The 288,358-nt window shown below is 37.7% G+C and overlaps 1 long non-coding RNA gene across 3 annotated transcripts; it reads right to left on the bottom strand.

Annotated features, from left to right (window-relative positions):
- Nucleotides 1-112,515: 112,515 nt before the first annotated feature.
- Nucleotides 112,516-285,786, bottom strand: LOC125691673 (uncharacterized). Of its 3 annotated transcripts, none has more exons than XR_007376202.1 (6): nucleotides 285,718-285,786; nucleotides 199,612-199,741; nucleotides 135,314-135,425; nucleotides 133,463-133,565; nucleotides 114,217-114,453; nucleotides 112,516-112,810 (listed from the first exon to the last, which is right to left on the bottom strand). It is a non-coding gene; the product is annotated as an uncharacterized LOC125691673 (long non-coding RNA). The 3 variants fall into 3 exon arrangements; XR_007376200.1 differs by lacking the exons at nucleotides 199,612-199,741; nucleotides 285,718-285,786 and adding exons at nucleotides 141,892-141,956; nucleotides 145,615-145,710; XR_007376201.1 differs by lacking the exons at nucleotides 199,612-199,741; nucleotides 285,718-285,786 and adding an exon at nucleotides 138,618-138,677.
- Between the last annotated feature and the right edge of the window lie 2,572 nt (nucleotides 285,787-288,358).

Here is a 288,358-nt window from a genome sequence, read left to right as displayed (position 1 = left end):
CAGGGATCGGGCATCCACAACTTTCCTTGGGCAACCTGTTCCAGTTTGTCACCATCCTCTGTGTGGAAAAACTTCCTCCTAATGTCTAAACTAAGCCTCCCCTCAGTTTAAAACTATTCCCCCAGGTCTTATCACTATCCATCCTCATAAACAGTCATTCTTCCTTCTGTTTATGCGCCACCTTCAAATACTGGCAGGCCATAGTGAGGCCACAACATGATTCTTGTGCATTTATTTCTCAGTCTAAGACTTACTGTAAATTTTTCCCTTTTCCCTCATACTTTCATTTTACCATCTTATTAATTTTTCCTTTATTTTGACTATTTCAGTCTTCCTTGATTTCATTGCTGTCTTTTTCTGTCTCTGACTCTGAATATATTCTCTTTTTTATTTACTGTCTACTATTAGCATGGAAGTATAGAATATAAAATAAGGAATTTGGAAGGGCCCTCTAAAGGTTACCTGATACTGTCCTCCAACATGAAAGTCACCTTAGAGTACTCTGAAGCATTGCCTTTTTCATTTTTCTGCTTATATATATGTGCATTTATGAACCTGTGGTGTGAACAGGAGCAGTCTATGGCTTCCAACCCAAGGAAGTCTACAATTGTGTGAATAGCTGCACATCTATGAAGAGAAAGTCTTGGTTTTGCTTCAGCATCTCTGCCTTGCTGGTTGCTGAGCTATTCACAGCCTGGAGTCAGGTTTCCTTAAGAAAATACTGCTGGAAATTGATGGATCTCTGTGACTGAACTGGCATGAGGATGGATTTATTGAACTGTGCTGTCAAACTATTGCAGTAGACTCAGTTGACAAAGATTTTATAAGATCAGAAGCTCTTCTAAACAGTATTTGCTGCAATGTGACACACTTGTAGGTTTTCTGCAAGAATTTGCCTGGCATGTCTGGGTATGCTGTGTTTGTGTGGTCAAGCAAGATAAAACTACAGTGTTCATTCTTATAAGAAGCAGAGGGGAAGGTCTGTAAGCAGTCCAAGATTACTCTTTCCTCCCCTCCTACAAATGGTCTGCTTGTCTTTTTTTTGGTTGTTGTTGTTTTTGCTTGTTTTCAGAACACAGCTTTTCTGCTTTTCTATCTCAACATGTGTTTATGAACCAGTGCTGCAGATCCCGTCAGGCTGCCCTGTTTTGAACCAGACTCTAGGACCTCTTCTCTAGAGATGACTGCCAAGGAGGGTCTGTCCTGACCCTGATAGGGAGAAGGCCAGCTAAGGCTCTGCAATGGCTGGGGAGTGAGAGACTGCATGCAGGATATCAGTCTTTCTTCAGTCTGTAGCTTCTGTTTTCTGCTTGGCTGCGCTCACCGCCTTTCTACTGCCCCTGAGGGAATTGCCCTCTTATTACCACAATTACAATCTGTACACATTTCATTAAACTAATATCGTTTCGCACAGGCTTTCTCCACCGAAGCGCACAGCTGGAGGCCCATTTCTTTTCCTCAGCTTAAACACTTTGACAGGTTAAGAAAGCTATTATGGCTGAATAACAGGTGTTGCAAAACAATGTGCATTTGATGTTTAAATGAGAGAGCTTCTTTATTGACTGCCTTTATTGCAGCTAAGACTCTCCTTTTTCAAGATGACTGGATTTTTATTGGTTTTACTGCTTTTTAAAGTGTATTCTGTTGTTTCAGAATAGGTCCGAAGTGACTATCTGGAGATATTTGTTATTCTGATGTCTTTTCTTATTTGCAGTTTTTTGCCTTCTTATCCAGGTGAAGGGTACCGGTGCTAAATAGAACAATTTTATTTTGTCTCTGCCTCACACCAGTACTATGTTTCTTGTTCCTGGGCAGCTCCTGGTGGAGCTATAAGCCATTCTGCTCCATTACTTTGTCTTTGCTTATTATTTCTAATCAGATTTGATTCATTTTCCATCTATCTAGCAACCTATATATAGTGTTTGTAGCTGGGCTTTAGAATGGTTTGCAGAGATTTTTGGAGCATTGTTGGAGATGCAGGCATATGCTGTTTGCTCACTGCCAGTGAAAATACATGCCCAAATCCATCATATTTGTTTTGGAATCTCACTGCTTAGTCTGTGGCACTAGGTAATGTGATTAATATAGTGTGTTCACAGATGATCTAACAAGTAGCATGGCCTTGTGAAATGAGTTTGAATATCAGCAATTCAATGTGGCATTTAATTAAACACAACCCATATATTATAACTAAAAGAAAAAAAAAAAGGAAAAAACAGGTTTCTTGACATTAAAAAAAAAAAAAATCAAAGTTCTCTCTAAAAAATAATTAATTTTTGTTGTTGTTGTTTTGTTTTTGTTTTTCTACTCCCTCCTCTTTTCTGGCACTGGTTGAATTTTAGTAAATGCTTTTTGAAGGCAGAAGGACATTTTCTCTTCCACTCCTGTAAGTAGATTTTGCCTAATGTAAGCAGTTTTAAGTAGGACCTGGACAGAAGAAAATATTACTGTGTACTAGAACAAGGACAGTGTGGCTATAGCCTCATATTTCTTTTCTATTCTGCTATCTGTTTTGACTTTCAAGTTTGCAAAAGAGGAAATTAATAAGGTGACATTTAACAGCCAGACGTTTGGAGAGACTAAAGCATTATTGGGGAGGAGGAGAAGAATCTGTTCAAATCAGATTCATTTAAACTCCGTCTTTTCTCTGCCTGTAATTCCCAGCAGGAATTTAGGCACCAGCGCCAGGTCTCGTTCCTAGTGCTACACTGAGCTTGCCAACTGCACCACACTGTGAAGGGAGCGAGGGAGGTCATCAGGCTTGGAGGAACTAGGTGCAGTACTGGGTAAATCTCACAGGAGGTCTAGCTAACTGGTCTTATTACACCAATTTTTCTTACATGACTGATGTGAATGCCATTTGAATTACATGCAGCACTGAGCTGCAAGGAGAAGGAAAATTGATCTTACATTGTGTGTGTAGATGGAGAAGGTGGGGAAGCAACCAGCTGTCACAACCACCATATATTTTTTCACAGTAGGTTATCAATAAGTTATCTCTGTAGTGCAGGAATTACCTCTTTCTAACTGTTATGTAGATAGTGGGGTATATCAAATTTCTGATAATGCTGAAAAAAGCGAAATGCTAATATTACATATGTTTTCTATGCATAACCACATGACTATGGAGAAGCCTGTCAGGAAGTTGCTGAGAAGTTTGTGTTCTTGTGTTTCTTTTTTTTCTTCTTTTTGTTCCCATATTTCAGAAGTCAATTCTTGAATGTTAATTGTTTCAGTTGTTGCTGTCTTGCATGCTCAAACCCTCTTGTCTCAAAGCATGTGGAGATTTCTTCAGTGCAATTAATGTATGTTATTGTATATATAGTATATATAATATATATTATAACATATTATATAATGTATATATAATGTACAATTAATGAGAAGGATATTTTTGGACACTTACTGGAGCAACTTCATTGAAAGCAGTGGTATTCATCTGAATTCATAATGATGTAGAAATGTAGAATCATAGGATCACCAGTGTTGGAAAAGATGCCCAGTTCATCCAGTCCAACTGTCCACCTACCACCACTCTTTCAACCCCTAAGCCATGCTCCATAATACAAGATCTAAGCATTTATTGGACACTTTCAGGGTAAGTGACCCAACTTCCTCTCTGGGCAGCCCATTCCAGTGCCTGACCACTCTTTCAGAGAAGAAATTTTTCTTAATATCCAATGTGAACCTTCCCAGATGCAACTTGTGGACATTCCCTCTAGTCCTATCACTGGAAATGATTTTAAGTTAAGGGAGGGAAGATAGGTTGGATGTCAGAGAGAAGTTCTTTACAGAGAGAATGGTGAAGTGCTGGAATAGGCTGCCCAGAGAGAGGTTGTGGATGCCCCCTAGAGGTGTTCAAGGCCAGATTGGATGGGGCCCTGGGCAGCCTGGTCTAGTATTAAATAGGGAGGTTGGTGGCCCTGCATGTGGCAGGGGGATTGGAGATTCATGATCCTTGAGGTCTCTTCCAACCCTGGGCATTCTGCGACTCTGTGGTTACACAGGAGAAGAGGCCAACTACCACCTCACAACAGTTTCCTTTCAAGTATTTGTAGAGCGCTAAAAGCTTTCCCCTAACTATCTTCTCTAGATTACTTGACCAGGAATGTTCATAGATGGTGGAAAGTGGCTTGGCTATCACCTCTGCCAGCTCCCTCATCATTCTCAGATGGCCCATGGAATTGTGACAGTCCAGGTGGAATAGTTGGTCTCCAACTGTTTCTACCTGAACTGTGGGGGGTTTATTTACTCCCCATTCAAGATTTCCAGGTCAGGGGGTGCAGTACCCAGGGAATAACTGGACTTTTAAAGACAGATGCGAAGAAAGCATTGAGAACCCGAGCCTTTTCCTTATTCTCAGTGCTCAGTTCCCCTCTGCATCCAGTAAAGAAGAATCCAGATGGAGATTCTTCTTAGCCCTCCTCTTACTGTTAATATATTTGTAAATTTTTTTTTCTTATACTGTATTGGTCAGGTAGAATTCAAGCTTGGTTTTTGCTTTTCTAAATTTCTTTCTGCATATCCTAAGAGTTACTTTGTATGCTCCCCAAGTTGCCTGTCCCTTCTCCCACAGGGATAGACTCTTTTTCTCCTTGAGTCTCAGAAAAGTTCTCTGTTCCTCTACACTGGTCTTTTGCTTACCAGCTCATCTTGCGGCAGAGTAGGGCGGTCTGTTCCTGAACCTCTAAATATGAATAAGTTTCTATTGTTTGTTTGTTTTTTTGTTCTCTTTCTACATCTGAATAAAAATAAATCGATCTTTTCCTTGGAAAACCTAGGTGCAGATGGTACCAAACTTGGTTTTCCAAGGTGGTCTTTTCTTTTTCTTTGAGCTAAAATCATATATAAGAAAACTCTTATTTTCTGAAAATAAATTAAGAATCTCAGTTACTGTTAATGGATGAGCCACCATTACTGAGCCTGTTTGTTTCGTATATGATTGGGCGGGAGCTATGATTAAGCAACCAGCAGGAGGCTGATCAGTTCCAGTTACTCATTTCTCTCAGTGTGTATTGTTCGTGTCATGTAAAGCAGGGGGTGATGCTCAGGTAAGGCATCCAAAGCAGAGGGTAACTCCCTCTGTGGATAAAGCTGTTCAAGGGAAGTAGGTCTAAATTCACAATGGAAGGGGATGGGGATGAAATAATGAAAATGGAGATGGTGTCTCTGGTGGTAGAGGGACAGCGACACATAGGCAGCAAAGGTTCTGTGTGTTTGTATTGTAGACTTCAAGGAAGGAGAAAGACTGTGGAGTGACAAAAATTATCAGGCAGGATGTAATATTGAACCAACTGCAACACCTTGTGCTTGGCCTTGTTGAACTTCATTAGATTCATGTGGACCCACTTTTCAAGACTTTTTAGGTCCCCCTGGATGGCATCCTTTCCTGCTATGGTATCAGCTGCAACACTTTCCTTTGCCTCTCTCTTCTGACCAGGGTACTTGTAGAACCTCTTCTTATTGTTTTTCAGATCTCTCAACAAGTTTGGTACCATCTGCACCTTGGTTTTCCTCATCCCATCTCCACACATCTGTATGGCATACCCATATTCTTCCCAGGGCACTCATCCCTGTTTCTGCTCCCTGTATGTTTCCTTCTTTTCCATCAGTTTGGCCAGCAAGCCCTTGTTTAGTCATACAAGCTTCCTTTCTCCTCTGCTTGATTTCTTATGCTGCAGGACAGAGAACTCTTGTGCTGTCAGATGGGTGTCCTAAAAGAGCTACCAGTAACTTTCCATTCCTATGTCCCTAAGGATAGTTTCCCAGGGGATTTTATCTAACACTTCCTTATACAGCCTGAAGCTTGCTCTCCTGAAGTTCAGGGACTTGATTCTGCGCTTTACCAGGCCTATATTCTTTGAGATCACAAACTCAATCAGGGTATGGACACTACAGCCTGAACTGCCTCCAGTCTTAACCTTTTTAATGATCTCTTCCAATGATCTGCATTGGTGAGCACCAGGTCCAGGAATGCTTCACCTCTGGTTATGTCCTGTACCTTGACCAGGAAGTTGTCTTCAACAGCTCCAGGGATTTCCTGGCTTGTTTGCAGCTGACTGTGTTGCTTTTTCAGCAGTTGAAGTACCCATCAGGATGAGCCTGTGAACACAACACGTCTTGTAGCTGAAGCAAGAAGGCCTTGTCAATAAGCTCCCCATGATCTGGCAGCCTGACCACTAGATGGTCTTAATTGGTCTGGTCACTAAATTTAACCCATAAGCTCTCAATATGTCATGACTATTTATCAGAGGCAACTCTACAAAATCTGTCCATCTCTCAACGTAGACAGCAACACTCCTGTCCTGCCGTGCCTATTCTTTCTAAAAAGCTTGTAATCCTCAATTGTATCATTCAATTTTTGTGATTCATCCCACCATATTTCTGTGATAACAGGTAATAATTTTCTAATTTCATCACAATTTCCTTCTTCTCCTGCTATTTCCTATTCTGCATGCATTGGTGTAGAGGCACTCCAGCTGGGCCATCAAACATGTTACCTTCTTGGTGTAGCCCTCCTAAATTCCTCTGGGACAAATCAGAGTTTTCCCCTGCTTCTTACTAAAGTGACAGTGTTCCTTCTCTGTCACTTAGAAGTACATCTCCATCTATTATTAAATCTAGTTTAAAGCTCTGGTGATCAGCCCAGCCAGCTTGCTGCCTAGTATATTCTTGCTTTCCTGCTCAGTTGAGTCCCATCGGATCTCTTGGAGCTGCTGATTTAATTCTAATTCCTAATATAGAAGACAATGTGGGAGAGAGGGGAAAAGGATAAGCTAGTATGTAAAAGGAATGAATGAGAGATAAAGAAACAGAACAAATTGAATGAAGGCAATTATTTAAGCAAGGCATGTTGTTTTTTAGCTCTCATTTCATTTCAGCTGTCTCAAAGGAACAAACTGTAATAGAAGATTCTCTAAATATAAGTACTTGAAAAGATGAAAGTAACTAGCTGTAGGAGCTTTGGAAAGAGTTAATAATGGGAAGGCAAAATAGTAATTCCCAAGTTAGTTTTTCAAATTTGTTTCTTTGCTTTTAGAAGTTTATGCTGCTTTTTCTTCAACTTTCATCATCTTCCATCCTCACTGCATGTTCTGTCAGAGGTCTCACAGATCTCTTGATTGCTAGGGTTTTCTTTCTTCAAATCACTTCCCAACTCATATTACAGCTGTCTGCTCTATGCTTGTATCTCAAGCATCTTCTGGGAGGTCTGGAAATCCCTTTTCTTATTGACTAATTTATCAGTGTAACAGAACCTTCTCATAGTGGTTGTTAACTCTCTGCTGTTTATGTTTTATACACTTAGTCCCTTTGTTAACCCTCCCTTTTCTCCAACCCTGCTGCTCCTAAATGTTTAATCAGGTGCCTTTTTGGCTTTTGCTGTCTGCTGTGAGGAAATGAAATACAGGCAGCTGATGAGTACCTGCACCTTGGCTACTTTAAAGGACTTGTTTTATGTGGCAGCTCTGGCTTAAGTCCTTGCCCAGTTTTTTGGTTTGGTTTCAATTGGTGAGAACAAGCCCTGTGAGTTTTGGAGATCTGGAAGCAAGGTGCTCATCCTGTGGCTGACAGAATAACAGGTGTGTGGGGAAAGTGGGTTTCAGACTTTGAGCAGTTGCATGGGCAAGAAGTGAATGCAATGAATTGAAAAACACTTCTGAGCCAGAGGAGGATACTACTGTTGTTCTCTTGCTTGCACTCATTGTTACTAGAAGGATATTTGCAGGTACAGGCACATAGAGGAACTGAAGATGTGTTATCAAGTTGATTAGACAGCTATCAGGGAATCCTATGTGCAGGATATACAAGCATTAAAGAGTAGTAGCCATTGTTTGGGGACAGCCTGACTCTGAGCTTTTGAATTGTGATATAAATAATGTGCGTAATGCATGTATAGCAGAGAAGAATCAGGCCTTGAACTCACATTGCTGAGGAGGAAATTCATGGATTTATCAATGGGATTTATTTGTCAGCAGCTGGAAATGGGTGCCCTCTGAAGTACGAATTTTATCATTAGAATGCTTTCCAAAACCAAACTTTGTTGACAGCCTCAACTGCTATCACATAGGAATTATATGTCTTGGGATCCTTCATAATTGTTTCAGTCAGGGTTGAAGAGAAAAAGATGTTGCTCATAAAAAGCAACTCCTACAGGCCTTCAACATTAATAATTTTGTCTATGGAATTATAGATTTATAAACATCATAAAATCATAATGGAAAATATGTAAAAATGCTACTTAAAGTTGTTTTTCACCTTGATCACAAAATTCTTTCTCTAAGAGAGATAAAACATGGTTTTGTGGGGCTTTGCTAAGTCTTTCCTAGGTCTGTAGGTGAGATTATGATGAAGATGAAGACTACCTGAGAAGTTCAGTTAAGGGCTTATGTATTCCTTACTCTCTGTTTTTGAAAATAAGTTGGTAATAACTGAAAGTGGATGATGTTTGATACCTGATGTGCAGCAAGGTGATAGATTCCATTCTGTATCTGGTCATCCAGTGTAAACAAAGAATGCACATCAACTGAAGGGATGCAAATGCTTGTAGGCATTCCCTTGGGGTTGCACATGTCTCTGCATATCTTTGTGTCTTGTAAAAGTGGGTAACGCTTAAACCAGTCGAATGACAAAGTACTCCTCAAAACAGGAAACCAAAGATTTTAAAACAATTTTTGTTCAGCCAGATGTATTTAACTTTTATATTAATTTCCTGGGAACAGAAGAATGGAAAAGGCTTAACAAGAATGTTTGTTGCACATAGTCATGGGCACAGAAGTTTAAAATCACTTTTTGAATAGTAGAACAGGGAGTGCTATGGAACAAGTGTGTTTCTCAAATCAGGTGGTATAATCTGTGGTGCTGAATGAAATGCATATGTATCGTGATCTGATATCTTTAGATTAAATTTCTAGAATAATAAAATACACATTATGTAGATGTCTCTTCTGTTAATATAAAAATATGAACAAGCATGTATGTGTCGATGTATTTCTCTGTAGATAAACAAAATTCAGCTTCAGGTTTTTTTGGAACTGATCTCAGGTATACTGACTTTATGTTTCAGGTGAAACTTATGGCTCAGAAGCTGTAAGAAAAGATCCTCTTGGCATGTAGATAGCTTTTGCAAGTTCAGAAAATTCTTGCTTGAGAGCCTTTAAATTAGATTTAAACATGCTGGGAGAAGAACAATGCACAAAACAGTAATCACCAGCTTTCATCTCCTTCCTTTGTGAATCACTGTCCCGGCAGCACACAGTGATTCTTTCTCATTTGTTACTGTCTTTTGCCTTGTCTAGTTTCAAAATGTGCATTATGCTGCATGTTAAGGATCCTTTTCAGTTAAAGAGAAGCCGCAATGCTGCTAGCAGTTAGAACTCCAGAAAAAAAAAAAAGAACAAAAAACATTTGGAGCTTCGGGTAATGGTTCTGAAGAAATTCTAAAGAATGGAAATTCTTCAAATTCTCTAAGGTATTCCCTGGGACTGAATTCAGTATTTTGGCAGTAGATGATTGTCATAAGGAAATAAAAGTACCTTGCAAGTCACCTGCTTTTTCTAACACTATTTGATGCTTATGAAAGGACAGATGAGCATTGTGGTGAAAGTACAGAGCTGTACTTTAGTGGGGAAAATGTTACTTCTATGACACTTGTCTATCTTCTTTGAGTTTAAGATGAGTGTTTTCTTTCAATGTGTAGTTGTAGCAGACTAGGGACTAGACACATTGGATTTTTGGCGCTGAAACAATAATTTAAATTTAATTACATTTTCTTAGGTTTGTGCAACCAAACAGACCCATAACAACTTCTGAACGTGACCAAATACAAAGGTGTGCTCCTTCCCCGACGTGCATTTGTTAGGGGAATCCACAATTCCTGGAAAAAAAATCTATATATCAAGTGCTACAGAAAGCCTCAAGCCCTGTGCTTTTATTACTGTGAGATTGAAAACCCCCAGTGATAAATTACACATGATGAATTTGTCAGGAAATTAAAGCACTGAATAGAGGACATCAAAGTGTTATCAGAAAAATCTCCTGTCCAGTGGGAGCACCAGCACTAGAGAAATGGTACCTGTGATAATATATAATTTTAATAGGGCTGTGCCATGAGGGCTAACCAGATGCCAATAAAAAAAAAAAACAAACAACTAGGGCAAAACTAATATAAAAGGAAGATAAGGTAATGGCAATATATCTTCCTATTTCCCTATACTAGCTGACAGGTATTTTAAAGACATTAAAAACTATTTTAGATTTATTCATTTATTTTAGAATGCAACACTGCATTATCTTCTGCAGTCACTGCAGGGTGCTCTGATGAGAGCTGGGTAAGATTATGGTTGAAGAAAAAGTGAAGTGTTACTGCTGTTGGAGAGGGGATAGAAAAGGACTGCTGGAGGATTTTTCCATAAGGAGTCTCCTGTTAAAACTCCAGTGTAGTAGGCAACTGTGCAAAAGCATGAATTACAGATTCTGTGTGAAAGACAGTTGTAAACAAGAAAGCAAACTACCACTCCTTTAGAGCTCTGATGGTATTTCCTTGAGGATAAAGAAACTGATGTGTGAGCATGTGCATCAACCTTATTCTACTCCTTGTTCAGACCTGCAGGCAGAACTTCGTGTCTGAGTCACACACCTCAAAGAATGGTGAGATAAGCCTGCTCACATCTTGTAGGAAAGTTTAGTGAATTTTTTTCATAGCTGCAACTCTTGTTTTCATTCTCATGCACCACTCACCAGCCACTTCCCCCTACCTTTCTCTTGGAGCTGCTAGAACTTCTCAAAATGAAACCCAGAATGCAGCCCATGCTCTTCTGGCATCAAACCTGAATCCAGAAGGGATTCTCTTCTCTTCTGTCTTTTGTGAACCTGCATTGATCTTGACATTGATCTTGATGCACATCAGTTAGTCAGGAACTGCATGAAGGAAAACAATTCTGTCTTTTTCTGCATTCACACAGTGAAAGCTAATTACTTCAGCAAACAGCTGCATCTATGTAGAACTGTTCAAGAATAGAATCACTTCACACACTCCATCCTACAAAGTGCTGCAGCTCATATCCAGTCCACCAAAATATGTATACCTGTTGGTTCAAAGAGTATTTATTATCTTGGACCAAGATGATGATAAATACTTAAAGAGGTGTCTTACTTGATAAGTCAACTAGAGTGATAATTGTCATTTCTGGTCAGCATACCTGGTTTTATTTTGGCCTAGGGAAGTGAGCATATAAGTTACTGTACTAAGAGCTTGATGAAATAAAATATTTTTTTAAATCCTTTTTTTCTGGATCCACAGGATATGTGTTATAGTCTGTAATATGGCATAAGAAAGCTTCCAATGTTGATGTTTTGCATTTTCTTTACTTTTTTTTTTTTTAAAAAAAACAACACAACAAAGTTTAATTTTATTGGTTGCAATATTTTTAATTTATGTGTTTATTGTTGTTTTTATTTTTGAGTTTTGATGTTAAGAAAATATAACTTGAGGCTCTAAAAACCTCATATTGCAATGAGGAGTAGTTGAACAAAGAAAAACAAACAACAGCGATAATAATAAAACTTAAATTATTGATGGAAACTTATATTAAAAAACAAAGTCTTCAGATACACTTCTGCATTGTTTAACATGATAACTTCTTGAAGCAATATCAAAAGTACCTTTGAGAACAGGATTCAGGGCTTGAGAATCTGCATTTCACGAGGCCAGCGTCTGTCTTCAGAAGCTACAGAAAAAAACAGTGCTGAGGTGTGAGAGTCTCTTGCCTTGTATTCTGGCAATACGGGCTCTTTTCTGTGGGAGATTATCTCCTTTCTCATCAAGCTCCCAGTAGCATGCAATGATCTTCTCTGGCTCAATGCAAGCTTCCTGCAGGGGACTCATGTCTCACACTCCATACCTCTCTCTGTGTGTAAGTATACTCTAAGTATACGTGTATATATTTTAAAGTTCCAAGAGAGAGCCTTTGTCCTTACAGCAGTTTCTCCTGGCCAGCCTCTAATCTCTGAAGTTTCTGATGTGCTCTGTCAATACTGTCCTGTCAGCCAGTGTTGTTGGAAGTTTTTACCTGAATGGTTTGTAGGCAGGAATAACTTCTTGAGAGTTGATTCTGTTGTCTTTTCTGTTGCAGTGACAGAGAGGTAGAGTTGATAGGGAGCTCTGATCTTCTCAAAGATTCATGGAGCAAAGCAAATGGGACACTCACTCCAGCATAAGTCAGGAGAGGATGGACAAGTTGATGGTGCTCCTGTGTTTGCCTGTAGGTTCAGGTTTGTTTGTGGGTTTTGTGTGTGTGTGTGTGGTAGGGGTATTGTGGACAAATACTGAGCTCTTGCCCCAGAGTTTCTACACTTCAATTAATTTAAATATTTGCAGATCTCTTGGGCTTTGTTTAAAAACACTATTTAAGAGCAACAATAAAGAGCCTTTGACCAAATATGAAATACTACAAAAAGCATCCTAAGTATCATTTGATGCAATGAGAAAAGCCAAACAGAGTAGCACAGTGGTGTTCCCTGCTGGCAGAGCTGGAGGAAGGACTGCAGCGGGTATGAAGGCTGAGCACAACAGACTGCAGCATTCCTGCCATGAGCTGTCTGCCAGAGCAATTACTTTGATGCAGTTGTTTCATTCGGATCAGATACAGTGGTGCGAGTGCAGGTCCCTCATTGGTGTCACAATCAATTAGCAGGATGCAGACGAGGCGCTTGGGGAGTCTGTCTGATCACATCACTAGAGAGCTGCCTCAGGGGCTGACAGCCACCCGGCCCCACCATGCTGCCTGTCCCGGGTAGCTCAGCACCCCGTTTCCATCCCTGTGCCAGGCAGGCGTATGGCATCACGGCAAGGGGCAGCTGTGACTGGGCCGGCAGCTGGCCAGGGTGTGGGAGTATGGTGAGATAGGAGGGCTGCCATGGGCTCACAGATGATATTTTCCATGCTACCGGTTACAGCATGTGACAGACACCCAGCACTGTTGCACAAATGGGCACAGTTGTAGGAATTAGTGCAACAGCCCAAAGAGCAGTCTGAAATTGGTTCCTCTGTAAAAAAAAAAAGTACATTGGAGGATAACATGTGCGTGCATGAGAAATATGAGAGCGCTTGGTGAGCCAAGATGCCTCCTGTTGAGGTGTGCAATGAGCTAACACTGATGAGCTCAGCTCTTGTGCAATGTTATTAATTCAACTCGTTGTATGTGGGAGTGAATGGTTAGCATCAGGTTAGTGGAAATTATGAATTAAATGAGGTGAACGACACAATTACTTTAGAAATTATTTTATTTTTGGCAAATTAAAATTCAGTACAGAACTATAGACTTGAAAAATTCTTCAGAGTGTTTATGATCAGAAGTGAATGGAGAGGGCATGAAGGTGATGGCGAACATCAATCCTAATATGATTTTGATACTAACAAGCTTCCAAACATTCAAGAATTTAAAATTGTATCAAGATGTGAATTTCTGGCTGCCTCTAGTTCTTGGGATGACTGGCGAGATTGCCATGACATCCCTTACTGTTACATGTCAGATTTGTTAAAATCAGTTCTGGAAAATCTTGCTCTGAAGGGTTTCCTTTTAAAAATACTCAATAAAAATGAATAACGGATCTATTTCCATGACTAGAGAGACATGCTTTTTTTCCCATAAGTTGTAATTTATATGAAAATATCAACTCAGATTTTTATATTAACCACTATATACTTTTATATATATGTGTGTATATATATATATATATATATATATATATATAAATATTATAGCTAGGTTAATATATATTAACCACTATATATAATATATATTTTCTCTATATATAATATATATAGCTATATATATAGTGGCTAATATAAAAATTATATACATATATAATATAATACATGTATATATTATATTTTATATAGTGCTTAATATAAGGATCTGAGTTGATATGCTCAAGGGAAGAGGATTAAATTCCAAAATAGAGATGAATACTCTTTTTCTAGATTTCTACATAACACAGTAGAATGCAGAGTTTGTATTACAGTGATAACTTGTTCCAACCCTGAAACACCGAGGAGTTTCTTTGCATTTATATTACACCTGGGAGAATTAAGAAAGAATGTGAAGTTGCAGAGATGTTTCTCCTCTTTGAGTAGATGAAGGCCAAATAATACTTTCTCATAGAGTAGCACTACAATTATGTCATGTGAAAATATTTTGAACTAGTGAGGTGTAATACACTACAGAGAATTTTGTCTTTGTTTTTCTGGAGGAAAAATACTATTTTACATGCTGTGAACAAGATAAAAATTCACAGTGCCTGTTGATAAAATTCTGTACCTCAGTAGGGGAGAGTATGCAGAGAATATTTTCTACTGAAGCAGACATTGCAATAGATTAAATAATGGAGAGTTGATCTTCTGACACAGTTTCATGTCAAGGAATCAGAAGTAATCTACTTCACATTGACTTGAATAATATAGATTTCATTTACTTTGATGTTTTGTGAAATACAGCAATAGTAGGAGAATTTCTTGTCATATGCAATACAACATTCCCTGCACAAAACTGAAAACTTTCAGCTGCTGTGTGATAACTGTAGTCCTCCTACCTCTCTAGTCCAATACTGTGATATGAATCTCTGTAGTAATGTAGTTGTGTGCACCTCTGAGCAGAATGCACCTGGAAGTGAAATGAGTACAAACTACTAAAGGGAAATTACCATGAGCTCAGCAAATACAGTGTGTATCTAGTCAAGAAATAAATATTCAAGAAGTGGCAGAAATGATCAATATGGATGACCAGGGAAATACAGGAGGAAATCAAGGCCAGGAGAAATGCAGCCAAGATGTCTCTAATTTATTTATTTTTAAATATTTTGCCAAGAAAATCCCACCGAGGGCTAACATCTCATTTCCAAGAAATCCCTTAGGGCAAGTCAGATGTGTTAGTTTTGAAAGAGAGGATATAGAAGGCAAAAGAAAAAAGGAAAACAGAAATGATCAAGAAATCTGAGATTGAAAATGAAAGGAAAATTACATGGGACGTGAATATGAATAATATATGGTTATACAAATGTAAAGTGGAAGGAGTAAAAGGTTGATGAGATAGACTGCAGGCCCTGTGGGGGAATACTGAAAGGAAACTTATAACAGAAGATGTAGATTTTTCTCTGAAATAGAATGACTTCTTTAAATCTATGTTCACTAGGCAGATTGGCAGGGAGGCTTGGAAGAGAGAGAGAATGAATCAAGAACATGATTCTGTGGGATATCGGCACTGGGAATAAAGAGAGATTTGATTTAAAACTGCCAGAATTTGCTGTGTTTCTCCATCAGCCACAAAAGCCTAGAATTATGTTTCACTATTGATCATATAGAACAAAAAATACCTCAATTAAACTTGTGCAGATACAGTGCCCCTGTATGTAGAAAGCTGAAGCTTTCAATTAGGTACCTAATAAGCTTATAATTAGGCACCTAACTTGATCATTCCAGCACTGAAGTTTCAGATTAAATTTTATATATGCCTTCCACTATTACAAGATGCAAAAACTTCTTAGAGCTGCTGATTGTACTACAGGAAAGTAAATGAAGCCACATTATTTAAATAACTTCAATATTGGAACAGAGACCACTTTCTAGTTGGTCTGTGAAGATGTACAAGCAATTAAATAGCTGGTGTTCATACTCTTTGCTCTTCGCTAGCTTTTTCTGTTGCTAATAGTGCCTCTGTTTGATTATGGCATTGATGTTTCGTTGTCTGAAGTATTTTGAAATATAAAAACTTAGAATGTTTCTATATCAAAATATTTCAGCTCACTGAATTTTCTCTGAAGTGAACTACTATGTGAGTTGCAGAGCACAACCCACAGAGATTGTGGTGTCTCTTCTTTGGAGATCTTTGAAAGCCACTTTGATGTGGTCCTGGGGCAACCTGCTCTGTCTGGCCTTGGTTAAGCAGGAGTCGGGCCAGCTGGACCCAGAGGTCCCTGTCAATCACTTGGTGGTTCTGTGAAACGTGGAATTATTTAAAATGTTCTGTTGCAGGCTGAACAATTTTGAATTCAGCTTTATTTTGACTGCTGTGTTTAATAAAAATATCATTTAAATTTTTGACTTTTTTTTTCTGGTAGAATAATTTCACAGTATTTGTGATTGCACATTTCCTATTTTTCTTCCTGTTCCATCCTTTTTTTTCCTATAGCATTTCGACATTATCTTGATTTTATGAAACAGTTTAATTTTGATGTAATAACGGACTTTTGTTAAATGTGTTTTAATCAAAATATATGAAGTTGGTTCTCCCAAGTTGCTTTTTAATCCTGAAAGCTTTGACTATCTCAACTTGGGGGACTGATTTACTATAGTATTTGAATTCTTGAAAACCTTCCATTCTTGACTGAGAGATTCCTCAGACAGATAATTTAACTGGTAGCTTTGTAATCATAACGATGACCCATGAGAAAAACAGATTGATTATCTGCTAATTCAAGACAAATAAGATTTCTATGGTTCTACTATCAGAGCTTAAGGAAAGGGTGATTCATTTATTTTTTTCTGTTTTCTTTGGGAAGTTTACTTTTCTGTGTGTAAGTGCAGGAAAAAGAGAGATTCCTTTAATCTTAAACTGTTATTAGCTGAATGTGAATTCACTGGGATGTAATACTTACGGCTAGTGGAGGGTAAAAGGATAAATGAGAAAAATGCATATGTGCACATGTAACCTTTTGAATTTGGAAAGATTTGAGCCACTGATTAAAATCAGGTTGGGAGAAAACTGGACAGATACAGACTGGTCAGAAAGATGGTGTGGTTAATGAAAGGGAAGCCATGTTTCACATATCCAATTAACGTCTCTGAGGAGAGATGGTCAGTGAGACTTGACAAGGGTAAAGAAAAAGATGTAATGTATTATGACTTCAGAAAGGCTTTGAGACACAAAACCGCCCAAAAGGCAAGTACATTTCATTAGTCAGTCTGGATCTGATAGTAGAATTTTTCACTGGATACAAAGGAGCTTGGATCGCGGTGAGCAGCAGATTGCTATTCACTGGTTAACAAGAAGTGATGAATGAACAACTACAGAATTGGTGTCCAGACTCTGGGTCAGTTTTCAGTACAATGAAGCAAACTATAAGCAGAGCAGAAAATGAAGCATTAGCACTTGTAGTAAACAATAATTTTAGCCTAGACAATTTTCATCAGCTAAAGGGCCCTAGGTAAATTACAGTCTAGCTACAAAGTAGCTTATTTTGCTAATGTAATGAATTATGAATGAATGGAAAATGTCCTCTCCTCTCCTCTTTCTAAGAGAAATAAAAGCAAATGTTTCTTTGAATAATTTCAGGATGCAAGTTGCATTGGTACTAAAGGTTATGTTTAAAGATAACATTTTAGCTGGAATATTAGAAGTGTTCAGCTCTTTGTGGTTCTTAATGATTGTGTAACTTACAGATTTAAAAGGTTGCAGGGCATTTACTCCAGGAAATACTAAGAACTGCAGAAGATGAAATGTGAAACTAAGTCACTGCCTGTTTTATTACTGTGATTGTTTTAGGGTTTAAAGAGTCACAGTAATTATGTCCTTGAACTGAGACATGTGGCTCTTGGAAGGTCAGAGGTGCAGAATCCCTCTTTTGAGGAAAAGGCTGGATATTGAGACATATAGTGCAAGTTAATATTCCTCTAAAAAATGAATTGTCAGTGCTGCAAAATTTGTGTGAACTTGGGTTTATCCCTCATCTCTGCACATCAAACACTTGCTTTCACTTGCTGGCTTTCTTTATTGATATTATAGCATTGTTCAAAAGCTGCATCCTGTGTGGAAAACAGGCCCACACCTTCTGTGAGCACTGCCTTGTGATACTGAGTACCAGTAGTATGTGCAGACTGGAGTGAGGCTCTTCTAAACATTCCCAACTGATTAATCTATGCTCTTTATCAAAAGGCAGTGGTAAAATTCCTTTTGACTTGGAAAAAAAAGTGTTTCTTCTGCATAGTTCTGAAAATCCAGCATTAATGCTGTCCCTCTTGCTTTTGGCCACATATATTTATGCAAAAATCTCTTGATTGATTTCAGTGAGAGTTATGTATAAGCAATCAGGAGCAAAATTGGCTGTCATGCCTATAAAAGTAAATCAGACCATGGGAAGAAACACAAAAACCTCAATTCCTTTGCAAACATCTTATTAAAAACGCCAATAGATACAGTTTTGAAAGAGGTTAAATACTATCAAGGAGATGTACGCACGGTAGTATTTCTGTCCTTTGTTCATACCTCTGTGAAATCTGTGTTCCTAAATGAAGCCTTCCAGCCTAAAAACAAAAAAGTTTTCCTCTCATTTTCACACAGTAAAAGCATATTCTAATGAATCACACTTAACTTTTCTGAATGGTGGGCTTATTAGTTTTGATCTTCAGGTAACTGTGTGTGTTGGGGCTTTGCAAAGTCCTAAAGACTGTTACCTGTTCAGCTGTGGAGTAGGTTGCCCTGCAGTGCGTCCTCTCAGTCTGAGTAGCATGTTTTTCTGTCTTAATTGACTTGTGCTCTGGAGATTTAAGATAATAAAATATTCTTCTCAAAAAAACGTATCAGGTCTTGCATGGCTTGGATGCAGAACCTCCAGACATAGCAAAGTTGAGCCAGAGCCTTTTACCAGCAGTCATCTCACTGCATCCAAAAGCAAAATGTAAAGCTTTTTAATTGAATCCTACAGAGATTGGTAGGCTTCTGTTTCTCAGCTCAGTGAAAACATCATGTTTCTTAAGTGATACTTTTCCTTTCTTTAATAAAAAAATTACTAGGCTATTTGCTCTTCTCTCTCCCCACTCCCCCCCCGTTTCCTGAGTTGAGACCATATTTTTTCATTCAGATCCATGCTGGTAGTTGGTATAGCCACGATGACTGCTGCATACTGGGCTCAAATAGCTGCAGGAACTAAAGTACTATTTCCTGCTGTGCTGCCTATTTCTCCCATCTGTGCCTGCTCACAACTAGCTCTACACTAAATCCTGAAATGTGACCCAAGCACTGAATATTCAACTTGACCTCCATTTTAGGAAGCAAGTGTTATGTGCTTAAATTACTCAGGAGAATACAAATTAATACTCAGGGCAAAATTATGGGCATGATCGTCTATTGAATTGGGCTATCAGAGATAGAGGTTTTTATTCAAAATCTGAATCATGTATGAACTGTCTGGAAATATTACTTCAGGGCTCAATTAATACAAGGCAAAAGGTGTTAGAACAGTTGTAACGTGACCAGTATATACAAGTCCCCAAAACTGCTGATAACTATTCAGAAATCAGTCTAACTGAAAGGTTACAGTCATGGGCTTCTTGCTTTGCAAAATACCATATCACAGAATTTTGCACTATACTGGGAATTTTGTGTGTATAATACTTTTTTCAGAGAAATAGATTTAAAATAATGATTTTTTTTTCCTCTATTGTTTGGGATGAAAAACATTTGCATTGCATGTTTCAAAAGTAGATCTTCATTCCTAGTTGTGCTGTGTCAAATACGCTTCTGCTTCCTGTGGTGCTGATATTGTATACTTTTGCAAATAGTAATAATAATATTAAAACCAATCAAACAAAAACCAATCTATATGCAGCACTTAAGTATCTTTTGCTTCAGGTACATTGTATTAAGTGATAGAAACGAATAATTTTGCAATGCTTTACAAAACTTTACAAATAATAACATAAAGAATCTTAAATGAATCATTTTCTATTACACGCTAATGATTTTAACATGAATTAAGGGAGAGTAAAATCACCTAAAACAAATACTTCTACTTCTGTTTGCCTTGCTTTGAGGAAAATTTTGAGGTGTTTCATTTTCTTGTGGAGTTCTGTAAGTAAATCATTCCCTGTATCAAGGAGTAAAAATTCTCAGCAGATGAGTTAAGTACATAGCCTATCATGTCTTAAAATGTTATAATAGATACAGTCAGATGGAGATAGTGAGGAATTAGGCAATCTTCTAGCAATCTTATGGCTTCAGTACAAATTTATACAAGATGGGAATAGCAAATCTTGGTAACATTGTTTGATGATCTTCAGACATTCAGAATTTTATTAGAGGTTGGAGTCTTGAAGCCTGCTGAATTTTATGGTCACCATGGCTTTTTTAAATGAATTTTTATAATAGAATTTGTGTAAAAGTTTTCATGTGGCCTTGTGGCATTATTAAAATTTGTGAATGTTAAAGATTTGATTATATGTGATGTCTTATACGTAGCTCAAATGTGCCATGCTGATGCCTTTTTAAGGATCTTCTAGAAATTTCCAACGTTTTGCATTGATTCTTAAAGATTTGAATAGTGTTCTTTAGAGAGAATTTCCACAATACAATTTGATTTTTGCCTTAGATGACATTTTTCTTTTTATTTCCATGTTTTCATTTTCCTCAAAATATTCAGTCTGTTCTTGGTCTTTAACCAATATTGTGATATAACGATTTAATTTTACATATAAAGGAATTTCATCTTGTGAGTTTCCAAAAAAAATCTACTTCTATGTGAAAGTAACTGCTTAGGTAGGAGAAGATTGCACAAATAAAAGTGCTTGTGACCGAGAGATTAAGCCTAGTTCAGGAGGTCAAAGTTTCATGTGGATAATAAGAACAACGAGAACTGTACTCCAGGCTAAAAGAAATGCTGAATATGTGGTTAAAATATCATGTTCAATGCTTAAGCTGATTTAGAGATAAGGATGCATGGCATATATTGGCTCACCTAAGCTGTCTACTGAGATTTCTTACTTTTCCTTTGATTTTTATCAGTACCAAGGTAAAACAGATTGGACAACAGGTCTTCACCTGTAACAGTTAACCTAAATTCCTTTTTATTCACTGGAAGAAATCAGAGTTTTGTGTTTTGGATCACTTTTGACTCTGCAGGGTAAAAGAAGTATCCAAAAGGGTGCCAGTAAGGCTCTTAATAATGTCAACAGTGTGTTGCTAAATGACATCTCATACACTGCAGAGAAACATTTCTATCAGCACTGACTCAGATTCTCTGAAGCAGTTGTTAGTAGTACATTTTCTTCCACTGACTATAGTACAACTGTAGCTATATAGCTATAACCTATGGTCTTCTCAGCAATGATAATGTCACAGGAGTTATGAGAGGATTTTGGAGTTGTCAGTGTGTTCTGGCAAAGATCAGTTTGTCAATGAAAAACTCAGTAGCATAGTGGAAATGTCAAGTTCTTTTTTTGTGCAACTGAATTTTGCGTTTCAACATATGTGTCCTAGGAAACTCCTGCAAGTAACTCTGCCTTAGTTCTTCTAAATGGCTATCCCTCAGATTGCTTTCCTTGGCCTGATTACAGAGATGAAGAAATCACATTTTCATATGAAGAGTATCATCTTATTTTTTTTTTCTACTCATATTCTGTGCATAAACATCCATCCTTCTGTGTTATTGGTTATTAGTAACAAAACCCATTTTTTAAAAACTTCTGTGCATACTTCAGCGAGTGCTTTCATTCCCATTTTTTCCTATTCAGAGGCAGTCTCTGCTTACTGTACATCTGTTGTGAAACAAAAGATGACAAAGTGGTTTATATATCAGTTTGATTTATAGGAAAAGACTTAAACGATAACATGATAAAGCAGACAGAACCTGCAAAAAACCTGGCAGATGAGATGCATTAAATAAAAGAGTGGCTATAAACAGCTCAGATGACGTGTGTGTACCAGCATTGTAATCAGCATGCATGAATTTCAGCAGGGAAGCTGCTATAATAAGATGTGTGAAAGCTGATGACTTAAAGAAAGAATTCTATTTTTTTTTCCCCAACTGTGGAGATGTTTGCCAGGAGTCTATGAAGTAAATTTTCTGTAGCAAATCATAAGAATGAGTTTCTTTTGATGTCCGTATGATACAAGCAGGAACATGACAAGAAACCCCCTTCCTCATACTTCAAGAGTCTTTGTCTGGTGCTCAGTATTAGGTGTGAGAATGAAGTTTAGTGAGAGACCTTGTTTGTTTATTCTCTGTTTCCACTTCTTTTTGACGTTATGAAGAGATTGATCAAGGCAAGCACCTCCCTTCCCCTCATCAGATGTTAAGACACAATGTCTTGTCTTATTAAGCAGTTGAAGAGACTTATGTAGCTGGTTTCTTCTTACATGAAACAGTATCTCTTTATTCCTTCGTGATTTATTGCTTCTGAAAATTAGGAGAGAAATAGGTTTTAACTTGATAGTGCTGGAAAAGAGATTAGCAAAACTTGTCATTGCACAATTCAGGTATAAGAAAACTGCTGTTATATCTCTCCAAAGCCTTCTCTCCTCTAGTCTGCACAATTCTGCGTTACTTAGACTTTCCTCATAGGGTAGGTACTCTAGCCCCTGGACCATTTTGCTGGTCCTTTGCTGAACACATTCCAACTGTGAATAAGTTCATGATCTTCGTAAACACAGCAAAGATCTCCAAAACACAGAGCATTCTCTTGTGTCCACTAAAGTAGGTTGACTGCAGAAATCTGAGCCCAGACTGTTACCATTCAAGTGAGGCCTATAGTTGCTTATTTCCTGTGTATGCACAGAACAACTTGATATCAGACACCACAGTGGTGTATTTTTTTGCAAAATATCAAGTGATCAATTTTCAGTAAAATATTTGCAAGTAGAACCATAGAATACCCCAGACTGGAAGGGATCCACAAGGATTTTCAAGTTCAACTCCTGCCTTCACACAGGATCACCCAAAATTCAAATCCTGTGGCTGGGATCATTGTCTGAGTGCTTCTTGAACTCTGGCAGCTTGGGGCTGCGCCCACTGCCCAGGGCAGCCTGTTCCATGCCACATCCCTCCAGTTCAGAATCTTTCCTTAACCTCCACCTGACTGTCCCCTGACCACACCTCCATGTCATTCCCTCAGGTCCTGTTGCTGTCACCAGAGAGCAAAGCTCATCTCCCCTCCCCTTATTAGGAGCTGTAGGCAGCCACGAGGCCTCCTCTCAGTCTCCTCTGCTCTGGGCTGAACAAAACAAGGACCTCAATTGTTCTTGCACAACTTGCCTTCTTAGACCCTTTACCATCCTTCGAACATTTCTTGGAATGCTCTCTAATATCTTATGCAATGCCCAAAACTGCACCCCGTGGTTGAGGTGAGGGTGCACAGTGCAGAGCAGAGTGGGACAATCCCTCTTCCTGCCCCGCCTAATGCACCCCAGGATATGGTTGCCTGTAAGTACTATCTGAATACTGAATTTCCAGCACCTCTGATAAATAAATACCCTTTTAAAGTCCTAAGCAATGTGTCTAAAAATGGTAAATTGCATGAAGACTTCTGTTTATCATGCAACATCAAAGATGAGATTTATTAATGCTGTCTAAGCAATCAAGGCATAAACGGCTTATAATCTGATAGGAATTGCTATGCTTAACGTAGTAAAAACAATTGTATTGCAAAAACATTTCCTTTTAATCTGTCTGTGTTTTTTTTCTATCGGTCTGATAGTCTTGCTTTTTGTGCATGTATGTGTGCATGTATTTGTCTATCTGTGGCAGATATTTGTCCTAAATTTCAGTGGAATCTTGCTGTGCTCTGCAGTACATTACCACATAATATAAGAAAGCTTCTGATCTAAACTGCTTAGTTTAAGAGGCAAGGCACATGGTGAGTGAAAATAAATTGAAAACAGGAATAAATTATTTCTTGAGAAATAGTGGTTTCAGTTGGTACCCTGCCCTTATAGGCACACCCTTGGTGGATGGAAGCTGAAGTGAATCCTCTCACTGGGACCTGGCATGCCAGCAGAAGCTGAGACATTATTTCCCCTCATCTCTAAAATGGTCACAATCTAGAAATGGAAGTAGCAGTTTTGATGGCAATTTTTGTACTGGAGTTCGAAGGGAGTGTGTTTGAGGTGACCAGATTATCTGATTTTCAAATGAAAAGTAAATATCAAAAATCTTTCTATGTTCTCTGGGTTTTGGCAGAGACAGTGAATTTAATTCCAACTCCTGTACCCTATTCTTTGGTAGTTTTCCTTTAATAACATATTGTTGTCATTGCCTTTCTCAGAATAACCACAAAAAAGAAATATCTATTATTTGAGAATACCTTTTCATTGTCTGTTATTTCATACAGAATGCTACTTACAAGTAGTTATAAAATACAACCATGGAATATATTAAGAAAAGAGGCAGAAAAAGTAATAGTCTCATTCAGCATTTTTAAGGAGATATATATTGTTCTTTTTTTTTTTTTCCCCTTTCTTTTGTTCTGTGGAGCACACTAATCATTCTATTCTTTTTTAGTTTTTATATGAATATATATATATTTTTGTTTGTTTTTAATTTTGCAAGTGCTCTGAGGATAAGTGCTCAAGAGGTGACAGTTTCTCAAATATGAGTGCTTAGGACTGTTGGCTCATGGATTAATAGTAGTTTACATGTAGACCTGCACAAATCCATCCCTAGTAGCAAACAGTAGCAAAAATGTATTTGGGACGAATCACAACAGCTGTGTCCAGTGTTACAAAATGTATAACAGTGTAAAGTCAATGACTTAAAGCTTCTTTAATTTCAGTCTACCCTCTGCAGATTTCTGTGAGTGTCCTCTGACCACAAGGATCAAAGGGTCTCTCAGATTAGGCGGGACCTTTGGAGGATTCTGGTCCAACTTCAAAGCAGGGTAGGCTGCAGGGTCAGGCCAGGTTGCTCAGAGCTTGATCCTCTTGGGTTCTAAAACCTGTGAGGATGGGGATGGCACGGCCTGCCTGGGCATCTTGTGCCAATGCTTAGATGTCCTCACAGAGAAAACATTTTTCTTTTTAACTGATTCAATCCTCTCTGTGCACAATTTATATTCTGGTGCTGAATGTGACAAACACTGGCACGGCTAGAATCAATTTCAGTGGCAGAGAGGCTGGAAATGAATTGACCTGCTGTGTTCTTTATTTTCCTTTCTTTGATTGTCTGTTCAACATTTTCTTAATCTATGCATTGGGGAGAGGTGTTGTCATGATCTCACCTGTCTTATTAGAAATATTAATAATAATGATAGCCAACAGGAAAACCCTAAGTGTTACCCTGAGGTTTTGAATTTGATTCCCTGCTTATAACTACAATGAATGAGTTGTGATTACTCAGTGAAATAGTTCTGCTGCCCTAGGGAAAGGAAGAAAGAGAAGAACAGGAAAGTGGGAAATATATAGCTCTCTGCTTTCCTGCCTAATTTGCAAAACAAAGTCAGAGGAGTGCTAATTAATGTTGAGAGTTCTTGCACATTTTGCGTTGGAAATGTCTCCACTGTACTTTGCGTATATGTTCTGTCATTAAAATCTGCTGAGAAAGACATTGATCAAATGTCCCTTCTCTTTTTGAACAATCATGATGAACTTTAGCAGCCATCAGGTAAAGTGTTACAAGCTATGACAGCCTCATCTTAAGGGAACCTCTGTGGATTTTCATGTGTCAGTTGTTAAGCAACTGGAGTTGTATTTCTAAAGGATGAGGATTTTGAGAGTGCAGTATTTGCTGCCAACGCAGTGCAATTGTCCAACATAGCCAAGATAAAATTTGGACAGTATTTAAGGAATGATAAAAATAATCTGTTTCTTCCAGATTTTTTTATTTTATTTTTTTTTTTTTTTGAGAAAATTGCATGAAATATTTTACCATTTTTGTTTCAAGTCTGCACGGATTTTGAATCTCTTAAGTAGCGCATAGTACAATTTCTCTTTCTGTAATGCTTTGAAAACAACCATCTCAATAAGGCAGAAAGGTGAGATTAGTATCAGAATAACTGATCTATCATAGTACAAGCAGATTTCTAGTTTGCATTTTTATATTGCAGGTAAGTATTTAATGCTGTGAGTACTGTGAGATAATTATTATTAACTCTCCAGTCTTAATAATAGCAATGAAATATGCTTAGGACTCTATTTAGTTTCCCATGTTGTGAAATACAGTGCTGTGAAGTACAGTGAAATCAGCAAAGCTAACACTAGCAAGCAGAATTAGGCAGATGCACATGCACAAGCTTTCTCAGGATCAGCGTAAAGAAAAAGTGTGTGTCATGGCCACCTCCATCTCTGAGAGCTTTTGAGTCTGCTACTGGGTACATGTATTGAACCTCAGCCACCTGAGGTGCCAACAGACTATTGGACTTCTTAATTTATTTTTTTTTCAAGCTAGTCTGCCCAGCTGTCCCTGTTTCTGTCAACACAAGCTGTCTTGCTTGCTCCCAGAGCTGGCCAGCCGTGGAGTCAGGCAACCTTGAAAGGCAAACTCTAGGGAAGGGAAGAGGAGGAGAGTGGTTGCTTGAGAATAAGCCAGAAAATAAAAATAAAAATAATAAAAAAGGATGTATAAACACAGCTTTTGATTGAGAAAGATTTATTTTATTTCTTCCAAGTTGTGAAATGTTTTGTGTGAAAGAAATTCAGTTTTCTGAGCTACTTCGTGTTTGTTACCAAAAATAAAAATGAATAAGAAATAATCACATCCATTTCTTCAAAGTCTTTTTCACATCTTGGAAGTTTTACAAATATGTACTAGCAAGTATAGGAAGTGATTTGTCTTAGATAGCACTGACTTCATATAAGCCAAATCACAGAGTCACAAAATCACCGAGGTTAGAAAAGACCTACACGATCATCCAATCCAACCATCCACCTGTCACCAACAGTTCTCACTAAACCATGTTCCTCAACACAACATCCAAATGTTGCTTGAATACCTCCAGGGTTGGTAACTCCACCAGGTCCCTGGGCAGCCAATTCCAGTGCCTGGCCACTCTTTCAGAGTAGTAGTATTTTCTAATGTCCAGCCTGAATCTCCCCTGGTGCAGCTTGAAGCTGTTCCCTCTAGTCTTATCACCAGTTACGTGAGAGAAGAGGCCGACCCCTAGCTCACTACAACCTACAGCTACAGTGTATCTTCTGGATGGATCATAGTATAGGTTGTTCTTTCTTTTTTTCATGAGTTTAGTTTTCAGTGGGATTCATACCTTTAATTTTATCTCTTAAACAGGAAGATACTTACCTGCTTTGTCTGCTTTTTTTTTTTTTCTTTTTTTTTCCCCCTGCTGTTCAGCCTTTCTTTCTTCTTAGATGTACTCATTCTGTTTTCTTTTTTACTCCAGTTTTATGTTCATTACATAGTTTTGACCAATTCTTAAATGATTGGTACTGTCTAATTTTGCCTTGGTAATATCACATTCAAGACTTGGAAGTGAAAATGGCATGAATATAGTATCTGACCTGGAGCTGAAAAGTCTGTATCTAGAACTTGTAGCATTTTTATTAGTACTGTATGATATATTTGCTCTTAAACCCAGAATAAAAAAATAGATACAATATTCTTCTCTGATTCCTTCTTACTTTTCAGCATATTCTGTTTCAGCTTGGCAGAGATTAAAAAAGGAGTGATGAGGTCTATTTTGGGTTGTTCATTAGCTGAAACAAGCATGAATGTTACTGTTTCCTTTTTTATATAGCAAAATATGTATGGAAGTAGTTGTAGTAGTTCTGTGTTTAACAGATATAGAGCAAAAAGGGAACAGCGAAAGACAAAAGCATCCTGAAAATGTAGTTGTGTTTAGTCTATTTTACCTTAAAATCTTGATACTGTTAAGATAATTCTATGTTTCTGTGGTTCTATGATTCTGTACTAATAAAAATAGGCATTTGGGTTATTTCTATCAGTTTTTCAAGGTTATTACCTTTTGGAAAAAAAAAAAAAGTGAATTGTATTGAAAAATAGTGACATTGTTCATTTTTTTGTGACACTTAAAACAACCAAGCATTTCTTTTGATATGTTAAATGATATATTGATATCATATTTTGATATGTTAAAGTTAACATTTTGTCAGAAAAGAGAAATCCCAGTTCTATTTGCATTTTTGGTAACAGCCAAATACTTTGTGTTTAAAAAGTCTAAAATGTTGAAAAGTTACTTCTCATTTTTTCTAATATGTGAAATTAAAAAGCAAAGCAGACATTTACTGAGAACATTTGATTTTATTGCTCTCATGAAGAGAGAAGAGTTTCAGAAGAAAATTATCAAGTGGTTCAAATAAATTTGGATGAGGATTTGTGAAACAGTTGAAAGAAAGTGGAACTGCTAAGGACAGTGTGCTCCTGAGTCTCTGTTGAAAACTTTTACTCAAACTTTTTATAGTTGATGTTATGCTTGTGGTTTCTGCTGGGATTTGATTAAGAGATGGTAGTAATACAATAACATATGCTGCTCTTCCTTATAGTTCCAACCTAGTTTTGCAGGTCTAAGGAGCAGTGATTTGTTTGCAGGAAAATAATGTCTGGTCAGCCTCCTGGTAGGGATACAAGAGGAGGAGAGGATGAGCATTTTCAACCAGGAGAACCCAAATAATTGGAAGGGCTCTATCAAGTAAATATTACTAGGCTTCCAACTGGTCTTACTGACTTGACTTGAAAATCAGACTTTTCAGTAAGAGAGGCTGTAGGGCCAAGTATACCCTTGTCAGTAACAGGAAGTATAATCAAAGTATATCTCCTGAATTTCTGAAGGTGATATCAGTTTCTACTCATTGAGGAAAGATCTTATTCCAGAACGATCTGTTATGACACGTAAAACCATGATTCTAGGTATAAATTATTGCAACCTTGAAGACCTTATAAAAAAGGAGTGGAGTGTTCATTTAAATTTCAGTGAGTCTGAACTCTGCATTATTCAGTCTGTAAGATGCATAACCTCTTAGCTGCCCGCTGTGATTTTTACAGGACTTCATCCTTGATTCTTCCTGTATATTCTTCTTGGTTAATCTGGTTTCATTGAGAAAGAAAATCAATTTGTTATTTTAGTTATTTCCGTGGAGGATTTATACAGTATTGTATACAGCACAAAATACAGTCTATGGAAAAAATAATTATGTTACAGTAGTTCTTGTTTCCTTGGCACTGTTACATCTCCCAAATAAATGAATAATATGGAAGAGCAGTGTCTTGCTAATCTGCACTCAAGGGAGAATCTTCAGATTTGATTAGTGGTGTTTGAAGGCTGTCCACCACTGGATATATTGTGGTAGGATGGAGCAGAGAATTTTTCAACACAGAAGATATTCCTGAGACAAAATGCCCTTTTCTCAATGTTACAGGACAGAAATCTTTTTCCTGTCTGCTACTGATCTCTTCAGCCTGTCAGTGTTTTCACACTGACCGAGGAACTGTCAGTGTCTCCTGCCAGCTACATGGGCAGAAGGTTTTCCACCTTTATGGTTATCATTACCATATCATGATGGTTATCATGTTTTTCTCCCTGTAGAACAATCACCCTCCCTTCCGAAAGCGATACCGGTGGCAGGATAAGTGGGGTGTTGGAATAGATAAGAGTTTGACCCTAAGGGGAAAGGGTAGGCCTAGCAGAAATGTGACAGTGTGAACAAGAGGGTGCTGTGCAACATGATGCCCTGCTTTGGGGCGACTTTGCAGATGCTCAATTTGTCCATGCTGAAGGCTTTGATCTCTGTTTGTGGCATTTTCTGATCTGCATCAGCATGTTTTAGCCAGCTGAGTAATGCAACATCACTGAGGCAAAGCCAGTCATCTCATCTGACAGTAATGCCTCTGGCTACCAAACAATGTGTTTGTACCTCAAGAGCTGAGCAAAATTAGGCTTCATCACCGTTAATCAGAATTACAGCTAGGGCTTTTAACCTGTGATAGTAGTTATTGACTGTGTGGGCTTCAGCTAACCAGCCCACAGACTGGACCATGAGGCTGACAGCAGTTTTGGACCTTTGGGAAAAGTGTTCTGTGTGTAAGTGAAGGATGAAATACTCAGTGCTATGAAGGTTGGCTTTAATGTATGTTCCAAGCTGTCAGTATTGAGAAAGATGACAGGCAGAGAAAAATGGTAGGTGTTGGTAAGGGATAACTCAGATTATCTATAGGAGGGTTGAAATGAAGATTTCACATCAAATCATTGCTAAAACATCAGTCCTCTTTTCACCCATCCAGTAAAAGCAAACTTTGTCTTTTCAGAAACCGGAAAACATAAATCCTCCATCCTCTGAGAAAATGATCCTGCAGGCAGCTACACCAGCTGCACACTGCTAATTTTGGGTTTTGTTGATGATTATGAAATGCAACAAAGACAACAAAGAGAAAATAGCTTTTTGAATTATAAAAGGATCATTTTTTTTACAATGTACTTACATACTGATACACTTGCAGCTGATATCTGTTTTGCAAAATAACCACATAATTTGCAAGAAACAAAACAGCCTGCTTGGATACTGTAATGGTGAGAAGTAACAAATAGCCTATAAAAGATGTACCTGGGAAAGATTCTTATTAGCAGAATCATTTGAAGAGCTTTATGCAGTGAATAAAAATTGCATTTTAGGTAAACTGAAGTCAGGTAGCTAGTAGTCTGTTCCTATGAGATGTTTTCTCTTGCTCTGTCACATCTCTGTTAAAACTTGCATGGGCTCTGCTCTTGAACTGCTTGCTGGGGACAAGCACCATGTTTTCTGTGTGTCTGCAAGATAGCTTGCAGCAAGTGCAAGTATGGGGTTTTCATAACTTTATACCTATAATTTATAACTTGATTGTTACTTGTCATTATTAAATTATGACAACTTTAAAGTAAAATACTTTTAAAATTAAACTTGACAGGTGTTTTCAAGTTAGATTGTTAGTCAGAAATAGTCTTACGCTGCTCTGCTTATACATACAGAGGAATGTATGATAGTTCATCCCAAATCACATGTTTTGCAGAAGAGCAAATCTCAAATGCTTGATGCAGACAACTTCTGGAGAAATTATGGATACCCTATGCCTGGGAGTGTTGAATGGGGTTTTGGGCCACGTGGTCCAGCCAGTGGCAATTCCAACCATAGCAAGGGGGTTGGAACTAAGTGATCCATATGGTCCCTTCTGACTGAAACCATTCTATGTTTCTATGAACCACACTCAAAAATAACATTGCAGAAGTAAGCATAAGAAAAATAAGAAAAAAAAAAAGTGAGGAGAGTGAATCCTACATGTTGCTTTTTATTAGGGTTATTATTATTTTGCAATGTGTGTTTTCAGATGTGCTATTAGTACTGCTGAGATGGTGCACCACAATGAACCTATTGTATTAATGTTAAAACCTGTGAAGTCCCCAAGTGTTACTAAGTGTGGTGATACCACCTCTGATGGAAGATTAGACTTTTTTTTAGCAGCTTAATCTCTTCATTTCTTGGCTTTTATTTCACATTCACATTTTCTGCATTTCTTGGGTACAAACACATCTGTGTGCACAGCTGTAAATAGGTCTAATTTCTTGATGTATACAAAGTGTAGAAATGTTTCTCTCTTTGGGAAAGAGATATGTTAGCACTAGTTGGGTGCACACTGAATTTGAAGCTGCAAAATAAAGAAGAAAATTTGCTCCACCTCAGCATTTTGTGGGCATGGATAAAAGCTGAGGAGAAATATTATATACATTGAGCTATAGTATTTTATTGCTCCAGAAATTTATACTCCTTAATCCAGCCTTGGATGCTATATTTTGGAATAAATGCTTTTAAAGTCAAATTTGTGCTTCACAATTGTTAGTCTGGCTTAATTATTTGAAAAACAATCCTTTAAAATAACCATGCAATTAGACTTTTACAATAATGGGTGCTAGTGATTATCAGCAAGTGGCATTGACTTCAATAGGCCATCCATTCAAATATTTTATTTCTAAGGAATTCACATTTAAGTGCTCTAAATGATTTATTTTTATCCCTAAAAGTTATTCTCCAGCTTGTTGAAGTTATCCCAGGTGAAAAGCAAAGCAGTCAGAGCACAACAATTAGGACAGTCCTAAGTCATACAGCTACTCTGGATTACCTCTACTGGTGCTGCTTCCACTGGTGCAGTTACTTGGGTGCATCTTAGCCTTTGTTTTGCAAAAAGTTGTGCATTTTTCAAAACTGTCTATCCTGGATATTTAGGAGTAACAGAGGCCTGTCCCTGTTGTGAATAACAGAAGTGAGCAGGTAATCAACTGGATGAACTTGGCCACAAGCTCTATTCTACTTTTTTGGTTGGACCAGGCAGCCCATGCTCAGGTGATTGCTGAGTTCAGCAGATGTTTCTGCATGACAAAGTGGTTAATGGGAGCTGGCTACCTGCAGCAGCATGACAGTCTAGGCTGATATCTAATGGAGAGAAAGCTTGAGAGGTTCTGTTTGTAAACCAACTTTTTATTTCTGCAAGAAGGCAGGCATACTGCTCAGCTGCCAAGAAACATAACTGTATTCAGTGGAGACAGTCCCATTTAGAACATGGAGAGGCACAAACAGTTTCTGTCTGATAATGAGAGCTGGGCAATGATAATGTTTTCTAACCTCAGTGGTACTCATTCAGAGCAGTAGTATGCCAGGGAGAACTGGAGCTCTGTTCCCAGTAATTTAGCAGGCAGCTTGCTTGTACCCTTACCACTTTGTCCTCTCTCTGGAGAATTTAAACTTGCAGGCACTTTGTACTTGTTTTCATTCTTCCCTTTGTCCCTTTGGTGATTTTTCCTGTAGTTGCTGGGAGCTGCTGAAGATTTCCTGGCCCCTTTTATCTGAGTTCTGCATGCAGGCTGGCACTTGACTTCTCTACAAGTTGTTTTGTGACCATTTACAACCTGTAGATAGCTTAAATAAGCAAATAAAAATTTGATGTAATTTGCTGTAAATAGATTTGATAAAAAAGGAGCCTTTTAAGCCAAGAATATAACGTAAATCATCCCATTCCTCTGAACTTGTTTAGTTTTCGTGAATAGCAATTCAATAGTGAAAAAACTCATCCATGACAGGTCTCTGAGTCACTGTAGATCCAGGAGCTGGAAAGGAGAAAAGTAGTTCTTTAAGAAAGAGCTAAGGAAGATTAGTGAAAACATGGAACATAATTCTCAGAGCTCAGTGGTACACATATAGTAGAAATTAATTTTTAAAAGGACCATCAGTCATCTAGACAAACAGGAAGACTAAGTCAGGATATTTCCACAAATGCTGATTTCTTGACAAATCTGGCTTAAAGAAACTTCCAAAAATTGGAGAGATAATGAGGAGAACATAAAGATAGTTGTAGTCTGTGTGGATTTGGAAAATAAATTTAACGCGGTGCCATGTTCTGTATAGGATTCATTAGTCATGTATGAAAGCTGCTATTCTTGAGGATTGAAATCTCAGAGAGTAATTGAAATCACAGCTCAAAACTGAAAGTTCAGAACTAGCTCTGAAAAATGTAGTATGAAATTCATGGAGGTTAATGGTACTCATCTTCATGCCATGCACAAATACTTTGTAGAAAGACTTACAGATGTTGTGCAAACTTCTGATACTTTTCAATCTTGTAACAAAATTATGGACCCTCAGGAAGGGTGATCTGTGAATTCTGCTGGCAGTTGAGATGAAGCTACAGGAATCTGTGAAGTTTTGATGCATTGCTCTGGGGTCATCTGGCAAACCAACACTGAGAATGAGAGTGCTGTAAAAAGAATCGGTGAAAAAGGAGCTTTAGCTGTTGGGGTGTGCTTTCCTTAGGAGGATGAGTCACCTGCTTGCAGACTGCACTCGGTCAGCTGGGGAAATACAGCAGGCCAAGATGTGATCTGAGGAGAAAGTGGCTGGGCAACATCACAGAATGATGTAACGAGCATCTGATGAGCTTGTGGATGCTGAAGATGGATAAAAAACTGCATGCAATCACCCTTGTGTGCCAACGAATGGGTGTCTTTATTGTTGTACTGCTTTGAGATTTGCTGGAAGTAGTGCCTTGTCCTGAGTGCCCCAGGACATATCACAAAGAGAGAGGTATTCAATTTAACTTCCAGGTGTAAAGCAGCTTTAGAATTATGGTGTGACCAAGACTAAAAGGCCAGGAGAACAGTAACTGTACAAATGTAGAACTGAAGCAGGAAGTCGAAAGAAATATATGGCCTTTTTAACTAAGGTTTGCATTTGTTCATCTATCCATCTCGGGTTTTTTTCTGCTACTCCTCAAATTTAAGGCAGCATAAGTAATAAGCCTCTCTCTGTTTAAAATATATATCCTGCCTATCTTTACTAGCTTTCTTCTGATTCTTCCTTAATACATAAATGCTTCTAAGCCCTGAATCTCAGACTTTACTTCCTGTTAATTTGAGGTGATCTAAGCAGAATGTCCAGGCTAAAATTGCTTTGCAAATCTGCAGTACAAGGTTTGGTTAGTGTTATCTTGTACAGATCTACAGCAGTGTCAAACTATGATTCAGGTTTTTGTATTGATGGATTAATTTTTCACTGTCTTCCAAGGGGAGGAAAAATCCCTTCTTTGTACAGCTCATTCATTCTTACATATCCTACAGTGTCATACCCCTCTCTATTAACACAAAGACTTCTTTTATTTTATATGCCTGCAAAAAGCAGCAGGCTTCTCTCCTAATCAGTGTTGTCTAGGTTCATTGCTGGAGGGCCTAGGTCATTAGTAATAAAGGTCATTACTTGATGTTTCCAGCACACTGAGACTTTCAGATGATCCCTCCCTCCTCCTTTTAATCTCTCAGTGGCAAGAAACAAGTCTCGTCTTCTGTTATTAAAGTTATTTTATTTCCTAAAGAATAAACTAGTGAATTCCTGAAAACAAAAGGTCTATAATTGTTATCGTATGTACATGATAGATGTGAACGTGACAGCACAGGAAACTTGGAAGCAGAGAAATAAGGAAGAGAATTAAGCCTTAGCTATTACATTCACCTTAAGTTCCTCCAAGGGGCTGAATCAAATGCTGAAGGAAAATCCCACGGAGCCCTGAGGCTCCTTGTCATGCCTGCCCTCATTACCTTACTTCTTAGCCTCGTCTGATTCCTAGCATCCTAATTGAAAAGACACTTTGTAGTAAAAAGATGTGTTTGAATCACTTTGAAAGCCAAGCTCCTATGGTATTTTTCCCACCAATTGTTTCTCTGGATCTTTGAGCTTATTAAACAAAATGATCTTCTGAGGCTTCATGGAGTGCAGGCATAACTCTGCTGCCCGCAAGTAAGGGCAAAAATAGCAAATTCTAAACATGGTATTTTGTTCACGAATTTAATGAATGTTAGCTTGTCTCTCATATTTTCCTTCCCCCTTTGTTTTGCCTTTAATCTCTCTCTATCTCCACGATTAAACTGCTGATTTATATTTAGTGGAGATATTTTTTAATTTTTATACTGAGAATCTGTATGTTTTTATAGTGAACATAAATGCTTTGTACAGAGATGAGAATATTCTGCTGGGGTGGAGGTAAGGTATTTTTATAGTTGATCTGGACAAGGTCTCATTCTTCCAATTTTCATTTGAGCAGAGCAAGATGGGTAAAGATAGTGCAAATCTAATTCTGCTTCTTTATCCTTACTCCCTGCTGCTTCTGTTTTGCAGTGCTTAGAGAAGTGTATGGCTGTAGTTCACTGGAAAACTGCAGATTCTCTCCTGAAGGTTGTGTCTTCCAAGATTTTGCTGAGAGTTATTAAAATACTTATGAGGTGTCCTTAGGAGAGGAGGAAAGTTAAATGCATGTAACTTGAAACAGGGGCCAGATTTAGAGGTCAAAGAGTGATGAAAAGCTCCTTAATAATTAATAGCTCCTCAATTAAATTTTTGGACAAAACATAAATTTTGTTGGCTACCCGAGTCACTGCTGGATATTCTTTAGCTTTTCAAATTGCTTCTCTTGCTGAGAAAAATGCATTGAAAGAGTAGTCCTGAACAAGCTGATCCCACCATTCATGCTTCATCTCCTCTCTCCTCCAAGAATCACAGAATCACAGAACCACCCAGGTTGGAAGGGACCCCAAGGATCATGTAGTTCCAACCCCCCTGCCTAGCAGGGCCACCAAACATACACATTCAGATCAGGTTGCCCAGGACCCCGTCCAACCTGGCCTTAAACACGTCCAAGGACGGGGCATCCACAACCTCCCTGGGCAGCCCATTCCAGGGCCTAACCACTCTCCTAGTAAAGAACTTCCCCCTAACATCCAACCTAAATCTTCCCTCCTTCAACTTAAAACCATTTCTCCTAGTCCTGCTGTCGTCAGCCCTTTTGAAGAGTTTACTCCCCTCCTGGGTGTAGGTTCCCTTCAGGTATTGATAGGCTGCAATGAGGTCACCCCGCAGCCTTCTCTTCTCCAGGCTGAACAAGCCCAACTCCCTCAGCCTGTCCTCATAGGGGAGGTGCTCCAGCCCCCTGATCATCTTGGTCGCCCTCCTCTGGACCCTTTCCAAAATCTCAATGTCTTTCTTGTACTGAGGGCTCCACACCTGGACACAGTACTCCAGGTGGGGCCTCACAAGAGCCGAGTAGAGAGGGACAATCACCTCCCTGTCCATGCTGACCACCCCTCTCCTGATGGAGCCCAGGATCCCATTTGCCTTTCGAGCTGCCAGAGCGCACTGCTGGCTCATATTCAGTCTCTCGTCCATCAGGACCCCCAGGTCCTTCTCTGCCGAGCTGCTCTCAAGGACCACTCCTCCCAGCCTGTACAGGTGCCTGGGGTTCCTCCGGCCCAAATGCAAAACCTTGCACTTTGCCGTGTTGAACCTCATTAGGTTCACCTGAGCCCAGCCCTCCAGCCTGTCGAGGTCCCTCTGAAGAAGAACCCTGTTCAACAGCCTGTAGCACTTTCTTTCCCATGACACCAGAACCTATTCTGCAATTCCACACCTGCCCTTATAGTTTAATTTTTTAAGAAAAATGGTAGCTGGGCAAAGCTTATTGGAAAAACAACAAAAGGAATTGTCAAGCAGACACATGAAAAGATGGTGTGTTGATTTCAGTGACTTCCAAGAAAATAAATATTTTTTCTATTTAAATCCACCTTCCTTTCTCACAGCTAGCTTTTAAAGTATTGCATTATAAGTGCAGTTGTGGAACACACTGGCATTTTTTTGACAATTAATGATAAATTATAACCAGTTGCATTTTGAAAAATGCTTGCTTTCTTTATTAAGAAACACAGTGGTATTCACAACTGCTCTGTTATTTCTTCGTATGTTCGGAGACTGACCTTTAATAAGGGTTAAGAGTGCTGTTTTTCACAAGTATATTTAGGGACCTTGAGAAAGCCTAAGAATTGAAAGCTTTGCAGTGCTGTTGGTGTCCTCACTTTGTGGATAGGTCAGTTGTGGCAGAAAGACAATAAATGGCTTTATCTGCTTTGCAAGACAATTCTATTTGACAATTTACAGGTATTTACTTATCCTAGGTTTCAGAATTTTATACTTTGGCATATCTGTTTTGGAGACAGGCAGAGTTATGTGTGGAAGGGGTCTTGGAGCACTGTCAGTCCAAAAGAAAGTGTGACTTTATTTTGAAACAGTCCTATGCACGTGATGTGCAACTGCTCTGCTCTGACATACAGTGAGAGGAGAAAAGCAAAGCAAATTGAAGTTAAGTGCTTCCAAGAGGGATATTTTTTCTTTTCTTTTCTTTTCTTTTTTTTTTTTTTTTTTTTTGCATGCCTGTACCTGAATTGCATAGGATATGAATTTTAAATGGTAGATTCCTGAAGACTCTCAAAACAAAGCAAAAAGTCAGTTTTATTTCTCCCAAAACACAGAGGTGTCCATTCATTGCAGTGTTACTCTGTTCTGTGGCATGTAATTTCACTGAAAAGAATCATGTTTGATAGAAAAGGCCTCATGGTAATTCATTTTTAAAATGTAATAATTTGTAGAATTAGTAAGATTTGAATGATTTCATATTGGCTAATAATATCACTCCCTTGCCTGTGCAATTAGATTTTATCTTGTTTTATGAAAAGCTTTATTTGTTTTATATACTTGGGTTCATAAATATGTAATAAATTTAAAGTGTAAAATTATGTGGTTATTAAAATACATGTTTATCATTTGCATACCTTTCACTGCCACCAAGCCAAGGAAGTGAATAAAATACTGAAGTTATATTTGATAAACAGGTACCCAGAATTTATTTGTAAGGATACTTATAGGAAAATGATCTCAGTTTTATTTTAAAATTATGAATTAATTTCTTCCAGAAATAAAAGAAAAATAAAACATTGGTGTGTATTTAAAATAGAAATATTTTTAATTGGATGTGGTTTAAGTACTCAGTAGATGAAATTAAAAAAAAAACAACAAAACAGTACAGTATTTGTTGTTAACTATTCCTGATCAAAATCCAACTGTCTTTAAAAATTCCATTCAAATCTAGGGCCATTAAAAAACAAAAAAATGACCCGAGCAGAGTATAAGCTACTGGTCTCAGGTGAATGTGTAAGTACATTAACACAAAGTTAAGAGAAGGAATCTGAAGAGGGTATAATTACTGTGTGTTATAAGAGAATGTTCTCTTTACCTGGAACAGTCCCTCTGTACAGGGATCAATGATATTTCCCTAGCCTGGGTGAGGGATTTGTTTGAACTGAAATTAACTGTGCAACAGGGAAGAATCCTGCACTAACAGGATGGCTTATCTCTAATTATTTTATTCTGTATTTATTTTTTTGAAATTGCATCTTTCTTACAGAAAGGTCAAAAACAACAGGGAGAATGTATGCAATACCTGGAAAGATTAGTATTTAGGAGAATACAGGAAGGGTTTGCTGTGGATGTGAAATTGACTGCATAGGCAAAGCTTTTAGCAAATGTGACTGTTAGATCACATAATAATTTATCTCCAGTGGCTTAGGTCAATCTGTATCCTTCCACAGAAAGATAAAAGCCCATTGATGCATGTTAGACTAGCACTGGTGAGGATGTGTTGTTTTTGAGAAAACCATTGGTATTTTTTGCATTTTAAATGCGTTGGTTGGTGTTATGATACCTTGTTACAGCAGGCTGCTGCAATACAATTCCCATGATTTACTTGGAAACTCTTGGACTTTCTTCTCATAGAGGTTCTAAATTTTTGACTGTAAGGGACGACAAATTTAACAAATGTGCCCAAATCACATGTATATTACCTAACTCAGTGAGTTGAAAATTACTGCTAACTGCTTTGTTCATTTAATAAAGCTGATTGCATTCACCAGAAGCTTTTTGCGTTGTAGGAAGAACATGGTTTCTTGATCTAACAGATATTTGAGGATTTTTCTGAATGATAGCTACTTGCTATGTGCCTATCAGATCAGAAAAATATTCTGATGTTTGCTATTATAATCCAAGACCATTATAATCATAGTATTACCATGCACCTTAGCAGGCATCGTGATGCAGGCTCTGTAAGATCATTTGGGACATCTAATGGGGCCTGTGAGATCTGGTCGGCATTTAAGCAGCTCTTCTTCCAAGCTCAGGATCAGTGCATCCCTGTGAGAAAAAACATCAGGAAAGGGTGGCGGGAAACTTATGTGGACGAACAATGAGCTCGTGCACAAACTCAATGGAAAGAAGAAGATCCATGAAATGTGGAAAAAGGGTCTGACCACTTGGGAAGAATATAGGAATGTTGTCAGGGCCTGCAGGGATGCAATGAGGAAGGTTAAAGCCCACCTGGAATTGAATCTGCCAAACGTGATAAAGGATAATAAAAAAGGCTTTTTTAAGTATGCTAACAGTAAAAGGAAGACTAGGGAGAATGTGGCTCATCTACTAAGTGAAGGGAGTGTTCTGGTAACGGGGGATGCTGAGAAGGCGGAGATGTTGAATGCCTTCTTTGCTTCTGTCTTCAGTGAAAAAGCTCTCCCTCGGAAATCCCGGACCCTGGAGGTTAGTGAAAGAGTCTGGGGAATGGAAGACTTCCCTTTAGTCAGGGTGGTCCAAGAGTGCCTAGGCAACACCAGTATTCATTAACCCGTGGGACCCAAGGAGATGCATCCAGGGGTGCTGAGGGAGCTGGCTGAGGTGATAGCTGAACCACTCTCTGTCATCTTTGAGAGGTCTTGGAGAATGGGAGAGGTGCCTGAAGACTGGAGGTTAGCCAATGTTCAGTCTTCAAAAAGGGCTAGAAGGAAGATCCAGGTAATTACAGGCCACCTCTGGAAAGGTGATGCAACAGCTTGTGCTGGATGCCATCTCCAGACAACTGGAGGAGTAGTCAGCATGGGTTCACCAGGGGGAGGTCATGCTTGACCAACCTGGTAGCCTTCTATGATGTTGTCACTGGCTGGGTGGATGGGGAGAGAGCAACGGATGTAGTCTATCTTGATTTCAGCAAGGCATTTGATACCGTTTCTCACGACGTCCTTATAACAAAGCTGAGGAAGTCTGGGATAAATGAGTGGACAGTGAGGTGGGTTGAGAACTGGCTGACTGGAAGAGCACAGAGGGTTGTCATTGCCAGTGCAGAGTCCGGTTGGAGGCCTGTAACTAGTGGTGTTCCTCAGGGGTAGGTGCTGGGTCTGGTCTTGTTCAACATCTTCATCAATGGTCTTGATGAGGGGATAATGGCCACCTTCAGCAAGTTTGCTGATGATATGAAGCTGGGAGGATTGGCTGACATGCCTGAAGTCTGTGCTGCCATTCAGTGAGACCTGGACAGGCTGGAGAGCTGGGCAGAAAAAAACCGGATGAGGTTTAACAAAAGCAGGTGTAGAGTCTTGCATCTGAGGAGGAATAATTGCATGCAATGGTACAGGTTGTGGGATGACCTGCTGGAGAGGAGCTCTGCAGAGAGGGACCTGGGTGTCCTGGTGGACGACAGGTTGGCCATAAGTCAGTCAGCAGTGTGCCCTTGTGGCCAAAAAGGCAAATGGCATTCTGGGGTGCATTAAAAAGAGCATGGCCAGTAGGTCAAGGGAGGTGATCCTCCCCCTCTACTCTGCCCTGGTAAGGCCTCATCTAGAGTACTGTGTCCAGTTCTGGGCTCCTCAGTACAAAAAAGACAGGGATCTCTTGGAAACAGTCCAGCGGAGGGCCACGAAGATGGTGAAGGGCCTGGAGCATCTCTCCTATGAGGAAAGGCTGAGTGAACTGGGTCTGTTCAGCCTTGAGAAAAGGAGACTGAGAGGGGACCTGAACCAGCTCTATAAATATCTAAGGTGTGGGGGGCAGAGTGGTGAGGCCAGACTGTTTTCAGCAGTGTGGGGAAACAGGACAAGGGGAAACAGCCAGAAACTGCAGCATAGGAAGTTCCGCACAAATGTGCACAAGAACTTCTTTACAGTGAGGTGACGGAGCACTGGAACAGGCTGCCCAGGGAGGTGGTGGAGTCTCCTTCTTTAGAGATATTCCAGACCCGCCTGGACACCTACTTGTGCGACCTGGTGTAGGGAACCTGTTTTGGCAGGGAGGTTGGAGTCGATGATCTCTAGAGGTCCCTTCCAACCCCTACAATTCTCTGGTTCTGTGATTCCCACTGAACTAAGAGCAATAAGAAAGAAAGGAAAAAAAAGAAAAAAAAAAAAAAAAAAAAAAGGGAAAAAAAAGAAAAGCAGGATCTGTCAGAGTTGCTTCTTTGTGAAAGCAGTCAGTAGTAAAGTAGGATATTGTACTCTGTTATCCTTTGTGATTGACCAGAGCCTTGAAACAAATTTTTGCTGAAACTTGAATTTATCCAAGTATAGAAAATACCAATACTGCTACCAGATGCCAAGCAGAGTTAAAATGAGCATTAGGGTTCAGAACTGAAGTAACTCTGTAATCCAGCTGGATTTTTGGGTAGGCTTTAGGAACTGTCTAATATCTCAGTTCATACTACCAGACTTCGATTCATGTCTGTTAGCAGGGCAGCAAGAGATGTAAATTGCCATTCTGGTATCAAAAAGAGAATGGTGATTTTTTTTCTTTCTTTTTTCTTCCCTTCACCTCTGTGACTTAAAGTTTTGTCCTTAATTAAGTTATTGATCTATCATATGACTGTTCTGCCATTAACCTGCACTTGCTCTCTTTGGAGCTAATGAGGGGGGAGGACCTAGAAAGAAGAGAAGCAATAAAGATCAGGTTAACAAAATCCATCTTCAGAGCTGTTACAAACTTCAATTAGAATGGGAATAAAGTGGGGCTCAGGACTCTGAATTGCAAGGAGCTGTAAAAATGGGCTATATCTTGTTTTCTTTGGGATATACCATTACACTCTTAGTTGCTCTGTTTGAATGTGCCGTTTACTAAAATCTACTGCTCTGATGGCAGTGAGGATATCCTATGTAATTCACAAATTCTTATTGTGACTGTCTGCTTTTGCCTTTATTTCTCCTAACCCATGTGTTGCTTGCCAGGCTTTCAGAAGGTGTGGTGGAAATATTTAATTTTACTCTATCTCTAACGTACAGTTTGAGGTTTTTTGATTTTCCTTTTAGTCCTTCTCAATTTGAAATGGAAGAATTTGGGGTCAGGAAATAAAACAAAGATGTAGAAGCTTAGATTCTGATTTGGTGGAAAAAGAGCTGCTTGGAACGATCTGGCAGCCTATTTCAGTATCTCACCACCACTGAAGCCAAGAATATCTTCTTAGTGTTTAATTTAAATCTTCCTTATTTTAGTTTAAAGCCCCTTGTCCTATTACTACATGCCTTTCTAAAAAGTCTCTCTTCATCTTTATTTAGGACCCTTTAAATATTGAAAGCTGCAATAAGGGCTCCCCAGAGCCACCTCTTCTCTAGGATAAATAACACCACCTCTCATTCCAGGATGCAGTTATTACTGATTTTAATATACGTATAATATAACTACAAGTTGCATCATCTGAATATGTAGGTACCTATGATAGCTTGCAGAATAAATAATCTATTTAAATAACTTGATAATTTATTAATGTTTTCAAACTGAGGTTGTTATGATTAAAGCCAGCATTGAACTGGGAAAACTCTGGATGTATGAAAACAAAACAAAGTTATCCTAAGCCCTAGGTTACAAAAACTTCAGTTCCTTAACCACGGTCTCTTTCTGTTTTCTTATGGGGGAAAAAAAAAAAAAAAAAAAAAAAAAAAAAAAGGTAGGTTGAAGATTAAAAACAAAAAAAAAGTGGGAAAAAATATTTTTTTTAAAAGCCAAATCATTTAAGTCCTTTTGAATCTGTTGAATCTCTTTAAGGTGTAGAGAGGAATAAGATCCTTGTGGTATCACTGGGGACATCTCATGAGCCCAAGTGTTGCTCACAGAAATGGCTGCTGAGCAGGGCTTGGTGGGTCAGTTTTAAACATGAGTACTCATAAGGATACTTGAGCCAAATGGAACAAAGTCACTGTTTGATCTACTACTATTGTCTGAAGAACTCTCCTAAACAATTGTGCACAGATTTAAGGGAAGAACACCTTGGTTAAAAAGTAGGAACTTGATGTTGATAAGTTATCTCCTATATATGTATTTTGAAAATATTTCACTTGAACAGTATAGTATTTTCTTATTTATAGCAGCTTTGTTTTGATATATGAAGTAATGCTGAACTTACAGCCCAAGCTAGTAGTGTTAGAATCATTGAATCATAGAATTTTTACACATTTTTATGTCCTACAATTTAGTGCTCTAGCAGCCTTCTTCTTTTAGCTAGGGCTGTCATCCAGTTGGACTGAAAATAACAGAAATAGTATGAACTTAATTACAGTTTTAGAATCTTAGTTCTCCAGTAAAATGTCAATATTTTTCCCAAATGCTGCCTCCTAGGTTAAAATAAGTAAATTGCTGGCAGAAGGTGGAAACTGGCTCTACTCTAGATACGTTATTTGGAAAATAGAAGCACATTCTTCAAAATTCACATTCTTGAAAATAGCAAGCATATTAGTTCCAAGTAGGTTTTGTAGATGTGATTCATTTCAATTTTTTTTCCCCCCTTCTTACAGGTTTTAGAACTACATTGCTGATAGGTTTGAGATTGCTGTTTCTCACTATCTCAGGAGCAGCTAACCCAATACTTGTATCCCAATCAGATTAAATACGAGGTTTATTTTGGTCCATTTATGAAATCCAAGTTATTCAGCCTGATCTCTTAAAAGTTTTCTTTCAGTGCATCCATTTAAAAGGACAATAGTATAGAATTCAACAACATAATTTTCCTAAAATGTTGAAGATGATGAAGAAAAGATGAAGAAAATCAAGTCACAGTCATCAGGTCCAATAATTTATTTTGTATCAATGAGAAATACAACTGACAACAAGGTTCTGTATACTTCAAATTTCTGGAGAAATCATAAATGATCTTGCATGTATCCAGGCTGGAATCTGAATCTGATACCAGCATTAAGCCTGAATTTCAGTAAAACACCAATGTTCCTAATTATGTAGAAATTAACTGGAAGTTTTCGCATAACTAGGTTGGATATTTCTTTCACAATTAAATTCTGCATCTTTTTTCCTGGAGGATCTTGTAGTTGTTTTGCTACATTTGTAGCCCACCATTTCTCCATGTTGGTACTTTTCTACCTTTAGCAGTGCCAGTAACGATAACAGAGTCTTTAACTGGGGAAGACTTGAGTGCAACTCATATAAATTGGCATTTATTTAAATAAGCATTCAGGAATTTCTGAGGTGAGCCTCTGGTAAAATTTGTACTAAATTTTTAGACATAAAGTAGATTTTATGACATAAAGTAGAAAGGCAGGAATGAGCCATACTGTGTATTCTTTGATTTTTGCAGAGAGAAAAGGCTACAGAAAGGAGTAATTTTTTAGGTTATTCAGTCAATCAGTTTCAACACTTTCAGGACAGTTCTGAATAACAACCTTGGAAATTATTATTGTTCTAACACTGGTTACTTCTGAAGTGAATGTTACCATGCTTCTGTTCAATAATATATACACTTTTTTTATTTCAGATCACCACTACTTGAGAATGTAATCTTTTGGGAGATTTTTCTGCTTCAAGAAAATAGCTGCATATAGCTACACCACTTATTTCATACCGTAAGTTTCTGTATATCTGTGTGCTATGCAATATGGCTTTCCCCATAAAAATTGCAGATTTGACACTCTGTGTTTATGCCATAAACAAAGTCTGGTACAGAAAACAGTATTTGTCTAGATTGCTAGACAGTGTTCTTGTGTAATTTAAGTGACAGTATTTCTGAATATTCTGTAACAAGGTTTCTTTCTGACTTGAATCATAAAGAAAGAGAAGATGAAAGAGCAGTAAGTGATTCTAGGATGTTGAGATAGACCAGTATAGCTTTCTTGATTGCGTCCTACTTGGCTTTAGCTACCTATAGAAGTGTATGACAGCTCTTAGGATGTGCATGTTGGCCCTGCCAAACTAGTGTGTTGGTATGAGGACTGTGAGTGCCATGATATGTAGAGATGGAAATGGTAGGAGGAGGTTTGAAAACAACAGAGGAAAAAGAAAGAGAATAAAATCAGATAATAATAAAAATATCAAACAGTCAATGAGAAGTGTTAGTTGGAATATCTACTGATTCTTCCTAATGCCTGGGAGGGCCTTTCTGTGTAAAATGTGTAGCAAAACCTTGGTGCACAGTGAATGCAATGAAGGGTGATAAAAGGCAGACATATAGAGCTCCTTTCCTAAAAGTTATAGTAACTTACATTAGTCAAATACCTGAATGAATATAGAAGGAATAGAGATGATATGGCAATCTGAAGGTAAAAAGTAAAATTCAAAGTCGGAGCAAAGTATGCTTTATGTTAAATGCCTATAAAGGTTATGAAATTCAGTGTAGTTGGCAGCTGAGTTATGTAATAGTGTAGGGAGTAGTGAGATACCATATATTCCAGAGTCATAAATATGTCTGAGACATGCTTAAAGTACTTTTTATAACATTTGTCGGCATTTTTTTCCTGACAATGCATTTTTCCATTTGAAGAGGTGGAAATATTCATGAAAAAGTTTAATTTCCCTCAATTTCCCTCTAGAATAGAACTTTACAAGTACACAAAACCTCTGTTGCTTGCGGTTGTTACTTTTTTTCTCTCCTATTTGAATATCAAACTGATAAGGAATAACAAAAAAAAGTGGTGATGTTCTTGGAGATAGTAGAGAAATAAGAAGCAATTATATAATTAATAGTATAGACAGTAATAAAAGAATATCTGAAGTCGGGAAGCTCAAGTTGTGTGTGCATATATGGATACATATGCTTGTATATGTGGTAATAAAATGTATATGTTTTAGTTATGAAGCAGCAGGTTGTGCTTCTGGATTCAGTTGCATTTTCTAACTGTTAAAGGAGTCATTGTTTATCCTGTGGCAGCACACAGGAGCGTGGATCTTGCATCACAGTCAGACCGTGCAAGGTGAAATTAGGTAGAAAATTAAAAGATGATTCAAGCACTTTTCTAGAACTGCTTTTTGTTTATCTATTTATTTATAGGCATTGGTGGTTTTACATGAGTCAGAAATATGGCTTGGTAGGCTCTGGAATCAGTTCAGCAGAAATAAAGTCACGTGGACAGATTGCTGCATCCCTGTATTCTTTGACTTAGTTGGACTCAACTCTGCACAGGGGTAAAGAATGGTAGTCTGGCTTTGGCAGTAAGAACTAAAGGACCTGGCTTCATTAATACTGAGATTAATAAAGGTCTACTTATTTATGAGTATTTAAAGGTTCTTAGAGCTTTAGAAGAGAATTTTGTAGGACAGTTAACCTGAAGACTTTCTCACAGGAGATAGATTAGCACTCTGTATTTGGATTAGGGTGCAAATCTATTTTTAAACATTCTGAGCTGTAAGGCTGTAACAAGAAACTGTAATACTGAATACATGGAGGTGCTTTAATGAGAAAAGAGGGTAAAGTGAGCACACTGTCTATAAAGAGTAAATGTATGCTCTAATTTTTCACTTTCCTCAGTGCTCTGCTTTCATTCAGCATCACAAAGAGTTTCTCCCAGTGCAAACTCTGGTTCTAGAGCAATGTAAAAAAGCAAGATCTTTAGCAAACAGTATCACTAATTCCCTAAAGAAGAAAATAAAAAGATGTAGCAGCAGGAATCACTGAAGAAGTAATAGGATTGTAAGCTATGGAAGAGCTGACTGACCTTAGAACTGCTTAGAGAGATTGGTAAAAATGAAATAAAAAGAATCATAGAATCATAGAATGGCCTGGGTTGAAAAGGGCCACAATGATAATTTATTTTCAACCCCCCTTCTATGCAGGGTTGCCAACCACTAGCCCAGTCTGCCCAGAGCTACATCCATCCTGGCCTTGAACGCCTCCAGGGATGGGGCATCCACAACCTCCCTGGGTAAAAATGATGTGATAGGGAGTTAGGCTGTGGTTGGACTTGATGATCTTTAAGGTCTTTTCCAATCTGAGTGATTCTATGATTCTATGATTTATAAACAATAACAGCTTTTCCAAAATGAGAACACAGCACAAAGGCAGACTCTGCTTCCAGATAAATAAATGGAAGATGTGGGTTAGCAGCAGCCTAGATGCAGACAAATAGCAGATATAGGTGGTGTCCCCATGGAGACAGTCAGCAGCGCAGCACAACCTGCAGGAATAAAGCAAGAGAGATCAAGCTTCTTCATGTGGCTTATTCACTCAGAAGCACATGGCAGCCCAGTGGGAATAGGAATGGCTATTGCCACAACTGTGCTCATACCCGATCTGCTGCCCTTACTTGCATCTTCTACCATAATGCTGACAACTTTATTGTCATTCAGATTAATTTTTTTACTAATAGTTGTGGGTAATTGTAGTCACCTCTGAAAGTGTGTTTTCCATTCTCTGGCTGGGCTCTTTAGGATGCCTGTAACACTTAGGCATCATCTCTTCCTATTTGAAGAGCTGGCTTGAAGGATGCCCTTTTTTATGTGAATTGGGCTGTTAGCAAAGCTGCCTGCATGTTACCTGTGGGGTGACTTTTCTGTACCCATAGTTTATAGCAGACTTGTCATCCCCAATTGAGCATCTTTTCCTCTCATCTTCAGGAAATGTCCAGTCCTCTCCCCCTTTATTTATTGAAAGGTTAAAGAAAGAGTCTCACTGCTCAGCAATAAAACACGTTAGACACTTCTTATTTCTTTCTGCAGCAGTTCAAGGACTTGGGTTTGCAAAAACAGGTACAGTATAAATGTAGATAGCAGGTGAGGAGAAAGCATCACTTAAAAGAGGCTGTGAGTTTTTTCATGTTTGTCACTAAATGTAAGAAACTTCATGTAATTTATTAGCTTTCCTTCTCACTTCTTCTGAGGAAAAAGCTGTGATCTGATTTTTTAGAAGTTACTGGGAAGAATGCTAAGAATTCCCATTAGCTGCTTTCTAACAGCCAGGAAGTCATGTATGTCAGCTGAAAATCTGAAACAAAGAGTAAGGGTTATTTCATTTTCTTAAGTTTAAAAAACATTTTTTCCATTGGAACTTGACACATTCCAGATGAAATAAATGAGTTCCCCCTGGCAGTCTTGCAGTTCACCAGGTTATTCCTTTTCAACTATGCTACAACACAGTAGAGACACAGGACAAAGTTTCCATAGTTTATGCATTTTTCTCTGACTTCACAAAAAAAGTGAAGCTCATGGAAGTAATGAAAATACATGGCAATAACTGTTAAGTTCAGAGAAAGCAGATCTCGCTAATTCACTGCACCTGACCGGTTTGAATGTTGGAGGGGAAACAGTCAAACAAATCAGATTTTCTGTTGGCAGCACGTTGCTTTTGTCAACTGTGATACCCAGGTGCAGGTTCCCAATTCCAAACGCCTGGCCATTAGAGGCTGAGTTACCAGAGTGGTGAGAAATACAGTCTTCAGGCATTGGAATGACAGCTGAAATGCTCCCGAAACTGTCCTGCCATCCAATGCACGGAACTGCCCACACACTTCTGTGAAAGGAAATCTTTTCCAGTTATTTCCTTAAACAGTTGGATTGAAGTACCTAAGCTGGTAGTTAGAAGAAATGAAACAGAGATGGAATACTATTGAAATCAAGATGGTGACATTCCTTCAGATAAGCTCTAGTTATGCAAAAGCTTAGATTATCCATATTTTATTTTCTCGGAAACAGAGCAGTAGGAAAGTCCATACCAGAAAGAATGGCAATAAAATGGAAAAAAAAACAACTTCACAGAGGCTTCATTTTTAACTGAATTTCATTCCTCTTGTTATTTTATTTACCTAATTATTTCATTATTCAAGAAATGTCTCACAAATGAGAATCCTGAAAAAAAGGGCTCATGTCTTCTTGCATGTGTTGACTCTCAAATATTCTTTCTTTAAGAAAAGAAGATTTGTTAAAATACAAGCAACAAACAAATTGAATTGTGTTTACCAATTAAGTTTCTCATCATTGACATCATTAACTTCATGTTTTGGTAGGTGATGCTCCTGATGGAGGAAGGTGGGGATGGCACTGGATTCTGTGACAGAAGGAAAGAATGCAGGAAATAACTCCCCAGTTCACTTGATTTTTACCTGATGATTTACAAGGTATGTAAATGAGGAGACAGCCACAGAAGGTACATTTAATGGCATCTTAATGCATCATGGAATTTACGACAGGGCTTGTGCACTCAACTGTTGGAAGCAGATGCTGCCATAATTCTACTTAATACTCAGTAGCAAAGTAAAGCATATTGTTTTTTGTAGAAATGTTTATGAAACATTAATAAGAATAACATGCACCATTCAATGCTGGCCATATAATGTGAAATCTTTTCATAAATATTGATGAGGGTGACATTTGGGTTCACTGTATAAATTGATTTTGAAGTAGCACTTCTGAGATTCTCTGTCATTTCTTTCCATCTTAGTCATACTGGGATCCTTAAAAGAGGTAGAATACAGAGGAGTCAGTATCATACATATCTAACATAAGAGCAGCTTTCAGACAGAGACTTAAAGTTGCTCTGTAATAGCACAGGATTTTTTGTAGTTTGAAACCAGGACTTTTCACCTATTTTTTATTACTGACTTCAGAGGAATTATTGAACTTCATTATATCTAATGTCTCTATCTATCTAATATACATGTATAAATTCTAGATTTCTTTGTGTTGATCTGTAGTTTCCATCAAATAATCTTTGGAAAATTTGCAGTTTTCTATGTGTAACTCAACTGTCCAAGTTAGTTTTTCAGTATTACTGATTATGGGATTTTCAAGTGTTGTATATTTGCAAAAGAAGCTTTTGTCACTTTCTCTTTTGTATAAATTTTATTTACTGATTGCAGAGATTACATGGTCTGTCTTTCTCTTTTAAGTAGTTTAAATCAACCCTTTCCCTCCTCCCCCCCCCCCCCCCCCCCCCCCCTTTTTCTCTCTTTCAAGATATCTTAATTGCTAAATATCCTTCACTGTTTAGGTCTCACTCTTATTATGAGATATCCTGAAATGATCAGAAAAATGAGAAAGTTTTGATAGGATTGCAGGTATCTTTATTTTTCATATACAGAATTAACTCTTGGAAAAACTATGCACTAAATCTTCCTAAAGAATGATTCAGTAAATGATTCAGTAAAGTTGGATGTAGAGAAGGTGATTTTTAATATATTGATGAGCTTCAAATCAACCATGACAAAATATCTGTGAGGTTTGAATGAGTGCGTTAATACAAAGCCTTTAGAAGACATCTCTGGACGTGCTTGAAGTATTTGGGAAAGATGAAATGTCTAGTAGAACCAGGATTTGTTCCAAACATTGTGATGATTTGAACTGTTTGAAAAATGACCTTTTATCTGCTTGGAAAAAAACTGAATTTCTGGCAAAAAAAACAAACTCTCTCTTTTTTTTTTTTTTTTTTTTGCTATAAATTTTTAATATTTGTATCTGGGATTGCTGTATCTCAGAGGAGTCTTACACATGTGGCTCATATGTCCACCTATACTATTAATACATTCCCAGCCAATTTATATGTTCCAGAAGATATCACTATCTTTTGTTTAAGCATCCAGCACACAGTGAAGAATGAAGGTGTGGTAGAAATTTATTTCTAACTGCAGTGAAAAGCTCCGGTGTTTTATCTGAATCAAAATACTTATTTCCCAGGTATAGTTTTGATGGAAAAAAATTGGAAAACAATTGCAAATTTAATTAAGCTGACAGTTTACTGTCAAAAGATTTATCCTGTGAAAAAGCACTTTGTGCCACTGGCACTCGCAGCGTTACTGCTAAGCGGCTAGTTGGAGTGGGGGGGAGGCTCAGGTAGCATTTCTTGTGTGGTAAATGAGAATTTTGTGTGAAAACTTAACCCAGAAAGGGAATGCAGCCCAGGTTGTCTTCTTCTCAGGGTGGAGCTGGAGCTACTTAATAATCTTGCCTGCTTAATTCAGTGGAAAGACTGATATTAAGAGTCATAACTCAGTACCATAACTCAGTAAATATGTTTTAAAATACATTTTAATTAAGGAATCTACAAAGTGTTGACAGAAATTAGTACTGACTTAACAATACTCTGTGATGAAGTTATATTTCAGAAAGCCTTGCACATTTAACTCAATAGTGTTTCTGAAAGTGAATGAAATTTCTAACTTAATGCTCTGTAAAGCCATAAATGTTAAAATGAGGTACAGTTCAAATACGTAGGACGGAAATTTTAAATAAAAAACTTAGAATCATGGTTTTTACACTTGGATAAGTATTTAAGCTCTAGTTTCTTCACTGTTTCCTAGGATTTAATATTAAATAAGTTGCTTGCTACTGGGAGTGTTGAGATGCTCTAAGTACAAATAATTTCCTATAGTTTCAGAAAAAAAAAAAGCAAGCATATAATATAGATAATATTTTAGTATTGGCCAAAGATTTGAGAAGTAAGCAAAGTGACCAACGTATTTTCTATCTTTGATGTCATGAGGCTTGGCTCCAATATGAGGCATTTTTGAATCATTTGTTTACTTCGATTAAATCCGGTAATTCTTTCTTCCTTTTTTCCTTTTTTTTTCCTTTTTTTTTTTTTTTTTTTTCTCATTTTCTGCTAGCAGAGACAGGGGAAGAGGGGCAAGACGATGTGTTTAGTTAGTGTATTGTAACTGTAATAATGTGAGAGCTCGATTAAATTTAATTAAATAGGTTTAATGACCAAAATGTTAATGCTTTTCCAGTTTATTATTAAGTTCAAGCCTTAATGTGATTATTTTTACTAATTAATTCAGGGCTTCCATGAGCCTTCAGTCTGCAAATTATCTTGATTGTAGAAACCCCCTTAAAACGAAGAATACTTATCAACACCTGTGGACCTTGTACTGAGTTTCATTAATGTAATCAGGATTTGAGTCATCTCCACAAAAAGCATTTGAATGATCCAGTAAGGTGAAGAGCATTATATAAGTTTTGTCTGGACAGCATGCTGTTTGCGGTGTGTGTGTGTGCAATAAGAGAAATACAATTACTTGGCAATGTAGTGAGTTTAACATTTGGCAGAATCTAAAACAAAGAAGTTCAAAATTATAAGAAAGAAATAATAAGGCCCAAAGCAAAATCCACTCTCAAATAATTCTTGTTCTCATTAACTCTTACTGAATTATGCAGATTGTATTAACATGCTGATATAGCAAGGCAGGATATACCTACTAAGAAAATCACATTCTTGCTTCTAGGTAGCTTATCATAATCTGCATTTTTAAATTCTATTGAAAAAAGAAGAAAAACTGAAAGTAAAGAAAAAAATACATAAATACATAATGATTATTATATATGTATATAATGATTATTATATATGTAAAATATCCATAAGGAATTATTTGAAGATTTCCAGACTCTATCCAACACGGTGGGTCCCTTGTTTCTATTTTACTTGCCTGGTTAAAGAGTGGGAAGAATTTCTTGTGTCTAGAGGCATTTGGAAAACAGGGCTCCATATTTGCCAAGAGTCCCAAGAGGCTGAAGAAATGAATGAGAGAAGTTTTTAGGGTGCTCTATCACGCTCTTCACAGCATCTTCATATGGGCTGTCCAAAGACTAGTGGGGGAGGGTAGCACTGAGCCAGGAAGCTCTACGCTGAGAAAAGTATTGCAACATCTGCAATACTAGAGGACAGACCACCCTTCAGGTAGGAACACAGACAAAATACAGCACGGATAGGAACTGCCACAATCTTTGATGTCTCTGAGTTGGTTTTGGTGCTTGTCCCTCATCTTCTGTGCAGTTCTGTCTCGTGAATGCTGATAAAGCGAATCCCATGTGTCAGGCAGTGTTATTGATGTTCTAGCACTGCATTTTTTTTTCTATTACATCTGTTTGTTTGTTTGTTTGTTATTTATATTTATTTGTTAGTTATGTTTGTTTGTTAGTTATATTTATTTGTTATTGATGCATATTATAGAGGTGGGTAGCAACTATTTCAAAAATTCCCTATTCACTGTATATGTGCTGTGTATGCACTGGCTTGTTTGAAAGCTCATAATTAAAATCATCTAGTGTGGAGTAAAATATTATTTTTAAATGTTTATATTAGTTTATGCTGCACTGGTGTCTGATGCTATCAAAATCTTTCTCAGAAAGAAACATAATAGCTAGCAATGACTATTATCCCAATTTGATTTTCAGATAAGCATTTGGAAGTGTTTGGAAGATTATCCAACATTAGACTAGATCTAGGGAACCTTTACTTGATCACCAAATATGCTTTTTGAACAGTTCTGAAAAACAGAAAATACATCTTTTAATGTTACCAAGACATTCCTTACCACCCTCAATCATTTGGAGTCTTAAATGAACTGCAGGTTGCCTCTTGCCCTCCATGCAGAATTGAGTAGAATATTCTAATGTATTAGATATACAAAAGTGGGTTAAAAATCCAGTGAGGCATCACCCCTGAGGTAAAAGAATACAGCTTTGGCTATCAAAGCTATGCTTAGTACATTTAGATTTAGAAAATTCTGGTAGCACAGCATTTCTCTAGTTCTAACTCAAACCAGAAGGTTATGCACTCATTTATAGACATACACTGATATACTTGAGGCAGGGAAATATCTCAACCCATCTTATACTTGCAGAAAGAAATCAATTATTTCTGTATTTCTTGGTTTGACAAGATTTCAACCAGTTGTTTAGCAAATTTGACTTTTTAACATTCCTTAGTATTGCTATGTCAGATTTGTTTTCTTGAGAGACTTACATTATTGTAAATGTTCTAACAAACATGATTTGGTATATTCAAGTTCCTGGTGATTTCCTCACTTTTCATGCTTTCTGTAAGTGATGGACAAAATGAATGAGCTGATTACATCTATTAGTTTCTTTCTAAATTCACTAAAGATTTATGCATGCTCTGAGTAGAATTTGGCAGCATTTTTCAAGTTTCAGCTATCTATGATAATATTCAAGTAATACGTACATTGTACTGTGAAGTTAGATAAAACTTTGAGAATGAAAGAATTTTAAAAAGGTACTTTCTTTCTCTTGAATTTTTATTTGCAGAAGCAAAATAGGTGCCAACACTGGCTCTCTTTCTTTCAGCTATTCCAAGTCAGATCCAAATGCCTAGGACAGTGAGTGAATCCAAGCTCTTCCAAGGGCTATGAATTTTAGTGCAAATGTGAATTGTATGTAATGGAGTTAGCTCCAAGGGAGCTGTAAAAATTTCTGTTATAAGACAAAGCAAGTGTTGGGTCTGTCTTTGACTATAACTTCAAAATCAGACTACAACCTACTGAGTTCAGTCGAACAGAGATCTTATATCTGTAAATGCAAGAGCACATTCTCAGCTTGAGGCAAGAGATTTTAGCTGTTCATTTTCCATTAGGAGGAAATGCATAGCTAAACCAAAAGCACCTCCAGTTTGAATTAATTCTGAAAACCATCTTAGACCATTGAAGACATCTCAAATCTTTCTGTGCCTTTCTATTTCAGCAAGTTATCAGACTTTGATCTGAATTTGTCATTTTAAAAACATTTCCTCTGGAAATTTGTTTCAGTGGTTGACCTATTCTTGTTAAAAGCCAGTGGCTTTTAATTGCAATAATTTCCAGTAAGGTGAGATAGGGTAGGAATGAAAATAACCTATTCTGCTGGTTTGAAGTTGCTCCTATGTGTTCAAGGTAATTCAAGGTTTATTAGGCCAAAGAAGAATAAAGCCCATCAACCTACTGGAGAAGTCTGTAGCCACTGAGATTTGGAGTGAAAGAGCTTTTATTCTCATCTTGGAGTCTCCAGATTAATATAGATTTAATTCAGGCTACACAGTCCTACACAGCCTCTCTCACTTTCTTAAAAGGTGATTTTATTTGCATTATATGGCATGTATTTAATAAAGAATTGTTCAGTGTCAGGAAGAAGTGTGAGTGCATCAAATCCAGCCCCCTTGGGAAATGTGCTTTGGACAGGCAACAATTTCTCTGGCAAATGGAGAGTTTTAATGTCAAAACTGTCCAGGGATTGTACAGACTTAGATGATCACTGACGGGAATTTGAGAAGACAGATTGGAATTAGGGCAACATAGTGCAGATTGGGTTAAATTCAGACAACCTTCTCCTTAATGTAACTGTAGGCTCTTTGTAGATAAAGTTACGTAACAATGTGTGGAGAATTTAAGTGCAAAATTCCTGTGATTCTTAGTAATAGAAAAGAGGAGCAAATAAAGCATATTTTTTAGTGCATGCCAGTGAGAGCTAAGAATCTTTGAAAGAATTCTGACCCCTCAGTGTTTCAATTTTAATGCAGCAAGAACTTAATTCAAACATATGCCTATCAATGGGGAGATTCTCATTGGCTTAAATGGACTTTTAATGAGACTTCCAGATGCCTGGGGGAAAAAAAAAAGCTTTAATTTGGTAAAGAAAATTCAGCATCAAAGACTCACTAAACCAATGGAGTTTTATCTTCACTCAGACTCATTACGCTATTCTATCATTAATAATCACAGTGCAATGTAATTGAATTTGTAATGGTATTACATGGACCAGTGTCTATCGTACAGTGTGAGTGCAAGACTTGTTCTTTTGGTTTGATTTGGGTCCTATCTTAAGACAGAATGAGCAGTTTTATTGTGTCGTTTGTCAAAGGGAGATGAATGTCTATTACTCAGTAGGTGGACTGTGTGATACCGAAAAAGAATGTGGGGAGGAGCAAGTGCACATCTCAAATTACCTGCTCTATTATATAAGTTACAGGTAGTAGGTTTCAAGTGTCCTAGAAAATGGATGGGGTTGGCTAAAATTGTACCAATACTTCTTTGTAGTGTATACAATGATGAATCATGCATAAAACTGGAAGTTGTACATTTTCAGTTGTGCTTATGATACTTGCTTTCCCTTAAATTAAATATGTTTATTTGATAGAAAACATCTGAGTGTAAGGAATTATCTTCTACCTTCAGCTTGGTGGAGAGGAACATGGAATACAGTGTTTTCTCAGCTTGATTTTTATTCTTGTTAGTCAACTGCAAATATTGACTCCACATCATATAAGCAATCCAAATCAATTTTGTAATAACCACACTTTAAAGATTCAAACAACATTATAACCTATATGTTAAATACCTACATATACGTGTGTGCTTTTACTATTGAGTTAGTGATGTTTTAAAACATTCTGAAGAAGCTCTGAAAATGTTACATGAGATTTTATGTGGGTTGAAAAATAGCAGTCTTTTTAAGAGCCATCAACTTTATCTCTTTTACTACTGTTTCTTCTATGACTACTAAAATTTTATTTTCATTTATTTACTTGAAATTTGACTTACTGTACAGTTTTTTTTATGTGCATCTCAATATTCTGTAGACCTCACAAGGTTTGGACAGCCCAGAGGTCTTATCTCAGCTTGTCGCTGTTGAGCACTTGTAATATGAGCCATTCAAATCTTAAAGAGTAGACAGGAGTAGATCGTTTTCAGATAAAGAAACAACTGAAATTCTGGGAAATTAGAGAGTTATATTTTCTATAAAATAAGCTATGTTAGTATATCCTTAAGTGAAACTGGAAGCTTATTCTATCTGCTTGGATTTATAACCTCTTGAGTTCTATAATTTGTATTTATATTTTTCCAGACCAGTAATTAAATTTCTGAGGATTTATGCATAAAGCTAATAAAATTATCATACAGATCATATTTAAAGACCTTTCAAGGTATCCGCTACTATGGTGAATAAGCTTGTGCCACAATAAATGAGCACTGATGATAAACTGTGGCTATCCAACAGCATTGAAGAACAAACTGAATTTATGTCAGAGGCTATCCTGTGGAAGCATTGGCACCTGCCCATGAAGTATCCTTCCTTTACACTGTGCAAAATATAACTCAAATCATTGTCATTGCCATGAAGGCCTGCAGTACTGTTCAAATGCAGTTGTAAAGCTGTGCGGTTCTGCTGTTGTTTTACTGGTGTAAATTGAATTAACTTCAGCATATAACACATAAGCATTCTCTTGATTTACAATGAATGAAGTGTATAATGGAGGAAAATGATATTTCCAATAGATAAGTTCAGTAAGCAAGCGTAACAGGCAAAGTAATTCAGATACTCCAGTGCTGATTAATCCACGGGTATGGAACAATGAACATTACAGTTTGCTGATCATTCTTGGCCTCTTTTAAATAGTCAAGTGGTCAATAAACAGAGTTGTCTAATTTGGATTCTGTACAAAGTATCAGAAACAACACCAAATGATTTGTTCACTTGGAGCAGAGAACACTGGATGCAAATACTGGTCTTTTTCTCATTTTCTTGTTTTCTAACATCTTGCCATGTGTCTCACTGTAAATGAGAAAGTATTGCTGGAAATATTTGGAGCATTCTTCCATCAGTTTCCTACAAAAGCAAAATTGAGCACCTGGAGAAAAACGGACCACGGTATGTTCATAGCCCCTCTCCCCAACACCCATGAAATTATTTTCATCTGGGGAATGTCTGTAAGGAATCCTTTATCTATTTCAGAGTAGAATTTAATCATCTTGACTGAAAATTAAAAAAAAAAATAATAGTACATATGAAGTAGTAGGATGTGTCATGAGTTTCATTTCAATTATGCAATTATGACCTGGTCTGCAGAGTAACATTATTTTGTACTTACATCTTGGGTTCTCAGTCAGGGAAATGTACACAGTGAAAATGGCTTCTATAGGTCTCAGTGCTGAAACAGGAGGAGGCTGTCAGGATTATGCCTTGAGAATGATGGAAGCTGACTCAGTTCAGTTGACTTTTCTAATAGAAAAATCTACCTAAGGTAGAAAAGCAAGCATCTAGCTGGAAGCTGAAATTGTATTTGGGGAGAGAAGAACTCGAAACAGTGAGCATTCTGCTTGTACATCATGCCACAGTTCTTGATCACTGGGTGACTTACTGCCTTTTGGCAGTCTGTTGTGAGCGATTCCTACTATCCTAATGACATAACTCCGTTACAGATGATCTTTGGTCTGTCAGTGAGTTCTGTTTTGTGATAAAAATGACTGATGAAAAGACTGAAGAAAAGAAAGGGCTTTGTGGTCAGCTGAGATACTCTTTTACATAAATGAGCACTTACTAAAAGGAATGGTGGAATTAATCTAAAATATTATTGCTTGATTTATATCTAGAAATCTTGATAGAGGTTCATATTCTTACTTGAAAATATATAACATATCAGCTTCTGTTGTAGATAACAAATAAATAATATTCAGGAATTCTCTCCCCTAGAAGTATATTCCTATTACAGAACCTGGTGTGGAGATATTCACAGGTAGCATACTGATGTTTGCATGAAGAAATGTGTGCTAACTTGGTGTAGTGGAAATGGGAGGTCATGGCCTGAACCAGTGATTCAGCACCTGGTGGAAAAGCAGGGCCAACCCAGGGGAGTTCAGGCGCATGCAATACACCTGATTAACCAGAAGGGGTGGATCCACCCCTTCCCAGACCTCACTGACAGGCTGGCAATGGAGGGAAAGGTATCTTGCTGGAGATCCCTGCCTACCTGAGGCAGGTAAGTAGTTTTTCTATTATTTCTGTGTCTGTGGCTGCTGCATTTGGGCTTGTCCTTATTTGCTATAGCCTGGGTTTGTGCCACTCTGCTATTATTACTGTGCTTTCCATCACGTTACAGCACTGCACTTGGGTTTAGATATATATAAATATATATACTTTTCAAATAGGTCATGAGTATAAAAGAGGAAAGAAACCGTTGATCTGTGGATAGCGGTAACGTTGGCATACCGTGGAAGTGATAATATTCTTTGTACTCAGTGCTTACCTTCAGTTTTCTCAATAAGCGCTGATGCATTCATATTAGCAGGCATATCCTGCTTGCAGCTGCTTTAAAAGGATTCTCTTTTTCAGTAATCGTCTGCCAGGTGGGATGGAATTCGATTCTTCTGTTCTATCTCAAGAACTCACTTTCTGCTTATTTTTTAGGAAATCTGTTGGGGTGCTTGTGAGTTTATATAGATGTATCAAGAGTTGCTTTTTCATGTGAGTGTGGACAAAAGAAGCCTCATGTACTTTAATGCTGCTCCCAATTTATATCCTAATAGGCATCATCATCTTGAACAGAGATTCCTATCTTTGTTCTCCTTACCGAAATATTCTGTTCTGTCACCTCTACGAGCTGGGAGCTAAGAGCACTTGGGGATCTTGAGCAGAGCTGTAACTGTTTTGAAGAGCAACTTCTTCATTGAGTTGACTTCCCAAGCAACTTTAGAAGATGTGGCAGCATAGCCTGAGTGTGTGATAGTATTTGTGGCAGAATACTTCTACTGCTATTAGTAGAGAAAGAAAATACTACTGTTTTTCTTTGCTCTTACAGATATTTTTTCTTTTTTCTTACTTTTTTCAGAAGGCTCCTATTTTAACAACTTCCAAAGGGCAGAAACAGTTTTAGGGGGTCAAAGCACAGTCTGCACAGTTTGTTGCATTAATGCACAGACTCTGTATTTTCTGTTCTCAGCATTATGTACCAAATTGAAAAAGTTACGTGAGAATAGCCTGCTGGTAGGCAGCACTGCAGTTTGTTGGATGATTCTGTTTAGCTGTAACAGGCCTATACTAAAGGGAAAAGAGGGAGAGATTTGCATGGTATGTATGGTAGCCTGTTCAGAGTTTTATCTGAGAAAGATAAAGTCTAATTTTGTATTCTTTATTTTGTCTTAGATGGCAATGAGATCAAGATTTTGATGACAAACTTCTAGTTTTAGTTTTGGTTCTCTACTCAAAAGTAAAAGATTTTTCTTTCCCCATTTTTTTTCTAGATTTCACAAAGAAAAGGTTATGCTAGGAAATCTGGAAGGGTATCCACCCTTAGAATTATCCAACACTTTCCACAGAACTGCAGCAAATGCACTATGTGAGGTTGTGTGCTTTATTTCAAAAACTCCTCATTTACTGTGAAGGGACAAAAAATAAGAAACCAAAACTTTCAGGAAAAGCATTTTTGCTGATTCACAACACACGGTGTGGAAAGAAGTGCCAAGGGATCTGTGCAGAAGCCAGTAAAGAAGCCACTGCCAAATGATGTTGGCTCATCTCTGTGTTCAGAGCACAAGTAACTCTGGAAAGATGCAGTGCCCTTCACTCAACTCCCCTATCAATAACAGAAAAATCTGGTTGTTTTCCCTTTCACTGTAAACTTCTACTTGCAGTGAAGAAATCTTCTTAAAAAAAAAAAAAGTTTTAACAAGTCAATTAACAAAGAAAAAGCAAAGCTGAATGGAACACAGTTTCTTTTCTTAAGCTCTTTGGTTTATTTTGAGCTTCTTAAAAAGCTTTCTTCCTTTCAGGATGACTCCTCACAATACTATCTTCCTGTTGGTAGGGGAAGGAATCTATCTTTTCAATAGGAATCTATCTTTTCAATCTGTCCTTACTGAGTAGGAAAATTTAAAGCAGAATTGTATGTGAGTGAGTGAAGAAGAAAAAAATTAAGATGATAATTAAGATGATAAAATACCAGGTTCTGCTTTTTTCTTGCCTCCCATCCCCCCTTTCTTCTCTCCCCCCCACCCCTCAAACAGGGTACTTACTTCAGCTTTAAAGAGTGCAACATTTTAACAACCAGGAAATAATTTGCAATTTTTCCTATGAATTCTAGTTTCAAATGACTTCTTCCTGACCTACCCCTTCAGATAAAATTAAAAATCCTAAGAAGACAAATGTGACTGTGTGCAGTTACTGAATTAATTTTATGAAAATTGGGACAAAATGGCAAACTATGGCATAAAATAAAAATGCTGGTATGTAGCAGAATGCTCCATTTCAGGGACTTTGAGTAAGGCTTTGTTGGTTTCTGAACTCCTAGTTGATGTGATGGGTTTGCTGCAGTTGCAACCTGTAAATGCTGAAGATTTTTCAATTTTTTTAGTTTTTTTTCAGTAGAGATAAGTAGAAACAGAAGGGAAAAATTAGACTGCAGCATAAATAATCCTTTATTTTCTTTAGACAGAACTTGAAGTTATGAGTATGCAGGCAAAAAAAAGGACAGACTTAGATTACACCTTTTTCTTCTTAAACATTAAGTAGAAAGCCCAGCATTGTTTTTCCTAGCCAGCAGATAGGATTATACAAATTTCTTACTGCAATTTTGTTCTCTTCAGAATGTTCTATTTCTTAAATACTGTTTACTAATGTTGTTTTTTTCATTTCTTTTGCTTTATTTCTTATGAAAGTAAACATACATCTCTTTTATGGTTATTTTCATATCATTAGATAAAGATAATTGTAACTCTGTATCCAGCTCTGCATCAGTACATGAGACCAATTACACTCTGTTTGGCTTTGCTCCTTACAGGTGCTTAATTTTTTGAAATTGAAGTATTGACAGTATCTCAATTGCCACGTTTTTTTGCTTTGTGTGGGGGATCTTTGGAATAATAGCACTTGCTAATGATTAAAACAACATAGTGTTGATCAGAAAACTCATTATTTCTCCTGGCTGCCCAGATGACGTTCCCATTGATATATGGAGAAGTGATACATAATACTTTTCCAGTAATATATGGAGAACTCTCTCAATATATTTTTTGTGTCAGACTTTGGCCACTTCTTATGTACTTGTAAACTGTGGGAAAGAGAAGCCAGTAGTTTCGACTTCTAATAGAAGCAAAGAAAGATTGAAATGTCTTTCTGATTTCTCAGTGTTTTAGAGGTTTAATTTTCATTTCTCTATGGGATGTAAAAAAAAACCAAACAACTAAGAGCAAAACCAGCTACTGTTCTCCAAATAATTCTAAAGTTGTATTTCATGTACTCCATAAAATACATTATGTAAAGTTATCAGAAGATGAAATATTATGATACTTGAACAAAATGATTGTAGGTGATTGTCAGAAAACAAGAAGTATTTCTCATAGCTCTGTTGCTGTATCCTTTGCCTTGCCTTTTCAGCTTTTGGAGGCAGTGATACTTAAGTAAAGCAAACTGAGAATGCAGCACTAAAATCTCCTAAGAGTACTTAAAGGGCAGTCCCCTCTGGTGGAGATCATTAACAGAGATCCTCTTCCTGTTACACGTTTATATCTAATCCCAGATAGTTCTGACCTGGTTTATAGACTGACAACTGAAGGTTTTCAAAATAACTTGTCTAGTTGGGAATGGTTGGAACGCTACTCATGTAACAGCTGGATTCTCTCATTAATAAGTAGGCAGTTCTCTTACCATCTAATTTGAATTTAATAAGTATTTCTTAACAAAAAAACAAACAAACAAAAAAAACCCAAGCCAATTATTTGAGAAAAATGAGTGCTAAATTTGAAATGGCATTTTCTCTTTTTTCTTTTTCTATTTTATTTCCCTACAGTATCTTCCTTGAGAAATATGTTTATGTGCTGTCTGCCATATTTTGCATATGCAAAATCAAATTCTGGGTGACTGTCTATGTAAATGGTTGTCTTCTCCTGCTGTAAATATATAGGTAACACAAATGCATTGCGTCCATGTGGGTGAACTGCAAGTACCTGTGTTCAACTTAAGTTGTACCTGAGTACATCATACTAGAATAGGGGTTAGAGCAACAGGATTCAGCAGCAGTGCATCTATCTTAATCTGTTTGCACTTAATCTGGGATTTGAGCTGCCTGAAGTCTTGACTACTAACAAGTTTTTGGATGATGTTGGAAGCATTTGTTGACCTTTGCAGTACATTATGCTTTCCTCTTGTTCACCAAAAATACAAATTGTCCCAAGGTGTCCATAAGCTTTGATGTAAAATGGTGGAGTCTGATTTTGCAGAATTTAATGATTTTATTTGTCACTGAAAGGCAAGGAATAAGGAGATCCAGAACCAGACAAACAGTGAACCTGCCTGGTAGCCACCAATTCAGCATCAGTAAGCATGAGGAGTCCCAGTGTTTTCTGTAGGTATTTTTGGTTACAGTGAGACCTCTTTGTTAATTTAGGGACTTGAACAGTTTTATTTAAGATTTTACTGCTTTGAGAAGAAATGTCTTTAGTTGTCACACTAGCAGTTTTGATGATGGTGGTAGGATATCTAGCATATTGCTGTCAGCAGGGAGTATGCATTCAGTTACCTTTCAATTGGACCTATCCGCATGTAAAGATTCATTAATGTTTATCCCCCTTGGGTATAATTCTCTGGCAGTTTCATGCTACCCAGAATGGATTTCATCCCCTGTACCATGCTTCCTGGGATTGCTGCACACTGCTTCAGTTCTTTTATAGACTTTTTGCAACATGCCTCATTTCTAGATGCATGGGTTTTCATCTCATCAACCTTCCTTAATAGCTGCTTATGTTTGCTACCCAGCAACATCAGATGGGTTTTTGCTGCTTTTTCCAGTAGAGTAAAACTTGTCAAGACTGTGGGCTAAGAGATCTGTGGAAGTGTATCTGCTTTCTCATTCAGATGACTTCTCAGCAGGCCAGCTGCCAGGGGTATCCCACTGGATGCATAGCAAAAAATAGTCTGCTACCATTTTGTTTTGACATTTTTTGAGTCTCCAGTGTACTTGTCACTCACCAGCACGTGTTGTGTTGTCTTTGTGCTATTAATACAGCAGCAATAGCCTCTTGGAGATTCACTGAAGTGCAACCACTTCTGCTAGCAATCCCCTGCATTTGCCTTTAAATTACAGTTCTCCTGCTGTGATTTACTCGCTGTCGTCAGACTCAGACTTCCATAAAGGCTGATGCATAGTAAGATTTTTGAATGTGACCCAGTGGAGTTATTCTGGAGTAAAAGCAGTGTTTTTGAGACTTGATCACTGACTTGTGAGACATTTTTAAAGAAGGCATACTCAGACTCAGGTGCTAAGCTGTAATAGCTTTGCTAAAGTTAATAGAGTAGTTCAGGATTTATAGGACCGTCATTGGAACCGAACTTGATTCAGCACTATGATTCGTGAATATTTATTTTAAGGTGAGATTGTATCAGTTCTTTGTATCCATATGAAAACTTTGGGATTCTTACTGATAAGTGTACAATCTGTAACTTCCAGATAAGCTCTGGCAATTGAAGAAAGAGTTCATTTCAAATTAGTTTTTCTGGGCCTGTTTTAAAAAACAAAAAACAAACAAACAAAAAAACATGAAAATATTTGCAGGTTCTTACAGGTGTTGCGATTCTGCCCAAGTTGATAGGATCTTTGTCACTCCTCTTAGCGTAACCACCCCCTCACGAACTAAAACAGAACCCAAACTCTCTAGTTTATTTTAATAAGAACTTTCACTATCAAAAAAAAAAAAAAAGAAAATAAATTGACATGTATCCAAGATGTTTCCCATCCTCTATAGCTCCTGGGCTGTTTACCATTTTATTTCTAAATGATTATTTTGCCTTATAGTGCCTCACATGAGGGAATACCATTCTTGAAGAACACTGAAGTAGCACAGAAGTAAGCTTCTGGTCTGCAAAATGAAACTACAGCTGTTTGTGGTGTTGACAAACTCAAATTTTAAACTAAAGAGAAGAAAAATACCAAATATATGTGATTTTTGGTAACTTGAAATAAGAACAGCAAAAAATAACTGTAGGGAAGGAAAGAAGAGGAGAGAAGGTTACTAAACTCCCAGATCCAAATTTTCTGTTTGAAATTGATGCAATAGGTTCATAACGGAAAATGATTATCTTCCTTGGTTTAGGAAGCAGAAATGAATAAAAAGATTTCTAGTTTGTAGAGAGAAAATGCTCTGGACTGAAAACTTATTTTATCAGGTGGTAGCCCTACAAAATGAGAGCACATTTATTGTCAATGCAACTGATGTACTGTTTGTATACTTTTTATCTAAAAAAAGCACGATGCTAGAGACATAAAATAATACCTTTAATTGGTGTTCTTTGTAATAGAATTCTTTTAAATCAATATAAATTATTTGTATAAAAAAGCTTGAAAACATGTTAAATTTAATATATAAACTATTAGTTTAGATGGAGAAAAATAGAAGCTATTCAGCTCAAATCAGTTAGTAAGTGAAAAAGGTGAGTATAGCACTTTATGATATCAATCATATTTTTTTGGGAACTTACAGAATCCCTGTCTATGTGCCCTCGGACATAGTCTGGTCAGCAATGGGGAAAGATATGTGCACACTGAAGTTTGCACAATGCGGTTTGCAGCCTGACATTCCTGCTATTTGTCTCCTAATAAATCTAAGAGATGGTAATACTACCCAGTGCTATAGCTACATGTCAGTAAACAGTAATTGTTTTAGTTTTTACAATTTGTCTGTCAGAAAATATTGCAGGGAAGTCTGAATGATCTCTAATTTATAAGTGAACTTCCATTACGTAAAGAGTTTATGAGCATGCAACAGATGATATATAGCAGTGGAGCAGCAATATCTTACTGTTTCTAATGCCAAAGGAGCTATTAGTCATGAAACTCTGTGTTTTGGAAGCTATGGAACATGTGCACCTATAGCAGTGGCTCCTACCCAAGCAGCTTCCTTACAGGCAGCAGGCATTGGATGCTTATTTTCTGCTGCTAGAACATGGCTGGTCACCTGCCTTCCAGTAATATCCACTCTTTCAGCAAAAATGCAACATATTCCCAGACTGAAATATAAAATAAGCTACATCACTTTTCCTGGTGCACTATATTTAGGAGTGGTAAGATTTTGGTAACACTGTACACGATAAAACTTGCATTTACATCAGTGTGTGAGATATGACTGTTGAAATATATCCTCTGGGAAAATATAATATTACCATCCCATCAATTAAATGACAAAAGTCTTAATCTTCAAAACAAAAAGACATATAATTTATGACTTTCTAATTATAATTTTTATGATTTACCTCCCAGGAATAAGCAGAGCAGGTTTATTCAAATGAGTGTTGAGTGTTAATATTTTAAGAAATGGCTTCCCAGGCCTGTATTCTAAAAGGAAAGAAGCATTTCTCTGACATCCTTGAGGTAGGCAACTGACCTCCAGCAAGGTGATGTTTCATGAGTACCAAAATGGCTAGTATTTTCTAGGACCTAATTATATTTCATTGTCTGCTCTAGCACACATTTTTAATGAGATTCCATGAACTATAACGTATTCATAGCCCCACTTTTTGAGCTTTTTAGTCTTGAGCTTCTCATTCATGCCTCACTAGAAACTTCCTAAATCCCTCTTTGGAACTGGTCCATAAGCCTGAGATAAGTCTGTCTCTTCCTATCATTTGTATGATGCATATTTTCTCTGTTTTTCTCTCTTGTCCTCACAAATTAAATTTTAATTATGCATCTGTGTTGAGCATCGAATCAAAAGGCTAGCTACTAAGCAACAGACAATAACAATAATCCCTTCGCATGGCAGTCCCTCCTCCCTGGCAAACAATTGGGCCATTTCTTATTCTGCTCATCTAAACAATCGTACTGTAATAGCTGAAGTGAAATATTGCGACATAACTCAAGGTGCTTGGTTTTTCTAGTGTCTTCAAGACATTCAGCTCAAGGTAATGTAAAACCATTCAAGCTGGACAGCACAAATGTGAAAAAAAAGTAAGAACTTGCTGTTTGTTCTGTCAGTTGGTCATAAATTAAACTTTACCGTATTATGTTGTACAAAATAGCCACTAACACTGACAGTGGTCATTTCCCAGGAAGCGAGGCCAAATTGGTTTATTTTAATGTGCATCTGATATAGTATTCCATTTAGTATGTGATTACATTCTGTTCCTTAAAAATATATACATTTCCCTGCTTAGCATATTTTTCATTCTGGAAGTCTTGGGATAAATCTGTATGAGTTGTGACAAGGAGAAACTATCAAAAAATTACTGATTCTGAGATGGAACAGGTTGCCCAAGGAGGCAGTTGAGAAAACTTTAGACGTTGTACCAAGAGATACAGTTTAGTGGGGAATTATTGGTAGTAGGTGGGCAGTTGGACTAGATGATCTTGAAGATTTTTTCCAACCCTGGTGATTCCATGTGGTCAAATTGGAGAAAGAGAGATCTGTGGGATTTGATCTTCATTACAATAACAGTAAACAAGAGCAGCTGCAGACTGATGTGCCATTAAAGGATTTGGCTTATTGATGAGACTTAGTCAGATTGATGGTTGGACTTGTTGAAATAGACCTTTGAGACCGCCTTCAATGATTCTATGATTTCCATAAAAATATTCTGGGTTGCTACTGTTGCACAGAAGAAACAGAATTAAGCTAAATCACAATTGATTCTAACAATACTATTTGTATTCTCAATTTTTCCTCTACATAGTTGTGTGAGTGGTGGAGAAAAATGGGCTATGGATATTAAATTCTTTGGGGGGGAAAAAAAAAAGAAACTTAAGATTCAGCTGGGGACTGATACGTTGAACTTAGAAGGAAGTTTACAGAAGCAGGATTCAGTAAGAACTGGACTTAAGAAGGAACTAGCAAAAACCTTTCACTCTTTGTTTCTTCACCGTGTCATATGGCCATACTTCCAGGGTGGGGAACTTTATTTCCAGGAAACGTGTTCTTGTACCAGTATAAATATTGCTGCTGAGTCAGTGAAGCTATTTCAAAACCCTGCACAGTAAATACTGCCCTCAAGCTGAGCGAAAAACATGGCAAAAAGAAAGACTTGCACAAAAACTCAAATGCAGCCACTTGAGCAGGTAACAGCGAGCCCACAAAGAGCCCCAAGACTGGTCTGATTTCCACTACTTTACTAAGTTATTTTCTGTCTTGAGGACCAGTCAAGTCAGGATCTGTGGCGCTTTGGTCTAGACCTACCTGTAAAAAGTCATATGAGCAAGGTTTTGGTCTGCTGCTGACTCTTAGTGCTGTCATACTGCTTATAGTCATGGTGTGTTCCCCAAACAATAACATAAAACGCTCCTGGCAGGGTAAGTTCAAGGAGTAACTAACACTCAGGTTCATAAGGAATTATATTTGTGAGTGTCATATAAAGCAAGCTTCATTTTCTTCCCTAGCTTATGAATACCATTTTTAGCCTTTATTTTACTTTTTGTATATGCATCCTGTTTGTTAAATTTGTGACTTAGTTGAAATCCTATGTTTCTGATAGATTTGTGGGAGAAAAAGACTTTTGCAATATAGATTTAACTTATCTCTATTTACAACTAATGCAAACATGTCTGCTTTATTTAATTGGTCTTATTGTTGATGTATTATTAATACAATTTCATAACTTCAATTCATTGTGAGTATTTCTAGGTTATAATTAATGTCATGTTGAAAATGTTCTCCTTATAGTTTATTTATCACAACACTCCTGTTCTTCAGAAATCAACATTTCCTTCTTTTTGATTTTCTGCTGCTGAATTCACAGAAATTCACATAATTTAATTAAAGAGAAAAAAAAAAAAAAAGAGAGGAAAGAGAAAAGGGCAGAGTGTCAGCCAGGGCTCTGTGAGGATGAATGAACAAGGCTCTCTGATAAACTAGATCACTTAAAATAGGCTTTTTTGAGAGGCTTGTGAAAAAATTGCTCAAATAAGAGCCTTGAATTGACCTTATTTTCCTGTTGGTTACTGTGCTTTCCAGATTAAAAGCTGTTTTCTTTTATTGAAATCGAAAAGTGCCAAACATTGAACTTGCTTTGTAAGACATACATCAAGAGAGAAAATATTTCACTGCAGTGACATGACCTGACGTTTTAAAGCAGATAATAAATGACACCTTGTCAATGTTACCAATTTATTATTCCCTCTTGTACCTTCATGTCGCAGTGGGGTACAACATTCTTTTTAATCATGGACCTATGTTAAACAAATTTTTATCAGAAAAGAATATAAAATACCCCTAGATGTTCCCCACTCCCTGACCTCCCAACCATTCCAATGTGAGGCATAAAGACAAAGACTGTGTTAAATTTTTCATTATTTTATTCAATTTCTTATCCAATTACATGAGGCTCTTCCATCACTTGCATGAATGTATGTGCTGTAATGTCAGCTGCTGCACATTAATCAGGATTTTTTTTTTGTTCTGGGGACACTAGTGCTAAATCATCTCATTGAAAAAAAAAAAAAAGTGGGACAAGAAAGATGCAAATGAACAAGGAGGAAACTCCTTTTTGTGCAATTACAACAGGAAATCATTAGAGTGGGTAGCCTTCCAGTCAAACCCCCAGAGGCCTGGAAATGCATCAAGTTGTTGTACATATTTCATTTTCACTGAATTAAAGATAAGAAACTTCTTCCTATGATTTCACTTTTCACTATTTCTTATAGACCTGCATCAAGCACTAATTGTGGTTAGGATTCTGGTCTTGCTTAATTATTACAAGAATAGGCCTGTAATTTGAAAAAGGCTTGATTTCTGAAAAATAGACAGAAAGAGGACTTTCACTGGTATGCAAGTCTCATTGGTGTAAGGGGTATTCTCTTGGTTACTATGGAATTTTAGGCGTGAATAAGAGGCTTCCAGAAGGGAAATAAACAGTATCTTCTAAATTTGATTCAATCCATTGAACAGGGAGAATAGTATCTCCCACATTATTTCTTCCTCTTAAGGACTCAGTTCTCAAATTCAGATCAGAGTTTAAGGTAATACTTATGATTAACACTGATAACGTGAAGTGTCCTAGAAGTTAAACTTACAGGACTTTTCCTTGGTCTTCAGTATTTCCTTGGTATCAAGGTTAGGGGAACCTTGCATGCAGAAAGTCAACAAGACCAAGAGCATGAAGTCGTACTGTGTTGTGTAGATGTTTGAATTTGCAGCAAAGCCTGGGAGCAGATGAAGTGAATGCATTTTCTCATATTTCAGTATGGTTGCCTGGATATCTAGAGGACTGGGGTTAGTTTGAATGATTTGTGAGCTTCACGAATGGGTATTTGCTGGTTTCATGTGGCTTGGAGAGTGTGCTTGTCTGTGGAGGAATGTTATTTTTAGGCTACATTTATGTTGAAGGATATCTTCCACGTAGGGCATCTTCTCAAGAAATCTTTCCATATAAAAAGTTAGACTGAATTACCAGAACTGTTTTGCCTTCTTATCCTGCCCCTTTACCTTACCCTGCTATTAACTGAGTGTTAAGTCTGTGATGAGGAGTATAGTTTGCATTGCGTAATACGTATGTATCATATAATCAGTTGTTGAATGCATATGTGAAAACTCTTCATAAAATATGGGGCAAAAATGATGTGCGTGTGACAAACAGCAGAAAATGAGTGGAAAGACTTGAATCTGTCAAGTGCCTATGTTTATATTTTTTTGCTTTTGAACTACTCCAGGAAGCTTTTAGTGAAAGTCAATAAGGCCAGTGAATTTGACTACAGTGAAATCAATGATAGATTTTTGGAAACAAGGACACTTAGAAATTTATATTTAAATAGTGGAATTTTATTTTTTTAATGCATCAGATAATTTCCATGGTTAAAAGTATAGAGGCTTTTAAAGTGCTGTTTATTACTTCTGTAACTTCAGCATGATGCAAGCACCTTAACTGTCATAGTAAATGCAAACACTTTAAATTTATGGTGTATTTCATTTCAATCAGCTATGTCAGACAACAGCTCTTTATTACATTGCAGTATAAATAAGAATATATGCAATATGGTAGTTTATACTTAGATTACAAATTATGGGCATACATTTTAAATGAAATCAAATCTGAAATCAAGCAATGGGAATGAAAAATAAGGTTATGCAAGTACTTTAGCTGAAGTGAAATCCAGAGTTATTAACTCCTGTGTGGCGTGTACCGTGGGGATTGCGCAGTCCCATCTCTCCAAATTTTTTATAAACCCTCCTTCAATCTTTCTCTGTTACTTTGTCTCAATTGTTATACATCTGTATGCATCACTGTTATAGATCTGTCATCATATTGTGACAGAACTAACTGCAAACCTCCTGCAAACTTGTCACAACGCCTACTTTACAACATGTAAAAGCTCCTTAGGACATATAATCAGCATTCAAAGATATTACAAAGCTATCATGTTGTCAGGTACTTCTACCAGGGCCTTGAGCAGGGGGTTTTGCTCTCTGTTCCTGGGCTCACAGAGGTAGGCAGTGGGCAGTTTCAGTTTGAGTCCAAAAAGCTGAATGCAAGAATTTACAAGAGTGTTCTCAAGGAAATATTTGTTTGCTTTTTTCTTCCCTGTTGTCCAGAGTGTAACAACTGTATATTTTTCTCATTTAAGAACATCAATATTACATTTTAAAAAAATTAATGAAATGTTTCTCTATATCCTTCTCCTAAGCCCCTTTTTAGTCTTTTATGAGTAGGTAGGTGCACTTGAATGCATATATATACATGCACCTATTAAAATAAAATTCTGTTGACATCCGCACTAACTTAACAATACTGAAGCAAACTCAATGCCATTGACACATTGTCTTGGAATTCTGATCTCAGACATGTGCTGTGATGACAGCTTGGTTGCTTTTAATTTTCTTCAGGTGTCATTGCTAAGACAACCTGTTAGCGTCATTGTTACAGGGAATTTTGTCTTGTTTCTCCCATGACGAATGGTATTTCTGAAGCAAAGAATAAAGTGATTCAGATTTCATGCTGCTTTTGTATGTCATCTCCTATTAATGCTACATCCTGCTATCATGGATTTAGCGCTTGAAGATCTTGTCCAGTATTGTAAAATGTCATCATCTGTGAGAGTAGATGAAATATTGGTTTTTCATAATGAAGCCTGTTCTCACTTAAACTTTGGTCAAATTTCTCTTGATTATTTTTCTTCTAATTCATCCCGTTTTGATAAACATGAACTGTTTCAGTTATTCTCTAAAACCTTGTCAAGGATTTATTGACAGGGTAACTTTACAATCATTACAATATCATTACTTGCTCCAGAGTGGTTTGTTCCTTCACTCATGACAAACTTTTGTCTGTGGTTTGTGCCATGAATCCTGGGCACTCATTATTAAGGGGACAATTGGTGAGCACAGTTTCTGCTTTCCCAGTGCTTTCTCTGTATCATAGCACTAATATAGCTTTATCCCTTTTGGGCTGGTGCACTTGGTGAGGCAGGAACCAGGAGAGAGGTGGTAGGATTGAAGGAAGCATCACATAGATGTAATCCTTTGTAAGTAGACATGGGTGCCTGGCTAGTTCAGAGTGCTTAAAGAGAACTAATCTTCAAGAGTGTAGCCCTCTGCATCGATAATTTGCTGCATCAACGTTGTTGATTTAGAAGAAATATTAATGGGTGTTGGCAGTACGGTATGTTTAATGGAAGCTATATTATGTGAAAGGGTTGAAAAACTCCACAGTTATTTTGCAGAAGCAACACGATGATAGATATAAAAAAGAATGAGTTGTCTTAAAGAAATTACATGTCTCTAACTGCCATCCTTAGTGTATTAGGGAGTAATATCTAGGATATCTAAGATGTCATATGGTATATGAGTTTCCACATTTGGCTAAGCTGCCTACAAAAGTGAATGTCCTCAGTGCAGCTTAGCCTGGTTTGTTAAAGATGACTGAAATAAATCAGTTTTTCCAAGTAACAGTTCTTCTGCAGCTTTGGTAAAAATGCACTCAGAAACGTATATAGCTTGGGCCTTCTCATGACAAAACTGAAATTAACAGATTAGGTAAGATTCAGAAGGGAGCAGATAAAATGCAGATAAACTCAAGTGTAGTCATGTCTGGTACAACAGATATATGTGGTCACAGTTCATTTTAGTGGGGTAAAAGAAGAGCACTTGGAAACACTGCAAACTTGTAGTGTGTGTATGTGCTGTATGTTGTAATAATAAAATTTTTATACTCTGTCAAAGACAGCTTTTCTGTCTTCAGTAGGCTTGATCCAGGCCTTATTTAATAAGAAGTAGGTAGGAAGCGTATCTCTGAAAAATATATTTACTAAAAGCATAAGCACTTGTTTAACAATGGTGACAGTGTTAGGAGTACAAGTTTCAAGTACAGTGAAGAGAAGAAGACAGAACTTTTATTTTTTAGACCATTAGTAACACTGGCAAATCAGAATAGGAATTCTTAAAAACAGGAACATTTCTTGAAAATGGCAACCTTCAGCAGGTGCTGAGGAGTCATAGTGTGCTCTGATTGGCTTTCATGTCAGTGTTTGCTGGAGTCTGAAGTTATCCTGTCTCATAATGGGAAGCAGAATCTTCCACATATATATTCCACAGAACAGCCAAAGAAGTCAAATCAGCTGTGGAGTGAAAACTCACTGTTTTTGCTACAATAGACCTCTAAAATAATCAAGGTAAAATTCCACTGATCCTAGTGTTTAGCATAAATACAAGAATCTGAACCCACTTCAGGGCCACAGTTCTGTTATCTTCTGAAAACTTTGTGTGTGTGTGTGTGTGTGTGAACTTCATCTACTTTCTGTTTAGCAATCCCACTTTGTGCTTTATTGTCTTCCCTTTCAGTCCTTATCAGCTTCTACCAACATTATCTCACGTGCAGCTTTATCAGGGTTTCCAGAGCTTTTTCACTGAAAATCTTTTCCACCCTGGAGCTTCCCATTCATCTGCATGCACACTTTGCTATCCTATTACAACAAATCTGGTTTCTGTCACAGCAGCATATCCCTCTTAAAAAGCAGTCAAATTTTCCAGCAGATAGGCTACAATCATTGATTACAACAGAAAAAAAATGTCAGTAGTGCTTAGATGATTAGTAGCACCATGTTAAATATGATAAATTAGATATGGAAATGAGAAAGTGGGATACTATGAGTATTGCAAGCAGCGTGTAAAAATCCTGAAGTCCACAGAGGAAACATTCAGGAACTGATTTTCTCCAGACAGGCCTATGGCTATTGGAATTATTTTGGCAATGTTAGTGGCTTTTATACTGGTATAAAAACTGTGAGAGGGAACAATTCAGTGTCTGGTTTCTAGAGATTAAAAGGAAAAAAATGCACTAGTTTCCTGTGCCTTTTCTAAATGCAGATCTAGCATAGAATCATAGAATGTACAATAGCATGTGTGCTGCTCCACAGAACTATCTCTGAGCTCACACATACCTGACTTGGGAAGGTGGGAGGTCACCCTCACCGCAAAGCCTCTTACTGAAGGGATCTAACTAATCCATATAGCCTAGTTCAAACTAATTAGGGTAGACCCAGGCACTGAAAAGAGAAAAATAGACCGCCTATCCTTGCAAGGTCCCTGGGGGGCATGGGAGTGGAGAGGGAGTTGCACAATTGCTGACTCTGAGGAAGGATCTGCAACAGAGTATGCAGTGCGTGCTTTCCAGCAGCCTTTGGCATAACTGACAAAAAGCAGTGGCTCTCAACTTTTAAAGGTGAACTGCAAGAGCAAGGCAGAAATGAAGCCTAATTAAGCACTAGTTTCCGTGCTGAGCTCCTCCCCTGGGGAGGCAATGTGGCACAGTCAGAAGAGAAGGACATTAAAATGCCCTTTATTTGAAAAATTGTTTCATGCCAATGGACTCTTTGCAGGGTCAGTTTGCTTCTCTGACACATCATCATTCTACAACACCTATAACATATATATGTATGCATAAATTTATATAAATAAATTGCAGTGAGTGTGAACTGCAAGTTTGATTTATGTATTTATTTATTTATAAAGACGAAAAGGAAGCACAAAGGTTTATCTAACCAGTTCTTGTTCTAAGCTCTTAACGTAATTAACAATTTTCCTTAAACATGCATAATTTTCTATAGTGTAAGTTCTCATAAGCCACTTTTTGATGAAGTGATCTCAGAAAGACCAAGCAAATAAAAATCCAGTACCCCAAGTGTAATGATACCCCACCTGTGGAATGATTGTAGAGATTCTCTGCATTCCACAGAACCCTCAAAACATAGGTCTACAGGGCAGAATACACTTTTTTTTTTTTTTTTTTTTTTTTTTTAGAAATAGTTTTTGTGATATTGTCTGTGACAAAATTATAATAATAAAAAACAGTGTGTAACTCAAATGAAATACATATTTAATTTTTTTCACATTTACAGTTGACTGGCCTTCCAAGACTGCACATTAGTGCATTAATATTCTAGGTGGTTCAGCACTTTTCTGAAGATCAGGGCCTTTTGCTGTGTTGCCAATGAGAAACATAAATTCATTGGTCACCACTGGAAATCTTGGTTGAAGCCTGAAGAACTTTTAAAAATAGTTAGCGTTCAAAATTTATTTTCTTCTTTATAGTTTTGTCCTTCCTTACTTCAGCATTTCCTTTTAGAAGGACTTCAAAGAACATGAGCAAACCTGCGTGGTGGCTCACGCAGATCACCCCTGCAGGTTACAGTTATAAATTTCCTCAGAACCACCTTCGCCTCTGCTGTACTTCGGGCATCTCTCCTGCTCTGATCTCTGTATTGCCTGTGAAAATGAGAAGCTGCTATCCAGAAGCACAGTTGATAAAATTTCCGCAGCTCTTTTAAATTCCCTGCAAATATATCCATCTATGCTGTTTTGACTATGGGGGCTTGCAATCGTGTTATCCAGTGATGCTTTCAAAACTTGTCTTTTAGTCAGCGAGCAGTCTTTAGCATCTAATTATCACATGAAATAGATAATTTGGTCGGTGCTGTAGTGCCATGTAGAAGTCAATGAAGCCATTGTACCACGGATCAGTACAAACCCAAAGAACTGAAGACGACTATTTCTGCAGAAATACGCTTTTCATGTGCAAAACAGCACATGTTGTCTGACTAACAAAAGCTCAGAAAGAGACAAGGAGTGGAAGTGTATTAGATGGTACAATTTATAAACAGATGAGAACGTAAACGCAGTGGTTTAATACGAGATTTTCTTTAAAATCTTACAAGTAATTCTTCTGTATTTTACATAAGCAAATTCTTAAGTATTACACAAAATGCCCCTGCTCTTCACAGCTAAATTGTTGATAAAAAGCAAACACAACCGAGTGATTGGAAGTTTGAAGTGCAAACAGATGTTGCTTTCGAATTAACTTGCTTTGCTTAACCACTGACTCGTTGTTGCAGAGGAAGATGAATCAACTTTGCATGCTGTGGATGCTGGCTGCCAATCTGCAGCATGCAAATGAAATTGTAGCTAATCCCTAAAAGGCAGTTCTTCTAAATCCAATGGATGGCTTAGTTTTTAAATGCATTTCTACTGCAGCTTGCCTTTGCAACTTTTTTCTTTTTCTTTTTTCTTTTTTCTTTTTCTTTTTTCTTTTTGGTAGGAGACTATGCCAACTGCTCTCATCAGCAAAGGAAAAGTATAAACTGTGAGAGGTGGTTTAATCCAGCTCACAGTTGTGTTGTGATTTACTAATCAAAGTGCCCCAAAACACAGTTCTTGTACAATATTTGTTTCCTTATCAAGCAGAGCACTGTGCACCATGTATATGACACGGGGCACTTTGGCAGTAGGACAAGAGAGTGTAAAAGTGCACGTTGAAAAGATGGAGTGGTTTGGATGCTGTTGAAATGCCAGAATCTTTGCTTGCAGTGTTTGATTCCAGAAGATTATTGTAGGCATATTTAGAACATTAAATTCTGCCAAAACGTGAGTTCTAAAAAATGACTTTAAGCTGACTTTGCCCTTATTTTATTGCTCTTGTGCCATGTCAGCAGATCTCAGAAGCATCACTCTCTCTTCAGTCATGTGACCTAAAGTACTTATTTGTAATTAGGTGTCAAAAATAAAATGATAACAGCACTCTAATTCCAATGGGTCTGTCTACCTGAAATGCAAATCTCTCTCCATTTGAGTAATTAAGCTATGAAATTTAGAGTGCTCAAAGCCTTTGATGTTTTGAAGTAATTAGCAATATGGGGAAAGATACTGCTTTCCGCAAGTACCAACAGCTGATTTGTAATAAAACCTGTGTGTTTGGTTTTCTGTTATTAACTAAGTTGCATTATTCATTATTTACCAGTATTTTGCCAGCTGCCAGGCATTTGTAAAAATGTTTGTATAGCCCAAATGCACTGCGTAGATGAGCACAAATTGTTCCAGTCATTAATTACAGCTTATGTGCCTGTAGCTTGTAGGAATCGATCCTCATCATGCAACAGAGCCCTGGTGTGCAAGATGTACAAACAAATCCCAAACTGTTTCAAATTTGATAGCAGGCAATGCTGGAAAATGATCAAAGGTAAATAATATGTATAAAATAAATTTAAGCATCAAATTATTTTGGAGAAGTCAGGAAGTTACCAGAAAGAACATAGGTCTGAAATAAAGAGCATTACATTTCATTGCAATTCATGGCGCTGCAACCACTTGACCAGCTCAGTGTTGTTTTTATTTTTATGGGACTGTGGTCATTCAGAATAAACAATTCTGAGTTGTGTGAAGAAGTACATACCCTAAATGCCTGCTGGGTAGTTTGCAAGCTGTTGTATATTGTATCCCTGAGCCAGTGCACGGAGTGCCTGGAAAAAAATAAACTGGCTTCTCTCCTTGGTCGTTGAGGTGGTAGACAAAATCTGCTGGATGCTGGGCACAGAGAAGGGAAGTGCTGGATCTGGAGGAGTAAGAACAGACAGTAAGCATGGCACTGGCAATGATTACTGCAGCTGCAGGACTGCATTCCTTGTTGGGAGATGTACACTAAAATGCTTCATTTCGGAAAATGTGTTCAGCCCAGGTGGTAACTCCAATAACTTTTTTTCAGATGACTGGTAAGAGACAGACGTGCTGTGGGAAATACTTAGTACTAAAATGCAAACTCCTACCCCTACAACTCTGTTGTATTTTCCAATAGCGAAATTTGAAAACTACCTCTGTACCAGCAGGAATGATGTGAATCTTGCTCAGTGTTCTCATATGGGAGCACAGTAACTCCTGGTTTAACTTCAAACTTGCAGCACTTTCATCTGGAGAACTTCTATAGGTTTGAAGGCTAACTGAAATCTGAGTCTATATTCTTACATATGTTTACATCCATTTTAATTTTTTGTTGCTTATGTAAGTAGGAATCATTTATTTAGATGTTTCTATCTTTTAATTTTCCTAATTATTTTATTATAGAATCACAGAATGATTTGTGTTGGAAGGAGCCCTGAAGTCCCTCCAGTTCCAAGACCCTGCCATGGACAGGGCTGCCATCCACCAGATCAGGCTGCCCACCACTATCCAACCTGGCCTTGAACACCTTCAGTAGTGGAGTATCCACAGCTTCTCTGGGCAGTCTGCTCCACTGCCTCAGCACCCTCTGAGTAAAGAATTTTCTCCTAAAATGTAATCTAAATCTCCCCTCTTGTAGTTTAAAACCATTCCCTCTTGTTCTATCAGTATCTGCTTGTGTAAAAAGTCAATATTTTATAAGCAGCTTCTAATATTCCCAGGTCTTTAGTAGTTTCTGGGCTAACAAAGTGATACTGAGTTCAACTCCTGTAGAAGCACCACGTTAGTCACTCCTGACTGATCTTCATCTAATTTCTTTTAAAATCCTGCCTATGGTGACCTTCCCCCTCTTCTCTGGAGGGCCTACCTGGTATTTAGCACCAACCATTTCATGGCATAAACTGGGGCCAGTAGGTTTATGTAACACTCAGGATAATAAATACTAACTTTTTAAGTGAAGAAGAAACAAGCTATTGTATAATATTTTGCAAGGCCAATGAAGAATAAGAAGCCTCATTAATTTATTGATACTAAAGTTAGCAAACAATTTGCAGAGAGGTTTCAAGCCGTTTACCCAAAGTATTGTAAGCTAATTACTTTGGATGTTGATGCTGATCTCTCATATTGAAGGCAGAATGCTATATTCTAAACATTCTTATCAATCACTGCTAAGCTCAAATTGCTAATGAAAAATAAGTAAGGCTGTTTCCAAACCTTTTCCAAAGTGCTGGCCATGGATCAACTTTGAGTTACTTTTGTGGTAACTTAAGTGCTTTATTTATTTGGTGGGTAGACAGGGGTGAGGGATCAGGGAGCATCATTTATACAACAGATTTTTCAGAGACATATACACGGTCTTAACTGCATGATTTCTGAGGGTGGTGCCTTAGCCAAGGAGCATTTTTTAATCCAGTATATAAAAATATTCTCTTGAAGAACAGCAAACTTGGAGATGCTTTAAATGATGACAGTGGGGAAAATTTAGATGGAGGCTTCCATATGGAAGTCATAGTTTCTTTACTCCTTCTCCTTCCCACCAGTATGCATGTCAGCATTAGGTTTTAGTCAGTTTTTCATAAAATGCCATATTTAAGTAAAGGCAAAGGTATTGCACACCTGATACACTTGCCTCTGATTACGCCTGCAAGTGCAGAAGTAGTGCATGAAAATGCCATTTGCACACCCAGCTCCAGTTACACAGGTACAAGACAAGCTCAGATTATTTGCTCATTTTTCATAATCTGCTGTTTTTAGTCAATGGAATGAGCACTGTAAGCACTATGATATTTACATTAGTTGTTCCTTCAGTCGTTTTCTTCCAGCTGCTAATCTATGCTGTGGGCAAAGCTTTCACCTGTAGTCAGAGTTCATTTTCAAAGATGTTACTTATATGTGTGATGTGTTAAAGGATAAGGGTGGCCTGTGAATTGTCTAAGAGAGGAGGAGGCACTTCAGAGCTTTTAAGCTCCTAAATGACAGAGAAGAGATATAAATAGTGGCTTGTAGAAGTATTAAAAAGCTTCACCTACATAAAAACCAGGGCAGTATTTACTACAAGTAATAAATATTTGTAATTGTTATGCAATGCTTTTCAAATTATATTTCATGTCTATTTTTATTTTGCGCTATTTTTTAAAACTTCAGTTCCTCATGAAAACAAGTTGTATAGCTTATGGTATTACTCTAGCAAAATGATTTCCATAAATAAAGCAAGAGGCAATAGAAGGGAATGTGTATAAAGATTAATGCATCAGACTTTTAGGCTTACACTGACTAACAATAATTTCTGAGTCTTAAGTTATTGGGAAGGAAATCTCTCATATGGAAACAGGCAACAAATCCAAAACTACCTGAGCAACATGGGCAATTTACTTTCCTTCCACTTAAAGGACTGTATTTTTATAGCCATTTTCCTTCAGCTTATTGATTTCTTATGCAATTTTCTCCTCAGACAGAGTGCAGTTAGATTTAGCACACAAATGGACACAGTAATTAATGCTTGTTTGTCAGGCTGATGCAGCCTGTGAGAGCAGTTGTGGGTGGCCCTATGCAGGACAGGCATGTGTTCCCTTCTTACTGCACTGGGAGGAGACATGGGAGCTGCAGGCAGGTGTCACCTCCAATGCTAATTACTGGAAAAGCAATGACAGTGCTGGTCCTTCCAGCTGGGTTGGGTAAGAGATGTGTGGACAGACAGACAGTAAACATTTCCCTCTTTAAAAAAGAAAAAAAAAAAAAAAATACAGTTAGATCCAACTGGAAAACAGCACCTTACCTTCTGTCTCTTTCAAATTACTTTCCATTGAATTAGTTGGGAACAAGTAGGTGAAGAAAATGGCGGGAAATGTAAAGTCATTGTGCTAATTAAAGGCAGATAACAACCTTGCTATTAAGCCTTAGACACTGCAACAAAAAATAGTAACCAATGTAGTCCGCATTCCAGCTAGCACCTGGGAACCAAGTAGCAGCTGTTTCTTTTGGAAATTTCAGCTTTGTTTCTTGCTATGGTGGAAAAAATAGCACAGTTAATTAGAAATTGTCTTACTTTAGATAGAAATGCAAAGAGAAAATGGGTCCAAACTGTGAATGTATCAACCTTAAATGATGTAAAGATCAAAGAATGAAAAGCGATATCAAGAAAGTAAAACTGGAGAAATCATGAAGATACAGTAAAAATATGAATTCAGATCTGAGGTAAAAATTTGGCTCAGTTTTTATTTTATTCTAGCTTATGTCTGTACTTCGGCAGAGAGAGCAACCCACAGAACTCCTTACAGGAGAACACTCACAGGAGTGAACTCCAGTGTTTGGGAGTCACTGCCACATAAAGAATTAATAATCTTTTGCAAAGCAGCCATCTTGTTGTTATCTATCAATGATACAGTCATACCATCTAAGGATACCAGTAGTGCAGGTCTGGAAAAGGCTCTGCTACAAACTCATTACTTTTTATTATGTTATGAGCTTCTCTTACTGTACCTAGAGTAACAGAAACGCCAGCTCTGCAGACTGGAAAATGCTAATTATTTAATGGCCTCCAGTGCCAGTAAGTGAGGCAGTAATGATCACTGTGTTTTGCCTTCTGCTTAAAAAATATACTCAGTATAGATGACAATCATTAAAACAAGCCAGACTCAAAACACCTCACGCTTCCAATTACAAACAAGCTACGTGCATTTTGAAATAACAATCTGGAAGTACTGAAGACCAGATGCAACCTTTCACCCTTCAGATCTATCTACTTTCAATCTTGATTTCTGCTGCCTTGTTTGCTTTGTCACTGCATGATGATCCCTGTCAGCGGGTAATAATGCTGTGCAAAGTATCTCAGCTGGCAAAGCACAATTCGGTAGGTACAGGTCCCAAAAATCATATCTTATTAAAGGGTAAACCGATGATCAGAAATCCTTACATGAATGCCTTGTTAGACATAAATTATGAAGGAGAATCAGGAAATTCAGCTGTTCACAGTAAATGCGAACTGTGAAAAACACAGATGTGGGACTGCTGGGGAAGCTACTTTGACATCCTTAGGAACCTATTTCTCATTTTCACTGTCCTTGTTTCAGTCAGAGTTGCTCTGCATGTTGTATTTTTGGAACGAGGCTTCTTTTCCTACAAACTTCAGAAAGCCTCCATCCATGGCTTACAGTTTGCACAGCCTCTGCTTACAGTTTGCAGGTCAGAAATCTGCCAATTTGCAGCACAGAACTTTGGTTCTCTCTTGATTATGAGAAGTGCACTATGTACAGAGCGTAATGATGTTGATGTCTTTGTGCGTGGCTGAGTACCTGATCTGAGGCACAAGGGTCCTGAGCACACTGCAGAATTGAGCGTCTAATGAGGCATGCGTTTTGCATACTTTCACAAAGTACATCACTGTTTGTCTGCAGAGTGCAAGGCACTCAGAAGCCAGGCACACAGTGCAACCAGAGAACAATTTTGAAACGTGCATGTCATGTTGCGATCATTGCAAGGTTTTTCCTTCCAGAGAGGTAGATGTCCTGAGCTCTGACTTCTAATGGGGCACTGGTGCAAGGGGCATGGTGTGGGTAGCTCCTTCTGCTTGAACTGCCTCGAGGAGCCCTGAGGCTCTTCTCATTTATTCCAGGGATTGTACAGACGGCTTTGCCCTCTTGCTCCACTTCCCTGTACTCAGGAACTTAGAGATCATGATATAATTAGTCTTTTTCTCTGTATGCAGAAGGTGACTCACTTGGCCTTGCTCCAGCACAGAGTTGTGAAAGCAACACTGGTCAGCACTGTAGGACAGAGCATGTGCCAGCAAAAGTAGCAGCAATGAGGGAATGCAGTAGTTCTGAAGTAAGACACAGGAAGAGCTTAATTTGCAGATGAATCTGGTAGAGAAAAGCATCCTGCTGGCATGGACCAGAGTCAATTCCTGTTACAGCCTAGTAGACACACTGACAGGGAAATACTACCTAGGAAGGAAACTGTGTGCACTGATTTCTGCAGAAAATAAGGACTCAGCAAAAAAAATCATTCCTGGATTTGGGACCTCATTGTACAGAAATATGAAAAGTTGGATTGAGTGAAGATCTTTTAGCTCCACCTGGATATAGAATATGAAAAAGGAGAGTATGTTTAGTTTGAACTCATGTTCATTACTGCTTTTTTAGTATTTTTCATTTGTGTACATTTGACTTTATTCTAAAGCACATAAATGAATGAATATTGAGTTTGAAATGCACACTGCCCTGAGAGGAAGACCATCCTCCCTACATTAAGACACATATAGGGCCTTCTGTATGATGTCTATCACAGTAATAAATTCTGAGGTTTTGATACAGTTTTTATTCTAAAAGAAAGCGGTGAGCTTTTGCAATTTTTCTCTTAACTGTATAATATCTCATTATTGCATTGTGAATTTATTTCCTCTAGCTCCAGTCCATCTTTGTGTTTTATACATGTACTCTCTGTCCCTAGGAGATTTATGCATCTTGTTCTTGACCTTCACAATAGGGTAACAGGTGTTTAAAGTTTTTAAAGTCAACATTACAAGCCACTGTTCGCTGCTTATTGAGTGGGAGTCAGATAAAGCAGCTAGTTGAAGGGTTGTAACCTGTTTTTAAGCTTTCAATAAGGTAACAAATCAAGTAATGCATATAAGTGGTTCACTTGTATGAATATCAAGCGAAAGTCCTGACCAAACAAGAGAAGATCTGTTCTATGTGTTACAATTCATAAGCCATCTCTAACCAATGAGAAAATCAGGGTTCTTCATAAATCACTGGTTTCTTTTCAGAAATAAGATGTTTCAACTCAATTTCAAGTGATACTTCTTGGAATGTGAGAGGAGGGAAATGAGCTGGTTTGGTTGTAGTCTCTTTACCTCAAAACTTACATGGAACTACTTTTCCAGCTGTGTATCTTAGAATTTACTGAGAAAATTAGCAAGACTCATGCATTTGCAGGTGCTGGTAGCATCAGCTGGATTTCTGGGCTCTAACTGAATCCTTATTCTTCTTGGATGGATGAATTCAATAGATGTGTATAGTGGATTAACCTTGGCCAGCAGCCAGATGCTCACCTAACTGTTCTGTCACTCCCCCTGCTCAGTAGCACAGTGCAAGAGGATAGGATGAAAAAGCTCATGGGTCCAGATATCAACAGGGAAAGGCATATCCATTGCCATCTTGGTCAGAAAAAAAATATGTATTAGGGAATATTAATTTACTACCAATTAAAATGGACACAGAGAGTGAGGATCAAAGACCAAAATAGAACAATACCTTCTCCCTCTTTTTCCTAGGCTCAACTTTGTTCCAAACTCCTCTACTTTTCCCCTACCAGGGCAAAGCAGAGTAATGGATCCTGTGGGCAGTCCTTAGCATCTCCCCTCTGCCACCACTTCCCTCTTCTATCCCCATTCCTCTGTGGATCCTCCAACAGCTGTACTCTTCCAGAAGACTCCACCTTGAGCACCTCTTTCTCCCTCCTCTGACTTCAGAATCATTTCTCATCCTATTTTTTCCTCACTCTTCCTCTGCCTGTCTAGTGTTTTGCCCTTTCTTACACTCTCCCAGAGGTGCCACCAGCTCAGTGGACAGACCAGGTGTATCATTAAAGCACTGCCTCCAAGTGGGACATTTTAAAGTGTTTTATTCCTACTATGATAGAGGTTGATATTTTTTTTGCCTAAGAACATACTTTGTAGTTACCTACTGTTGTTAACTTTGCTAACATTGTTGTGGTTTCAGTTCAGCTTGTGTGGTAATGATGAATGTTCTTCCATTAGCGGTTCTTCCCTTAAGACCACTGCAAACATTACTAACCTGTCTAGAAGTGCATTCAGTCTGTATGCACAAAGCCAGTGCATTGGTCAGGTGTTTATATTTGATGTTAACAGCTGCTTTTCCCCTCTTGTTTTTATCTTCTCTGAATCACTGCTCCCTCCTCAGCAATTCTATCTTTAATTGCAAACTATCATTGATATATTTTTTCAAGTTTGTAGTTCATGTGATTAAGAAGTACGGTCTGAAACTCATGTTTCCCTGCTTTGTAAAGCAGTGGATTCTATACTTGAACATGGACCTAGGGCCCAATATGGAATCCCTAAACTTAACGCCTTCAGTTGTGGACAGTTTACAAGATTAAATTACATATCAATATTTGCATACACTGCTACCTTATTAATGCATGGCAAGCAGATTGTGGAATTGGGTTGTGTAGGTTTTTCAAGAGTTGGTTAATTTATTTACTTTTGAAAATACTTGCCTATTAGATTGAATGTACATAAAATAAATCAGCCAAACAGTGATTTAAAAAAGCAAGCATATTTGATCATCATATCATGTAATTAAGACAAATACCTTCTAGAGCATTGAGAGGTTATCTTGGATGGTAAGAGCAATTCCTGCCATAACAGCTTGTGAAAGTGGAGGCACTGTACTGATATCAGATGAATATAATGCAAGAGATTACTGTAGGAGATCTCTGTGCCTCATCTGTAGCTGTGGTGCAGCATCTAATGGGAGTGGTTTCAAGAGGGTCTCCATCTTGTTATGTTACAGTTAATGCATTTAAATAATCCTTTCTGGATGTGATGAAGAGGCACCTGACAGCCAGCCTGCTGCTGAGATGCTCTTTCTGGCTCCTGTACAGTGGGACATGTACCAAGCCCTTTTTCAGCGCAAGATTTAGTGGTGGTAAACCCTCCCTGATGCAAAGACCCTATATGTGCCTACCCTGTAGATCATGCTATCACTCATCTTTGAGGAACAATCATTTTATCCTGGAGCTGCAGTGATAGAGTCCCAAAGGAAGAGCTGGTTGATTCCTATTGTATGCTGCACTCACTTGCTTTTTCCTTTTTTTCCTTTTTCACATTTCCCCCCCCCCTCCCCCCCCCCCTTTTTTTCTTCCTCCTTTTTCCTTTTTTGCCTTTTTCCCTTTTCCTCTAAATACTATAAAATCTGTAATATCCTCTTTTAACAGGATCATTGTGACCTACTACAAGGGGAACTATTTTTATTAATCAGTGAAAGCTGAAACAGCATGTCAAGCTCATTAAAAAAAAAAATACAGATCTGACTTGCTAACAATCATATCTCTATTGGCAAATAAGGCAAACAATTGTTTGCAAGTCTTTGAGAAAAAGCAACCAGAAGTAACTAAGTACAGTTCCTTTTACACTGTATCTGATGCAGTGCCAGCTGTACAAAGAAGGCAAAAGTTCTGATTCCCCTTTGGACTTTCTCTGAACTATCAATGCAATTTACATTAATAACTGTTACGGTACATGGAACAGCTTTTGAAAGGCTTTCTTGGCTCCCATGAGTGCTGAGGACTTCAAAGGGCAACAGGAAACAAAAGATTCACTTCATTTAGTTATTTCTATATTTAGAAATAAAGACATGGAATAAACCACACCTGAATATATTAAAGAGACAAACATGTAAAGATGGAAGAACTGAGATAAAGCACGACCATAAAGCATGGCATGACCTCTCTCTATTTTGTTTTATACAAATCTCAGTGAGTTGCTTGTATATTTCTGTCACATGCATTTTTGTACTGTTTTATTTTTATGTTTCAGTACAGCATATTGACTGTTATCTAAACTGCACTGAATAATAAGAAGTCTTACAAAAGAGCTGTGAAGTTAAAAATACTGAAATACTGAATACTTCTCCCAATTTTTGGCCAGTTACAGAAATATCCAAGGTTCTTCAGCCAGCTTTGAAAGTGATGGAGGGAGATGGGAGAAGATTAAGATAAGATAAGATTTAGCTGCTATAACTTTTCTAGTTGTAGGGGTTTTCCTCTTATTTTTATTTTTTTCCTCTTTTCTGTGCGTTGTTCAAATCTGTGTTGATAATAAGTAATGTTATGGATGTAGATCCTATTTACCATGCTTATCAGATGTATATTGTGTTTATTATGAACTTTTTCCTTTTGTTTATTTCAGGTATATCTGTTTTATTCTGACTTTTCTGTACCGTACTCTCAATTGCCTGCAATATTTTGAAGGTATTTTCTATCTGTAACTCAGTTTAAGTATAAAACTTCTGAACCTACTAGTGTTCAAACAGCAGCTCATCTCCTTTTCTAGGTAATTAGATATACGTGGTGAAATTCAATTCAAATTTCTTCACATGTATAGGTGTAGATCATATCTCAATCACTGCAGAGGGCTTTTCCTCTTCTAAGTCATATTGATATGCTGGTGGAAAAAATGCTACATTTAGTTTTTATTTGACTGAAGGAGTCTAAGTGACTTTAATTTTTCCTGTCCTGACAAACAATAATATACCTTTCTAGAGAAGCATCGCATCAAGTGGGCAGTCATATTCTCTATGTCTCACGCGATATCTCCCTTGTTTTGTACTCTACTTAGAGTACAATGTGGCCTATTTGGACAACTAAAGAATTAGCATTATTTTTATCCAAATGAATCAAAGTTAGTACATAATACTTCCTTGTATTATTTTAACTTTATCCTCCATTCCTGCAGTTTGCCCTGTAGGCTTTACTATGAGAATGAGGAACTAAGCATGGTCCTTGGTAAACATCGATCACTTTTGCTGGCATGGAGTGAGATGTCAGCAGTGGATCAAGTACGCTACATTGACATTAGGCAAGAAGACTTCAGTATAGATGGGACAAATAAGAGAATTTAGTACCATAACGAACAGGCAGCTGTGTGCAAAACAGAGCATTAAGATGGTGGTCACAAACAGTTCAGCTCCTTTTTTCTTCATTCACTGTGCTTCACACTTTCAATTCTTTCTACAAAATTACTATATTCCAAGCTTAAGTTTACAGCTCTGAAATGTATGGATAACTCTGCATAGTATTTGGAACCATCTGATGTATATACCTGAAGCAGTAGGGCTCTATAAATAGTAACCTATGTTGCTACCTCAGCATGTCAGTTCATTTAATGAGACACATGCGACAATCCTGCAAACTTTACAGAATCTGTCTAGAAGAAACGTCTTGACAGCATGGCAAAAATATCTGTGTCTTCCAGCAGTGTGAGTCTGCACCAACCTGGCACTATTTCAAAGTAAGGAGCTAGTGAAAAGATAGTGTTTCTAAACAAAACAAGACCTGAAACAATCACTTTCTTTGAGGTTCTGTCATACCATGTTGTACTGCCACATCACGCTGCTGACAGAACTCATTACATCAGATAATGTCTGACATGTCTGAAAAACAACCTTATACAACATATGCTAATAGGACTGAGTTGTCTGTCTTTTTTTTGTCTTTTTTTCCTCTCCAAAAGATTGTGTGCTGACTTTAAGACTACTACTGTACTCCCTCATCAGCCCTCTTTATCTGTAAAACAGTGACTCAGTAGTCACACATGCTCAAGAATGTTGCTTTGTTTAGTTTAGTTTTTTTTTTTTACAGACTTTGTTAAAAGGCAGTGTATAATCAATGAATATTAAGATGTTATAATTACAAAAGAAACAAGAAAGTTAGGCAAAGCAGATTATAATAACAAAAATAGAATAGATAGAAAGCTTACCTGTATCCTGGGCTTGCTTAGAAAACTCCAGCAGAATGGATCTCCAGAAGAGATCCTTCCCCACTCGTAGCCAGCTCTTAAATGGGTCTAGGAGAGGTGGAGCCAGGCTCCACCCCTTCCAGCAGCACAGGTGAATTGCCTTCACCTGTGCTCCCAAGGCTGACTCACTGCTTGCCTCAGGTGATCAATCAGAGGTTCAGGCTGTGATTCAGCAGTTCCCATACAATAGTATCAAAGATTCATGGCTGAAAGCCACACACTGTGGGATATGTCACTGTGAGGCTGACAGCATATCCCTGGGATGCACTGTGAGTGGGACATGCAACTGGACGTTCATAGATATGTGTCAAATATATATTTATATATATATTTATTTCATGTTGAGGAAGAACCATAACAGACATCTAATTCAGCCTTTTCCATAATAACAAGCCAAATCATCTCTAATATTTGCATGTCCAGAAGTTTGAGTTAGCATTGCTTTCTTCCATTCCAGTTATCTGTGCCAATGAGACTCAAAGCGAATGGAACAACTCATCTGCATAAGTTGTTCCCATGTAGATCTCATGTTCACTTAAAACTGTTCTGTGATTCATTTCCAACTTATTTTCTTCATTGCTAATATCATACTTTGAAAAGCACGGAAATCTTCTTATTCTTCTGGTGGTAAAGACTTCAGTGTTCATAATCATTTCATTCGTGTAGCCATCAAGGGATATAAACAAAATTAAAAATATTTTTTAGAGGAAACAGCCATGAAATAATTGCAATAGTTGGAGGCTTAGGAAAAATCCCTAAACCATGAGGCATGCATTAAAGTTGAAAGAACTGCATCAATTAAAATCACTAGAACGTATGTAGCTTCTGTTTCCATCCCCTGGCAACATCTTGTTATGTCATATTAGCTTAGAAAAAATATCTGATCTATATTTTTTCTTTCTTGTAAGTATTCATAGACTCAAATGGATAATTTTATAATATTCTCATGGATAAATATTTTAGAGTAATTTCTTGACTTGCTACTTGACTGATTTTAAGCAATAGCTGAACTTGGAATTATGGCAAAGGTATTGCACATGTGCGATTACCCCAGAGGGCCCAGGAAGCACCAGAACTGATGCAACCATGCTAAAAGAGCCCAGGCATAGCAAGTCTGGCTATTCAGTCTACCTAAATAGGGCATAGATTTTGGAGAAATTCAGCCAAAACTCCTCATGTGGTCTGCCAAGTTAAGGTATGTCCCCTTCCAACTTTAACCATGCTTTGATTCTGTGAGTATCACAACTTGTGATTTGTCTAGTACTGCTTAAACTTCAAGCAGTCAAGCTTCTGCCTTTCTGAGCCATCAGTTACTGTGGAGCAGGTACACTTTTAATGGAACTCGGCACAGTACACTCAATGGTTTAATCATTCTTTCGTGTAATTCATTGGTCTTTTATGTAATTCATAACTCTTTCACGCAATTCATTATGTCTGGCTGAGCCAATCATACCAGATGTCTTTCCTAACATGCTGTTTTAAGTTTTTCTTTTTATTGTTAGGTTCTTAGCATCTGCATAAATGCTGTTCTTTGGTATGAGAGAAATACTGGCTGTGTTTCAAAATTCTGTTGTAGCAGTGGGTGAAACATGTAATCATTTTATGCCTCGAGTCTTTATCTGTAAGATGGTAATGCTTTTGCTGCTATGGGTGACAGGAAGTATTTTGATAATAAATAAAGTTTTGAAATGTAATGGGAGGTGGCAATTAGAGATGCTAGAAAAGATTTTACTAAGAATCTGTAAGGAGAATTGTTGCTGGGGATACAACAATTCTACAATCTGAATTTAGGTTTTAAATGACAGCTTTGAAAATCAGTTTGGCTTTTACTTCTTTGTGCAGAACTCCATACATGGTAAAGAATAGAAAGCACAAGTCAGAAGAACGCACAGTTAGCATCTCCTCAGGTACTGAGTTTGGATGGAGTTTTGAAAAGGAATAAGTTCTGTCTTACTTTCCTCAACTATGTTAAAGCTTTGGCATGACACACAATTTTGTTGAGAGCTTCAATGAATCTGGGGTTTCTTTTTGTTTACTTTAACCAGTGGATCAAACCATAAGATGGAGTTTGTGCGGTTTGTTAGCGAGACTCGTGCTTTGGTTGGATGACAGCACTGTCAAATTCATTTAGTGCTGTGTTAAGAGAAGGAGGATATTAGCATTCACACTCACAATTCCAGTCTAGCTGTGCTAGACATTAAGAGAAACTGCAGAAGAACATACTGTACTTGGAAAAGTGAAATAAAAAGTTTGGGCTAAGGAGTTAGCCAGGATGGAATTCACTGTGTTTGCTGAGAAATTATATCTGAGATGGAGCTGTTATTTTATTTCTCTTCAGAGCTGTATTTGTTTAAATTTCCTAATTTGTGCATAAATGTTTTGTTTCAGAGAAAAAGTGAGAAGGGGGAAAATGATGTAACATAGGATATACAGGAGATCAAAGCCAAAGAGATTAAAGTTGCAACTACTGTATGGGCTAAAAATTTCTCCTGAATCATAAACACCCTTAACTCTAGTGCTTCATAGGCAGCCGCCCTGAATTCAGGACAGAGTCACAGCTGAAATGGAAATCCTCTATTACCGTGTTTTATGACCTGCATTGGCTGCTGTTGGCTAGTTCCGTACTTATGCAGGCACCAAAATGTCTGGGAGCGCTCACAAGAAAACAGTAAACCAAACAGTACCGCCTAGATCAGTGGCTCTAAAATAACCCCCTGTGGGCTATCTGCTACAAGCTTTTTTCTGAGATAGCAGCTGACCGTGGGCCAAGAAAAATCAATCTTGTATCAACAGATATAATCAGAACCCCTATGGTGGTAATGATTCTGTCACAGTTTTCATTAGCTGGGAATGCTTTTGTCTGGGGAATGGGTGTTCCTCCCCCGTTACAGTTTTATTGGTGCTATATGATATACTACCAAACCAAAGTTACCAAACTGCTTCATCTCCTTCCTGAAAGCCAATACTTAATAGAGGGAGCATAAGCCAAAGGGAAATGCTGCCAGCACTCTAACCAAAGATCCATCTTCTTTTTGCTTTTGTTGGTTTGCCCTAAACCCATGAATTCTTTGCTCCACAGTTCTCAAAACATTGCTGTTGCATTCTCTATTTTCAGAGCTCCTTGCTGGTGCCTGGGAAACTGCTCACCTCTCTATCCCATGCCTGTACTTCAATCCTCTAGACCCAGCATTCCTCTGTCTCTGTTTTGTAATGGAAGATTCTTATTTGTCCTCCTTGTTTGTATTCAATGTTGCAGAAGTTATTCTTCATAGCTTACCAGACAGTGAGGCTTGCAACTAGCCATTTAAAATGTCCTGGATATTTTGGGAATTATTTGCATGTGAGGACAGTGAGAAGATGGTCTTGGAGCTGCTCAGAGTGCCCTGGTACACACAGGTAAGCAGCTCATATAAACTGCCACGTCAAGGCCACAGCATGCAGCCATATTGATCTGTTACTACAGATTAGACCAGCTCTTGTGGAGCACAGTGGAGCTGTGTTATATTGAATGATAAGCTTGCAAATGTGTTCATGATGGTGCCAGCGGGGTCTGCATCAGAATGCACTCGGGTAGCAATAATCAAGCTGAGACCTCAACAAACTAGCCAGGGCAACCCTGAGTAGTCTGGTTTACAAGATTAGATGATCATTGACAATCCTCCTGGTCTTGTACTCCTTTCACATGTGAAAGTACTTGGATATGTATAGATGTGAAAGTTGGACTTACCCAACTATCCCCCAGTGCCAGTGTTCATCCAGAATGTTCTGCAGTGCTTCTCAAAGGCATTTTTTTGACCATGTTTATGCCCATGGGAACTGTCTAATAATCTGAGCATAGATAACTGGGCAGGAAAAACGAGATCAATCTTTGTGATATTTTTAGTACTACTTATTTACTGCAGTCATCCTACGGATAGGCTGTTATATGGCATATCAATACCACTGGTAGTGAAGAATGTGAAAGTGCATGAAAATGAAAGCTCTAGAAGTTTTATGAAGTAGAACTGATAGGGATCACTTCCAGTATCAGATAAGAACATTTTTTGAAGATAATATTGGGGAACATTGAATAGGACTTAAGAAGCCCGTGGTACTTTTAATACAGCTTTTCCAGAATCTATTAGATAAAAACCTGTGTGTGCACACTTTGAGTTATAAAAATTATGCTTCAGCTGTATCATAGATAAAAAGTTTGTGTGAATAAAATATATCAAATCACATTGTTTCCAGAAGTAGACTGTCCACATTTTTGTAAGAGGATTTTTGGATTATTGGATCTAATCAACTGATAAAAGCTGATAGTTAGAAAAACAGATTAGGACACACTTCATACATAAAGAATACATTTCCTTATGCTCCTTTTTTGCATTGGATAACTTCTGGAGTTCCAACTTTACACAGCAGTATTACTAAAGCCATTAGACACAGCTTACAACTTCAAAACAACATTTTAACATCTCTGAAGCCCACATCTTTCTTTTTTTTTTTTGAAGCTGCGTGAAAAAATATATTTTCACAGCCCCTTTGCAGATAACCTCATGCAATCAATACAAGCTTTTTCCCTGCCTCCACCCTCACTGACAGCATCAAGGAGGCTAAGGCTTTTTTTTTTTTTTTTTTGCCAAATTTAGGAAAGTCTTACCCTTTTTTTCTGAAGGTGTCAGAGGAGTTAAAATGATATTTCCAAGTTATTTCCAAGTTATTTCCAATGGCAAGAATTTCCTTTCTCAAATGCTTTCTTGGACATAGGGTGGGAGATAAGAGAAAGCCTGGAGTTGGGGCCTCAGAGGAAGTGCCAGCAGAAGGCTCCATGGGACTGCTTGGGGTTGGTATTTCTTATTCCTAAGCTTACTGGGGCACATTGTCCAGCATTAAATCTAAAGCCCTTAAATCTCTCTAAGACTGCCCAGCTGTTTTGCAACCACAGGCTCAAAGACTTAAAAGTCATGGTACACAATAGGGATTTTGTAGCAAAACCTAGATTCCAGCCAAGCCTTCAGTGGCTTGAAGGCATGGATATGCTATGGGAGATGCCTAAGAGGCAGCATACATGCTGCAGGAAATTTTCCTGAATACAAGACAGGAATTGAATCTCTTCATTGCTCAAACTCTTTCACCTCTATTATGAGAAATAAATAAATCATATTTCCTAAAAACAAAGAAAGCACACAAATTTAGTATTTCCACACAGGGGGAAGAACTACTGAAATAAGGCAACGTCACAACACTGCATTTTCTGAAATTGGGAATATTCCTAGTAAACAATTTTCCTCTGCTGTATCCTTTCAGTTACTGATAAGGGTTCTAATCTATTTAAAATCCATCATCAAAATTAGGTGAGCAAATGTATATCTGAAAGAATTGCAAATACTATTTTTTTCTTAAAACAATGGTATCAAAGATGGTGTTATATATTTAAGAAAGCAGCTTTTGATCAGTGGCATTTCTTACATGGAAATTGTTTGAACAAATAGTTTCCAGCCACTACAAAGGAGGAGGTGAATGCTTCAAGTAAAGGAGGCAAATTTTCTAATTAACAAGGGGAGTTAGAGCTAAAGCAAGAACACCTTTATTTACATAGATGCTGTGACAGTAAAAGATCATTAACTGCACACCATAGTAGCTTTTTATTTGGAAAGTTTTCTGTTATTGTAGTAATCAAATATGTGGTTTTGTACACAATTATATACTCCGATTTCAGTTCTGTGTTGGCCTGCTATTTGTGAGAGGGGATGGTGTGCATATGTGTGGGGCTTGGCAATGTCAGCTTCAAGATTAATACAGGAATCATACATTTTCATGGATGAAGAAAGCATGCTGGGTCCATGATTAATGCAAGAAAATTAAATGCTAATACAGCATCAGATCATCATCCATACACAGACTGGGAGATGTAGATGGCTTTTTACCCACTCTTGCAGCATTCTTTGCAATACTTTTCATTCTTGGGTGGAGAGAATAATTTAAAGTCATGAAGAAATACCACACTTTTATTACTGCTATTAATTATGGTCAGATTATGAATTAACTGACTAACCCATTTCAAAGAGTGTATGAGTACTTAGATCTGCAGAGCAGCTTTGCGAGGACCTTTCATTTTTAATATGTCTGCCCTTCACAGAATCATAGGGGGGGTTGGAAGGGACCCCTGCAAATAATCTAGTCCAAACCAATTCTAAAGCAGGTTCCATACATTAGGTAACACAGGAAAGTGTCCAGGTGGGTTTTGAATATCTCTAGAGGAGACTCCACTACATCTCTCTTTTCCTCGTAAGGGAGATGCTCCAGGCCCCTCATTGTCTTAGTGACCCTCTGCTGGACTCCTTCTAGGATATCCTTGTCCTTCTTGAATTGGGAAGTGCAGTACTGACCACAGTACTATAGATGTGGCCTTAGAGGAAGAGGATGACCTTTCTCTCCCTGCTGCTGGTCATATTTCTTTTAATGCATCCCAGGATAGCATTGGTTTTCTTGATCATAAAGGCATGCTGCTGGCTCATGGCCAACCTGTTGTCCACCAGGACAACTATGTGCTTCTCTGCAGAGCTTCCTTCCAGCATATCAGCCCCTGCTGATGAAATCTGTTATCCCTCTATTACTATAGGACTCTACATTTTCCCTTGCTGAACCTCATCAGGTTCCTCTCCACTGAACTCTGCAGCCTGTCCAGATCTTGCAGAATTATACCACAGCCTTTTGGTGTGTCAGCCATCCCTCCCAGCTTCATTATCATTAACAAACCTGCTGAGGGTGCATTCTATCCCTCCATGCAGGTCACTGACAAGACATTGAACAAGACCAGACCCGCTGCTGCTCCCTGGGGAACAGAGTTAAGGACCTCCTATTCTGTCATATGTCAATCATCACCTATACCTTCATTATCCACCAGGGAGTTGTACCTTTATGTCTTCACAATGGGTATGTTTTCTCATCCCCCCACAGTTTTGGCACTTGTTCCCTCTTTTTCTGTCTGATTAGCGGTAAACTGACAAGATTCAAGTGCTGAACTGCTTAGGTCAAACAGCTAAACCCTCTGTTGAACTTCTACCTATTAAAGACTTAAACAGATGCCTCAGCACACCATCACAGATCTTGCATCTTAAATCTTGTTAGTTGGAATAACAACTTCAGGTTCTGGTAGCATGCAGGAGCAATGCTGGTTCATGCTGATAGCTGTGCTACTTGCTTTACTTGAACCTGAACTATGAAGTTTTTGGATTGTAACTACTAGAGACACACACAGGTTCAATCAGGTGTAACATCTGTGTGCTAATGAACAGTGTAAATGATAAATGTGCTACTTGGTAATTTTCCTGTAATGAAATGAATCCCACTTTATACAAAGAAAGAACAAAGCCAGCATGCAGGCAAAAGCAAGAAAGGCTTTCCTTTCCCAGCAGAATCTGCTTTGTTCTGTGTGATCCACTGAATCTTTGAGAAACTATGCAGAGCAGTCCCAGTAAATCCTGACAGACTTATCCAGACTCTGAGATGGTCTCTTTCTCTGATAAGGAAGAAAGTAGTTATCACTTATGGGTATAACATAGAAGAAAAAGAGCCTTTACTGTACCTTAAATCCTTTAGATTAAAAAAAAAAATAAAAATCTTCAGAATTAACTGAAAAGTGAATGCTGGCAGCAAACACGTTATTTGCTGATGATTGACTTCTTCAGAATCATTTGCACCTCTTGAGCAGCTGCTTAGAGCATCTGAGTAGCTTGAGTAATATTTATTGTATAGGAGACAGTAGCCTCCACAACTATTGAATAACATCTACCTTTTTGTTTTAACAAACATTTTTTTTCTTAACTTCTGAGTCAAATCTCTGGCCATCCAGTTAGAATGGTTATTGGCCTAGTAGTACGAGCCTAATGACTACAAAGGGATTGGCTTTTAGTGAGAGGAAGACCTTGCAAGCATTTTCTTTCCTGTGTTTCCTGGTTTGTTACAGAAAATTATGAGGTGAATCATGACCAAAGGACTGTAGCTGCTCATGGTATCCTGATCACTGTAGGTAAATCCATTTTGATGTGTTATGAAATTATCTGAGTCTTCATGACCAGGGTGTCATGGTTTTAATGAAATCCTCTTTTGTTCAGAGAGCTGATCTTTGGTGCTTTTAATATTCTCCATGAGTTAATTTTTAAGACAAATCCTTCTACATTTTTCCCGTAGCTGTAATAATTCAAAGCAGTGATTGAGAAGGCATCTCCTGCTGGTTAAAGCTTGTCTGTGATATGTTCTGGGAGTGAATGCCATTCTGTTTTTAAATGTTAGGCAATTACATAGCAATAAGTTAAATTTGAGAAATGTAGTACGTGAAAATGAAAACAGCTTATACAGTGAATTGAAATAGAATAGGTAAAGCAAAATTGTGTTTTTCCACTCAGAAGGAAACCATTAAAGGCACTTGATATGAAAGAAATTTTGAAGTGGATTATCTTGGGTAGAGATAGAAAGAGACGTGTAATGTTACTGATAGTTCCAGATGTTATGAAAAATGTTTTTCTTATTTCTTTCGCTGTATTTAAGGGAAAAATATTAAAAGACTGAATTGCAACTGGCATAAACATTTCTGTAGGAATGGTTATAATCATTAGTTCATTCAGTAAATCATTAGCAGTCAAATAACAGTTCCAGATGAAAAGAAGATGGATATTCCTTTTCCCAACTGAGGCACAAAGGTAAAACAAAAATGAGCTGTAGTTGGAACAAAAAATTGTTACTTACAAGAATGTGTCACAAAGTAATCCTTAAAAGTGCTGAAAATTCAGGAACCTTCTTGACTAGGTGACCTAAAAGCATCAGGCGCATTACAAATGTATTTAACTTTTTGATGTAAGGAAGGAGATGAGTATAATAGTGATACTCACAGGCAAAGCGCACTTCTCTTAGAGCTGCTGATGCGGCATCTTGACAGGATAGCACTCACAAGAAGTACTAATCTTCTTAGTTCATGTGCCAGCATTGATAGAATGAGAAAAATTATTTGTGTATCTGTTTGTACATATAAATACATGAGCATGAATATACAATGCTTGCTCTGAAAATCATGCCTCCTATTTAATTATGTTGGCCTACAATGTCAGAGGCAGATGGTGGTATGGCAGCAGAGGTTGAACCTTTCCACCATTATTCCCTTACATTTTGTTACTGTGTGACAGATGGCGGCATAGGAGCAGCCTGAGAAAACAACATTTGACGTGGAAGTGCATTTGAAGCAAAGGTGTGTCATTGAATTCCTCTATGTGGAAAAAAAAGCACTTATTGATATTCACTGATGTTTGTTGCATATTTATGGAGAGCAAACAGTGGATGTGAATAGAGTGAGGCAGTGGGTAGCAAGTTTCAGCACAGGTGACAGTGACATGAAAGAAAAGCCATGTTTCATATAGCCATGCAGACTTTAATGAGTGTAGCATGCAGACTCTTTTTCATAGCTGGCAAAAATGCATAACTAATGGTGGTGACTGTGTTGACAAATAGTGACTTGTACCTGAGAATTTGTTCTATCAAATAGTGTTATTGTGCTCTGTTTCCATGTAGTTTCCATGGAAATAAGTAGGAGGCATTACTTTCAGAGTGACCTATGTGTGTGTGTGTATATATATTTAGCATGTATAATAACAAATAAAATACAAAAATAAAATAATAAAATAATAAAATAAAAAAATAAAAAAATAAAAATAAAAAAACCACACTGATTGCTTTAGAGTATCTTACTGTGTTGCCCAAGTGCTCAGGAAGTTCACCAGCAATATTACAATTTCTTTAAGCTCACTGTTAACCTTTCTCATTTGACATTCCCAGCAATTAACCCCAGTGCCCTGGGACATAGCCTTGCAATGGGTGATACAGAGATGTTATCGCTAGCCCTTCAGCTGTTTCTACTAAGGACTTGCTGATTCCAGACATCATACTGCTCAGTAGTTCAGCTCTGCGTCCACCCTGCCCATCTAAATGGTGAGACTGTCCTGGGCACACCTGGGTTGCTGTATCAGCAGGTATCCACATTGGCACAGCATGATACAGCCCAGCCTCTTCCTTTGTTGAGGCCTGCAGATGCTAATGCAGTATGAAAAAACAACTTGTGACACTCTGTTCTAAGCTGTACTTTGACCTCCTCTATAATTTGCATTTAATTATGCATTAATAAATACAGGATTGTCTATAGTATGCTGCATTGAAGATCCAAGTGAATTGTTCACTAGCACCTGAAGATCTGAATGGTTAATATTTCCCAGCCAGTGCTCATGAAGCTGGGTGTTTACCTGCACAGCTAGATAAGGAAGGCACATTGTCCATTACTTTATGAAAAGCCTTTACATTAGTTTTACAACTTGAGAAGCAGGCCTTCAAGGCAGCTGTGACTAAATGTCTGTGAAGAACAGCAGGCGCTCTTTTTGCTCAGTTCAGTTTGAGTGTGGTGGTGTGGACTGGAAGCAATAGGAGAGGCGTTTCTGTTGTCACAGTAGCAACTTGAGTGTAGTATGAGGCAGTATCAATGTTTAGCCACCTCTGTTTAGCAACATGCTGAGCTAAGCCCCATCCTGTCGTGTAGAATGACTGCTGCAAGTCTTCTATGGAAAGCGCTGATTAGGAGGCCTTTTCTTGATGATTTGACATCCTAATAACCTTACATCGAGTCATTATATTTTATTTCTACCTTGACTATTTCATTAATTTTATAAATATTTCCTGTAACTAGGAGGATTATGGATAATGGGAAAATAATTGCATGCTTTACTTGATAGTCACAAAGGTAAATGAACTGAATGCACAGGCTACCAAGAACTTAAAACACAGGTTTGGATTTTTCAGCTTGTTAATGCCAATAGCAAGAAAAGGCTCAAAACCAGCCCTGAGGCAGCAAAGCTGACGTAAAATCACCTCATTTTAGTAAAGAGCACAACTAATAAAAGTCATTCTCTGTTGCTATGTTGTTTAGTTAGTGAGCTTTCTATCCATACAACAATTCATTTATTTTCTGCTTTCAATTATCTTGTTAACTTGTGGTTTCCTTTAATAGATATTCCTGTCTTTCTCAGCCAGGTTATTTTCACTTGTTTGAGGTCTCCCACTGCTCAGTGCTTATACTGTTCCTCATAAACCTCCTAAAACAGAATGCCCTTTTTTGTTTGGCTTTAATAGGTGATGCCAATTGCACTTTTTCTCTTTCTGTTTCATAAAAACATCCCATTTTACTGAAGGTTCCCTGTAATAGAGACTCTGGCCACGGTCTCAGTGAATGCTGTATTCTCACAGGCTGATTGTGTTTGTTTCCTTGACTGTGGTAAGTTTGTGAGTCTAAACCACCATCGTCTACCTTAATGTACAAATTGATAACGTTAGAACAAAGTCAAATAGCATAAGATTAAGTAAAGAAATGAAAAAAAAGAAAGAAAATTATGAAATGTTGCCCTGTGCATTTACATGATCCAAAATTAAGCCTACCTTAAAACTTCACATTGCATTTGTATTGATGATATGAACTTTTTTACTGATTCTGAATTTGGTAATCATCCATGACAATCCCGAATGTTTTTCTGATACTTTAGAGCCATTCTAATGAAGCAGCATAATAGAAAGTAGAGCTGTGGTCCACAGCAAACTGTATTATCATAATGAAGATGTATCTGGTGCATTGGTTAAAATAGAAATCTAACCCACCAATTCTGTCCAGTGCGTCCTCTGACCCTTTCACGAACAATTTCTCTGTGTCTGTGAAGGAAGAACAAAGCGCTTGTTCTTTTTTCTTAGTTTACCTTTTTATGAGTGTTCTGAGGATAGTTCTTAGTTTGCAAATGTCTGGGACCTAGGGTCTGATTTTCTAGAACAGCCTACTAATGAAGATAAAAGAAAGCTAAGACATCTAATAGTATATTAAATGATTGTTGATGCATTTATGCACATTATGTGCACTTAGTTGCTGTAGTAAGGCCTTGATTCAGTGACTGAGCAAATTGACAGGAACTGTATTGGAAGGGTTTGCTTTACTTTTGACTGTATGCGTTTTCATGGCAATTTCTGCCCCTCACTTTTTGGAAAGAAGTAGGAGGAGAAACGTAAGGAGATGCAGACATATCATTGTCAAATATATTTTCAAATTAAACTTGGATATCTGAAAGTTTGAGGACATTTCCTCATGCAAGCCTATAGCTAAATCTCATTACTTAAAACTCACAGGAATAAGCTATTCCCTGAACCTTACCATAAGCCATATCCTTGAGATTTGCATCTTTTTTCAGGGAAGACTTATATGACGTTTGGAACTTTTTTAAAAACTTTGGAGTATTATCTGACTTTTGGGTTAGAACGAGTTGAGCATAATGAGTCTTGATTTTTTTTTTCCCAATTCTTGCATTGACTTGTGATTTGACCTTGAGCAAATGACTTGAGCACATTTTAGGAGTTCTTTCTGATCTGGTGCTCTTGGGCTGCTGTTTGCTCATTTATTTACCTAGCAAATCTATACATTGCCTCTTTATGTATAACTTCTGAAAGGAAATGAAAAGGAGACCAGTGATGTTTAATGTGTTTAGTAACCAAACTGCATCAAACTCCCTCCACCATTATTTTTAAAATGCTGCTTTAAACCATATGCCTAAGCTATATCATCTCTAGAATTTGGAAAAAAATGTAGATAATAAATTGCTCATGATTCAAACATGAAAAAATATGACTGCTAAAATTTATTTTAGGATTTCTGGCTGTTCTATGTAACTCGGAATGTTTGCATTTTCATGAATGACAAATCTATCTTCCACTTCACCTCCTAAAAAAGAGAAAACTTTGGCATGCTCAAGTATGCCTTTAAGGCAATGCTGCCATTGGGATCTCACATTAACATAATGATAAATGTGCTGTGTATTGCTTGAAAATGCTATGTGCCGATATGTCAGAATGTTTTCCCTGCACATCTCTTGATTAGCATCTTATTTACATATTGGCACAAAAAGGTTTCTGAGATAAAATAAAGTATGTTTTAATATGTTCTTCTCTAAGGCTACAGCGTTAGTTCCAAAAGCAGTTATCTACTGGTGTGTCTCTCAGAGGTAGAGGGGGTGAACTGCACTTCTTAAAGTATTGGACCCATATGCAAACAGCAGTAGTAAAGATATATTTTCCTGTTTTATTCAGGTGCTCTAATTATTATATAATTTTTGGCTTGGTGCATATCTTGGAACAAAGAACTTCCTCCTGTTCCCTGATTTGCCACTGTAAGTTTAGCTTTAATAATGACAAGATCAGGCTTGGTAAATAACAAAATATTTGATACTAGTCTGGTTTATCATTGGTTTCATCCTTGTTGGCTTCCAAGCAGTATAAAAATGAGAGAGAAAATAAAGTGTCACTTTTTCGCTTTTTCTTTTTTTTTTTCTTTCTTTTTTTTTTTTTTTTTCCTCCCAGGTGTCATAGCATTCAGTTGCTTTTTAAAATAATTTCCACAGATTTTCTCATCCGAATGGCTTTTTGGTATCTCACACATTCAGAAATTCTGTTTCCTATGTGTCTGTTTCAGCTGTTGCAAGAATAAAAGTATATGCAGTAAAAAAAAAAATAAAATAAAAAAATTGTGCTGAAATTAAGGTTTCTGTTAATGATATTTATATTCCTTTCATGTAAATTAAAGACTCCCTCGACATTGTGATTTATACTTCTGCTGTGCTTATAACTGCTTTTTATAATAACTCCTTCAGCACTGTAGGGATGTATGAATGCATCACAAAACCACTCCATCCCACTGAGAGTACAGTAAAAATACATTTCAAGATACAGTGTAGAGATAATATAAATAAACAGGAACCTGCAAAAAAGTGATTGGCTGAAATAACGGTGAGAATGATAAATACTTGATTAAAAGAGTAAACATCTTTGTATCATCATGGGAAAAAAAAAAGTATATTTTCACATCTAGTGATAGATGTGGAAGAAGCTATTGAAAGTAGCTTTCGGTAAGACAGACATTATCTTCAGGAAGATGCTGTCTATATAAGATATCTTTTATCAAAACTTGTAAAAAGAATGTTGTAGTCATTTAGAAGGTAAATGATCAGTGCAAGTGAGCACATTAGACATATAGAGAAGCAAAAAAAAAAACCTCCATCTTAGAGCTGCTGTCAGGGAGTATGGACATAAGAAAAACCAAAGCCCCACCAACCTCTGAAGTAGGCATAGTTTGGATGCTGCACACAAAGGTTAAAGAGTATAGAAGAGCCAGGGAAGAAGGAGGGAAGTATTGGTTACCTTTTAGAAAGGGCAAAGCAGAAACTGGAGAGAAAGATCAGATATTCCAATTTCTTCTTTCTGAGGTGGAGATGAAAGAAAAAGATGGGTCAAGGGGACCGCTAAAATTGCAGTTTAGAGGAAAGAGAGTTTAAGAATAGAGATGTTTCCGAAGCATTACAATAAAATTGGTAGATTAATTTGCATTTTCACTGATTTTTACAAATGGTCTAAGCAAAGTGTTGGTTTAGGATATGATAAAGATTATTCTGAATGTTACCGTATATTGCACAGTAAAATAATATCCCCTCAAGCAGTGAACGTAAATAGAGTTCTTGGTATTATATTTCTGGAGGTTATGTTATTTTAATCTGCTCTAGAAAGGACTGTAAAGTGCTGCTCTGATGTTGAATGCTGGCTCCTACTGGTGATTGTGATGTTTGAAACAAGTAAAGCGCAGTTCAGAAAATCTGGAAGGCTGCCAGATCCAGCTGAACTCAGTGGATCATATTCTACTGTTTTTACACGAGCAGCTGTGTTGACTTCATTAGGGTCTCATGCGTATTATAGAATACTTTCTACTAATATGATTATATTGGGATATTGGAATTCAGCTGTATCTAATTCATCATTGCATTATATCAGTTTGACTGCACCATACCTGTCGATAGCATTTCAAAATTTAAAAAAGTGATAAGGCCTGTAAAAAAAATAACTTCAGAAGACAGATGATGACTTTGGAAATGATAGATTAAACAGACGAAAGAAGTGAAAACTGATAAAAATGTCAAAGCTATGGCCAGACACTGAGGACAGTGATCTCTGCTGTCCTCTCACTGATGGCCTGATTTAACAGCATGCTGAAGGATTTAAAATGCAGTCATAGCTGAAACATAGTCATTGCAGACAGCAGGTGGGATTTCTGAAGCACAAGTGGAGCACTGTCCCCAGTCCTTGTTGGGTGGGCCAACACTTATTTTCTGAAATGATGCTCTGAAGCTGAAACTCAAGTGTATGTTTTTAACCACGGAGATGTGTTTTCTACCTTGTGTTGGGCTTTTATAGTTTTTGTGCAAGCTAACTCTAGACAACCAGTCTACATAGATGGATTCACATCTTGCATCATTAACAGAGCTGAGAACACAACTTCAAGGAGCTCTTGCAAGAGCTGTTTTAAATTGATTAGTGTGCTGTTCAGAGGCTCTAGTTACATAGCACTCATTAGTGACAACTGAGGCACTGAATAAAGCAGACCTGTCAGACTTCCTGCCTTTGAAAAGACAGATAAATTAGTCTGGGCAGAGTGCCATGCTAGTCGGTTATATTACTTGCAGTACTTGAACTAGCTCAGAGAGAGCTAGCTTGGGTATCCCTTCACATGATGACAGTACGGTGTCCAGATGTATCCCTCGTGCAGACAAGCAGCTAATAACACTTTGAATTACCCTTGCTTGTTCTGCTTCACTTAAAACATTCAGGTACCTCCAAACAATAGGCTAAAACTGTTACTTTTTTTTTTTTTTTTTTTTTTTTTTTTTTGTGACTGTGCTCTATGGGAGGTCAGTGATGCTAACCTACTGCAATAGAAATGATGGGTGGCCCTTCCAGCTGTCTTCACAGTTATTCGGTTAGGTTCTTCCTGAGGTATTCTCATCTGCTAATGCAGAACATGACACTGAGAAAGGAGAAGAAAGGGCAGTCTTGCTGCTCTCTCTTTCTATGCCAGATTCCAGCTGAACCCAGAATGGAGCCATCACAATTACGTTGATGAAGATCTAGGACATATTTTATTTGCGTTTCCAGTGAGTGTAGCTCTAGAAATTGTATAAAAATATTAAAAATAGGTTATCCATAGCTTCCTGATTTGGCTACAAAATGTACAAATGTATAAAATATTCCTTCACCCAGACAACTCTAAAATGACTAAATCAAATTTGTAACGGAAATATGATTTATCAGGAATTTCTGAGTTTCTCAGGGATGGTCTTTCCTTCCCACTTACCCTTGATTATATATTTATATATATATATATATATTTATATTATGTCAGGATACAATATTTCACGGTAAAATCTTTCTCTCTGATTTTTTTTTTCTCCTAAAATGTGAGTGAAAAAAATAACCAGAGAGAAGGAGCCATTTCCTAGTAACTTGAAAATGGGCCAGTGATTTGGATTATTACAAGTTTGCACCTAGGTAGTGCCAGATAAGTGCCAGCTACTTTATACATGGCAGAACATCCCCAGAAGTAGAGATCTGCCCCCTCTTGGAACAGTATTCTCACAGAAGTTAGACCTAGAAAGCTTAGTATCTGTCAGGTAGTAAGAGAACTTGAAGTTCAATTTCCCAAGTAAATGCTTTTCCTATGCAACTGTTTGGGCTGGCTAAGGTCAAATTTGAGGCATGTTGATGAGTTGGCATTCTCTGACAAGAATGATCATGTTAGGAAATATCTCAGTATAGAGGAAATATGACAACATCATCCAGCGACCTCTCACTATTGATATTTATGTAAGTTGTTATATATATATACAAATAACTAGAAAATCGATGAAGTAAGGGTAAAACTGACATTAGGTCTTCCTGCATCTCTGATTAACCTGGCCCTCTATCTTGCTGACAATAAATGAAGTAAGCTTAGGGGCTTCTGATGAACAGTGATGTAACAGAATAAACTATCATATTAAAAAGCCTTAATTGTTTAGTTTGGAGATATAGCTGGGTAAGTTTAGAAGCCTGATTAATTTCCCACAAGAGCCCTTAATCATGTCACAAGCAGTTGCTCTGTGTGGATGGGATGAAGGGGTTTTGAGATCACATGCTAGGCTACTGCAGCATCTAACAACAACATTCACCCCAGTAGGAGCCAAAATTTAACTCTCAGCTAAAACAGACAGATCTCTACCACTCCTAATGGCTCAGTGGAGATTTGCTAGACTCGTACCAAATGCTGCTAAATAAAATTTTCCACTTCAGCAACTAATTCAACCAGAGGGAATTCTGACTACAGTACAGTTGAAACAATTCTTGCTCAGAAAATAGAAATCATTGATTCCCCTGCATTTGTGAAGGCATTGTTCTTCATTTTGTCCAATGGTCTGTGCTTTGAAGAATCCTTCCTCACTACTACTAAATAAGTCAGTGTTGCAAAAGCATCAAGCAGGGAATGTGTTATTATTATAATCAGTCTGTCAGATGCAATTGTTGGCAACTAAGATTCCCTATTAAAATGATACCACATCTAGAGTTTGGGAGTTCACTAGTCAGTTTTCAAGGTATTCTTAACAAGCAGTACTCTCCCTTTTATGATTAATGCGTATAAAAAAAAAAATGTCATGGAGGAAAAAAAACCCTTAAATGTATCTAGTAAAAACACTTTGCAATATATTCATGAAAGAAAAAAGAAAGCTAACCCTCTGTTTCAGAACAAATTAGAGTTACATTTGTTCCTCTCATTCCATTCGTATCCAATAAACAATTGCTCCTCTATCACTATGCTGATGCTTCCTCCCTTCTAGAAAAGCCTCACCTATTCTGTACATTTTACAAGATAGCACAATCCCAAAATGAAGGCATCTCTCCAACTCCTGGTCCTACTCTGTTCCTTCATGGCAACTATGGGTACTTTAGTAGGAGGGCCCCAAAACATTTAACCCTACTTAGCTTCCTTGTTGTGATACTTCACAGGCTGCCTTCTGTTTTATTATGTTGGCCCATGACATCAGGATGTTGGTGGTATGGCAGTAGAGGAAGAACTTTCCCATCAAAATTCCCTTACATTTTGTTACTGCGTGACAGGTGCAGCAGAGGGACAGTCTGACAAGATAGTGTCTGACACGGAAATGTGTTTGGAGCAAAAATGTGTCAGTGAATTCCTCCACGTAGAAAAAAATGGCACCTGTTGACATTCAGCGATGCTTGCTGAGCAAACAGTGGATGTGAACAGAGTTTGCATTGGGTGGTGCATTTCAGCAGGAGTGACAGTGGGTCACCCTTGTGCAGATTTTTACGAGAGCATGCAGACTCTTGTTCATAGCTGGCAAAAACGTATAGCTAATGGCAATGATAGTGTTGAAAAAGAGTGCTTTGTAGCTGTGAATTTGCTCTGTCAAATAATGTTACTGTGCTCTCTATCTGTTGCGGAAATAAATAGGAGGCATTATTTTCAAAGCAGCCTAGGTATCTGCAACAAGTTTTGCTGGGAAATTCTCAGTATCAACTCTTGGAAAAATTCAGTATGCTGAGTTTAAGGCTTTCATAAAGTAAGCTATTATTTGTATTGTCTTTTTTATTTTGAAGACCAAGAAGGGTTTATCTTGCATTTGATATTCTACATATACATCTTGAGAATTTCCATCACTACAAGCTGAGAGCCTGTCTGTCATTCCATTAGTGGCAAAGAAATTTTTAAGTTCATATATATTAAAATGGCTCGTGAAGCATCACTGAGAAATTCTGAATAGAAGGCTCTGATTAACAGAACTAAAATCCTCCATGGCCACCAAAAGTTAAGCAGTTTCTCCATCTCTGTTTATCTGGCACTGGGTGCAACAGTTCATGTAACTAAAGTAGCTATGACACATCTCTTATTTCTTTCCACTTAGCAAGGGGCAAACACCTTCTCAGAAACTTATTATTTTTATTTAAGTTATAGCCCTACCTACAGCCTTAGCTTCAAATCAGAAGTGTCGTTGTGAAAACCATTATCTGAACATGTAAAAACACAGTGTTCCACTGTAAAGAGCCTGTGTCCCAGGGTGTGTGACATGCAGAAGGAGAGAAGACTGGAGTTATTAATTATGCATAATATATTCATTTACAATTTTTCTGTTCGTTATAAGTACACAGAAAAGTATTGAAACTTCCTATCTGTGTCTTAAAAAGCTAGACAGGGCCTGAGGACACATCTGGAAGAAGAGATTTCAGTGACAACTGTAGGGACATTGTGAACTGGAGAGGCCGTGAAGGCTAAGAAAGGCCAAGGTCTTCATATGGGATGCTGGGAGAAGGGAGTCCACTGCCCTTATGAGACCCATGGCTTGAGGGGACTTGGCACTGTCTACAGCCCAGGGCAGTGCAGCATGATGTGGCTGAGCTGCAGCCCCCTCCCTCCTTACCGCAGCTCCTAGAGTCACGTCAAAAACACTGGCATCTTATGTTTGCACTGAAGGAAATTTGCCAAGACTAATGCCTTCACTAGGTAGAGATGGTGGCTGCTAATTGCTCTCTGCTCTCCTCTGCGTGCAGAGTATTCCTGGCAGATTTTAGAAATAATTTGGAAATAGGTATTACTTGGAAATCTTAGCCTTCCTCAAAATATTCAGAGAAGAGTTCAGATTTGAAGAGCTTGCCCAAAGGGAAACCTCAGAGCTCCTGTATCTGGCTTCTGTCTGGTAACATACATACAACTTTTTTAGTTTGATTTCAAATAATGTGCTTTTCCTACAGAAAGGATTTCAATACAAAAACAGAGATGATCCAGATATTACAGCTTGATACCCTCCCTCCTGCAAGGAGGCTTTTTTTCTTTTTTCACTAGGGAGGCAGATGCCTAACACAGGTACATACAAAAACAATGCCAGAGCTGCAGTTCAAAGATGCCATAACACTTTCAGTAACAGGTGTCTTACTGTGTGTGTGAAATTACTGATGTACCTGTTTGGTTTGTACAGTAATTGGTGGAAACTGCAGAGTGTGAGACAGAACAAGACACAAGCAAGGAGATTAGAAAAACATAATGTACAAAGGTCCTATTTCACTGTCACTGTCATGCAGTTGTTATGCTGGATGGTGCTGTATGCTATACTGAACACCATGCAGTGTGTCTAAACATTGTTATCTACCCTATTAGTTAAAAAATGGTTCAGTGCAAGGCTTAAAAGTGACAGCCTACACTGAAGTCAAGGGTCTTTTAGTTTTAAATCTATGTACTCCCAGCAAGGTTCATTTTACCTCCTAGTAACAAATACTTTCAGCCTCAGAAGAGTTGCAGCCATCTCTAAGTGGCAAAAATTGTAAGCATTGTTGTAAATGAAGCATGGGATACACTGTCAATACAAGCTGTCCAAAACATAATGAGAATATTTAAATATTTTATGATTTTTTCCAATGTTCTATCAGAGACTGAACACTGGAATGAGGCGTAAGCGAGAGTAACTTACCAGATGAAGAACATAATGAATGTCTTTCATAAACATGAATATTTAAACAGTGTAGTTAGTGGTATTATAATTGTTCAACCTCAACAAGATACTGTGATTTTTCACTATTCTTTTCTCCAATATAATTTTATTCTCAATATTACATACACAAACTGTAGTTAATAAGAACCTGTCAGTTATGGCATCAGCTCTTAGAAGCAACTCTTTGGATGGCTGTGATGTTTGATCCAACATGATTCTGTGGATACAATATATGTGCATTTTAATGTCAAACCCAGAGAAATTGCTAGTAAAATTCCTGTTGCCTTGAGTGGAAATTGGCTTTTATGCCCCCAAGGAATACTAACTCTTTCAGGAGTTTAATATTGCTGTTAGCCTGCCTTGGTGAATATCGTAACATAGACAAGATTTTGCATGCTAAATGAACAGAGAAGCATAATACACTCTTGAAACTGTTGAGTGAAATTTACTGGGAAGAAAATATCAGTAGGCTATTCCAGCATGAAGCTGCACATGCGTTGTCTTTCATGTTCCTGCACTGTTATGCTACAGAAAAAAAAATCAGTGGACATTCACTGAGTGTGGATGGGCAGGTTCATGCCCACACATGCATGCAACAGATAAACTTCTGCCTATTTCTACGGGAATCAACGAGAGAATTAAATCAGCATGTAAGGTCATTTGAGGACGTTTAGTAGCAAATTTAGATACCAAGTCTTTCTTTTCAAAAATTCAGCCTTCATTTTCAGCAGGATTTCTGTAACATTTGCATAAACTAGTAGGATATTTATTTGTCTAGACTATTGCAATGAATGTCTTTTCAGGATCACCTTGGTTTGACCTCTAAAAGACAGCTCTGAAATCTGTGTCTATGCATGCTAGGTGTGAATCTTCCTGCACGTGTGATGGATATCAATGTGCAATATCTTTCTTTTAATGTGTGGATGACTGAAGGAGTGGCTATAGAGGAATGACCCTCACACACTGTTTTTCTGTGCCTTTGGCTCCTCCAGTTCCTTCCTCCTCAAAATGGAAAAATCTAAACTATTACTATTATTGAATACATAATGAGATTTAAGGCTGAGAGGCGAACTAATTGCAACCGTCCAGTCTTTAAAAAGGGATGATATGAAGAAGGGGAGTCAACTTTTGACAAAGGTAAACAGTGATAGGCCAAGGTGGAATGGTTTTAAACTCAAGAAGGGAAGGTTTAGATTGGATGTCACGGGGAAGTTCTTTGTAGACAGATTGGTGAGGTACTGGACAGGCTGCCCAGAGAGACTGTGGATGTACCATCCCTGGGGGTGTTTAAGACCAGGATGGATGGGGCCCTTAGCAACCTGGTCTAGTACCAGATCTGGAGATTGGTGGTCCTGCCCGTGGCAGGGGGGATGGAACTCGATGGTTCTTGGGGTCCCTTCCAACTCAGGCCATTTTATGATTCTAGGATTTAATATTTTGGATGCAGAGATACACTGGATACTATTTGTCCATTGTTTGTCACCAATACATAGTGAGGGAGAGGGTGATGAAAAATGTAGAATGAATTTCAATGAATATATGCTTCAGCTTCTTTTCATTTGGATGGAATAACTTAAGTAACTTTTTAGAAGGAAGGTAAAGCAGAATTTTAGTGGGTAGGTGGTTTGGAGCAGCTGTCTGGTAGGAACTAACTAATTCTGAACAAATTCTACTGCACTAGAATCATGTTGCTCATTATCAAAATGTCTTTTGCTTTTCTACATTTTCAAGAATTCAGTGTAACAAGGGATTACAGTTTTATTCTGTGTTAGCACGTGAATCTTTTATTTAGTGAAGACAGTGATAGACAGGAAGAGGAACACACAAGTGGAACATTTAAATTAACTGAAATATTTGAAAATATGTAAGCCTGTTAGTTAAGACAAAAAATAAATAAATAAATAAAAATCCCTGAAGTCTATCAGTTTAGGATTTTCTTCTTAGAAGATTTTTATTTTAATGAAAACTCTGCAAGCTACTACTAATCCATAGTACTGAACAGGGCATTTTATTTAATTTAATTGATTTTCTTTATTGCAGCCAAGTTGATAAAAGATTGAAAGTCATCTATTGTGCACGTGTAAATACCTTAAGAATCCTTTTTATTATGCACAGTGATTAGCTTATTAACAAATTCAGACTACAAAATGATATGGCACTTTGAGATGCGATTCCACTTATTTGCATAATGACTAATCACCTGAGCATGGCTTTACTTCAGACTACTTACCAAAAAATGGGTAGGATTATTAGCATGTTTGTTTGCATTTATAGCACTTCTACTGCCATAGTTACAATCGTTTGGCTTAACTGTTCATGACAGAAGAACACAGCAATGCTATTGATGTAGCCAGTGGCAAAGCTAGGTGGGGGCATCAGAGGAATTAAAGCTAGGCCTCACTTTTCTCATTTTTCTCTATTAACTCATGCTTTGCCAAAGCTCTCCTCTCCATATGTTTCCACTGGTACTGCACTGAAAAAGGCAGCATCATAAAATCTGTAGGCCCCTAGAAGACAACAGGAATGTTACTTGAAGTCAGCCAAAGAATATTTATATGTAATATTTATATGTAATATTTATATATTCTTTGGCTTCTCCATAAATTTCATGGTATGCTCCTGCAAAGCATTCAGAGCCTCTCAGCTCCCCATGGCTCCAGCGAATGATGAGATTTTCTCAGCTCCCAGGATTATGGCCATGTGGCCCTGCAGTCAGGACAACTCTATGCTTCACTAGTAAATTTAATTGCCCCAAACATAGTTTTTATTCTCTGCTGTGGATACAGTCCCTTAAATGCATATAACAGCAGGCAGCGTGAAAAGCCTTTTTTCCTCCTATGCATTAGAAGTGACTGAGTAACTCATGAGGGAGAGAATGAAGTAATGCCATGTGTGAATAGTGAAGAGATATATCGAAAAAAGCAAGAGTGATTTTGGGGACAGATTAAAAGAGATGTGTGATAATTGATACCAAGAGAGAAGAGAGGGGTGGAAAGTTAAAGGACATCACAGGCTTTCCTTAAAAATTGTTAAGGGAAACTGAAGTAAATGATCAAAAGTTGCTAACAGATGAGAAAAAAGTGGCCATCTTCCCCCAGCTGAAGGACATTACATAGACAGCTGCAGAACTCTCTGTATGTAGGACACCTAGCATGAATGAAGGACAGCTGCAGCATTTACAAAATGAACTTATGATTAATTTATGAAGTTGAATATGTTATTCCCTGAGCAAAACATTTGATTTAAACCTCACCTTGAGTATACTATAAGCAAATATACTCAATTTTAACTAAGGACCTTCTTGCTCTATTATTTTTGGTTTTTTTCCCGTGATATTTCATATGTAACTCAAATTCTGACAACTTCTGTCAACTTCTCACAGCTGGAGAGCATGGCATATATATGCAATAGTTAATTATTTTTAGATATTGTAGCTATTTGTTTCCTTGTGCAGATCAAGTTAGAAGTCAATGCATAGTAGAAATATTTTTTTGTTGAATTTAGGTTAAATACTGTAAATCTGATTCTTCTATCTAAATTCTTACAAGAGGATGTAATCATGGACTTTAAATAACTACTTTTACCTTCCAAAGTCTTTCAGCTTATGTTTCACTACAGAGTTCTTACTGTCTAGTCCTGTTAGCAATAACTTTAACAAATAAACTTTTAATCTATACTAATAAAGTTGTACTTTCCTGTCAAATAATTATCTTATTCCATGGAATAACTGAGATTTTAAAAGCATTACATAAGAAGTGCCTTAATTTTTTACAGTTTCTAACTGATTTATTTTTATAGATATTTGTACTCATTATACTGAATCAAACCCTCAGCGAATGTAAAATGCTATAGGCTCAAGGAAGCAATGGAGATAAATCTATTTGAATCAATTAAGGACCTAGCCTTTGTTTCTATGTTTAACATCATCTACTTTACAAGTATACATCAGCTGACTTTTGACCATGGCCTTTCATCTACCTGGTTTCACAGTTACCTAGTTAAGAGTGTTCTTTTGGATTTCTTTATTTTTGTGTCAAAGACCCCTGATGTGAAAGAGAAAATGAACTAATTAATTATTCTTGTACTGGACCTTATTGAGAAGAATATTTCTTGATGCTGTTTTCTGATTTTCTAATATGGTCTCCAGAATTTCGCTAACTGTATTAGAGGATGATGTCAGTATTTTCACAGTGCAAGGCTGATGTGCTTTTACAGATTTATTCTCAACAATTACAATTTTGTAGCAGAGGCAGTTTCATTTTCTTCCTTTCAGTTCTGTATTTACTCAACATCTAGCCTTTTCCTTGCTGCAGTTTGAAATCTCAGGATTTTCTAGCTTCAGTGTCATCTACAGGGCTAGCAGAAAAAATGCATGAGCAATAACTTAGCAAACAAACTATAATTAAAAATAACAAACAAACAAAAAAAACCCAAACAAACAAAAAAACAAGAGCAACCAAAAAAACTCAACACACTAAGCACCAGCATGTGGACAAATCCCGAAATAATAATTAGTGGAAAGAGTCTCCATAGTTATTTTGACATCCATATCCATTAGCATTCAAGGATGAGGAGCTTAAATTTCAACAGATGCCCTGAGAAGAGAGCCTGGGGAATTATTCATATTTGAGGTTCAGCAACAGGCCACTGTTCTAAATGGCCATCAGAGAGAATTATTAAAAACTCAGCTGCAAGGTACAGATAAACTTATAATGATTGCAGAATCATAGAACAGTTTGGGTTATAAGGAGAGATGGACTCAATGATTTCAAGAGGTCACTTTTAACCCCTACAATTCTTTGATTCTGTGACCTTCTGATTCCAACCTCCCTCTGCTGTGGGCAGATATGTCACCCATCAGATCAGGCAGCCCAGGGCCCCATCCAGCCTGGCCCCTCTAGGGAAGGAGCTTCTCTGTGCAACTTGTTCCAGTGCCTATCTGAGTAAAGAACTTCCTTCTTCTGTTTTAAAACTATTTCCCCTTGTCCTGTTACTATTTGCCCATGTAAAAGTTGATCAGGAAAATTGGTGTTTTGGTGTCATGGGTACATTCATGGACCACCCTCAACAGCTTTTCCAAGCTCATTAATTCTATTTTTGATGCTTGAAACCAGGAGTTATGCAAGGCATCTTCCATAAGGCGTATTATGACCATGTCATCTTATCTGAATGACCAGGTAATAGCAATACACAGGTGAGGTTTCTGGACAAATATACCTACAGCATTCTCTGACCATTAAAAAAGGTAGGGTTTTTTTCGCATTTTTGGGCATATAATAAATGCTACAGTTATTCTTTACAGCCTCATCAAAGAGAGAAAATAGGATCAGGTTTGTATTGCACCTGTATAACTTATTTTTATATCAGCTTTATTAAGACTGCAGCACCACAACTTCTCACATTTTTGTCTGCTGTCACCTAATAATGCCAATTTTTATAGCTCATAAATTCAAAACAACAAGCTACTAAACTTTTAGAAAATAAAACTACAAGCAGGCACAAAGCCTTGCACTTACTTTTTCCTAATACCTGTTGCCTATGTTTTCACCTCAGTTTATAGTTCAGGACCATAGAATCAATCATGTAAATTTCAATATGCAGCCTACTGTATTACTGTGTGTACAGATCAGTTTAGGCTGTGGTCCCCTGGCAGTTGTTCAGTATGCCCCTTGGTATTTGGGATGGCCATGGTTCTGTTTCATAGCACAGCTTGTGGACCCCAATCCACTCCCACCTACAGAAATTCTCAGAGAACTCATTACCTGTCTGCAGCTCTATGTATTTTGTTTCTTCTTGTCATATGGAAGAAATGCTTATGGAATTTGATGTTACAAGACTGGTTGCTGAAGTGAGACCCACTCTCCAGGTTCATTTAAACTGGTTGCTGTATAGACCTCAGAAGGCAACGTGGCTATTTCTGATCTTCAGTAGATTGTTACTTGCAATTCTTTTATGCCATTTTCCATTTCCCGAACCATCTGGCCCCTGTTGCAAGATACCTGCAGATATATTAATAAACCAATCTAATAGAACTGTACATATTAAATATACAGCAGAAGCAGCTGGTTGGTGTTTGTTGTAAGCTTTCTATTTTTCCCTAATATTTCAGCCACCATAATTTAAAGTCTTGAGCAGCTTCTTCAATGAAAAAGCAGGTTTTATTTCTCATCTATCTACAAAATAAATAAACTCATCTTTCCTAAATGAAGGCTGTCATTGAAATGGAATTGATAATCAGCATAAATGTCATTTTCTTCTGTGGAGCTGAAACCTTAAGTTCAACCCTGGAACAGCATCATCAGTTTGATCTTATTAAGATATACCCTCCTGACAGCTCTCATATTAATTGCAGCAGATTGCCTGCTGTGTGCTCATTTATTTGTTTGTTTTCTTTTAGAACAATCTGAATGACTTCCAGAAAAATTCACTTCTTTTCAGACGCAAGTGAGGTTAGAGAAAAAACAAATACCTGTTAAAAGACTTAATATAGAGTAATATTAATTCTAATCATGAAATTAGTTGTCTTTGGGATAGTGCTCATGATCTTCTCTAAGTGGACCTACAGATGTAGTGCCGTAAACCAACAGCTAAATAGGAAAATCTGGCTATACACGATTAATTAGAATAAACAAAGTTTGTTCTACAGACCTTTCCCAGTGCTCCAGCTACATGGGAGAGATCAGAAACTAACATTAAAAAACCAGAATATTATTCTCAGGGTACACTGAAAAAAACCCTGTGAAAAAGAAAAAAAAAAACAAAAAAGAAATCACCACCATCACAATAAAAACTCAACATGCATAGCCTGCATTGTCCAAGACAGGTTTTCTTTTCAGCTTGACTGAGTGGGTGTTTCAACTTCTCACATCTGATTGCTACTGAACTAATTATACCAGCCTTCAAAACACAATACAAAAATTAAGAAAAAAGTACAGGCATCAGATCTAATCAAAATGTAATCTAATACAAGAGCAGTGCATTGCTAACATCAGCAATTAAAGTCTGGAAAGCTAAAGACTGAGTAAATTATTTGTGGTAGTTTGGTTGTGAGACTGGGAAAAAACAAAAGCTGCCTGTGACAAAGGTAAAAAAGAAACAACATCACAACAATAACAGAAACAAACCAAACTTAAAATACTGCCAGAGGCAGGTGGCAAGCATATGAAACCTTTTAAAGCAAACAAACAAAAATCTCCCCTCCCTTTTTTAAACACAGCTTCTTTTGGTTGAAATACGTGAAAAATCATAAGGAACTGGTAGATAGAACTGATTGTAGGAATACATGGCTATTGTCCATGTGTGTAGAGATAGGATTAGGAAAGATAAGGCGCAGATTATAGAATCATTCAAGTTGGAAAAGACCTTAAAGATCATTGAGTCCAACCACAGCCTAACCAAACTACCCTAAGTAGCAACCCTCCACTAAATCATGTCCCTGAGCACTATATCCAAACAGTTTTTAAACACATCCAGGGATGGTGACTCAAACAAATTTACTTAGCGTGCACTCAGTGCCCTCATCAAGATCGTTAATAAAGATGGTAAATGGAAGCAGGCCCAGTACTGAGCCCCAGGGGACACCACTCATGACTGGCCATCAACTGGATTTAAGTCCACTGACCACAACTCTTTGGACCCGACCATTCAGCCAGTGTTTCACCCAGGGAGTAACAAGTCTTATCATCAAAGATTGAGGCAAAGAAGGCATTAAGCACCTCAGCTTTATCCTGATCCTTGGTCATGAAGTTCCCTCGGCGTCCAGCAATGAATGGAGATTCTCCCTAGCCCTCCTCTCACTGTTGATATATTTAAAGAAATATTTATTGTTGTCCTTTACCTTAGTGGCCAAGTTCAGTTCTTGGCTTTTCTAATTTTCTCCCTGCACAGCTTCACTACGTACCTGTAATCATCAAAAGTAGCTCACCCATTCTTCCAGAGACCATAAACTTTCCTTTTGGTCTTGAGTTCCATCCAAAGGTCTCTGTTCAGACAGTCAGGCCTCCTTGCCTGTTGGCTCATCTTCCGTGACCTGGGGATGGTCAGCTTCTGCACCTTTAAAATTACTTCCTTAAAGTATCCCCAACCTTCCTGGGCTCCCATGCTCTCCAAAACTACCTCCCAAGGGATCTTCTCAACCATGGTCCTAAAGAGGTTAAAGTCTGCCCTTTGGAAGTCCAAGGTGGCAGTTCTGCTGACTCCCCTCTGTGGTTCAAGGGTCAAGAAATATAGCATCTCATGATCACTAAGTTCCAGTCTGCTTCCAGCCTTTACACCCCCCACAAGACCTTCTCTGTTAACAAATAGCAGGTCCAGGAATTAACTTCTCGTTAGCTCCTTCACCAGCTGTGTCAGGAAGTTATCTCCCACACACTCTAGGAACCTCTGGGATTGCTCCCTATCTGCTGTATTGTAAATCCAACAGATGTCTGGGAAGTTGAAGCTCCTCACAAGAATAAGGGACAGACCTTGAGACCTCACCCAACTGTCTATAGAGTGTCTTGTCCACCTCTTCATCCTGGTTGGGTGGCCTGCAGCAGACTCCCATGATAATATCAGTTCTATTGGCCTTCATTTTTATTCTGACCCAGAAGCTCTCAGCCCTATCATCACCATCACTGATTTCCATACATTCACATTCTTTCTTAACAGAGAGGTCTATGCCACCACCTTTCCTGCCTTGCTTTTTTCTTTTTTGAAAAGTCAGTAGCCATCCACCACAGCACTCCAGCTGTGTGAGTCATTCCACCACATTTCCACGATGACAACTACATCATAGCTTTCCGACTGCACAACGGCCTCCAGCTCCTCCTGTTTATTACTCATGCTGCATGCATTAGTGTAAAGGCACCTGAGTCGGGCCTCCTTTTGAGTGGCAGTAGCCCTAATACCCTCATGACCATACAACATTACACCAATCCTTGTGTTCTTCCTACAAAAGGGTGAGTCATCCTCCTCCATCACCAAAACACAAGACTGTTGGGTCTTACTAGCACATCCCTCTCCTACAAGGACTGGGATGTTACATACAGGCTCCATTCTAGTGACCCCAGTTACACCCCCACCCCCCTTCACATCGAGCTTAAAACTCTATCTTTCTACGTATCTTCCCAACTCCTATCTTAAGACCCCTTTCCACTGATGGGAGAAGCTACTCCTATTGGTTGCCAGCACCAACAGGACTAACACCACTCCTATGAAAAAAGGAAAGTGGGCTTGTTTAGCTTGGAGAAGAGAAGGCACTGGGGAGACCTCATTGTGGCCTTCCAGTACTTGAAGTACTGGAAGAAAAAACAGGATTGGGATCAGCTGCTTATGAGGGTGGACAGGACAAGGGGAAATGGTCTTAAACTGTGACAGGGGAGGTTTATGGTAGATATTAGGAGGAACTTTTTCACACAGAAGGTGGTGACACACTGGAACAGGTTGCCCAAGGAGGTTGTGGATGCTCCATCCCTGGAGGCATTCAAGGCCAGGCTGGATGCGGCTCTGTGCAGCCTGGTCTGGTGGTTGGCGACCATACACATAGCAAGGGGGTTGAAACAAGATGATCATTGTGGTTCTTTTCAATCCAGGCCCTACTATGATTCTATGAGCTGTGGAATAAGTAATGACTCTACACATCCAAGAATTTCCCTGTTTGTCACAGCCTCCAGTGTTAAGGCTTTGAATATTCCCCTCAGAAATAAGCTCTAGCAGCTGCCCAGAGAGATCCAAGGATATGAGAATTATCTTTATCTTTTTGTCACTTACATTCAGTATTTTCTTTCTGATCTTCTTTTCCTCCTTTCCAAGTACCTTTAAGCTTTATTAAGCCAAACTTTGCATTGTGACCATCAGAAGCAACATACAGCAAAGCATATGTAGACTTAGTACAATACCTTATGATTTTGGTTGTTGTAATGCTGGCCTGGAAGCTCTGTTGCATAGCCTGCACAGTGCTGGGAGGAAAAGGGGACACTATTCTTTCTTCTAACACTTCTCTATAGAGGCATCAGGTTTAGCCTCTATTTCATACAAACATTTTGTACATGCCTTCTTCTTTATAGAACAAGCAATGGGTGGATGATGAAGGAAGAATGAACTCCTCACTATAGATACAGAGATCTGTTGTCTCCCAGTCAGCGTAGAAAGCATTACTGCTTCTCCTAAGCAGGGATAAACCCTGAGACTACAGAGTTTGGCTGATGTTGCTTAAGTTCCCAGGGCCTGAACGCTAGAGAGGAGGTATCCTCTGCCTGCCAGTCTTGCACTATACTCTCCATCAGAGCTGCCCCAGGCAAGAAGTGTCACTGAGTAAGGAAAAAGGAATAGGCCAAAAGGCTGCTGGTGAGAAAAAAATCAATTCATCTCTTCTCTCACAGCTACAGAACTATTGTTTCTTTTTTTCCACACACAGTGGAACTCATTAAAAGTGGTTAAGTCAATTTTTTATCTAAATAACAGTTAACGTCCTAAAACTGAAAATGCATCCAGTCACTCTAGAGCAACTTTAGAAACCAGTCTGAAAGAATTTATTTCTCCTCAGTTATGCTGCTAGAAGTTGCTGCAAGTACCTTGCCAGCAATGAACAATTATCTCTGTGTTCTTAATGATGCAGGGGATGTGAATGGACAGGCCATTGGTCGTGCTTTCAGGGTCATGCCAGCTAATTAGGAGTGGCCTGTGCTGGGCTGGGACATATCAAGCAATTGGCTGCTCCATGTGACACATTCCAATAGCATTTGAGAATTAATTGAAGTAGGTTTTCTCAGTATTCCCTAGGTCAACCTTTCATTCTAGTGGAAACCGCATTTTATAACTGTATTACTGTGAAATGTTTCAGGGAAGATAAGCAGTATAATTAAGTATCAAACTAGATCTGAAACATAACTAACTTGCGATTCTCTTAAGATATATACTGCTATCAAGATAGTCACTGATTAAGGTTTTCTTAAAACTGTAAATGTTTATCAAAATCAAGAAGCCTCCCATGACTTACTATTTATCTCAGCACTTTAACAAGGAAGGCTAAGATCTCATTCTCTCTAGTTAGGAAATCAGCAACTTGCCCATGATCATATTTTTCCATGAAAACATCTTGGAATGTACACAAGTGGCTAATTTTGAAAATTATGGACTAATTATATATATTTGCTTCCTTTTTGGGATCCTGCCACCACTCAGAAACCCTTGAAAGTCCTGGTTAAATGCAGTGTTGCAAATAACTCCCAGGCATGTGAGTTCACTTTTCAAATACCTTGTTTATCAATTTTGAAATGTGAATTGTTATTGTCTCTTACAGAGATGTGTTGTACAGGACTTGCTTTTCTGCTGATAAGGATTACTGTAGGTTTGTTTACCTCTGATCCAGCACCCAAAATACACCTCACTAGCCTCACATCACATGAAAACCAAGACCAAAAGGAAATGGCACTAAAAGGAAATGAGTGCAATCTCAGCCTCCCATCAGATATTCTGTGTTTGCATCATGAGCACATTTTAAAAGAAATGCATTGTACTGTTTATTTTTGAAACACTAATGAATAGCACTGTGGTAGTACAGTACACTCTGATTAACTTGACGATAGAAAAATCAAGTTACTTAACCTCATTACTGTCTGTTTAGTCATACTCTAGATAAGATTGATCAGAAAAAAAAAATCTAATGACAATTTAGAGAGATTAAAAAAAGACACTTCCAGGTTCAAAAAACACGGAAACATTGTGGAAAAACAGTGCTGCATGGGATATAGGTGTTCCACTCTGTCTACAATGCTAATAATATTCCCCATACACAGCAGTGCTACACAGCTCAAAAACCTAGAGATGCTATTAGGCTATTTAAACAGTGGGTTTTTTTTTTATGTACTTTCAGATGCATTGCTGAAAAGTATACTAAGTATAAGCAGTCCATTTTATTTATAACCAAGGAAATACAGATCAATCTATACACTTTACTTAGACTGTGCTCAGAACAAGTGTTGCAAAGCCATCTTATGGCATAAATCCTCAGAGCTGCCTGTATGAATTAGGAATTGCCTATTCAAGCTCCAAAATGGTCTTATACTGGAAGTTATTCACAATTAGTATTGCAGCTTAAGTTCCTGCATATCTCTGTTACTGTGTTTCAGCACGTGAAAGACCACTTAATTGTTATCAAAGAATACAGTCTGAAATAAATAGTTATCTTTTTTTTTAATGTGTGTGTTGTTGTATTGTTTCTGTATGAATATCTGACATATTATGATTGAACACCTTGGAAGAGTTTTTTTCCCCCCTCATCTCTCTCACTGGAAATGAATCACAGTAAGACAGGCATATATGAACATATGTGCATGCCTGTCTGTCTGTAAGTACAGTAGAGGAAATGGTGGCAGCTAGCAAAGGGGAGGAGAGGGGAAGGACATAGACTGTCTCCTCTCCTTTGATTCAAGCCCTGTTCATCCAATGGATCAGTGGTCCCACAGTCAGCAGCCACAGCCGGGCTTGGCAGCACGCGCTCCGCAGGCACTGGCACAGCAGGGCTTTTCTGCACTGCCGCTTTCTGCGGTCTGCAGCTTAACACCTCACGGCTCTCCTTCCCTTTACTCTTATTTAAATAAGTGTTTTTCTTTCAGATGCAAGCATGAATACAATAAATATATATTCTCCCACAGGCATATTCAGTGAATTCCTCCCTTATGGTAGCCTGCTTACCTCAAAGCTTTTTGCCCCATAGACACACATAAGACAAAGAGGATCATGCGCATCTGTCTTTGGTGAGTTCATTCAGATAAACAGAAAAATCCTGCAGTCTAGAATATAGCAGCTGATTTTCAGCACCACTTACGCTTTGGATTCTGAAAAGGCACGAAAAGAATAGATACAAAGAACAACTTGTCCCTGCTATGAGTGTTTGATACAGTGAGAGAAAAAGAGAGATGTTGGCTTGCAATAACAGCAGCAATGAAGCAATCTTTTAACCCAAGATTTTCCGGCACTGTGGCTTTCCTTGCTTTTGGACAACAGAAAGCAAAGCGTAGGAGAACAGGAGAACAGGTAAAGCTTGGGGAAAGAGGAAAAGAAATGATGACAACTGTGAGCTTGCTTACTTAGAGCCTCTTGTACCTACACAATAAGCAAGAAGAAAAGCATGCACAGTTACTGCATAGCCTTAAGTGACGGTGTGAGACACAAAGCAGTGGAGAACCAGAAGCTGCAGAAGTTGCTGGCTAAACAGGTGCAGGAACCAGTACAACAGCCCAAGAGGAAGAAAGCACATAGCCTTCCAGATATTCATGCACTCCTCAGCACAAGGCAGGCAGACATGGCAGGTGCTCAGAAGTGGAGATCTGCTTCAGTTACTACACTAGACTGCTGCAGAAACATACAATTACAGAGATGCAGATTTGACATTCTTACAGTGCCTGTTTTTTCTTGTTGGCGTTCAGACAACCAAATTAAAAATAGAGAATGAGCTAAACTCATTCCTGGTCTGTGGATAGCCTTATTCTAAGGAGTTCCTGCAGAGCACCAAACTTAATGATCTCTCCAGTCTAACCTTGTTTAGTCCACACAAACAAATACATTTCTTAGAACAGACAAATCCTAAAATATATCTGTTATTTCCTTTTTCTGGATAATTTGAATTATGCATACCCTCTTTCCCTCATCCTCTGGCTCTTCCATTGCAGAAGCTTCTGTAAATACATTTTTAAACCTGGCACACAATATCCCTGCAAACAGTAGCATGTCCTTATGCTTATCCTATGTCCACATATTACATTGTAAAAGAAAACATGAAAGGATCTATTAAATCTGGAAGTAGAACATGTCATTTTCTTAAGGAATTGTATTGTGACAGTATCTTGCTTCCTTAGTTGTGGGTAGCATACAAGACTTGGTCACACCATTAACCAAAGCATCGACCCTTCACTGGAGCACCTGAGCTGGCAATTTGCGTTATCTGAATTCTCATTGACTTTGTGGAGGAAACATCCTTACTCCTCTCCCCCAGCTGCAAAGGGTTCAGAGGCCAAAAACACTTAGGGGCACTGGTTTAGTGTTTAAAGGCAGGCCATAGAACACTTTCTAAAGTTTATATTAGGTTTTTGGTTCATTTGACAGCTGTAATCTTAGCTTTCGTGATATATCTCAAGTTTCTGCTATTTTTCACCATGAAGCTTCAACAATATAATCACCACAGCTGAGCTGAAAGATGGACAGTGGGCAGCAGATAAGACTGACTCCAGTCTTTTATTTTATTGCTGAGCATAAGAAAATATTTCCATGAATTTGGATTCAAGGTGTCTCTACATCCACAGTAAATATTGGACATTTATTCATTCAGTTTGTGACTATTTTGATTCCCGAAGTTAAATTCTCACACAGCAACCTCTGTGAATTATGCTTACTATCTCTGGTTGGCAGGGGACTTCTATCTGATGAATAATAACACGGCTTCAGTTATTCATTCCTTGATCATCACTTAGTTGGACTACGACCAGACAATATATCCTTAGCAACATAAACTACTTCAACCACATCAAGCTTGTATTCTGCTTATGATGGGCTATGAAACTGTGAACCATTATACCTTGATCTTTATCTAGAATCAATATCTATATAATTACATACATATATCCCCCACAAAGTATTTTTTTTAATAAAAGTCCTTAAACTTTCCTATGAGAAGACACTTCATTGCCCATGCTTTATCTCAGAGAAGAGAAAAGCACATCCTATAGCAGGGTATTTAGTCATGTTTCTATATATGATTTTCCAACACAGCATTAAGAACATAATTTGTAAAATGAAATCCAAATTTCCTTCCAACATTCAGCACCACCAAACTCAAGAAGGCTTACGAGCTAAGAAACGTACAGCATTTGAAAGCACTCAGATACAGCTTACAGCACTGCTAAGGGAAAAGAGAGAAGCCCATTTTTTTTTTAATATTAAACATACAAAGCCTGAATCCTTTGATCCTCTAGACAATATATGCTGATGGATTTGCTCCTAAAAATGTCTCTGCTTTACACAGGTGCAAATACTAGCAGTAGCTCAGTGGGGACTTTTCTTTTGTTCAAACCCAGGCAGTATTACTGTCACTGTGCAGCTACTTCAAATACATCACCTGTGCTGAGTCAAGGGAATGATTTCCATGTGTTTGCACCAAGAAGGTTTCAGGATGGCATTGAATTCAGAACTTAGTCATAACACCAAGAAAGTTAACCAGCAATTGCTGATGGCAATTTCCAAGTTTCCAAGTGACCAGCCCTGCATTCCCAGGAGCCAGCCATTCCTTTATTTTCCTCCCTTTGCAAAGCATGAGAGGAAACAGTGGCTTTACTGGCCTTGCAAATTCACACAAAATAGAATTAAAAGCACATCACTATGCTGCAAAAATTTTGGAGTCTTTTGAAAAGCTGAATTGATGTCCTGAATCCAGGACTGAGCCAGAGCCACAGACATTAGTTGTGCACTTGGAGCACATACATTGCGTGTCAGCAACAGTAATTGCAAAAGGCTTACTTGCACATGGCACAGAAAGCTTCCTTCCCTGGTGCTGTGACAGCGAGCATGAAAGCTAAGACAACAATAGAAGTAGGAAAGAAGGCCAGTTAAACTGCTCTACAAGTTTTACCAAAAATTCAGTTTCTGATGGATAAATGGCTAAGATGATAGAATGCAGCTATCTCTTTCTCCCTGACTGAAAAGTTCTTAGAAGGTCTTTAACCAAACTTTTAAAAACCCCAAATGCTTCTGTCCTCAGGAGGACAATCTGCCATATCTGTGAGAATATGTTTACAGAAGAACAAATCATAGGAAAATAGAAAAAGGTGAAATTAAATGGTTAAAATATCTTCTTACTCAAATGTTAGTCCATTATGATTCCCAATCGTGTATTTTATTTTTATTTTTGGTATTAAAAAAAAAAGTATCTTTTAAAAGAAGCACACAGTTTGACTCTTTATCATGTATCAACACTGAAAACCATAAGTTTCTTTTGATTACTTTGTGAGAAGCAAGTTGAAAATCATTGGAGGAAATCAAATAGCATGTCATAGAGCAGGTCTGTGGATTAAATCCTATTGGGTCCTTCCAGACCTTTGAGGCATAAAATACATTTTATAAACTGCAGTCTGCGATCTGAAGAGTTGTGTACCTCTGGTAAAGTACTGTAAAGTAAATCAATCGTGGACTGACTTATTTTCTTTTTTCCTCCTATAACTTCCATAACTATTAGGAAAACATACAAACTGACCTTTAAAGCAATTCATTTTCCTTTCCAGAAAACTTTGAAAGCAATTTTAGTTTGAGAAACAAGAAAACAAGTTTAAAAATCTCAAAGGCTATTGTGAAAAGGGACTGCTGCCTACCAGCCAGCTCTATTATGCACTGGACAAAGGCATACAGATTGCTCTGCCGTACCTGCATTGATTCTGCAGCTGGAAAAATATGAAAACACACTACAAGCAGATAAACTCCATGAAGAAAAAAGATTTAAATAAAACCACAACACCTAGTATTCTGACTGTAGATGTACTTTAAATTCAAAGTCACCAATTCAAATTTTTAAAGTTTAAAAATGAAAAGAAATCAATTAATTATGAAGTTCCAGATGGCAAAATCAGGAGTGCTAGAGAACCCACCAGCTAGTGATATTACTTTACAAGCAATTAGTGCAGCATTCGATAGACAGGACCCTTGAGTCCCATGTTATCCCCTCCCTTCCCATGTTCTCTACCCTTTTCTTTCCTCCTTACTGCAAAGATACAATATGCAAACAGGCAATCAACCAAATGGCATTGGTTATAAAATGGAAATGCATACACATATATAATTGTTAATCAGTTCTATAACTAAAACCCATCTGTATGCTTGCACAGCTACCTGGGGCATGGTGATTCCTCAACAACTAAGCACAGGTGATCTGTTGGGGAATTCCCGATTTTGGCTGTGGAGTGCGTAGTTGGGGATCTGCTTCCAAGGATGCGCGGGTCACCTCACCAAGGACATAAAAAATAGGGTGGGGATATCCAGCACGTCAAAGAAATCAGGGTAAAAAAAAATCCTGAGTAAACCAGGGTAAAAATGATCCAGCCTGCGATTTGCTTTTTAAATGCTTTTTCTGTACTTGTTGACTATTCTATTAAAAGAAATTGCCACCTACAAAGTCAGACAAAAGGAGCAGTTCCTATGGTGAGGAGCCTAATTCCTGCTGGGAGTCTCAAACTGCCCCCGGTCAGGACACAGATACTTTCTGAGAGTAGCAGTATGCATCAGAGCACTCCTAAAGCAAGTCTTCAGAGGGTCTGCAGAAAACATATTCTATCCTCTACAGACCCCATCAGTCAGAAGAAAGATGTGCCCAATCAGCAGCTTATTCTTTGACTTTTTAAGAAATATTTACAAGATCATAAAATATGTTATGAATTTTAAATAATACATGAATTGCATCTTACAACAGCTATTAGGTACCTATTACTGACATGACAACAGCATTATTTATATAAATTTCAGAGATTCTGTCCCACATTTTAGGAGAAAATTTGCATTTAAACCAGGCATTGGAGAATTTCCTTGTCACTACATGCCTTTATAAAAAGCCCCTCCCCAGCTTCAGGTACTGGAAGGCTATTTGGCCTTATTGAACTTCATGAGATTGGCTTGGGCCCACCTCTCAAGCCTGTCCAGGTCCTTCTGGATGGCATCTCTTTCTTCTAGCTTTCCACACTGCTGCTTGCTTACCAACCCACTCCCAGTGCAATAGGAGAGAGAATCGGGGGGGGGGGGAATATATCAACAAAGCACGGCTGGTGTGTTGAGAGAGAAAAACTAAGACAGAAAAGGAAGAGAAAAGGGAATAATAGTAAGAAGATATATAGATTAAAATGTATATATTATATAAATACACATATATACACATATAAAATTGCTCATCATCTGCTGTTCGACACCCAGCCAGTCTCCAACCAGCTAACTCCCCACCATTTATCAAGTTTTAATTTTCCCCCCTCATTATTTCATAATGGATGGAATACCCCTTTGGCCACTTAAGGTCAGCCCTCCTGGTTCTGTCCTTCCCCAAGTCCTTATGCCCCCCTAACCTCTCCCACTGGCAGAGCAGTGCAAGGAACTGAAAAAATGAAATGTCCTTGGCATATATGCACAGCACTACTCAGCAACAACTAAATCATCAGTGAGTTATCAACATGGCTTTTCTCCCAAAGCCAAGACGTAGCATCATCCCAGACACTATGAAGAAAAAAATCAACCCTGTCCCATCTGAAACCAGGTCGTGTCCTCTGATGTATAATGCAAAGGCTGATGGCTCCTGTAATGTGCAGAGTGCTGTTGAAACAGATCTCTGAAATTGCCTAATCCTCATCAAGTACTTTACACACAAACCACTACTGGAAAAAACCCTTCTACTTTGACATTTTTAAAACAAAATAGTAACAAAAGTATTTCTGTGTTGTGGATTTGTGATTTTTTGTTGTCAGTATTCCACATCAGAACATCATGTGGACCACTGGAAGTTAGTTAGTGTTCTGGTCCCACTTACTGCCCCTTACAGGCATTGTGAGTATCCTAATGGGAGGTGAGGGATGGCACCTCCGGAGGACCCCGGTCTTTTCCTTCCAGCCCCAACTCAGCCATCTCAGCTCGCTGGGAGAAAAGCATGTGCTTTCCCTTGCACTATCGTGGTTTGACTCACATTTTGGATACTCTTGTCTCTCGTTTTGTTTGATTTGGTTAATTTAGTAAATTACCATTCCTCCTCAGATCATTGCCATTGTGTTTTCTCTTTGTTAAAACTATCTGCTAGCTCTCTGCCCTTCCCCCTCTCTCAGAGCACATGTTGCCTGGGGCCAGCCGGATCGCGTGGCAACCCATTCGTATCTAGAGATAACCCCATCACATTTTGCATCAGAAAGTGCATTAATATCTTAAATTAGAGGCTCCATTCTCCCAGCTGCTGCTACAGTCCCAGCCACACCGCAAGCTGTGCTCCTCACTGGAAAGCCAGAGAAGACAGTGCCACCAAAGGCCATGCTTCTGCCACCAGCATGGAAACTGCATCACAGCAGCTAAAAACCTGGCAAAGATCCTTTCCTTTCAAGCTCCATCTAATAAAAGCACTTTAATTCTTGCCATTTTAATTAGTGCATGTTGATGTTCTTAGTTTGTTTCTTCCTCACACTTTCACCCAAACACATTTCTAAGTCCCCATAGCACAGTTAAGCTTGGAAAAAACGAGCCTACAGCCACCCAAAGCTGCTATACTCTTCAGCAAACCAGACTACAGTTTTGATAAAATAATTCTATATAAGTAAATACTCAAATAACGTGCAAGTGCCAAGAGCAAGTCTTATTATAGTAAAAGAGCAGTGCCACTATCAGCCGGTCAGTCTGTACTCATATCCATCTAAGAGCTTCCATGAAAATGGATGTCACTATTAAATTAGAGATTTGTAATGATTTATAATACTTAGCTGCCTTTAGTGATGCTTAGATTATGTTTGAATAACTAAATATACTGTGCTCCCAAACATCAAGCATGCCTTTGGGGATCCAGTCTTGCAGAAGGCTGGGGAAGATGAAGAATTTTCACTCTCAGCTCTATCAAACGCTTATCTGGAAAAATAAAACTGTGTGCTGGAGCTTTCAATTCATCTTTATCCACCCAGACAGGTGGGATCAAAGATTACAGAAGACTGAAGGCAGAATGATCAGTAAGACCAAGGTAGCACTAATGAACACAAATATCTTCTGCAAGAAGACGTTTTATTCCCATGGGTGCTTAAAAATAAAGAAGAGGTAATTAATCTCTGTATTAACTATAATTTACAGCACAGAGAAGCAAAGGAGTGTCATGTTAGCAGGCAAACATTTGCAGCCTTTAATGGTCTGTAATGCCAGAGATCTGGTCAGAATTTTTTTGGCTACTCTGTCCAGACCACACAGGGAAGCTTTTAAAGTTTTGATCTTACTGGAGCGCTATTTTTTCATTTGGTCTTGTGATGAAAAGCCTCCTTTGGCTGTACCAGCTGTGAAGTTTGATTTCAAATCTGACATGGACTGCAGTCATACAAATGAACAGGACAAAGCTTTCAACTCTTATGGTCAGTGGGAGGGAATCCAATACCCTGGTCCTACAGCAAAAAAAGAGCTGCAAGGCTGCAGGTTTAAAGCTGTAGGTTGAAGGTTTTAAACTCTTACTCTGACATATGCTCCCATCTTTGCAGAAAATATGAAATAGATTTCAAAAGACTGGGTATACGAAATGCTCTTCCTCTAACAACCATCCTCAGAACACTAAAAACCTCTATATATTGCTTCAACAAAAATAAAAGGCATTAAAAGATAAAGTTATTATTCTGAACTTTAACAAAATTTGTAAGTATACGACCAGACTTTTAAGATACTTACCCATTTTATGTAAGTACCCGATTTTCAAAAATCGTGCAGAAATTCTGGATAATAGTAACTTCCTCAATGGGTGAAATAGTTTTCTGATTCAAATAATTTATGCGTGGGGTTTTTTTTAGTTTAGATACAGCTTTATCAGTCATACAACCATTAATGGTCTACTGAAGTGTAGTCCCAGATGACTTTTTATTAGACCTTAAAATGTCTGGACTACATTCACTAATCTTCTTTTAAACAGAGACCCATGACTTCCCCCCCACAATCTTCCCTTCCCCCCCTCACCCCTTTTTTTTTTTTGTTGTTGTATATCTTCGAGAAACAATGTAGAAAAATAAGCACACGTGCATATTGAGGCAAGAATAAGTTAAGGTAAGTTAAAGCTGAAGGACAGTGAGACTTGAAGAAATCGTGCCTTCTATCTTGGCATTTCATACGTGTGCCAGGAAGAGTAGGCAGGAAGGTCACACTGCGCTAAAGATAGAACAGCTGCGCTACAGAAGGAGCTACTTGTCTTTCAAGAAACTTCAGGGAGAGACCTAAAATTAGCTCCTTTTCTGTAACTCATGATTTCTAAAAAGCTCTCAGGAAGAATCAAAGATCTCAGCAGCCCACTGGCTTAGTAGTGTTACTGTCTTTCCTATTGCAATGTTTTCCCTTTTCACAAACACGGCTCTTGCTTTGTGCTCGGCAGGGATCAGACACTCTAGGCCAACTGACTTACATATTTAGAAAATTGTTGTAAGATATTATTTACAGAGCACAAGGACTGTTTCCTTGAAGGAAGGTGTTGAGGTACCAAAGTCTATCACCAGGTGTTCAGCCTCTGACTCCCAAAGATATTTAGATTCTCATTTACAAATTGCCTCCACCTCATTTACAAATCCAAGTATCACTTCATTTACACCTTGATGATCTTCTCAGTGCAAGTGTTTTAGCAACTCTGAAATTATAGCCCAGCCTTCTATTGGTAAACCGGTTTTGAGATGTCTGTGTCATTCCTGCCTGGAATTGCTCCTGACAGCTTCTGCATCCCGCAACAGACACAACACAGAAGTGCCTATAAAAGACAAATGTTTGGGTCTGTGAAACATTCACAGAAGGAAGACTGTGATTTTACCTGCCATTGCCACCTATCAGAAGCAGCTGGGCACCGGAGAGCAGTATGCTGGCTCATTCAGAGACTGCAATACAAATGCTCACACCACAATCCAAATACCACTGAATGGGATAGAAATTTCCCAGCTTTCAGCTTGAGCAGGGACAGAGAACAACATATCTTGTTCTATCTCTACTATCAATAGCAGCACAAAAGAAATGCAGCTTTCTGTGATCATTGTGGTATAACGTCAGAAAAACAAAATAGAAAAAAGAAACTCAAAACACAGGTATAGGTGAAACCAAATGTCAAAGCCTAATACATGATAACAGGGAAATAGCACTTCTGATAAATACATATCTTAGTTTTACAGAGAAATGAGAAGCGAGTTCTTGAGCAGGGACGTTGAACAGAAGAACAGATGGGGTAGTGAGCTGTTTGGACACCCACCCATATCCTTCACACATCAGGTGTCTGAAGCTGAGCATGATAATGAAAGCAACCTGCATCCACTAACAGAGCATGATTATTAAGGTCATGCACCCTGAAAGCACTCTCCGATTGAGAAATCACTGGAAATCTCAGACCACGTACACATCTTGTGAGTCAGGTAGCATATATTCTGTTTATTGCTCCTAGCAAAATAATCTTATTCACCTGTGAATGAGATATTACATGCCACTTAAGCCATTAGTCTTCTTCCATTTGGAAAAGAAATATATCACATTACAAATGACTTTCCCTGCTAAATCTTTTTTTTCTTGACATCTTTCTCTACAGATTCAGAGTCCATCTGCAATAATTATTAATTATTTCCACTTTGTCTTCCTCTTCATCACACTAAGACATGTCATCTCACCACCAGAAAGCATGAATGTAAATACGTCTAAAGGAACCATTAGAATCATAGTTTTAAAATTTATTCAACTGAAGAGAGCTTCCAGCATACTGAAGAGCTACTTGTAGACTCTTACCACTATAAATCATGATAGAGAAAGAAAGTAATATTAACTATTTTTTTTAAATATAAAACTAAGCATTACCAGAATTGGGAAAATTTCTCCAGTAAAGCTTTGTTACTTGCTTGAATGAAAGTTATTACAGAAGAAATGCAGATTTGGAAAATTATGGTTCTTGACATAAAAAGCATAAAGGTAGGATCAAGTGATCTGTTACATGCAGCTGTATTTCAAAATGTGACATTATGCACATTATGAATATTTTTAAAAGTAATATTTTGGAAGGCTACATATCATATAGCTGAAGCAACTACAGCTTCCTTGAATTACATATATAATTTCACACTTTCTATCTTGTCAAAGGAAACTGAAAGAAACTAAACAGAAAATGACCAAATGTGAAGTCTTTATTTACAGCTCATGATGAAGTGAGAAAGAGCAACAAAATTTAGATTAAGGAAAGTGAAACTTTTACCAGGGGGAAAAAAAAAGTATGAAACAGGAAAGGACCAGCCTGTCAGCACAGAGTTACAGAGTTACCTCAACAATTTTGAAAATTGGAAGAGTGAGAAGAAAAAAAAAAAAAAAAAGTCAGAGTCTTTATCTTTTAACTCTGAGAACCGTGAAAAGCCCCAAGCTGATCAGAGACAGAGTTCTAAATTAGTGTCTCACATCTAAAATAAGGACTGTAACTCCAGGTTGCCTATGGGGTGTCAAGATTAATTTGTGAGTGCTGACACTGTGCTTTAAAGATGTAAGATGATGTATAAGAACTAAGTATTATCATTCCAAAGAGAAATTTCAAGGAATTTTCAAACCTTGAAGGAGCCATGTTTAATTCACACAACTGAAATTACTTATTTCCACAAAATAAAAAAATTCTACGTTATGTTTACCAGTGTTTGCCACCGCCCAGCTGCAAGAAACGGAACCTCAAATGTCTTAAAGACAGGAAAATGATGCTATTTGGCCAAGTATTCACAATCATACAATGATTTGGGTTGGAAGGAACCTTTAAGATCATCTAGTTTCAATCCCCTTGCTATATGTGGGACACCTCTCTCTCTACCAGGTTGATGAAAGCCAGCCAGCCTGGCTTTGAGTGCTTCCAGGGAGAGGGCATTCACAACCTCACTTGGGCAACCTATTCCAGAGTCTCACGAACCTCCCAGTAAATAATTTCTTCCTAATTGCTTGTCAAAGTCTACCAGGATGGAAGAGGGTACCATCCCACTTTGAGGCTGATGATGGCAATGGGGACAAGGGTTGGATCACAGGCCAGTAAGATAGCACCTCAGGCTAAGGAAACTCCAATTGGTAAATCAGCCTCAATGGGAGCCCAACTTAAGCATGCATTTTGGTAAATGTAATTGATACTTGTTTAAGACTCCAGCCATGAGAAGGAAAAAAAAAAAAAAAAAAAAAGAAAAAGAAACAGAATTGAAGTTTGTATTAATTTCTGCATCTTAAAAAATAAAGGAAGCATTGGAAAAAAACTAAGCTTGATGTGTTCAACCCTCAATCCCATTTAAGTTAACAGAACTCTACTGACAGTAGAGCAGAAGGGTTTCACCCAGTGCATCCAATTCTCTTTTAGCATAACTCCACTGAAAAAAAGTGAGTTATACTGGATTGCTCATAAGCCATTTGGAAAACAGCACAAACACTGAAGTGATAAAGCCAGCTGATGATACTCATTTGCCCAAGGTAGGAAAAATGAAAACAGCTGTGTAAAGTTGTAGAAAGACCTCTGGCACTGACTAGCAGATGAAAGGACTGGCAAAATTGAATGTAGATAAAGGTATAGTAGCATACAAGAGAGAGAAAAAAACCCAACAATTTTAACTCCATATACACAAAAATAGACTCAGACCTGACAGTTAGCTGCTTAGGAAAGAGATCTTGTCATTAGATAGTTCTAGAAAATGCCAGATGGGAAGGAGGTTGTGAACCCTTACAGCAGAAAGGGAAACAAAACAGGGAATATTGTATGCTCCTATACAAGCTCAAATCTTGATTGCTTTGCTACCTTTGCAGACTTTTCTCTGAAATATACAGTGGACATAAACCAATGCAGAAGAACAATAAGGATGGTCAGATATACAGAGCCATATCAGAAATTAATACAGCCCCTCTTCCTAGAAAAAAATCAACTGTGAAGCTCATGATGAAGCTGTAAAAATTCTGAGAATCATGAGGTATGTACACATGGATCACAGATTCATGAGTGAATTTAATATAACAACTGGTGGCACCAGAATGAAGTTAGCAGGTAAGCAGAAAACAGCAGAAGCTGCTTTCCACCTACATAACAGGTTAGTGGCATGCATTTCCACGGAGTGTTGTAAGAGCTAAAATGTAAAATGCACATCACTGTGAAGAGTAATAACCAAAAATGAAAGTCCACTGGGGGATATAACAAAAATATAAGAACTTCTTGCTCAAAGAATCCATCAATATTTGTACATTTTGCCATCCTACATGCTTCTTCCCTCTCCTGCTGCTACCAAGCACTGCCAATACCACTGCATGATGGCATTTCTGAAAGGCTCTTACCTGCATTTCCTCATGGTGAGAACAGCTGCAGATCAGCTTCTCCTCTCCAACACCAGTGTGCTTGGCACTAAGCCCATGTTGGGATATTCCAGAGAAATAATAGCTGGAAAAAAGCCAAATAAAAGCAACTTCAGTGAGGGAAACTGCTGGCATGTTCTCAGGCTGCCATCAGCAGGGTTGACAGGAACGAGGTGCTGGAAAAGAAGAATTGGGGAGACTCCTGGGTTCTGACCTACCTTGGTTTGTCCTGACCTAAACTGCTGGTGTTGGCTGCTCGTCACCCCTGCAAATCCCAAGGCAACTTGCAGCATGCTTCCTGTTCAGCCCAGTGCTAAATAAGATATAGCAGATGCTGTTTTGATTTTTAATGCTGCCCCCAATACAATGAGTGCAAACATCATGTTTAGAGAAGGAGCACAGACATGAACAGACAGGCAGAGTCAGGCTACAGGTCTATAAGAAGAGGATCATTAACCGCGGCATCTCAAAGCCCTTCAGATGCTAATATGCACCAAAAACTAGGGCCACCTATGTTTGAAATGATAGCAGGCACATTTTGTCCCAAAAGCCTTAGTTTTGTTCCCTTCACTCAGCACCTAAGAAATTTCAGTGGGAAGATGAATAAATACATGCCTAAATGGGACAGATTGTGGGGCCATCCATTAGTTGTTGCAAGGAGAGAGAAAGGGAGGACATGACAGCCTTGTTTTTGGAAATTAACAGAAATTCACGAATGTCTACCTACATCCTGCTAGTTCACTTATCACTTGCTTTTTATTTGGACTAGTTATATGACAAACAAATAAAAAAATTGTTCTGAATTGATATGCTGGATTATAACTGCACCATTTTCCTAGCACCTTTTGTTCAGCACGTTTTTCCCATTTTAGGGTAGCAATCTACATTTTGCCAGCTGCTTGCCTTGGTGAAGGAGCTGTGGGAAAGGCTCATCCTCACACATGCGGCTGCCTGCAGGAAGCACCAGCGGGTGGGGAAGCACAGAGCAGAGATGGAGAATTTCTGGCTTCCTTCTGCCTAATTGTCTTTTGATGACTGGACTACTAGTCAGCTTGCCCATCAGCTGCTCTCAATGGCAAAATAGGCCCCATGAATCAGGCACATCAGCTCAGCAGGACATGTTTGTTTAGAAAACTGAAATACAAAATTTAATAATCCTTCAGGCCAGATCCTCAGCTAATGCAGAAAAGCGCAGCTGCACTGAAGTGCATCTACATCAACTGGCTTTAGGTGAGGATCTGGCTTTACAAGCTTGGTAGAAAGGAGCCTTTATCTATGCAATATTAAAGGAGCAGGAAAATCTGACACTCCCACTGGGCTGCCTCACTGCATGCCACAGTTTCTCAGAGCTTTGAGCTAATTTGAAGAAACTCAATTAGAGGAAGTGTCATAGATGCAAAAGGATCAGTAATTCATCACATGCTGAACAAGGGTAGTCAACGCTGAAAAATGCATGAGCTTTTCTGAGTTGTTGGAGGCATTAGAGTAGTGGATTGCAGCAGCTCATATCCCAGACCTCCTCCCTGTTTCTGTCCTCAGATTCTTGGTGGTGAATTGTGAGCTAAGCATTTGCACTGCAGGAATCCTGCACAGAATCCCTGCACTCAGGTCCTATTGGAGGGTGAGAGTTGTTTTCCTGACAGAGCCACCCATTTAACGTCAAGATCAGTCTCCTTGGAGGTGACGCATATAGGGCTAAAATCCTTTGCTTGGGAACAGGTTGGACCAGCTCTCCACCTTGAATTTGCAGTCCCTAGCTCCAATCTCTTTTGTAAAACTTCTGAGGGCTACAAACACACCTATGCCAACCCATAAGGCACATGTGGACCTTACTTGCTGGGATGAAGCCTGCCAGGATGCAGATAAAGCCCGGGGTCTGGAAACCAAGTTTGGTGCTGGAAGTCTGAGTCTGGTTGGGATTGCGCTGAGACGTGAATCCAGGCACCTGAGAAAATGTGGAAATAAATAGAAGGCATTACTTTTAGAGCAAACTAAGTACTTCATGGTAGGACAGTACTACATCAGCTGTAATTGCTACAAGAAAGAAACCTTTGAGAGATGCTGTTAAATGAAGAGTACACCTGTGACATCAATTTTTGTGCATGAATGTGTTGAATTTTTAAAAACAATATTGATCCTTTATTCTTGAAAACAAAAGATCTTAAGCTGGCATCATTGCAAATATTTATTCAAAGTAGAGTTTACACTTTGAAGCACAAAAATGAGTAGAAACCAAATAAGTGAGCTACAGCAAACATTACACTCTCTAATGCCATCTATTTGGACTTGCCACTGTATAGAAGGCTGCCCTGTGAACTCAATCTGACCAATGTGATCATGCACTATGCAACCTGCCATGCCTGGCAGACACTCTAAGAACAAACTGATTCTACACCAGCACCGTGTATTACCCTACAGATCTGTTCATGCATGCTCAAGGCTGATTCCATTACATTATTAAATCCTAAATTATCTTACAAATGGCATGCTAGAATGGCACTGTAAGAGAAAGCTAGGGAAGTAATCAAGGAGAAAAAGAAATCAAGGAAACAAGTTGAAAAGTACTCAATGCAAAAAAAGCTGCACAACCCAGCAATCTCCATCTCCTTCCATTCATGATTCCCCAAGCCTTGCCAATGCAGAGGTAAGAGCTTGAAAATTAAAAAGGTGTGTGTTTCTTGGTATTTGTAGAAGCGATGACATCTTCAGGTTGGATCTACATGATCGATTATACAGCAGGAAGGAGCCATGTTGTTTATGAAAGGTGATGGGTATTTGGTATTGCTTGTGAACATAACGTGGCAGTTGTAAGAACTGAGCTTGTTAGTGAGTAAGGGGGTCTGATCTTTTTGCTTGTGGGGTAAGGTTTTGAGACTGCTTCCAGAGAAAGATTTTGCTGACATATGAATGTGTTCATTGCTACAGTCAATTGACCTGACTGCTCTAGGAGCAGCTGTGTAAGTCAGAACAAGCCTCTCTTTAATCAATTTAGGAGGAAAGATGAACCTAATAATCGATGCGAGTAGTTAAATGAAACCACCTGTGCACACAGACTCAGAAATATTGCCTAGACATCTGATAACACCTCTTTTGATCTACAGCTTTTTGTTGTTGTCTGAAGTAAAGCTAATGACATTGTTCTGACATAAGGAAGTATCTGTGTCAATGGTGCTGCTGCTATTTTTGTCAAAATTAATACTCTTCATAGCTTAGAAAGATAATTTTACTTCAAAGTAGATTTTTCTCTTTAGTATCCAGATCTTAAAACAGACTTACTGTTTTAAAGTAGTTATTTGGGGTAAGCAGTCCCCTTTAAATGAAAGTCATAAATTGTGCATGTTCTCCTGCTATTAGCTTCTACTTAGTAGATTCTGAATTACTTTCCCAGAGTGAAATGCTCATGTGTGTCACAGTTCATAATATTGCTTATTCAGCTACATGTCTGTAATTTGAACTAATTGAGTTAAGTAATGGTGTCACAGAACTTTGGTGAAGACAGTTCCTGCTCTGGCAGTAGCTCCTATGTCAATTATTAGCTTGTTGTCAATTATCAACTCACACTAATCACTATTGCTGTCAAAACAGACATCAGTGCATGGCAGTATTTGTCTTATTCCCAGTTCTCATTTCAAAAGATTCATTAAGATAAGGTATCTATTCTTTACATTCATGCCTTATTCCCATTATTCATACTGTTTTTGTTCCCCATTCCATACTTTTCTTTTTCTTGTATTAGTTATAGCTGTCTTCCATCATTATTTTTTAATTTATAGTGTCCATCCAATTATTTTCAGCAGTGAACCACAAATGAAGTTACTCTGGTTATCTGCTTTCCTCTCCTCCTCCTGATCTGTCATTGCTGTAACAGCCTTCTCACCAGCTCTTTGGTTGCATTCTGTGTACGTTCTGAAGACACTCAGAAGGCTCTCAGTGGAGGAGCACTTAATTGCCATCATCCAAGCCACTGACACCATTTAAAATGTGAGAAAACAATGCCTGACTGTGACTTTACCTAGTACTAATAAGCTTTGGAATTTATCTGTAATTATGGTTGAAGATGTAGTATCAGAGAATATCTTCTAACTGTAGCATATTGATACAATACATAACATAAAATACCATTCCTGTTAATGATGAGGCTTAATAAGGAGGAAGACGTAGAAATCCTACAGATCCCCATTGTATTTCTGCATTTCCTTCATTCTCATACTTCCTATAGCTCTCAGTATTTCATTTCCCTCATGATTCTTTGTTACCACTTTGATACACTTTGATATCTAGCTTTCTTCTATGTTTTAGTTCATGTTAGACTTTTTCACCTTTCCATGCCACGCAAACATTAGTTTTCTTGTTCCTTATTTTTTACACCTCTGTTTTTCGGTTCCCACCTTGCTCAATGCCTCTCTACAGCTATATGATGCTTTCCACTTTCTAGCACTTTCTTCATCTCTTTTGTTTTTCTTTATATCTTTTTCCAGTCTTTGTCCTCATTTTTCTCTTTGCCCCAGTGGCCCTTTTTTTTATTGATTTGTTCAACATCTGATCATTAAAGTTTGTTAACTCATTACATACATACTCAGGACATCATATGATTTTATGATATTAAAAATCATTTATTATTATTACTGTTATTACCCACATGCAAGCATTTGGCATCGCAAGAACTGCTTCACAGACTAGCCAGCACAAGCTTGCAACTGTTGCAGAGAAGGAAGAGGTTTCACACTAAATCAATGCAAGTTTATTTGCAGAGCAGATCAGAAGTTCAATGTGAAAGTTTCAGAATTTTATCAGAGCTTAAGCTTCCTGTCAAATGCCACCATAAATGTTATGTGGAAAGCTATGCCAGCACCTCAGAAAGTTCATAGAAGAAATATCTGTTGATGCTTAATTATTTTCATAATGCAAAAGAAAGGAAGCTTCCAGTTCCAAAGCTCTAGAGCTGAACCTCCCAGCTTTGTCAAACAGAAGGGAAGCACAAAAATGGATGGCATACTCGGGAAAAATTTCCATAGCAGGAAAAGCAAACACAGTGTTTGTATAATCAACAGATATTAAGATGTTACAATTACAAAATAAACAAGAGAGTTAGGCAAAGTAGATTTTGATAACAAAAGAGAATAAATAGAAGGCTTACCCTCTGTTGGGCTCACCACAAAACACCAGAAGGAGGGATCTCCAGAAGAGAGCCTTCCCCACTGGTAGCCAGCTCTTAAATAGGTCTAGGAGAGGTGGAGCCAGGCTCCACCCCTTCTGGCAGCACAGGTGAATTGCCTTCACCTGTGCTCCTCTGGCTGACTCATAGCTCGCCTCAGGTGATCAATCAGAGGTTCAGGCCGTGACTCAGTAATTCCCATACAAGTGTTACTCTAGAGTTGACTGTTTAGTCCGTGTTAGAGTCCTTCCTACACAAGTTTTTCATGTCTGATAACTTATTTCAGAATACAGATCCCAAAGACATGCATAACTATAACTTAAACTCCTTCTGGATCATGATTTAATACTGCTAAGAAGAAATTGTTCGACTGAATTTAGAGAACACAATTAGTTGGCCACGTTACACAAAAATAAAATACAATCTGAGAAATACTTGAAGAAAATTAAGAATGTCACAAATAATGCAAAGTCAAGTATGTCACCCAACTTACACTTTTCTTGCATCAGAGATGAACTACACTGTCTTACAGCAGCCACTAAAGGGACGTGTTCTTCACATCCCTTTAACACCTGATTTTCATGAGGGCCATTACTGAAAACACTGCAGTATTTTTTTATTTTATTTTCAGGTCTGACCCACACTCTACATTCTGGCATGCCTTTGTAAAAGACATCTGAAGCTCTCCCTCCAGCTGAGCCATTTGCAGTGCAGGAGAGGCTGATGAATACAGGATTTTACCAGCACTGGCACCTGGATGAACTCAGCCCTTTTCAGGACCCCCTGCCTTCAGGGCAGGACAGTGCTGCAGAGCATTTTCACCTCTGTGCAGCAGCTGGGAAGCAACAGAAGATGCTACTGCAGTCACAACATTGCAGTCTTTCTTTCTCTCCAGGTCTTTCAGCATCAATGATAGCAGAGGTGTACAAATACAAAGAAGTATTTCACAGTGTGATGGGAAGCTGGAAAAATAAGCCTGTAATCAATCATGACTTTCTTGCATTGAATGTAGCTGCCTGAGGCTCTCACTGGCCTCCCAGCCCCATTCCTCATTTCCCTCTGTACCTCAATAACCCCAGCACTGTTCTATTCCTACAAAGAATTCACCTGACCCTATACAGCATCTACTGGGCAGCCAGACAGTCTGAACTCTTTTCTGCAAGAGAGAAAATGCTGTCAATTCTAGCAGAAATATTCAAGCACTGAATCAAACATTTGGCTGCATGGGTTCCTCCCCAAGGCTACTCCCTGTCCTCTCCCTGGGAATTGCTACTTTTCTATTTCTATTGTGCTGGTTTGGTAGCGGTCAGTTTGTAAGAAAACCAGCTGGCAGGAATTGCTTAGTTCTCCCTGAATGTCATGATTTAGAAAGCCTAGGCCAAGCCAAAGGAGCCAGTGATGGAGTGCATAGTCCAGGAGACTGGATAAGCTCAGCTGTGGACCTCCTGGCTAATCAGTTGTGGAATAAGCAAATGGCTATATCACAATGGGAGAGTTCCATGCCACTCTTCCCAAACAAAGCAGTTGTTACACATACTGATAATCTTTGTAGCCAAAGTGACCATTAGAGCATAGCATAGGGAAAATGAGAGAAAATAGATTGGACAAAGGCTCTGGAGATTTAATCCAAAGCTTCCAGTGTAAGGTACCCTTTAGCAGCAAAGGTGGCTTAAAATATTCTTGATTTTATCACCTTTGCAGTTTGTTCCTGCATCTATATCACATCTAGAGTGCATCCTCCTCTCTGGGCTAATGCAGATTTTTGAAATCATTGGAGTCATTTGAGTTACAAAAACCCTCAAGGGGGGAAATAAAAAAGTGACAAGAAAACAGGGGTGAAACTTTCTGATAGCTACCTTATTCATCTAGTACCCCCTCCTTTTTGGGAGTGCAATTCTGGAAAATACTTTGTGATCAACTGGTAGCTTCAACATATGGATTATATTAGTTATTTAATTTATTTAGGGATCATCTTTGAGACATGCACTATGTGCTGCTAGGCTTTATCCACTACCCTGCCCCTGTGAACAAGTACTGTTTTCCCAGTCTGCATCTGTTGGGGGAACAGGGGGGAAACTGGGCAAATCATTCAAAAACCACAGCAGGTAGAGATGTCAGGTTTGAGTTCTGAACTCCTGAAAACTCTAAACAACATATTTGTTTCCAGATAGCAAAGCTACATTTCTGTCAGTTTATCTGCAAGTCCTGAAATTTCTACCAGTCACCAGCTCAGTCTCCATTTATGCTTTATTTTAACAGCTTCAGATTATACATGCTTTGCCTGTCTGCCTGTTTTCCTTCCCCATAATGAGCTGCAGCAGCTCTACTGTGTCTTGCCAGCTCCTTCTTGAAAGAAAAATAGCTTGCAGAAGTTTGAAACACGAGCGAAATGTTTAGCAAGACCTGAATCATTATCTCTGCAACCATGGATGTAAAGAGCAAGGTTATTATCAGTATATTGCAAAATGTTTTCATATATATCTAATATATTTTGTCAATTTGGCCAAATAAGCATCAGATAATAAGGGCCAGTCTAACAAAAATGCTGCAACTACAGTACAATTTCCGTGATTTTTTTTAGCAAGTTGGATGTTGAAGATTAGGCAATGCAGAACACTTTTTTCCTTGTAATTACTCCTTCCTTCACTACACTTTTACAATTCCACGTGGTGTCGAAGGATGCTTTATTATTTTATCTGTTTCCTGTCAGAGATTGAAAGTTGGCTTACTTAAATGTCTCCCTTCTGGAAGTGAGGAGGAGAAAAGGGCCTGCTGAAGGCTTGACAAAGATCCAGGCTGACAGATGAGACATAGGAAAAATAGCACCTGACTGCTAAGATTTAAACTACAGCAGCCTAGAGGGAGGCCATCTCAGGAAAAAAAGGTGAGGTGCAACATAAACACAAAAGCTGCACAGCATGGTGAGTGACAGATAGCAGTGTCAGTCCGTCCCACATAACGGGAACAAATGCTGCCACAAGGACTTGCCATGGTCTCAAAGCAGCCACATCCCCACCTGGGTCTGATGCAAAGGAGGTCTTTGCTTGTCAAAGCTGCTATCCATTTTATTTTTCAGGGTGACCTCCACAGCACTGACAGCTTCAGCCTGGGTTTGAAACATCAGTTTTGATACAAAGACCCTTATAGTTAAACGACACAACATAAAATAAGGTAATTTATAAGTCTATAATACAAGAGAGGATTGTGGATCACTATACGTCAACAGGAAATTCATAGATATCTTTCCCCGACATACCAATTTGGAGCCCATGCCTCTGTATGACTTCTTCCCTCCTTGTTTTTCCTCTGAACCTGGATGTCCTTTAAAGGAAGCCATAATAAAATTAATTTCTATCATCATCAAGGGCACGGCAGATGAAAAATGAGAATTCAGGTTGAAACGAATATAAATATTAGATGCCAAAATATATCACTGTTCAGAATGCAGTAGGGACTGAGTATTGTGAAGTCCTGCATATATTCTGCAGCTTGTGACAAAGTCATTTCTGTTTCTTTCAGGATGATAAATAACTCATAGAGTTCAACTACATAATCAGTTAACATGAATAGAGTACAAATCTCAGTGAAACCGTAGCTTTTTTTTTTTTTTTCTTCCCTGTATCAACCTTTCTGGAAACATAATCTACAAGAACTTCTAAACCATGAAATGCAAAATGAAATTTATATAACTTCAGGATGAAAATTTAGAAGAAAAAAAAAATTTGTGATAATAATAATAATAATAATAAAATAAAGATAAAATTGAAGGGGGTAATTTACATAATATTAAGTACCTAATAAAGAGATGAATCAAGTTGTTATTTAGTATCTCTGAGACTGGAGAGTCTTATGATTGTACTTAAAGTGAAATGATGTTGCTATGGGTCTAAAAATAAGGCTTTCTCTTCATATTAATTTCAATTAACATTCAAATTTGGCTATGATACAGTGCATCTGGACTCCAGGAACTGGACTCCAGGAAGATTTGAAAAAAAAGACTAAGGTGTGATGCACAACTTTTGCCAAGTAAGATGTAAGTAGATTATCTAGGAAGGAAAATGTGCTTTTAATCTATTTTATTCTCTCTTCTGATACATATACATCTTTGTTAACCTTTTTATAATATAACTTGTGAAAAACACCAAAGAACTTCAAACAAGCATTTGAAAACACTGTTTGACCCATGAATGGATCATGTCAATTTTTTTTGTAATCTGAATTTACTTAAATGCTTTCTCTGGTACAGCAGCATAAACAACAGATTCGAAAATAAGAAAGTTTTTAATGATGATACAAATAGCAAAAATTTCTAATTTCTGAACTTATGTACTACCAGATGAAGAATATTTGCATACATTTACTTTGTTTCAGCACAGTTACTCTGGAAGATATCAATATGTATGAGAAGATAAAGTGATGTATATGTTTAGGGTGAGAAAGTCTGTAGTATCAGTTTCTCTGTGATTTGTTTCATTTATTTAGCTATCACTGGATTGTTAAAAATGTTAGGGGAGCTCAACATCTGTGGAAACATCTTCAGATCATCTTAAGTAAAATAATGGAAGTAGGCTAATACACATAAATGAGTGGTCTTGCAATTCAGCATGTTTGGCAATGGGTCTAGTAAGGGCCTTGTTGCAGGTTTTTCAGGGGTGGCAGAGGTACAACCATATACATGATGACTGAGGTTTCAAGTTCCATCAGCACAGCACATTTTGTCAGCTCTAAAATTCTCTAAAAATTAGCCTGCTTGAGCAGAAATTGCATAAAATGCTTTTATCTTTAAAAGACTTTCTTAATCGAATCATCTAGCCCTATTCTCCAGGTAGCGTGAGAGCCAGAGAGAAAAGGTGTCTGGTATCACAGAATTACAGAATGGTGAAGGTTGGAAGGGACCTCAAGGATCATGAATCTCCAACCCCCTGCCACATGCAGGGCCACCAACCTCCCCATTTAATACTAGACCAGGCTGCCCAGGGCCCCATCCAGTCTGGCCTTGAACACCTCCAGGGATTGGGCATCCACAACCCCTCTGGGCAGCCCATTCCAGCACCTCACCACTCTCATAGTAAAGAACTTCCCCCTGACATCCAACCTAAATCTTCCCTCCCTCAACTTAAAATCATTTCTCCTTGTCCTGACCCTTGGTGAGGGTCTACATGAGAGTAATTAGTTTATACACAGTAACACACAGTGTTAAAAGAAGAGATAACAAATTAGGCTAAAAGCAAAATGAATATTGAGAATGATAAATTCTGAAACAAAATATGACTATTAATATGGAGAAACTTTTATATATATAAATGAACCAACCACAAATCACTGACGTACAGCTCAAAATTTAATTGCATTAACAACTCATGACTCATGGATACTATGTGAATCTGATTTGGTTCTTAAACTTGTTCCTAGCTGCAACAAGAAATGAAGTGTTCTGGTTATTGTTCTGTTTTTGTTCAATGATTACATTACAAGAGTTAAATAGAAAAAAAATGACTCATAAACAGGTAGCCCATATGGGAAATTATGCAGAGTGTGATTCAGAAGGCAAATTGTGTGCTGTTGTTTGACTTTTTACAACAAGAAGAATTGAACAGAATTGAAAAGTACCTTCAAATCACATTTGAATGATGGAAATACATTTTGCTGTAACAGATTGTATTCACAACAGGTACAGCAAGACCTTCTCGGAAAAATATGCCATCCCAATGGCAGAAGTCAAAACCCTTCACCACTGCTATTCATCTACAAATGAAAATCATGCAGCCTCCCTGAAATAAAGGCCTATTAAGAAATCATCATTCATCACTAGCCCTCATCAACCCAGGCGGCTGATAATCGAGGTTCTCTCTAACCTCTGTGTCAAAGTATAATTACTTGGAAGGTTCTCAACTGAGATAGTGTATTCCTCTTCAAATATTCTAACAAAATGGCAATTTAAAATGGGCTTGGACATGGAAATAGCTCCAGGCACCGCAATGCTGACCTCTTTGTTAGCACAGGGAATGAATGAATGAGTGCAATCACACTTCTGAAACTAAAATATTAGTATTCTCTAAGCATTAAAATAAGCATGACTACCAGAACAAGCAGGAAAGCTCCCAAGAAGCTCAGGGGTGCTTTGATTAGGGCCCTCACCAAGCTACTATAACTGTAGCTGCTTCTCAGCATGCAACCTAAGAGCAGAGACTCGACACCGCAGAAGACTGTTTGCACAAATAATAACAAAAAATATATATATAGATTCAGCTGGGTCGCACTTCTGTATAGACATTGCAGTTTACTCCCTCTCAGTGCCTGGAGATGCGATTAAGATGACAAAGAGGATCAAGAGGAAGGTCACCAGCTACTGTCATCTCTCACTCAGAAAACTCACAAACACCAAATGTGCGAGAGTAGAAGTCATTAGGTTTGTAGCAAAACTACAGCTGTGGGTGAGAGAAGGGAACCTTTAGAAAAGAGGTAGTATGTGTATAATACGGCTTTCCCTCCAGGCACCTGAACCTCACAAAGCACAAATTTACCAACACCAATAGAGGAGTAGCTGAAAGCGGCCCTTGGTAAAATACATTTGTATTTTTGAAGTCAAGACCTTGTACTACATTTTCAGACTACTAAATCTCTATGTAATGCTCTTGAAACACATATCTATACTGGGTATCTTGCAATTCAAGGCATTAATAAACCCACAGCAAGCTGCCATCTGAGAAGAAACTGTGTTTTGTGAACCTGTACAGGAGAACGCAAAGAAAACATGTGCAATACATATTTTCAGAGTTCTAATTTCTATCTCTGGTTATCAAGAGTGCTCGCAATTATGAATAGATAACATTTTTACTCAAACCTTTAAAAAAAATAAAAAACAAGTATCTGTATTTTGCTGATCCATATAACCCACATAAATGCTTACAGCTTCTTATTCAACTAATATGCAAAGTAACGGCATCACTAAAATTCTCAAGACTTCCTGTGCACTCACCTTGAATAAGGAATATGAGTATATTTTAACACATTCCTCTATATGGAAGATCACAGCCTGAACCTCAGATTGACCACCTGAAGCAAGCCATGGGAGCACAAGTGCACACAATTCACCTGTGCTACCAGAAGGGGTGGAGCCTGGCTCCTCCTCTCCTAGATCCCATTTAAGTGCTGACTGCCAGTGAGGAATTCTGGAGATTGCTCCTTGTGGAGTTTATTGCAAGCCTATGATACCTATGAGCATTTCCATTTATTTTGATTATCTTTCCATGATAATCTTACTAAACCTAACCTCTATATATCTATTGATTATACACTTGTACACAACAATACGTCAATGTGACAGTGTCACTCATTCATATAAACATTTATCTTTATGCTTCTAAAGTAAGCATTAACATTTAGAGAAAAAAATTAAAAATTAGTGTCTTTATATTTTGACACCCACAAGCCATGTGTTATAGTGTTTTACTAAGTTTACATTAAAAACAAAGCTATTTGCAATCTGACAGTGGAAAAAAAATCACAGTTTTTCTACTTATCAGACTTTATCAGACTAACAGGACTGCAATGAAACATATAAAAGAAGGGAAATCAATTGCTAAATTATTGTATTCAGGACCTCACATAAGGAGAAGTTCCCTAGGAAAAAATAATGTGGTTGACTTTTTCAAACTCCACTTAATTAACCCTTATTTACAGTAGCATCCTGAAAAATGAATGCTGCGGCATTTCAGAAACCAATTGGTTTTCCAACCACCTTAGAAAAAGTAAAAAAAATACATATGTTTCAATTTACAAGCCAGTATTCTTGAAAGCACTAATCTTGATGAATCCTTTGCTCTGCTGAGCATGCTGTATCTGAACAACAATTGTTCATAAACAGAAGAGCACTGATACAAATAAGAAAAAAATATATGCCTGGAAGGAACTTCATTTTGTATCTGTAAGAACTGCATGGTAAAGGACTGAACGGAATACAAGATTTAGCAATAAAAGCATGAGTTACATAGAGCACTTGCACCTCAAAAGCAGACACCAGCTACCACTTCAACCTGAAGGTGTCTATGCCTTCCCTAACCTTGAATTCCCTAAGCTCTGAGGCTTACACCTGTGTACATCTGGTGCTGCCACTCTCCTCAATCAGAGCAGCAAATCCTGCTCAGTTTCTTGTTACCAAAAGGAAGAAAAAAAAAAAAAAAAAGAATATTATAGATTTTTCTCAGGCTATGGATTCCAGCTAGACAAAAAAAAAGTCAATTAGCAATCTTCGGTAAAGGTCTACATTTACCACTGAAGAGGCTTTTCTTCATTCCCTCCCCAGAAGCTCTCCCTGTTTTTTTTGTTCCTCTCTCTCGAGTTCCCTTTGAGACTGGAGAAAATAGAAGGACAAAGGTGGAATCCATTATTAATTCATTATAAATCACATTTTCTCAGTTAAACAGCGAGAATATGCTGGGGCAGAAAGGCAGCACAGTCCTATTCTAAACAAATACCAGTCGTCCACTGCTCGGAAACATTCCAGGGCTCAGAAACAAGGTGCACATCAGAGCCTTGTTCCCAGCTTTGTCATGGTACTGGTGGCCACCTTTTTCAAGGCCTTTATATGGTTGCAATCAGCTGTACACTGAGAAATAATTTACTCTAGTAACATTCCTTTCAGGCATGGTGGTCACAGAAGGTGAAGGTGTTTTTTGGACAACAGGAGAGACACATGAACAAGTACCGGCTTGAAGGTGAAAAGCAAATTTGTGTCCTTGGCACGGTGAGATTTCACAGAGGAGAGGTACTGCAGCATGACAAAAATAACAGATTCATGAAGGATCCTTAAACTTGGGATAAACTTCTGGCAAAATGGGAAAGGAAAAAAAAAAAGGAAAAAAGTAAAGAAATTTTCTGGGTAGAAAACAAGATTGAAATTACATCTGTAGTAGCAAGACTGATTTGGAATTCACTACTTAGTGATGGCTTCCGATTTCCTGGCCTGTTTTGAGGCAGACTTTATCTGCTGCTTTAAGCTTGCTCTGAGGATGCCCACCCACTTTCAGGAGTCACATGGTTCTGCTTGTCCTTCAGGCACAAAATGGTCTGCATGCTATTCAAAGATCAGACACTGCTGAAATCCAATGAATTAATAGTTTAGTTCTATCAAACTACCCTTGAAGGGGCTTTCATTTCATGGAGGAATTTATATAAAGAGTTTGCTGCTTTTGAAATATTTTGTTTGGTTAAGAAAAAAGCACTTGCTTTTAAACATCCTTTGCTGTACCAGGTCACGACACAGCTTTTCCAGTGGGTTCTAACCCTCTGTCCAGAATCATATGTCAATCAAACTTTAGTTCTTTCATCTGATTTGTATTGAGCAGTGCTCAGAGAAATGGTCATTTTGAATGAAATCTTACTGCAGTTCATTATGGACATGCACATTGAGCTTTTGTTTTCCTTAGAGCAAACTAAAATATTTTAAATTAATTTAGATTTAAATATGCATTTGCTTTTCAGTCATAGAAGAAAAACACCTTTAAGATAGTCTTCCATTTAAAGAAAAATTAATTGGTTTTTGGGTGCAGTATCAGTCTGAAACGTGGCTAATTTTTAGTGCAAAGAACACTCATAAAAATGCCTCAGCAAATTGAATTTGAAAAGTATGGTTCAAAGCAGTCTAAGAATACACATAATTTATGTCGTTGCTTTTCTACTTGCCAGAGAAGTAGCCAAGAACATGAAGGGGAAAATTTTGATGCAAAACAAAACCGAGTCAAGAATATGGCCTTCTAAAATACAGGGAGGAGAACACTTGTGACCTGTAAAGCCATAGATGCTGCCCACAAAATTACTTTTCAGAGTAATTTTGAAGACTGCTATTGCAAATTAGTCATAAACCACAGCTCAGAATCTCCTCTTACCGCAGAAACTTTGAGAACATGGACCAAGGAGGAACTCAGGTTCTTGAAAGCCAAATATTGATTTTTCTAGTGTTCAGCATGCCACATGGAGAAAAGTAGATGAGGATTGCTGGGAGAAAGCACTAGTTTATCTCTAAGCAAAAGAGAAAAATGTGGAAACTCCACAAGTCAAAAGGAGTCACATGAGATAAGAAATACGTAACTTCATTATTTGCTCTGAAGTCTTTCATGTGTAATGTGTGTGTTCCCAGCAGGTAAGGAAAGATTTTGTCTTTCTGACATTCAGTGAATATGGCCTGTACTTTATACTTTACAGTACGCTTTAGGTTACTAATGATTTAAGCCTGCATTTTTTGAGTAGAAGAACAAAACTCCCCTGTCTCTGTTTTCCAGATTTGTCTGACAGACTTAGCGGAACTCTGACATATACACAGCTATCTCAGACAAACATGAGACATTTATTTAATTTGTCTCTGTGTGCTGCAATCTCATTCCTCCTGCCAATGTTAATTCAAACTAAACAAGTCCTAACAAATTCAGATGTTTGGCATTGATAACCTGTAATAGTACATAAAAATGGAAAATGAGGGGTTCATTTTCTTAGATTTTGGACAGCTATTTTGTATTTAAGTAGTATTTTGTATAAGTCCACCACAATCCTAGAGTTAAGCATGATCAATCATTATGAATCATGTATTAATTGTGATTAATTACAATGATTAACTGGTGCTGCTGAAGTCAGTGACAATTGAAGTTGTCATTGTTATGTTAATTTGCAACACTGAAAAAATTATGATGAACTAAATTGATTTCATTTACTTAAACATAACCTATACTCTGTTTTAATTAAAGTAAAGTCTGTTCAAATAGTTCTATAAACGCCTTGTTGGAAATCATGTAAATCCCCATGCTCTGTATTCATATTAGTAGATATGAATATATATATATATACAATATATTAGTAGAGTTGATTTAAATCAAGGTCAAAACATATCTTTCAGATAACTTATACATAACAATGTGTTATCCTTCTTTTCTATAATTGAGTTGAAAAGGGAACATAGCTCAATCCAAAATACATGAATTGATCCAGGATCAGGAATTACTTATATTTCCTGCCATTACACTCAACCCACAGAGAATGCAATGATTCCTTTAAAATTTGAATGCTACATGAAATGAACAAGTTACAAAAACCTTGAAGTCTTGCTTTGGAAGAATGTATCTGTTTCTATGCTCTGGCCTCAGCACAAAGGATCACCTCTCTTTAACCCTGCACAGGGATGGAAAACTACTGAGGTATCCAACTAGTTGTCAAATCACAAGCAAATCTGCCATAGTTAAATGGAGTTATCTGCAAAGCTACCCAAGTTCCATGTTTTCCTTGTAACTTTTCAAGCACACATTGGAAAAAGTATTACAGTATGTAAACAGATGTCTATTTTAATCTCTGAGTGACGCTATTTTTCTGCAGGCGTATACAGAATGCTCGTTGCAGTGGATGCCTTGAGCCAGTGAGAGAATGCAGAACTTGTTAGATACAAGTAGAAAGCATCATCTGTAAGATCCCAACTTCATTAAACAATCTGGTAAAGGAAAATTATTCCAAGAAAATGGGAGCAGGAGAGAAACACTGATAAAGTAATTGTCCCCCCCTCTCTTCCTAATTAATTGCCTCTTGTAGTCCCATGTTCTGGTCTCCAGGCACAGTAGTGGCACTGGAGATACTGGATGCAGGGATATAATGTACCTTACTTTGGGCTCCTGCCAAGCCACTGAGGAACTGTGGAGTGGGTGGTTCTAGTGAGTGTGTGGGCACCCTTGTCCTGTGGCCACCACAACTACAGCATGAGGCCAACCTCACCTCCTGATGTCATATAGAAAAGGGGCTGCTCCCATCATGTAACCAAGGATGAGTGTTTGGTCCAAACATGGCCTCACCCGGCTCTTTGTACTGGGCTTTTTAATAACCTGGTGTGAAGCACAGTAGACAATGATGAAACATCTAAAATATGGACCAGTAATTTTGAAAAAACTGTTTACCAGTTGGATTTTTTTAAAAAAAGCATTCAGCAAGAAAACAATAATGGATATGTTTCCTTCTTTTAGCCTTTGTTTTATTATAAACCTAGAGTTTGGACTGTAGCAACATATCTGATTAGCTGAATTCTAAATAATTAAGAAGCATCTGAAGATTATTTCCTAGTATCTACAAACTGAAAAATAAAATACAATCATGGAACTATAAATTTAAAGCATAGGCCTATTAAACATATGTTTCAAAACTGTTCAGTGCCTGCCTTTCTCATCCATATTTAGAAGAGAGATCTATGTTCTGACTTAAATACCCCTAGCTGTACTGACTGCAAAATACCAGCATTAATATTCCTTGTACAACTAATCTGAGGTAAAATAAAATGAAAATATTGAGCTAATCATGTATCTTGAAAATCATAATGAGCATTCAACATTTGGCTGGTTACAAAATGCATCCTCTATGGATTTCACAGTATTCTCAGTGAAGGTCATCAGCAAAATCTGAGATCACTGCAATTCGGATTTCCAGAGATATTTTCATTTTGATTGCACGTTGTGAACATTTTTCAGTACATTTACAGTGCAGTTTTTGTTACCTCCGTGTAACACAACTCACTACTAGGTTTTGGTGGACAATGCTAAATTCACAGCCTTTTTCACATTAAGAAAGGTCATGTGTGGTCATATGCAAAAGTGTCAGATGCTTTGTGTGGCCAGGACTGTTAGATCACACATTGACCCTTTCAAAATTGGAATACAGGAAATGCAGAAGCTTCTGCTTACTCAGGAACTGCCCAAAGCAATAAGGTCAGGTGTCTGGCCTGGTGTCAAGCAGACAGCTTACTTTCATGGTCCTTCATGCCTCTATCTTTACTATCATATACATCAGTGAAGAATAAAACAGGAGTGGTTTAAGCCAGCCAGATGCCTCAAGATTAGGCTTACTAAATTCAGCAGCACACAGAAGGACAAAGGTTGACAAAGGGTCATCTTCCTAAATTCTACAAAATAGATGTCTTATTGAAATATGATGTATTGGTTTTATAGTGGCTTCCAAAATCAGGATGCGTCAATATTTTGGGAGTTGTGAACACTTCTGCATTTATTATTTCTTTTTTAGTTCTGAACTACAACTGCGCAGCACTGAGACCTATTCAAATAAAAGCCAAAAACAGAGCTCCTGGACACAAGAAAGAGCCATCACTAACAAATAACACGCTAACATGTTAACAAGCATTTCTAACAGTTCTGAGATTAGTAGCAGCTAATAAATGCTATTGTTTTGCCACTGTTAAGTGTTTTTACCCTCTTAATGATCCCTCTGTTTTAACAGCTCTTTCTCTTTGAATTTATTTATTCAAACCATAGATAACTGAGAAGTGACAAAATTCATTTTCCTGGGCATTTTTAATGGCCAGAAACCCTATTATCCTAATTTCCTAAAGAATGTCTAGACATATATGATAAGTTGCATCAAATTACATATATTAGAACAATTAATAAGGATCATTAGAGATTCAAGACATTTCAGATAGCAGAAGCCTTATTCAGTAAGCTTGTTAATGCTCAAATTAGGTTGAAATGAATAACAAACTGTCTGAAACCTCTTGTGAGCTCTAAAATACAGTAATAAAAGTAATCTCGTTCCTTAGTGGTTATTCAAAATACCATATGACTTTTCAGAATCTAGTACGTAATATTTAATTAAAACACTTCTTATGTCTCTTCCTTTATATATCTTTAACAAATACAAATATGTACTGCGACTTAAAGGGAAGAGATTCTCTTCTTGATGCTTGCATCCATCCTCCAAAAATGCTACACAGATAACCTCCCTTCTGTCGTGCAAAATAAAAAAAAATAAAAATAAAAAAAAGGCCCCTAACCTTCCAGTTTTATTTAGCTATTATTCTCCTGTTCTAAGCTTTCTTCAAGGTGAATGTGAATCTTGGCATTTCATGATCATTAACTCAAAAGTATCAGTGCTGACTGGAAGAAAGCTTTTGGCTTTGTGAAGTGAAGTTTACAGTGATCTTATGTCCTTGTAGGCAGCTGAAAGACATAGTTAATAGGCTGATTTAACTGAGACTAAAAGAATATAACAATAAAAAAAATGTTTTTTTTTCCTTTCAAAATTATTTGGCTTTTCACTCCCACTGGCACAAGTCTGCTTAGGCAGTGTTTTGGCAGGAAGGACAATATTTTGCATATTTTAAACTGCAGCATAGGAAGTTCCGCACAAATGTGCACAAGAACTTCTTTACAGTGAGGGTGATGGAGCACTGAAACAGGCTGCCCAGGGAGGTGGTGGAGTCTCCTTCTCTGGAGATGTTCAAGACCTGCCTGGATGCCAACTTGTGTGACCTGGCGTAGGGAACCTGCTTTGCCAGGGGGGTTGGACTTGATGATCTCTGGAGGTCCCTTCCAACCCCTACGATTCTGTGATTCTGTGATCCTGTGATTTTAGGACAAGATTTTAGACTGCATATTTTATGAGGTCCCTACCAGTTTCTTTCTGCCAGAGGACTGAATCTGAACTTGCTTCTAGATAATGAAGATAGTTTCAGATAGAAGGCACAGTATACTGCAAAGTGAAGCCCTCCCATGAAAAAAAATCTGCTTAGATAACTGCTTGTAGATGCAGAGTGTGTCTTCTGGCATTATTAAGCCTTCAGTGCCTTCCCTCTTCACCACTAAACTGATGTTGCCTTGTATATGGGAACAGAGATGAAGCAAAGATACGGTGATTTCAGAATAGTCCTAGTGCTAGTGAAATGCATTGCAATCAAATGCTCATACAGAAATTGAAAGGGAGCGGACTGATGCCGTCCAGTAATTGACTTATTTTAGCAGCACTTTGTTGCTTATTTTGCCCATATTAGTTTTGTAGAGGAGACAAATTCCTTCAATCTAAGATACTTTCCTTAGTAGAAGACCAGGATAAAAAAACTCTTAAATCTAACTGAGAATTAGAGTGTGTTCAATTTCATAAACTCAGTTGTTTGTTAATTTATTTTTTAAATTTCTGGTTATCCTGCATTTTATCCTGTCTACATTGAGTTTCCCCTGCAAATCATTACTAGACTGCAGAACTTCCTGAACAGGCCTTGACTGAGACTTTCCAGACAGGTGTCAAGGAGGTTATTATTACACCTAGTGAGATGTCAGCTGTCAGCTGTAAGTAAGGAATAACACATCTGTGTAAGTCACTGCACCTCTGAGGGTGTACTAATGTTCTCGCTGTTTCTATGCTCTTGCTCTCAAAATCATAGACTGGTATTGCAGATTTTCAGTGCTCAGAAAACCAGAAGTTAGGTATTTGATATAATCAAGTTCCACTAACATTTGATTAGCTTCTAAAACACAGCAGTTGAATGTAAGAAAGAAAAAAAGAATGTAAAGAAGAATACCCAATTTACATCCAGTTCTCAAATGCAAATGCAAAGAAACCTCTCAAGAAAAAAAATTAAAAAGGGCGTACTTGTGCTATTCAAAGGAAGAAATGGTTGCTTAGCTTCAGGTCTAATAAACTGTTCTGATGACTGGTAAGGAATGTTATATGTTTATATTAGTTCAAACTATGAGTTAAGCAGAAACAAGTCTAACTGTTGGTAACCAGTACTAACATCTATAGACAGCTAGATCAATTAAATTAATGGTCAAGATTACCTCTGTAAAGCACTTTATTTCCAGAGGATAACTAATGGGAAAAGAAATCATTGGCTTTGAATAAAGAGATATGTAAGATTCCTCTTAATTACACTTCATTACCCAAGAGCAGTTCTTGTGAGTGATACAGAGCAAAACAGTATGCAATCAGTTTAATGTTTTATAAGGAAAGAAATCACCATGGGATATGATGCATGATGAGAGAACATAGGCTTACTGTTATCTTCTCATTTATATTTGATGACTACTTCCCCTTTAAGTGATGGGATTTCCTCTCCTCTGTGAATAGATGTCCTTTGATAAGAGGCTACTTAATTAGAGGTCAGAGACCAAAAGTATATTTTGCATTTTGGATACTGCAGTCTTAATCCCAGTTCTTCACAGTAGAAAATAGAATACATACAGTGGTTGATATTTGGTCTTTTTTTCTTTAATCATTTTTATCAGTGGAAAATAAAAGATGATGAATGTGTAGTAAAAGAACTTTTAAAAAGAAAATCAAACTATGTTTGTTTTTTTTTCTAAAATTTTCTATGCTTTTGCAATTTTTCACCATTTTTGCCTGACATAATCTTAGAAATTAAACAGACTTCACGAATCAGATTGATTCTGTGACATTTTTGGTGAATTTACTTCCAACAGAGAAATATCTTCCAATGGTAGGACAAATTATGGGAACTTTGCCATCAAATTAATAAGAGAGAGGCTGATCCCTGTATCTACTTTGTATGTTTGTTGGTAAAAGGCCAGAATTGGGCAGAAGGTTCTTTATTCAATTGTAGACTATAAGATCTTTCAGTTACATTAGAAGAACAACAAAACCTGAGAGGAAATAAGCATACACAAATCAAAGAGCTCTTTCTATCTAACAGAATGACAGGAAGAAGATCCCTCTGCACTCACATCCCACTACTACATGACTTCCCATAAATATTTCTTTAATCCTTACATTTAGTCATCAAGGCACTCATGGATTTAGTGCAATCTGAAAGTAACTTATTATTACTTTTTTTTTTTTTTTTTTTAAATCTTAGAAACAAATTGAAATTTAAAAATCCATGTTGGAATACCAGAAGTGATCAGAGGGACCTGATAAAAACATTCCACTGATTTCAGTGAACACTGAATCAAGATCCCAAAGGAGACAATACATCTGAATTCATTACTGGAATTCTTTCCTATTGCTTTTGATAGATGTGTTTGTGGAGGAAGAGAAGTCTTCTAATGAGACCACAGATGTGGTGACTCTTACCTTGGGGCTCTACAGACCTAATTTTAGTAAAACTTGCCTACCAATTTTCAGGAACTAGAACAGTAAAGAGGTGATATTTTTCTTGAGCAAATAGTTGGTTTTGAATTCTTAAACAATGCGGATTCCATTAAAATCTTGACATTTACCAAACCTTGGTATTTACCTTTATTGTTTTCTTTTCTTGGTATTCTCTATACAGAGAACAGGAAATACTATGATAAATTCAACAAATGTTTGGTGAATGTCAACATTTTAATGATGCCCTCTGTTTTCTGAAGTGGAAGGGATGGAGCTGTCAGCAGTAAGGGTAGACAGGTCTGTTATCTGAAAGAGAAACAGCCCTTGTGAAGATATTTTTCACATGAAACAGTGCTAAACTAACAGCAAGGGACTGTCTTGCAAGTGTCAGTCCATTCTTAACTCACTCTGTACTGTCTAGATACTGTCAGAGCACAGTGTAGGATATATGAGACAAAAGTCTTCAAATAACATGCTGATGGGTTCATTTTAAGAAACTGGAGAGACAGATACATATGTTACAATGCAACACACCAGTGCAACAAAACCTAGGCTGGTGTATTTTTCACACTTAATTACAGAGAATCTTGCCACCATCCTCAAGGGTTTTCTTTCTCCTTGCTAAATTCAGAACGTTAATTTATGTTTTTCTTAAACAAATATATATATGTTACTCCAAAAGTAATGCCTTCTTTTCATTTCTATGGAGACTACAGCAGATAAGAAGAGTACAATAATGCTATTTGATAGAGCATATTCTCAGCTACAAAATGCTACTTTTCAACAGTCATCACCATTTACTTCGCATTTTTACCAGCAATAAACAAGAGTCTGCATGCTGTGATCATAAAAATCTGCACCAACTGAGGTGACCCAGTGTCATTATCACTGCTGAAATGCACTACCCACTGTCTCACTGTGCTCACATCCATGGTTTGCTCTCCATAAACATGCAGCAAATATCAATGAATTTCCATGGGTGCCATTTTTTTCTGCATGGAGGAATTCAATGACACATCTTTGCTTTGTGTACTTCCATGTCAGATGACATTTTGTCATATGCCCCTCTGCTGCCATCTGTAACACAACAACAAAATGTAATGGAATATTGGTGGGAAGTTCAGTCTCTACTGCCATACCACCACCATCTACTTCTGACTCTGTGGGGCAAGATAATAAAGTAAGAGGTGTTGCTTTTGGAGCAGCCCTCACATATATGACATGTTTGCAATAGCTTTTAAGTTACTGTTTGCTTATGTCTAAAAACAGTAGCCTGGGTGTGCATGGTACACTGAGGAGATGCAGGCATCAGGGATTTTTCCTGGCAGTCAGGTCTCCTCACTCACAAGAGTAAGATCCTATTCCTACATACCTGCGTGTCTTGCACATGTGCATTTGTGTGCACAACAGGAAGAGAGGAAAGAGTGCCAGGTAAGCAACTTGACTGTTAGAGACATAAACCACAAGAAATACTGTTGGTGTTTAGTACTTGCAGCATTTTGCTCCTTTTGGATTTTTCTCTTAGGCAGTGCAGCTCTGTGGCAGATTTAACTTCTCTGAGCACTAAAGCCTGACAGATCCATGACTAGACTCTTGCAAGTGGTAGTGGATTGGAAGATCAGGGACAAACCATAGCCTTTGAACATCATTGTCTTGCTTCCCCTGTACAAGAGCTATAATTCTTGCTCCTCATCTTATGTTTCAGTAACTGCACTCACGGTTAAGATGGCAAGAGGCAGGGAGACAAGCACTTCAGGATAAATCCCCCAGTGCTGTTAAGGATGGATTCCTTAGAGGAATTTTACACTTCTCAGGTGCTATGTTGGGATAAGCCCCTCAGTGCTAATGATTGCTGTCCTCTTTGCAGCCAACAGAGCAGGCTCAGTATCCCTGAGGAAGTCACTAAGCGTCAGGCAGTCAGGGCATCTCATCCTTTCTTTCTGAAGCCTTTCCCAGAGCTCTGAGTGCAAAGCTAGAGACAGTAGTAGGAGTTCAGCAGCTGTGGGGATGGACTCTTCCTACTTTCTTCATGAACAAACACATTCATCATGGAGGACTCCACTGAAAACTTGTTCAAGACTGAAAGTGATGAGCATCTGGCTTCCTGCATTCTGTTTTCTCAGAAAAGTAGTAAACTCTCCCCAGGCATGGAACGGTGCCAGGCTATGTGATCCTGGCAAGGCACTGTCATAGCACGAAGCTAAAATTTATCTCTCAGAACTTAATCTCAAGGAGTCACTTGATTACTTTTAAATGTGGCTTCATTTTCAATTATTTTTCTCAGCATGTTCTCCCTCCATGCGGAACATGTGCCCCGCCGTTCCGTGGCTGTGCCAGGCCAGAGAAACGCATGAAGTGCTGTGTGGTGTGGGCACTGAATCACCATCTCCCTGCTCCCCTGGCAACTGATGAAGGCTCTCAGCCTGCCTGCAGCCTCACAGAGCCACGGCTCACTGGAGACATGTCACAGTGCAAAAGCTGTCCAGGAATTATCTGCAGACATTGTGTGTGGATTTGAGTGCTGGTTTGGGACCCCCAGCTTGGCTTCTCACAGCAAAACACAAGCAGAGCTTGGAGGGCTGCTGGCACCAGGCCTAAGAACAGCTTTAGTCATATAGTCATGTGGGGCTGCTCCCGTGCTGCATTTTGTGTGAAATACACTTTGTATGGAATAGAAGAAAAAAGGAAGTTTGCTCCCAGTGCTTTGCTTATTGTCCTTATCAGTGCCTTAAGATGACAGTGGCTACCTGCAAGAACTTACAGGCACTGAGTGTTCATCTGAACTGAAAGTGCTCATCACCTTTTCAAAACTTAAACCTTAACAAAGAACACAAATATAAATACAGTTGTCCACTTTTAGACAATCTAGGTAACTCTTTTCTTTTCTTTTCTTTTCTTCTCTTCTCTTCTCTTCTCTTCTCTTCTCTTTTCTTTTCTTTTCTTTTCTTTTCTTTTCTTTTCTTTTCTTTTCTTTTCTTTTCTTTTCTTTTCTTTTCTTTTCTTTTCTTTTCTTTTCTTTTCTTTTCTTTTTTTGTGAATTTATGTCTCTTAACTCCTCAAACCCCAGTGAAAAATAGTTAGCCTGCAAAATATTAGCAATTATTATCTTTTCAAAGTCCGTTTAGATCAGTGATAATTGTGTATGTTCCTATTTTTTAGGTATCATAAAAATAGGATGTGTAGAGTAATCCAAAACTATTAATTTGCAAGTTTCAAAAAGATACTGTAGAAAACAAAATGATGTTTCTTCAGAAAAATGTGTAAGTATTAAAGAGATTTTGATGACTATTTTTAAGTGCATTTCTTACTTCATGACAACTACTGAAGTTCTGCCAGACAAAAAGGCACCAAAAGTACTACAAGAAATATTAACATCCTGACCCAGAACTGGGCAGCCAGTGTAAGTAAATTGGTTACATAAATAATAATTTAAAACAACAACAACAACCAAAAATATCTGCAGATATTCTAGAAAGCCAATATAGTAATACAAGGCATTTAACATAATTTTACAGGTAGTGAGTTGCAAACAGCTACCTGCACTAATTCACTCAAATCTCACATTGATCTTCACTGAAACTAATCAAATATTAACTGCTTACCTCTGCACTGCATTACTAAATTGTAGCTATTGAACCCTTTCCAACATATAGTAATTCTCAACTACAATACAAATTTTATTTTGTACTGTAAATTTCTTAATAACAGTCTTTAATTCAGTTAAATCTGTGTAATCTGAAGACTAGCTTTCACCCTGCCAGCAAGATACAGACAAGATCCAGCATGTAGTCAAGCTACATGCTGCACTGAGATATATTAATCAGCACGGGAATGGGATGTGCTAGGTTACTCAACTCTGAAATAAACCTTGATGGACATAGCATCAATAAAATTCACTTCAATCCGGATGCTACCTGCAGTTGGTACATAACAATGAAAAGAGGAATAAATAACGCATAATGAAGATGAACTGTTAGTGGAAGACTAGCCATCAGTAAGAAGCATTCATTTAGGCATCTGTTCGGTATTTGGGAAAAGTCACCTGAGGCTGCAAAATTACACAATGCTTATCACATCAGCTTTCCAAGAGTAACTCAAGATTTACAAAAGTGCTATTGAAGTTGGATATTTTAAATCAGCAGGGATAATGTACATCCTTCTGTTTCAGAAAGGAATCAGTTAGGAATTTTCTGGACTACTTTGCTCATTTTCATTTACTTTTAAAACTGTGGGAAAGAATCCACAGGTGTTGCTGCTATTTAATAAAGATATCTGAAGTACTCAGGTAATGACTGGTATTATATCCAACGTTCACACCCAGCAAGAAATGTATGACACCATTTTGATCAAAAACACAGAGTAATGGAAAACCATCACAGCAAATGTTTAGCGCATTCAAATAAGAGAATCATCAGTAATAGACTGTACTTTTTCCAGAGCCCTTGTCCCCCCTCTCCCCTCCCCCCCCCCCCCCCGTGATCCTGTTTTAGTTTGTATGTTTTAAGCAGTTTAATCAGTAATCTGGAAGACTGGAGAAGTTCATCTTTTCTAGAAGTGATGCCTAAGAATGGAGATGGGCGAAACCAGAATAAAACAGGTAAGACAGAAAAACTCATCATCTAGGTTAGACAAATAAGCAAACACTAAGAGTTGCAACACAGCTAAATGTAAAGAAATGCATCCAGAAATATGATGTGTAAGCCAAACATATAGGAGTAGTTTAATCCAGGGATTCTAGAAAGCACTTAGAAATCATACTGGATAATCAATGGTCCATGAGTGCCTTCTGTGATGCTGCACCCAAAAGGCACAATACAGTACCTAGAAGAATAAACAGCTGAATTTCTGTAGGCAGCCTGCAAGCAAGCAAAAGGGAATTATATTAAGTCTGGATTTGGCACTAGCATAATCATATTTTGATGTTCATGCTGAAATATGATGCTCATGATTCATCAGGGATGTTTACATGTTGGAGAAGGTTCAGAGAAAATCAGTGAGAATCATTACATGATTGGAATACAAGCTTTTAAACTTAGGGACTGCCATGTAACTAGTTCTCCAAAGAGGTTAAGGTCTACCTTCATAAGAGTAACAAATTAATAGGAACGAATACTCTGACAATAACGTAACAATATTCAGGACCAGAAGTAAAAGAAATGCTCAGAGGAGGAAGGAAAAATACTACTACAAATAATATTAATCACTGGAACAATTAAAAAAAAAAAAAAAAAAGATGTGCTAGACTCTCAAATTTGGGAATGTTAACAACATTGGAAGTTATTATAAAAGAGATTCTTTAGTTAACTTAGACACAAGTTTACTCAGGAAAGATCACAGAGAGATAAGACTTTAAAAACGGCATGCACAGCTAGCATTTTTGCACTGGGAACTCAAATTGGGTGGGTAAGTCCCAAAATGTAAAGATACCAGCTCCAAGCCATATTACTGCCATGTGGTTGAGTAGCCTGCAGGTTGCTAGTACCCACATATACAGCATTCTCCTTCCCAAATATAGTGCTTTGCTTTTTGAACCTCACACTGTAATTTCATCTGTACTGTAGCTGCTTAGACTGCTTCCAACAATGATGTGGGAATGGACCAAAAGCCTCCCTGCAATGGAGGTAGATGGCATTGTGGCCTCATTGCAGTGTGAGCCAGAGGTGCGAGACCGCTGCTAAAATACATTATTTCATCATGATTTGTTCTTGATGACTGCATACTGATCATGTGCCTGTGCATCCTCTCAGCATTGAAAAGCCCTAGTTAGGGTACAGAAATTCAGTCTGTTTGTCTCCAGTTTTCTTATCACATACAAGAATCTCATGAAATTTAACAAGGCCAAGTGCAAGATGTTGAACTTGGGTCAAGGCGATCCCAGATAAAAGTACAGACTGGGAGAAGTACTACTTTAGAGCAGCCTTCCAAAGAAGGACCTGGGGGTCCTGATGGATGAAAAGCTGGACATGAGCCAGCAGTGTGTTCTTGCAGCCTGGAATGCCAACTGTATCCTGGGCTGCATCAACAGAGGGGTGGCCAGCAGGGAGAGGGAGGTGATTTTCCCCTATTGTCTGCCATCGAGAGACCCATCTGGAATACTGAGTCCAAGCCTGAGGACCTCAGTAGAGGAAGGATGAGGAGCTGTTGGTGCATGTCCAGGGGAGGGCCATGGACATGACCATAGGACTGGAGTATAGCTCTTCTATGAAGAAAGGTTGAGGGAGCTGGGCTTGCTTAGTTTGAAGAGAAGGCTCTGGGGAGACCTCATTGCAGCCTTCCAGTACTTTAAGAGAACTAGCTTACAAACAGAAGATGGACTGATTTTTACATGGTGATAGGACATGGGGGAATGACTTTAAAAGAAGGGAGCTTTGGGTTAGATGCTAGGAAGAAATTTTTTATTCAGAAGGTGGTGAAGCACTGGAACAGGCTGCCCAGAGAAGTTGTGGATGCCCCATCTTTGGAAGCATCCAAGGCCAGGTTGGATGGGGCCCTTGGAATCCTGATCTAGTGGCTGGAAAACCTGACCATGACAGGGGGATTGAAACTAGAAGATCCAATTTTTTCCAACCTAGGCCATTCTATGATTCTCTCTTTCTCTTTCCCTTCTTTTTAAAGGTAAGCAATATATCTGTTCTCCTGCAGACTTCTCAAATTCACCTATTTTTTCAGGCAGTAATGGCTCATTTCATTTCCCATAACACTCAAAGGGCATATTCCAGCAAACCTAAGGATTGGAGTGCCCAAAAAGTATTTAAGAATTATTTGACCTGATCTTTGACTATTTGGTCAGAGTTCTTCTCCTCTCACTAACTGTTGTTAGTGGCATTAGAGAAGCAACCACCATTTCATTGCAAAATGAAAAAAAACAACACTAAAACTGAATGTTTCTACTCCTGTCTCCACTAGACAGTTGTACTTCTACTTCCTATAAAAGAAAAAATATTTATAGAAATGTTGATATTGCTGATTGTATTTCATTACAATCTCTGTTTGTAATGAAATGTTTTTCTTAGTCTTTCTGGTCTTGTCCATGCATATCAATGTATTCTTATAAGCAGCATCCTTTTTCTACTTATGATTTCTCCTTGATTTTCCCATCATTCAAAAGATCCTGGTACTGCATTCTGGTCCTTTACAAAAGCTTCTATCTTCAGAGAGAAAATTATTTGGCTTTTTGTGGTTTCTCCCCTAAAAAATTTCAGGTCTCTACTTTGTGTTTGAAATCCTTCTTACGAGAATTTGCCAACCAAATTTACTGAAGTTCACTGCTGTTGTCTGACTGACTGTTGTCATGATGCATGGAAGCCCTCGGACCATCTCTGCATCGAGTCTTCTCTAGGATAAGAGCCATTAATCTGTTATATCAAGCCACTGCTGGTAGATTGCAGCCCACACCTTTCTCAGAAGTCTCCTTTCTAGATGCAGTACTCTGCTAATGCACAACTTTTCCCCCTCAGCCTCTTTCCATCCCTTATTATGATTCCCTGTTGGTATCACCTGCATGGTTTGAACACTACCACTTGAGCTAAATGAAGGACAGTATTTATATTAGCTACTGGCAATAGCAATTTATTAAATTCTGGAAGATCAGCCACTAGAGGGAATCTAAGATATGCTGCCAGCATGTTAAACTCTCTCCCTTTGATCTTTTACCTCGTACATGGTGGCATTCGGAATGGCTTTATGCATAATGAAAATCTAGTTTTACAACCCTTAATAGACAATAACTATGGAAATGTCTATTCTCTGCAATGAAACTATCTTTCCTGAAGTGCAGCTGCTGTGGGTTATCTCTGAGAGTCTATTTAAATCCTAAAATGAGCACATACTAACTCCCTTTTACTTGTACGTAGATGTAATACTGTGCTTTCTAAGACACAGTTGTTCAGGCATTTCTGTTTCTGTTCATAATTTATTAGTCTGGCACACACTATTTTCTCCTCAAAACAGAGAATATACCATTATTTTCATGTAGTATTATCTCTAGGTATGTGCAACTTTCTGACAAATACAGTGTGGTGTAATTCACTATTGATTAGGGAATTATCAACTTTATGTAAAGATGAGAGATGTGAATAAAAAATATAAACTGGGCAGACTAACCTCGTTAGCAGCACATCAGGATCCCAACTGATTTAAGTACTTGATGGTGCTGATAGAATGAAAGGGATTTATTTTTAAGTCTGCTTAATAATCTTTTACTTATTTTTACATAAGAAGATCTCCAGTATTCATTGGAAAGTTTTGAAGGCCATAAATGCATACCTTCCAAGCTTGATTCGCCTATTATTTGACCAAAGGAGGTGTCATGGTGTGTATGGCCAAATATATGGCAGAGGCTCAGGGACTGCAGGGCCATCACATTTTTCACTTCAAGGGACAGCCCACAGAAAAGGCAGGGGTTAGATGAGCCATGAAAGCAGGAGGCAGGTCAGATAAAGAACAAGAAGTGAAAAGACTCGAGCCTAACATTGCACCTCTTGGTTCAGCAAACTTTACTTGTCTTGTGGGAGCAGCTAACTACTGCTTCCCTAGCTGTTTTTAACAGCTTGGTTTTGCTTTCTTCCCTGGGTGCCTGATGCCATTTACAGTCAAAGAAAGCATGTAGCTGATACTTCTTCTGTCACGTCCATTTAAAAATAAAGTAGTTTTCATAAAGCAGAAGAATGTTTCATGACATCTCAGGGGTGATGCATCTCTAGGTTTTAGTGCTGCAGGTAAAGAAAAGCTGAATTGTTTTGACTTCTTTTGAGTGAGAGATGGCAAAATGATGCAGACCTGAAGGTCCAGTTTCACAGAGAATTTTCAGCTGCAAATACAAGACCAGGAGATTTGAGGATTGAATTGGTTAGCTTTCTGCTGTCCTTGCTTTCCTGTTTCCTTATACAGCATTCATTATTTTTGTCTGTTTAAACCAAGTGTTAATAGGATCTCTGAAAATATGTATTTCAAATAAGTGGTCACAGACACAAAATGATTTATTTAAATTTAAGCTCTCAAGAGAAGGATGTTTTGTTACATCTCCAACTCCACTTTTGTGAAATGTTCCTACTGGAAAAACACTGGAAGAACGTACTGTCCATGCGAGAGAATGTACTGTCCATTTTTTCCAATAGAAAAATTCAGTGGGACTTCTCTGGAAGTAAGATGATACCCAGCAAGGGCTTTTGGGCTTCCCAGTGTAACTCTGCTGGCTGGAGTTTTAAGTGATGCCTGCCCTGTCTGTATCTCTCTATTTTGAGGCAATATGGTCTGCAGTTTGCAAGCATGAAGAATGCAAGAGTACAGCTTCCACATCAAATACTTTGACCTAATAAAGTAATTTAAAGACACTGCTGATGACATGACTTCTCCTAAAAATGTTTTGTTAAAAATCATCCTTAAGGTAACTACATTAATTAGTAATGGGGAAATACCTTCTAAATAATTGTGACCTTTTTTTTTTTTTTTCCTTTTTTTTTTTTTCCTGCAGAAAGCCATCATCAGTACAGAGGAAGGCAGTGCTTACCTGAAACATCTGCCATGGAGGCTTGAAACTGAAACTGGAGGTGACCCAAGAAGAAGCAGGGGTGAGGGCAGAGAGGAGCAGGTTGAACCACAGCTTTCAGATACAAATGAGGGCAAAAGGACTAGTCATTATAAAAAGGGGCAGGCCTCCTGTTCAAGAGACCTGTCAAAAACCTCAGCTTTTTCGTATGAGTCACTGCAAGAAGTCCACAAAGCTGAGAGTGCCCTTTTAAACAAGCTACTGACTCTCATGTAAGTGGTTTGCGCTGCATGATTCAAGAGGCACAGGCTACAATAATGGAAAAAAAATGACCCACTACAGATCTGAAAGATATGCATCACTTTTTAAAATCTAACTTGAAATGGAAAAACATCCCCTTGCTAAATTGCCATTTTTGTTGCTGCTATTGTTGTTTTTTTTGTTGTTGTTGTTTTTGCTGATTGCTAAATTGATTTCTTTTGCTTTTTTATTACTTCCCTCATCTTTTTCTTCTTTTTCTCTTTTTATTTCAAAACATAAAAACATAAAAACTCATTTTTGTATTTTTCTTTAACCTTATTATGTCAAAAGGAAGTCTGATGTATTTTTTCTCCCCTAAACTCCTGCACTGCTTGTTAGCTGAGGAGCCCATCATGCAAAATCAGTTGCAAAATATAGTTGGAGCCCTCCTGACCTTTCAACGAGCTAAATATCCCATGTAAACGACTGAGAGACTTGGTCATGCTCAGCTCCCTCATTCAATTTGCATGTACTTGTCTTCTTTTTCCTAAGATGGCTATTAGCTTTAAAATAGCTGCCTGCGTATAGGATCAGATATTTTCTATGTCAGTTTATCTAAAGCAATTACAATAACAGATGGTTGTCCTCATAGGCTTGAGAAAAGTTGCCTTCAGCTTTCACACTGAGTAACTTCAACTGATAAATTATTTAGAAATAAATGGGAAAAGAACTAGGGAAAACAATATAATTAAGTGGCTTTATGTCCTTATCTCTACTTTTTTAAAAGCTAGATCTCCAATTTAAATCCATCATGCACTGAAACAGAAAAAGTATTCCCCTCTTTGTGTTTATTAAAATACTAATATATTTATATTAAAATATGAATCAAAGGAATTGCAATAATTCATAATTAAAAACTAAAGCTCACCACATTGCTAAAAGAGCTATTTTTCCTGCAAGTGCACTCCTGCACAATCAAAATATCCTGACAACTCCACTTGGGAGCTCTTAAAAGAAAACATGAGAAAGGGATAAAACAAAAAAGACTCAGCACATGAACTACTATGTTGGGTCAGACAAAAAGTTTATCTAGTGCAGGATCCTATTTCAGATAGTGGCCAACACTAAGTGCCTGGAGAATAGTTTAAGAACAGAGAAGCATGCAATGATATTATTATTATAGGCTATGCTCTCTGTGATGCAGAGCCTTTGTATTTAATTACCCTTGACAAATCTCTCTCCAATGAGCTTGTGCAGTTGTCCCTTAGACCAATGTGAAATTTTGTTTTGAATCTGCCATCTGACCACTCAGTTTAGTGCCCTGTAATTCTTGTACTGGAAGACTCAGTGAACATCTTGTCCTCATTTATCCTTTATTTGCTCCTCATGTTTTAATAGACCTCTGAGATATTTCTCCTCAGTCATCCTCATTTTAAGTGAGGACAGCACAGAATAAAAAACAGAGGGATAACAGGTTATCTACATGCCAAGTGGCTGCACTATACTGCCTTTCTAGAAAAAACAGCCTTTTGTATCACACTGAGCTGGTGATTTCCCTAGTACCCACATTGAGAATCTTGTAATCCTTTTTGTTTAATCCTGGGAATGAATCTGAGATTATAGATAAATAAAGGGTTCCTAAAAATTAAAACCCTGCAACTTTAGAGCACTGTTGTTTATATTAAAAAGTAAAAAAATATTATCTAGGTGTGTCCAATCAGCTCTCTGGAATATTTTACACTTGCTTTGCTCACTCAAAAAGTACTAAAAATCAGATCTTATTTATGCAGGCCTAACAGTATAAAAGACCTGAGCACCACAAACCACATCTTCCATGCAGGCACTATCATAGCAAGGCAAGTTCATGTACAGTAGATTGATCAGTTCTCCCTGATCATACAAGTTGGAGATAAGTCCATCAAGAGGTACCGTAACACTTGCAACTCCAAAGTGGCTGAGATATCAGTGCTGTCCCACTCATCTTTGAATCTCTTTCATTATCAGGAGTTATGGCCCTTCCAATGCTTGTTTAGATAGAGAACATAAAAATTACTGGCATTTGTCACAATTGAGGCTGGACCGCCGATTTTTGTTGTATCTGACTCTCTTGAAATTTGAGCACAATTTTTACCTATGGGAAAAACTCCTGTCTGTAATGAGTGTTGCCAGCAGAACTGCCTCCCAGGATGAACTGAGCAACTTTTGATTGGCATTTTTACAGTCTATGGAAAGGCAGACATGTTACCGTTCCGCATAAATAAATAAACCAATCATTTGCTCAGTTTGTACCATGTAACAATTGTTATTTCACATGTGCCCTGATACTTTAGGATTATCACTTAATTAGCTAAATATAAACAGAGCAAGCAATTGGTGAAAGTCCCACTGGAGATAGCCCTTGGATCCATGATGGACCCCAAAAGAATTCCTGGCAACAGGAAAAAGACAGCTCTAACAGCCACCTGCTTTGGATCTGGCATGAATAGATGGACAGAGGCTTTTAGTCTCTTTCAGGATGCTACCCTGCACAGTGGGGTATTAAAAACAGCAGCTGTGGTATCAACATGGTTCTTTGGAGTGCTTTCAAACTTTATTTCTTCTCTTCAGAATGGGTAAATTTCAGAAATTATAGATTAATTTCAAGAGTGGGTGTTGTAGAGGTTTCCTTTATCCTACACACATTTACAGTAGGATATTATTTTCACATAAGTTATGACAAAGTTCAAGCTGCAGCTACATTGTGCTCTTTTCAAAACAAAAGGCTCCCATGAGAGCAATGCTGTCAGTACGGGTGTACCCAAAGCCCTCAGCTCAGTAATACCACAGCCCCCTTTCTGCTAAGGATATGTGTCCCTGCAAGCAGTCATTTTCACAGTAACTGACAAGTGGATTTAAAATAATACGCAACCAGGCTAGTTTATTTAAGGGCCTTTCTCAGTATTCTTCCAGTCTGTGGCTGCCATAGGGAGTCATGTTCTATGCTTTTACCTCCTAAGTAAGCTTCAGTGTTTGAGAGGTCCTCAGCCCTCTGTATGGGCTGATACCTGGTTTTGCTTCCTATTGGTCACCAAATTATGGCCAAAGGAAGGTAGAAAAGAAGTTACCTTATCATAGATCATAGAATCATAGAATCACAAGGTTGGAAATTACCTACAAGATCATCTAGTCCAACTGTCTCCTCATCACCGTTGCCACCACAAGCACTAAACCACATCACGCAGCACGTCATCCAGATGCCTCTTGAACACTGCCAGGGACGATGACTCCACCACCTCCCTGGGCAGCCATTCCAGTGCCTGACCACTCTCTGAGAGAAAAAGTTATTCCTTATGTCTAATCTAAACGTCCTCTGATACAACTTGCGGCCATTACCCCGTGTCCTGCTTGTTGCCTAGGAGAAGAGGCCAAACCCCTCTTCACCACAACCTCCCTTCAGCAGGTTGTAGAGTGCAATGAGGTCTCCCCTGAGCCTCCTCTTCTCCAGACTGAACAATCCTAGCTCCCTCAGCCGCTCCACATAAGACTTGTGCTCCAGACCCCTCACCAGTTTTGTTGCCCTAACCTTGTTATCTCTAGCTCCGTGGACACGGCAGTCCCTAAGAAATAAGGATAATGGCTGGATAATAAAGGGAATTCAGATGGACAGAGATAAGCTGGATCCTTCTGTACTGCACTGGAGAGCAAAGGCAGGTGAAATTCAGTAGAGCCAAACGAGATTTGAAATTCCTCCTCATCTGTACTCCATTTGAGACTGAAGGAATACAAGAGCTATGGGTCTAAACACATGAATATATATACAAGAGACCCTCTCTCAGTGTTTCTCACTGTTTTACAGCACAGAAATATGGAGATGTACAAGCATGTAGTAGAAATAATCTCTGAACATTTCTTAGTTTGCTTACACTGTAAGCAAAGTATCAAAGTATTAAAAACTTTATCCAACAGGAGATTAGAGACTTACAGGATTTTCAAGTCAGGGCCTTATGGTTTGATCATGAGTATGCAAACAGTCATTTTGCACTCACAGACTTTCCATAAATAGATATATATATATATATAGATATAGATATAGATATATAGATATATATATATATATATCTGTCCATAGACAGATATCCATATATGTGCCTGCAAAAGAGAGGTGCAGACATCAGTGGCAGAAGAGTCATCTGCCTGGCTGTGAAATATGTGCATCGTTGGTTTTCTGAACTCACCTATCATCAGCATACAATTTCCCTCATGCAAATATTTGACATTTAATTGCAGAAATCTGGCTCATGGTGCTTTGGGAGTGAGGGGTATGACACAGATGTACACCTAATACAGGAAAATAAAGGAAAAAATGGAGACAGGGAAAAGGAATAGTGACTTTCAGCTTTTGGCTGCAAGAGATCTTCTACAGTGTATTTCCTCTATTGTTTGAAGAGGCTGAAAACCATAATAGAAATAGATTTTAATTGCTCTGTTCACTGCTTTTTAGCAGGAGGGCAATTTACTTTGTGTGCTGACTAAATGCAGTCTGAATTGATAGGTGCCCTGACAGCCAGTGCCAAGCTATCAGAGCATTCTGCGCAAACAGAGGTATTCAAAACTAAATCAGGACATTGCTTTATCTCAAGTCACTATGACACTGCTAATAAAGGGTTTTGAAATCCTCTCTGCAGGGCAACGTCTAAATCACAGAATGCCATTTTATTTTCCCTAAATGAGTGAGTAAAGTCAGTCAGCCAGGAAAATGAAACAGTACAGCACTTGCACGCTCCCACATTTCTTCGCTTTGAGCACAAACTGCATGCTGATGCCCAAATGCACCTAAAGGAGGTGGATGCAGAGGTACTGCTGCAAATGCACCAAGAGCCACATCTCTCTGCCAGCTGGCCTACACCGGGCAGGTGCAAGGAGACGGTGAAGCATCGAGGGCTTTGCTGCTCGCTCCCCTCCTTTGCCAGCTGGGAAGAGGGAGCATGGTGGGGAGGGGAGGGAAGGCAGCAGGCCTGGCACTTGGCTGCTGTTCCAACTGAGCAGCCTGCCAGCAACAAGCAACCAGCCCACACCCTGTGGAGGCCCGCTGGCCATCACTGCTCTACCAAGCTGCCCACCTGTCCTGGTGGTGCAGCACCAAGAATGAAAACTGGAGCAAACTCACTTCTAAGTAAACTGAATTAAATAGCAGGAGCGGGAGCCTGGGAGCAGCTTCCTGTGATCAGAGCACTTAGCCAGCATCACTGGTGATAAGGAAGCTGGAGCAGTGCTGCTTTTTATTCTCTCTTTGTGGGTTTGATCTTATTACAGAAAACAAATTTACCAAGCATGAATTACCACTGAAATTCTTAATGCTTTGGCAAAGAAGAAAAGTCAGATATGGACGCTGGCAAATGCGCATGGCTGCTAGTGAGAATGCCTCTCCTCTGCACACTTTTGTCTCCCAACTTTGAGCTAGGAGCTGCTGTGCAAATTATTTCAAAAGACGGGCTGCAGAAAAAGGATCAATTAATCTGCCAAGCGAATTTCAGAATCCATTCTCAATGCTGCTGATAGCTGGAGACCCCCTCCCTGTGCTTGGTAATTACCCCAATATTTCCTGCACGCTTGTTTAAACGGCTTACATTTGGGCTGCCTGTGAAGAAGAGCTCCCCATCCGCTGATCTGAGGCAGGGGAGAACGGCAGCTCTCCTTATCGCTCTGCTTCACTCCATCTGCAGCCAGCGGGGGGGCCGCCTCCTCATTGTCCCTGGGACAGGGGACGAGCGGCCTGGGGGATGCAGATAGATGTGACACCAAAGGAGAGCAGGACTTTCCTACTGCGCCGGTGCCGAAGAAAACTCATCACGCTCTTGCTGTTTCAAAGGCAAATAAGGAGCCCCTTTAAACCATAGGCCTGTCCCTTAATTATACAAATGCAGCGATCAAAGTTATTATCTGTCCTTACAAAGGCTGCAGCTTTAATTGAATGGTGTGTTGCTACCTTTGAGAGAAAGTGTTCAATCTTCGTGGAGAGCAAAGGGACAGGAGGGAGAAAATGGAAAAAAGCGAGAGAGCAAGAGGAAAGGAACAAGAGAAAGGGATATGGTATTTAACAAGTAGGCTGCTTTATATGGAAATGTAATGAATACGGTTGATAAAAAAAGGGAGAGACAAAAAGTTGTGAAGTTTCAAGCTGTGAAAGAACTTCAAAGTATATTCAAATGTCACATTGATTTTTCTTCAAATCACTAAGCAGGAAGTTTTTCAAAAGAGGAATATGATCTCCTATTTTATCCACTAATGTTTTATCTACAAAAAGGGGAGAAAAAGCGCAGTGTTTTCCTTTCACATGATATAATCCCTATATTGGAAGTCTTTATCTTTCTTTCCTAACCAAAGATTTCTTTGGTGTTTTTGACAATTGTGACGTCTTCACCATATTTGCATATTGTAAGTTAAGTCTGAAGAATTTCAGCACTGAGACCCTGCTCTATATTGAGCTAAGTGGGGGCAAGCCACACCACAGTGGGACCTCATTACCACGGTTCTCCAAGCTAATGACGGTAAGACAGTATTTCCTTCCCTGGAAAGAAACAATGGCACACCTCTGGGAGCAATCTTCAAAGAGACACTTAACAAAGCCAAGAAGGCTTTGCGTGAGGGTGGTAGCATATCAGCAAAGGAGCACAATAAAATTATGCTAACTACTAAGGCAGTGACTCAACCCAACAAGAACAACTTACTCCAAAATCAAAATTGACATCATGACCATATGCAATGTTCAACAGACTACCACATGTCTAGTCACTAGGAAGAACTATGCTCTAAAAAAAAGACTGCCAGATGTTTTATATATATATTGCTTTCCATGAAAACTTGACAGAAATTCTGACTAGCATCTCTGAGAAGCAGAGCATAATTAATGCCAAAAAAGAAACAGAAGCTATTTTAGCAGAAACAAAAGCTATTTCATGACAAGCATTGACTATCTCCAACTCTTATTAAAAGCCTAGTTCCTAGAGCAATGCAAAGGAAAGGCTTATGCAGCACTCACAGTAAAAGAATAACTCTGTAAACATGCAGACCACAAAGAGAGAGGAATGAAAATAAAAGCAAAAAAATTATCTTTTAAGAAATTGTGATTTATCAGCTGCTCTCAGGGTTTTGGGGTGATTTCATAATATTCCAAATGTAACTTTAAATTAGAAAGAATACTTTTGACTTAGAGGCTTGACTGGGAGCCCATTGCATATTAAACAAATTCCACTGAAGGTTGTAGATTCCAAAACTGAAAGGACAATTTGAGAAGAATAAGGATCAAACCAGATCAAATAGTTGTATTTTTGTAAGCAAGCACGTTCAGGAGTGCACTTTGCAGTTCTGAAAATAGGCATGAACCTTGGTTTCTTCCTTTAGAGGCTTCAGCCTTACTACTGCAGTCTGAAGAGAAACCAGAGGGTGAGAGGCATAAGGAGCACTGCTGTGCATATCACACATAGGGCAACCAAGACATTATGACTGCATGAAGACCCTGCAGAGCACACCTGCTTCAGGTAAGTCACATGAATTTTTAAATTTGTCAAGTGACTGAAGTCTTTGCTTATCTTGTTTTATTTTTCTGTTCTCATAAAGAAATCACAGAAATGGAAGATATAACACACTCTCTTCTTTACCCTGTTCAGTTCCCTTGCACATGGATTTCCATGCTAATACTATTAACTCCAGGCAGAACACACTCAGATTTGTGTGGACAGTAGCCCGGAAATTAGATTTTTTACTTAAAGAGATTTGCATTTGTGTGTCAGCTGGATGTGGGAAGAGTGTCTCAGCTGGTTGCCTAAGACTGCTGCTTTATGGAGTAATCTTAAACCAGCGTGATAAAGGGGCAGAGTCTCACCTATATGTCTGTCTGAGACTTGGTAGATATCATACTCCACGAAGCGCAGGCAGGTGTAAAATACAGCAGTGCTACGCCAACCCAGTCATGAAATAGGGATTTCTTCAGCCAGAGGGAAGCAGTAAGAGACTGATTTTCAGTGAGCATTTCATAGAGTAAAAAAAAAAAAAATCATAAATTTCAGACTTTATAATGAGAAGAGCTTCTAGATTCAAGTTAAGATTATGTGACTTTAAAAAAAGATATTAGTAGCAATGCTTGACCAGGTAGAGTTATCCACTCCCTCGGCTGACAGTTTTTGAAGTCAAAATAACCACAGTTCAAATTCCTGTTGCAGAAACAGTGCCAGTGCTGGCTATAGGGGCACCCTTTCAGGACTGTTTGAGGAAAGCTTTGGGTGTATTCAGTATCTACAAGACTTTCTTCTAAGACTTCCTTCTTCTCCAACCATTTCAGTAAGAATAAACTAGCCCTTTGGATACATCACAGGGACTCCACTGTACTGTCTGTAAGAGTTTGGACTCTAGACTCAAATGTAGAAGAGAAATGTCAGCAGTACGAGCCAGGACTCTGTGGGGAAAGCCAATATAGACAAAACTAGTGTTAGGAGTGAGGTTGTGAAGATACCCTTGTTGCCTGGTTCTCCTGGTGTGAGCCTAGCAAGGACAGGGTAGAGAGAGACAACAAGAATGAGACCTAAAGGGAGGTAATCCAAAAGGGTCACGTAGGCAACATGGTAACATAGTGGAAAGGAAATATCTATCTTTCCTTTTCCAAAGGAGCCAGATGAATAATTACTTTAAAGTGATTAGCATTCTTTGGTTTTTTAAATATCTCCCAGAAGATTTTTGCAGTGTGTGCTCCTCCTTTTGTGACATTTTTTCTACTCTATCTACTTTCAATTTTGTTCCTGTAACTTGCTCATGCAACGCTGATCAGTGAAGTTTTCTCAACAGGTGGTTCAGGCCCCAGGAATACCTGCTAAATTTCTAGCAACTGGAGATAAGATCTGAATAACAATAAATGTAATTATTCATCTCTATATGGAAATACCAATTTCTCTTGCTCCTGCTTTGTAATATAATTACCTCCTACTTAAGAAAACAGAAATATGCCCTTCTTGTGCTATGTTTTCAGCTTCCTAAGAGATATAATTCACACAGACTTCATGGGGAGAGGTTTGTTTGTTATTTAAATTTGGCTGATAGAAAATTTACCCGAAGTAGAGCAGGATGCATCGAATTTTATACAGTTGCTGGCTGAGATAAAGGATTCTTTTAGAGCCCATGGAAAATGCAGGGCTTGCCACCAGACCTAGGGACCATAAAAAATCTTGGCTTGTTTTTTCACTCCATTTCCAAGGTGCATTTCCTTCACCTTGCCTATTTGAATGTAAATGCATCATATTTAAAAAAAAAAAAAACTAAAAATCATATAATAACAGACAACTACCAAGGCATAGGATACTTATGTGATAAATGTCTTCCCTACTCCCTTCCCACAAGTCACCTTCTGCTAGCATTAGGAGACTTCATTCATAGTACCCAGTTTAACAATATCAAATTCCCCCTTAGTAAGCCCCTCTTTTGGAGACTCATTTACCTTTTCTAAGCCTTTTAACAACTGAAGAAAGCTAAAACTATTCAATTTTAAGTTTATCTGGACAGGAACTTCCAAAACAATCAAGGGTGTTTTTCTTCCAAAGATTTTTCTCAGATTAGAGAGCCATTATTTATCCCTGTGGGAGATACCACAGTTTGCTCTAAAATCATAATCATTTAATACTTGGATTCTACTCAGATTGTTAGTAGATTTCCTCAAAGCTGAGAGTAAGCCCATCAGGCTACAATTCTTCAACTTGCTCTGTTATTCAGTTAAAACAGTATAATAACTTTTATACTAAGTATAGGCATTAGGCTGGATTTTCCTTTTTAAAGGGAACAGCTGCTATTTTTAATGATTTATTACCAGTATCTTCCCTGTTTTGCACCTTATTTCTTTCAGAACCCCCTGATGAATACCATCTGGTTCAAGTGATTTACTACACTTGCATTTCATGAGCTTCTCAGCGACATCCCAAATTAAGACAAGGAAAATATAGTCTGTGTTTCAGGAAAATCTTTCTGACAGATCTATTAGGCTATGGAGTAATCTTTCAATGGGAGTCTCATTGTCTGAGACATTTATAGCAAGACTGGACAAAGCACTGGTAAAATATACTGCAGGGGACAATTTTGCATTAACAGAAGGGTAGTCTGGATATATGGCTTTGAAATTGAGCTGGTCAGAAAAAAATTTAAGTGAACCATTTTCTGTTGGAAAATATGGTTCTGACAAAACTAAATATACTTTGTTGAACCAATGATTTTGCTGACCATTATTTCAGAGAGAAAAAAAAGGGGGGGTTTTAATGTCAAAGTGTCATACAGAAGTTTTTTTTTTTCTGAGTAAAGAATGTCATTACACTCCCATCAAACATTTTTTAAATCCTATTCCTGTACCACAGAAATCAAAATGAAAACGAAATATTTTTGTAATATTGAAATGATCAATTTTGTTGCAGTCAAAAAATTAAAGCAAATTAGAAATATCCTCTGTCTTCACTGCTGAGTATTGCCTTCCAACATGTTTCTGAAAGTTGTCCATGCCAAATGTCATCTCTTTATGCTCCAAGTCTTTGATTCGTTTCACTGCCTTTGTCCTCTTCCTAAGTCATTTCAATGCTTAGTGTCTCAGTTCCTTCCAGATTAAAAGGAGGAGAGGAATGTGCATTTTTCTCTGAGAAGCAGAACTGAAAGTCAGTTCATAACAGCTTATATTTTAATAGCAAATATGTTCCTCATTCCCTGTGGAGTGGTTTCTTTATTGCCCTCAGGTTGCTTTGCAGTTTGGTTCTGCTTTCACTGATGTGCTTTATCTTTCCTGCTATAATATAATTGGAAATCTTAATCATGGTTGAAATAACTCTAAAAACACGTGGAAAAGCAGTCCAACTCTGAGGGAGACTGGATTTTTTTTTTAAAGCTTGGCTGGTGACGAAATTTCCTGGAAACCCTTTTACCCTCTTCAGGAGTAGGAGACAAGATTTTTTATATAAAAAAAATAAAAATCTTTCAAAAGTTTCAAAGCCTAGTGTTTATTTTCGATTGGGATACGGCTGAGTTTAATAGCTTTGAAAACTACTGTCCTCAGAAGCAAAAAGTGACTATATTTGAAGGTTGCCTGTTGCTTCAACTTTCTAAAGAAGCCTTCTAAAAATGTTCTCCTACTTCTGTTGGATCTTGCCTTTTTAGTCACCATTTGAAGCCTAATATCTTCTACCAACTAGAACATGAATTTGCAAAAAGAAAACACTTCTGTACTCCCACTTAGATGTCTCCCACAGCATTTTCCATTTCTCATGAAAATCCTCTCTTCTTCTACCAATGGTAAATTATCTTTGCTATCTCAATTGAGCCCTGGCTGCTTCCCACATGCATCTTGCCTTTTTGAAGATTATCAGAAAGACAAGAAGGTTTCCTTCCCGCTTTCTGGGATCCATCCGTGATCCCACAGGTGACTGGAAAAGTGAAGTGTTCCTGTCTCCACCTGCAGAACCAAGCCTACAGGCAACTACTACTCAGCAATGCCTCAGCAACTGTATGATCATAACTTGTAAGAGTGAGGTTGCTAAGGTCACCTAGCTACTGTGTGTAGTTTTATGGACTGTTTTCTGCTCTTAAGCTTTTATATAAAGGAAGCATATGCAAACCAGGCATTGCCTATTGCTGCCTTGTGTTTGGACAATAACTTACTTACTCTGCATCAAGAGTTGTAGGCTTTTAATAGGGTACAGAGAAAGAAGGTGCTCAGAGATCTAATTTTTGAACAAAAAAGAAACTGAGAAATAGCCACCTTGTAGTTCCCACAGCCTTGAGCAAGAAGCTCTCCTGAGCCTGTGCTGCAGAACAGAAGTGGAAAGGAGATTTCTGGGTTCTTTCATAGAAAGTAACTCTGAGTAACAATGTCCCACATTTCATCCTGCGGGGAACAACAGGAAAAGTCCCAGATAAGTGGAAAAAGGTAGGAAACATGGTTGAGAGTTAGTGAAAGTCTTCTTGTCATATTTCAAATAGTCATACCAGTCTGCAAGGAGAGGTTTCTGTCAGCTCCTTCTATAACATGTATTGCAGGACTTAAATCACAAGGACTTAACTGTACTTAATGCAGCATGAATGCACTGCTTTCCCATATTCACAGTGCACACACAGGATTGATTTAGTTAGTACCGAAATTCACTGCATAGGTTTTTTTAATGTGTGTTTTGTACCCAGGGAAGAAGTGAAATACACTGTTGATAAGTGAACACAAATATATCGTTGCTTGTATGAATTCACAGAAGCCTTTTTTCATAAAAGAAAGATGTGATCATTTATCAGTGTGGCTGAGAAACCAGTGATCTTTTCCTATAGCTCACCGCACTCAGAAGTTAACCTGTGACTCTCAAGTGACCTGTAATGTTCATTTCAGCTTTTGGGCACTTTTCTTGAAGTTTTAAACCTGATGATCAGTTTAGGGAATTTGTCAGCATACAGACAGGCCTAAACTTCACCTGCAGAGGTTGGGGCAATGAAGCATGGAGGATACACTAACATTTTGAGGACACTGTGCAGAAAAGTTTTTTACTAGTATTTTCACATCACACTGTTCTGCGAGAGTGGAGCAGTGAACTTAATGCAGAGAGGTATGATAGATATTAAGTTGTGCTTTCAGTTTTAACATTGAGTACAAGCTAATAGTTACAATAAAGAAGTCAAGAATTAATATATAAATAATTTCTAGCACAAACAGTAAAGTATGCCCATCATGCATATCTGTGATGAAAACAACATTCTATTAGCTTGCTCATTTCAAATCCATCACCCAGATCTAGTATTTGATGATTGGCTTTAACTATTCCTAATATGTTAGTCTTTCTCACATCCATCCAGACACTGAAATGAATATCTTAGCATTTAGTAGTAAACACAAGAGATGGATCTTCTCATGAGATCTGAACTCAACTTCCTGATAAGTTTTTCCATCTCCCTTTTAACATCTCCCCCATGGCAAATATTTCAGTTTTCCGTAGCCTTGCACAACATTTCAATCTTCAATTAATATCAAACATTATTTTTTACTGGACATTAAACACACATACATCTACATATTCAATGCTGTTGTCTAGAACATGCAGAAAAAAGGACTTTAGCACTTCCAGATCAAATATCACAAAATGCTGAAACAGTAAGGATTAGAAAAGTGGCACTCAAATAAGTAAAGAGTGTTAAGAAGAATGTCCTAGGAGCTTATTTAGTAGATCAAGAAACACATTCTTTTCTCATCTTTGATTTAAACATTCTATATGCAGTCACTTGTCTCACTAATGCAAAAGTAAATTAAGGTAAACATCATCAACTTCCTTGAATCTGTATTAGAAAGGCCAAGACTCCTGTAAAAACAGTTCTGAAGTATAATTGACCGTGTTACCTTCTAACTCAAGGGGATAAGTTATTGCCAGATGAAAGAGGTCAAGCTTTAAATAACAGTGGTGGTTTCAGATCCAGGGAATGCTATTAATGTTAAAAGCAATTATAATGCAACTTAATGACTTTTCCTGTTTTATTTACTTTTTTTGTTTCTAGCATGTAACAACTTTCAAGAAGGTTACAGAAAAAAAGCCACTTGAAGGCAAAATAGAATTTCATGTTGACCTCACTTTTAAGTATTTGGTGCTAGATGGTTAGAACCTGACATCCTTATACATGTTATTATTTTACTTTGTAAATAGTTTTACTAATTCCTACTGTGGAATGTGTTTACCTCCATAAAATCAAGAGGATGGGAATCTGACATTTAAATTCTACAGGAAAAAAAGAAAAACACTGCAGTTTATTCTGGAACAGATCTACCAACTGGCGTTAGTGCTCCCACAGGGAGCATGGGAAAATATTTCTAGCTCTTCTTTTGTGGGCAGATGAGGCTTCAGATCAAGCTGACTTGATGAGTGGACACACTACCAGTACGGCAGTATGTTTCAATAAACCCTAATTACCACAAAAGGAATATTTTTATTAGCAAGCTAAAAAATTCATACTTCATTCTCATTACACAGAACAGGTGAAAACCAAATAAGAACATTGCAGACGACCTGACAGTAGTCACTGTATTCACTGTTTGCCTGTAATGCAAATAGAGAACACAGTACTCAATAAGTACACTGTATAATTCTCTTCCTGTGTGTGTCTATTTCCTTTTCCTGTAATGCCAATGACTTCTGCGAAGTTATTACCTGACCACATAAGGGAAAACTACAGCTGAAACAACACCATAAGGCATCTTCATTAATTTGGAGTGGCAGCGTACAAGTAACCTTATTTGTTTTATTTATGAGTTACTACTCTCTGGTCTCATGTTCTAAGAGAGACTTAGGACAGAGCCTTTAAAATACATGGCTTCTTGAAAGTGAACGTTAGCACTACTGAGTGATACTGCAATTTGATTTCTGACTCTGGGTCACAAGACGATCAAGTGAGTTTTTATTTTCTCAGTTTTCCAGGCAAGCAGGTCAGGGGGTCTCCCGTGAGACAGATTAAACTAGACAAAAGTGGATTGTGCCTTGGTCTGTATAGAAATCTGTGTTTGAGAATCATATTGCTAAAAGCCAATGCTAGCCCAAATAATTGTAAGGTGTTGGAGAGATGCAGTGTTACCTGTTGAATGGTTTCATTACTATAAATATGTAGCTTTATCAATACAGAAACATCATTAAAATTCTTATATTGTCATGCCACACTCAAATTCATTATTTCTTTAATCTCAGTGTTAAAAATGCCTAAGATCATTGCGGTACTGCTACCTGATAATTTTGGTGCTTACAATAATTAAAGAGAAGGCATTATAAAAGTACAGAACTCATCTCATGAGGCTCAAAGGCTCAGAAGTAAAATGGGTATTCGGATTGCTCATAGAACACTTCATGGAAGTAGGAATTACACATCTATGGATACATCTTCTTGTCATTTCCCCTGAACCGGGATGCCCTTGCTGGTATGCATGCAGCATAAACCTAGGGCTACAGTCCTCATTTAGAAAACAAAAAATAAATCGCAGCTTTTTTTTTTTTTTTTTTTTTTTTTTTTTTAACTACCCTAAGGGAAAAAATGTAAATAAATGTTAAAAGCCTATCAGAAGATTCTCCCTGGTGCCACTGACACCTATTACTACCAGAAGGCAAGGAAAACACTTCATGCTAAATCCTACGCTAAACTCAATTTCTTGAAAAATTCTGAACGGCATCCTCTTAAGTACTAAATTACTTTTGATCCCTGAAGCGTGTTGACAACAGAAAAAGAGGACTGATACAGCTATAGCATCTAAAAATTAGATTATTTTCCAAATACTTTTGATATACTGCTATTTCAAAATCCACTGAATGTCATAATTAAACAAGATTTATATATTAAATGATCTGATTGGCAGTTATGACATAATAGCCAGGCATTTATGGTAAAACCACCATGTAGGTAAGATATAATTAGCTTCAACTTCTTTAGTTTACAGAGAATATTTCATTATGGAATTAGGGGTTTTTTTAGAGCTTCAAAGACAGAAAAAAAAAAAAAACAAAACAACAAGAATAAAGAGGAAAAAGACTCATCATTTTTTAAATGCATGAGAAATTATTGAAGCAGAACATGAACAATCCTTCTGCTACTTTCATGAAAAATAAAATGAATGTGTAGTTCATTTCAGACCTAATTTTTTAAAGAGTTGAAGTTTCACCTGATATCATTTATTTGATAAATTATACCAAGAACATAAAAACTCCTATACTGGTCAGGGTTATAACAGGTGGTAATATTATCTTAGAGCTTCATAGACATAAATGTGCTTAAGAGCAGACTAGAAGGTACGCACAGAAATAATGCAATTTTATAACATGAACAATAGAATTGATTTTCATCAAATTGAGCAAAATTTTAATGGCTGAGATTGGAAATATAATTTAATAAGACTCAGAACTTCATCATTTGCGTTATAAGTAAAGCCACAAATTCCTTAGGCGATGCATCTAGGTAGGTTTCAGCAAAGTGCTCAAGATTGAATTAGGCTGACATGTTTACTTGAATTAAGAGAACCACATACCTGAATACAGTGTCTAACATTGATGAAACTGTACATCAACCTGGTGCAGAGCATGGGATGAGGTGTTTTTTTTTTTTATAGGCACTGTGACTTGTTTTTCAGCAACATATCTGAACTGATACAAGGATTCCTGCGGATGTCTTACAGCGCGGAAACATTTTCCCACTACATACTGAGGCAATAAAATTTATTCCCTTAAATCTTCATCTGGGTGATTTCTCCAGATGGATTCCAGCCCCGCATAACACTGAGTGGGTCCAAAATACTGACTTCAATTAAAAAGCTCTTTTTCATAACCAACTCTAAAATCACCCACGCTCCAGACTTAGATAGCATTATTACAGAAAGTGTTAGCATCGTGGGTCAGAGAAATGGATGGGATTCAATAGAGTCAGGAGTTGATTAGAACTAAAGGTGCCGTTGCAGATGGTGGACTTGCATAATTCTCTTTCACATATACAGACATTGAGGAAATGCATGGGAAAATGCCTTTTTGCTGGATAAGGTTATAGGGTGAAGTAAAGAACAGAAGAAAGAGGGACATGTAATTTAAGGCTGCAAATGAGTACGTTATCATTTTGATAGGCAGAGAACAATAAATCAGTAGCAGCAAATGGATTGATGTGCCCAACTGATGCGATGACACTGTGGCACTGAACTGAAATTTTGATCCTTCAGCTATGGGAGGAATGAAATAAATTCTTTTTCTGGCAGACAAGAGACAGCAGGAAAGAGCTCCATGGAAATAGATTAGCACATCACCTGTATCTATTTCTTCTGACTGAATATTGGAGTACCTCTATATTCAGACCACACAAGCTCCTCATGGTCTCCTCAGTAGACACCTCAGCTGTGTCCAGACTTTGCAGTGAACCAAAATCCAGGCATGGATCATAGCAAAGCATAGCATACTGGTACTGTGGCAAGGTAGCAAAGCTCTTGAAAGGACACATGAGTGTGACTGCAAAACCAATCTCAGCGCATGCTGCTAGGTATCCAAGTCTCCATTGTCAGCAACACTGGGACCAGGACATTACATCAGGCTCTGATCCTTACCAACACCTATGTATGCTCCCAGCAACAGATGACAGGAAGCTAAAAAAGAAACTACTTAAGAAAGACACCTCAATTTCAGATCTTTAGTTTACCTTGGCTTGCATGCAAGGTTTGCAAAGGAAAATGATATCCTAAAACTTTAATTCAAAGGCTGAACATTATTCTCAAATATGTTTAGTAAAGAGGGCAACATCAATAGCAACAAAATTTAGGAACACTCCCAGGAGTAGAAACTTGCCTCTTCTTTCGAAATAAGTAATGTTACCTCAAAAGAGATATTTCTCCCTAGTCTTTCTCTAACTGAAACATGTCATATGAAAATGAATTTTAGGCCTCTCTGAAACAGGATGACAATTTTTGTTCAGGTTTCTATTAAGTCATACTTTCATTTATGGAAATGACAGCAGGCTACATTGTTTGCAAACTGTCTGTGGTATTATCTGTCAAATCTCAATTAAATCTACCTTGGTATCATATAAAGTGTGCATATGCATCACCTAAGCAGAAGAGTTAATTAGCTGAAATATGCCAGCTCCATACCAAGGGAACTATGAATATTCATTGGCTTAGTTCTGCAACAGGTAATCAACTATTCTGTTTATGAATTATGTCAATAGTGCCATTAGCTTGTCTACAGTTCCTGGGCATTTTTCTATGAAAACGCTTATTTTCCTAGAAAAAGCCATAGTAATTAAGAATTAAAATGCCTGTAAGCAGATGCCTTGCATCACCAAAGTCTTCTTGCAGACTGAAAAAGGCCTAAAAATCACTGATGCTGGCCAGTGCACTGTTTCTCTGGTGGAGATCTGTGGCCCATCATCTTGGAAAATGAAGAAGGGGAACCAAAAGGAAGGGAGAAACTGTGTCAGAACAAGAACAAGTTATATGCAAAGCTGCTGTGGGCAGAAACAATACCCTGCCTACACGTTGATACAATCCCTACTGCATTGTTAGTCTCATATATATATGTACATATTTATTACTATTCCTTCTACAAAGATTACTATCACATATCTCTGTAAATTCTGAACAGGTACACAATCAAATTGTGAATGTTCTTTTTTATACTAATCATTATACCAAAAAAAAAAAAAAAAAACCCAAACATGTTACTAGCATCTGTTTTATAGAATCCACTGTGGGCTACAGAGATAAATATTACTGGCTCTTTCTAGGCAGTAAATACAACTGTTCTCGGGAAAGATGCAAGTCAGAGAAACTTGCATGTTCTGTACACATATTATAGAAACATTGTATAATTTTTGAGATTCTTTCCATTTTGTTTGAAGATTAGTGAAACTCAGAGTTTGTATTGTGTTTTCTTTAGCAGTAGGAATCACTGTGTTTACAAATCATTTTCTTGCATTATGGAAATCAGGATCTGTTAAATCAGTTATACCTAAAGGAATGCGTGCATCATTTCACATGGTTCTGAAAGACCAAGCTGCTTCCTAGTTCCTCCCTCTCCTTCACAAGATCTGGCACTAAACTATGACTTCACAGGATTACAGAAGGGCTGAGCTTGGCAGGATCCTCTGGCAGTCACCTGGTCCAATCCCCTACACAACCAGGGCTGCCTAGAGCCATATGCCTTGGAACAGTTTCTCTATAACTAGTAAGGTAGCTCATTCTTTCATACCTGTATATAAATCTAAGCTGGCTTATGATGAAATTTGATATATAACAACACAAGTACTTTGCACACTTCCTTTTTCATGTTGTTTCAAGCTTTTAATAGAGCTTTTAATAATCATACTTTTGTTCAGATTCATTCAAATGTTTCTAGTCACAACCTTTCTTAAGTCTTCTTCTATAACTATTCATTCCAGTTTCCTCTCAGATCTTGACTCCTTAGTTACAGTAATGGCCCTTATCTAGGCTCTTTTTTTTTGTATTTATGTATCATTCTTCTTAGAGAAAAGGCTATCCTTTATACTCAGGTTTGGAGTATTTGTGCATCACACACACACATTCACCCGCCCAGTCCTTTTAAAAATCTGTGCGGGATCCTGAGAAAAGTTAGCTGTAGATAATAAAATTATTTTCTTTAAAATATTCAAATCTGTTGTCAATCTTATCTACACAATCTTGCTTTGTCAAACAACAGTTAGGCAGCACTGTTCTGAGAATATATGCACATGAAAACAGATACTATAATCTGAAAATCAGCTGTAAAAAAGACAATTAGATCAAAGCAGAATTAAAACTTCTAGCAGGCAGATAAGTCTAGTGTAATTAGATCTTCAAACAGTTTTCCACGCTTTTTGTGCATACTGTAACATGTTATTCTTTTCTTTTGTTTTTCTTCAGATACCCTTTTGCTATTACAACAGGATTTGTAATTTACCATTATGCCTTCTTGAAATTCAGTAAGAAAAAGATGAATAGATAAAGGTCTGAGAATAGACATAATCTGTTTTACGCTTTGGGAACTGTGGTTCAATGGGTGGGTTTAGTCAAGCATTTTTATAATAAAAAGCTGTGCTACCACTGTAATATTGACATCACTGTATGAATATGAAGGAATTTAAAGTCAAGAGGAAATACTATTAATGAGGAAGCACACGCCTTCTTGCTGAGTTAAAAGTTGGTTCTCCCATTACAGAGTATCACAAATGTGCTGAAATAAATCCCAAGTGATGTATCTATTTGTGATTATTACAGTCATTTAATTTACTGTTTTTGTCAGGTCTTTTCTTCCTATTAGAAATTACTAATAACTCGCATATAATTTTGCACTTCTTACCTTCTCTACACGTTTGGCTCTACATATCAGCTTATAATGAGTTGAAGGGAAAGAAAAATTTCCTGCAACTACACACTGACCTGTTTCTAGAATAAACACATATTCTAATTAGCTCCTTATTGTGCTAGCCAAAGTCCTAGAGCTTGAACTTGAACCATGCAGGAATACAGGGAACATAACGTAGAGTCTGACCTATGGTTCTTTAATGGTCTAGGTCATAAAAGAACCTCAGGCATCTTTGTGTTTTGAGCTAAATCAAAGGAAATGGCTAAAGCAGCAACGTTTTACTTTAATACAATTCCTGGTGAAAGGCTTTAATAGTAATTTTGTAAAAGTGTGTCCCTAAATTACGCTACCTCAAAATTATAAATAGTATCAAAGGAAGAAATAGCTGTCAAATTTTTGTTTCCAGTCAAATGCCAATGAAGCATGGTCAGTTTTGGGATAACTCTTAAATGGAATGCAGAAACAACCCAAAAGTAAGAAGGATTTCACAGTATCTTTCCTTTTAGTAACTTACATCATACTGGGCTAATTCCAAATGCTTGATTCAAAAAAAAAAAAATCCACATGTTGAAAATAAATAGATTCAGTCCAGGTACCGATTCTTGAAATTTAGGAATGCTGGAATGGCAGATTTTCTTTTTCTAGTATGGATACTAAGCTCGGATACCTGAGTACTGCTGGTCTATACTGAGTCTAATGTGTAGTTATTTTCCCCTACAAAACAGGGTAGTAGGTGGATGTGAGATACTGCCAGCATTCCAATTTAATGTTTCTGGTGGACTGCACAAAGAGCTCAGACAAGAAATAGGTAGACACAAGGAGACAGGAAAATTATAGTTGGTAACATTTATACTAATCAGTGTATATCTGTGTACTGCTGAGCCTGAAATATGGATAATCTCCAGTATCAACAGGTGACCCTGCAGCAATTTTGCTGCCCCATTATTTGCAATATTCAAAGGAAAGTATTATCTAAGATAAGATCTGTGGATATAAAGGAGTTAAATATACAGTGGAAAATATACTTGAAACTTGTACAAAAATACAGAATACCTCCAAAATGGCTACTTCATAAAATATGAATAAGAGTACTATTTCTACTTAGTAGAATGCAATTCATATAAATGTTCTGGTAAAAACTCAAACTTCCCAGAAAGGAAAATGAATATAGACTCTGCACAGGGGTTTGCAAACATCATACTTTCAGTAGCAGAACATTCCATCTTAATTGATTCTGACCAATATAGAAAATTCAGCTTTGTATTATATTATTCTGTTGATTACGAAAGGCACTCCCATTCTGCCCTTCTGCTCTCATTTATGTCAATGCAATGCCATTCAATTCAGCAGAGTTGAGGGGAAAGCAGAATTGGTTCTCCAATGCAGGAAGAGGGAGACTTAGAACTCATCTATCAATATGACATTTCCTATCCTCAAGCATACAAATATGGTTCTCACTGTAACTGTAGGTAAAAGAACTTTAAGAGAATATTTTTACGTTTATGTTTGTATGATGTCTGAGACAACTTTGCAAGGAAGTGGTTTATTTACTGCTAGACATAAATCCAGGCTGAATTTACCTGACTGTAAATACATTACGTATGTACACAGTCTTTCTGCAGTTTTCTGTTCATTGGAAAAAAGAAAGAAAAAAAAGATCATTTTGTTCATTTGATTTGAAACCCCCCAATGCAGACTGATATTTGTTGTTGTTTTTCTTTCAGTAAGCAAGCATTTTCTCAGGTAGGCAGATGCAATGCCATGGTATTTTTTAAGCTAGATATAAAACACACTGTAGTATCTGTGAAACCATTCCTGTATGACTAGTGCCTGACAGCAATTTTTTACATTACAGTTTTGCAGAGGTAATGTTCTGGATGTAGCTTGCTTTAGGCATATGTATTGGCTGTTTGGCATCCATTGCTAAGAAAGAACAAGTTGGCACTGATGCTGAAAGGCAGCATCCTACTCTCACCTTGCCACAGGCAGATTATTCCTCAGCCTCTGTGTACCAGTTTCTTATGCCACACAAAGAACAAGAGTGAGGAGAAAGCTTGGCTTAAACAACTAACTCAGAAAAGAAACAAAACAAAAACAACAGATAGTCTTTTCCTGGAGCATCTTATCCATCTGATGGAGTGAAAGCACAGAACAGCACCAGCCATAGGCTCAGTGGCAATGCTGGCATCTGCTTATCCAAAGTGAGTGTACATCACTTGCCCCACAGGCAGCAGAATGCATGTCTTCCTTTCTATTTCCTTCCCATGGAGTTGCACCTAAATCTTCTAAATGGGAACTAAGTAATTAAAAGCATTTTACTTTCTGAGTCTGCAGACCAGAAAATTATAAAGAAATGAGAACTGTGTTGAGTCACTGTAGTGATCCACTGCTTGAAACCCAGTAGCACCACTACTACTAATAGTTCACAATGGTTCATTTGCAGAACTAATCTGCAAATGAAATTCTCTCACTTCTATGTGCCAGTCAGATAAATGAAATTATGTACATACAATGTTTTTCTTGATAACTTCTCTTGATATTTTTCTTGATAAATAGCATACCAATAACACAACACAAAGACTGAGAATTACAGAAAATTAGATAACTCTACTAGCAGATTTTGAGGCAGGGAGAAGGTGAACCAATAGGGAAATTGGAAGATTCAGGTCCCTGTTATTCTGTAAATGTCTCTGTAGAAAAAAATAATAATTGCCTTGAAAACTATGATATTCCTCTCCATTTAAGTTCTCTCTCACCCTATAACAATTTCTTATTACTACACCTGTTCTTTACCAATGCTCTTCAGAACTGACAGCTTCATTTTGCTTTCCAGACATCCCATCGTTCCTGCAGCTTGTTGCCCTCAGGGCCAGCTCCCATTTTTGTTCCCCCCATAGTCTCTGTAAGCTCCCATTCTCATGATGTCCCACCCAACTTTTGTGTGTCTCCTTTTCTAATTTTGAACCACCTACAGGCAATCAGGGTCTCCCTTGACTTTCTCAAGTCCCCATATCTCTTCTATTCCTGAGCTCCTCTCCCCACCATTCCAGTGGGGTGGAGTATCCATGGGGTGCTCCAAGTTGGTGACGCATAATGCCCAGTCTTGCCAACGCAGCTGCACGGTTTCTTTGTCTCCTCACTCTATTGCCTTTCCTCCTTTTGAAGGTAAGACAAGATAAAAAGTGTGGGAAAAAGGTAGGAGGACACAACTGTCCTATAGAGTTAAGTTTAGTGCATGTCCTCACATCCTGAAACACAATCAAACCAACAGAGTACAGCCACGTTCTAGGCAACTCTTTCTCTAAATCTCTTATTTTGTCAGAAGAAGTGTAACAGTGAGATAAAAAAAAAAAGTAGTGAATAAAACTACCTCTCTAGCAAAGACTCAGCACTTAGACCACAAGACAAAATGCCCTGCAGTTTGGTGGAATCCTTTGACAAACACTGCTTTTTAAAATTCTTTTGAAAATGGCTCATTTGGACTCTAAACTCTAAAATGGAATTATTGGGATTGCAGTCTTTTCTTGTTCCTGTAATATAAAGAACAAGTAGATCTTGTATGTATCCATTAACAATCCAGACAACCGTTGATACTATTGCTTCCTCTTTCTTTTTTTTCTTTCTTTTTCTTTTTTTTTTTTTTTTTTTTTTTTTTTTTTAAATTCATGGAAGAGAAGTTTTCTGGTTACATGGGAAATTTAATAATTTAAGCTTTATTTGTTGAACAGTTTGGATCTCTAGCCATCCACGAAATCCATTCCTTGCAGAAGGTAAGCACAAAATTCATTATCTATAAAACTTTCTGATAGCTGGCTCCAACTTACATATTTCCATTTAAATAATTTCCCAAACTCCTGTGACAGTTTGTCTTATCACTATATTCAGTATTGTTTTGTTTTCCAGAAGTTAAGAGGACTTATTCAATATTTATTATCTGTTGCTTATCAACTTTTTGTCATGTCAGCTTTTCAGTTTACTTTCCTTCCTTTCTTTTGTCACCTGTGTTACTTTTCTGTAACATGTCTCTCAACAAAAAGAGATGCTACAAGAAAAATCGTAAGGATATTGAAAAAACACTGCAGGAAAGAAAAAGTAGTTTTATATGATTCTTTTGTCTCAGCCAGCTTTTGCAATGCTTATTTGGGATAAGGATTACTATTCAAACCATTTAACTCATATTTGTAAGATTATTGTTGCAGCAAATATTTCTCATATTGAAAAAAGACAGTATCAAGTTGCAAATAGTTTCCAGGTCACTACCAGCAATGGTTCAGTAGATTATTTACTTCTAAACTGAAACATTTATATTAGAAAGGTATTTGCTTCTAAAGCTGTGGATCACCTTCAAGCAATGGCTTGTCCTTTATCAACATCCTACACCAAAAAATACCACTTTTGCTTTCTAGTCTATGAGCTTGATATGCAGAGACACTTTAATTGCTCTGCATTCCTGAGTAATCATTTTATGATGGCTTTATTGCCACCTCTCCCTTATCAGGGTATGGCACTGTTACAGACCCTAGTGATAAATTACCCTTTAGAGAGGGAGAAGACAGTGCCACTTTAACAAGTGCAATAAAGCACTTTTTATACCAGGAGAGTTCAGTGCATTTCCCATTCATCATACACCCTCAGTGATTTTACACAGATTTTACACTGTTGATTAGCTCATTAGTGGGGTTAATTGGATACATTAACTGGAAGAATTACAGCTTGACTATGAACCAGAGGCTGCAGCATTATAAATGACAGACAAACTACAGACATGCATGGGGAGCCTGAAGGAAGTTCTTCTCTTTGATTAACTTTCATTAGGTTTTAATTCTTTCCCTTCTACTTCTATAATTGACTCTGCCTGAATATTTACTATAGCATGAACTGAATGGGGGATAGATTACATGAGGCTGCATTTTCTGTATCTGTCTCTCCTGATATCACAAGTATTCAGAATACAATGACTGGAAAGGAACAATAAGAAGGCTGAATATTTAGACCTTATAATTGCAGTAAGAGTAAAAATAATCAAATCCTCATTGCCAGCACATTTCTTGCGAGAAAATGTGCCCACAGTTGCATATTTGGGACCCAACCCCATTCCCTGTACATAGCTGGGATTTTATAGGTGGATTAATGCAACATAAAAAGATAGGGAACATTTGAGAAACAAGATGGAATAATCCAGTAGTTATTTACTTAGTCTAAATTTTGCACTGGCCTCTGCAGCTGCTGGGATGATGTTGCTGAGGAAGCCTGAGCTGTTTCATCTCACAGACGCCAAAAGGATTCCCTAGTCATGTTGGATGCAGACTTTTTTTTATTTTTTTAAGGTTAATATATTTATGAACAACTTTGGATAATAAAGATAAGGTTCAAAATCTAGTGACTTGTTGCAAGGGAAGCTAAATCAGTGTTTTTACCCAGGCTTTCCCCTTGTAGTTCTGGCCATGTGAACAAAGACTTTTCCACTTCAGATATTTCTCTTCATCCACTAAGCACTCAAACATCTTTCAATTTGGATAGCCTGGAAGTCTGGAAGGGAAGAAGCCCTGTTTGTTTTATCCCCTGTCCCTCCTTCATCCCAACTGTTTATTCATTCCAACTATAAGGTATTTCAGAGGGCAACAGCTTGGGGCAGATGTGATACAGAGCCAATCTGTTTTCTTCATTTCTCTCCCACTAGAACTTTTTTGATGCTGTTACTGCCCACAACTAAGCGCATTTGCACTCTTCCCAGTTTCATATGTAACTTCTCCAAGTATTGTTGTCTATCCAAACATTAATTTCACAAATTCTGAACTCCACTTTGCACGTGGCCTGAGGAATTTTCTGTTTCTTACAACCTATTTCTTAGGGGTAAAAGACAAACTGGCATACGTCTGTAGACTCGAGAGAGCATTTGCATATGCAAATATGAGAGAAAATAATGCTTCAATCTGTTGAGCACACAGCAAAAAATGTGGAGCAGGACGCTAGGCAAACTCATGTCACTACACAAGCAGGGATTACTTTTTAATAGCTCGCTGTGCCTTTTTAGGCCAAAGCTCTTAATGGACTTTTTTGTAGTTTTTTTGGTGGTTGTTGTTGTTTTGGATTTTTTGGGGGGAGGAGGGAGGGGGGGGGGGGAGAGGTAGGAAAGGTGGTTCATATACGCCTTCAGTGATGAGAGCAAGATCATTGGTTTTTCCTACAAGGATGGAACAAGAATGCTATAGCTGCTGAAACTGATCTAATTAAAATACGTAGTTCAGTTTGTGACCTTCATTTTCACTTCGACTTTCCCATCTGGAAAGGAAGATGTTCCTAGATCTTTTCCATTGAACGACTCTGATTTCCATTACTATCTTAAATTTCATTTCACTGAGAATGTCTTTGGCAAGATAACTATTTATTTTGCTCAGCTTCTGTTCAGGGCCTCTTTCCCTTCCCTCTTAATTTCTTCGTTAAATAATACTAGCTTTGGATTGCTACTTGTCTCTGAGTTTTTTTGTGTCTCTTCTGGGTAGACAGCACTTAGTTGTGAGAGGTAACAGCATCAAAGCACTCCAGTATATTCCCTCTTAACTACTTCAAACCATTACTTTCCAAATGATGTTATTATCTACAACAAAGTAACTACAAGCAATTTGAAAACTAAGGAAGAAGTCTGTGGGTTGTTAAAACCATGCCTACATCAGCATGAAGAAAAGTAGTTTCATTGTTGACTTTGTTCCAGTAGCTCCAGTTTTAGAGGCTGAATGTCCATTTTTTACACAGATACAACTAGACTTTTTCTAAAGTATTATCCTCAATAAAGAGGATTGTAAACTTTCCAGGTAAAGAATTTATTAATTCAGCCCTGAAAGCACAGTAGGATAAAAGCAAATCAACAGAAGGATGGACGTTTTTCTTCCTAATAGGTAGTTTGTTACCTTTAAACTGAAAATACAGAAACATCTGGGTTGACTATTTCTTCTCATAGCACTAAGAACAATATCCTCCCTGTTTTTCTTCCCAATTATTTGCTTCCCTTGGTCTTGAGCTTTTTCCCTTTGGGAAGGAGATTATTGTCCCATAAACTGGCAAATGATTACCATTATCCTTTAATTACTAGTAATGGTGTGAAGCTGGAAAGTAATACTTTGCGTCTTGTACTGTGAATATTATTATGCATTGCACTTAGTAGCAGGGAGCTTGACACTAAGTCTGGTTTAGCACTGCCAGAGCTCAGTGGCTCAGACAGGGATTTGCATGGTCTCACAGGCATTGCTACCAGCCTCTGATGTGGGTACTCACATCAAGCAGAGCTGCTTTGCAAAGAGCCCCGTGCAAGTGAAAGGAAATGCTGACAGAGCAAGCAGCATTCATGATACCTAGCATGAATAAACATATTTGAATCTGGCCCAGTGTTTGCAAACTCTTCCTCTGGAAATAACAGTAGGCATCAAAGACAGACGTAACATGGTGTGACTACAGAAGCAGGATTCTGGCACCCTTCAGCCACAGGCACAAGCAAATGCCTTATTCCGAATGCAGGAAAAGTACTCTTTGAGACAAGATTGTTCACGCACCTAGAGCTAGACACTTCTGCATGCACCTGGACTGTACACGGTCTGCTGCAGACTCGGAGCTTTTAGCCCAGAAAGCAATGGAGTAGGTGAGTTACACGTAAGCTGGTGAGCACCACTGCCAAGCAGCACAGGATGCAAGAGAGCAGCCAGACACCCTGCCCTGGTGGCACCACAGCCCTTAGCCCTGGCCTGCTCCTGCTGCAAGCCCACCTTACAGTTGCTGCACTTAGCTAGCCTAACAGTCTGGAACTTCCTAAGCAACCAAAGGGAAAGCACAATTGGAACATATACTTGCCCTGGTTCCTGGCCAATTAAATGCTCCTTTTCCTAAAACAGGTTTTCTTTCCTGTTAAATAAGGTGCTTAACTAACAAAGTTCAAGAGCTTTGTACAGACAAGAGGCTGGGCATCAGGCCTGAAACCTTCATGGATGTGGCTCCTCAGAAAAGTAATTTAGTTCCCCAGTTTGCTCATCAGTTCCCCGACTAGCTATGCTATATCCATGTTAGGATTTTTTCCAGTCTGTATTGAAATGAGCTGATCAGCTGTCCTTGAGGCACATGCAGGTTCAACTCTGTACCTGTGGCAATAACATAAAGACACTATGCTGATGGCTTACAGCAAAAGACTCACATCATTTTAGATATTCAAAATTTTAAAACTAATTTACTGAACCGTCTTAATTTTGCAAGAAACCTTGGGGAGATCTGAGACAGATGCTCACTGTGAACAATTATGTTTGTGTTACTAATATTATTATTATATTACTTATTATATTATTATCATATAACTAACATTAGAGTATACCATTATGCAAACTGCACATTGAGGATTGCACAAGCTCAGGCTGGGTCACCTTAGCCAGTGTAATAGTCACCATAATCCAGTTCCAGCATGTGAGAAGGGTACCTACCCCATTTAATTCACTGCTATGGATACACAATGCTGGGTGGATAGCTCTGAACTGCTGACCTGGTCTCAGTGATACCCAACAGGAAAGACACTTTCATCAATACAAATATAACCTATAATAACCACCTGACTTAACATGGGTTCTTTCAGAGGAGCTTCCCTCAGTCTCTCATAGCTACCAGTGGATGGTCTTTAAGAGTCATTTGTAGTGGATGCTTATCAGCTGGTTATATGAAAAATAATTGGTACCAGGTTAAGAACCTTGTAAATGAAAAGTCTGAGACTAAATTATTCTGTGAAATTAAAAGGTAATTAAGTACTTGTATTTATCAACTTCAGTATAATTTACATTTTGGAATTCCAACGAGAACTTTCAATTCCTTTTGCCAAGGGACTGGAAAAAAGGAAATGATTTGATAATATTAAACTTTAATTATTCCATGGCTGTTTTTTTGAGAGAACTAATTTGTGATTTTACCATGGAAATGAACAGCATGAAAGGTATAAAACAGGCTAGAATCTGACACTTTTACAGAAAGAAATGTAACTGGGTGAGTAATAGCATCAAGTAAGGCACCAGGAGTCAGCAGAGAATCTACAGATGAGAATGGAAAAATGAACTGATTGACAAAAACAAGCTGTGTCTTAGGGAAAAAACGCTGAACATATTAGTGAGAGCTATGACAAGGCATGCTGAGCTAGAGCAATCAAATAGATTGAAAGCAGCACCAAAATGGCCTCCATAAGCATGATAAAAGTTAGGAAGGAAAAGTGAAATCTTATGTAATGAGAAATAGGGGAGAAATTAAATATGAATAAAAAGAAAAAGACAAACATCTCACTTTAGTATTTTGGGCATGTTTTGCAAATCTGCAAAATTTTGCAAAGCTATAGAATTACTTCTGATGGAAAAGTCAAAAAAGATGTAAACAGAACATATATGTACAGAAGGCAGTCCCATACGAACCTTACATCTTTTCTTGACATAATAGATGATCTAGGAAAGTGAAGCGAATATGTGTGTGCACCAGTGTAGCCAAGGCTGATGGCAAAACCAAAGTCATATTAAAAAATTGTTTTCAAATGTCATAATTTCTAGTTGGATATTTATTTTGTTCTGAAAGATCTGAATTACATTACACTGGTAGAAAAACTATAGAAATAGATAAGTTATTCTATGGTAGAATCCTTGTGAAGTGTGTAGTCTTTTGTTGTCATTGCTACTTCCTTACGTGGCTTGCTCTCTAGCTATTCTATGATTCATATTCAGTAATGCAATTTTGGCTGCATTCTTTCCCTCTGAATTGATGTTTCTTTCCATTGCTGTTAGCTAACATGTTATTCAAATTCAAGACATTATTATATTTCTCTTCTCTCTCTCTCCTCTTCTTTTTTTGTTCCCTCCACGATCAAACCTTATTAACATCCTGGTTCCAATTCCTTCTGTTTTTCTGTGTGCTTACAGTATACCCATAAACCTTGGAGTTTCACAATTCAAAAAAGACCCCTCCATGTGATTTATAGGAGAAATTTCTTTTCTAAACTTCCTGCCTTCCCCTCTTAAGTATCACAATTTTTACACCTCATTAATAGGATGAATGCAGACACACACAAGTACTCCATTACTTCATTTCTAGACAAAACTACAGGCATTTTTAACTATTCTTCCTCCCTCTCACAACTGTTCTGCTGTTTTACTCCTGTAGAAATTGTTTGATCCTCTGACCATTACAAGGTACTTTCAAATCCTACTGTAGACAGCTTTTAAAAGCTATTTTAACAATTTAACATAGTGCAAGCGGCTGGAAATGTGAACCAGGATTATAAATCAGATGACAAAGTATGTTCTTGTGTTAAAAAGGGTAATTCTTATAGGTCCTAGTCCTCATAAAATCTGAGGTTCCTCTTTAGGTCACTTTGAAAAAATATCCACAGTCTGATGATTTTATAACACTGACCATCTTATTTTGTACAGGTTTCCCTTGTGTTTTGTTTTAAGAACTGTAACTGTTGTAATTTATTATAATGGTTAAGATACGTATAAATCAGCCTCAATCAGCTATCAGAGGGAATTTTTTAAAGCAAAGGAGTAGCAAGGTATACTCCCCATTAGCTGCACGTGTTGAGGTTAAGTAGTTTGGATGGATGGTGAAGAGAATATGCAGAAGTTTGTAAACAGCTACGTAGCTATTATTTATGATCTCTGGAAGTGCTCTCAGCAGCAAGCAAATGGGCCTCACAAGCACAGTTGTACAGAGCTTCCCAGTCCCACTGAGCCCAGCTGGGCAATGCCACTTTGCCTCACCTCACTGCCTGCAGCTTTCTCGGACACTGGGGGCATGGACAGCACAGCACTGCTCAGCAGGATCCCAGTTTCTTTTACTTGCCTGTCAACTCAGCAGGAATGGCTGGCGGGCTCTTTTTCAAATAACTTGCCCCTGTACAGACCTTAGCTTCTGGATTTTCTGACATTTCTTTCACAATTGTGAGATCTGCTTGTTTGAACAGTTCAGATAAGCTTTCTTTAAACATGACTACAAAGATCTAGAAACCTATTTTAAATAAGTGCAAAATGAACCAACGTGATTGCAACAATTACATGTAAATTCTATACATGAATTTCTCCAAAGTCTTGGCTACCCCCATCTGAGAATCCTTCTTCGTTTTTTTTTTGGCTCAAAGCTTGTTTTCTGAGGTTTTTCATGTGCTAAGTTGGTGCCTCCCTGCTTCCTCTTATCTGCTGGCAAGGCTGGGAAGATAAGAACAAAGGAATTTCCTGCTGAGGAACCCGAGCCAGAACTTGTCACTCCAAGGAGAGCTGACTCAACCACCTTGGGTTTGAGCTGTTACTCAAAAGAGAGCTGACTCGACCACTTTGAAACCATTGAAAAACCATCATCGCCATGGTCCGCCATGTTGTTGTCAACAGAACAATGCCCGACGACCCACCACTACTGAAGATCAAAGACTGAACTACGAACCTCGCTGGATCCATGATGGTGACTACCTCCCTCTTGCTTCCTATACAGACTCCTTGCTTCTTCTTTTCTATCTTTTCTATTGCCCTCCTCCCTTTCCCCATTACACTAATTCATAATAGTGTCCATCCTCCCCTTCCCCATTTCCCTAATTAAGATTTGTAATAAACTGGTAGGACCAACATTTGAACCGTTGTTTCTTAATCTCATGCCGAGTATATAGATAATAAAGCAACCTCCTCTCTCTTCTATAAATTGGAGCGAGACACCCCACGATATTAGTCATAGAATCATAGGACCACAAGGTTGAAAAGGACCTACAAGATCATCCAGTTATACCGTCCTCCCATTACCATTGCTACCACAAGCACTAAACCATGTCTCATAGCTCCTCATCCAGACCCCTCTTGAACACTGCCAGGGATGGCAACTCCACCACCTCCCTGGCAGCCATTCCAGTGACTGACCACTCTCTGAGAGATACGGTTTTTCCTAATGTCTAATCTAAACCTGGCACAAATGGCCATTTCCTTGGGTCCTGTTTGTTGCCTGGGAGAAGAGATCAAAGCCCCTCCTCATCAAAACCTCCCTTCAGGAGGATATAGAGTGCAATGAGTCATGCTCCCTCAGGCCAATCCTAGCCATGACAGCTCCTGGTGAAAAGGAATAACCCAGTTGTGCAATGACTCCCAATGCCATTAGCTCCACAGACACAGTGCAAGTAAGGCAGCAAGCCCTTTCCTTGGGAAAGCAGGAGTCATCTCTGACCAGTGTGAGGTCAGCTGCCTCGGTCCCTGCCCAGCCCTGGAGACAACTCCACCTGGTATAGTACCCTGTGGGGTAATCACCCAAACAGAAAGAAGTGGCACTGATGAAAGGATGCTTCCCTTCTTCTGAGGCCCTAGCAAGAGAGGGATGGTTGGGCTGGCCTAGTGTGAGACCCAGGCCGGAGAGCAATGAAAAGTACCTGAAAGCAGGCAGAGATGCAGGGTCATTTTTCCTCATTACAGCGTGTTTTTCTAGAGCATTTTCCACTCAAGCCTACTCAATAGAGCAGACTCAGTCTAAGGTGAACGACAAATCCATTTAACAGAGATCAATCTCTCCCAGAGGAGCATAATGTGTGGGATTAGCTAAACAAGTCAACCTGCTCTTCCTGCATCACAAATTTCAGGCTCAGTTTTCTGTGAAATCCTAAAGACAAACTGAAGAACGGTTGTACAGATCTGAATGCAGGGAATTTATAATGGCAGGCATGGCTCACACCAAAACACTGTCATAGCTAAATACTAAGCAGCTCCTCTCTATCAGATTACACTCACTCATTATCAGATTACACTTCAGGACAGATTATGCAAGACCCTAAAGTCCAGGCTGTCTGTTCCCTGCTAGCCTAGCTTTACAAAATATCTTCTGCACAGCTTTTATCAGTGTGTTCCCCTGTACCTGAAAATAGGGCTAAATAAGATATACTCTGATGTGCTCCACTCCCACAGCAGTTGCTCCACTTGCCTTCTCCCTGCTGACTATTGCTCTCAAGTATACTCATTCTCTCACACTAAAACAACAGCACTTGTGTACAAATAGACACACAAAGGATGCCTACCCACACCCAGAATCTGACTCATCACATGTTAATACATAGAACAGAAGGTTTTACACAAGAATATCAGATAGCATTTTTCCTTCATAAATGTGTGGCTCAAAAACCAAATTCAAATTCCGTTTCATAAAGATACCCTATCAGCTACATGTGAAAATAAGCTTTACTACACTTGCTGCATAAAAGTAGTTATATTACCAAAACTGAAAAGCTGATAGTATAGAAGCGTACAACATATACTCCTTCCAGACTTTGTAGAAAATAGGAAAGGAATTGCCCTTCAAAGGATCAAGATATCAGCTAGCAGATGGGAATTGTCTTCTCTTCTGCTAAGCTGACATTTACCATTCAAAATCCTTATTTGCAACTTGACACAAAATTCTCAGTGAAGAGCACTCACTCATCACTGTGCAGATTTTACTAAACCCTCACTTGTGGTGAAAATTATCTGGGCAAAATTATCTACCTACTCACATCCTTGATTTCAGTGGAATGAACTGATCACTGACTTTGATCTCTTGCCTTCTCTTATTTATAGCTACAATGCGTTTTTTTACACTGCTCATACTCAAAGTTATTCCAATTATTCTGGGGTGCATTTTCTCTATTCCACTTGTATTTTGCACATGGGGTTTTACGTAGACAATCTAGGCAAAGTGTGTCTTTTTGTATTTTAAAAGAAGCAATACTCTCAATAATCTCATATGTTTGCATAGGACAAAGGAGATTTACAGGCAAATTAAATCTCAGTATATTCTCACTAGAACTGTAGCTGTTAAGGAATTCAGAAACACTGGGAATATAAATCCAGATATTTCAAGCTATATGTGGAATGTTGCCAGATTTAGAAACAATTCAATAATGTCGTATTTTAGAGGTAAGATATCTTCAGTCTAGCAGCATCTTAAAGCTCATATCTCACTTTACTAAGTTCATATTTCATGGAATTCATACATACATAATTTTCTTTTTTTTGCTACAAAGGCGATGAATTGCAAAAGGAGATGTCACATCAAAATATAAGCATGAGTATGGAAAATTTGTTGCAAAGTTTTACTTTTTCTATAGAATTGCAAGCACCAGTTGCAGTGCAAAGTTATAGTTCACAGAATCACAGAATCGTAGGGGTTGGAAGGGACCTCCAGAGATCATCGAGTCCAATCCTGCCAAAGCAGGTTCCCTATACCAGGTAGTTCGTTACAAACTGTGCTTGGTACAGGACACCTGCTTACTCTGCTGCAAACGTAAAATACCTGGATACCCATTCTTTAACCTAAATACAGTTTGGTTGCCTTATAAACCTATTTATGAGTGTATGATTAAGTTGGTATTCAAAATGCATCCACTAAATAAAGTAAAAACTACATTGGAAGTTACATGCAGTAGTAACAATGCAAGATTCATTACACACTCACTGGAGCATGATCTGACACAAAGCCAAGTATATTGACAGCCTTAGAAATGACATAGTTGTTCACCATGTGTAGAAAGATAATGTCAAAAGAAACTTACCTCACTCCTCTCTTTTAATGAGATTTTTAATCTTTTCAGGCAGCACGAATCACCTAGGAAAGTAAGTTGATGTAGGACATCCTCTGACGTTGGCCAGTTTTATTCCATTTATCCTTTTCTTCAGTCAGCTCTAAAGATGTTCCAAAAGAAAAATAAAGATGAAGGAAAATCTAGTTGGATCCTGTCATCTAACTATACTACTCAGCAAGAAAACAACGTGGTGCATACTTGGTTTGCTGAAATAGGTTACTCAAGCATTTTGAATTTACAGCTACATGCATAAACTGAGTAGCGGATAACAAAAACATACATGTAATTATTCCTTGGTTGACGGGAAATGACTTGAGGGATGGACAATGAGAAACAAGAAATAGAACTGGAAGAGAAAAAGAGTAAAAGTACCTGCATTTTAGCTAGCTTTTGTCAATGAATACTAAAATATTATTAATAGTTTTTGGCATGAGAAAGTGCATTACAATGTCCCTGCTAGAACATATATTCAAGCTGTAGGTCTATGAATATACATTTAAAGTTGGAGCAAATCTTAAGAAGTTTAATGTCTTTTTCACAACCACTATAACTTGGTGCAAATTCAGATAAGCTAAGCACTTCAATTAGCCCTTCTATTTATTGTTTCAAAATGAAATGCAGAAGTGCGGAGCAACAAATCTTCTCCATAATTCTTCACATCACTGTGTAAAGGGTGCGATGCTTCCTGAAGAGTTTGCATTCTTTCATCAAAGTCTAATGTCAGATATTAGCTGTTGCAGCTTCACTGAAAGCAGAGCCATTGGTACTGATTACACCAGCTAAGTACATATATTCAAACAGCATGAATTAAATGTCACAACTTTGTGATCAGGGAAGGGGAACATTTGTGCTGAGGAAGCAAGCTTATGAGTATATTGCCCTAGGCAGAACAGAAAGGATCTTAGTTTTGAGAGCCTGAAACTTTGAAAAACAGAGCAAATCGCAGTGCTGCTAATTTTGCTGACAATCTTTCAAATAAAAGTGAGTTAGTCTATGAGATCATTGCAAATATTCAAGCATACAGGCTTGACTTACCTCTCATTAGTTCAAAAAGGCTTTTCTTGGATGAAGGCTATGCACGTGATATCCCACAACACAATGCCCACAATGAACCCAATATATTTCTCTAACAAAAAGAAGATTCAAAAATGCAGCAGTGTACAAAAGAGAATGAAGATTTAACCTTGCTGAAGAGACTGCCTGAATTAACTTCTTATTACAGAAGGAGATTGAATTGTACCATTACTATGAAATAGATATCACAACAATTTGATCAGCCTCGGCTATAATGGGATTCTTGCGTAGGAGTGAGGAACAGTGTTACCTATTTTCTTCAGCACTTTGGAAGTGAGAATACATAGCTTTTTCATAGCCTTCCCAGTTGAAGCTGCAACAACACAGTAACTTCCTTTGTGGCCTCAGCATCTAACTTTTTCTGTTTTGCATCCTACATCCAATATTATATATACCACACAGATGCTTGTGCATCAGAAGTCCTATATTAAAATGAATGCATCTTGTGGTTTTAAAACATATTGTCTAAAAAACCTCTTTATTAATCAATTAGACTGCTACAATTCAATTTCATAGCTTCCTGAAGCCATATTATTCAAGGCTAAGTATAAAAGAAGAGAGTGCTGCTTTTTCTCCTGCCAGCTACACACCTATAGTGGGGCTGGATTCTATTCTGCCTTGTAATAGTTAATGAAGTGACTAGCTGTTGAATTATTGCAGTTGTGTGGAGTCCTACCGCTCAACTTTCAAAGCAGTTAATTATATACTTGAAATCAAAGCTAGCAATCCCAGTAGTTAGCGTTAAATTGTTTTTATTCACACTCCTTTTAGATGAATTCATGCATGTTTACCCATTCCCAGACACACATATACACACACAAGTACAGAATGAGGCACAGAAGACCTGACTACACCACTCCAAAGAATGAGGATAGGATTTAAGCTAAAAAGGTGGAAGGGCACATTTTCTGACTTCATGCCTGCAGCTATACCAAGTATTCTCTCTACATGGGATTCAGGGTCTCAAGTGCCACAGGACTTATTGCTACCCTACGGCTAAAGCAGCAGCCACTTCTACCTCTGAACAGGGGTCTCATAAGCAACAAGAGCTATTGCTACCCTCAGGCTGTAGCAGAGGTCACAGCCTCAACCTGCCAGTGCAGTGCTGTGTTGGAGAGAAGTCATCCCTATTTCTCCTATTGTAGCTTCAGGGCCCAGGATGGTTAGTCAGTGAGTGCACAGGGTTGACAACCCAGCCCTTTAGGTGAGACTATTCTGTTGATTACTCTTTCACATGGCAGGCTTCACTTTCTCACATGTCAGATATGTATCTCTGCTATGCTTAATTCATTGGTAGAATAACCTCATATAGAAAATAGATAAGTATCCGTTGCTCTGTCACAGAAGAGGGAAATCAAGACTCATCTTAAAACACTGAGGCACAATTTCTGTTACACCTACAGCTCACAATGAGCTCAACTGCACTACCTTTGCTTTAAAAAGCTCTAATTTTTATTGCCCTTATTATACTCTTGGAGTGTTTTAATAGAGACGGAATATGGAAGAGGAAGACTACATATATAGACTATATAGACATACTATAAGACTACATACATATTGTGACTCCCATTTATAAGAAAGGTCGTAAGGAGGATCCGGGGAACTACAGGCCTGTCAGCCTGACCTCGGTGCCAGGGAAGGTTATGGAGCAGATTGTCTTGAGGGAGATCATGCGGCATGTGCAGGGTGACCGGGGGATCAGGCCTAGCCAGCATGGGTTTATGAAGGGCAGGTCCTGTTTGACCAACCTGATCTCCTTCTATGATCTAGTGACCCATCTGGTGGATGAAGGAAAGGCTGTTGATGTGGTCTACCTAGACTTCAGCAAAGCCTTTGACACTGTCTCCCACAGCATTCTCCTGCAGAAGCTGGCAGCCAGAGGCTTGGATGGGTACACTCTTGGCTGGGTAAGGAGCTGGCTGGAGGGCCGGGCACAGAGAGTGGTGGTGAATGGAGTCAAATCCAGCTGGCGACCGGTCGTGAGTGGTGTTCCGCAGGGGTCGGTGCTGGGGCCTGTCCTCTTCAATATCTTTATTGATGACCTCGATGAGGGCATTGAGTGCACCCTCAGCAAATTCGCAGATGACACTAAATTGGCTGGAAGTGTGGATCTGCCTGGGGGTAGCGAGGCCCTACAGAGGGATCTGGACAGGCTGGAGAGCTGGGCTGGAGCCAATGGAATGAGTTTCAACAAGGCCAAATGCCGGGTCCTGCACTTCGGCCACAACAACCCCAGGCGACGCTACAGGCTTGGGGCGGTGTGGCTGGAGGACTGCGTAGAGGAAATGGACCTGGGGGTATTGATTGATGCTCGGCTGAACATGAGCCGACAGTGTGCCCAGGTGGCCAAGAAGGCCAATGGCATCCTGGCTTGCATCAGAAACAGTGTTGCAAGCAGGAGCAGAGAGGTGATTGTTCCCCTATATTCAGCACTCGTGAGGCCGCACCTCGAGTACTGTGTCCAGTTTTGGGCCCCTCACTGCAAGAAAGATATTGAGGCCCTGGAACGTGTTCAAAGAAGGGCAACGAAGCTGGTGAGGGGTCTGGAACACAGGCCATATGAGGAGAGGCTGAAGGAGCTGGGAATGTTCAGCCTGGAGAAGAGGAGGCTCAGGGGAGACCTTATTGCTCTCTATAACTTCCTGAAGGGAGGTTGTAGTGAGCTGGGGGTCGGCCTCTTCTCTCGTGTCATTAGGGATAGGACCAGGGGGAATGGTTTCAAGCTACGCCAGGGGAAATTCAGGCTGGACATGAGGAAGTATTACTTTTCAGAAAGGGTGGTCAGGCACTGGAATGGACTGCCCAGGGAGGTGGTGGAATCACCGAGCCTGGGGGTGTTCAAGGAAAGACTGGATGTTGCGTTGAGGGACATGGTTTAGTAGGAGCTATTGGGAATAGGTGAACGGTTGGACTGGGTGATCTTTTAGGTCTTTTCCAACCTTAGTGATTCTATGATTCTATGATTCTATATCTTACAGTTTTATCAGATTTACAGATTCTGGTGAAACATTCATCATTTCACTGTGCAATTTTCTTCTACAAGTGAAATGCCAACTATCCCCTTTCAAACACTGATAAAAATTATTAAAAATGTATGCAAACCAACTGCTCATCAAGACAACCGTAATTTTATTTGAGATGGGGGTACAGGATCAAGTTTATTATGTGAAAAATTCCTTTTTCAGTGATCTTTAATCACATCTGTTATGCAACAGACACTGATTTATGCAGTGTTCAGTTACAGAACCCAAGCCATGCAATACATAGGATGACTTTCATTTGGAAATATTATCTGGATATAGATATCTAATTAAGGAGAGTTCACATTAATTCATTAAGATAACATGTCAGTAGACATTATCCTCCCATTTGATTGTAATAGCATATTACCATTATGATACTGTTGCCCTAAAACACAGAATTTAGCAGCAGGCTAGAATCTTCTGCTCTTTCCTTCTTTAAAGATAAGCAGCCATTAGATATACCTTACAATGACCTTGCCAGCCTAAAACTACATGATGGAATATTAACATTAATGGTATAAAATGCAAATAATACATTAATTCTAAACCTTCAGGAAAGGAGAATGTATTTGTAAGTATGCAAAAGATGACACTAGAGATTTTAACATTTTATACTGAAAATACAGGGCACGTAAATGCATTGGTTCCATGGAGAATTGCCTTAATTGCTTTGACCCCAAAGAGTAAAATGTTAGGAACACCTCAAGAGCTGCATATTCAGTTGAAACAATGGTGCCCTTAAGCTGAATGACACCTTTTCATTCGGTCATCTTTGTTTTGAACAATGTGTCCAATATAATCAACTATGGCAATGATTAATCCCATATTTCTAGGTCTAGATACAAATCATTACAATAAGAGAAGGATCCACAAAGTAACCAACTTATTCCTTATACAAGATACAGTCAAGAACAACTTTATAATGCACTCAATTCTTACAGGCATGACTAAAACAACATAATATTTTTTAACTGTATGTAATAAAAATAAAATAATAAACATATATTTCCTTGTTTTTGGGAAGCACTAAACACAGGGAATCATTCTCCAATTTGCATCAGAAAGATTCCACAGTCCTATTTTATATGTGGCATGGGTGCTGCAGATACATTCTGTGTTCAATGAGTACTTGTACCTAGGAGCACAGCATCTCTAATTTGGAAAGAATACTGACTTGTATGAAATTCATATATCTTCTTCCATGCTGTGAAAGTGAATACTGGACTCTGTTGCATACAAACATTTTTGTTTCTGTAGCTGTATGTGTGGCTTATCAGATGTTATCACATGAGATCTGTAATCTATCTTATTTATCTTGCAGAAAGGTTCTCCTTTTAACAAGAAGTCTTCTTATGTATAGGAATATATATAGGGTAGATTATTCTCATTACAGACAAGGAAGCAGTAACATGGTAACATGAATTAACTTTCTGATGTTATTCCTTATGAAACAGGAGCAAATTCAGGGAAGAAGGTCCTACTTCCCCGATGTATCAACTTAAGGAACACACAGCTGAAATGGTTTGGACCAAAGAAATTCTTCTAGAATCATAAAGATCTTAGATGAATTAATGATGTGAATTGCTCCAATAGTAATGCCTCCTCTTTATTTCTGTGGGAACTATAACAGATACAAAGGGCACAATAACAATATTTAATAGAGCAAATCCTCAGCTATAAAATACTATTTTTCAAAATAGTCACCACCATTAGCTACACGTCACCAGTGACAAACAAATGTCTACATTCCACATTTGTAAAAATCTAGTAGAAGTAGTAGAGGAGGCTCTTTCACAATTCCTATGACAGCATTTTTTATTAGGAAAACATTCTCCATGCATTCCTTTCATTGGTCCAAACAGATGGAACTCAGAAGGCACCAGATCTGGACTACATGATAGGTGTGGTTGGACAGTCCAGCCAAGACCAGCAGTGAGATCCATGGTCTTCAAATATATATAAGACTTGGTGTTATCATGTTTTAAATGAAACATTGGCTTTTCTGGACTGACTCTGGGAGTTGCAGTCTTCATCTTACAATACAGCAGTTGAGTTGACTGTTTGCCCAGGTTCAAGGAAATCCAGAAGGATCACTTGTTTCCTATCCCAAAAGACAGTGCACATCACTTTACCCACTGAGGGCCATGGCTGTCTCCATCAGACTCATATTTGTTCGACAGCTCCTGACAAATGTGTATGGTGTGCTTTCTTTTCCTGTACAAGTGGATAACCTAGCACAGACTAGTACAGAATGATATTACACTGCCACCATCATCTCCAATGCATTGAAGCTGATATTCAGCTCCATACACAGATTCATGGTCATAATCCAGATTCACACTGATGAGCTGATTGAGATAGTCTTCATTTCATGTTGTTGCAGCTGTACGTGGCTGTCTGAAACGTGGCTTGACATTACTATCACCACTGCTGAAACACACCACCCACCCCCTCACAGTGCTCACATCCACTCATTGGTTTTCATATATATTTAGCAAGCATCGATGAATGGGTACCCTTTTTTCTGCATTCAGGGAAATCATATGTGCTTCTGTATCAGACATTTTTTCAGACTGCCCCTCTACCATCAGCTGTTTCACGGCAACAAATTATAATGGGATTTTGGTGGGAATGTCCAACCTCTACAACCAACATCCACCTCTGACATCAGCAGCCAATAAAGCAAAATAGTAGGCATTATTACTTTCAGAGCAGCACTTGTTCATGTTACCTTCTAATGTAAAATAGCCTGATCCCACCTCTATGTGAAAGGATAGAACTGCTCTGGTCATCTGAGTTCTCAACTGCACGTATTAGCTTTCTGTTGAGGGTCATTTGTGATTCAGGAAAGCAAAGCTCACTACAGTTGGCAAGAGACCAAAGACAGGACACGTTCAGCCCTCTAGATTAAAAAAAGTGGTATCAAAATTATATGCGTCACCAGGATAATACAGACTGTACAAATTTAAGCAGCATTCACAGAATAGTAAGCAGCAACTTGAGTATTCATCACAGTTGTGTCAAATCTAATGCACAACAAAATTATGATGAATTCTGGATGACAGATGACAAATCCTTGAGAGCAAATGTGTCCCTGAGGGCAATAGCAATGAACAGAGTGAATAAGCCACAGAAAAGTAAATACATAAATATCTGAATTAGAGTTCACCGCCAGCAGACCACGCACAAATTTATTAATTTACAACTCCTGTTGTGGTATGGATTATACATACTTGAACATAAGCAGGCTACTTCTGATAATAAGACCAGATGCTAAGCAGGGAAAGAAAGCAGATGAAGTCTTAACTACATCTCACTATGTAAAAAAAAAAAAAAAAAAAAAAAAAAAAAAAAAAAAAAAAATCACAATGTGCTCAGCTTAGTCTCCCACTTGTACGTGTTGTCCCTTTAACATCCTTTAGCAGGACCCTCAGGCAGAGTAGCAGCAGCTATCACGTTATCTTCATGCAGACATTACCAATTTTTAAAATCTTGAAGTGCAAGTAGCTACACAGCAAGTTGTGAGACCTGCTTCAAAAGATCCCTAACTCCATATATTCCTCTTTTTATTTATTTATTATTACAGTTGTTATAGAATATTTTTACCCCAAATGGAAAACAAAGTTGAGGTATTCTCATTCCCACTGTCTGATAGGCATTAACAACTGCAGGCTTTTTAATGGTGAGTACTTCAGTTCAGAACGACTTAGATGGATGAAGTAGATTTCTTGTATATATTTGAATATATTTGTTCTCACTGAATGAATATACACATGCTCTCTATGAATATATTTTTTAACATCTGTCTACATTTACTACAGTGCATAATGTAACATTCAGTTTGACCTTTTTAATCTAATCACTACTTGTCACAATAAAAATATTTTAGACACGGAAAATATCTAAACCTCAACTATCTTTTGACTTCACTGTAGTGCTCTGATGCTGTCAAATATATTTCAGAAATGCACAACATGCTGTTCTGAAAGGAAGGCTCCTGTTATCCCAAATGGAATCATCTGTGGTCAACTTTTTCTGTTTATGCACTCTAACTTAATCATCATCTTGTAGCTGAATGAATTCAGCTTATCATGAATCTTGGAAAGAAATAAGTAAAATTGCATTAAAAAACAAAACACGTGAAACTAAATTGCGTTACAGAAAATTTGAAGCTTCATGAAGTTTCTAAAAACAGAGAAAGATTGAATGCATAGTATTGAGCAAGTACAGCCCTTCTCACTCAAGGCATCACTGTCTGTCACGAATAAAGTTCTACCATGTTTCTCTAACAGGGATTTCCTTTTTCAGTACTACCAGGTGGCTTTGCTTTCCTGTACTCCCAATAAAAAAAAAAAAACAGACGCAGGGAAACCTGGACAGTGGTAATGAAAGCGTAGGTATCACCCTACCCTAAGCTTCATTTCAGGGCTAGAGGAAAACTCACATTTGGCATAGCTTTTTCTTCCACCTTTCTGTAAATGCAAGCAGATTATTTCAGTGCTAGTCACAGTTCAGTGTTTTTATTCCACCTAGAAAGATGAAATATTTACACCTGAAGGAAGATATTGCATGGCTGTGTATCTTGGGGCCCATCTTTAGGCCTCCTGTCCATCTGCTCTAACCATGCTGTATGGAATGGGAATTAGAAGATAGAGCATATTATCAGGTCCACTACTGTGAACTGCCCCAACTCTCCACCTACCTTTGCAGTACAGGGGAAACTGAACAAGGTCCATCAACACTCAGAAATATATTGCAAAAAAGGAAGATTAAAACTCTTCATTTTCATTCAATTAATCCATTCAGTAGAGTTTACCCCCCCCCCCCCACACACACACAAAAAAATACCACAAACATGAACGTCCCAGTACTACATGTGCTGTAACGGTTTCGTAAGCATAGTTTTGAACATGGAAGACTGGCATTCGAGATAGCTCCATTTTTACATTAGTGTTTGAGTACCTCAGATAAATAAAGAAAATGCACAGTGTCCAAAGTATTCCTTCATTCAAATTTCACCTTTAGAAAAGGGAAAAAAGACATATGAATGCAGAATTAGCTGGGCCAAATGGCAGGCAAACCCTTTTTCATAACATTTCAGTTATGTTGTTCGTGGGGAAAAAAAAAAACAACAAAAAAACCCACCACTGAACTCAGATTCTTGTGTTTGATTTCCTCCATTTTGCTCATTCTTCCCCAAACTGTTTTTTTCAATCTGAGATTTTAAAAATATTTTTCTATGGAAAATATTTAATTTTTAGTTGTGGTTAATATTAGCATGTAATATTAGTGTCTATCTCTAAAGAGATAGATCTGTAATGCTTTAGACATCTATTTTGCTCACGCATAAACCTAATTTTAAAGATATGAGTAATACCAATAAAATTAATGGGACCAGCTACATGTATAATATTGTACGTGCATTCACACAGAATGAAACTTCACAGCCTATCTGTAGCGAAACATGCTGGAGTCAGGAAGTGGCTATTAATATATAAAATAATATCCTAATTAATAAATGTATGAGTTGTTTGTCTACTGAAGTATATTTTCAAGTAGCTCACTTTTAATTGTGACACAGTTCTGTAACTGCTATTTTGATATTTGTAAGAAAACTCTTCCATACCACCATTGCTTGTTATATCCATAATAATCAGAACAGGATATTTATAATGCTGAATTTCATTACTGAAAAAATATTTCCATTGAATGATACTTACTGTCACATCTTCAGAAAAAAAATATTCCATAAAAAACAACAAAAGACAGGAGAAGCAGAATTGCGACTTCAAAATCTCAGAGGGCTAAGGAAACATGTTTTTCTGCACAGTGGACAAAAGAGGAAAGTCACACCATTTCTATATTCTTCTTGCTTATAATTACATGGAAACTGAAGGTTAGGGAGGGTATCCTTCGTAAAGTGGAAAATGTTCTATGTCACCACAGAGTTTTAATAGGCAATTCATGCGTATTAATAAGGGCACATCTGTTCGAAAGGCTTGCATTATGCAGGTGTCTGTTCCTCTTGGTTTTTTTTTTATTATACAGTAGGTAATTAGTTAGACATTATTATTGCAACCCCCTTTTGGGCCACTTATCACATTATCAAAGGCTTTAGTTCTAATTATGAAGTATGAAATAAGAAACTTCTCACATGCATAACCCAAATATATATCTATTCAGATTTTGAGAGATTGAGCATTCTTTTACTTACAGAAATAAAAGCAAGGTAATGCCACTGATACAAGAACTTTTGTTTTACAAGTCTGTGGTAGCAAAACCAAGTCTTTCATATTTTCCTTCCAAATCACCACAGTGCATTTAATTAATATTTGGAAACTTATTTCAAGTTTAAAATACAGCTTTTCCAAACTATATGAAAGTTACAGCCCTACACCTGTTAACTAGATCCTTAACATAGATAATTTAACTGTTGTTTTGACAACATGTGGATCCATTTTCTATCCCAAACTTTTCTCTCTCAGTAACTCTCAATTAAACTCACAGTTTGTCTTGCTGAAAATTCCTGTGGTGTTGTATATGTTAAGCTTAGGCTGAATATAGATAAAACAGAAATACTATTCTGACTCAAGATTTCCCTTTACACCCTCCATAAGAGCCAACAGAAGTGTGTTGGAGTCACACTTGTCTGGACTTCATTTTTGCTTTGGAGCTTTCCCCAAAACTGTACATACAAAGTTTGCCCATTCTTTCTGAACAATATTGCTAAGATTGTCTTTTTATGCAATCACGAAGATAAGGTTATTTCCTACGAACTTCAATTTTTGCATCTTGTCTACCTTGGTGTTGCTTTCTTCAGCTTCAGTACTGCTGTTCTTTCTGATCGATGTTCACTTTAAGTGTTGCCTTAACCTAAATCATCCTACTGCCACCTCTCATTCTTTATAATCTGCTAATTTCCAAGAATTTACCATATCTGATTCTACCAGCTATGAACTCAAGCTAATTTCAGTGGCCTATATATTCAAAGTGACAACCTTGAACATTCTTAGTAGCATCTCTAGAATTTGAGACACCATTCCACCTAAATTAATTTACTTATTAAAATCTCTAAATAATACTTTTAATCTTGACAACATTCATGACTATTGAAGGAGTACTACTCAGTATCCAAGCAGTTATATTCTCTTTACCATGGTAGGGGACAATCTGTTCATCTGATCTCTACTGTGGCTAATTGTATTTTATGTGCCTTTTTATCTAAAGGAAAATACATGAACTGTTCAGGCAGTTTGGTTCAGTACTTTTGGTTTAGAAATTTAATTCCATCTCAGCTAGATCATTTTACTATATTTCAAATTTCGTTTTCAAAAGAAGTATAAACACTTGAGAAAAAAATGGCTAATACAGACTCATTTCATAATCAGAAAACAGGAGTCCTCATTACTTAAAATCTAAAAACTATGCAAGATGGCATAAAAGTTATCTAATTTTTGTTACTTCTGACTCTTCCTTTTCAACCACAGACTTTGCACAACCTGCATAATTAAAATCACATCTCTGATAAACTCTCAGTACTATTTTCACTTACACATGTGCCTAAATGAGCACCCAGTTTTTCCCCAGTTGCATCTTAAACTTGGGAGGCCACTGTGAATATAATTCTCAAGAATATATGTACTACAGCAGAACTTTGTTTAGAATACTTATGAATCCAGACATTCTCCATGATAGCTTTTATTCAGGCCACATGGTCACGACTAGCAATGTCAATTAATCTTTTAGGGATAATCAGATTCAAAGTTAAAATTAATTTCCTCCCTAATATCCTTCAAGGATTCAAGCAGATAAATCTTATTTCTACATTGCATTTCAGAGCGCGAGTATATGGCGAAAAACCAGAGGAGCTGTAAAAATAACTAAGAACGTTATCCTGTCTGAAAGACAGACTGGAAAAGATTGAACCATTTGATTAATAGTTATAATTCAGAATATGATGGGCATGGTGTCTGGAATAATTAAGGAACAACAGGCTGCAAAATGACAAGAACAAATGCATAAAACAGAGAAGCTGACTGGCAGGTGAACCTATATTTCATGAAACTATTTCTTCTCTACTCCCCCCACCTCCCCCAGTTCCTTACTATTCTTCTCTGGAAAGTCCCAGGTTTCTTTATCAAACCTTCTGCAAAAATTTATTATTGTTATACAAGCAGAGTAAATTTTACCACATGCCAGTCATGTCTACAAGTTCAATTAAAATGACAGGAATGACATGGATGGGTAACTTTTGTGCAAAAGGGAAAAGAGAAGCAGCTCTTAAATGAAATTAAATTCTGATACCACTGTTTTGGCAAGGTGTTTCTGCATGCACAGAAGAAAAATCGCGTTCCTGAGTTTTCATCCCTGGAGACAGTTAACCAATAAAAGCTATAGCTGGGTTTGATTAACTCTGCATGTTTTTCTTGACCTCATTAACAGAGTCAACTGATGGATTTCTAGATCAATTTGCATGCAAATGTAGAAGAAAAGGGATTGTGCTACAACACTGAGCTATTCACCTTTCTGGACTCTTCATTTTCTCATTTCAAATTTCTGTAGGCAAAATAAAGCAATGAATGGGCATAGTGAGTAAAAGTACCCTACAAGTCCATTTGTCAAGATCTCAGAAAGGGATATTTGCCACTATGGTCTCACTTCATGTAAAAGTCTGGCCTGAAAAATCTGACTTCTCACAAACAGTCTCCCCTTCTTGGTCATTTACAGCCTGCTCCTCTTTTAAGAATCTTAAGTACATACAACGGCAAAACTAAAATAACAGCATTAGTGAAATAAGAAATAAAGAGCCTAGGATTGTATTTTTGAACAGTATGAAACAAAAAATTCCACTAATATCAGCGCTCATTTGCTTCTTTACCCTGTATTGCCTTGATATCAGTGTTTTTACACAAGGTCAGTTTCCTGTGTTTTGCTAATATACCATGCAGTTTTAAACAACACACTGAAGAAACCAGTGTTTAACCAAATAATATTTGAAAAGTAAGAAATTCAAGGCCTGTCAAAGTAGGATTTATAATGACAGTAGGAAAATATTTCTTTTCTGTGAATCACAGAATCACAGAATTGTAGGGGTTGGAAGGGACCTCCAGAGATCATCGAGTCCAACCCCCCTGCCAAAGCAGGTTCCCTACAGCAGGTCGCACAGGTAGGCATCCAGGCATGTCTTGAACATCTCCAGAGAAGGAGACTCCACCACCTCCCTGGGCAGCCTGTTCCAGTGCTCCGTCACCCTCACTGTAAAGAAGTTCTTGCGCATGTTTGTGCGGAACTTCCTATGCTCCAGTTTCCAGCCATTTCCCCTTGTCCTGTCTCCACTCACCACTGAAAAGAGTCTGGCCTCGCCATTCTGCCCCCCACACCTTAGATATTTATAGAGCTGGTTCAGGTCCCCTCTCAGTCTCCTTTTCTCAAGGCTGAACAGACCCATTTCACTCAGCCTTTCCTCATAGGGGAGATGCTCCAGGCCCTTCACCATCTTCGTGGCCCTCCGCTGGACTCTTTCCAAGAGATCCCTGTCTTTTTTGTACTGGGGAGCCCAGAACTGGACGCAGTACTCCAGATGAGGTCTTACCAGGGCAGAATAGAGGGGGAGGATCACCTCCTTTGACCTGCTGGCCACGCTCTTTTTAATGCACCCCAGGATGCCATTGGCCTTTTTGGCCACAAGGGCACACTGCTGGCTCATGGCCAACCTGTCGTCCACCAGGACACCCAGGTCCCTTTCCGCAGAGCTCCCCTCCAGCAGGTCATCCCCCAACCTGTACTGGTGCATGCAATTATTCCTCCTCAGATGCAAGACTCTACACTTGCTTTTGTTAAACCTCATCCGGTTTCTTTCTGCCCAGCTCTCCAGCCTATCCAGGTCTTGCTGAATGGCAGCACAGCCCTCAGGCGTGTCAGCCAATCCTCCCAACTTCGTATCATCGGCAAACTTGCTGAGGGTGGCCATTATCCCCTCATCAAGGTCATTGATGAAGATGTTGAACAAGACCGGACCCAGCACAGACCCCTGAGGAACACCGCTAGTTACAGGCCTCCAACCGGACTCTGCACCACCACCAACGACCCTCTGCGCTCTGCCCGTCAGCCAGTTCTCAACCCACCTCACTGTCCACTCATCTATCCCACACTTCCTCAGCTTTGTTATAAGGACGTCATGGGGAACAGTATCAAATGCCTTGCTGAAATCAAGGTAGACTACATCCACTGCTCTCCCCCTATCCACCCAGCCAGAGACAACATCATAGAAGGCTACCAGGTTGGTCAAGCACGACCTCCCCCTTGTGAACCCGTGCTGACTACTCCTGATAACCTCCTCTTCTTCCAGTTGTCTGGAGATGACATCCAGTACAAGCTGTTCCATCACCTTTCCAGGGACAGAGGTGAGGCTGACTGGCCTATAATTGCCTGGGTCTTCCTTCTTGCCTTTTTTGAAGACCGGGGTGACGTTGGCTATCTTCCAGTCTTCAGGCACCTTCCCCGTCTTCCAAGACTTCTCAAAGATGACCGAAAGCGGTTCAGCAATCACCTCTGCCAGCTCCTTCAGCACCCGTGGATGAATCCCATCGGGTCCCATGGATTTCTGAACATTGATGTTGCCTAGGCGCTCCCGGACCACCTCTGCCCTGACAGAAGGGGGGTCTTCCATTCCCCAGATCCTCTCACTAATCTCCAGGGTCTCAGATTCCCGAGGGGGAGCTTTTTCACTGAAGACAGAAGCAAAGAAGGCATTCAGTATCTCCGCCTTCTCAGCATCCCCCGTTACCAGAACACCCCCGTCACTTAGCAGGGGAGCCACATTCTCCTTAGTCTTCTTTTTACTGTTAATGTACTTGAAAAAACCTTTTTTATTATCCTTTATCCCCTTATTATTTCTGTATTATTTCTGTATTATTTCTAGAAGGTAAAAGTAATGTAAACAGAAGAAAGATCATTCAGTATTATTATTATTATTATTTTTTACCAGAAGCACACATCAAGCTGTAATTTAATGATTCTGTAAACACAAGATGCAAAGATTCAGTTCCAATACTAAGATCTCAACACAGAGATAACAGCAGATGACAAAGTAAGTAGATCAGGACAGGAAAGCTGAGAGAAAAGAAAAAATTAGGACTCTAATGCCGTATTGATCTGCTCCTAGGAAGTAGGAGATTACATATTCAGTTATATCAACAAAGCTTTTACCAATTGGACCAGTGACAATTACCCACCAACTTGAACAGTAATACAGTATGCATCATGTTGATGTTCAAACAGACATGAAAAATGGAAAGCACAACACGTTACCATGCACTTAACCTATTAAACAATATAAGCTGTCATAGACAGTATTTATGTATCTACAGAGCACCAAAATCAATCTAGTTTAGAATAAGAGGGGCTACACAAATCTTGTATTTTATTAGTATATAGATTAGCAGATTAGAATATGTTTGTATCTGCACTATATTGAACTCTCATGATACAGGTGTGAAGATGATGGTCACAAATACAGTGGACATGCTAAGGAAAACACCAGCCTCTTTACTGGTGAAGTTAAAAAAAAAAAATAAAAAGAAGCACTTATCCAGCATTTTTTCCCCCAATTTTAACCAATCTGTTGTTACAACTAATAATATAGATTTTATACAAATTCAAATGCATTTCTCTAAATAAGTATTATATTACTATTATAATAATAATATACTATTATTACTATATACTATATAGTATATAGTTATAGGATAGTTTAGTATAGTATATAGTTATAGTATATATTACTATATACTATATAGTATACTATATACTAATAATATTATATTAATAAAGTATCCGGAAATACAACTGAAATATCAAAACAATTAGAAGTAGGAAAATTTTGCTTTTGATAAAAAAAAAAAGATAGAAATGAAGTAACAGTATACATCAGGTCTTCAGCATGAAAATAAAGCTTCAGTAGAACAGCCAGACAATCCAAACAAAAGAAGCAGTTATTAAATATATGTAGTTTTATTACATTGATATTATTTATACATGATTTTAGCTACCTACTTATAGTATTTTCTTCATATGTAGAAAGAAGTGAAAAATGAAGTTGTAACCTTTGTTGATAACATTATTTCTTGTCTAGGCAAAACAAAAGTTGTCAAAAAAGGAACTACTGAAGCTCCCATTAAGGATAGGAGAGCAGGGCAGCACATGTGCAAAGAAAGTTCACTGATGAGAAAATGAAGAGTGAGAAATAATGCTCAAGCAAATGCAGTCAATACAGACACATTAATATGATATGAACGTAAGTATCTTAACAATAGGCAAGGTGTTGTTCCTCTGCCTTCAATACCATGCTCAGTAACAACCTGTTTAAAGCAATATAATATGCATACCTAAGGGAAGGATACTAAATCACTGGAGGTATGGGTTTCACACGCAGAAAGAATGACAAAATTCTCCAAACACCTTAACAATGATCTGATCATTACTAAAGTTCTACTAATAGCATAGCAAGAAGAAAGCACATGAAAGACACCTCTCAGCATCTTCATTTTCATCCTTCCCAACCAAAAACAGTAGACAGTTAGAAGCATTAACAAATATATTAAGCATTCTTCTGAAATGTGTTCACTAGCGCAAACTGTTAGAAACAATAGAATCACAGATTCAAATAGCAAATATTTGGATTCAAATTTCTCAGTGAAAAGAGAACTTGCGGAATGACTCTTGTCAGATGCACCGAGGCCAGAAAAGTCATTGTAGCAGCTTAAGGATGAATATAAAAAACTCAAAACAGACTCACGTGACAACACTGGAAAAAATTTTAATGGAATAAGATCATTAACCTGGCATCATCAAGTAAACATCACAAGAGAAAAGGAGGTTTGTCATTCCCAGAACTGAGCCTTGTCAGCATTCATCTGGATTTATGAGACAGTAAAATAATCCTTCAGGATTACCTGTCCTGTTTTTCACCATTACTGCAACTTCAAGGAGGCTGTTTTGCTGTGTGCTTTTCATATCATGGTTAGCTGCAGTATAATCGACTCAAAGATCACCTATACTTACAGCTCATTCATATACAAATTAATGGATGATGGCAAGCTTGTACATCCATTAAGCAGAGCATTAGCTTTTGTGACATTAATTTATCTATCAAATGTACTTTATTTATCATGGTTTTACTGAAAGCTTGTTTACTAAGAGACCATACTGGAAAGATATTGCTGCTATCTATGAATTTTATGCACTGTGCATAAAATTTGAAATATGGAAGCTGGTATGAAATAGTTATAAGTGAATTATTTTGCTACTTTATTTTCATGAATTTAACATTCAAAATGTTGGGGTTTGTTTCAATTCTGTAAGAACAACGACAACTCAGACTCTACCTATATAAAATAGCTGGATTACTGATGGGCTCGTTATCATCACCATCTCCACAGGATTATCATCAACTCAAAGAACTCTTCCAGATCTGGTTTCACAGAAAGTAATTTTGGCTTTGAGAAGCCTACTAGGGTTAAGGCATGAGGCCGTCTAGTTAGCAGTCTAGTATTTGCAGTCCTTCTGAAGAATGTTAGCTATGTAAGAGACAATTAATGCCACAGTCTTTTGATTATAGAAAAATGAACTGGCATCTAGGCGAAGTCCATGTGCCCCATCTTTTAAGACAGAAGTACAGCAAAAAAAAAAAAAAAAATATATATATATATATATATATATATATATATATATATATCAGATTCTGCCCTTATACAATTTTATTTGCACTTAGACTTTCACCAAACTTCACACTGGCATGAAATCACCTACGTCATTTCACCACTGCAGGGTTATTTTGCAGCTTTTACTGCAGCAGCAGCTCTCAGAAATGAAAACAAGCATTTTGACCATATTTAAAAACTTCCTTATACCTTCCTGCACTGAAAAATCTGAGCAAGAAAACAATTTGGTGGAGTGAGAATGAAATTATGCTCACATACTCTTTGAATTGGAAAGCCAACCAGTCCACAATCAGGCAATGCTACAATCAAGTATTTTATTCTCTCTTTTGGAGAGTAAATTTTTTTTTTTTTTTTTTTTTAAAACCAAAACAGTATTATGGCTCCTATACAGAAGAATGATGAACCTAACTTAGCTATACCAGTCTAACTTCTATTTCCCCCCTAGTTGTCAAGGAAGTGACAGGTCAATATGGATTTTTTTTCTTTCAATACTCCTCATGTAAATATTTTGAGAGAAATTTCACTAAAATTTTGTATTTCAGAAACGTCGAGTTTCCATTCATGTTTTATTTTTGCTACCTTCACACCTTCTTCTGCACTTGATGGTAACAAGTACACTTGTATTTAAGGTTTACATTAGCAGGTGTTTTTTTTTATCTGAATATGAAGAAATAGTACATTTACAACCTCTGTTGCCAATTATTTTTTAGCTAATTCATTTATCTTTAAAGTTGTTGCTAAACCAAATTGACCTTCTGAGTTTCTTTTATTTAAAAATTAGTGTTCACGTTTATTTTGTAAAACTCGTACTTGTACTATAGAGATGCTCATCCAATCTAGAGAAATATTACTAGAAAGATCAATCTTTAGAAATATCTCCATTTACCCTATCAAATTCTAACCTCCCCATATTGACTTGAAATATGTTACAAGCACCAGTTATTTTATTAAATACTCATAATCTTTATTGATAACTACAAGCTCAGTGAATGTACTGAGGAAAAGTATGTTCTACACAGGCTTACATGGCATTAAGAGTTTATAGCAGACACTCTTTATGGAACTTGCACATTTCAAGTTTTTCAATGCTATTTCGTATATTCAGCAATATCTTACTCCCAGTCTTCCTTAGCAGACACTAGACATAGACAAGCCTGGTGCAGGAGCGTTATTTAACTACACAAATCTATTATGCTTGAAACTTGTGGAGTCTCAAGAATAGAAGTATGATAACTCTCTTTGACCTCACAGTAACATGAAATTGTTAAGATATTCCAAGCCATTGTTTCTTTCGTGTATATTCTCCTTCAGTTCATAGGAATCTAAAAACTGACCAATGTTTCAATCATCTAGCAATGATATATTTATCTGAAAGAAGAAAATATAATGGAATAATATTGGAAACTAGCTGTTGAGACCTTAGTTCTAAAATTACTCACTCACATCACCCAAAATCTGGCCTTTGAACTGTATGAAATCTGCAGTCACAGGTCTTTGGAGGAGCACCAGATTCACAAGTAAAGCAAAGCTACACACACAGGCACCAGTGCTACAGTATGTTCCAGTTCAGCCTGCTGCTGAACTGGTGCATACTGTGGTAATCCATCACTGTGATCTGCGCTGCAACCAGCATCAGCAGCAAAGATGTACCACATCAGAGGAAGAAAATGGATGCAAAACATCTTTAAACCTTATGTTCACCCAATGAGTTACGCAGCTGGGACACAGTGCTTTCTCTGTCATTGCTGTGTTACACAGTTTAAACTCTTCATTCTGAAACTATATGCACATATGTATGCAATTGCATAGACACATCTGTACACTCACATGTTAATTAAGTAACATTCACAGGTTTATTTGGTACTTTGATTTGTACTGTTTGTAAACTAGAGTAATTACCGATTTCCTAGAGACAAACATTAAACATTCCACCTGTATGGTGGCAAAAATCTAGTCTTTTCATCCATGTTTTTTGTTGATTGCCAGAAGAGGAAACAAATCCCATCTCCACAGTTGTGTGATCTCAAGAACAAAAAACAGTCCTAATGGTTTAAACTCCCAAGTTGTCGTGCAAACAGCCAGCATCCTGTGGCATTATCATGAGTAACTGGTACTGACTTCAGTCACTTACTCAGGTCAATAGGCATCCTACCACTGATTGCAACATTAGCTCATTGCTGTTGTCTTTTGAAAATGATGAGTGAAAATAAATATACAAATGGTTGCAGCAATTTTTAAAGTCCAGTTAAAATCTCCTAAATGCTGAAGGGTGTTTTGCTCATCTTGTTTATTTTCCTTTTAGCTTCCCAGATTGTGAGCTTACATGTACACAATAGCTGTTTTTCTAGGTAGCTCATAAACATTGCACTATATTAATGAAGGTGGTAGGAGAGCAAAAGGCATGCAGCACCAACAGTCTTCACATATTTAATTCACTGCTTTGTTCATTCTTTCCCCATTACAAATGTACTAAATGACAATATAATTATAACCTGAAGCTGTTAGTAATTATATGCAAAGTGCTATAATAGCAAAGAAACCTGAATGCCACGAGAGAGAGAAAGAAAGAGACTAAGTGAAGCCAGAGTCAAAATAACCATTACTGATTGTACTCCTGGGTACCCCCTAAAATTATTTGATTCTGAGGGGTCATCTAACCTGCAAATTACCTGAAAAAAATTCAAGTCAGGTGTAGAGAAAACAAATTAATTACCAGGAAATTACTCGCTGTTGTTGAGCCAAGAATTAGCTCATCAGCATTTGGCACAGTTGGAATAAATGGGAGTGAAGGAGAACTGTACTGACTTAGGTAAGTAGCTGGCAGCTGACAGCACATGGAAGAATCGTATTGAAAACTTTCTTTCTAATGTCAGTGTCTTTCTTTCAGATAATCCTGAGCTCAGCCAATGTCCAATGCCAGCATATTGCTATCAGCATCTCCCTGCTCTCCTCCCCTGCCTCCTGCCTTTGAAACAGGAGGATGGATGTGGCCTACGCTACCTGTCGGAAGCCTCTCTCCTGATGCTCCATGGGACTGTGGCAAGCTGTATGGCCAGGCATCATCCCTACACCTCCTGGTTCCCAGAGCATCCAGCTTGCCACAATTATTCCTTGATTCCTTTTGCATTTGGAGTAATTCCACCAGCAAATCAACCAGAACCAACAGTTTCAGTGCTGAGTTGTACAATAACCTACACACTCCCCATTACAGCTGAACTGATCATTTTCTGACTAGATATGCAAGCCAGCTCATACATTGGTCAAATGAATGTTTGATCTGTACTACTTCTGTATCTGCACGAATCAGAAAGATACACTGTATAGCTACTGCTTCATTAGTAGATCAGTAATACTTAGCAGCATGCTCTAAAAGACGGAACTCAAAATGAGATAAGCACATAAAAATTATGAATGACTTGACAGGTTGAATTGACAGCTTGTGATCATGAACCAAAATCCACGCTTACTTATAAGTACAGTAATAAGTACAGTATGTTGCTGATGACTTAGTTATGCTTACAGAAATACAGTCAGAAAAGTTACAGCTCCTGCTACTTCCCTCACTCTTGCAGGCTTGCTGCCAGGCTGGGATTACTCCAGCTAAAATATATGTAAAAGATGGGAAAAAAAATATCACCCACAACAACAGAGCAAAAAGCAACATATGAATAAAGGATTTCCTTTTGAACTGCGTTTGCCGAATCTGAACCAGACCACCAAGTTATACGATTCAAGAAATTGATAACACTAAAAAGTTATAACCACTTCCAACACAAAGTGCTTGTCTTGCATTCACACGGCATTTACTATGATACTGCTCTTAATAGTGATGCTCCAAATTCAAGCTATGCTTCAGACAATTCAGAAGACATATTCAGACTCATGTAGATGCTCCATCTTCTGTGTTCTTTCCCTGCTGCCTTCCTCTCTGGAAGCCATCTCTGAACTCCACGGAAAGATCACAAAATAGTTTCAGTCCCACATTGCAAAGCAGTGAATAGCAAAACAGTAAAAGCACTAGCTGACTGTGCCCTGTATCTTATGCATCACTGAACGTGCGGGCAGTGCTGTGCGTACATCACATGCAAGGGCTTTGTGGACAGCTTTTAGCTTCCAAGGAACAGGAACTGGAGTTCTGCTGCAGCAACAGTCAAGCAAGAGAAACTGATTACTGCTTTAGATTGCATAAAGTCTCTATAATGTGAGGAATTTGAGCAGGTTTTTTTTGTTTGTTTTTAAATTCAAGAGCAATTTTCATTTTCTGCATTTTAATGGCCAAAAATACTCATTTGCTTGGTTACATGCTCATCTGATATTGTATATGGGTAGAAGAAACATGCGACCACGAGTGCAAGACAGCTGAAAAAAATCTCAGAATACAAAAGTTACAAAAGATATCTGCTCTGAACTGATCACGTCCACTTTAAATTATTATGCATGATTCATAAATGTTTAAACCAGAAAATACAATCACCAGCTTCTTCATTTCAGGTGTAGTGTTTTTATCTGAATAAGAAAATATTTAGATAAGCAAGGGGGGAAACAAGGGACAAAATTACTTTAAGTAACCTGGGCTCCTATCCAAAAATTAAAACATGCAAGTAAAAGGATTGCTTTTGAATACATATTAGAAAAAGGATGACTCTTCCGGCACAGCGTATGATATTATACTCCTTCAGGTTTTTTTGAATGAAGGAGCATTCATTCCTTTATTTTTGTTGGATAACTGCTCACATGCTAAAATGACAGAACAAGAGCTTAGCCCCCTCCTCACCTCCCCTCACAGTACCATCACAGCTCTGAAGGTTACATCGGCAGCTCAGGCGTGAGACCTCCTGTGGCTCTCCATCCCCTGCTGATTTTGCCCGCAAAAACTGTCACAATTAGTTCGAATTGTGGAAATGATGCTTCTGATACCTATTCACCACATATCCAGCACAAGGTAATGATCAGTGCAGGATGCTGAACTGCTGTTGTGCATTGAGTCACTGTCAACTGTTAAACTGAATTTCATCCATTCCCAAGTGCATCTGGACAGGCTGAGCTGCACACAGTGGATACTCACAGCACCAGAGCATGTTTGACAGCCAACAACTTCCCGCTGATGCAGCTCCCTTCTGTAGCCACACTCCCTCCCCACCCTCCTTCCGGCCATCTTCTGATGCCTGCGACATCCTGAGGAGAAGTGGCAGGAAATAATATATTTTGAGAGATTACTTTTAGTTCTTACCACCACAATGTCCCAGGGGGCTCAGCCCTTGTGCCCCACTGCTGAGCTGCACTAAGCCCATGTTCTGACTCATACAGTATTCACTGTCACTCAGTCATATTACACGGTATGTGGCCACAGGCCTAGCTTAGCAAATGGCTGTTCATCAACTGGCTTACTCACACCATCAAGAACAATTACAGAAGAAATTTCAAACTACAGAAAGTTCTTACTGTTCTATTCCCTAGATAACAGCTTGGAAATATGGAAATACACCAGCACTCAAAATCACAATACTTTTTAGATCAGGATAGCCAGGACTTTTTTTTTCTAGATGTTTTTCAAATTTAACATTGATAATAAATGAAACTGACAACAGTCTTGTAACTGTGGAGATTCCGTCTCGTAAAATGCCCTCAGTTACAGGTACACATTCTTTTTTTGAGTACTGCCAGCTGGTCATGCTTCTTGGCACATTCATCACACTGGTGAGTGCCTTGTTATAGGTGTCCAACCTTTGGGCTTTCTTGGACAGCGATGAGAGAAGAGGAATCGTCTGGGGTCACATCTACAAATTTGCTCTGAAAGTAATACCAACTAATTTCCATGGAAATGACAACCAATACAAAATGCACAGAACATTATCAAGTTGAGCAAATCCTCAACTTTTTCAACACAGTCATCACCATTAGCTATGTATTTTCACCAGTAACAGACAAGAACTCTGAACCAGCAGAGGTTGACTGTCACTGTCAACATTGCTGAAACACACAACTCATTTGCTCTCTGTGCTAACACCCACCACTTGGTTTCCCAAATGCTCAGCAAGCATCAATGAATGCCAATGGGTGCAATTTTTTTTGGCATGGAGGAATTCAATGACACATGCTTGCTTCATATGCACTTCCATTCCTGATACCACACTGTCAGACTGCCCCTCTGCTATCATCTGTTGCACGGCAACAAAATGTAACAGAATACTGATGGGAAGATTAAGCTTCTTTATCCACACGACCACATCTGTCTCTGACATAATAAAATAGAAGGTACTATTTTTGGATCAACCCTCGTTAATGCATATATGTAACAAAACTTTTTATTAAAATATTAAATAAAGAGAACAATGAAAACAAAGCTAGCAAGATATTTGACCCTGGCATTTATAAAAATAGTGCATCAAGGTCTGGTTAAAGGGAAGTGGTTGCTATTCTTAATGAGTTGTCAAAGTGCTCAGCAGAGATTTTTGATCTAGTTTTACTCTTCCGGTGATTTATCCCTGAAAACAGTTTTTCCACAAATGCATGTTCTGCCAAACAAAGCACTGAGATGAATAAAGAGTGATTGTGAAACAAGGGATATCTTTTTCTGCTAAGAGAGCTCCCATGAAAGTCTAGTAAAGAGACATGATCAAATCTGAATTGAACATCTGATTGCAACTCCATACATTCAATTTGAAAATTTGCAAGTAATACATTTTCATCAAAAACACACAAAAAAAAAATGATTTCTTTTGCCAATCTTGAAAACTATTCTCAAATTCCTTTCTGAAAGTGGAAAACAAAGCAGCATTTAGTCAATATAAGCATAAACTTATTTGTCATAATTTGAGTTGGTACTGCTCTGTGCTCTCTCGGAGCCCCAGTTTCAGCCCAAGCAGGGTTAAATAGAGCTCCCATATTTGCTTGATTGAGGGTTGCGTGCCTGAGGCAAGGCTGGGCCACTTTGTGGGGCAGAACCACTACAATGATGGTATGGGCTGAGGTCAGGCTGCATTGTGAGCTGTGCTCAGTCGCATTCAGCTCATGGGGTTGTACGTGCCTGAAGTAGCTACTTGGTGTGACAGAATGGTATGGGGCACCTGCTACCAGGAATTTCTATCAGCCTTAAAACATGCTTATGAAATATTAACTAGAAAAATACAAGTTATTTATTGCCACTTATACTAGTCAGGCATTCCACTTAATGACACTGTTATATGTCTGCAGACAGGATAGATCAGGTCTTGAAGAGATCAAGAAGTCTTGAAGAAATCAGCTGCAGGATTTAAGAATGAGGGAAAAGATTGAGGAGATAGACTGTCACAATGAGAGGGCAACATCACAAATCTGCATGCTAAATTCAGAGGGGAAAGAAGGCAAGCACAGTCATTACAGGATGAACGTAAGTTAACCACCGCTGTCTTTTTCTGTGAAGAACAATTAAACAATTGCTACTGTGAAGCAGCAGTTTGATAAGATATTCACATTTGGCTGTTCCACCAGCTTTCATGGGGGTAATCAGATGTCAGATGACAAGGCATCAGTTTTCTGCACTTCAATTAGGCAGATAAAGACAACTTTCTACTCTGCCACCATTATTTTTTTTCTTTTCTTGGAAGTACAAATTACAGAAGTTGTACAGTTACAGCAATTCGTTGTACATCATGCAAAAGTCATTTTTACCCAACTCTGTGATCCTTTTGTGCGAAGAATGCATAGATGCAAAAAAAAAAAAAAATACATATGGATATGAACGTGATTTTTTTTTTTAAATTGGAATTATTACAGCAAAGCATCAACATATACATATATTTCCATAAGATAACAAAACATGAGCCTTCTAACAGTCAGGACTGAGCAAGCTAGAACACAAAAATCACTGCCAGTTTCTACAGATAGCTCTGCCAAAGGAACACTCAGTTCATATAACTACAAAATAAGGTCAGCGTACCTTTATTCCTATACTATTTTACCAAATTCCAGATGATCAAACTAGTTGTAGGCCCTGTTTTGAAAAGTATAAGATTTTGGTGTAAAACTACTTCGTTTTTCAGAGGAGAAAAGAAAAAACTGAATCTATGGTTAGCACAAAACATACAGTTCAACACAAAATAAAGCATGCAATATTTTTTAGGTCACTGCTTTGTCTTAGACTTGGAAGTTCCTTCAAATGAAAGCATTTGAACCCCCAGGATTCAAGCAGAGCTCAGCCCACACCCCTTGAGTGCTAACTACCAGGGTCAATCTCGGCACGAACTTCTCAGGTGATTTTATGAGCTAGGACCACAATCATACTACCCTCGCCTGTAAAACACATGAATTTTTTTGAACACAACTAACCTGGATATTCGGGGATTTGCAGTTCACCTTTCTGCAGTCACTCTATTTGTGCTATCACAATAGGACATAGTTACACAGTCCTTTTGACCTTCCATAAGCCCTCCAACTCCAAATCCAGCTCTTTCCTGCCTCAGTAAAAATCACCTCAGACCTCTCCCTTCTACACAGTCTGTCTTTCTCGCACATACGTGCTTGTGTTGGTAGAGACAATCACAAACTGTGCGTTTTAACCAGCAGCACAATTTATATTAAGTTACAATGGAAGTTAAACCATAGCCTAAAGCAAATTCTACAATTATAACTGCAATGCAATAGGAAGCACAGCAATGATAGCACAGTAGCAAGGTCCAAGACTGCAGCAAGCAAGGACTTACTCAAATGCAATAATCACAAGCACAGAAACAAAGGGAAAAACTACTATACCTTCAGAAGGCCTCAGATACACAGGAATCTCCAGCAAAATAGCCTTGCCTCCCCTGCTAACCCTTAAATGAGGTCTGGGAAGGAGTGGAGCTTGGCTTCACCCCTTCCGGTCACTCAAACACATTGCATGCACCTGAGCTCCCCTGAATTGGCCTTACCTTCCCACCAGGTGCTTAATCATTGCGTTAAGCCATGACAGCATTTCTGAAACAGCAGTAAATCTCTAAACTCACGGAAAAGAAAATCCTGAAAAAACAGTGGGGAAAAGGTGTTCTAGGCATACTGTCCCCCATGCTATCATCTTGGCCAGCTTCAAGGAGTTCCTGTCAGATTATTTTCACACAGAACTGAGAAGGGCTGCAATACCCCCAGAGAAGTTTATCCCAATTTGAAATAATGAAAGCATTCCCTGTGTAGTTGGGAATCCCAAACTGTAAAAAAACCTTGGCTTTTTACAGCCTTCTAGACATGAGCTGCCAGTCAGTCAGCCTTGCATCAGATGAGCTCATCACTAGGCAACCATCCATGAAGGCCACCTCTCCTTGAGGATGTTCACTTATTGTTTAAAGGTATTTCATTTCCGTGAAAGAGTGTTTCACCTGACAAGTCTCTTTTGTTAACCTTGTGCTGGTAGCCTTTAGAGTTATTTTCTGATGTGGAAGTAAAAGAAAGAAAGAAACCTATCTGTACATGCAAAATGAAACTTTCTTTTTGAATAAGATTGCTGTAATCTGAGCAGCATACTTAGCTGAATAATCCTTTTGATAAGTGCTGCTATGGGACATCAAAAGGTGTGCAGCGTGTCAATATTTTTACTATATAGACAGACCAATAACAGAAAATATTTCTTATGCTATTCTGAGCTGTATAAAACATCTCAGGTCTCTACCAGCTTCCACTATGGAGCATAATTGTACTCACTGGGTCATAGGCTCCAATTTACACCATGCTGATGAACTAGAACACCCTGAAGGTGGTGCTGAAGATCATGGCAAAACTGCCCCTCTCCAGTATTAGCCAGCTGCACTATGCCTGACTCTGCTTGCATCGAGCCACAGATGATGCATGGCTGAGATGCCTTGACACCACAACTGCAGATGTACTGTTGGGTGCTCTGCCCCAGGGACCCTAGAGGAGCTAAAGAAAAAGGAATAGATATAAGGACCAGAACAAAAACAGCAGATTGATCAAAGGGACTATGAATAAGCCTCCTTCTGCTTGCTGACTGAATGTGTTGAACTCCAATTAGAAAGCCTATTTTTTTTTTAACTGTATATTGTTGTTTCTCTTGAAACAATTTTCCTAATACCATGGCTTTATTTTCTAGTTGCTTCTAAGACAGTAAATAAACGTGTATCAAGCAAAAATAATAATAATAATAATAAAATAATAAAATGCAATAACACTGAATATCCTTTTCTACTATTGATACTACTGCAACTTCAGAATGGTGTACTATGCTACAAATCCCATCTGGAAGTACAGGTGCAATCCAAAAATGATAATTAAAGCAAACATAAAATAAGCATGTATAGCTGTGGCTGATTCTTATCTTTTACAGAGTCATTTCTTATCACCTTAATCAAATTACAAGCAGTGGTCTTTCTTAAGAGATAGAATAATTAAGAATCAATTACATTTTACACTGAAACACTGACTGCCCTGTAACCATTCTATAATCGAGAAGCAGCTGTATTGTCATTTTTATGTAGTCACACTGAATTAGACAATGATTTCAATTGAGTTATATTGAGAAATTACATGTAAATGTGTTCAGATTATATCCTGCAACTTAAGGATTCAATGTGAAATACTGCACATTTGGAACAGGCTCTAAAGATAATATGTACAGCTGTGTGATTATGAAAGGAAAGAAAAGGTCCCTTAATAAGTCAGAAATGTTATCATCGGTATCTTTTAATGTTAAGTGGTTACATACTAGTGAAGTATTTCAATTACTTCATTATATTGCTGATCTAAAGAAAAGGAACAATTTGTAAAAATGTGGTGAAAACTTCTTAACATGCAGAAATTAAGAATAAGACTCAAAAAAGCTATCACTGAGTGCATTCAGCTGGTACCTTCAACATTTGAAAGATACTTAACATTAAATGGGAGAACTTCAAATCACTAATTTAGTTCACAGCGCGCTTCAGGGATTTGAGTAATTTCACATTTCTATAATGTCTCTATAACGTTGTGAAGTTAAAGTTAAGCAAGGTTTTTAATTTTTACTTGTGGCACAGCAGGATATAAAAACACACCTACAGTGAAGCTATAATAGAAAGTTTTCATTTCTGACTGAACCAAACTGTGAACCTAAAGACCTGAAAGAATAAAAGGAGCTTACTCAAACACAGTGCACAAGTAAACACTTCAAAGGAGAGCCCCACCTTAACACAGCAGAAGGAGGTGTGTGAGTCAGGAGAAGGGGGTGACTAATCTCATGAAAGAAGCTGGCACAGAAAGTTTCTTGCCCCACAGGGGACTGATAACACCGAGAAAGTCTGAAAATCTGAGATATAATAAACAGAAGCCTGACCTGGGCAAGCCTCATGCCAGCTGAGGGAGTGCCCTCGTGAGGTCCATATGGAGAACTATGTCCAGATCTGAGCCCTCCAACAAAAGAAAGATGTAGAGATGTTGGAACAGGTCCAAAGGAGGGCCATGAAAATTATCAAAGGGCTGGAGTAACTCTACTATGAAGTAAGATTGAGCGAATTGGCTACTGACAGGCTGCCATCAGGTCACCTTGCAACCTTTTCTTCTCCAGGCTGAACAGTACCAGCTCTCTCAGCCTGTGCTCAGAGGAGAGGTTTTCCTTTCTGTGATTCATTTCTGTGGCCCTTCTCTGGACACGCTCCAACAGATCCATGTCCCTGCTGTACTGAGGTATGCAATGTTCCAGGTGAGGCCTCACCAGCGCAGGGTAGAGGGGCAGGATCACCTTCCTCGACCTGCTGGCTACACTTCTTTTGATGCAATCCAGGCTACAGTTGGCTTTCTGGACTGGCTCATGTCCAGCTTGCCATTCACCAGCATAGCCAGGTCTTTTTCAGCAGGGCTGCTCTCAATCCTTTTCATCCCCCAGCTAGTATTGGTAGAGGGTTGCCTTGACCCAGTGCAAGATCTTGCATTTGGCTTTGTTGAACTTCATGAGATTCTCCTGGACTGACTGCTCAAGCCTGTCTAGGTCCTTCTGGATGGCATCCTGTCCCTGTGGTATGTTGATCACACCCCACAGCTTGATGTCATCAGCAAACTCACAGAGGGTGCATTGGACCCCACTGTTAATGTCATTGATGAAGATATTAAAGAGCATTGCCCCAGCACTGACCTCTAGGGGACACCACTTGTCACTGATCTCCATGCAGACATTGAACCACCATACTCTAGCTCATCCTGCAAGCCAGTTCTTTGTCCATCGAACAGTCTACCCATCAAATCCATATCTTCCCAATTTGGAGAGAAGGATGTTGGGGGTTACCATGTCAAAGGACTTACTGAAATCAAGATAAATGACATCAGTGTCTCTTCCCTTGTCCATTGATGTAGTGGTCCTACTAAGTTGGTCTGACAGGATTTGCCATTGGTGAAGACATCACCTTTAAGGTTCCTTCTAATCTAAATTATTCTTTTATTCTATGATTCTAAAATTGCAAAGGATTTTTAAAGCAGCCCATAAATTTAAGTCTCCAGCAAGCGAGCTATGGAGTTAAGCCTACCTAACAGAGGGATACAGAAAGAAGGCATCGCTATTTTTGAAAACAATAACACTTTCTTTTCCTCAATAGTAACATTTGTATAACATTTGAAAAATAAATACAGAACCTTGATAATAATTTTAAAATTTCACCTGCACAAATAACTGTGCATTCCTGTTGTTTCCAGTTCAAAAATTTCATCTTTTTAAAGATGATGTTTTGAAAGCTTGTAAAATGCAGATTAAAATAATGAACTGTTTTCTTCATTATGCACCTCTACCAGCTATTCACATTTACAGGAGACAAGAAGATTTTAAGTTATAAAAATAATAAATTTAACTGAAGTTAATCTAAAATCATCAAGTTCTCATTTGTTTTCAAATTGGTTCCTTCCAGTGGGTTTTTTTTGTTTGTTTGTTTGGTTTGGTTTCGCTGTTGGTTTTTTTTTTTGGCATTGGAATGTAACTATATTTTGCTCTGTTGAGATTATTATTTTTGCCTAAATCAGATAATGCTCAGGCCAGATATCTGCTGCACACTCATCCATCTTCTACCCTGCAGGCTCCAGCAAACCTACCATTCAGCTTGTCCAAAATAAAAGCAGACCTCACTGGCAAATTCTTTAATTAACAAGAAAAGTCAGAAAATAAAAGATAATTACAAAGAAACTCGTTCAGTTGAACATTATGAAAAGGGCTGATGGGAAGAACAAAGATCTAATTAGTGTTAGGAAATATTACCTGCAATGCTCAGAGATGAGTTTTTCCTTCTTATTTTCAAGGATGTCTTTGAGAACGTCTCAAGTCCTGAATAATTTGAGGAAATTTTTTGTCCTGCATATGCCTCATAAAAAGGATTAATTCCCTACTTGTTCCATGACAGCTGAACCATAAACCTTGTCAAAGGACTTTGTTTTGATTCATCTTGATGAATGCCAAGATATTTCCCAAGTAATATTTTCAAAAACAGCACATGGAATCACTACAGCATTTTCAGCTAATTCAGCTTATTAGGGGTCTATCTGAATATAGAAAGCAAAAGAAAACCTTGGAATCTGACTTCCCAGGGCCTGTGATATGTCTTAATTCAGAATGACATCACAAGTTTTACTGCAAAGTATGCATTACTTATATCTAATCAGGTATCCATCAAACGTGTTGGTGTTTCTGACAGATTTCTCAAAGGACTCCATCTCCTTTTCCCTATTTTTGGAGATTGTCCTAAAATTCATGTGATGAGATCACACCAGTAAAAGAGTAGATAAACTCAAGATTACTCTGTACCAATTTGTGGCTGATTTTAAAAAAGATACCTTCTCTACAGGGGAATCCTTGCACCTTAATGGAAAACCTTGCCATTTTCAATGCCACAGTCTTTAAATATGCAGTTATTTTTACTTAATTTATATCTCTGAAAACTAGTATTTTTGTATTCTCCAATCAGTTTGCTAAATGATTTAGCAAAATTGGGACTATAACAGTATAATATAGCCAAGCAGACAGTAGTACTCAAGTTTATGTATGATAAAATCTTATCCTTCTGTGTTTTTGTCATTCACATTGAAATCTGAGAATTTTGCAAACAGAAAATCCTTGTAACTTAAAATCTCTGGAACTTACTAGAGTGTAGAATTATTTCCAGTTTTCAGGTGGGTAGGTTGAAGAACAGAGAAGCTGTGACTTATCTGAACTCCTAATATGACTTGCACTCCTTAGTTTTAACTGTCAAAATGTGCTCTGTCCCTCATGTCCCAAAGAAAATCAGAGCAGGTTTTTCATTGAGTTTCATACATGTCTCATCCACATTGCTGGTCACAGAAAACATGATGCAGTAAACTAAGTTTGCATGTGCACCAAAGTGACCTCAAAATTTCTATTTCTTTTTTATACTCATGGAAGGTAAATTGTCAAAAATATTATATGATTTTCTTTTAATTACCCATTCTTTTATATAATAAGGGCCCTGAAATGTAAATTTGCAATAAAGATTACTGACAGTAATTAGTCTCTTAGCTAAAGGCACCAGCAAAATTCTCTGGTCTTTACATCTCAACTAATTTATTGGTTCATTTCATGTTCACTTGTGCTGTGTGCCCTCACTTTATCTCGTTGGCATTTGAAATTCTGGTTAGAAAGAGCATAAAGTGCAATCTGGGCATTTTACCTCTGCCCAAACTATACAGTTATGTCAGCCTCCACATTTGTCATTAAATTTATATTAGACATCTTACTGCAGTGTCTAGCTTAATATTCTAGCTAAAATGGAGTAATTAAGATTGATATATGGGCTGTAAAATCTTTTATCTTCTTGTGGATATTAATTAAATAGAGAATGATTGTACATTTGATCTCATTCATTCAATCATCACAATACCCATGTAAACAATATTTTGACTAAACATGGCCGTGCCTTGTAAAATATGTCTTATTATCAAGCTAAATGGATCTATATGCTGGTGAAGTTGTCAGCTGATTTGGTGGAGATGTCAAACAATAGTATGATCTTCAAAGATAATTTCAGCAGCCTTACTATGCCTCTATTGCATCGTCACTTAAGGTCACCAGCAGTCTTGGTTAACTACTTCTGAGTGTATCCAACTACTTCTGAGTGTATCCATCATCACACGATGCTTTTGCAAGATGGCAGCTAATCTGAATGGGGCTCACATACATTTTATCTGAGCTGCAGTGATGACAGCAGGTACAGTGCAGATTTATTGTTACTTATCATTAATCCTGGATCACTAACATGCAGAATAGTTTTGACTATGGTTTTGTGTAGAGCTATTACAGATGCATGAAACAGGGTGGCATCTTGGTCCTGCTCCCACATCCCCTTACTTGTATTCCCATGAAGTTCCAAGTATAATAAATCTCTAAAATACGAGGTTCTATATGTTAGACTTCATGAAAAATAGCTCATCTGCAGACACACTTAGGAACGGAGGCAAAATAACATGTGGAGAAAATGAATGACACTTCTTCCAGGCCCACCCCAGGGAAGCAATGGCCCATGCAAAGTACTGAGCCTTGCAAGTAGCTGGATCTGGCACACTGACCTGCAGCACCCTTGTCCCTACCAGAATACTGCTGGATATGGTAACTCCCTAATATAATGCAGAATTTATTCCATCTATTACTAATATTATTTCTAATATTCTTCCTCTGTGAAGTACACTATACAATATAAACATAAACAAAAACTGAAAGGGACAGATATGGCCCTAGATAAAATTATTTTAAAGTCGATGAGATCCCACCTCATCACATTTTAAACAAAGCTTTAAGCCTATCTTATGGACGAACTATTATCTTCGGGTTTCCTTTTTGATGTAACTGTGAAGTGCCTTGAGGATACTTGATAATAAGGCACCCTATGAGTTGCATTACCTTGTTCTGTATTGCAATGTATTATTAACACCAACAGCCAAGTGAATAATGGAAACACAAACTGGGAAATATATTTTCTTCTTTTGCCTGTTTTATTCTGAGCTGAGCAACTTATTAATTGCCTTCTTTTAATTATATGGATGTGTGTTTACTTAATGCAAACAAATGAATATAGCATCTAACAATTGCAAATAGCAATTTAAGTGTCTTTTATTTAAAGGAGGGAACTGAGGTAGATAATACAGCTTGTTGGATTTCATGAGCTTAAGTATTTTTTATGAACTGCTAGAGGTAATTTTTTAAAATAAAAAGGAATTTGTCATTCTATTTTTGACAGGGAAAAAAACACAGTTCTTCAATAGCTACGCAGCTTTAGAGATACAAGAGTAGTAAAGCTACCCATAACAGCATTTTATGTTACAAGTATTGTGCCAAGCAGTTAGTGAAAAAAACATAATGAGAACAGAATTTTGGATGGAATCCCCAAATGACATTAAAGCTCATCTCCAATTCTAAGCTCAATTTCTTTCATATTTTTCCTTCTTCATCACAGTGTTATTTAAGAGTAATTTATAGCTTCAGGTTTTCAGGTCTCATATATAAATTAGGTTAGTTATTTTGTTATTGAGAACACAAAACCGGTATTAGGACCCAGATTTCTTCCAGGATATTTCATTTGTAATGTTATTAAGGAGCTAAGTTGGAAAAGGAACATCTATGTAGGAAGCATCTTTAACAGTATTCTCCTAAGTGCTACTTCTTGATTTTAAAGGGTTATTTTTGCTAACCCATGGGTGATCTCTCATTGTGATGGTATTTTCTTTGAGGGCTAGTTGCATAACACTGATATTATAAGTAACATCAGCTCTTGGAAAGTGACACCTCTTACTCAGAATTATCACCTTCAAACTACATAAATCACTTTAGAATTAAAAAAAATGCCACTTACAGATAAATAAATACAAACTCATGATTTTCCTGTTTCTTTCAAATAAAAAGTTACCAGTTGTTGTAGACTGGATTCAGTCTTCAGGTAAGACACTCTGCTCTCTGCCAAATTGTAACATTTCCCTTAACATGTTTGCTTTTCTTTCAATTTTTCATTCCAGTTTCCCTGTGTGACTGGATATCTCTACAATAAGGCTAGTGAAAACTACTTTCTACTCAGATACGTGGAAAAAAATACTACTGAATTTTGGTTGAGTCTAAGTGCACAACCATGAATAGGTATTCATTGTTATGCTCAATACGAGATAAATTAGTAGCCAACTACCTGGCTGATATATCAGCATGCAATTTTCAACTTTAAAAACATAGTATCTACAAACATATACAATGTTAAGGGTCATGATGCCTTCAGATCATTTGAAGTTCTGAACAGAAACTAGATATAGCTAGAATAATTTGAGTAATAATATGGGATAGGGTTATTGATTCCTATCTCAGCTTTCTGGGGCTTGACAGACACAAAATTGTGATTACTATTTGTATTACAGGACTTTTGTTCTGCCCTTATCACCTGTGCACCTCACATGAATAAACTTCAGTTTGATCCTTGAAGCGCTCAACTCAGCTAGGAAAAGGAAAATTCAGTTAGTGCCTAACTACTGAAGAGTCTTTCCTTTTCCAAAATAATTTCCAAATGCAATTCTTGAAGAGAGAAAAGATAGCTTCAAGCTTGAAAGATCTTCAGATGGCTTCCTAAGAGGAAAAACGAACTGTAACTGAGTTTGTGTGAACTTCATCACCACAAGTTTACTCAGTCATTGCACAGCCTTCAGAAGATACTTTCCTAATTAACGGTTAGACCTTTTAAAAATTAAGATCACACCTTTAATAACAAATCAGAAAAATCTCAACCTTCTTTGACCAGAAAAAATTAGGAATGCAAGCACCTTATTTTTTAAGAAGTGTAAGTCATCAACTTTCACTACACATCAGTAATACCTTGGGGAAACAACATTCTGAAAGTAGCTGCACTGCTCTAAGCTATAATAAGCTCAGTTGTGAATTTACAAATATGTTAGCACAATTAGAGTCTTTTAAATAATTTCAACTCAAAATTGTGGCTAACAGCAGTGCTAGAGCAGAGACTGTAAAGACCTAATACAGTATTTATTATTGGTTTGTTTCAAGCAGACATGGTGCTTGGAAAGTTTTCAATTCAAGTGCTCCTCCTGGTTGTGTACATCATTTCCTATTGACTAGACATTTTAAAAAAAATTTACAGTATCTTAAAACAACTATGCAGATATCAATAAAAATTAATACAGCAAGAGACATATTTGAAAAATGTTTCACAGTATTTTGTAATTGCACTGAGAATTTTTCAAAGTCAGAAAGGAGAACTAGTAGCCCAATTCCTATTGAAAGCTAACACATCAGACAACTTTGTACATTTGAAGTTTTTCCTTTTTTAAACAGTATGACACAGTTACTTCAGTGATGACAGCTTTAAGCATAGACTATGTTTACAATCTATGTAGATCAGACCTATTCCTTCTTGACATCTTCACTTGCTATGTATTTTTCCTATGGTGTTTGGCTGAATTACTTATAAAGCATGATTAACAAGACATTTTTTTCTCTTAACTCATTAGCATCCTGAAACAAGTGGAATGTGATGGACAACAATATAGAAGTGGTCTCTGTCACCACACATCACACTAACTTTTCTAAAACATCTAGGCTTAGGGAGTGAGAAAATACAGGCATGAGTTTCTTTTCAATTTCTGAAAGCTGAGGCACAAAAGAATGTATTGCTGAGCCAAACATGTAACCTATGTGATTGGGATTTGTCTTATTTATGGTTCAAACAAAAGGCAGTGATTTGCAGCTGTCTTCCACGTATCCATGAATATGTATTAACATATTCGATGGTATTATTCACATATGCAAAGTTAACTATTTGTTTAAGTACTACAGGTTTAGAATCCACATCTGCAAAGTTCTACCCTATTACTAAAGGGCTAAGTTACAGTTTCAAGGCACAATATATTATTGAATTGCCTAGTACAGAATTTTGGAAAATTATCTTTTAATGTATTCTGATTTTATTAACTGAATCATTTTCATCACATCCTTATTCTTTGCTCTATTGAAAAATGTTGCTAAAATATGAATTTGTAATTTCTAATATTGAAATATAAAACATACTTGGGAAATCTATTTGTTTCATAAGTCTACCTAGAGGTCAAGTTAAATATTCTTTAAATTCTGCGTTGAAGTAATTGGCACATTTATCTGAAGTAAATGGTATTAATTTAAATAATCATTTTAATTTAAACCTTTAAGTTCAATGGCCATCTACTTCATTTTGGGAATTAGGAAAACATGCCATAAGACATCAAGCCAGTATAATTCACAATATGGTAATTTTTTATTTTTCATTAACCTATCAGAATAGATTTTTTTTTTTTTCCCACATTAAAACCAGAAATTGACAAAAATATCATTCCAGTGTAAAATTTTATGACACTGGAAGATTTTTCTACACACAAAAAACATTCATATATAACAATGACTGACAAAAAAAAAAAAAAAAAAAAAAAAAAAAAAATTAGTTCCACGTAATTCATCCCTTTCAATTTTATTTATTAAAATTTAAAGTATTTTTTAAAAGCATAATCGCTGCTGTAGAAATCCTACTATAGAATGAAATTTCTTCAGTATTACAATAATCAACCCAATGGGAACTTTGGCAATCAGATATGACAGAAATTATTTTCATTTGATGTTAGAGGAAGAATATCACTAGCTTTCTCTCAGGCTCAGTCAAATTAGTAATGCTTTGATTATGCAGTAAAAGGAATAGTTATTGAACCTGCAGGTGGATTCCTGTGCTCTCACTCATGTAGTAGATGAGTAGATCTCGTCTGCAGAAATACAATGCAAGATATGACTCAAGGCAGTGCTAGGCTTTGCAGATCCTTAAGTTTGTACGTATATTTACTTACAAAAGCAAAAAACTAGGCATATACTCCATTCTTTTGCACACAAGAGACTTGTTTGCATAACTCATGCTTGCACGGCGGTACCTCTACTAATTAAAAATATTAGATGATCCCTCCAAAAGGATGACATTTAAGGATGTGGTGTTGTACTGGTTGCTTCTTAAAAATGAATCAATCATGAGACACAATCCAAGAATGTGGTGAAAAAGAGCCATTTACAACAAAAAGACAAATACTAATAGAGAAAGCTGGTGAATAACATTATACAAACAGAATGAATTTCAACATCTACTGAACAATTCACTTATAAACATTATGACTTATGTATTTTAGGTCAAATGATCAATGAAATCAGTTCTTTTTGGTCATTCACTAAAATGGCATCCATTTTCTACATCCATTTTCCCCAGATTTTAGAAGTTTTTCAGAATGGGATGGAACTCATCAATTAATATCCACAAGATTTTTAATCCTATTTCAATATAAAGTTATCAAGATATATACCACCCTAGCACAAGAAAATCTGATTTAAAACCATTTCAGTAAGAAATGCTTTTTTTTTTCCCCAGTCCCATTTTCCTTAAAAAAAGAAAAAGATGAAAAGGCCAGATGTGAATTTATCTGATTCAGTTCACAATGGTGGTAGTGAGAGATTTGGTTTCAGCAGAAGTAAGCAGAGAACTAAAACTACGAGTGGGACAGTTAAGACAACATATACTGAAATTCACAAAAAAAGGAAGTATTTTCAATATCTTACAAATGGACAACTACCAGTTTCAGCCATTGTTTATTTTTTTTCAAGAGGAACATCTATCTTTCCAGACAGTTGTTCCCTATTACTTATGCTCTTTTCTAAAAACACTTTTTGTTAGGCAGAAAGTCAGTAAAGACTGATCTTTATTTATCTTTATAAGAGAGGATGTCATGTTTGCTTTGTCTTTGACTACTTGTTTATATTATGGATGAAAGAATATAAAAGCAGTAAACCAGAAAACCCATCATTAAGTAGAGAACCTTACCAGAGACAAACAAAAATATTTTTGACAAAATTAGCTGCATCACTGATCAACTGAAAAAAGTCCCATCCACATATTGCAATTAGAGGACTCAGAGTTACAGAGTCCATCTTACATTTGTGAGAAAAACTACAGATTTATTTGCAGTTATGTAGGGATGAGTAGAGTCCCTGCTCAGATGAAGACATTTTTAAAATATCTCTTTGTTTTAACCAACATTATACATTAATTTTATAAGGACTGCTATCTTCAAAATGGTGATCTGGTTTCACTCCAGCTGTTCCATGCTACACTAACCATTTTAATAGATTAAAACGTCTTGTTGTCAGTATCATGACAGCATACCTCCTATTTACTTTTGCTTGAGTAGCAGAAATCTTATTCTCAGGATTGTCTTTGGAGTCATCTTTCCCCAACATTAAACCAAAAGTAGAAAACTCACAGGTTCCATACCCTCTACAGAATTTCCCTTTCATTAACACAGCCAGAAACATTTACAGTGTGAAATCTCATTTCTATCTGCTACCTCAGCAGTGCCTGAGATCCAGTTTTACCTCCTTATATAACTATGCCCTTTGACATAAATCCCAGAAAGTAAGTAAATAAATAAATACATACATACATGCATACATAAGTAAATGAAAGAGCTCTCTGTATCAGACTCCTCTGTTGAATTTCTCCTTCCACTGAGAGATAGCTGCTTTCCACACACACCAGTTAATATGCCTCCTCATAACAAGTCCAGTACATGCACAAGCCTGAAATTCCTCATCACCACTCACATTTGAAGCTTACTGCATTAGGGATGCTCTCTTGCATGTTTGCATAGGGCCTAGTCTTGAGAGAGGATTATCAAGGAACAAAGAGCATTTAATAACTCTAGCCTGTCTACGCCTGACACTGTACTGACATACATTCATTTTATATTCACAGAATCACAGAATCACAGAATCACAGAATCACAGAATCACAGAATCACAGAATCACTCGGGTTGGAAGGGACCTCCAGAGATCATCGAGTCCAACCCCCCTGCCAAAGCAGGTTCCCTACACCAGGTTGCACAGGTAGGCATCCAGGCAGGTCTTGAACATCTCCAGAGAAGGAGACTCCACAACCCCCCTGGGCAGCCTGTTCCAGTGCTCCATCACCCTCACCGTAAAGAAGTTCTTGTGCACATTTGTGCAGAACTTCCTATGCTGCAGTTTCTGGCCATTTCCTCTTGTTCTGTCTCCACACACTGCTGAAAAGAGTCCAGCCTCTATGGAGACTTTTTCAAGAGTATGTTAGAAATACAGATGTGAAAAGAATTTTTTCTTATTATTTCAGTAAATCATAAGAGATGGTATGTACTGGGTTTTTTTTTTTTACAAAGAGCTATTTTAGATTACCTAAAATTACTAGCACATTTGAATTTATTTTGCTGAGTCATCCAAAGAAAAATAAAGTATATCTCCTAAAGCTTGTAAAGACTTCCTTTAGAGGTAGTTGCATGGCCCCCAGCTCTTCTTGAACTGGTGAGACGATACGAAGATTGTCCTGACCATTGGAAGATAAAGAGAAGTGCCATTTCTCACACTACTAGTTTTGTGTCTAATGCCTACTTTGTTTTGTTCAATTGCAAGGTATGTAATGGAGGCTACCATCCTTAAATTCAGGATACAAAGAAAGTGTATTCATTATCTTCAGCTTTTCTCCGCATCCATATAGATAATTGAACCTAATGAACATAGGTAAGCTGAACATCACACCCCAGAGGTGACAATCACCACAAGGAACCTTGGCAGTACACTCCTGTCATACTATGACTAAGACAAACTTTTCTTAGTGCTATTTTTCTGTCATGACAAAAGAGTTAGGTGAGGGATGACTTTGGCCTGGCTCCTTGCATTCATGAGAATACTCTTCAAGTACAGATGGAATCTTTTCTAATTTTGTTGTAATGACTATTTACTGCACTACAAACTGAAAGGTGTAAGCACATAGTTCTCATCTTCTCATTAAACCAACATTTCAAAACACTTATTAGCCTTTGGAATGCTCTTATTATAGCATCAAAATGTAACGTAGGATTGAAGAATACTAGTTTGACAAAATTCTTTAAATACTAGAAGGGTATGTTAAATACTTGAATTTCAAACCCTGTGAATCACGGAGGATGCATGAATTAACAATTTTATTCAGTTGGTGACTTGCTAGAATGCTCTCTGGATATTCAGAATTACTCATGTATCCCCTTCCACTATTCTTGTGAAGTCCTAGCTCTGAAATGAAGTTGTAGGTGCAAGTTAGGCTGTGCCCTTTCATGTGTAGGTATCAGGCTATCTTCTCTAAAACAGAATCTCTCTTCACCAAAATGCTCTGTCACTCCTAAGAACTCACCTGAGGGTACAAAAAGAATAGAATAATTTCTGACTTTATAGAATCTGAACAATACTGGAATGAACCAAAAAACTTTTACTAAAACTCAATGTTTTCTGTGGTTGCCTTTGTTATTGACCTCTTCTCAGCAAAAGGTAGACTTTGATCATTTCTCTTCAAGACAGAAATAATGCTTAAAATCAATTGTTGACAGAAACATGAGGCACTTACAAAAAATTTTAGACGTTTCCTGGGATAAATTATCTAGCTGTCCAAGTGCTTCCATTTACTTGTTCACCTGTGTTGAATAAAACCCCACTGAGAGCATTTTGGCCCACCAGGTGCAATTCAGCTTCACTGTCCAGTGAGGTCTCAGTTTGCTAGGAGCTGTTGGTTCAACAGTAACCTGCTAATCTGTTTTGGAGAGCCAGTCAGCCCTAAGTATCTACAGAAAGCAAGCTTGCTGAGCAGCTGGAGATGCAATTCAGTGACACACCTTTGCTTCATCTGCACTTTCTGTCTCAGATGCTAATTTGTCAGACTACCCCTCTACTGCCATCTGTTGCATGGCAACAAAACACAGTGGAATGTTGGTGGGAAGGTTCAACCTCTACTGCCATACCACTGACATCCACCACAGATATCACGGGCCAATACAATAAAAGAGGCATTGCTTTTGGAGCAGTCCTCATGTGCATACATATGAAGATTTTTTTTCTAGATAGCATTAAAAACTTCAGACCTCCTGCTTTTCAAATACCATTAAGTCACTAGCATTATACAAATAAATATAAAATGCCATATTTTAGCATTAAGATGAATTTCAAATTAGCCTTCTTAACTACGAGATAGAAATGTAACTAACTGAACCACAGATTCAGCATTTTTCCTTCTGAGTCTGGTTACAGGAATAGTATCAAACACAAGTAGTGCAGCAGTTGTGCTAACAGCCTTATATATGCCGGATATGCATGTCCATAGCTTTACTTTCTACTAGCTATTGCCTGGCCCTGTCAACTGAGAATCTGTTGGCAGCTGCAGCACCAGTCATTCTCCTGGACCACATCTGTCAGCTTAATCTGAAAAGAAACTGTGCATTTTTTGAGACTGTTCCAATGTGAAACTGCACATCTTGGGCAGCGCTTGCATGAAGGGTGTGCTCCTCATTCAAACTAAAATGCTACAATCAATGCACTCTCAATCTCCATCCAGATGCTGCAGCCATTTTCATCTCCTTTCACAGGCTAGGAGAGCTGCATCTCAAAAATATTGTTTATTTCTTTTGATCAATGCATTGAGTTGCTTTCTCTTCATTACTCTAGTCTCTTTTTTTATGTCTATTTAAGCCTAAATTCTTTTTCTATATGCAAGTGTCTGGAATGATACACACAGAATTCCAAATGAACAAGTGAAAATTCTGCTGGCATTACTAGCTCTAATGGAAACAGCTTGTCAAAATCACTTTAAAATTGGATTTACCTCCTTAGTTCCAACACAACAGGAGCAGCTCCTCATCACTGCATGAATGACTAGTAGATGCAGATCATTCCAATCCTCAATCATTTCTGACTAATGAGCTCCCAAGATATAAGAGAAATTCTGATTATACGTTGCTGAATATTTAACCTTACACTTTCATGATTGTATTTCATCAATTATTTATCAACCAGGGAGGACACACACTTCTTTCTGAAAAACACCAATATACACCAAAACATTTTTAATTTTGTGCCACTAGCAAACTTCCCCATGCTACCACCTTACCTTTGAAAGATTCTAGCATTATTCCTAACCAACATACTAAACTAAATCTAAACAGTTCTGTGAAGAACCGGACTGGCTATGGTCTCTAGACAAGCTTCCTCTGGCCCATTTCAGCACAACATCTTGCCATTTTAACTCTTCATTTGATGATGTATTCAATTGATGTGACTAGCACTATCTGTATCTCTAGGTAAATGTTTCCAAATTTTACAAGTAATTGCTTTACTAAACAAGAAACCTGCGAGATGTCAAGTATGTTCTGAATCTGGGGACTCAGAATTTCTACAGTTCTGAAAATAATGCCTCACCCACAACTTTTGAATAAAATATCCTAACTGACCTCTTATTTCTCTTTTTCCAGTAAAATGTTTAATCATTATCTGCCATTAAATGAAATCAAGAAGTTTTTGAAGATAAGACACTCTTGTTTCTTTTTTTTTTTTTTTTTTGACAAAGTTTAACTTCATCTTCTTAATATTCTTAAGTGGTAATGATGCAGTTTTCACCTTTACACTATTGCAACTCACTCTTCAATGGAAGAATCTTGAATTAATGCCATTAAAAGAATAACTGAAATTACTGTAATACAGGGAGATTGTTTATGCTTTTACTGAAGCAATGGAAATTTTCACTGTGTTATTGTATCAATCTGACTTCCTAATTTTATTCCTTTATTACTATCCAGTATACACTTCTGCAGCATAGCTAGAAATGCCTTTTTCCTGCCATAGTTGACTAAATCCATCAAGAGACATAACCATTTTCAGTAGAGCTTTATCTTGTACTCCCATGTTCCCATGTGACATTTCTAGAAAAAGAAAAAACATAATATTTTGCTCAGATTGGAATCACTTTGCTTCTGTTAAGTTGCCACGGAGTTGACCAGATCAATCTATGTCCGTGACAGGGGCGACAGGCCTCTGCCCTCCCCCCCATCCCACTCCCACAAAAAATGGGAAGGAAGGAAGGGAGGAAAAGAGCAGCGGCAACAATCTATGGAGGAAAACTTATTTTACTATAATATCGGAATACAAGATAACAAAATATAATACAATTTAATTGAAATTGAGATTAATAAATCAGACAAGATGAGAGAGAGAGTTCCCAGGACCAAGTCAAACCTGAAAAGCTTGGAATGGCTAGGAAAGCACCCTCCAGCACCCACTGCAAGGCAGCAAGAGAGCGCCCCCCCACCCGGAAGGGCCAGATCCTGTGACTTCTGTAATGTACAGGGATAGGTACCTTGAATTGGGGCATTAACACTTTAATGCCCCGTACACTACATGAGGTTTTGATATGGAATACTGAAACCCAAAAACAAAAAAAAAACATAGAACCATGACATAAGTATTACTGATCTGTATGGTAATATTTTTTTCCTTCTTCACCTTAGTACAGCCACACCAGACCCTCTCTTGTTTATTACAAAGTAGCATTTCTCTTCCAGGCTATTTCCAATGGTGATAAGAGTTTTTCAAGTTAGCCATGGAAATTCTGAATGATATTGAGAAGAATTCAAATAATAGCTCAAAGACTTAGGATTTGGAATTGTATTTCAGCATCTTCCAAGACTATGTAAAGAATAGAACCCCCTCTCACTTCAGGGAAGTGAAGCTGTTTGTATAGATTTACCTCAACAGACATCACTATTTTCATCAATAACAAAGGACAGAGAAAGAGACAAATAAATATTAGGAAGTCTCTTAAGGAGGGCTTGCAGATGCTCTGTTTTAGTCAGCTTTGTCTCTGCCTTGCTTTGCTTTGAACTTCCCATTTCACTTTGCAGAATCATATCTCAACCAACCAAGGACAAAACTCCTACAGACAGTTATGCAGCACTTGAAAAGAATCCCTTCCTTTTAGGCTCTGCAGTGGTCTTCACATATTACTTCTCCTGTTGTTATTTGGCTTTACAAACTACCAGGAAAATTAATTATTTTTTTCTAAAGGATACAAGCCATGACCCTGATCTCTACTTTTGTTCTCAGTCTTTCACAACATATTAAAGTAGTTTTCACATTAGTAACATGATTTTAAAATGCTCTAAACCTGTACTGATGTAATCATGATGGCCTATAGACAGGAACAATAAGTGGGTGTAAGCAGTGTATGTTCTTTGATGAGTTGCTAGATTTCTTAAATAAATAAGTAAAAAAAAAAACACTGGAAAAATTTTTGAGCCCTTTGATCTGAGAAATAAATCCATTATAATGACTAAAGAAAATCACCCAAACTATGTATTATGTACCAAAGTATAACAGTGGGAAACAAATATACCAGTACTAGCATAACTCTACATAAGAACTAATTGAAGGTACCGAAAATATAACTGATGTAAGAGCAGATATTTTAAAGGCCAGGAACAAACAGGAAAAAGGAAATAAAGCAATCTGTGAAGAGTCAGAACATGACTTCGCGTAACAGTGATCTGACACTAATACATCTTTTCACGTGATGCAATGAACCATTTGAAATAGCGTTGCCTAGAGAACTGGATTTTTTTCTTCATTCTTAATGGGAAGAAGCATGTGGACATAACTGAAGGATTCAGAGAGATGCAGTTTAGAAAGATCAGTGGTTAGAGAACCGTGTTTCTGTTAAGGCTGTTAATTCTAATTCTATTCACTCCTCAGGATTTTGTGTTTTGTTTTGGAGATTTTTTTTATTCTTAAGCCTCTTTCATGTCCATTTGTTTGCATACTTCTTAGATTGCCAGATAAACAATACATTTCTCTTGGGTTTCCAGAGGAATAAGTGTAAGTTATTTGAAATATTTGTAAATACTCAGATATCCAACAGGTAACTGGGCATGCTGCCAGCGGTACCTTCAAGCGAACAAACTTTTCTCCCATTTCCAGTCACTACCCTCCGTGCAAAAAGGTGGCACATAAGTTAGACGTTGTAATGATTTTCAACAGAATACAAATAAGATCACTCAGACCAGTGCAATCATTTCCTCACAGGCTTCACATTGTGTTTTCTTTTTTAAGCAGATAGCACAGGTACAGAAGAGGATTATACAGATTGCAATGAATTGTTTTCTTCTCACTGACACCCTGCTTACTTCTATGTGCCCCAAATCTAGTGTTTGGGAATTTGGAAAATACTTAAGCTGATAATAGATATTCAAGCTGAACACTAATGAGAGTAATGAACTTGATGAAACAGGAACAGAATGCATACAGTGTTATCTGAAATCACACTGGCTTGTTAGAAGAGACAATGTGAAACATTATCATGTATCAGAGGAAGAAAGGAAAACCTTGAAATCAGCTATCTGCTGACTACTCCAAAGACAACAATCCCATCATGAAATAATACTGCAGAGTAAAACAGAAAGGCCTACCATGTGTCACATGGTGTCTATCTGGAGATCACAACAGTTTGCCTGCCTTAATCTCCTTCTGCCAGCTATCTAACGAAAGACTGAGAAATTACTCTTCATTTTTTGTACGCTTATAAGCACTTGCTTTATCATTATTGATACAAAATGTAAAATGCTATCTGTACAGATAAGGAGAGAAATATCTAATGAGGCTATCTGCCAGGGTGAAAGAAAGATTCTTGGCAGATGAAAGAAAGATTGAATATTAACTTAAGGAACTCTCTCATTTTTGAGTGCCGTTTAATAACAATATTTACAGCAGCTCCATTCTCCAACACACTAATTCAAAAACATATATTTTTATTGCTAGGTTCTACTTATGTGATAAATAAGAAAGCTTACTAAAATCAATGGTGAATTACAAAACAGCCGTCTTGCTCTACTTAAATTGGACTGCATTATGGCTTTACTCTTTCTAACTTTGGCTCCAACTCCTCAAGTTACTTAGTCTAAATTTAAGCACATGATTTCTACCATAGGCTTAAGTAGGTCTGATAGTCAGACATATATCTGGCTGCTGAGGTGCTCAAAATTAGACACAGCCTTTGTGAACAGGAACCTGCATGCAGATGGGAATGTCATGGTATATCATATCTGGAGAATGCAGAGCATTCTGAATCCAACTTAATTATTTTGATGGCTTTTTAAATGAGTTTATACTGTGCTTAGCTAACAAGCATCTAATCCAGAGGTTGAAGAAGGCAGTAACCCAAGAGACAGGGCTTGTAAAGGGCTATAAAGATTTCTGAGGTAGAAAGTCATCTTTAGCCCTAGGGAGTGGGCTGTAAAGGACTGAAGGGGATTTTATTAGCATCTTTAATTAAGCATTTATTCAAGTCCTTTATTTGGCATTGAATCAATTTGTCATTAGTTGTTTTGTTATTTAATTTGAGTATTTAATTACTGTAAATACTATTAGGGTTAAATCCTGCAAGTTGCTAAGAAATGTCAAAACTCCTAGGGACTTCAATTAAAATGCAAAATGTTTCCCAGGTCTTTAGAACAGCAGAAAATTGCTATTTGAATTACAGCTTATGACAACCACAGTGTTAGTGTAAGAAGAATGTTTGGTTCTGGATTGATCCAAGTGTAAACTAACAAAGAAACTGTCAGTTTTGGAAGAAGACATTCTGACTACATGAAAGCAACAGAAATTTTCATTTGACTTCACTGGGGTGATGATTTCGTCTTTATGAATCAAACATTCAGAGAAATAATAAGGCCTTGGAATTTCTTATTAAGACAGAAAACTTTACAAACTTTTGTCAATTCTGTTATTGAAGTGAGGCATATCTTACAGTATGTCACAAGGCACTGTTCTCAAGCATGCATGGTGCTGCAGGTAGCACTATTTGGAAAACAAAGTAACAATTACTTCAGCTTTGCACTAGATTGAAAAAGCAAGGGAATCACCACAAAGCCTAAGAAGATAAAACAGGATCTGTTGATAAACATATAGAAACCTGGACCCTCCACATACACGCACAAAATTTTTTCACCTCTCCTCCTTTTTCCTTTTCTTCTTTTTCTTTTTTTTTTTCTTTTTTTTTTTTCTTTTTTTCTTTTTTTCTCTGTCTCCCATTTCCAGGCCTACAGAAGAAATAGGTGATTGGAAAGGATCTCAACAAGGAAGGCGGCAGTCAGTGCTTTGCAATGCAGACAAAATCCATGAAAAGATACTGCATAACGGGGAAATAAATAGCTGACTAATTGATCCTCCAGGAAAAAAAAAAAAAAGTACATTTGGGGGTTAATAATTATAGCTAATGAAAAGGGGAGGGAAGGGGAATTTGTGGAAAAGCAAGATATTTCAAAATTGCAGTTTCAAAATAGTGGCTCATTTCCATTTTGTTATGGTTTTTTGTTTGTTTTTGTTTTTTAGCTTTTAAATTAAAAAGAAAATCTCATCAAAACATTTAAATATAATTCTAACATTATTGTTACTTTTTTAAACTTCAGAGTATGTTTTTATTTTCTTTTTGTCTCAGTGAGGAAAAATTGGAAACATTGTTCAAGAGTATTCTAAACTGGAAAAGAAAATCACTGGTGTTCTTTCTACCTTCTGAATGAAAATGTATCTATTTCATACAACTTTCCCCATCATTGCTCTGCTGAGGCCTTTGGAAAAGTATAGGAAGTAAAAAGAGAATGATGCACAGACATAATCCAAACCATTGAGAAGTCAGAGAAGGGATATGGGTTCAGACATAGCCAAAGGGAGGAGAGATCAGAAAAAGCAGGATTCAAAGCCAAATAAAGTCAGTGGGAGATTCTCCACTAACTTCAGCAGGTGTTGAATCCAACCCAAAGTGACAGTGAGGTATGAGAAATGAACAATGGGGCATGAGGAAGGAAAGGACAGAGAGTGATGGGCAATGGAGGAAAATACCATCTGTTCTGCTTGCTGCAGCTCTAGGAGAGTAAGTATATCCTTTGGCTGTCAATGCAAATCTCAGCATCCCCCTCTAACTTTGTGAAGTGTAACACTAGGCACATAAGGGAGACATAGTTGTTTTTTTTACAGCTGATGCTAACAACACGCTTGTCCAAACTGGGGAAGTTGTTCATATATATACAGCACCATTTTCACATGCAGCCACTAAAAAATACATAATCTGAAGGCTTTCACAGAGTTAAATAGACCAAGCAGATGGACAGGGAAATTAAAAGAAATTGGCAAGGTAGAAAAGATAAATGGTCAACTGAGAATTGAAATTAAGAAGAGAGTCAATGAGGCAGAGAGCCACAGTGAAGCTATTCCAGATGGTAGGGGCTGCAGAGAAGGCAGCCCTCAAAGCTGTGGTGAAGTGCAGACCAGGAGAAAGGCCCAGCAGAAGGCAGGGCAGGAAGACTGAATTCACCTATGATGACATTTGGGCCAGAAAAGAGGTCACAGCCCAAGAGGAAGATCTCAGTGACACAGGCAGAGGCCAAACTGCTTTTCTATGACTTTAAAATATCAGCAAGTGTGCTACACCAACCACTTTCCTTGTACAGTTAAACTGCTTGCTACATCACCTTTTCCTCATGAGTCAAAGCACTGGACATTATATTTCTGTGCTAGGGAATCAGAAAGATCAGGATCAGCTCTCAAAATACAAACAACTCTGAATAATGAGAATATTTAAAATCCACACTTAAATCCAGATCCAGCTATGCAAACTCTTGCTGCCTGGATCTGAATCCTCTCACTTCAGAGTAATTTTCTCCTCTGTCCAAGTAACATATTGGGCAGACTTGTGCTATTTTACTGACTCTGCTGGCAGAAAAATGTACAAATCAACTGTAAACAGTACACATAGGTTAATGTGCTCCTTTGTTTTGTCTAGACTGCTACAAAGAGAAGAATAACAATCACTAAGCTACGAAGAATTTATTAAATATATACTGGCTTTGATAACTGAATGTTAGCCCTCCCTGAGTGTGCCTGCAGAAGCCACTGGCGTGCATGTTTTGCAATATTTTATCCTTCTCCTTTCTTCAGCTGAGACACAACCACTGATTGAAGGTGGCCTTTGGGCACTACAAAGCACTGTCACTTCAAACTTCTGCAGTGGCCTTCTGTAATTCTGTAATAAAACAAGCCCAACATTCTTCGCTAAAACTTCTTCTTTTCATGTTCTATACTGAAGTAATGTTACAGGAATGAGAGATTCGATTCTACATCTGATTTTTACTACTATTTTTAGATATAATCCTAATAAGGTCAAAGGCTGTATTGCCTAAGTCCAAGGCATCCACTGCAGTTTCACAGCTCCATTTTGTGGTGAGATCTGAGTAACAGAACCTTCAACATCAATTTCCTTGATTATAAATCTGTGTCACTGAACAAATGGCCATCAAAAGACTCTCCTCCTACTTCTGATTTCTTGAACTTCAAAATGGAATATTAAGTGCCATTTAGTCACTGACAGTGGCAATACCCCATTTATCAGCCTATTAGGTGCAGCAAGTAGCACTAATGGGGGTGAATATAAAATAACAAAAGCCTAACACTGATGTTTCTGTCCCCCTGCTGAATGGGATAATACAGTAATTACCAAGCATGCCTCATTTAGTAGCCTGACCAGAGGATAGGAAATGGGTTATTCACAGGATTTCAGAGGGCTAAATTAAGCACCTGCTGTTATATTTTTCTCTTCATTGTATCTTTTTGCATACTGCAATAGCCAAATTTCACTGCAGGAATATTTTTCTCTGGACTTTCACACAAGAATCTCAAGATTTCTCATACACACTAAATTCAGATTAAAGCATCTAAGATACAACCTATCATTCCCCACACATTCAGATGGCTGTGAGACCTGTTGTTTCCAGTCAGTTCGATGAATTGCTATTTTGCCAAAGTGAGCAGTAACACCAAACCTTTGCAATTCCTATCACAACACATACTGGATAAGAGGTCTTCTTTTTATGATGTTTTCCTCAGCAGGAAACCATACACATTACTAGAAAAGATACTATGCTACACACAGCAGAAAATTTTAAAGTTACCAGTCAGATTGTCAGCTATTATAAATCAATCTGCTTACTTGAAATAAAAGGTCATTGCTAATTTATATCAGACTTATATCCACTCCTATACGAAATCAGATAGACTAAGGAAATGGCACTGTGACATCTTTGCATTTGCTGAGCTACAGAATAGAACTATATCTCACATCTCATCCCAGTGAACTGAACCTTTTACTGCAGTAAGAAATGGCCAACTACTTTCCTGTCTGGGATTCCTAAAAGCACTTGCAGTCTGCCAAACCCCAAAGACCTCAGCAGACCCAATAGAACTTTTACTCAAATTCAGATTTATAATATACTATGTGAAGAAAGGACAAAATCTCTGTTAAGAAGGAACTTTTTCCTATCTCAGTCATCTAGAGGCATATCTCATATGCTACTGTTCAGCATTCAGCAAATGAAATTGGAGAACCTCTTCCAACTGATTCAGTTCATTTCACAGGATAGTCTCAGCAAAAAGATAATTCATTTTTAAAATAAAACTAAGCTAGAGGAACTGCTGGAAGGCTTCATCTTTCGTTAATGAGTAGTTACGGGACTGGGACAAGAGCTGGTGTGAAGTAAACCACTTAAAATACTTACAGCATGGTTTGCAACCTTTTCTGTTATACAATCTGTTCCTATGGGCTCAAATTTGCTAACTTAGATGAAGCTTACATGTATTACAATCAAATACTACATAACAAATATGCGAGGACAATATGGTTTAAGAGCGCTAGGATGATAGGGAGATGTGTCGTTTCCTGGACAAAAATTGATTATAACATGCCCAAAGTTTTTATGACTGAGTGAGAATTCAGACTACTTTCCTATCTGAGATATTATTAAAGAATTTTTCTTTTTAATATCTAGTGAATAAATTAATTTGCTGGTGTAAACAATATTACATAGGACAGATGTTAATCACCAGTGTTTGACATTGCATAGCATGGCACCAGAGCCTGGGTGTTTGGAACAGTGGAGTGAATAGTGCTCACCTCCAGTCCTCCAGTTTAATCATACAAACTTCTAGAATATCAGTTTGTTGTAGTCACAGTTTACAGACTCCAAGAATCAATAACATAATATTTACTTACCAAAACAGAAAAAAATGTTGTGGTTGTTTATTGTTTATTGCATATTGTTTTTGCTTTTGTTTTGTTTTCTTTTTTTGAAAAAGAAATCAATTACAATAAATGTACCTGATTGAACCTGATGTGACATTTACTGTGGCCAAAAGGAAAACTCATCTAGGCTGTGGATCAGACCTAAATTGTGAACTTTCGACCTCAGGAGTATTGGATTCTTTGAGCAAAAGCAATTTATGTTGAACTAATTCAATTCCTTTTAGTACAAATACACATATGATATATCAACATTTCTGTGAAATTTAACAAGATTCTCAAATAAAGTTACGCTTATTCTTTCACCTTGTTTTTGTTGTTTGTAGTTCCACGGCAACAGATTATAGTAGAGAGAATTTTAATAACATTTCCTTCTCTCCTTCCACTGCTGGTGAGAAAAAGCAAACAAACAGAAATCTTCCTAGAGTAAGCATACTAAGTGCTTATGCTGTGCATCATTTAATAAAAATTAAAAAGTGAAAGAGTATCTACCTATCAAAATAAAAATGTGAATTTGGTATGTGCAAATGTTCTGCTAATAAACTTTTTACAAGAGGGGTTATCAATTCCAGGGAAGACCTGGCAGAGACTAGCAACATGAATAAAAATACTCAAGCCTGCAAAAGATATGGTGTTCAGCACTGTGATTCTGACCATCCCTGGTTAAAAATACCTGTTGCAGTTACAGGAATAACAATTACAGTAAAACACACCTTCAATAAATATTTACTGTGGGAATACAGAACAAAGAAACCTCAACAACATTCTGAAACATGCAAAAGGCAATGAATGTTAGACACAGGCAGAGAGACAGCACTAACTCATATATAGCAGCTATTCTAAAGGGATTTTTGCAGCTTTGATTTCTGATCACACAGTTCTCCACAAGAAACATGATGTTATGTTCTTCTAATCTTTGTCGCTTCTTATTCTAATTTCTTAATATTTATTTTTCAACCCCTTTTTGATTTTGAAGAGCTTATAATTTTGCTGAAGTCAGCCCCATCGGAAATTCCTGACTTGCATAATCATTAACACAATAATGTGACATTTGAAGGTCTTTACAAAATACAAGAATTCCAGTTTTTCTGACTCCTAGCTTCACACCTTCTACTCTTAGCTTGATAGCAAATAGCTTGATAGCAAACTGCAAATTTTAACTTGCCAAGACGGCAATGCCAATCCGGTAAGATAACAGACAGGGGTATCTTTCCTGGGGTTCCTTGTTCCCAGGAACCCCATTCTGCACAGATCTGCTTGACTGAGAGGCCAGATGACAAAGGTACTGCATGAGGAGTCAAACCTGGGATGCCGACATTGGCCAAAGGTAGTAAGGGGAGAAATGAAGGTCCTTCTTTCCTCATCAGTGGATCACATAAACATCTATAGACATTCAAGGACTGAGTCAAACAGTTCATGCTTTCCCAGAAAATCTTGTTACAGCTGATGCTACCAGCTGTAATAAATATTGTTAATACACTTTTTAAAAAAATTTTCTTAAGTGTCTGCAAAACAATTTCAGTCTAGATATTAAGAAGCTGAAGTGAATATAATTTTTCGTCCTTTTCTATTGAAAAAGAGATTTTTTAATTCTTTATTTTCTCCCTTGGTAGTTTAAAAATAGATATATTAGAAATATGACAGTTCACATGTAAGCAGCAGCAAGTTAGTTACCTTTGACACTATAACTGGAATATGTTTAGTGGAAAAAGCACGAAGGACAAATTGAAATTAAAAAAATATATATCTACTTCCAATAACACAAATCAAACAAATAAAGCCGTATTTCTAATTTGAGGAGTGTCATTGATTTTCTTTATTTGAGGGGATTTTTCTCATTTCTGAAGAAGAAAGCCAATATAGTTTATTAAATCTGATATTATTAAAGAAGTACATAATTATAAGGTTCTCATAATACTTAATGAAAATAGCTACACAAATAATAAAAGTATCTCCCAAATCTCAAATTCAAAGCATGTATCAAATACTAGACTACAAACCTCACACCAATGCTGTTATCACACTTCATATCCATAGATCATGTAACTGCCAGAAAGTGTGAGGCAGAGATGCAACAGGGGATGGGATTAATTCATACTCCTACAGAATAAGCATCCTCATTTCAAAAAGTCCTCAAAAATCAGTACTAATTCAGTCTCTGATGTCATAAATAGTATCCACGATGAACAATTATAAAATCTTAGCACAAGAGTGCAAAAAAAGGGAAATCTTTCATGAGATGCAGTAGTACACATCATTCCAGTTCACAGTATAAGACTTTATTCTAGAAATTCAAATCCCATTCTTCTTCCATGTCACAGAAACAAATGGGATCTTTCTCATCAGAAAGGAAGTAGAATGTGGGTCACAGTAATTAAATAAATTCTTCCAGTCTATCATCATATGCTTCACTTGCAGAAAAGAGACAATTTAATGGTACCAACTCTTTCTATATTCACCTACAGAAATCCACCCATCTCAGGGGGACTGCAACTTGAAGGACTGACCTCTATTATCTGAAATGTCAAACTGTCATAAATTTGCCTGCTCTATTCCCTCCCTCAATAGCTGTTGAGGGAGTTAGTTTCCAACCCAGTCTATGTTTCAGACGCTTCCACATTGTTTCCATAAAACAATTCTCAATACAGATCAGCAAGAAATGGGGATGAACATGTGGAAAGTGCACAATTTGTACAGTCCAGAATAAGATTTGTTTTCACACTACAAGATTGAAAATAACATTTCATATTTTGGCTCTCATCTGATGAGAAATACTCTGACTAAATTTCTTCTGGTGTACATTCTTTGATGATAAGAATGAATTTCAGACATAATGCAAAAGTAATATGTCTGTCTTTCTCATACACAGGCACGTGCATATGGACTTGCGTATCCCTAACACACACAGTCTGAGAAGAGTCTTCTGGTGTGAGTCAAAAATACCAAGCTATTTTTCCACAAGTACCACATGTCCAATTATCTCCTGATTTAAGTCAGTAATGAATTTTTACATTACAGGAATAACACAATACCTTCTAAAACCTGTTATGTCACTTCAAATTCTTCAACCACAAAATAACAGAATTATGATCCAAGTTTGCAAGAATGCAGGTAAACACGAGGAACCTGACATACCGTAAATAAGTGTTTACTATTATAAATGCAGGAACACATTAGGATAACCATGAGAATAAAATGGTCTATGCCACTATGTCATCAGCATGAGTGAAGTCTCCATTTTGTAGACCCTTTTCTTTAAAGGTGCAGAGGCTTTTTTCTTTCTTTCTTTCTTTCTTTTTTCCAAATTCCTGTTCTTTTTTCTCCAGAAATATCAAATGCACTTCTACAACTGAGAGGACTACTATGCACGAAGAGCTGTGTCATCACTCTTATTAAATTTACATTTAAATACCAGTAACCAGTCCAAGGAAATATGTGTGCAATGTGCAGCACATAACCATTAAAATATACACTCACTGTTTGAAAGAGAGAGAAAGGAAAATATTCCTACAGCTCGGGAGCTCCCTCAGGGCAGAGGGTTGGCCCAAAGCTAATACACTGCACATACCTTGCATAAGCCTGGAGGCTTAAGTTCATCTTTTATAACAGGGTCCGAATGATTGAGTCCTGTAAAACAGTACCTCTGCCACACCACTTGCCTGAGGGTGGTCTTGTTAACTCTGAGAAAGGGGATATTTCTGCTAAGGAATTTTTTTTTTTTTTCCTATTAGTTTTGCTGCAGTCATCTAAGAGTTGTGCAGAACTCACAGAAGGAAATAGATTTACATAAGACAGGCTTATTTCTATTGATCAGGGTATTGTTGACAGTGAGAGGTGATAGATAAAAGCTATGGAACTTTGAGTTTAGATTTAAATGATATCTCTAAGGGTAAAATTATATTGAAACAGGCATTAAGTTTATAAACTTTCTGCTAAATTCTATGAACTGTATTGTTAGATCATGATTTGAAATCAGATGTGTTTTCAAGGAAAGCTTCAAGAAGGTAATTTTTCAGGCAGATTCCCACAAGGTAAAATCCACAAAGTGCTAAAAAGAAAGGTATTTTACATAACCCACAGGCTTTGCTCCTTTCCAATTAAATGAAAACAGATCTGCTAGTGAAAGAAAACTTCAGCAAAAGTCCTGGTGGCACAGTGCTATATAGAACCACATCCAAAGAGGAAGACTGGGAAAAAGGGAGATAATATTTGTAATTTTGTGAGCTGCTTCTTTTCCAGTCTTAGAGTGAACATTATGTAGACCTTCCAGAAACTGGACAGTGTTAGGTCTTGTACTATTACTTTTAACTTGGAAGCATTCATTTCCAAATCCATTCTGCATTCATGTCTTACAACACTCATTAATCACACAAGATATTCTAGGCAGCTAGTTTGCTTAGTTTTGGAACCATGACAAACTTTTGCTTCTATTCATTATCCATTCTTTTCCATACAGATGCTTTCAGTCGCTGTTTTAATTCCCTTCATAAGTTAGATGTACGACAGGTCTCGCTGTATCTCTACAGCCCAACAAGCTGTGGCTTTTTTTTCTATTTGTATCATTTTTTTTTTAATAAGTTTTCTACTTTTGTATCATGTTCTAAAGGTTGTCATGAAGACTTGAGTTTTTTACAATACATTTTCAAGGCTTCAGGAAGTATCAACTTTCCTCCAAGTCACACTAAGTTCAGTTGACTTGCCTTTATGTATACTTCATTTATTTCTCAATAATTTTTGCTTTTTAACTTCCATAATGCCTTAATCTCCCTCCCGCTGCAAGAGATTTAGTTCCAGATGGGTGGTACTGCTAACAATCTATTCCCGTGTTAACATACAACACAATCTTCTTTTTTGTATTTCCTCAAAAAAAAATTATTCCTCTGTACCTGTACAATGAGCCCATGTTTCTATTAAGGAAGTGTAAGTGTACTCAGAGAGGAACAACTACATATACCAGTACAGGTTGGGGGATGACTTGCTGGAGAGAAGCTCTGCAGGGAGGGACCTGGTGTTCCTGGTGGACTGCAGGTTGGCCATGAGCCAGTAGTGTGCACTTGTGGCCAAGAAGGCCAATGCTATCCTGGGGCGCATTAAAAAGAACATGGCCAGCAGGTCAAGGGAAGAGATCCTCCCTCTCCACTCTGCCCTCACGTGGCGTACTGAGTTCAGTTCTGGGCTCCCCTATACAAAAAACATGGGAATCTCCTGGAAAGAGTCTAGTGGAGGCTCATAAAGATGATAAAGGGACAGAAGTACCTCTCTTACGAAGAAATGCTGAGCGACCTGGGTCTTTTCAGCCTTGAGAAAAAAAGACTGAGGGGATCTGATCAGTATCTATAAATATCTAAGGTGTGGGAGGCTAAGGAATGAGGACAGACTCTTTTCAGTGGTGCGTGGCAATAGAACAAGAGGAAATGGCCACAAAGTGAAGCAAAAGAAGTTCCGCACAAATACGCCTAAGATCTTCACGGTAAGGGTGACAGAGCACTGGAACAGGCTGCCCAGTGTGGCTGTGGAGTCTCCTTCTTTGGAGATATTCAAGACACACCTGGACACCTATCTGGACAATCTGGTCTAGGAAGAAGCCTGCTTTGCAGGGGAGCTGGACTAGATGATTTCTAGAGGTCCTTTCCAGCCCCTACAATTTTGTGATTTGGTTCTTATATTCTGATATTCAATTGCTCTTCTTCCTCTTGCAGTTTGTTTTTTTCCACTTTCTCATATCACTACAACACAAGGGCTGCTCCGAAAGTAACATATCTTACATTATTATGTTGGCTCACAATGACAGAAAAAGATGTTGGTGGTATGGCAGTAAAGACTGAACCTCCCCATCAATATTCCATTACATTTTGTTGCCATGTGACTGATGACAGTAGAAGGACAGTCTAAAAAAATGGCATCTGACATGGAAGTGCATTTGAAAACAAAGGTGAGTCACTGAATACCTCTGGAAAAAACTGCACCCATTGCACAAAAATAAAGACACAAAAATGAAGAAAGATGCTGGCAGTGATACTGCTGGAGAAAGAACAGAAACATATAGATCAAGAAGACAATATTCAGTAATTATTCACAGGTAACATGCATTTGGTGCTGTAAAAATATACATCTTACAGATACTGTGACCTTTTTGGGCAGTACTGTGATATTCTTTTTAAGAATATCTTACAAACGTTAACACAGAATAAGTTAATAAATACCTTGAGGTAAATCCCAGCTGAAGTAAAGTCAGTGGAATTCTTTACCTTTGATTTAAACACAGCTGGGTTTTAATATCCATTATTTAAGTGTATTGCCTTTACAAAAGCAAAGAAAGAAACCAAGGGAGACAAAGATAAGGTTCTTGGAATACTTTCTTATCAGATTTGGCAGCCCCAGTCACTCAGTGGCTAAAAATTTTCTGAATTTAAAGATTATTTTGTCACTTTTACACTATTTTCACATAGGAAACTGTGTCCCAGTATTCTGTCATTATAACTTATCTGATGGAGAAATTGGAGGATAGCATAGCATCAGGCTACAGCAACATATAGGTACAAGTGCTGTATGAAGGTGAAAGCAGTTCTAAACACAGCCCAATCAGTCATGATAATCCAGATCCCGTCTAAAAACTACATGATGGTGTTAGCAAGATGCTAATGCTGCTCAGTATCCTAGTTAGCCCACTTCACCAACCTGGCTGCATATATTTTGCTCATCTTGGAGACTAGGCAGAGTACACACAAACCTTAATTTGCATAATTTAACTTCTTCATTCAGAAAAGACACAACACAGACTGCAAAGATGATTACATATACTAATCCATCTTCATCTAAAAGCAGCCAGAACTGACTAAAACTTTTTAACAGGGACCAGGATGTCTAATAAGACAGAAATCTGCAGATTTCCGAATGATAAATGAAGATCTTCCATTTGGTCAGAAGGCAACAAGCAGAAGGCATTCAAGTGAACTGAGATAAACATTTCCTTAAGCAGTTAATAACCAACCTGTAAGCTTCACAGACCTGTAATACTACACAGAATTATGGCAGCCAAAAAGGAAAAAAATTTAGGAAGGCAGACAGAACGGTGGTTATTAAAAGTACATTATTTACTGTTAAGCATTGTCTTCCAGATACAACCTGGGCCTCAGGAGCTTGGTAAATCTTTTTGTTTAAAGGCCCAATAAGAGAAGCACCATGTACCACTGCAGTATGTCTATGAGCATCTATTTATGACACTTCTAGAGACAAGTTGCTGGCTTAAATCAATCTGGTAGCCCATAGACAGCACATTCTCATATCCTCTTTTTTTAATCCTTTCATATATTACTTACATCACTTGATGCTTTTTACACAATGATATTCTGCAGTCAAGTATGACAGAAAACATTTTAAAGATCTGCACTTGTTACAGGGTCACACTTACACAGGTTCTACACTGCCTTTAAAGTTAGCTTATTATCTACAGAGAATTCCACCTAATATCTTTTACTTCTTTAACAGTAGATATCTACACAAGAACTTCTGGTAGCAAATGCAGTCAGAAATACAAAGCAATACAAACTTCTTGCCCTGAACTTCATTTGTGGCATAGGTTGATTCCACTGACACGTGGTATCTTCACTTCAACTTACTCAAAATAAGAAGGACTTTTTTATCCCATCATTTCTATAACTCTTTGAAGGGGCGAGGCAGGATGCATCTCATCTGTTAATACTTATAGCATCACAACTGCTTCCCCCAAGACATAGCAGAAAAAGTGTCTGAATAATGGTGTTCTGAGTCATCTGCTTGGTCTGGAGCTACACAGGGCTGTGAAGTCACTTGTTAAAATCCTACCTTAAGAATATTTGTAATGACTTTGTTAGAGTCAGACAGTGAATATGCTTGACTTGCACAGAACTAGAAGAATATAGAAAGTCATTAGTAAGATCTATAAAATTCAGCAGAGGCTTTTAAATACCTCAAAAAATAACTGGAGCATCTCATCACTAAAAGTTATTTTACTGCCTTTTTTTTCTTCACATGTGCCGGAACAAATAAGTTGTCTTGCTTAGTGTGGAATTTTGGAGTAATTTGCTTCTGAATTTTATAGTGAGAAGATATAAATTATGGTAGCAGGGCTGTTTTCCAACTTAATAAACAAACTGCAAATTTATACGTTACACGGTCACATTTGTTTCAGTGGTTGGAGTTCTGAACAGTGCTTCGATCTACGGGACTATGTCAGCTTTACCACATAAATAAGAGAGACCTTAAAAAGTACTGCACTTTTATAAGTTCTTGAAGAGTACATAGCAAAAAAATATAAGGTACTCCAGTGTGAAAAGTGTAAAAGACTTTGCTCTAGCTAGTATTTCAAAAGGCAAGCATTTTTCTTTGTATTTACTTCTATCCCCACAGACATAATGAATTATTTAAACAATATCTATATAGTACAGGATTTGTGCTTTTATTTTATTTATTGATCTATTTTATCACAGGCTACTTACAAGGGCAAGTGTGCTGAGTCAACACAGGTGTAAATCACTGCTGCTTTATTTTAATCAGTGGAAGCAGGCAGATTGGCATCCATCACAAAGCTGACCCAATGTAGGAAACACTGAAGAGATTTTTTTGGAGTTATTATTAATGGACTTGCTTATTTCTACTTCGCAAGATATTGGTCTAGAAAGTTGCACTTTCCTTTTTTCTTTTTTTTTTCTTCCCTCTCTCATTTCTTTTTAATAGCAACAGAAAACTGAGATACTTTCCATGCAACTAACCAATCTGTAGTTTAGCATATAGTACACTTTCAGGAAGGTCTCTCTGAGTAAGCCTAACACTGTGAAATGTCCTGCAACATAGAAATCTTGCAGCTGGTTCTGAATGACCTGCTACATAACTATCTGGCAGAGCATTTCACAGAAATGCCAGCTTGGTCTCTAAAAGCAGCAAAGCTGCATCAGTGTTGCCTTCTGCCAGTAATAATTGGGTGAGCAAGACACTCCACCACAGTGGCCACATGGTTACTTGTTCTGGAAGCAGTTTCAGAGCTAAGTCCTAGAGTTCTGCTCTCTCTCTCTCTCACTTTAAGGTCTAGACCCTCAGCTGGTGACTCCACACATTGCTAAGAGATCCCCATTTGTTCAGAATTTAGAACTTAAATCCATTTATGGATAAAGATCTCTGTGGCCCATATTTGATTTGAGGGCATTTCTAAACACTCACTGTCATTGGGCCACAATAAGTTTTGATAAATACTGTCAGATTCCATGATATAAATGTGCTAACACTCAAGACAGATAAAGCAGAGGAAAGGCTAACAAGATTGTGTAAGTGGCTTATTTCCAAAATCTAAGGGAAACTGTGAAAGATGATGTTGGCTGTTATCAATATTTTCTTGGCACTAGGAGATGAAATGTGTATACAGGTGATAGAGCTTAACCCTCACAGTGACTAAGGTCCAGTTAAAGTTAGCTGGTTCTAAAGCCTCTAGAAACCTTAACTAGCTATTATTTTTTAAAGCAGCACTAAGAAAAAAGAAGCCACAAACATACAAATCAGAGCAGGTCTGGACCCTTGCAACGCTTTCTATAGTTTACAAAAATGCATGAAACAGCAGTTGCAAAAATTACATACCTATACAAATGTTTTAAAATGCATTAATACTCTTTTATATGAAATCTTTTACTTGAATTAGAGATTGAAAGATCTCAGCCCATATTAGTGTAATATAAAATATATAGATCTCCAGGTCCTGTTTGCTGTTGCTAAGACTCATACAGTCATAGTTTATTTATTAACAGTAATCATCGTGAAATGTCATCAATTCTTACATGTAATATTGTTTTCTAATTCAAAGAATTGTGTTCATTTATCTGTATTTTGCTTATCAGAATTATAATTTGGCAATTCAGAACAAGAAAGCACTGAATTGTTCTCTGTTACCTGAGAAGTCTGAAAAATAAAGTCCCTGCTACGTATAAGGGCAGCCTGTGTATTTCTCAACTCTTTCTGTAGTTCTGGATTTATGATTCAGTTCTCCAAAGTAGTCACTGAAAAACCATTTGGTAACTTTCACTGCAGACATTCTTCCAGATCTTTTTTCTTTGTAGAAGGTGTTTTGAGTGCAACTTGAAGGGACTACGGTTGCAGGGTAAAATAGCTTCTGAAAAGAAACACTCTGGAACAACTTCTGATAAAAGGCACCTTACAGAAAAATTTAGTAAGCTTCTTACCAGTCACTGCACTTTCTGAGTCAACATACAGCATTTCAGGCCATGCCCTTCTATCCAGCAACTTAACAACTATCAACACATTTTCAGCCAAGCTAACACTAGTTACTGGCATTTCATCAAAAATAAATAAATAAATAAAAATGCCATTTCAGAGATTTTTCTTCTTATCTGAGTTCAGGGATGCTCTGAAGATTCTCACTGAATTGGATCATTTAAATATAGGTTGTTCTTCATAGAAAGCACAGCTGATCTCAGCTGCCAGGCTTTCTCAGCTTGCTCAGCAGGGAAGCATGAAGATGTCAGGTAAACATAATCATGCTATTTGTGGAAAGTGTGAGATGAGAAAGAGGGAAGGTAATGAAGCATAGACAGTGCAATTCAGTTCCCAGCCTATTTAGGTAGATTGTCTTTCTCTAATTGTTTTTCTCCCTGGAGGTACAAACACAGAGAATTTCAACACCATAAAGTTAAGCCATATTATTGCAGCTTTCAGTTCTTTCACAAAGAAATATGTACTGTATTATAGCGGTACCCAGTAGCAATGCTACAGTTAAGGATGTGTCAGCAGTTGTGCTGCAGACCTCTATTTTTTCATGAGATACAAGAACTAGTTTAAAGGCTAAAATTAGGCATATAATGTGGGCGTCTAGATTCATTACAAATTCCTAGGTTTATTATTTGGCAACTACAGACAGTGAAAGACATTTAAAAAAAAAGAAGAAGAATCATCAGCATCCTTGAGACAATATCATTTATATTACAAAAGGCTAGATAGCTACAAGTTAAATTTATCATTTTGCAAGTGTTTAAGAAACACTGCCCCCAGTGTTTTTAGCTGTTATCTTCAGTATGAAATTAATTTCTTCTCAGCATAGCAAATATCTAAAATTTAATGGTCTTTGTCAAGCAGAATCCAATCCAACGAAACCCATCTTTATCTCATTAACAGTTAAACATGTGAACAGTTCATTTGAAATCATCAAGACAAGATTGTTCATCACCTTGCAGGACTGAGTCAAGAGAAAACAAAAAGCAGGCTTATTGTAAAATTAAGCAGGCACTTGTGGATATCCGTTTTCTACTTCTGTACTTCATAGTAAAAACTAGTAACTTTAATAACTGAACAGTTTATAAAAAATCTCTAGACAGACAACGAATACTTGAAGAAAGTTTATTGTAATAGCAAGATCAGTAAGCATATACTGACTTTGCATATAATGTAAGTGTAAACATAGTCATTATATGCTTACTTGTCTACTAAGTGTAAACTTAGTCATTGTGTATGCACTGATATCCGTAACTACCGCCACGCATATTAAAAACAACAGTAACATAATAAACTTCAAAGTAACAAAGAAAGCAAGTCCCAAAGTTAGACACATAATGATAATGAAGCAAGTTAATAATGAAATAGTAAGTCCTAATTCTTACATTGTCTATTATCACTAGACCTCAGCATGTTTTCCAGGCAATTTGAGGGCATTACACAGGCTTCACTGAGGGGGAAAGCAAGGTATACACAGATTAATAGATTTTGTCAACATCACCCATCAGGAGAATGCCAGAAGTCAGAAGCCTAACGACTTGGTGCCAGCTGAGTCACTGCTCATACGCTGTTCCTGGGATGGATGAGGTCAGCCTGCCTCCGCCCTGAACAGACAGGGTCAATTGAACCCTTGCCTGAGCAAGGCCACCTGAAGAGGCAACCACCCAGTAGAGACCTACCACATTTCATTTGTGTCCTGCTAGCCAGCTGATCTTACATACATTATAGAAAATTCAGAATGCCTCTGAGCAGCTCTTGGACTATTCAACACCAACCAGAAGGTATAAGCCTTCTCTGGAAGAAGAGGTGTGCAGGAACTTGCTCAACTATCCAGATCTGCCATCTACCCTTACTAAAGCTGGTATCCCTAGCCCAGTACATCTGCAGCCCAGCTACTTCTTGCCAGCAGCCAGGTCCGGTTCCTAGAGTGATGAATGTAAAAATTGAATTAAAGATCAAGTAATGCGTCTAGGTGCAGCAGAATGAAAGCTGAAGGCTGCTGTGTAATACTGGAGATGTGAGTATGAGTTAAGCCAGTGTGCAGAAGGCAGTACAGCTGAAGGGTGTGTGGTGGCATGGTGTATCACAGTGTCTGGAGAGAGCTACATGGAAATAACAGCAGGGAGCCTGTAGGGTCTCATCAGAATGCTAATAGATGCTGCTATCTAGTGGACTACAGTACAGACTATAGAGTAATGCAAAACCTGGGATCATGAGTGTACAGCTGAGAGAGTCCCTGAGTGAGCTGACCTTGGATCTCAGGAAAAAGGAACAATGAAAGAGCGTCTCATTAGCTCTGCAGGTCTTCAGTGACCTAACTATGAATTTGAATTGCTTAATTCTAATACAGATAATGATTTTAACAACTCTACAAAAATCTGTTGGTTTGGGATGGAGAAGAACTACATATTTTCTGAAAAATGCTCCAGTGAAAAAGTTTGAGAAACACAGAAAAAAAGATATGGCAGGTGCCCAGGGGAAGGACAACAGATGAAAATAAATTATTTCAATCTCAGAGGGACTCTGTCACAAAGACTACAGTCTTGCATCATTCTGAGATCCATCTTACAGGAAAGTGCCAAGAGTGGAGAGGTTAAAGAAGAGTTCAGTATTCTATCCTGCCAGACAAGGACAGGAGGTATTGTCCCAGATGTTCTGCCCACCAACATTTTGCCATTGCTGTGTTGTTCTGGTACCAGCAGCAGGTGACATTTTAACACAATTATATTTCACCTTTTATAACTGTGAAGCACCGGGAAGCATAAGCAAAATCCACAAATAGATAAGTGTAAAAAAAAAAAAAGTTTTTTTTTTTGTTGTTTTGACTAACTGCTCAGTAATTATCCAGTGACCTACTACCTATACCGAAAAAGCTTTCCAATAAGATAATGATGTTCAACAAGACTGTTTGCAGACTGCTGATAACAGAGCCAAGGCTTGTGCTATGTCTGGTTTTTTATTTCATCTTTTGCCTTTCACATTCCCCTTCTCTTCCAGCATCTCATTCGCAACTATGAACAAACAACTCATTCAGAACTGCATTTTCACTGGCAGAAATGCAAGGAGAAAAGAAGCCTCACTCAAGTACTTCTGTAGATTGCTAGGATAAAAATATACAGGAGAGTGTGTAGCAAACAGTACATCCAGAAAGAAAAAAAACCTTGATTTATGGTTTGCTTTCTGCAAGCAGTGTAGAACCCTTTCAGTTACAACAGTATTTCAATCTGCTATGTATTTGGTATGCATTTATAGGTAAATATCTGTTATACACAACCTATGCACATCCAAGAGAAAAATAAATAAATAAAGTTAAGAACTGCCATCTCCTTCTCTACTCCTTCCATCCAGGCAAGAAAAACATTAAGCAGTTCAGCAGGTGGCACCATATGTATGGGGTGAAACAGAAATTTATGTAGGGAAATGATATGTCGGAACTTACAGTGCACAGAGGGAACACTAAGTTTACACAGCCAGTTGTCAATATTTGTTTGAATATTTTGATGGCTTAACTTAATTCCCTGTAAGGCAGTATGCACAAACACTATTGGAGAGTTCACCTAATATCCTTCCCAGAGCTGAAAGAAATAGAACTTTTTTCTTGTGCATCTACTACTTCCTATGCTTTGACAGAGACAGTTTAATGCAAGGTATTTTGTATGCTGGTGGTGCACGCCTGCAGTTACTGTAAATAAGTACGGTTCCCTGAAGTTAACAAAGGTACACCTTTGTGTACAAGCTGAAGACCAAATATCTTCAGTCAATCTTATTAAAACTTGACAAGAGTTACTCCAAAAGTTAAAATTCCCTAGTAATTTCTTTATAGGGAACAAACTGTACCGGAATGCATATTTTGGAAATAAAATTAAATTTTAAAGACCATAATTAGAATATTTAAATATTACCCTCATTCCTTATCAAATCTAAATTTGGAAAAAAAAAAATCACAGTAAAGGTGATTAAAAACTAGATAAGTATCATACTCGATGAAACATATGTCCTGATACGTCATGGGATTTACACACTCAAAAATTCATGAGGATGTCATGAATTAACAGTGACTAATTTGAGATTCTCACACTGCCTATGCACAATCTTGCATTTCAGAAAACAAATAGATACATTTTCTATTTGAGTGGAGAGTAGACAAAAAATATTCTTACGTACTTGAATCTCAAAATCATATTAATATAAGGTGAAGCAATTTATGGGTACAGGAATAATGAGCCAGCATATAGAAATTGTCTTCTGCTCTCTACATAATACACAGTGTTTTTTAATCAGGTAGAATAATCAAAAGAGAACACCTTTTCTCCTATGTACACAGTAATTTGCAAATCCTAACATACAACTTCCATCAGACTGGACAGTTGCCCAACACGTTCATAATTTTAGCATGGGTGATTTTGACTCATGATTAAAAATGTACAGTCCACTGTGAAACAGTCATTTGAATCCAGCAACGATCAGTTTTGATTTTAAATCAATGAGATTTCTTTTTTTTCTTCATTAAGTTCATAGGAGTGGAAATTCGAATTATGAAAAGGAGATGATAATGGTTAGGAAGTTTGTTTCTTAACTTTCTTCATTTTCCTCACCATTTTTTCTACTATCTGTAATCCTCTTAAAAAGGCTTTTTAGTCAGTGTTTCTTCAGTAAAATACTTTTTAGCTGCATGAAGGAGCCATGGGACAATGCTGCAATATCAAGCTGACACCAGCCCTTTCCTGTATAAGGAGTCTTAGAAGAAATAAGAAGTGCAATTTGATTTTTAAGTCCTAAATATTGAATTATAAATGGCAGTGATTAAGTACAGTAGCATACACAATAAAGGAATACATTATATCAAATTAGTGGCCCGGTTTTGTAGCTGTTTTTTGTTGTTGCTGTATTTGCTATAGTTAGTTTCCAGATTCAATTCCTATTGACATGTGCTTCCCATCTTATTGACTAAAAGTTTTAAATATGTATGTATTCTATATTTTAGTGATTGTCTCACATAAAATTACAGCCTTGTTTGCACCAAAGAAAAATAATTTCTGTATAATACTGGAAAGAAGATTCCTAAGGAAAACACCTAACACCAAAACTGAAGAAACTGTAGGGATAATGTTTTTGTGAAGCTGTTTTCAAACTATACCTACCAATTAATTACTGAAGGTGAGGACTTGCATTCTCACAGATTTTATCTGGTCATAGAGATTATTAGCTCTGTTTCTATTATTAAAGAAAGTTCCCTTTCTCTAACTTCTGTATTTGCCATCTTTAGAAGCCACATTTATTATAAGGCTCCACAGAAGCCAAGGGTAAGTTTGCTTCATTTGTAAATCAAGCAGAGCCAGTAAGGGTCACAAATCATGAGTAGTCCTTGCTTTCAATAATTCAGGACTTTGCAATCTAAATTCTGTATATTTTTAAAAGCTGATTTATCTTATTTTCAAGATTTTCAAAAGACTGGACAAAATTTTCTCTGTGCCTTAATTGAAGGGATAAAAAAAAAAAAAGTAATACCTACCTAACTCACTGAATTTCCTGCTTTAAAAGTACAGTCACACATTAAACTCAATACAGAATGAGACAGATTAATTCAACATTCCTCATAAAATATTTAGAAAACTTAAAAAAGAAGGAATAGTTCTTGCTATTATTAATTACCATTTAGTGTTATTGTTGTTGCTCAGATGCTTATAAAATTTTCACTCTAGACTACTGAAGAGCTATATGACAAAAAATAAGGGGTTACTGTTTTAAGCATGTTTCAAAACATGTTATTGATTGATGCACACAAGTACAGTAATTTTATAGCAGCTACATGCTGTGATCTGAATACCCATACAGTAAGGCTGAGGTGTTGTCTAAAACTTTTCATTTTTCATTTCATTTCAAAAATGAACAATGAACATTTTAATAATTAATGTAGTGAAAGTGGTTTTATAGCTGTATGCCCTGCAGAGCAGACCACGTTATCATGAAAATAGTAGATACTTTAAAAAGAAAAAAAAAAAAAAAAAAGCTTTTTTCCCCAGTAGTGGATCAGAAATGGTGCATAACATTAGCACTATCAATTCAGCATATCAATGTCATGACCGTATTTTACTTTATATTTTATTCCTACAACTTGAAATGGCTGTTTCCAAGACTATATAATGCTGTCTAATTGATGCCTATTAAGGAAACTCAGTGGGTGGACACTGACAACTTGTTACAAAACTATCAATATTGACAGCAAAGTAACCAAAGAAATGGTTCAGATTTAGTTGGTAAAATAGATTTCTCTTTTAGCTTTAACCGGTTTGCATATGATGCAGCATGAAATAGAAACAAGTGTTGTAACCATAGTTCAGGCCAATGTTCAGAAATCACAAAATATGTAATTCAGGCTGGCATACCTTAGAAAATATGTACAGGAGGGAAACATTTCCATAGGAGAGAAAGTTGTTACAAACACATACACAGCACTGGACAGTAGTGGATAGTTTCTATTGACTCAGCAGGTTTTACGATATCAGAATGGTCAGAAATTTTACAGAGGAGTAGGTATTGTGAAAGATGTGAGGCACTTCAGTACCATCTCTGGGTACTACAGTTGAGCATCAAAATTAGAAATCATGGTTTTGAAACTTAAAGGAAAGCTATATAAATTTACAACACCTGTCCTTGGTGCACAGTACCTTCATCTAGTGCCAGCATAGATGAAACTCTATCCTATATTTATCTACTTGCTTTCATATCCTTTTTCTGTATGTAAATATTTTAAACTAGTGAAAAGCAGAGTAAGCAATTCTATTTGACTGTGCTAAGAGTACATTTTTCAGTTGTTACCAGAGATACTATGTTTCCTTGCAAAAGTTAAAACTGTTCCCTACCATCAGTTTCAGCAAGTACATGCATTTTACTCATCTGTGAAGAAATTCTTCAAGCAGAGCAGACTGAGACTTGTTAATAAAATAACTTTACCGATCATTTTCCATTAGTTTTAATCTCTAATTCCTGGAGTCAATTTATATTTCCTCATTTTGATACACTCTCGAAAAAGTTCGGTTGTTCTGTATATTTTTCCCTAGGGATGGCAAATGCAAATAGAGAATGATTTCTTTTTTTTTTTTTTTTTTTTTCCGGTCAAGGATTTTAATGCTGGCTCATTTGTAAAATCTTGGTTTTGAATAAAACCAAAAAGTCTTGTAGCAGCATCCTCATGAGAACAATAGCAATAGTCCCCAGGCTGCACTGTGCTGCTTACCTTCAATGGAGCACTTAGCTGCCTGTGGCCAGTTTACAGAGCTGCACTTGCAAGTCTGCAGTTCTCATCACTGCCAAAAGAGCCATCTGCTCTTTCTTCTGGTATAATTGTAAACATTGCACATTGTTCATACAAAGATAACAGCTGGGTCTTCAGGAGCTTCACTCACATCTAGCAAGTGTCGTAAGTTTATGTCTCTCTCCAACTTACAGTACCTCCATCAGCGTGAATTCATTTGACACAAGTCTTACCTTCCTTCCAGTGTATTTCATAACTACCAGTCTCTCTTCTAAGCATGAAGGCCAATGACCTACTCATTTCTAGGTCAGCAACACTCCTCTTTGTATGACCACAGGTACCACACTTCCCTTTGTTACTTTGCATCTGATTACAAGGATGGTTAATATCCAATCACACTTTAAATAGATTGAAACTTAAATAGATAAATCCAAGTCTCTGAAGAAAAACGTGAAAGTAAATTAATGGACAATATGACTGATAAATATACTCCTTCAATTGTGTGAATTTGGAATTTTTTTTTCTTATTTCACAGATCACAAATTGTAAATTGTTAGCTTCATAGTCCCTGTGAATAATTCCAGTGCCATACTGGAGTAGACCCAGGTATCGAAATACCATCCTTCCAATTTCTTTTCTTCATATCCTTATGAGGTTTCTTATTAAGTTTCAAATTGTGTGAAAAATTTGAACCACTCTGGGTTGTAATAAGAAAGAATAGCTCAAAGTGAACCCAACAAAAGTGAAATCTGTGAGATTATCATTTTCACCAGAACACCAAGCAAGCAAAATTCCACTTTTGGGATTGAAACATCCATTTAGCTTTGCTGAGCATGACACAGTTTGCTGTTTGTCCATATATTCACTTTGCAATTTAATTGTTTTGTAAAGCATTTTGGTACTCCTTGGGCAGGAATACATATCATACAAGACCAAAATTAAATTGTCTGCTCTGCTGAAGATGAAACATTCTCTTAAGTGTTTATCCTGATACAGCCTTAGAGCTATGTAGAGATAAGTAGATGCCTTATAATTGCTGAGCTTGAGTACTACTGTCAGTTCTATATGTTGAATAATATATCAAATATTTAGAGCCGTGGGGTGCCATATGAAGACAGAGAAATGAAACAGAACTCATTAACCACTGTTTTGTTCTTTACAAGGGCCTTGAATCCTACAGAATCCTGAAACTTGACTGAAAAATTCCAATGGTACTTTGTCTGAGAAATCAGCATTTACTTTTGTAAGTGTCCACTCTGCTTCAAGTTTTGCTTTTGAAAAATCCTTATCTGCCTCTATAAATACTACTGGAGATTCTTAAGTTGAGAATAAATAATGAAATAGCAGCTGCCCACACAATTTGCAAAAAGCTACTAAAAATATGCTCAAGTATCAGCCTCTGTTCTTTCCACTAATGATGACACCACTTCTCAAGTCAGTGTTCTCACAAATCTTTGTGTGTCAGCAGCAGGAAAATAATGCATTTTGTCTACTTCAGTGAATAGTAGTAGAAATACCAATTAGAACTTCAGCAGCCTCCTTAACAATTATTGTTACCTACTAATTTAGCAACATGGAGGCAAATGAAACTTCTTTCAGACTTGCAAAGAATATCAGGAATGATGTTACGGCTGTGCTTTTTCTCCTGCATCACCAAAAAGGTGAAGAATGTGTGTCCAGAGAGAAGATTCATGAACATGCTTTCTCTGTGCTTTGATAGTAAACTCCTGTATGAACTACAATTGCAAGAAAAGAAGGACCTTACGTCTCTGAATTTAAAATGACAGTATGGCCCACCAACACTCACTCCAGTTAACATGCCTGCAGTACAATGATTAATTAAGGTACAGGTAGCCAAGATACAAATGAAAAAGTTTCACAGGAATTAAATTCCTTGGCATATATATAAAATAGCTACATAACAAATTCTGTAAAAAATGGCATATTCAAGCTGATGTTGGGCAAACACATCATCTCATGTGGTTCATGTTTTTCCACAAGGTTGACTATTGTGACTTATTGGCAAGAGCCCATACAACCTCAGAGATGTGGCTTCTTCAAAAGTATCGTGTCAAAATCCTCACTGACTTCCATTTACTACAACACTCCCAGTTTACTCAATTGTCCACTCCAAATCTGCAAATTTTTCACAGATTCAGATACTGTTTGAGGGATGTTTCAACAGTTACTTTTTTGTCAGAAACCTGACTGAATAGTCATTCCTCTCAGAACTCCTCACTACAAAGAGAAGAATGCCAAAATAAGTCCTGGAGTATCCAAAAAAAAAGTTTTTCATTGGAATCAGAGTAACGAGAATAAAGATGAATAGCTACAGGTCAGTCATAAATTCAAGAAATGAAAGGAAAAGAGATGCAATATTTTTCTCCCACTTTCATCCAAAAAAAAGTGCTCTGTCAAGAGATTCATGAATTTGGTGAACATTCCAATGAAGTCACGCAATGCAGAAGTGCATTGGAAAAAATAAATGGACCTTTGAAAAAATTGCTTAATGAAAAAAATTCATATTTTGTTCTTGCTATGAGGAAGGAAGAACACAACAGAAATTGGCCAACTTTTTCATAAGTTACAAAAATGATGTACAGCTCAGATCTGACTGCAAGTTAATTCACAAATATGATTAGTTCATTAGTATTGAATTTAAGGGAGAAAAGTCCAATTTGCAAGAAAAGGGATGCTACAAATACATTTTTGTCAACTAAGACGTGCTATAAGAGGCATCCTGGGACCACGCAGTCAAATGAACAAAAGCATGGTGATCGGTCTAGAAGAGAAGACATATGAAGAGTGGCTGAAGTCCCTTGCTTTGTTCAACAAAGATAAGAGGAGACTGAGGAGAAATCACGTTGTGGCCTACAGACCCTCACAAGGGACTGTAGGGGCAGTGCTGTTCTCCTCTCTTCAGTGAAGGTGACATGACCCAAGGTAACAACACAAAGTTCTGCCAGGGGAGGGTTAGGTCCGATATAGAAAAATGTTCTTCACCAGATGGTGGTTGAGCACTGGAACAGTCTCCCCAAGGCACTGATTATGACCCCAGCTTGCCATATTTCAAGAAGCATCTGGACAATGTTCGCAGTCAAATGGTCTGTTTTTTGGGTGGTCCTGTGTAGAGGCAGGAGTAGGACTCAATGATCCTTATGGGTCCCTTCCAACTTGGGATTTTTCATCTCATCACAAATTCATCACAGGGTAGTCACTATAATGAAACTTACTTAAAGAGTATTAAATGGAGTATTTCCTTTGTCTACAATGATACACTTATAGTGTTCACCCAACTGTCCAAGCTTTCTTTATGCACTATTTCAAAGTACACATTTTCCAAGAACATGTACTCAGGTATACTAATCACTTCTGTACTACAGAGTAAGTCTCTCCTTTTAGCCAGTTCAGAAAAGTTCATATTCAATGGCTATGAAGTGTTATTTCTTATTCAGATTTTCAGAAAAATATAGTGCAATGTTTTTATTCCCCGTGCTAGAAAGTATCATGATTCTTGGAATGTTTGTGCTAAAATTTGCTGGAATTTCATATATGCTTTTGTGTAAGAAAAAAAAAATAGCACCTGATGTTTCAAAGAACATTTTACAGTGTTACTGAAGCAATCATCCAATTTACAAATAATTATCCTTGTATAAACTCAACAGATAGTTGGATCAATAAACTTACTGGTCAAATGCTGTCATTTGCTTGTTCTGAATAAATTCATTAAAGCCAAAAAATCTCCCTTCTTTGTAGCAAAACAAATGATTTTAATTAATATTTGTTAATATTTACTAATTAGATGCAACAAAGTTGTACGGAAAACTACTTCAGTATATAAGAATTATAAGAATACTCTTACTTCTTCATCTCTCACGCATTATGCTCACTTTTAATAGCAGACATTGGCAGGAAATATGGTAACTGAGAACAAAATATGGCCCTTCAAAGAACTTTAAGATATTTCATACCACAAACTTAGTAAGATCCCCACCATTGTAATAATATCTAATGGTCCTGTCTGGCTTCACTCCAGATCTTGAGTACAACAGAGCTAGTTCACCAGCGCTCAGCTATCCAGGAGTACCTAATAGCTTAATTCAAGCAATAGCAATTTTAAACAGTTTTACAGCTGTCAGTTCTGAGTCTTATAAAAAAAAAAGAAAAAGGATTTGGAAGGAAATATTAAGGAACTTGCATAGGGTCTACAGTATTATCAGTAAGTATTCTTACTCATCAACACCCTAACTAGGTCATCACTGGGTAGTTGTTATGAAGATTTCTGGTAAGATTATAAACTCCAGTGTATTCTCAAGTATTTTGCATATAAAAGTTTTGAGTGATTTATTTTTCACCCACAAGAAAATTTCATGATAATATAGTGCCCTAGAAAATTGTATAGCGTGCAGATGACAGGGAGACATTTAAAAATCAAAAACAAAAACATTACCAGTAGAGCAGCAACGGTCTAAGTGGAGCATCAGTAAGATTAGTGAAAGATAATTTGCCTTACTTAAAAAAAAAAAACAAATTATACAGTACTCTCCAGTCTTGATGGTAGTATTGAATTAATCCATAACACAGATTAGAGCCTCACAGCCAAACAGAATAAAGCTTTCAAATTGATAAGAACCATCTCAGTGGAGTATCTTGCATAGCCAAACTAGATTCTGTGAAAAAATCTTACACTTTCAGATGATGTGATTTTTTCCCACACACACTAGCACACTTACCCACCAGCCTGCCCACATGGGAGAGCTTTGTTTTAGCAACATGATTTCAAATTCAAGTGAACTATATTCAACTGATAGGGTAACATATGAAAGCATACTGAATATCAAGGCAGTTTGAGCCTACTCCTCATTAAAGCTGACTTGCTGTCAGCCAGCTGGCAAAGCCCTCAAACTCTGTGTGACCCAGTTTACCTACCTATAAATTGGATTTTTTAATAATACTGTTCTACTGCACAAAATGAGACTTAGTGAATTAGCAAGTGTAATGTGGAAGGAAGTAAGTGATAAATCATTACATAAAGACTAAGTTACTATTCTGAATGTGCACAGAGATAATGACAGACTTTTATAGACTAGTAAAATCATGATATCATTGGAATAAATTCCGATTGTGTGTTAAAGGGTTATGGAAGACTAAATAAGGTGACATTTTGACTTAATTTCCTAAAATACATTTTTGCATTAGCAAGATCTGTCCAAATTAGGGAAAGCCCCACTGAAAACAGTTCTATCTGAAAATAATCACTTTTCAATATCAGTTTTTCATATTTTTGAATATAACTCAGAAACCTCAATAAATGTTGAATCATAGAATTAAACACTCCCAGCAAGCTTATGCAAAGGAGTCTGCTTTCTTTCCTTAGATTATGTAAAGAATCAGCTAAGCTGTCAAGTTTACTGCAAAACGTCTCAGAAGAACATAAAATCTTTCCCCATTAATACAAATTGTAGAATGCTTTCATTCAAAATCTGTGTTGACATAAGAGAGCCACCTGAACATAAGCAGGGCTTCCTTCAGTGCAATTTTCTCCAGATATGAGGAGGAAAAAAAAAAAATAAAGCATGGTATGGAAAGAATGGAAATCTCAAAAGCTGAGAAATTTCTGTTCAGTGAGGCATCATTTTTGGTCAGACATTCCTGGACAAGTCACTGAGCCCAAGCTAAATCCATGCATGGATTAAATAAATTATTGGGATTTCAGCAAAAAGGACACTACCTGTGAGGATAACTGCAGCCATGGTCTACCACACAAAGGCAAGTGATGTTAAAAGACCCCTTGCCTTTTACATTGCTTTTACATATTTCTTCCCCCCTCCTCCAAAACAGTCAGCAGACAACTAGTCACAGTATGCACAACAGAGGAAGTAGTATTATTTCATGTCTATCAGAAAAGATGACTTAGATTAGTCATCAGAAAAGATGACTAAACCATAGGCGCCCAACTCTTTGGCTTGCCTGGGTCAAATTAAGTGAAAAAATTGTCTTAGGATGCATAGGTTACTCTGAAAGTAGTCACCCTCAGACTTGTACTTTTTCAATAGCTACTAACAAATTAGTGTATGCAATTCTCTTGTACCTGTGTAAGCATCTGTAGGACTCACCTGGGTCCCACTTTGCCACATTTCAACATTCCCAAAGCATAGAAGACAGTATTCAGCTTCTTATACAGCCTCCTAGCAATAATTTGCCAATTTGTGCAGATGAGTTTATCAAGATGCTATTCATTTCATATCATTAAAGCTATGCATGGCCATCCACAGCACAGTTTGTCTCCCACATTGCTGTCACCAGTGCCAAAACGCACAGGCCACTGTCTCTCTGCACTAACATCTACTGTTTGGTGTCTACAAGCGTTCAGTAAGCGTAAATGAATGTCAATGTTTTCTGGCATGGAGGAATCCAAAGGCACACCTTTGCTCCATACACACTTCCACATCAGATTCCACACTGACAGAGCACCCTTCTGCTGCCATCTGTCACACAGCCACAACATGTAATGGAGTATTGGTAGGAACATTCTATGCCCACTGCCATACCACCACCACCTGCCTCAGATATAACAGGCCTAGAAAATAAGATAGGAGGCATTAATGAAGGCTGCTCCAAAAATAATGCATATAAGCAAAACTTACTAAAACATTTAAAAAGAGAGCAACAAAAGTACACTACTGGGATATTTCATCTTGTTTCTGCAAAACTAATGCATCAGTGTCTGGTACAAGAGAAATGGCTGCAGTTCTTGTGAGTTCTGAAGGTGTTCAGATTTTTGATCTAGTTTTATTTTTCACATACTTCATCCTTGATTAATCCTTGAAAAAAGTTTTTCATAAATGTACTGTCAAAAAGTGATGAGATGAATAAGGCATAATTGGGAAGCAAGAGGTTCTTTTTCCTGGTAAGAGAGGTCTTGTGAAGATCTAATAAAGAGACATAACCAAACTATAATTTGAACTGAATGCCTGATTGCAAATCCATACGTTTAATTTGAAATTATTTGTATATCTGATACACAAGTCTATTTGAAATGTATTTATGTCAACTGGAAATGGCATAATAAAAAAACATCAATTTTGCAATCTTGAAACCAATCCTCAAATTCCTTTCTGAAAACAGAAAGCAAAGTAGCATAATTTTTGCTGTTCACAGGACTGTGTATCATAATCCATAAACCTATTTGCCATAATTTGAGTTGGCACTGCACCATTTCCATGCCCTTGGTTCAGCCCAAGTACAGTTGTTTTTGCTTACATGTTCTGTCGATGCTGAATGGGAATTGCGCAGATGGGGCAGAGCCACCAAGCATCCTACCATCACAACAGCACAGGGCAGCAGGCAGGCCATAATGCAAGTTGAGCAGTGCTCAGCATGTACGAGTGCCTAGTATAAGCAGCAGACTATGTTGAGGCAGATGTGAGACAAGGAGGTGAGCTGAGACCATCAGCATGACTTCACCATGAACAGATTATTCCTGACCAGTCTAGCAGCTTTCTATGATGGAGTGACAGCATCAATGGACAAAGAAAGGACTGGTATCCTCTACCTGGTCTTCTGGAAGGCCTTCAACACGGTCCTACACTACATCCTAATTGGAGAAGTATGGATTAGAAGGCTGGACTAAGTAAAATTCAGAGTCAAAACAATCAAATCTGTTTTTTCTTAGATTGGGTACAACTAGCAAAAAAAAAAAAATAGGGAAATTTAATGCAATCATGAATGATCATTGGACAAAACTGCTTACTTTCCTGACTTGCAAATAACAGACCTACAAAATGCAGTTTCCCTACGTAAGGTGAACATGTATGCCCTTTATTATACTCATTCATTTATCACACAATGAGAATTTTAATTTCATGTATTTTGCTTTCTTTTTAGCAATAATGACCTAGGTTTTCAAGAAAAGCTTTAAAGTTTGGCTTTTATTATTTCAGAGATAAAGATTTCAGGCATAAAAAATGGTCAAGCATAACAGGGCACTTTAATTTTGCTTGTTTTCAACAGATGCTCTTCTTTCATTTTTAATTGCATGAAATCATTATTATACAATTAAGGAAGAATCCATTCCTAATCTTCCACCCAGGGTGGTGCTGAAGATGGCCAAAGTCACTACACTTCTAAAGTTCCTAGGTCTTTTTAGAAATGCTTACTGATACAGAGATATAGAAGTAATTGAAAATTACATACAGGATTAAAGGAAGTACCTTAAGAGAACTGAGTATTAACAATAGTAGTTACAGCATCTTATTGACCTAGAGAGCAAAAAAATCACTGAATACAGCAGAGTAACAGTAAGCATTTAAATATCAAGTTAATCTAGGTAGATTTTTCTCTATTAGTCAATATTTCACTAAACATGAAAAAACACTTTCTAGACCAAAAATGTTTACTTCGATCCAATGCAGTTCTTGGAACTATGGAGTAAGACTCACAGGAAAGAAGATTACCTAAATTCAAGATTTTAAGTGAAGTGGAAAAAACAGTTGATACCAATTATCAAGATAAACAGAAAACATGCAAGTCTCATGAAGATATTAACTTCCATGAATATATTAATAAAACAATTATTCAGAACTTCATACACATTGAGCTGAAAAAATACTTTTTATGTAAGTGTATGTAAAACTCTATAACTGCATAAAAAGAAATTGATGAAATTAAATAGTAAAAATTGGAATTTACTGTACAAAATTCTGAATAGCTAGATCTCAAAGAACTGCACCAGAAACAGTATACATGAACCAGCACTCACTTCTTTCTTGTTAATCCTTTAAGACTTTACTTACTAAAAGTTATCTGAAACTTACCCTTAATGTTCACATTTGTTTAAATAAATTCCCAAACTAATTCAGGTAATTTGCTTCCAAGTTGATTTCAGCTCTCTAGAACTGGCTACTCTGAAGTACATATTTATTTTTAGAGTGGACAGTTTGAGCTTGCTTCATATTTTTGGGCTTTTTTTTCCCTAACTGATGCTGAGCATATTCACAAAGTAGCTACATGCCATACACTGCTAAGTTATGTCCTATGTACTATTCCTACTTGCCTGATAAGTCACAGATTTCTAGAATAAATGAAGTTGGAAGGTACACACAAGTAAACAGTATGCAAGAAATTAACAGAGAACATGTGCACACAGCTTCACACAGCCAGAAATCTCCAGAGAAGCAATCTTAATGGTGGAAGATGGGATCCTCACTCACAGTGTAATCTTTTCATTGTTTAGAGATATACACGAGAAAAAGATTTTCAGTAGTAGCCAGCAATGAGTAAAGGGAACAGACTCAGTTCTCTGAGAACCACTTCTAAAATAATATAAATTCATTTTTCATCCTCATAGAAGTTCACAATAATAATTACAAGAGAAAAGGCAAGATGTCATTTTATGCATTCATGGAAAACCAGCAGTCAGTTGGGGATCTTCCCCATCTGAACGCAAACAGCTACTGAATATTTTCACCTTAAGAGTGGCATGACATCCACAAAGAAGTACCACACTGAACTTGTATGTAAGCACAGCAGCTAAAATGAAAGCCACCTGTATATCTCATAATTCCATTTTCTAATTTCTCTTCCTAGTTGCCCCCAGATCCCAAACAGTTTCACTTCAGAGAGGAATGGGAAAAGAAAGGGACATAGCTATAGGACACAGAGGTTCATGCAGAGATTTGGAATACATAACATTTGTTATTTAAATGTGACAAAAATCAAATGCATAGATTTACTTCAGGTAAGAATTTTTCTGATTTATATTTAGCATTAAGTGTGCTTCAACATGACATATTGAAGTACACTCCCAGGAAACACAGTATGAGCACACTACAAACCTTGACACTTGGCTAAAGAGCACATATTGCACACTGGAGAGACTGTAAGGAGAGGTGACATCATATAGAGAGGAAAAGTAATTGTAGATCGATCTACATACAGGAAAACAGCCTGGAGATTGTGTCATATGCTAAAAAGTCTACCTGACCAAAAGCAGTCACAAGACTGCTACCTTCCTTAAGTCAGTCACACCTTATCACAAACACAAGTACCATCATCACTGCCTTTGGGGTATCTTTTAATGCTGACATGGAGGTCTCCTGACTGCTATACTTGCTTTCTCTCTAACATCAGCTAGTGATGGAACAGGAAGCAGTAGCAACAGGGGAGAATGAGAGCTATCACCAACACAGCTGACCTTTCAAATAAGTATTTGACAAGAGCCAACACATTACCTAAGGGAAATACTGATGGTATTCTGGTATGAAAGTGTACCTAGAGAGTCCACCATAAATGTCAATTAAGAAGTTGCATCTATCATATTTGCATCCATTTTCACTCAATTTATAAATACAGTGATTAGTATCAAAGGAAAGAAATACATTCAACATTAATTTCATAGGAGAAAGTCTGTTAGAGAAAAATTATATTACCATTTGAATCATAATAACAATAAGAGATACATGAGACATCTATTAAATCTGAACAGCTCTGATATATGGCAAATGGCAGCTGATCATCAGAACACACTGCCTCTCCGTAGAATTTTTAATCCTTGCTCAGTACTCATGAAAGCTTCAAAAATTAAGCCCTGTAAGATTTGGTAATATATAGTTTCCCTTTAAAAGGATTAACTGAAAAGATAGATGCAGAGGATTGAGAACAAAATTGCGAAGTTACATAGTTCAGTGTAATCTAAAGTAAAATATTAAGTAATAGAGACAAGACAGGTAACACGCAATTGCTACAGACATTACACATCATTCTTTGCAGACCAAGGTGCAAAACAAGCACTTAACGTTAACTGGTTTGGACAGTTCAAATATAACATCCAGAGCAACTATAAGCCACAGCCTAACTTCAGCTGCACGAAAGAAAGTTTGAATAAGTCAAGCTTGCACACTGACAATGGAAGAGCACTTAAGTGTATTAAAATGAAGATGCAACTAACTTTCATTGTTGCTAAAAACTGACAAAATTATGTTATGATGTTTGAAGTGCAAGTTTGTCTTTGATTAAATTTTGTACTTCATTAAATAGATCCCTCAAGTCTTATTTATGAATGATTTATCCAAACTCCTACAGACAAACCTGGCTGTGAGGACTAGTGCTGGAGGTGTCAGTCCCACTCAGAAGCAAGTACTACAACCTGCAGCAGAGCAGATATCCAGTTTAGTTCAAGTGTCTGCATTTTGTCAGACTGGAGCCTGAAAGCTTTGGAGAAAGTCTCTTACTTACATCTCAGTTGATCCCAAAAGGTGAATGCCAAGGGATGTCTGAAGTATGACTTTACTTATTACAGCAATAAGAGAAATCTTGAATTTTGTTTACCCCCAACTTGAAGATATATCATGTACAAATATAATATAATCAAAGTGGCCTTAATTCAAAGTTCTGCTCTTGCCTTTCCTGGTATGAACACCAGATTTTAAATACGGATATCAGTTTTATTAGTACTTGGTGACAAAGCATAGAATATTCATAAGGAGTTCACTCTCAACATGAAGAAAAATAAAATTCTGTTTCAGCTTGACATGCATAGAAAACTCCACAGAAACTGTTTTTTTCCGCTGGAGTGATCTGCTGTAGGAGTTAGCCATATGCTTTAAATGTGACTGACACATCTCTGAATTTAATGTGTCACCTGCTGAGCTCAGGATCTGCTGTCTATCTCTCACCATGTAAGAAATGAATTGCTTCAAAATGATTTATTGCCAGCAAAATAGAATGTGAAAACAACAATAGAAACAGTGCTTTAAAGGCATCCTAAATTTAATAGCACTATTTGATGACTAAATTATTTCACATATACAATCAAATATTCTTACTGTGAAATTTCAGTTGCACAGTCTAATATCTGGCCCTCTGATTCATTAAGAGTTAAAGCAATAAATGACATGGAAAAAAGTACTAGTAAGTGCCTTGATTCCTCTACAGCTTATAACTCCATGCAGAAAGTAGAGAGCTATAATTTCAATACAAGGTATTACTCTATCCACTTTCATATTTTCCTGTAACATATCTACAGAAGCATCTTTAATAAAGGACTTTCATTTTGTATTTCCTTCTACAAATAGGTAACTTGCTTTATAAATCTCATCTGTGTACACACTACCAAAAGGCTTGATACATAGAACTATTCTGAAAATATCATGGGTTAGTCTTCAAAAATGTTGAAAAATGATAGTTCAATATTAATGTTTAATCTTAATATTTTAACCTTAAAAAGATTAACAAAAATGAAGTCCAGTGACAAAACAAAAGCCTCGATTCATCGGGATATTTAGGTGAAAATACAATTGAGAATGCAAATCCTTTTACTACATAAACAGGATTGCTTTTATGCTTGAAAGCAGGCTAAAAAATACCCAACTGTATGGCACAGCAAACGTAGCTTCTAAAAAACAATCCAGTAAAAACACACAACGTATATTCCACATCCTTTAAAAAGTCATAAGCGCTTACCTCCCTTTTCAAAACAGCATCCATACCACCCACATCAAGGTTACCTTCCTGAGGAATTCCTAGATTACAAACAGAAGATACTCAAAAATACTGCCTTTGTTTCCCAATAAGAAATTGACCAAAGAAAACTCTGTCAATAATAAAAACAAGTGCTGCCTATCAAGTGGTCCATGACAGCCAATACAGGGCACTTCAGTTATTAAGAATAAAAATCAGACTGTTCTTGGATCATTAGATTGGTAATAACATTTGTTTATAGTCAACACTGACAGAGGAAGCCCCAGTATTCCCTTTTGATACCTGCTAGCTCAGATGTGGGGCTAAAACTTCTAAGATCACCAAAATGAGCAAGGGTTAAAAGCAGTCATGTGAGTGACACATAAGCAAAGAAATGAGAAGGACTTTTTTCTTCCAGTTATTACTGATTCTTACTTTGTGTTATAATTATTATTTGAGACAGAAGAAACTCTGTAAGACTGTCTTTACATGCAATGCTGCTGTGATTTAACTCACCACGTAGCTAAATACACCACAGTTATTTGCTCAGTTCCTGCTACATTGCCCCTCCCACCCAGGGAGTGGGGAGTAGAACTTTGAAGTTGAGATAAAAACCATTTACTAAGACAGGAAAGGAAGAAAAAATAATAATAGTAATGATAACAATATAAATACATAAAACAATTTGTGAAGAAGGCAATCTCTCATCACACACAGATCAACGCCCAGCCAGTCTCTGAGCCGTGGCTGCTCTCCAGCCAACTCATCATCATTTATCAAGTTTTTATTCACATGCTATCATACAGGATGGAATACCCACTTGGCCAGTTTAGGACAGCTATCCTGGTTCTGTCCCCTCCCAGCTCCTTGCACCTCCCTACCCCCCCCTCATTGGGGGAGCAGTATGAGAAAGCGAAAAACTGAAATTTCACCTCTGTACAGAACTGCTCAGCAACAATCAGAATATCACTATGTTAAACACTGTTTTTCTTTCATAGCCAAAACATAGACACTATGAAGGAAAAATCAACTCTGTCCTAGCTGAAACCAAGATAAATGGTTTGTTGCTGTTTGATTTTACAAGAACCAGAATATAAATGAGAAGGATAACTTGCCCAAGTAGATTATTTTAACCACTGATAAGATCCACTGAAGTTTATCCATTGGCTTTCAACACACATTTCCTATTGTTTCATAAGTGCTGCCACAGTAAGTTAATAGCAGGACACTGATATTTTAAAGACGGTTAGTCACTGTAAGAGAAATGGGAAATAAAGAGGGAGAGAAGACAACTGGACTTTTTGTTGTTGACTGGCTTTTGTTTTGTTGTTTGGTTTCAGAGATTCACGCAAATAATTATACCCCTTAAAAAAAAATACTCCAGTACTAATCAGTGCTTCAAAGAATCACATTATTCATGCTACAAAGCAACTGTCAAAATCCAGTTGTCCAGACTTAAAGTAGAATAAGGTATTGGAAATAAAAAAGCAAAAAGATAAAAAAAGAAAAAAAATGATGAGTGGGGCTGTTTGTTCACAAATGTGCATAAAGTTAACCACAGACTTGACTATTGCTGAACTGAAAACTGACTTGTTGGACAGATTTTAGGCACCAAACTACCATGCCTAGTAACTAAAGCTACGTTCTCCAGTAGAAGTGTGTTGACACATTATAAAACTTGAAATAAAGTTATTGAAGTTACAAATGTTCCCTTGTTTTTATGCTGTACAAGTTACCATATTGCTCAACAAGAGCATGGGTCACTGCAATCTCCTTTGACACCTGCAGCTTAATCACCTTCACCCCTTCAATATGAGTACAACAAACAAAGGTAATTTGGGACCAGCTTCAAGCACCTGGCTTCAATTGCTAGCAGTGAGGGTACCAAGCTTCTAAACTTAACATTCAAATGTAAATTTAACCCATAAAAATCAAAAAGGTAATATTAGTGAACAAATTTTCACCTTTTTAATTTCACCTTAAAATGAGAAAGATAATAATTTCTTTTCAAGGAATGCTTACACAAAGGGTTAAGGCTACTTTTAGGTAAAAAACTCATTACTTGATCTCCATTGATCACTGCAACCTGGTACACAGTAGCAGCACTCATGCCTCTTCACTGCAGATATGGCAAAATGGCTGACAGAAGGATCCCTGACACAATTATTGGTGTCAGTGTCTGTGCTCATCATTTGTTAGCAATATGCACACAAGGTAGATAGTGCCATTATCCTGCGATGGTACTTCCATAGATGAACTCCTTCCTCAAATACATGAATTAAAAACTAAACACAGGATTTGAAATCAGGGCCTTAGCTTGGAAAGTATATGATTGTTCCTTTTCCTACTTCTATTGAATAGGTGAAATTCCATAATCTCTGACAACAGTTGAACGCTCCCTAGCAATTGCAACTTTTTTTCTACTCCTTTCTTCCAGCAGTATATTAAGCTCTGAAATCATTTCATTTTGCTGTACTGTACTTTAACCATATCAACAAAAGGAAAACTCAAGAAATTAAAGTAAGGATAAAGCTATATTGCCTTACCAGGAGACTTTGATGGTCTGGACAGATAAATCTTTTGCTTATCACTGCAAGCGTGTAACGCACTCTATCACAGCTATGAAGGCAATGAAGTTTAACAGATCTGAAATAACTTCTACATTTGTTTTTAACTTCGTCACCAACCAGGCTACATGAATGCAGTGCTTTCAGCTCGTACAAATCTTAAGAATACTGTCAGTGTAGCAGCAAAATACCAATAACAGATATACTGATACTTAATTATAAAAAATACATATATTCATATGCATGTTTGCCAGTGTCAATGTTAGAAAGAACTGTAACATGCAACTTCTGAAGATCACTAATAAAATGATTTTAAGCAATGATAAATACATTCTAGGGAGATTTTAAGAACAAATTTTGTTATGTGTAAACAATACAAGGCCATATGAATATATGCATATCTATCCATCCACTCAACCTTAGAAATGTATACACTTCTAAGGGCAGGTATACATACTCTGGGAAAAACACATTCTCCCTCAAGCAAACAGCTGAAGTCTGGGTTTACAGTCAGATATAAAATGAGGAGCAAGTTGTCTCCTAATATTCATACATACTGAAGTTTGCATACTATACATTTTCAAGGCATACAAGGAAGTAATCTACCACCCTCACATAACAGATAATTAAGCTACCAGCTTAGTTATCAAAGCATTTTTGAGAAAGGGGAATAAAAAAAAAAAAAAACCATAAAGTTACCTCTTGAGCATTCCTGATGGCACACTCAAATCCACTGCTAGTCTCACCTACTCTCCTAGGGGAGGGATCTCAGATAAATGTGGCACAAGCCAATAAAGCAAGCCTGCCTCCTGACAAGAGGACAGGCTGGAGCAGAGAGCACCCCACAGAAGACTGGGAAAAGATCTCCTTAGCCAGAGCACATCCCACAGCACCCAAGCAAGGCAATCAATACAACCCTGGAGTTGGTGGCCAGGTCCAATCAGGCATCCAGATCATAATACAATACAGGAGTCAAATGAAGGTCAAGATGGAGGAGTCAAGCCACAGGTGGGGCCAGGCTTAAGGCAGTACTCATTATGCCAAGCTGGGAGCAGCCCCAGGCTACTGGTAGAGCCCAGGTGGCCTGATGTAGGGACACAGGTGAGGCTCATCAGGGTCATTAAAGCTAATTAATGCACTTGATGACCTTGCCAGTTTCACAGGGTAGAAAAACCTGGATTTGGCGTTTTACATTCATATGAAGAGTGATTTAATATCTATGTATATTATACATAGGTTGCTCTGAATGTAATGCCTCCTATTTATTTCCATGGAAACCAGAACAGATACAAAAAGCACAACAATACTAGTTGATAGAGCAAATTCTCAGCTACAAAAACACTATTTTCCAACATAACTACCATCATTACCTGTGGGTTTTTTTTTGTTGTTTTTTTTTTTTTTTTAACCATCAATGAACAATAGTCTGCATGTTGCACTTAGAAACATCTGCACTAGTGAATTGTAGAATGGCCTAGGTTGAAAAGGACCTCAAAAATAATCTAGTTTCAACCCCTCTGCCACCAGCAGAGTCACCAACCACTACACCAGGCTGCCTAGAGTGACTAACATTTCTATCACCACCACTGAAATGCACCAACCACCTCACTGTGCCCACATTCACTGTTTAGGCTACAAAAACATTCATCAAGTGTCAGTGAATTTGCATAGGTGCCATTTTTTCTACATAGAGGAATTCAATGACTATAACAATCAGAAAGATCAATGAAGTAGAATAGCAATACAGGAGGTGCAATAACAAAGAGACTAGTGTGAACTGAAAGATGTTACAAATGAGAAGTGCTCACCCATCTCCAAAGATCTAGGCACACTGAGAAGACTTCACAAAGGAGGAATCTCCAACCAGAGATCCTTCTCCAGTGGCAGTCAGCCCTTAAATGAGGTCTAAGAGAGGTGCAGCCAGGCTCCACCCCTTCCAGTGGCACAGTTGAATTGCCTTCATCTGTGCTCCCAGGACTGACTGGATCCTTTCCCCAGGTGCTCAATTGGTGGTTCAGGCCATGACTCAGCAGTTACCATACAAATGACACAGCTTTGCTTCATATGTACTTCCATGTCACACACCATGTTGTCAGTCTGCCCCTCTGCTGCTATCTGTCACACAGCAACAAAACTGCAATGTAACACTGATGGGAGGGTTCAGCCCCTAGTGCCATACCACCATCTGCCTCAGATATCATGGGCCAACATAACAAAATAGGAAGCATCACTTTCAGAGCAGCACTAAAATCCACAATAACTTTTTTAATTAAGGGTTCTTCTGCAGAAGAGGAATGGGAAAATCTATACATCTGAATTCATTGTAATGGTGGTTATGGATAATTTGCGGATGATATTTTGGCAAAAGAAAATGCATTTTGTTAGAGACAGAAAATATGGCACGTTATTACGTCTAACCACCCAATGACTGAGGTTAGAGATGGCAAAATGTATTAATTCAGTTGTTCCACGTTTGGATATAAAGTTGTGGTTATAATAAGTTATAAAACTCTGCTAACACATTTCACATAGTTCAGTAAGGTGAATATGTATATTTGCTAGGAAATGATGGAGCAAGATGCCATTCTTTGACCACTGGATTTAAAAAATTTGAAAGTAGAAATTATTAGAAAAATTCTAAAATTTGAATAAATTTTTTTCCCTATTAACTGTATCAGTATTAATCATTGACACTCTCTCAGTTATTGCCAATTGTTTTTACAAGAAGGAACAAGAAATTTCCTGTGTTTCTTTACAGCAGAAAATCACATTAGTACTGTATTGCTTAAATATTCTCACACATAAATACAAAACACTCCAACTAAACAAAGAATTTGTGAGTTACTGATAAATAGAAATAATAGCAGTACTTCAGAATGCCATGTTTCTCTCTGTAGTTTAAATAGGCATTTCTAATAAATGTTATGAAGCCTAATATTATAGTTATGCCAGATGCTGGATTGTACAGTCAAAGGTTGGTTTGAATGTGCTGTCATGTTAGACACTTGCCAACATTAAAAAGGCTGTGACTACTATCCATACATTTGCCTCTCTCTAGGGCATTTTAAAGATTTTTTTTTTTTTTTAATTAGCTTTTCCTTTCAAGCAATACTTTCATTTTTTTCTTGATAAAGCTTTTGTTTTTCCAGGTTTTATTGAATTGGGATTAGACTGTACATTTCCTATATTCATTGCAATAGCTTTTAATGATATATGAAAACATGCAATGATAAGCACCTTACAGCGTTTTAAAGTTCAGTTATAAATGAAATAGTTCAATGTTCCCTTATTTGTTATAATTTGGGCACAATCTTTTAGAAACAGCATTTCTAATTTGAAGCTTCAAATAATGGAAGGCTATGAAAAATTAAAGGGAGGTTTAGGCACTATGACAGAAAACACTGATGCCAGATATAAGCAGCTTCTATCTAGATCTTGCCATTTCATAAGATTGGCTCTTAGCTGGCTTACTACATTTTCTAGTCAAGGTAGAAAGCACTTGTCCAAGAGCTGTGTTTATTTCTCCTTTGCTGTATTTGTTACTATTCGGGGGTAAGTGTAGACACTGCTAAACTAAGAGTGAGCATATTCCACAAGCTGCCAACAGGATATAAATCTGAGTATCGCCAGAAACTAGGATAGCATGTTTTGTACCCAAAGAGTCATTTGTGTTTTTCTGAGTCTACTACGTAAACTTTACAATTCTAGATGCCCTTGAGATTGAAGACTAGTGTCTGTACCTATTTTCTTTATTGCTTAAAATGTTGCCAACAGACTCCTTTCAGGGCAGAAAATGCTATGACTTAGCTTTAAATCTATTGTTCTATACTAGCAATAGAATTTAAGTAAGTGGTTATGAACCAACTCAAATTCCCATAGATTAAAGAAGCAAAGCAATAATCACTTATCTTCACAGATATTAGTAGTTGGTTTACCAAGCAAAAAAATTCACCATAACATTATAAAAAAAAATGTTTATTAATGGTGTCTCATCACTTTCACAGCAAGATTTCTCACCTTATTTTGGCATAACGACTAAACCAGCATCAGATTTTAAGAAGGAATGTTGCCATTATTCACTACAGTACCACACTGAAGCTTCACTAGAAAGAAATAAGGAACAAAACGCATATTTTTCAAACCCTCATTTTCTACAAAATGTTTGAATTAAGTCGCAAACTGTGGTCCTCTGAGAACTGAATTATGTCCTAAAGCAATGCTTCTTCAGAAGTGAATAATCCCTGGAAATTGGGCTGTGATTAGCCTGTGAGTTTTCTAATACAGACTTCTTTCTGATTTTCTGCTACTGTAGCTGCCACTGGATTTTGTATTCTGGCACAGGGATTCTTTCTGTCACATGAGAAAATGATGAATCGTTGTCTGAGTAGCTCCAAGCACATACTTATTTCCTCTCCAATAAGAACAACAGTCAATATCATTTAGGCACAG

The sequence above is a fragment of the Lagopus muta genome, chromosome 4 (assembly GCF_023343835.1).
Source record: "Lagopus muta isolate bLagMut1 chromosome 4, bLagMut1 primary, whole genome shotgun sequence".
Classification (NCBI taxonomy): domain Eukaryota; kingdom Metazoa; phylum Chordata; class Aves; order Galliformes; family Phasianidae; genus Lagopus; species Lagopus muta.
Note: the sequence above shows the minus strand (reverse complement) of the source record. Positions and strands in the feature narration are given on the sequence as shown.